General features: G+C 45.2%; 10 protein-coding genes, 4 long non-coding RNA genes and 1 other non-coding gene across 29 annotated transcripts; 8 read left to right on the plus strand and 7 right to left on the minus strand.

The window, feature by feature from the left end:
• The first annotated feature begins 2,537 nt into the window (after positions 1-2,537).
• On the plus strand, positions 2,538-34,603 carry MAP7D3 (MAP7 domain containing 3). 4 transcript variants are annotated; one of them, XM_072981216.2, is made up of 21 exons: positions 2,538-2,693; positions 10,248-10,349; positions 10,835-10,915; positions 12,511-12,674; positions 13,984-14,095; positions 14,718-14,738; positions 16,338-16,439; positions 17,622-17,720; positions 18,849-18,947; positions 20,512-20,637; positions 21,912-22,033; positions 22,856-22,986; positions 23,649-23,896; positions 27,928-28,063; positions 28,753-28,933; positions 29,551-29,655; positions 30,220-30,273; positions 30,697-30,796; positions 31,258-31,444; positions 32,269-32,564; positions 33,302-34,603. In XM_072981216.2, exons 1-21 carry the CDS (start codon positions 2,624-2,626, stop codon positions 33,307-33,309), a joined length of 2,544 nt encoding a protein of 847 aa, XP_072837317.2. In that variant the 5' UTR covers positions 2,538-2,623; the 3' UTR covers positions 33,310-34,603. The 4 variants fall into 4 exon arrangements, with proteins under 4 accessions (XP_072837317.2, XP_072837319.2, XP_072837318.2 ...); XM_072981218.2 differs by lacking the exon at positions 20,512-20,637; XM_072981217.2 differs by lacking the exon at positions 14,718-14,738.
• Positions 25,213-25,751, plus strand: LOC140702287 (uncharacterized). The gene is made up of 2 exons (XR_012081400.2): positions 25,213-25,339; positions 25,590-25,751. It is a non-coding gene; the product is annotated as an uncharacterized LOC140702287 (long non-coding RNA).
• A 793-nt stretch (positions 34,604-35,396) lies between the features above and the next one.
• Positions 35,397-61,795, minus strand: FHL1 (four and a half LIM domains 1). 3 transcript variants are annotated; one of them, XM_020810313.3, is made up of 6 exons: positions 61,643-61,795; positions 42,793-42,974; positions 41,484-41,661; positions 39,913-40,082; positions 37,973-38,159; positions 35,397-37,063 (listed from the first exon to the last, which is right to left on the minus strand). In XM_020810313.3, the coding sequence occupies exons 2-6, from the start codon at positions 42,946-42,948 to the stop codon at positions 36,909-36,911; spliced, it is 846 nt and encodes a 281-aa protein (XP_020665972.2). In that variant the 5' UTR covers positions 42,949-42,974; positions 61,643-61,795; the 3' UTR covers positions 35,397-36,908. The 3 variants fall into 3 exon arrangements, with proteins under 3 accessions (XP_020665972.2, XP_020665974.2, XP_020665975.3); XM_020810315.3 differs by lacking the exon at positions 61,643-61,795 and adding an exon at positions 49,325-49,433; XM_020810316.3 differs by lacking the exons at positions 37,973-38,159; positions 61,643-61,795 and adding an exon at positions 49,325-49,433 and having other exon boundaries at positions 35,403-37,063.
• A 7,325-nt stretch (positions 61,796-69,120) lies between these two features.
• On the minus strand, positions 69,121-95,152 carry SLC9A6 (solute carrier family 9 member A6). Its single transcript, XM_072981502.2, has 16 exons — positions 94,289-95,152; positions 88,556-88,755; positions 87,824-87,901; positions 84,333-84,409; positions 83,370-83,482; positions 82,000-82,105; positions 81,402-81,543; positions 80,405-80,510; positions 80,070-80,158; positions 79,188-79,301; positions 78,423-78,534; positions 77,353-77,506; positions 76,050-76,080; positions 75,079-75,158; positions 73,756-73,861; positions 69,121-72,910 (listed from the first exon to the last, which is right to left on the minus strand). The coding sequence occupies exons 1-16, from the start codon at positions 94,659-94,661 to the stop codon at positions 72,638-72,640; spliced, it is 2,154 nt and encodes a 717-aa protein (XP_072837603.2). The 5' UTR covers positions 94,662-95,152; the 3' UTR covers positions 69,121-72,637.
• Positions 95,153-97,413: 2,261 nt separating this feature from the next.
• MMGT1 (membrane magnesium transporter 1) lies at positions 97,414-104,272 on the plus strand. Its single transcript, XM_072981026.2, has 4 exons — positions 97,414-97,578; positions 99,809-99,861; positions 100,508-100,611; positions 101,653-104,272. Exons 1-4 carry the CDS (start codon positions 97,494-97,496, stop codon positions 101,813-101,815), a joined length of 405 nt encoding a protein of 134 aa, XP_072837127.1. The 5' UTR covers positions 97,414-97,493; the 3' UTR covers positions 101,816-104,272.
• Positions 104,273-108,025: 3,753 nt separating this feature from the next.
• Positions 108,026-109,043, minus strand: LOC144584487 (uncharacterized). The gene is made up of 2 exons (XR_013538760.1): positions 108,904-109,043; positions 108,026-108,463 (listed from the first exon to the last, which is right to left on the minus strand). It is a non-coding gene; the product is annotated as an uncharacterized LOC144584487 (long non-coding RNA).
• A 37-nt stretch (positions 109,044-109,080) lies between these two features.
• On the minus strand, positions 109,081-142,082 carry LOC110088158 (integrator complex subunit 6-like). 4 transcript variants are annotated; one of them, XM_072981385.2, is made up of 18 exons: positions 141,856-142,063; positions 141,480-141,557; positions 130,105-130,254; positions 129,217-129,306; positions 128,322-128,505; positions 126,924-127,052; positions 126,293-126,456; positions 125,734-125,886; positions 123,145-123,277; positions 120,174-120,268; positions 119,368-119,478; positions 113,609-113,824; positions 113,361-113,484; positions 111,985-112,127; positions 111,617-111,851; positions 110,712-111,107; positions 109,726-109,819; positions 109,081-109,321 (listed from the first exon to the last, which is right to left on the minus strand). In XM_072981385.2, the coding sequence occupies exons 1-18, from the start codon at positions 141,964-141,966 to the stop codon at positions 109,222-109,224; spliced, it is 2,706 nt and encodes a 901-aa protein (XP_072837486.2). In that variant the 5' UTR covers positions 141,967-142,063; the 3' UTR covers positions 109,081-109,221. The 4 variants fall into 4 exon arrangements, 3 of the variants coding, with proteins under 3 accessions (XP_072837486.2, XP_072837487.2, XP_078236837.1); XM_072981386.2 differs by lacking the exon at positions 119,368-119,478; XM_078380711.1 differs by lacking the exons at positions 141,480-141,557; positions 141,856-142,063 and adding an exon at positions 132,249-132,445.
• An 11,183-nt stretch (positions 142,083-153,265) lies between these two features.
• Positions 153,266-162,260, plus strand: MOSPD1 (motile sperm domain containing 1). Its single transcript, XM_020810325.3, has 6 exons — positions 153,266-153,405; positions 156,701-156,958; positions 157,117-157,192; positions 159,133-159,356; positions 160,494-160,655; positions 161,133-162,260. Exons 2-6 carry the CDS (start codon positions 156,805-156,807, stop codon positions 161,162-161,164), a joined length of 648 nt encoding a protein of 215 aa, XP_020665984.1. The 5' UTR covers positions 153,266-153,405; positions 156,701-156,804; the 3' UTR covers positions 161,165-162,260.
• A 3,404-nt stretch (positions 162,261-165,664) lies between these two features.
• Positions 165,665-174,109, minus strand: LOC110088166 (uncharacterized). Its single transcript, XM_072981203.2, has 9 exons — positions 173,867-174,109; positions 173,221-173,454; positions 172,969-173,112; positions 171,483-171,692; positions 170,168-170,380; positions 169,074-169,277; positions 167,869-168,075; positions 166,669-166,887; positions 165,665-165,925 (listed from the first exon to the last, which is right to left on the minus strand). Exons 2-9 carry the CDS (start codon positions 173,428-173,430, stop codon positions 165,842-165,844), a joined length of 1,491 nt encoding a protein of 496 aa, XP_072837304.2. The 5' UTR covers positions 173,431-173,454; positions 173,867-174,109; the 3' UTR covers positions 165,665-165,841.
• A 3,583-nt stretch (positions 174,110-177,692) lies between these two features.
• PABIR2 (PABIR family member 2) lies at positions 177,693-189,364 on the plus strand. Of its 3 annotated transcripts, XM_072981448.2 has the most exons (11): positions 177,693-177,905; positions 179,569-179,647; positions 180,186-180,242; positions 181,226-181,269; positions 181,348-181,402; positions 181,581-181,682; positions 182,400-182,488; positions 183,101-183,133; positions 184,330-184,394; positions 185,578-185,674; positions 186,802-189,364. In XM_072981448.2, exons 1-11 carry the CDS (start codon positions 177,793-177,795, stop codon positions 186,950-186,952), a joined length of 885 nt encoding a protein of 294 aa, XP_072837549.2. In that variant the 5' UTR covers positions 177,693-177,792; the 3' UTR covers positions 186,953-189,364. The 3 variants fall into 3 exon arrangements, with proteins under 3 accessions (XP_072837549.2, XP_072837551.2, XP_072837550.2); XM_072981450.2 differs by lacking the exon at positions 183,101-183,133 and having other exon boundaries at positions 177,694-177,905; positions 184,333-184,394; XM_072981449.2 differs by lacking the exon at positions 183,101-183,133 and having other exon boundaries at positions 177,695-177,905.
• LOC140702359 (small nucleolar RNA U109) lies at positions 179,834-179,968 on the plus strand. The gene has a single exon (XR_012081485.2). It is a non-coding gene; the product is annotated as a small nucleolar RNA U109 (small nucleolar RNA).
• Positions 189,365-201,004: 11,640 nt separating the features above from the next.
• On the plus strand, positions 201,005-209,071 carry LOC144584488 (uncharacterized). The gene is made up of 2 exons (XR_013538761.1): positions 201,005-201,059; positions 207,237-209,071. It is a non-coding gene; the product is annotated as an uncharacterized LOC144584488 (long non-coding RNA).
• An 11,343-nt stretch (positions 209,072-220,414) lies between these two features.
• HPRT1 (hypoxanthine phosphoribosyltransferase 1) lies at positions 220,415-235,719 on the minus strand. Of its 2 annotated transcripts, none has more exons than XM_072981291.2 (9): positions 235,388-235,719; positions 230,775-230,881; positions 229,257-229,440; positions 227,667-227,732; positions 226,459-226,476; positions 225,888-225,970; positions 223,726-223,772; positions 223,058-223,134; positions 220,415-221,475 (listed from the first exon to the last, which is right to left on the minus strand). In XM_072981291.2, the coding sequence occupies exons 1-9, from the start codon at positions 235,445-235,447 to the stop codon at positions 221,428-221,430; spliced, it is 690 nt and encodes a 229-aa protein (XP_072837392.1). In that variant the 5' UTR covers positions 235,448-235,719; the 3' UTR covers positions 220,415-221,427. The 2 variants fall into 2 exon arrangements, with proteins under 2 accessions (XP_072837392.1, XP_078236841.1); XM_078380715.1 differs by lacking the exon at positions 235,388-235,719 and adding an exon at positions 234,396-235,133.
• Positions 235,720-237,186: 1,467 nt separating this feature from the next.
• On the plus strand, positions 237,187-256,698 carry LOC140702305 (uncharacterized). Its single transcript, XR_012081426.2, has 2 exons — positions 237,187-237,381; positions 255,328-256,698. It is a non-coding gene; the product is annotated as an uncharacterized LOC140702305 (long non-coding RNA).
• Positions 243,832-259,905, minus strand: PHF6 (PHD finger protein 6). 4 transcript variants are annotated; one of them, XM_020810321.3, is made up of 11 exons: positions 259,711-259,905; positions 251,428-251,701; positions 250,674-250,775; positions 249,485-249,618; positions 249,240-249,283; positions 247,898-248,055; positions 247,628-247,771; positions 246,948-247,052; positions 246,273-246,406; positions 245,837-245,972; positions 243,832-245,506 (listed from the first exon to the last, which is right to left on the minus strand). In XM_020810321.3, exons 2-10 carry the CDS (start codon positions 251,563-251,565, stop codon positions 245,837-245,839), a joined length of 1,095 nt encoding a protein of 364 aa, XP_020665980.3. In that variant the 5' UTR covers positions 251,566-251,701; positions 259,711-259,905; the 3' UTR covers positions 243,832-245,506. The 4 variants fall into 4 exon arrangements, with proteins under 4 accessions (XP_020665980.3, XP_020665976.3, XP_078236839.1 ...); XM_020810317.3 differs by having other exon boundaries at positions 247,898-248,058; positions 259,711-259,898; XM_078380713.1 differs by lacking the exon at positions 259,711-259,905 and adding an exon at positions 255,973-256,334.
• Positions 259,906-282,701: the final 22,796 nt, after the last annotated feature.

Raw genomic sequence — 282,701 nt, forward strand, 5'->3', positions numbered from 1 at the left:
ATCCTAATTCCAGAGGGGCCCCAGAAGTGAATTTAGTCCACATTTTAAAAAAAGTTGGTGATCTGTTGTAGAACTACCCCACCAAAGAAAACTACAGTGGTTACCAAGACTTCATTGTTGGTTGCAAAAGGGGCCCCACATAACAGTTCAATTTTCAAGGCTCCAAAAATGTAGGTCCGCCACTGATGGCTTCTTAAAATGAAAAAGACCCCTCCCATCACAGTAGGAAAGGTCTCGGTAATGGTACACTGTTGTGTCATGGTGCAGAAATAGCTATGAAATGTCTCTAGTTGAATGCCTCCCTTCACCAGAACTCCATTAAAAACGGATGCTGACTGCCACATCATGTATCTTTTTCCACCAAATGATGCTCAATTTGATTATGATTGCATTATGGTAATAATGATGGGCTCTTGATGGAAAATGGGAAGAAAATGTAAGAATTCAAGAGCAGGATTTTGTCAAAGTCTGTCTGATGAGCTACAGACACAGAAAACCAATTAAGTCCCCCTCACTCTTAATCAGCATCTGTCCCCCACTCTGTTTAACAGCTCCACAATCAAAAGCTCAATTAGATACATATTTTTTAAAATGGAAATGTGCACGGCCTTTCGGAGATTCGTTTACATGTGCTGGGAATAATTCAGCTGTTGATTTTCTTTCTTTCAAGACGTCATGTCTTCTTCCTCCCTTTGACAAGGTGTTGTTTAAAATCAAAATACAAATAGGATTGAACACACTTTTTGATCATTTGCTTCCGACTTATGGCATTCTTGTGAATGAGTCCATTTGTTAACAGCCCTGCTGAGGTCTTAAAAACTCAGGGCTGTGGGTTCCATTATTAATTTGATCCATCTCATCTTAGCTCTTCCTCATATTCTACCACCTTCTACTTTTCCTAGCATTACTCTTCCCCCCCCCCCACTTGGTCTTGTTTCCTCATGACTCGGGTGCAAAAAACTCAGTTTGAGTCATGTCAGCTTCTGCTTGATCTAATCTATACCCCACATCCTGATGCATAACACTGCTTTTGGTCTTGTCATAGGCCGTGATGTTGCTTCCTATCTATGGCAACCCTATGAATGAATGATCTCCAAAATGTCCAGTCCTCAGCTGCCCTGTTCAGTTCTCGAAAATTCAGCCCCATGGCTTCATTTATTGAGTCAACCCATCTCACATTGTGTCTTCTTCTTTTCCTGCTTCTTTCACATTTTCCTATCACTATTGTCTTTTCAGACTTTTGTCCTTCTCATCATGTGCCCAAAAGTATAGATGCCTCAGTTTGTCATTTATTTTCTCATCAGCTTTCTCAAATCCTATTAGTTTTGTCAGTAAAAATTAGATCATTTTTTTAGGTAGTGGTGTTATCCCAATAGACTATCTCTTTTGAAGATTTGCAGTTCTTAATTGATGTTTAATTTTACTTTATACATACAACACTAAATCCAGTTGACAGTGCCACCTACAGTTGCCTCATGAATTCAATAGATGCATCTCATTGGGACTAAAAATCTGAGTTTTTACAAAAAAAAATCTACTTATCTGGTACAAGTTGGCTTTTTTTTCTAAAATGCATCTTAAAAATGTAAATAATAGCTGTATGAATAGAGTACAATAATAATTAAAAGCATTGTTCCAAGATTAATCCAATTAGTGTTTCTAGGATTCAAAAGGCGCCTGAAAACATTGTTTTTCAGAGAGACCTTTTTCAGGTACCAGCCTTGATTTTTCATATGCTTCATGTTGAGCATGTAAATTCTTAACTCACAAAACTTGAGTTTATGTCATTGATTATGTGTTTCATATTGGTTTTTTTTTTGCTGTAAATTGCCCAGAATAGTGCATGCACTCTGTGTGTGTGTATGTACAAAAATATTTATCAAAAATATTTATCAAATTTTCCTTGATATGACTTCCACTGATTTGCAGCCAAGCAAAACATGCCTAGAAAATATTGGACTTGAAGTGTGGTCTGTATGAAAGAGTGCCAGTTAATTAATTACTGGAGTGAATTACGGAGAAAGGGGGATTCGAACCCACGACTGTACCAGGCCGGTTTTGTGTGTATGTGAGCGAGAGAGACAGAGAGTGCGCGGGGTAGAACGGTCACGCTGCCAAAGGTGGGCGAGAGGACGCCCCTCAAAGCGGCTGCGCGGAGCCTCGCGGGCCACAGAGCCGAGGCGACAGGAGGGGGCGGAGCCAAAGGCGCGCTCCCGTCGCCCGCGGCCCCTCCCTCCCTCTCTCCCTCCTTCCGCGCCTCCCCCTTCCTTCCTTGAGGCGGCGCCGCGAGGTGGAAAGAGGGGAAGCCGAGGGGTGGTGCGCATGCGCAGTTTCCCTGCCAGCCGGCAGGCCGGGCGGGCAAACTGAGCGCGCGGGGCGCCTAGAGGGAAGGTGGGGGGGGCCTTCGTCCCCCGGAGCATGCGCAGTGCGCCTCCTCCCCTCTGCCGCGTTTGGCGGTTCTGCGCTCGCCCGCGCCGGTGTGAGGGAAAGACGGGGAGTGACTCCTGAGGCGGCGGCGGCGGAGGAGGAAGAGGAAGAGGGGGGGGAAGAAGGAGCGGGCGGGAACGGGGGCTGCTTCCACCCCGACCCCACCCCACCCCTTTCCGTCCTCAGGCGGCCGAAGATGGCGGAGGGCAGCGGAGCCGCGCCGCCCCCGACCCCGTCGTCCCTGAAGGGTCTTCGGGAGCAGATGGGTGAGAGGCCGGCCGGGAGGGAGGGAGGGAGGGTCGGTCCTGTGAGGCGGACATTTCCTGTCACGTCCCCACCTTCTCCCCCCCCCCCACACACATACACACACACTCAGGGCAAAGCCAAGGGCACGTCACGCCCACCCCTCCCCCCTCAGGACCCCCCTCTCAGCCCCTCCCCCACCCAACCCCCCAACCCCATTTAGGGTTTCCTCCCCTTTCCTCACCCCCCCATCAATCTCACCCTCCCAGGACCAGACACACACACACACACACACCTTTATCTTATATCCACCCCCCAAAAATATCCCAATTTTGGCTATTACACATCTTGCTGACTCTTAACGTACTATTTATTCAGTTCTTTGAAAGGTTTTTTTTTTACTTAGAAGGACCCAAGGCAAGGCTTTCGGTGACATAGGGACTCTTCTTCTCGCTTCTCGCTTCTCCCCCCCCCAATATTGTACACCCCATTTGGTCCTTTTTTATCACCTTAAGGACCTGGAACAGCTTTGGATTCAAACCTAAATGCACAGAATCATCTCCCCTTGTTATCATTATCCGGCTCCCAGACGTTTCCTTCTCTTCTTTCCACCCTCCTTTATCACCCTCCCAGTCTTCTAAGGACTTCTGCCCCGACTTTAATGTGTGTCCCCCTTTTTGTGAGTCCTTTATTTGTTTTGGATTCTCCTCCAGCAATATTTTCTTTTCTTTTTTTCCCCTGACACCAAGCTTGTCTTCTCTAACCACCGGCGCTGATACAGTGGCCTTCTGCTTGTGTTCTCGCCCTGATTTCCTGTCCCTCCCTCATTTTGTCATAGTCCTGTTTCAAGTGGTTTCACAATTGAAATCCATTCACTACCACTTATTTTTGCCCTTCTTGTATCTCCAGCTTCCCAAGCCGCTCTGTTTTTCCTGTGGATTCAAACAGATTTTGCATCCTTCCTTATAACACTTTTCGTAATTTTTCCAAATCCTTAAATCGCTCCCTTTCTTCCCAGCTGCCATCCCTACCAAAAAAACACTGAAGAGCGGCTTGCACTTGAAATGGGAGGCTGTGTTACCTATTTATTTCTTGTCTTATTGCAGTTAGGGAGCCTAATGGACAATCCATATATACACACACCCCTCTCCTCCCAGCCCTTACAACCTTGACTCTGTGGATCTCTCTGGACTGTTTCCTCTCTCCAAGGTTTGGTTTCCTTAGAAATCTGCAGCATCGTGCTGGGGTTTAGTTAATCACTTGTGTTTTAACAACCCTCAGAAGTAATCTCTTCATTGTTGGAGAAAGGTTTAGACTGCTTCAGATTTTTATGCTTACATGCATTTTGTTTCCTTCTGCTTTCACCCTTTTTTGACAAGTTAGACTCCCCATTGATTTTCTGGCACTTTTTGCCTCAGTTTTGTTTTCTTGATATATTACCTTGAATCCTGGTACATGACTTGGCTGGGCTCTTTAGCTGATGATAGCAAATCTTGTTGTGACCCCATCCTTGTGAAATTAGATGCTTTACTGGTTCTAAGGAGTCCTAAGCAAATAATGTGTGTGATACAGAAAACCCCTGATTAGATTTTGTCAGATTTTTATATCTCATTAACGGGCATAGGGAGTGATTGATTTGGGTGAGAGCTATGATACAGTAGGAAGAGTTAAGCCTTTCACCGGGTCCCCAATCCTGATTGTGAAACGTTGCAAATAGTTTTTACCGGGGGGGGGTGTATTGGAAGATCTACACACAAGCCCCATGTGCTACATGAAAACTTGTGATGAGTTGTTAATATATTTGGAAATCCATGTGAAGTTACTATTGATACTCATGTTTAACTTCCACAGTGTTTAGTTTAGTGGGTCTGTTAATTTATCAGAATAAGCTTGAGTTGTTTCACATTAGCCTATACGGATCAGATGAAATCAAGACCTGGATTTCAAGTACAGGAGCATAAAAGTCACCAAAAGTTTGAGCAATAATTATGACAGAATGTAACTACCATGGCCTGTTGTTTGCAAAATACTGGATCATCTATTGTAATCTAGAAAATAATTATTTTCTGATCTTCAAGGTGTATATGCTTGTGAGTCTTCCTTCTCTCATTTAAAAAAAGTGCTCACAGTGCTTGTGAAATATCCTGACAGAAATACCACCTCTGCATTAGTTTTTCTGCAGCTTCACACAGCCAGTCTGCAATCCTTGAAGAACAAGCAGTAATGTGAACTAGTTGGTATTGTACTGTACATTCTTTCAAATTTATAGATTATTCTAGTGCTAATCTCTGCCTTCTCTCTCACTTTCCCTCTCTTTTTCTCCCTCCCCCCCCCCCAGAGAAACAAAGTGAAATTGACAGATGCACTCTACAGTTGAGGCACCTAAATCTATGGGCATCAGTAAAACTGGCAAGGAGGAAAAGATGTTTTACATGTCAAATATTTTGTGGCATGACATCATGCTGTAATCATACAATTCAATGCAAGCAAGCAAGAATAGTATGGCATATTCCAACGAGAAATCTTAAGAACTGTGCATTTCCTAATGTAACGGGAAACTGGGAAGTGTGTTGCTCTTCCCTCTCCCCTTTTATTTTGGTACTTTTATACTAAATTCCTCTTTATGTTTGTTTTTAAAAAGTTGCAGTAATGCAATATGTATGAGTCAGTATGATCCCGTATTGTTACTGGAGAAGCTGTAGCTCGGTGACATTCTTGTATTGAGCAAGGACCCAATTACAATCCCCAGCATCTTCAGATAGGTTTGGGGAAAGAATATTGCTTGGATATTGTGCAGTAACAGGCTAGACAGACTCATGGTCTCATTCAGTATAAAGCAGATTCCTCCGTTCCTGTTATTAATCAGAAAATCATTGCCATAATTTCAGAGGTATAGTTGAAGTTGCTGTTTATATTGCATTGGCATTTGTGCTGGAGAAAGTTATTATTTATTTCTTGATTCTGTAGTGTAGAAATTGCTCTGCAACTGGTGAATTATATTGTGTCCTTAGATATTGCAGCTGCATCTGGCTACAGGCTATATCGGTGAATGACATATCCAAGTATTTTTGCTAATCTGTCAGTATATAACTGCACATGGAAAATTCAAAGTTGTAAAAATACATTTAGCCAAATGACATTTGATTTTGGAAAGATGCAAGGAATTTATTCTTGCTCTGAATGGTCTCTGATTTGCTTTTAAAGCTGACTGTCTTAATGTGCTTGGAATTAACTGTTAGCTTTTCAGGCCATTGGTGTATAGCATTCTTCGTTGTTGGCAAAACTGCAGAAGATCAAGGGCAAAGTGCTCGTGTGAACATCCACAACTAGGAGACTTGCTAAGAATAAAAATGAACATTAGCTCATGAAAGAAAAGAGAGTTTGGGGTTAAAATGCAATGGCAATTTGCCCCCCTACACACACGTGCGCGCATACACTTGCATATCACATAATAGAGGCATCATTGTGTTTCAAGAGAAAGCCTTTAAGTTGTGATTTCAGAGTTTGACTGGAGTCTGTTGTGAATTGCTGTGCTAGGCTCTATTGTCAGTGAAGGTTTTTATTTGCAGGGCGGTGAACCTGATGTATTCAACAATGGTATGGCTGCACACTTGAAGACAAACAATTCATAGAAGGAAAACAGCTTCCACCGGGTAGGAAGAAATAAGGTTGAAGGGAAAGGAAGCTAGTCTAGTTCCCAATTCCTAAGGCAGCAAAATAAAACAAAGGAATCTGAAAAAGAGCATAATTTCTTTATTTAAAATATTTTTACCCCACCTTTCTCCTTAAAAAGGACTCAAGGTGGCTTGCATAGTTAAAGACAGAAAAACGATAAGTATACAAATACTAAAAGGATCAAATACCACTCTGAGAAATGGTAAACAAAAGCAATACTAACACATTCAAAGCAGTAAGGCACAACAATCCGTGTTTAAACCCCACTCAGGCATCCAGTACATTTAGGAAAAACATGCCTGAGAGAAAGGTCTTTGCCTGCTTGTGGAAGGACAGGAAAGATAGGGGCCAGTCTGCCCTCTTGTGGGAGTGACTTCCCAAGTCCGGGAGCAGCCACAGGGAAGGCCCCCTCCTGGGTCCCCATTAAATGCACCTATGAAGATGGTGGAACTGAGAGAAAAGCCTCTCCTGGTGATCTTAACACCCAAGCAGGCTCATAATGGGAGACGCAGTCCCTGAGATAGCTTGAACGAAAACCATTTAAGGCTTTATAGGTTAGAACCAGCACTTTGAATTGTTTCTCGAAATGGATGGGCAGCCAGCGGAGCTGCTGTAACAGGGGTTATGTGATCCTGTTACCAGCTCCAATCAGCAGTCCGGCTACCACATTTTGGACCCACTGAAGTTTTCTGACATTTTCCAGAGGCAGCCCCACATAGAGTGTATTACAGTAATCCAGCTGGGAAGTAACAAAAGCATCTGTCATCATGCCCGGGCCTCTCAAGGACTGGGCGCAGTTGTTACACTAGTTTTAATTGTGCAAAGGCACTCCTAGCCACTGCTGAAACGTGGGCATCCGGGCTCAGAGACAAATCCAGGAGCACTCCCAAACCGTGCATAGGGTGGTGCAAGAATCCATGAAAATAGTCAAATAATAATAATAATAATAGTTGTAGTTGTTGTTGTATGTTTGGGCTTTAAATTGTTAGAGTATCAAATCTCTGTTTTCAGGAAAGGTCCTTATCTCTGTTAAATTAGTTGTTGTACAGTATTTGTCTTTGGCAGCATTCATGAGTGCTCCAGTAAGGGATTATGAATCTTGGGAGGATCTGAGTAGTTTCTTAACTGTCATATTTGGAGCATCTTGTGTACCACATCATATTGCCTCCTTGCTGTGCTGTAGTGTTGAGGCGAGTAGAATGATGATTGCACCTGTTGTTGCAGAGTCAGTTTAGAAGGTCTGCCGTCCTCTACATGCCCTGCCTTACATGTCAGGTAGCGTTGAGTGAGACCAATACCCTGGAGGTACAAATAGTAAGAGCTGGCATTGTAAATTAAAACTGTGTAATGACGTTGAGTATTTTGCACAATCTCTTTGTTGCATACATTAATATAAAAAGAATCATGTTCTGTATCAATAGTGGTCATTGGAAGGATGACAATAAGGGTAGAAAGAGAATATGAATTGAAACCTTGCAAGGGAGCATTTTTTTAGGGCTAGGGTGGTCCGTTTTCAGTCTGGCACTGTTACAGTGAGCTCTCCCTTGTTGTCTTTAGATAATCTTCCGGTACACTGCTCCTCCAGAAAGAAACTCAGTGAGTGAATTCAACTTGCCTGACTTCACTCACTGTGATTTAACTATACTTAATTAATTGTCCGCGTCCCGACAAAGACGAAGCAGCGAATGGAGTTCATAGCTGTTTGCTAATAGCACAGTTAGTGTTACAGAACTGTGTTTTCCTTTGTAAGTGTCTCAGTTATAGCCCTAAGTTAATGTGCTGAAAAAACATTATGCAAACAGAAGACAGTAAGTATTTCACCCCGACATTTGCCAGAAACAATATACTGAATCAAAACCTTTCATAAGTTGAGAGATGATGGCTACTTAAGAGAGTTAGTGCTGTCAAAAATGGTTTGCTGTAACTTAGCATTCATGCATCAAAGACACTAGCTGAATTGTGGTCCTGCTTGAATTCAGTCTGTAGAGGCTCTTAAAAAGTGAGAAGGAAGAGAATTGTAATTTTGGTACCTTCTTTATGCAGTGCAGCATGTCAAATGTAGCGGCTTCTTCACTTCTGAACTTCCCTGCCGTTTCTACATTGTTGTAGTGTATTGTTTCCTTTAAGTTCAATATTTGTTTGTTTGTTTTTAAACAGAACACTCATGTATTCTCGAACACTCATCCTTCTTCCTTAAGAACATCTTATTTTATTTATTTATTTTTTATTTATTTGATTTATACCCCGCCTATCTGGCCTAATAGACCACTCTAGGCGGCTTCTTCTTCCTAACAGTGAATTATCCTGGGTGGAAGCATCTAAATTCCCAAATTTCCCTCTTCCTGCTTCACCATATATGATAATATGTTTATTTTTGGCTTGCTTACCAATCTTCCAGTGACATAATAAAACAACCTCCAGATGGAATTAAAAGTGGCATGTCTTGCTTTGGGGTTTTATGCTTCATGCCACAGAATTTGAGATTAAAATTTATCTCAAATATTTTATACTTCATCAGAGCATTGATCCTCATCAGACAATTAATATTAATGCTGATGATGTTGACTGGTGGTGACTCTCTAAAACAGTTTTTCCCACCCTTGCCTGGTGAGTTGAACATGAGATATTTTGCATTCAAACCATGTGCTTTGCTGCTGAGTTATGGTTGCTTCCTGAAATCTGTAGTGGTATTTTTTGTTTGTTTGTTTGAGTTTTTAAAACATCCAGCTTAGTTACTTGCGGATATTAAGAAAAAGAATGTTTATGTAAGATTTCAGAAAATGAGGGAGTACAACTTTGAACAATACAGTAAACATATTTTCTCACGTGCCATAATAACAGCATTGCAACCTGTCAGTAGTTCTCGTTGTCTAAAGAATCCGCCATATTGTTGCTAGGTAGGATTGGAGAAGACATTTGTCAGAAGTTGCAGGAGGTGATTCAATGTAAGGTGACAGGTGCAGGTGACATTTTACAACTGCTGAATGAGCCTTGTAACAGCATTTATCATTGCCTTCAGATGTGATTAAGCACTTTAAGTGATTGTTCTTGGGGGCAGCCTGAGAAGGATTATTGTTATGACAGTATGAGTTGTCGTAGAGAACATAAATGCTATTCCTTCTTTCCTTGCATTCAACAGTGCTCAAATAAAACTAAAACTGGTGGTAAGGAAACTGACTGCTTGATTTTGTTTCTGTGGAGTTCCACCATGATGCTTCTTAAACATACACTTTTTGATAACTAGTGAAGGTGCCTTTTTGCCCTCTCTGAAATCAGACATCATTTAAAGATGCTTCAACATGCTTTAATTTTTGGACCTGGCAACCTGTAACTAAGGCAAATTATCATCTCCAGGAATGAGTGCAGCTTGAGCATCAGCTTCTGATCACCGCCAGCCTGAATGTCTAGGAGTGACGGGTGAATCTAGGAGCACACTAGATTTTGAGCCTGAGGAGTGTCATGAGCAGTGTAACCCCACCCAGCACAGATCAGACCCCTATTTATTCCCCGCTCTGCCTTTTGATTAATCGGGAGCACGCAGAGCTGCACAGAATCATAATGGAAAATCATCCTTTTTCTCAAAAATACCTGTACAAAAGCAAAACACCTGGCTAATGCATATGCTTAAACTTAACTGACATGACATGATCTATATAAAAGTACCCTTAAATATTTAATTTGGAGAGTAAGGCAAGTGGCAGTTCCTTAGGGCTCCAGGAGAAGAGTTCCAGAACTGGAAAAAATCTGGCTGTTTTGCCTTTGTTTTGCAGTTACCTCTGTAACAAGAACAGGTTTGAATTGTACAGCAGATCTTCTAAGAAGCATGGAACTGCAAATATTAGGGCACAGCTTCCGTTAATGGATTTTCGTTTTAACCGTGCTTATGTTTTTTCCCCTTGCAGTTGCTGCAGCTCAGGCCTTAGCAGAAGAAAGAAGAAACCAAAGTGGTGTTAGTCCTGTTCCTGTCCCATCCCCAGTAAGCATAAAATCATCAACTAAGCCAGGTAATATCCTTGATTTTAGAATAAATTCCCCATTCCTGTGATCTTGGTGTGAGTCCTTGAACCCTTTCCGTTATCAATTAAATCTCATTCTTTAAGAATGATACAGTCTACTCTGTCTGCCTAAGAGTTTTAATTGCATATTCTCATTCTTAGAGGGCTCCATTTTATATAGGAGTTGCATGGGAGGCTTCCCTTATCTAGGCCAGCAAAGACATGCTCTTGTGGCATCTGTGCAAGTACAATTAACAGAGGAAGGGTTCCTGTCGTGTGTGTGATGGTGAGAATGTGTCTTGCCTCTCAGAGCTTAAGGAAGTCAGCTTCTACTCTGTAGTCCCCAGAATTTGTCCAGCTACCATTTCTTAGTTGAAAACCAGCTTGCCCAAGTGCAGACAGTCATGGGTGAAAATGTATGGGGGGAATTGGTAATTTGCTTTTCAGAAGCTTTGTGTTTATTCTAAGCACCTTGAATTTCTCCTCCGTTACAGTGATAGATGGCTCCATCTTGCGATCTGAAGAGAGGCAGAGACTGGCTAGAGAACGTAGAGAAGAGCGAGAGAAGCAGCATGGTATGATTATTGAAAGACATATTAACGCTTGCAAATTCACAGCAAGACCATTTTGTGTTCTGTTGTGTGTTTGCAGCAATGGATAACTGTATTAGTCCTTTTCTACTGAATATCAGTTAAACATATATTCATAAACCCTTTCCATCTTATTTCTACCGTGTTTCCCTGAAAATAAAACAGGGTCTTAATATTAATTTTTGCTCCAAAAACGCAATAAGACTTATTTTCAGGGGACTTTTTTTTCCATGTACATCAATCTACATTTATTCAAACACAGCCATATCATCTTCGTCTGGTTGCTGCACAATGGTGGACGGCGGGGTTTCATTTAACTGGGGCTTATTTTGGGGGTAGGGCTTATATTACGAGCATCCTGAAAAATCATACAAGGGCTTATTTTCTGTTTAGGTCTTATTTTTGGGAAAACAGGGTATATTAATATGTTCTCTTTCTCTACTTACATGTATATGTACACAAGACACCTGAGTATTAATAAGTAAATATTTAAACACATATTTTCTGTTTTTCTCACAATGTAAATAAGTGTCTTATTTAAAATGTATGAATTTCTGAACTTAGTTTATCCTAAAATAGGGTTATAGCATGCTAATTGAAATCCTGTTGCTTAGCATAGTAAGTCTTACTAGAGTAGGCCCAGTGGCCAATTTGGTGAGTAGACTCCTTCAGTTTGATTGATTCAAATGGGCCTACTCTAGTTGCAGCTTACTTTAGGGTAGTAAGTTACAACTAAAGCAGGGCCTTTTGAATCATGGAACACTGAATTCAGTGAACGTGTTTTAGTGTGACTTAAGCTTAGCATACTCGTCTAGCGTAGGATTGAACTATAAATGTTGTGTAAGCACACCGACTTATGAGGAATGTTTAATAAAGTAGTGTTAGAATATCAACTGTTCCTGCAGAACAACAGAAAATCTTGTGGCACCTTCAAGACCAACAGGCTTTACTTGCTGTGTGTTCGGGGGACTGCAGCCCCCCTCTGCATCTGAAAATAAGGCCTTTTCATCATTTAAGGTGGCAGAAGACTCTGCATTGATTTGGCTGTCAGAGAGGAATCATCACTATTTGAGTCGCAGCTCCCCAAATGAGAGAAGAATGGGATAAAGACATTACGCCATGGAAAATGTCACTTGCTTTCTGTGAGGGACACAGCTGTTGATGTTAGGCAGAAATCTTCCAGTAACCCATAAGGAATGTTCAATGCAGTGCGTTAGTTTTACTTCCTCTGTCACACTTGACTTTTTTGTTGGAGCTGAATAATATCTTGAGGCTTTGGGACCGCATTCAGGGAAGGTGCATACTGGCAACAATTGAGTCTCCTCTTGCCCTGATTTTTTCCCCTTGTAATTAGAAGCCAATGCTGGGAAGCAGGCAGGACAGGTTACGGCCCCATGAAGCCTTTTAGGCTTTTGTTGGAGCTAAGTGGCTATATTATTGTATTTGGCAGATGTGCTTGCATCAGTCCTGCATTTCTTTGGACTCTTTATTTTTATTTTTATTTGCAAATCCAGCACAGGGCACTTGCATGACCCATATAGGAATGTTTCACACTTCTGTTATGTCGTTGAAACATACAGCTGCCAAAGAAACGCAAATCCTGGAGAAAGAGCGAAAGGCAAAACTTCAGTATGAGAAGCAGATGGAAGAGAAGCAGAGAAGACTGAAGGAACAGAAGTTGAAAGAGCAGCAAAGAAGAGCAGCAGTAGAGGAAAAGAGGAAACAGAAGATTGAGGAAGAGAAGGTACTGTTCAGTTTAATGCACCTTGTAACTGAGAGATGATCTCAGTCAGTTAATGGGATTGTGCTTGTTGACATCAGACATTGTTTGACATTATTTGAAAGCAATTGCCAGTGACAGTGCTCCATAAACTGTCCAACTTCAGTATATCTTTGTTTTGAAGACGGTTGGAAGATTAGCTTGTTTTGCTTTGCCAAACCTGACAGTCTTGCCATCTTGCCCCTGCTTGGATGACTCAATTTGCAGTAGGCCAACATAGCTAGCTGGATTTGCAGGCTTTAAATTTTTGAAATGCTATGATGTATCTTCCTGTTGTTTGTGGTATCAGACATTTTTTATCAGTGCACCTCCCTGTGTATTCTACATTTACATCAGCACATTTTAATCAGCTCCTTTATATGTTTGTGCAATGTTTAGCTGAAGTGTTTCTATGATGAAGTCCTTTGAAATTTAAAAAAAAAAATCAAATCATTTTGTCTCCTATAAGTATGCACTGGATGTATGTGCAGAGTGGAAAGTCCTAGTGGGCACAAACCAACCATTTTCTGTAAGATTCCATACTCTGGCAGGCCTTCCATAGGCAGTGTTGTCGAAAGAAGAATTTGGCAGTTTATTAACAGCAGGGATATATTTTTCCATCCAAAATTCAATGATTTTTTTTCCTGTAACTATTGTGTATTTCCTGAATCCTGCATTTCATAGTGACAGCTTAGAATCATTTACAGCACTGATTCCCATATTCCATTGTGCTTGGAGGTTTATTGTTAACCTTGCTCCTTTGTGATTAGTGGGATTAATACTTGAACCACTTGGTATTTTTCCTGTTATTTTACACTTCATACAGGAGTGCTGGGGATTCAGGGTTGTTTTTATATAGAACAGAATCAGTTCTAAACTCTGTCCCTTGATTCTGGGGAATTTTTAGCCACACATTTTAACATGAATGCCCCTAGATGTACATGTCAACCAGGCCCACCCCTTCTCCTTTCGAAGAGGATGAGCCGCTGTTCTGTTGGCCATGTCAGAATTTGCATAAACAGCAGAAGTGCCTTTGCTAATCCATCAGGCCTCCTGCTACACAATAGCTGAACAAGTGCAAATTAGAGCTAATGCTGTTTATTACCAAGATTGTGACTAATCACCCTCTACAGTTTTCACATGTTGTCATTTGAATTGCGATTAGTTACATAAAGTGAAAACAGGCCTTGGGTTGATCATCAGCTCCCTTTGGGAAAAGATTCTCCACAGAGCGGCTTGCCTAGCAGCTATCGTAGCTACTGCAGCCTAATTCCAGAGATTGTTTGATTAACAGGAGCGTTACGAAGCCGTCGTTCATCGTACCTTGGAGCGGAGCCAGCGGTTGGAAACCAGGCAGAAGAGATGGTCGTGGGGCGGCTCTGTGACAGATTCCGACGGGAAAGCAGGTAGGATTCTGTAGCCTTTTCTGCTTGCTGGGGAAAAGCTGCTGCCAGTCCACATCGACAGTATCAGTCTATTTTTAAAAACAAAACGTACCCTGGGCATATAATGCGCTAGACCTCAAAATAAAGTTAACTAGACCAGTGTATATCATTTATTTCAGTTGATTTGCTTTCACTTTGTTCACACTCTGCATAAATGTATGTTCCCAGGGTGGCCTGCAAGTTTAAAGAAAGAATAGTTTGGTTGTAAAATAGATGAAGAGTGTGAAGGATTTCGTTGTATGGTATACTGTGTATATACTTAAAATGACAATAAATTATATTATTATTATTATAAGGATGCTCCCTGAGAGTTAGAATGTATAAAGGCAATTAAACTTTAAAGTACATTTTGGTTAAATTTATGGCAGAAATATTATGGTTGTACATGATAGTCGATTAGGCATGGATAAGGCAACAGATCCTGAATAGATAATAAAATATAATTTGCCTAGTAGTTAAAATGGTTCAGTACTCTGCAGCTGCCCTGAGTAGATACTCTTGGTTACTCTATGCATTTCTTCTGAAAGCTGCTGTTTCTTGCAATTTTACATGGTGGTTTTAGTTTGTAAACTTTCTTCCACAGAGACATCAGCTGCAGCTGAAGGTGGGTCCAGAAGGACTGGTCTGTCAGCTTGCTTTCTCTCACTTTAGCTAACCCTGCCCTATCACGCTCTTTGTTACCATTTGAATATGGGCCTTTCTCTCACCCCACCCTCAGCTTTGGTACAGAACTGCATTGCTTGTGTGCTTGGCTCTAACCTGCATGGAACGATGTTCCTTCCAATCAGCCAGTTTTAAAATACATTTTTGGTAATTGTTGGAAACGAGGCTGCTTGTAGCATGTTTTGGTGCACCATAAATACTCCATGCTCACTTACTCACCTGCCCAGCTAGTCCTCTCTCTCTCTCTCTCATATTACAAGTGAACAATAATGTTCTTCATTTAAACATGATCAGCAGAAGTGAGCTTGGTTTCCTATATCCCATGGATAAGTGTTGCTCTGGTTTGCCTGTATGCCCTGTGGTCGCTGGAAAGTGGAACAGACCAGACGGTTCCTGAAGGTGGTCTAAAACATGAGATGAAGCCCCATCTCATTGCCTGCTGGGTTTGTCATCTCACTGTGAGCTAGCTCTAAGCAGGAAAATACTTCTCTAATGAATCTCATGCGAAGGAGATCTGCCTACCCTCTTTGTCTGCATGGTTTTATTTATTGGTGAGCCAATAGCTTTGGCATCACCATTCTGGGTTTTTTTTTTCTTTTTTGCAATACAAGCAATTAAAAGCATGATATACTCCTGTGTTGCGTAGAATTCTAGCTGACCTTACTCCTGCATCGTGGTGTCTAGCCGTTTAAGTCTGTCTGAGGTATGAGTTCATGTTTAAATAGGTCTGTGTCTCAGCTGAGACTCATTCTTTGAAACGGGGGGGGGGGAGGGAACTTTTCTGAAATTTGGAATTTAGAACTACTTGTTTTACCTTATTTATCTGAATTTTCATCCAGATAATGGGTTGAAAAGTCAGTCAGAGGTACCCAGCTGGTAAAAGAGAAATCTTACCTTTGGTCTTCTTCTGCGTTTTTACATCAAGTTGACAGATAAAAACTGTATTTATTCAAGCATACAAGCCATTTCTACTGTGGGTTTATGAGGTGATGTATAAATCAAGAGAAAACTTACATCACAGCCTTTGATGTCAAGCAGAAAGACAAGAAACATTCAGTGCTTCAGATTAGGTGTTGAAATTCGATACCATGATTTAAAGCAAACTGGAAACCAGTGAAGCTGGAACAGAACTTGTAATACATGGTCTACTTCTTTGATAAAACTCGGGCACCATGTTCTGTGCTAGCTGTAAAGTCTAAGCATTCTTCCGGAACAGCCCCACATAGAATGCATTGCAATAAGCTAGCTTGGATGCTGATGATCAGATAATATGTAATTTCTGATGCATCTTTTCCCCTACGCATCAGATACTTAATAAGAAATCTGTGGAAGCATCACTTTCAAGATGTAACACTTTGTCTCCCAAGGGCAATACTTACTTATTTTGAAGGAAATCTATAGTCCACTGTGGTCACACCGCTTAGGTGGGTTATGAAAAAAGAAAAAAGGAGACTAGTTTCTTTTTAAAAGAATGGTCACAGTAAGGGATATATCTAGTTAGAAGTAGAATGAAAGGCTCAAATAATAATTTCACTTTCAGCCAGCAAGCGGTCTACTTCAGCAGCAAACCTCAAGCAGGCTGAGACTGTCATCAACAAACGACTGTCTTCTTCAGCAGCACGTCTTAATTCTCCTAGCAAAGGTAAGTATCTGATTGCAGAGTGGCTTTGACATGTGGCTATCCCTCCTGTTCTTTATATATGTATATAATTTCTCTGTGTCACTGTTCTCAAAATGCATTTTACCCATTTTGTTAATCCAGCAGACTGTGCATGTCTTCATCCCAGGGTAGCTGGATCTGGTGTCTGTTAGAACGGAAGAGCCATGGTAAACATGTTTCAGCCCCTCCACTCAGTTCTAGAATTCAGAAAGCAAAATTTCAAGCATACTTTTTTTTACTAATCCTTTAGGATTTGCATGCTTCCAATCATATGTGTTTCATTTTGACCCAAGACAGAATAGTCAGCTTTCTGGAAAATGGTGGTGATTTTTTTTCCCTCTGAGTGCTTGTTGCCTCTAGGAGAATGGGGATATCATTATGTGTTGATTAAAGGGTTTGGATTCTGTCCCACCCTCCAGCCCTGTTACAAGAAGTTGCAATAGAATGGCACAGACAATATGTTTACTGGAATATATGTAACTTGTAGCGTAGGTCTGTCTATACACACAGTTGTGCTATGATGTAAACAACTGGCTTTCCAAAGAGGCAGATTGGCTCAGCTGTTTACTAAAGAATCGAGTTGAAATCAGGGAGACAGAAATTCTGCCAATAAATTTATGATTTGTACACCTGGTCTGTTTCTCATCTGCACCTCATAAACGAGGCTGTGTCTGGGTTGTACTGTTTCGTAGGTAAGTTCGTGCAGTCAGGTGTTCCTCGGCACACACACTCATGTGAGCTCCACCATGCCCTGGTAATATGAAGCATTATATCCCAGGCACAGCTTTAACACCTTATCTTCTATTTGTGTCAACTAGGCCACTGTCTCCTTAAATGCAATCCCAATAAATCCTTTTAAAGGGCAGGCCATACTTCAGGAGTTGACTGCAGGATGTCTTCTTCTTCATTAAATGTGCTTTTTTACATGATCTCTGAATACAGAAATGTGACTGTGTCCCAGTTCAAACAGAACAGAAATGCCCATGATTATATGAACTTGTCACAACTCTCCAAATTCCTTGATTAAGTGCCTCTTATATCTACCTACATGAGATTTTGTGTGGACTGTAATTCAAATCAGAGCAGAGTAATCATCTTATCCTCTTGCTTGATGTGTATAGTAATGTATGCAAAGCTGATCCGGGCACTAATTTTTCCTTGCAGGCTCAACTAAAAGAAGTGCTTCATTAAACCGATTGAATAACAAAGTTCCTCTGAATTCTGAGCAGCCAGTGCCCAAAGGTTTACAAGTGGAGCAGAAAGGTACAGCAGACTAGATTTTTTTAAAAAAATGAGGGGTGTGAGAATGAGAACTGTGTGTTTTTAAATAAAGTTAAGATTTTATGAACTAAAGCGCCAACTTAGATATGGAAGAGTGATAGGTCAATAGCTCTTTCTTGATACCATGGATAGCGCTCTGTCCTGTTCTTATTCAGTGGAGTCATTTGTCTGATTAATTCTGACAACAAAGAACACACTGGCATGCCAAGGAGATTCGCAACATCCAGGCCGTCAGTGTCCAAATTCTTAGAGAGCCCAAGTGGCTTTCAGCCATAAGTACACAGACAGATATCATACGCCGACAGATGCAAACTATACCTCTTTTGTGATGGGGACTAAGGATGGCAATTATTCCCGTAAACAAAGAATTCCTAGTCGGCATCAGTCATGAACTCAAAATCCATACAGTGCTGTTATTTTCCACTCCTTTTGGGACACAGTTGACTGAGACGTTCGCCTAAGCTTTGTCGAGAGGAACAGGAACTGCGAGGGAATGTTTTATTTCCATCGGACATTCTCAAGAGGAGTGTGTCCTTGCTTTTGTAAATAAAGTTCTGGGTCCTTCGTCTAAATAGTTTCCCTTCGCATTCTGAGCGAACATCCATAGAGAAGTACAAAACCATAGTATTTAATTTTGCGGCCACTTCCCTAAGAAAAAATATACAGTATTGTGTGATTAATAGAGAATGTTTATTTGCTTTGGAAAGCAGTATTAATTTAGGGGGATTGAGTCAAATGAAAATTGGCTGCAACTCTGACCAGAGATGTTAGATGTTGCATCTGTGATAGTACACCGCTTCTGTTTAGATGTTTTAATTGATGTAACACTTGCTTAATGTCCGTGCCAGATCTGGAAATATTAATTAGCAAGTTGGAAACAAGTAACGTTAATTAAGTTGGTCTTTTTTTCCCTTGGCAGTTGAAAGCAGTCCAACATAGAAATTTGTTTTTTCCTTTAAATTTCCATGACAAGGAATAACAGATAATTGTGCAAACCTTGATTAATTGTTCCCAGTGAAAGATGCTTTTCATAATCCGCTGAAAGTGTGTGACGTCACACTTGAGCTATGGAAGCACCTCTTGAAAATAAGTGTTGTGTTTGATACCTAGGAGAAACAGAAAAGAAAAGGAGTTCATCTCTGACTAGAATGAGCACGAAGCCCCAGTCTTCTCCTGAATTAGAAAATGTGCAAAAGGAAGAAAAAGCCGGTGAGTCTCTGTAACTTTGGTCTCTTTAAAGGTAATCCTGAGAGAAATTTGGATTCAATTATTTGTGTTTCACACATCGAGACAAACAGGAAATAGTTATATTGCATAATGCCAACCTTGTAATTGAGTTCCTTGCCATTGACAGGATATTTCGGTGACATTACTCTGGTGGAAAATAATATGCTGGAGACCTGTGATACATGGAGGACACTGTAGTTAGGTTATGTTATTATGTACTGTACATGGTCGAAGGAATTCGTCCACTGTCAGTTGAGCAAGACCAGCCGTTTTGTGGCATCTTAAAGATGAACAAACTTTGGACACTTCTCTGATTTGCAGCTCATTTCTTTAGATGCCTGGCGTATAGCCTCAGCAAGCAGACATTTATAGACATACACAGAGAGGCAGGGAACATGAAAAATATCTAGCATTTTTCACACTCTATAGCAAGACTCTTTACTAGTGTTAGGTAGTAGTCTGTTTACCTTGAAGATTTCTGCTCCCCATACATAGGTGGACTAATTTCTGCTCAGCATTGGTAGTTATCTAGGTTGATCTGCTGACCAAAAGGCAGGCTGGCTTCATTTCTGACGTCATGATGTTATTTGGATGAGACCACTGGATAAGCAGTTCCCTGCTCCTCACAGTTCTTGCTTTCCAGAAAATGCCACTTGCATGAGAGGTTTGCATGTAAACTTAGCAGTTAAAGAAGATTTGTAAGAAAGAAAGAATATTTATGTGTTCCACTGTCTGAAACTGTGACTTAAATCCTATTGCTTAGCCTAATACCTTGCACAAAAGTAGGTCCACTGAATCAGTGGGGATTTGGTGAATCAACTCTTCCATCCATTCCATTGATTCAGATAGGCCTACTCTAATTATGACTTCAGTAAGTTGCAACTCAAGTAATCCCATTTGAATCAGTGGAGTTTATGGAGGAGTTAAAGTGACCAAATCCTCACGGATTCAGTGGACCTACTCTAGTGTGACTTGCTACTCTTAAGCACCAGGATTTCATCATTTGTGTGCTGTTTGATGATTTACCACACTTACCTGACACCACAAGGAGAAAACACCCACAGACTAACTGAACTCTCAGTTCCAGCTGCCATTTTCCCTTGTTTGTGTTTCTTGTCCGAACGTTGCTTGTTGTCCCTGAAACCATTAACAAAAGTAAATAATGCAATTCTATTGGATTACATTATTTTTGCCTATCTGTAAAAACCCAGTCTTCTCTTTTACCAGACCATTTGGTGCAAGCTGTAGAATTATTTTCAGGTGATGCAACGGGCCATCCAACCTTTGCAACCTTATGTCGACTGCAAAAAGATGTAACTCAAACTGTGTGTTGGTCTGGTATAAGCAGGCTTTGGCACCGAGTAGCACGGCGGCAGTACAAGCAGTGGGGACTTGTACTATTAATTCTTTCCTTCTCTGTGGTCCTTTGCCTGCTAAATAGGTTAAGCCTCACAGCAACCCCACCCCTGTCCTTTCCTCTGTTGTGCTGCTTGCTTCATTATTATACTTTATGTTGATTCCTCTTTGATTTGTTCTCACCATTCAGCTCGCCGTTCTCAGTTCAGCCCTCTGGAGAGCCACGTGATCAGTCGTCTGCTGGCCCCCACCCAGGCCTCCTTAGCTAGGAGTAAAAGTGCTGCCACATTATCGACTGATGGCAAAGACCCCTCAGGTAATAGGCATGCAGACACAGTCCCAACGGAGCAGCTTGTCTTTTCTCGAGCACAGGACCGGAGTGAGGACTGCCCAGTATATCCTGAAGGCAGGGCTGTCGGCATTAACCTCAGCGGAACAGAATGCTTCCGTTTCTCCAGTTTTACCTCTTTGCATTGTTGAACACAGTCTGGAGAAAGTTCAGCCTGGTGTTTGCGCATCTGGTTGCAGGATTTTTTTGCCAGCAGCAAAGGCTTCTGTCAGTTAGTACTAACCACTAGCACCACCACACGGTCCAAAGAGTGGAGGGCTGCTGTACTAATAGAGCAGGCAGGTATTTGATACCAGCATTTAAAATTAGAGTGTGCCTTCTGGGAACACATGCCCAGGGGTCCCTTGTTGATCCATGCTGGGTCTGTTTCTTGGTTTGCACCAGTCAGGTACAGATTACTTGCTGTATCTGTGGCACAAAAGGAATGATCATGCGGTAGGAAGCTCTGAAGCGGAGCGTTCTTCCCTTGTACCTTCTTTGCCTGCCACATTATATTCCATATCATTCCGCTGAATACGTCTTTAACAAGGCCTTACCCATTTGCTCCTTTTGACAGTGACAGAATTTTTCATCTGTTAGCATTGCTTCACTTGCTTGGATTACAGTGCATGTTTTAATTTGCACTTAATCAGCTTCGCTGTCATCTGAATCCCGCACATGGATGAAATTAGAAGATAATAACCTGAATTCCCCCCCCCCCCCCCGGTACATTCTTAAAGCCATTCATATCCTTTCTACAGGCTTACAATTTTCAGTGCTCATTGTGCACTGTGTGTTAAGTTGCATATGAGATACAAAAAGCATGTGTTTAAAAATGTGGATTCCTCCATCCCTGTAAATTATTATTACTGAGTCCTGCATGAATGTTGCCTTCCACATTTACATTAGACTGAAAATCAACCCACTTGCTTTAAAAGTTGAGTCTGCAGTAATACTTAAACTTGTGTCTGGTTGGGGGACATTTCATTTTTAGCTTTGCCAGCCTGCTGCTTTTCACTCTTTCTTGATTTTTGTGATATTTCTGTGAAAAGCACTACTAATTGCAGTGGTGTCTACGCTGTAAACGTCTTGTGGTGGTCTTTGATACAGTACCTAACAAGCACTATCTTTTCTTTCCTTCTCTCTTTGTCTTTCCTCCCTGGCCCCTGTTTCCCCCACACACACCCGTACTGTGCCCTTGATGATCTGTTTGTCTTGTCAAATTCCTAACTTTATAGAATTTTCCCTCTGTCCTCGTTCAGCTTCTAGCAGTTCCATCAGTTCCCCGGTCCACGCTCCCAAAGTGCCTGCTCGCAGTCGTAGCTCCGACAGATTAAAGCCAACTGCCTCCTCAGCCGAAAATGTTTCTCTGGAATCTGCACAGGTGGGTTGGCCTCGTGGTGCCGCCCCTGGCGTCTTAATGGTACCGAACATCCATCTTTTGCAATGCTGAAAAATCCCTACTACTTCTGACAAGGTTGTAAACATTAGTCCTGTGCTTTCTCAAAGCAAAGGTATTAATGATAATTTTGCAAATACGACTAAGTCTGCAAGCTCATTTGTTGGTCTTGGGCTGAAATCCTGTCGTGTAGCTCAATAGGCAACAGCTCAGAGGCATACAGAGTTCTTCACTTTTTGCAGTTGGGTTTCAGAAGTTAGGCAGCAGGATTTTGGTCACTCTTTTATAAGTTCGGAGCTGTTTACTTGATCTCTTTAGTTACCATTACCCGTTCAGATGAAAGACTCTTAATGGCAGAGTTGCTTTTAAAAAGATCTTTCCACCCCACAGAGAGTGTGTGGTTCAGTTAATGTGTGTGCAGTTCAAGGTTTTTCTTTATATCCATGTAAATTTTAAAAAACCACTTTACAGATGATACTTTCCAAATTCTTTACAGTATTTTGGGAGATCAGGTGGCAGCTTTCATTGGAACCGCACAAAGAGCATTCCTTTAGACACTCATCTGCTGCCGTCCAGGAGGGCCACCCGTTCCCTGGGCTTGGATTTTCTCTGGATGTGCTGTATCTCCTAGCCGATCGAAGAACACCACAAGTCCTCTATTCAGTAGCACAGCAAAGCATTTTCCAAAGAATTTCACAGTAACACTGTGCTGTTCTGTGACACTTGCACAGTTTGCTTTCTTTGCTGGTTTCTGTTCCCTTTTTTGGAAAACAGCAATCTACCAAAATGTGTCTGTTCTTTTCCCAGAAGCCTGAAGCGGCAAAGCAGTTCTCATCATCTGCAGGGAGGCGCGCACCCTCACCTTCGTTTTCGGGTCCCAGACGGTCTCCTTCTCCCGCCAATGTGGGTAAACGCCCTCCATCTCCGGCTGCAAACAGGTTTCTATCCAGTTAAAATCTTTTCTCTTTGCAGTTCTTACCCAGAGTAAAATCAACACTGTTTTCCCTGTTGATGTCCAGCGGTCTTCATAGAATGGGATGATGCGCTCTTTGTCCACAGAGTGTGGACAAAGGGCTGGGTTATCAAGAAGGCACCTCCTGCTTTCCTGCGTAGGTCCAACTTATCACCCTTTGTTTATGCTATTTTTTGTATATGTTATTTTGCCTGTTGAACACCTGCTGTTGAAATGCCCTTAAGGCTGTTGAGTAACACTTGGGTTATTTGAGGAAGGAAGATCATGGCAAAGAAATGAAGTATAGAGGGAGGTTTAACGTGCAAGACTGTTTCCGTTATAATAGGAGGGAACTTGTATAGCCAAGAATGTGGGTCTGGGTTGTCAGATGGGAAGCTGAGCTAAATACACCCAGTGATGTTGTAAGGTATGCTTTGCTGAGCCCGTGGCAGAACGTGAAATCTAAATGATAACTAGTCATGGGCTGCATTACTTTGGCAGAGAGGGTCTGTCCTGTCTAGCTAAAGTATATATAGGCTCTTGCTGTCAGCAGTATTTAAAAGGAAGAAGAAGAAGATGGAAAAACAAAAGCCTGGTGTATGCTTCAGTCTTGCAACCCAGTCCTGATAGTCACCCCTTTCTTGACAGACAAAAAACTCATCCCAGTTCACCAAATGTCCTAAGGCAACGCCCACCATCTCCTGTGACAGTCTCTAAACCAGCACCAATTCAGCGCCCGTCACTTACCCCAAATGTCCTTAGTCTTACCAAAAAGAAAACAGACCTGGAGTCCAAGCCAAAGGAGAAGGCGGTGGATGCTGCGGGACAAGAGCACGGGGGCCCTTCTCACCCCTCAGAGAGGGACGTGGCAGGAGCCGCATCAAAGACCAAAGAAGGTAAGAGAGCTCATGTGCGATGGGATCGATCCATTGGCCCACCTGTCCTCCCCTGCTCTGTCAGATGGAGCTCTGAGCTGCTGAGAAGCAGAGAGGCCACGAGGCCGGGGTAACAGACAAGCCACCAAGTTCCAGTGTGACTTGAATGCTAGTGCAAAGAGCAGCCACGTGACCAGAGGATCTCTGTTTCAGTGGTTCCACTCTTGGGCAGCATAAAAGTGGTGTTAAGATTTGTGATGCACTTATGTGTGCATTTACTTTATCATGACATCAACAAAAATCAGGGCAATTACAAAGAGTAGCAGCTGATGCAACAGTTGATGCCTCATGTTATTAAGCACAGAGGGACTTTACTGTCATATTGATTTGCTTATTCATCTATTTATGTTTGCAGTTGAGTGCCTCCTAGCTTCTGATAATGGGTTCTCAGGTGTTGCTCTCAGTACCCTTGTACTTTCCATTGAGCAAGTGACGGGAAATGCTGGATTCTTAATACCACAAAGGTTTTGGTCCTTAAACTTGGTAATAAAGAAATGTGAGTGCATAGCAAAGCCTTGTTTGCTATGTGTGTTTTGTAGCAGACAAAAGGGTCTGAACGTTGACAGTAAGGCATTGTTTTACAGAAAGACAGTTTGTGAGAAAGTGAGTATATTGTTTTCAAAACATTCTTGCACAAAAATTAATCTACGTGTTGGTTTCATACATGAGCTAGAATGCTGTCGGGGTAGCACTATTGGCCAGGTAATTATGAAACCTAGGCTGTGGTTGGATTTGGGCAAATCAGTGTCTCAGTTACCCATCCACAAAGAAATTAATATATTTTTCTTACTGGGTTGGTGGGAAGGTGAGTGTGATCCAGTGTTTCTAGCTAACTGATTTTCAAGAGCCAGTGGTCATTTCTAGCTTGTTGAGTTGTTCGTTTCCAAAACTAATGCCCTGACTGTGGTAAAACTGCTCTGTGAGGCTAGATCTTAAGGATTAGCAAGTATTTTATTCATTAGGTCTTGGTTTTTTTTTTCCTACCTGGTGATTGTGGAACTGTAAAAAACTGGAAAAAAAAAGAATTGTAGTTTTGCCAGTTTGGAAGAGAAAAGGACTTCTCAGGTATCACCACCTCAGGCTTAGTGAGATTGTGTTACTGAAAAGTTGGTTTGTTATGTCCCTGATTACCATTGCCACGTGCCACAGGGAGGTAATACAGCATGAATGAATGAATGCATCCATCGCCTCCCCTCCTTGCCCCTGTGCACAAAGGAGAACCTCCTCTGTCGCTCTGAGCAGGAAGGACACCTTCTGTCATCTCCCCCCAAGAGAAATGTTGGCGATGTCTTGGGCACTTCTCTCTGTCTCTCTGGAGAAGGACGTAGGGGAGAACTTAGCAGGAAAAAAAGGAGTTTGACCCGGGCACCTGGAAGAGGAATCTCTGTCTGCAAACAGCCACAGGTGAGTGGGTTATTTCAATAGAACATTAGATGTAAAACACAGCATGGCCGTAATGTTTTTGCTTTAAGCTGACTGCAGTGTGACTAATTTCAGCATATAATCCTTCCTCTGACCCAGCCTTCAGTGCAACTAGATCTTGCATGGAGCATGCCAAATCTTAAACTGCTAGCTAACTCTGCTTAGACACCTAGACCGTCGCTTTCTGCCCGTTGGGGCCACTGGCTTCAGTCACCCGTATTTTCCTTTGCAGACTCACTGGGGTCCTTCACACGCCTCCCGGAATTGCCGTCCTCCGTCCTTGGCCCTTCGTCTTCCGCTGCCTCATTTTCCAGCTGTCAAGATTCTCAGGCGGCCTCCTCTGTGGCAAGAAAGATCCTTTTTGGATATGATCCGATGGCTCGACTCGCGGCCACCCCCTGCCCCTCGAGCTGTTCCCCTATCCCTTCCCGCACCGATCTCATCGGCCGTGCGTCCTCCCCGGGCATCCTTCCACCTCACATGGCTGTCCCACCGAACAGTGCGAACAGCCGATCTGCCAGGGGAGCCACCAGTTTCCCGCCCAACTTTGCCCTGGAGGCGGCCAGGCAGGCCGAGGGGACGGGTGTCAAACCATTCAGGTGCTTTGATTTCCCCTATCCTCGGAGGAGTGGCTCGAGCTATGTGCTAGCCTCTCATTCCTCACCGGGAGGGAGGAGGGTGACACAGAACCGTCCTGTGACCCTGATGACGGAGCCTTTTGTTCTGGAGAAATTGCTTCACACCTTCCAGACCATGAGGTGCAGTGTCGACAACATAAGCCAGGAGCTGAGAGTGCTGAATACTCACCTAGCCAACCTCTCGCACCACTTTGGCACCCTGCCCCATCCAGGCTACCTTCCGCAGCACCAGCAGGATGCCCCTGACTATCACCATTGACGGGCGGCTCTTAAGGCGCCCGGCTCCAGCAGCCCTTGCCAAACGATGCTCTCCACCTGCCTTCTTTCCTTGAGCTATAGTGGCTTTGCTTTAGAAGTGAAGCCACTGGGCTTGTCAGCTGGGCACTGTGCTTAATGTCAAAGTAACCACTACAGACCCACCGCTGTGGGCAGGCAAGGATGGATCGCTGCAGAGATGCACAGGTATAAGCCAGATACGGTTGCAGCAGCCACATCACACGGACAAATGCCCAGTTCTTTACATTAATACATGGATTTGTCTTAAGCATAATGTACTTGGAGCCTGACTCTGCCAAACATTTTAAGAAAAAAAGAAAAGTTACCACATTGTCTGTTTTGAAGGGTGAATGTCATCTTCTTACATTTTTTAAAAAAATGTCTCTCATTTCCAGCAATAAAAAAACTCTTCAAATATGTAGAGGAATCTTTTTTTTCCAATAGACGCTCCAGTGTTTCAGTGAGTCTCATTAAAGTGTTTCCCTGAAAATAAGACCTCTAACCTGATAATAAGCCCTCCTGTGATTTTTCAGGATGCTTGTAATATAATCCCTACCCCAAAAATAAGCCCCAGTTAAATGAAACCCCGTCCTCCACCCTTGTGTAGGAACCAGAAGATGTCATGACTGTATTTGAATCAATGTAGATTATTGTACCTGAAAAAAAATTATTTTCATCCCCTGAAAATAATCCCTAATGCGTTTTTTTTGGGTTAAAAATTAGCATATAAGACCCTGTCTTATTTTCAGGCAAACATGGTAGTTGTTGTGTTCCTTTCTTTCAAACAAATTGAGTGTGTTGAACTGTTAAACGAACAAATGTAGATATTCTGTTATGCGTTATGCCTTCTATTGGATCATATGTTTGCACTTTTTAGTTACTTATGTTGGTGGCTCTGCATTATTCAGCCTCAAGGTCAAGAAGCACAGTATCTGCCTAGGCAGAACAGAAAAGAGTAACTACCTGGAGGAAAGCTAAAGTTATTCTTGATCAAAACACATTGCCATTGTGTGGGAAATATTAAAATAGTATAACAAGAATTAACAATTTCGAGTTAATAAATTATTTAAGTAACGTAACCAGTTTCACTTAGATAAGGTCGTGCTGAAGTCATAGAATATTCCCAGTAGACAAACTGCCTTTAAATTGCCCTGGATGAGGGGAGAATATTCTCCTGTTAGTTTATTTAAAAGGTCAAACTTCTCCAGAGGTCAGACTACACCAGGTGCTGAGCCCACAGTTAGGTTCTTGATAGCCCATTTGTGTTATCTTACAGTCAAGCTCATTGTAAAGCTTCTTTGATGATGATAAGGTCTTGTTTTTATTGAGGATCTGGATCGTGTGGAAAGTCCTTACCTGTGAGGGCATACATCTGATCCTATTTAGATGGACCTCCGACACGAACCAGTCTCTTTGCATGTTGACTTGGAGTTTTAGCAACAGCGGAAGCACCACATCATGGCTAAACACAAATGAGCTAGCGTGGTTGATAAGGAACGACACTTGTACCAGTGGCAGCTGTTCTGTAGAGCCTGTATCCTGTATAAACGAGGCCCCGTGCAGAGCTTTGCTGGGTGAAAGTCTGAGAACCGAAAGCCAACCTAATCGGGAATAATTGGCTGCCTTCATTTGATTCTTCGGATGTTGTCTTCCTAGATACCAGTAGCAAAAGCATTCCTGGGACCACGACCGCAGAAGAGGCAGCACGGATCTTGGCAGAGAAGCGCCGTTTGGCAAGAGAGCAGAGAGAGCGGGAGGACCAGGAAAGAGCTCAGAGAGAAGAAGAAGAAAGGTAAGCCAACTTCTGCTCTTCGGTGGTGAGTTTTTTAAAAATTGTCTAGGTGACCCTGGTAGTTGGCATGTTTTGAAAGGTTGGAAGGAGGCAGCCTCTTCCCCCTAGGGTGGATTAAAAATATCCTCCTCAAATGAGCCTGCATGACGCCTTCACAGTCCGAGGCCCTGCTTCAGAATTGCTAGAAACACAGGCTTTTGAACATTTTGCCTTGATTCTATACTAGCTGTATGTAATGTTTTGTTTGACCTCTCTGTTTAAGAGGCGGGCTTGAATAGGAACGACGTCTCCTTTGTGAGGGATGGTGGTTTCCTTAGAACTGGTCAGGAGAGGTTGGTCCGCTTTGTACAACGAGACATAGGGTTCGTGTCGCTCTTGACGGTTCCTTTGCAAGGTTCAGGCGAGGCAGGTTTCCTTTGCCCAGCACCCATCTCTGCCTGTTCCTTTATTTCAAAAGTTCTCCAAAGAGGAACATAATCGTTATCATCTCAGAACTGCAGACCTGGAAGGGACCCTAGAGATCATCAGGTTCATCCCTTGTTAAGGAGGCACAGCAGGGAATCAAACTCCCAGTCTCTGAGTCAGGGTATGGGCCTGAGAAATTGTTTTCCCCCCTTCTGTACGTTTGGAGAGAAAAGGAGAAAATAAAACCGTGGACCTGACACCTCCCTTATTGGTCCTACTCTTAGGATCAAAAAAGAAGAAATGGCCCGGAAAGCCCTTGAGGAGCAGGTCGAGGCCGAGAAGGCTCTCCGAGAGATGGAAGAAGAGAAGAGGCTGGAAGAGGATGAGCAGCAGAGGCTGGCTGAAAACGAAAGAGCCCAGAGAGAGCTGGAGGAGCAGGAAAAACTCGCTGAGCTTCAGCTGCAGGTGTGATTCCTCGATGCAACCTAGAGGGCTCGTGGCGTGTGGGCGGTGCTTTTAATGGAAGGCCTCGGTTAGCAAAAATTTCCACCGTCATGTGAAAATTCCACTTTGAGTGCTGATTCCGGAGCTGTAGATCTTGCTGAGGCCAAGACAGCCTAGACTCCCAACTTCCATCAGCCTCAGCCAGTCTGACTGCTGGACGGAGGGTGGGTTAATGGGACTTGTGGTCTAAGTGTACCCACAGACTCCAGATCGAAAAAAAGGTGGTTGCGTCACATTCTCTTTATTCTCATTTGTCTTTGGTGTTCCATGTTAAGCACCTGCTCTTTAATAGTTCTGCCAAGATGCCTCTGATGGCAATAATATCCATTAGGGACTTCTCTCTTTTCAATAACTTGTTCCAGATTCATCATGAGTATAAGCTATCTTGACTACTCTTATTAAGACCTAAAGTAAATACGGAAACTTGCACTTCACTTGAATTTCAGCTCCCTTTTTACCTAATGTGAGGGTCTAACAGTACCCACAGACTCCAGATCAAAAAAAGGTGGTTACTGTGGTCCAAGCCGAGATCCTCTGATGGCTTCCTAGTGGCATTCATTCTTTGTTCCTCATTTCAGCGAGAAGAAGCCGAAGCGAAAGCTTTGGAAGAAGCTGAAAGGCAGCGGCAGGAACGGGAGAGAATTATGCAGCGGAACATGCAAGAGAGACTGGAGAGGAAAAAGGTACGCTGTGTGCTTTCTGGTCCGAGTCCCTCCTTTCCGAATCGGGCCAAAATGTTCTACGAATAACAGATCTGGCCACTTCCGTTCTGCCCGTCCTGTCCTCTTTGGTTGCCACTCTTTTGTGCTCAGAACAGCCTCGAGAGCAGTGTTAGGAAATAACCAGAGCCTGTACAGAGCACTCTGGGTGCTTGTCCTCTGTTACTCTAAGGTAGCATGTAAGTTGCTTGCAAATGGGGTGGGGGGGGTGGAACTGAATCTCTTGATAAGAGCCTCGTGGCACAGTGGTTGAACTGCTGTGCTGCGGCCAAAAGTGTGCTCACGACCCGGGGTTCAATCCCAGGTAGCCGGCTCAAGGTTGACTCAGCTTTCTATTCTTCCAAGGTCTAGTAAAATGAGTACCCAGCTGTCGGGGGGGGGGGGGTCACTATGTGTAGCCTGCATAATTAACTTGTAAACCGCCCAGAGAGTGCTTGAAGCGCTATGGGGTGGTATATAAGCAGCACACTTTGCTTTTTTGCTTTGCCTTGAGTGTCACCTGAGTGGATGTTTCTGTCCTTCAAACAGCGAATTGAAGAAATAATGAAGAGGACTCGGAAGGCGGAACAGAACGAAGCCAAGGTAAGTGCCTTTGAGCGACCAATCCAGTGTTCGCGGCTTCTATTTTCAGTTTGCATTCGGGAGCATCTATTTTTTTAAAAAGCCCACATCTGAAATGTAGAAAGGCGGCATTTCCTGAGCCCAACAATCCTCACCTTGACCTGGCGCAAAGAGGAACTCTTCTGTGTTGTTGATGTTAGAGTTGATAAAGGAAGCTACTCTTGTTCGAAGGAAGGGGAGGGTGTGTTGCCCAAATAAATAGAGCCACACCCTCTCCACAATCCCCACCCCCCAGATGGGACCTAGCAGTTCTCCGGATGTGTTCTTTTTACCTACGTGGGTGCTTAGGTGATACTCATTGACATAGGATGCAGTTGCCAGTCTGTATTTCCTCTGATGTTTCCTATTGCCATCGCTCATCTCCTTCCACTTTCTTTAATCCAGAACGAAGACAAGTCAAACGAGGAGGATGAATATGTTGAAGAGGAGGAGGAGGAAGAGGAAGAGGAGGAGGACTTGGGCCTTGAGAAACAAGACGAACCTGGTAAGGGGTGACCTCAAAGCAAAGGAGATGTGTCCAGGTCAAAGCAGTTTGCTGTCGTGAAGGATAGTCCCCAGCAATCCGGTTGATTCTGTTGTTTGTTGATCATGTATTTGTATATCACTCCGGATTGTTCTTATTGTGTTGTATGCTTTGCTCTGAACCATCCAGAGTGTGCCTTGAAGTATACAAGTCGAAATAATTAATTAATTAATAATTAATTGTTCCAGCTGACTTAATAAGGCTTCCAAGAGGCTTTTTGTCATGTCCATCTGAGAACATGAAAAACACGGATGGGACGAAGCCATTTCTATCTGGTTTTTCCATCTGCTTAAGAATGCAGCGTATCAACACCCCATATCCATTCCCAGTTTGGGTAGCCGTTTGAAACTAATTGGAATTATTGCCTTCCAGCATGCTGTTTGTCTCAGATCCCAGCTGGTGATTCTAATTCTTAATTTTAGAAAAGGAAAAGTTTGATAAGACCTGCCTAGAAGACAGCGCAGAGGTTGGGCATGGCTGTGCTTCATTGCAAGAGAAGACGAAAGTGAAGACAGATGACGTCTTTGTGAATGGTGACCAGCAGGAGGAGGTAGACCAGACAGATGATGATGGGAATTCTTTATATTTTACTCAGAGAATAGAAGCCAGGTAAGCTCAATGTCCCCAAGACGTGTCCAGAAATCCCCATGGATTCAGTTTAGCTACCCAAGTAATCCTGCACCTCACAGTGGCCAGCTAGTGCTTCTGAGCAGTGTCTGCTTTTTGGACTACTCAGAGGCATCTGGTAATCATAGGTGATAGTATTCTCTTCTTTTGTCCTGGTACTTGGCCTTCAGTGGTAAACATTCCCTGAATCTGGAGGCTGGCAACAGGTGGGTCTCCCAGCTACCATCTTCCAGGCCTTTGTACAGTGAGTCCCTCTCTGAAGTCAGCTACTGCATCATGTGGCAGAGAACTCTGCAGATTAGGTTGGCACATGTCTGCCAAAGGGGATCCTTTGGCCCAGTTGTATGAAGCAATGCCAGATTAGCATCGAAAGTAACTGTGCCCCAAAACCTGTACCCAGATAGGCCAGACTGGCAAATTCTGGAACAGAAGCAGCAGAAACCCAAGCTCTAATAATGGTCAGATTGCCTTAGAGACGATTGCTCTAAGGTATTTCCAGTATAATTCTGTAGAAAGCCAAATTAAAATTATTCGTGTGACAGGTTAAAGATTTGGGCAGGGGGAGGTAGAATTTGAAAACTTTACTGCCTTTCAAAGCTAAATGTATAATTCTTTTGTTTGCCTCAGCCGAAGTAGGTAATTTAGTTGCTGTTGGTACTTCGATGGTTGCCCGTAGCTTTGTTTTATTTGACTGAATGTGCCTATGTGTGAACTAAATTTTTAAAAATTGCTTGGCGACCATCTCAGTTTATTTATTAAGAGTGGCTGTTTGAGACGCAGCCAGTCCTTCACCCCTCTCTTCTCAGCCCACCAGCAAAAGAGACGGTTATTGAGAATTCTGAAATCTTGCATGTTAACGAAGCAGAGCGCTCAATGGGATTCATGTCTAATCTGAATGGGAAATCTTCTGCATGGAATTTTGAGGAGATCATTGATATCGGCCTGCACCCAAAGACCACCAGGCTCGATCCAGAGAGCCTCGCTGCCGAGAATCCCACCCAGAACTCGAAAGATGCTACTCCGGTGCCTGTAAGCCCCAAGCTGGCGTTTGAGGAGGAAAATGCCATGAACTCCTTGACCAAACCCATAGAGACCGCATCAGGTAATGCACGCGCGACTGCTCTCTCTCTCTCTCTCTCTGTCTCTCTCTCTCTCTCTCTTGCCCCAGGCCACACTGAGAGAACACCAGCAGCCTTTTCTGTAGGCAGGAAAATAAAACCTTCGCTCAGATTAAATCGGTTTAGTCTTCACTGAACTTTGATTTCAGAAGCAGGGTTCTACCAGCATTTTATTTTGATGTTTTGTTTCTGGTTTGGAAGGAATAAACGCTGACTGTCTTGAGATAGGCGGAAAGTGGGGGAAATGTTCGTTTAGCCCTTGTCCCGATTTCCTGCAGTCTGGCATCCCTTGTCTCTCGTTTCCCCTGCCTTCCGTTAATTATCCTTTTGATTAAAAGGAACCTGTATGTTTGGTCAAGGGGCCCTCCTGGCAGGGAGACCCCATCTTCTCAGCCTTAGGCTAGACCGGGCCACCCCCTCTTTCTCAATTTGGTGGAAACCAGGAATAAAAACGTTGATTAGTTATGTATGAGAACATCCTGTGTGGACTGTGTTGCACACCACATTTTTCCAACATGGAAAGTGGGCCACCTGTTTACTGCATGAAATATACCTGTGACTCTTGCACAGAAGTCTGTTTCCTGCATGGCAATTGTGCCCTGGTGGCGGGGCTGGCATCTCTTGCCAAGATCATGCCGATCCCAGAAACGTTGTTTGCGTACAGTGTGTGCTGCTTAGCTTGAGAATGCTAAAAAAATTGTTCTGTCTTGGTTTTGAACAGAACTGTGAACATTAAAACCTGGGAGCCTCTTGCGACAGCACTTCAGGAACTTGGAGTTTCAAGAAGTGATGAAGGCCTTGTTTTGAAGATGCTGCTTCTGAACCTTTTTGTCCACATCCATGTTTTATGCAAAAGAAATTAATTATTATTATTATTGTTATTAAAGCCCTACCTTGCCGAAGCTTTGCACCTTGAAACCTTTTCGGGGAGGCTCTTTCTGTGTCGCTTTACAGGATATCTTTATTGGATCTGTTTAACAATGTTTCCTTTTTAAATATCACTTCTTCTTTCCATGAAATGTTCACTAAATTTCCGGTGGGTCCTCACATGTTCCAGTTGATGTGATGTACAACAGCTTATCCTGGAGATTTCGCAACCGCTCTTACATGCAGGTTGCGGTAAACAAAATATTTAAAAACTTGATCTAATGCACATTAAAACGAAACCCTTTTTTTGTCATGCGCTACTAGCATTAGCCCTGTATGGTTGTTGCTGACATGAGGCATCATTTACAGAGAGCTGGATTTAAAATGATTGGGAACCCAGCACTGTGCTCCAGGTCAGGTAATAATAAACTTGTGTCTCAGACTCTAACATAAACTTGATAGGATTAAGATAGCCTCTAACACTTGAAAGCTGTTGCTGCTCCTCACCGGGGGTGAGATGGGAAAAGTAGACCCCGGCGTCTGGTGGCCCACTTGGGTTCTGCAGCCCTGCAAAACTTTAATCCTTTGGATATCACCCTCTAGCAGTGACCCCAAGGCGCCGCCATACATGCTATGGTGTGTAAAGACATCATGAAGCACAGTTATGTCAAAGGACGAAGGGGACCACCGCCAGGGATTCCCGGTGGATGATCTCCCTCCCGGCCTGCCCCTTTGGAGGCCACCAGACAATGGAGCACCTTGCCTTCTTTATCTCTACCCATCTTGAAAACCGTACCAAACTTTCCCATGGGTGGCCTTTACGTCAAGCTGCTTAGCAGTTTTTGAATGAGTGCGGGTCCTAGCTGGGCAGGCAGGAAAGAGAATCGCCTAGGTGGTTCCCCCCGCCCCAAGCTGGCCAGTTGCTGGGTGCAGCTTCCGTACCTTTTTTTCGGGTTTGTGAAGATCCTGTGCAAAGGAGTCCCACTGAAGGAAGCGACAGCCCCAGGGAGCAGCCCTTGGCGGATCCTTCCTTTTGTGCCGTTGTCATTGGTTGTGTTTAAACCCATTAAAATAAAATCACCTGTATTTAAGTTGATCTCCGCATCTGTAAGTATTGTTTTTTTTTCTGTGTACATAAAACCAGTATTAGACCCTTGACGTGGTGTGTTTTATTTTGTATTTTGATCCATGTCTGTTATTCTGCATGTTCTTCCATTTGCTTGATCTCACAGCTTGCCTGGGCCGCACAAGGCTGCTCTCTGCGTTCACTGAGTCTCGTTAGCCTTTAGCCCTCCCCACCCTGCAACCATCCACTTGGTCTGGCAGGAAGGAAGGAACTCTGTGGCTGCTTCTGCAAATACCTTGGGGGGGGACGGCAAAATATTATGCTTGTTCCCTTTGCCCTACGTGGCGAGGTGTCCCCTCTGAAAGCTGCATCGTCCAGTGACTGGTTTTGTAGCCATTTCCGTCCTAGGTGGGAGCAAATGTCTCTCCTGGCCCCATGTCCTTCGTTCCACATGTTTCTTTCCTTGCCATCCCAGATAAAAGAACCAAACCAGGTCCCTCCCCTCCCGATCGTCCTGCTCTTTTGCTATCTTCCAGTGTCTTAGAACAGTGCCTTAGGTCCAACAAACAGTGTATTTTTGTATGATAGCTCTTTCATTCTGGCAGTGACAATCATCCTAACAAGCGAGATGATCCCGATCCTTTTTTTTTTTTCTGTGCAAACTGATGCCTGTTAAATGCTTTGTTACAGCTGTATGTAAATATATATGCACTGTTAAATAAACTTTGCAATTGAAAGGCGTGTGGTTGTGGTAGGTTTTTAAGGGACCCACCCACCCACCCACCCCACCCCCAAAAAAAGATTTCCTTGCTTTAAACTAAAGTCCTTCCTGAAGCAGAACGTCTGCATTGGAACGGTGTCACAAAGAAAACCCAGCACAGAATCCAAACAAGCAGTATTTCCTGTTTATTAGAGGAGATGCCTTTGGTATAACACAAGTTGCAACCATGCCAACGTTTTTATAAATGGGAGTTCTTTACTCCCACAAGGCTTCACAAGCGAAACATCCTGTGCAGAAGCTGAAGGAGGAAAGCGTACGCAAGAGGTGTTTTTTCAGTAGCTGTGGTAGGTGGACAAACTGCTTTTACAATCCAGCGAAGTTAGGCAGGTTATAGCTTTTCATTCTTAAATGCACTGAAAGAGTAGTGGGGTGGCTTGTTCTTAAGTCAGCGGTGGCCTCGTGACAATTAAGCTGGTTAGAAGAAGCCATGTCTTATAAATTCAGCTACACTATTTTTTAAAAACAATAGGTTAAGAAAAATGTCACCTTTATCTGTTGTATGGAGAATGCTAAGTACATGCTTAAAGGTGTTACCAAACCATCTAAAACTGAAGAAGATAAAATGGAGTCAGGTGTCCTTTTCTGGCTCCCCTTTGGTATCGGTGGCCCCACAGAAAACCACAGAGGCATTTGGCTTTGTGTCTCGCCTCTAGCACGTTCGGTATTGAAGCTTCGCTTATTGTGTCTTGAAGACTAGTGTGTGCTTTGTGGAGGAAGCACCAGAAGCCTTAAACAGAGTCAAAATACGGCTGGAAGAATATCGGGAAGAGTGATACTCGGGTGAAAGAAGCACCTTGAAATGAAGGATATGTGGAAGGACTCCCCCTGTATCTGGAAAAGCTGAGAGGTAGAGGTTATTTAGAAAGAGTTGGTTCTAAGAACTGGGTCTTTTCTGTGTTAGGAGATACAAGCTCTGTTCCACAGATGTAGCACACTCTAGTCAGTGAAACAGGAATGTTTTGAAAGGAGGCACATGAATAATAATAAGCTTCTCTAAAAAGGTGTGTCATGGTTCAACAGTGCCAGAAGGAGGCGCCGGGAGCTCAAAGATGGCCAGGGACTCAAAGAACAGAGGAAAAGTCGCCTCTTAGAAAAAGTTTTGCTCAGAAACTTGGGTTTGTAATACTGTAGTTGAAAGAAGACCTAACTTCCTTTCTTCGTTGGAACTACGACAAAAAAGAAGAGCAGAAAAGCACTCAGTAGAAATAGCCGTGCAAGTTCACCCTGCTTTTTCTACCTATACCCACTAGTTAGTAACCTAAAGAGTAGACTTGTCTATACTCTCTTGTGAGATGGTGCAGAAGAGGCAGAAAGTGGATTTGGATACGCAGAGCTCATAAGCAAAAAGAAATAAACACGAGTTGATGTCTATGAATGGCAAGGAAGCAGATTTGGTGGCCGTGGTTTCCATGGAGGTTTTATTTAACGTCAGCTGCTGAAGGGGCAGGATAGAGCGAGCAGCAGGAGCATGCTCTTGGGTACTTTAGGAGAGCAAAGGGAGGCCAGGCATCTAAAAGGTAAAAACCCTACAGCTGAGAGTTGCTCGGTGAGCCGACTGGATCCAAACACAAGGTTCGAGATCTATCCCACAACCGGGGGGGCATGCAGCTCCCTCTACAGCTTCTTGGCGCAAGGGGCGCAGTAGATTTGCTCGTTGTGGTAGACAAAGGGCTTGTTGGCCAAAGGGATGGAGCACTTCTTGCAGTTGAAGCAGTAGTCATGCCAGGACTGGCCTTCGTGGCTGACCACGTTGGTGCCTTTCCCAAAACCTGTTGAGAAAGACAAAGAAGGCACTGAGAGGCAAGGAGTCGGCCGTGTCATTCAGCATCTAACTTGTTTGCCGAGGGCGCGATCCAACGGCTGCAAAGGTGCGCCCCTGATCCCTTGAACAGGAGCGATCACCCTTAACGTGACCCTCCTGTCTGCTGGGGAATGACTTCAGCACAACCCCCCAAAAAACAGAAGCCCTAAAGGCTGGACAAAGAAAGAGTTGGAGAGCTTTTCCCCCATACATGGTGTGGTTGCCAGGAAGCCACTCCACAAGCAGTCCCAATTGCAATCGGTTTCCCTGAGCGAGCACAGCCATCGCCTCTTACTGTCTGCAAGGAGAGAGACTCCCCTTCTTGGGTGTAAGAACTAGCGCCGATTTCAGTCCCATGAATTCAACAAGCCAACTTTGGAACGTTCAGTGCAGAACTGTTACATTTAAGTCCTACAGATTGACACACCAACCTTACCCGTTGAGGTACTGCTCTCGCTGTTGACTCAGCTGGCACAATGAAAAGCAATACTGTTGACATCAGAGATTTTGAATTGCAGGTTCTCGAATGGGATGGGGTGGGGTTGGAGAAGGGATTGAATCTAGCTTTCCTACAGTTCCCTTCACCGCAACAGTCCCTTCCTCTTTGTCAGGGAAAACTGGTCACAGACCAGTCTTGTATGAAATCAGCAGTAGTTCCAAACAGCATGGCCCCATTGTTTTCCAGGAAGGTTTTAAGCAGGATTAAAACATCCTCTAGAACAGGGGAAGTGATAACTTTTTAGGGGAAGGAATTCTCAACAGCTTCTCCTCCTGCAAGTCGTAAGGCGTGGAAACATTGCACGCCATCGTAGGCGCAGGGACGAATCGGTCCACAGCGTCACCTTTAAAATATACTTTATTGGATGTATTGGCTTACCTGTGATGGGGTTCCTGCAGCCGCTGCATTTCTTGGCAACAAAGGACTTGTAGCAATCCACGCAGTAGAACTGATCCTCTACCGCCGTGAAGCGTTGCCCACCCAGCTTCTTGGAGCAGGTGGTGCACACAAAGCACTCGGCATGGTAAGGGCGCTCCTGATAAGCGACTCCTCCAGAAGTGATCGCCTAGCGTGGAGAAGTCAGCCCATCGTCAGTACACTGCTGCCTGTATTCCTGGATGATTTTTTTTTCATGCTCCAGTCCCCCCCCCCTTCCACACCCAAAGTGCATGCCATCTGTGGAAAACTTCCATCTCTTTGAACCTTAATTTCAGGACTAGAACATAATCCAGTGACAATAGACTGACTCACCAAGGGCCTGTGTTAGCTGTGCGAGAGACCTGATCAGAATCTCCCCCCACTGTAAAGTGGGAGTAAGTGGAAATAAACCCCACTCTTTCATTCAGCCTCGCTCGGTCAACGGCAGCACTTCCCACCGCTTCTGGGCCTCCACGTTTTCTGAGCAGAAGTTCCCAGAAGCCCTGGCCAAGCATCAGAGATTATGGGAGTTGAAAAGAGAAATCGCTGGAGGGCCAAAGGCTGAGCACAACGGGAGAGAAGGAATCACTGGAAAGGAGATGTAAATGTTACGATGTTTTTTGTGGGGTGGGGATGGAAAGAGGGCAAAGGGGCATAATCTGTTTTAGCCTCTTGTGACCAGAACAGTCAACAGACTCCTTAAAGACTAAGGGCATGTCCAGACAAGGGGGAGTTTGGGCAGTCCGGTTCACGCTTTAAAAGTTCTTATATTTAGAGCAATCTGTTCTTTCTCTCTCATTCACCGATCTTTTGGTTCACACTGATCAATATTTTTTCCCCATGAGAAGGATCCAGACAGGTTTTTGGATCACACTGATTTGTCCCTCTTTGGATAAATGACACTCCCCACCCCGTTTCCTGTTTTTTTCCCCCTTGTTCAGCAAGATGTGGCGACTTTCCTTTTTTCTGGGGGGGGGGGGGGGTGTTAAGTAAGTGACATAACAAAACAGCAATGCATCTACCTAACAATAGTACATATAATGCTGTCAGTGTATCTCGTTTATCTAGAATAGCGCTGCATCAATATGAATTTTTTTAAAAAAATTAGAACAGTAGATAAAAACAGAGGAGAGGGTTTCTCTGTCATCCCTTTCAATACCACAACCCACAAAATACATCACAGGGTTGTCACCTCAGATAACACCACCCACAGCTGTATTTGGGTGTTGAATAACCATCTGCACAGGCTACAGAACAAGAGAATTGGGAGTCCTCCAAATTGTACCCCCAAAAAAGGAGTGGGACAGCTCTAAAAGGAGGCAGGGTGGATCGCACTAAGTGAAAACAAGTGTGGATGCTGGAATTTTATTTGAACCAAATCGCACCAAAAGCGATCCAAATAGTGAGCTATATGCCCATCCAGACGTGCTCTAAGATATTTCATTTGGCATACATTCCTGTGGACCATAGCCCATATCTTCAGCTGCATCAAAAGTACGCAATAAATTTTGCAATTTTTTCCTGCACTACATGCCCTCATCCTACAGAATGGTCAGTAAGCTTAAGCTTGTTATTAAGGGGAATTCATATTCCTTGGCATTTAGCAATATTTCCCCCTCTCACTGTGATATTTTCCCCAGAGATGCGCCCCGTGCAGGGTTAAACCCGTGTTTGTCTTCCAACAACCTATCACAAAACAAAGCACGCTGGATGGCAAGATACAGAGGCAGAGAAAAGCGTGCTGTGCTTGAAGGTCATCTGCTCCAAAATCCAGACCAAGAGTATCATCCTGTTGCACGTTTTAATTGTGTTATACTTGTGGCAAGGGAATAAAAGGAGCCGTACGCTTTTGGACAGAACGGCAGACTCCCAGGAGGACAAAAGTGTCTGAGATGACTTACATTCTTGCACTTCACGCAGGTCTTGGCAAATTTATGCTCATGGCAGGAAACACAATAGATCTCATCATCTTTGGGGAAGAAGCTTCCTGTCCCGATCACTTGCTTGCACTGGCTGCAGGTGAAACAATCCTTGTGCCAGATGATCTTCTTGTACTCCACGTTCTGATCACCTGCATGGAAGGAAAGACTGTGGTGAAGATCCTCCACAGTTTGCCGCAGAGGGAATCGAAATCCAATCCATCAGAGTTGATCGGACACCATTTGGGGGAAGTTACCGTATTTTTCGCACCATAAGACGCACTTTTTTCCCACAAAACGGGGGTGGAAAGTCTGTGCGTCTTATGGAGCGAAGAAAACAGATTATATTTTCCTGTTTTCTTCTCCTAAAAATTGGTGCGTCTTATGGAGCGAAAAATACGGTAAGTTGTGTCCTCAATACTCTTTCAGAATCTAGATGGGGAATCGATCTGCTTGCATCATTTCTGCGTCAAAGATTCCTTGTAACCCTCCAAAAAACAGCCATTGTTGCGTTTAACAAATAAAGCCTCACTATTCCACACACTATTGTTCGTGCTCAAAGTAATTCCTGACGCAGCAAGACAGGAAATGCATATTCCTAATGAAGAAACATCAGAACTGCTTCATTACAAGAAAACAAGCAAATCACATTATTATGTGACTCAATAGCAACCAACGCAGCAACAGTAACCATATAATTAAAATAATTTCCTTGCCAACAACAACAAAAAAACATGCAGATATCCTTTGGCTTTCTTAGATACTACTCGCAGGGGAAGTATCTGGAGGGGAATAACAGCAGCATAGGAATTTTACAGGAAAGCCAGGGGCAGCTGTGAATTCCAGGTGTTGGTTAAGAAGAGGGTGGCTCTAACCTCTAAACTAGTGGTTCCCAACCTTGGGCCTCCAGATGTTCTTGGACTACAACTCCCAGAAGCCTTCATTTCCCACCTCTGCTGGCCAGGATCTCTGGGAGTTGAAGTCCAAGAACATCTGGAGGCCCAAGGTTGGGGGACCCCTGCTCTAAACTACAGGGCCAGTGGCAGAATCTCTCTTCCCAGGTGATGGTCGGCATGTTAAAGTGCTGAGCTTAGTCAAGAGGTTCCCAACTCAGATACATCCCTAGGTGTTGGTGGGTGCCAGCTGCCGGAAAACCTCCACCAAGCATGGCCAGTGGTCAAGAATTGTGGGAATTGTACTTGACAACATCTGTGGATCAACAGGTTGGACCCCACTGGTGTCAACCAGACATGGTTCTTCTTGACATGAGGGCTTTCCCTAGGCAACGTGGACCCTGGCTAAACTCGGGTGACTCCTAACGACTCTTGTTGCACTTGAGGTGAACAACCCAACCCTTGACTTCACCCTCTACATTCAGCCTACTGCCGTTCTCAGTGGAATTTGCGCCAAGAGATTTTTGCCGATTCTATAGACTAGCCCTTGATCGGGCTCTTGACCTCTCCTTTGAAAGCACAGAGGTTGTGCCATGTTGGATGCCTGAGGGAGCCAGTCCCTCAGAAGCAGACACAAACATGATGTCCATGGGCACCTACCGGCAACGATGGGCTTGAGGCACCCCTTGCAATGGGGCGCACCCTCAGTGGTGGTGCACTTGTTACACCACACCTTGTTGTTCTCCTTCAGCATGAAGGGCTCGTTCACCAGAGACGTGTAGCATTTGAAGCACCGGAAGCAGTTCTCGTGCCAGTAGCGGTTCTTGAAGTGGAGCTCCTGCAAGAAGGAAGGACGCCATATATATATATATATATATTCAAAGAACAGGAGAGCGGCAGGAGGAAAACCAGAGCTAATTGGGTCCTGCTGCAGCTGGAGAACGACCAGAAAAGAGCAGTTAAGGATCCAATTACATTTGCTGGCGGAACTCAGAATAAATCCCATTGGTGAATTGCCGTATCTTCAGAAAGCAGCACAGGCATTTGCGGTTGCGTGCTGAGGCGCACAACTCCGTGTGCAATAACAAGCCTGGATGCTGCTTTCTTCCTCTGCACCAATTCACCCCTGAAATTTACACCAATTGAGCATCTTCGGTGTAGCTATGTTCATGGTTGCCCATGTTTGGCACCAGGCAAAGATATTAATAAAACGAAGCATGTTAACACTGTAGTATATTAAGCCCTCACTTCCAGGACACATCTAGCAGACAAGCCGAGCTTTCTCTGGTCCTCAACGATCCCACCAAGGACACAGTAAACTCTTTTGGCTAATTGTATGGAAATCAAATTTGTTTTCTTGAGTTGTGCCAGAGAGGGCGAAATATTTGCATGCCACGGCCCACGCACAACCACACACTTTTCCACAACAGCAGAGTCCTCTCTGCTCATGAGTACCAACTGTCCCTTGAGGAAACTCCTTCCAGAGAGAAGTCAGGCTATTTCCATCCTGGTTGAGCTTCATGCCGATGGCCAAAATCATACACACATACCTTGCTGGTTCTTAAAACTTTTAACCTTAAAAAAATATTATTATACAGTAGGACACTCTTATCCACGCGATCAACATCCACGGATTCACTTATCCACAATCTGAAAATAATAAAAGTATAAAAATATATGTACTGCATTCTCTCTCTATAGAGAGAGAATGACATTACCAGAACTGGCCACATACTAGATAGAGCCAGAGACCAGGCTATCTATGGTCTTTTGCTATTAAAAGAGTGTTTGTATTTTTCAGCATCCACAGGGGAGGGTCGGAACTGATCCGTCATGGATACGGGGATTCTACTGAACTCAACTTTGGGAGCCCAGGAAAAGCCATGAAAAATATTATGAATAAACTAAACCAGGCTCGGCTCTTTATAACAAACCCATCCTTTCTGGACCAACCTGTCCCGTCGTTTACCTTGGTATCGGCTCCAATCGGTTTCCGGCACTCCGCACAGGTGTTAGCGCAGAACTTCTCAAAGCACTTCACGCAGCAGTGGCGGCCCTCCTTTTCAACGTACTTCTTCCCATGCAAGGGCTGGCGGCAGTAATGGCAGTCAAAGCGGTCCGACATGGTGCCTACCGTGTAACTGCTAGGCCCTTTGGAACAAGAGGAGAGGAAAAAGAATAAACGTGTAACAGAATTTCCTTCCCCTCTTCCTTCCTTCCTTCCTTCCTTGCCTGGAGTCACACACACAGAGGCTGGATTTCTGATTGAAAAAGTAAGTGTTGCCCCTGGCTATGATTTTCTGTCGGTGTAGCGCTGTGTCACTCTATCCTTCGGCAACTGTCAGAAAAATGCTTCAGGCAGGATTCTGTTGCAGAAGGCTGATGGTGTAAGGGCTCCCTTCCCAATGCCTTAGTAGGCTGTGCTTTGCACGCCCCAGATTTACACTGCTTAGGAGGCCATCTGCGCCAGAGTCCTGTGACACAGTGCTTAAACTGCAGTACTGCAGTGAAGATTCTGCTCATGGCCTGAGCTCGAGATCACTGAGAGAGTGATCACTGTAGCCTGCATAATTAAATATATATATATAAACCACCCAGACAGTGCTTTAAGCACTAGGGGCGATATATAAGTGGCACACTTTGCTTTTTTTGCTTTGGACACCCAACTGGGGGCTTGGTGGAGCAAGGAAATTTTTATAAAAGTGCCCCTTATGCTACAAAGATGATATTACCCTTATGTGCCACAAGCTGTAAAAACCAGGGATTGCAAGAAGGACCTCTAAATTTTAGCTATGAACATCTCTGTTTCACCCTTATAGTCTGTCATCTTTACCTTCTCTGGTGCCACCCTCTTGATTTTCAGACCTGTTGTCCTTTGATATTATAGATTTTAAATTTGTGGATTGGGTGTTTTCTTTAGCTTTATTTTATTGCTGCAGGAAACGGCCCAGAGTACTGTCGTGGCAAAGGCCACTAGAAGAGTGTGTTATACAAGTATAATAATTCAGTCAATCAATAACTGTTTTCTCTTGCACCCAAAGCCAACAGGGAAACAGCTCCTTCCATTAGCCTCAGGAAGTAAACAGGAAACATTGCATTAAAACAAAATCCAAAGAGCTGAGTGGACTTCATGGTCCACCCTCCCTCCAAATTCCTGTTTTGAAAGATGTTGTTTCAGATTAATTTCAGAATTCAGCCCTGCACCCAAGTGGCAAGGCCATCACAGTCAAGTAAACACACTGCAGAGATCCAAACTATGCAGCCCCCGGGGGCCAGCGCATGCACCTCTGTGGACGAACTTGGTTGGTTCATATCCCCATCTTTCCTTTGTTCTTTAGGTTTGCCAAATAACGGTGTGTTCTTTCAATGTCACAGTCCTTTTAGGACCAGCTCACAAAACATGGCCAAGATGCAGTTGCTGCTCGGGGTGAACCTTCAGAAGCTCCTCAAAAGAAAGACAGAGTTCATCTTTCCAGCTTTAGGCTGGAGGGGTGGGAAAAAACCAACCACCCATAGCAGAACTTGTCCAGATCAGAAGACCGATGCTCTTTATTTCCGCTAAATTGTAAGGACCCAGAGGAGGGTGACCGTGAAGAGTCTAGAAACCCAAACCCAGGAGAAGCGAAGCAAGAGGGGTGAAGCAACCAGTGGTTAGAGTTAGACGGGGGCTTCAGGAACACCATTCTAGGATCCAGGGATAAAACAACTGGAACAACAACAGGCTGAACCATATTCGCTTGGATCCTGACCCCCTTGAGCTCCTTGGAAAGAAAGTGGGAATCGATGTAACTCATACACACTAAAAACTTTGGCAATGCACACAGTGGGTGCCAACTGCTAGGTTTGGGTTAAGATTGGAGCCCAGATGAGAGTCGGGCTCATGAGAAAATGGGCTGCTGATGGAATGGGGTCACATCCCTACTCTTTTCTTGACATGTTCCTGCAGTTGCAGAGCAGACCGCTCTGTTTGTGCTCTTAATCTCCCTGAGTAACATGTTGCATCCAGGCCTGGAACACCGTCTTCCCTCCCGTTTGCCAAAAATGTCCAGTGATGTTAACCTTGACCTGTCTCCCATTTAGCCGGCCAGCCGCCACCTCATCAATCACAACCGGACCTCGGAGAGGGGACCGAGGGACTTGGCTGCGGTTGGCCGTCCCTTCCTTTGCCAGAGTGGCTTTCGCCACTGATCTTTGCTGGGCTTTGTTCGGCTAAAGCAACGTCGGATCACGGGAGCCCAACGGGCGCCATGACGTGTTGATGGCATCTCATGCCTTAAGCTTTCAAAACTAGAGGGTCAGACCATCCAAGACCAGAAGGAGCAAGCAAAGGAGTCCAACTCAGAGGCCCTCGCTGGCTGGCTGGGGAGAGCTAAGAAAAACAAATGTGTTAATTGCTAACTTATTTCTGCCCTGTTCTCCTCCCCCACACCCACCCGTCTAAATATAACCACATTACCCCATTGTTTTCCTGAGTCACTTGCCATAGGAACTAGATTATCTGGAGTTCTGGGATGCTATTTAAAGCCGACGGTGGCCTGGCAACGGCTAATGGAACGGAGAGAGAAGCTGATAAGCAGAGGGCTGTGGTAGCTCTGTGCATGTGTTCGTGTGTGCGTGTGCGTGAAAAAGTAAGAAACCTTTCCCAAAAGCTTGGCAGTGATGGCGTCAGGCCGAGCAACCACAGGCGAACGGAAGAACCTAACCAGGGCTGCAATGAGCCCAAGACCACAGACGCCTCCCGGTCACAGGGCGACCAAGAGGAGGCTCGTTGCCCTAACCCTGTATAGGTTGATTCATTGGCACGGAGGCGAAACGAGAAACGAGTTTCATAATTTAAACCAAATAGCCGAACATCTCACACAAGTAGGAAAGGCCGCCTGGGTGCCGGCTAGCCAGAAAATGGTTCTCCAGCTTCAAAGACCCTGGTCTCTGTTGTTGTTGTTATTGTTGTTGTTGTTAAACAAGAGTTGGAACAGGAAGCCCTTCATATGGAGGGCATCTTTGAGAGTGCTCCTGTCTTGCTTTTAGCCTCATTTCTCCCAGCCGCTGGACACGCGGACTAGAGATTCCAGGAGCTGTGGTCTGAAAAATGGAATTTCTGCCAAAGTTTTGCTGGTCTCTACGAGCTTCTCTCCTGTTTTCAGGACCACAGAGAGACCCAGAGGGAATTGGCCTCCTCAGAAAATCACGCCTTGGTTTCGAGGGCGAACGGATGTCCCCGAGATCCAGCTGAAATGCATGCGGGTCATCCTAGAAGCCCGTTCATCTTGGCACGGCCCCCAGCCCACCGAGGGCTCTTCCGATTCTTGGCTCACCTGCCCAGTTTATTGCAATTGTTACTGCCTTTTATAAAATAGGGAGGTCGCCAGCGTAAAGAAAGCCCCGAGTTCAGTTTCTGACATCCTCACTTACAAATTTCGGAGGAAGGCTGGAAAAACTTCCGGCTGGAGTGCCTGGGAACTGCTGTCAACTGAAGTGACCCTGGAGAATTTGTTTTCCTTTAACTACAACTCCCATAATCCCTCAGGCAGTGTGAATTCGGGGAGATGTCATCCCTCAAAGAATCCGTTCCAAGCAGTGGCTCTGGGACAGCCCAGAACAGGTTTTGTTCATTAATATCTTTTATTTTTTTTTATAAAAATATCTAAGCTGCCCTCTCTGTCAAGTGATCTCAGGCACAACGGGTAAAGGTGCCTTAAAATAACCTAGCACACAACTCAAAAGACTTTTATGTGCTTTAAACACTTTAATGACTCGCAGACATCAAAACCTGAAAACAGAGACCGAGGGACAGGTGATGGGTTGAGTCTGGACGACCAGAGCTTTTTGTTACTAAACCAGGTCAAAACTGTCCTTCGCCAGACTGTGAAACCCCCTCCTCTGAAAAAAGGGGCACATTTCGGAGGGCGTGGGGGGGGTGAGTGTCGAGAGCTTACAGGAGACTGTGGTCTGAGCTAAGCAAGAAGGCAACTTAATCCTGGCTCTAGAGGAGACCCCATCTCACCTCCTGCGGTGCCACCAAAGGCATGGCGGAGGAAGTGCTTGGCCCTCTGACGGCTAGTGGCACAAGCCAACCATGGCTACTAAGCCGCACCGAAGCAGCTTTTTCCCTGATGCCCTCCAGACGTGTCAGACTAAATCTCCCATCATCCTGAGTCAGCGTGGTCTTTGTCAGCCATAAATACATTATTTCCTAGGAGACACACAAGGGTTCCCGTGTCTCACTGTTGCCGAAAACCAAACCGCTGTGGCAGGCTGTTTTTACCCGGTGACCCAAACTCCCCAGGATTCATGGGAGAGACTCCTCTCGTAGTCTAGGACTGGCGGCGCTGGGCTGGCTGGATAGCTCAGCGAGTTAGGAAAAGGTTGGGAGTTCGATTCCCGACATTGCATCCTGCGAGGAGAGTCAGCCTGGGTAGCCTTGGGCCAGCTGCACACTCCCACAGCGCCCCTAGTGGAAGGGAAGGGGAAACCACTTTTGTGTATTTTCCACCTGGCAAACCCTGGAAAGGGTCGCTATGAGTCAGAACTGACTCAACAGCGCATGATTATTAATCTTACAGGCAGCACTGGAATTAGAATTTGCTAGGATTTGGTATAGCGCTTCCTGGTGGCTCAGTTTTGGAGCAGCCTTCCTGGAAAGATCAGCTCACCAGCTTCATGGATGGCATACCATCACCCCACAAAGACTTCTTCCTTGTCTCTTTATTTATTCTTTGTCATTCTCCCTGAAATGTGAATGTTCTAGACTTTGTATATTGCTACGTCCCATTGTTTTGTTTCCCACTGCTGTTTCTTTGGTTGTTTCCTGTCGCGTCTGTAAACCAACATAAGTGTTCGTAAACAAAAACAGTAGAACCTCAGTCAATGTCAGAATACTCCAGCTGACCATCTCCCTGTGAGACCGTCGTCTTAAACTCTCGGGAAGAAAACGGAAACACCAAATATCAGCATGCAATCCTGCGTCGACAGGAGTCGAAGCTTTTAACGGTAGCTGTTCAAAGCCACGGTGTCCTTTCTTATCGATGCATGCAGGAGGCTCTCGAAAGAGGGACGGTCAGCCAAAACAGCTGAACTGACCCAGCTGGCTCTCTGGCTGACCCGCCACATTGCTGAGGCCTGTGTTGACACACAAAGCCGAGAGACGGAGAATCAGCGGACAGTTTCCCAAGAGAGCCAGAATTCGGGCCCCATTCCCAAACACTGAAAGAATGTGCCTCTGCCCCAGACAGATCGAGGAAAGTTTTTTTGCCCGCTGGGCCTGAGACCAAAACTGCTTAACCTCATTGTACAGGCTGTGCCACGACGCTGCACAAGCACAAAACAAGACATTTGGTTCAAAAAAACCCGTCAAGTTTCCAGAGAACCACAGCTTTTGCTTCGAGAATAAACAACGACAGTAAAAATCAGAGCGAGCTTCTAGCCATAGAATCATGGAATCATAGAAAAGTGAAGTTGGAAGGGGCCTGCAAGGCCATCCAGTCCAACCCCCTGCTCAGGGCAGGAAAACAAATCAAAGCAGACCTCCCAGGGGATCATCCAAGTTTTTCTTGAATGACTCCAGGGTTGGAGCCCCCATCAGCTCCCGAGGCCACTGGTTCCACTCCAAAGTCCTCAAAGAGGAGACATTTGGCTCGGAATGGAGTGGGCGAGGTGGTCACACGGCAGCACTTTCTTGCCAGCCTAAGAGTTGTTCGGAGAGAGTCCTCCATAGCCCACCCCAAGCTCCGTTTCCGTAATTTGCTCCCGTAAATTATTCCCATAAATTATGCTGGTTGCGGAATCTGGAATGCAAAGACCTCCACGCCTATTCTTCTTGTGCACAATGGCTCTTTTGCATCGAGAGAGGAGAGGCTGTGATATTTAGAGGATTGCCAGTAGAAAAAAAAAGTAACAACCCTCACCAAACCCGTCCACCTGCTCTCGCCCTCAGTTTACCCAGTCTGTAAAATGGGGGCGACCATCTCAGCACAAGCACCTAGAGAGAGAGAGAGCTGCCGTGTGCAAGGTCAGCTGGTCAGTCCACCTCGCCCCATAGCGGCAGCACCTTGCTCGTATCCCAGCTTGGGGTCTTTTCAAATATGCCAGGGACCTTCGAAGATGCTTGGATTGCAGGATGGACTATCAGGCGTTCTAAAACTCTCAGGTACAGTTCCCCCCCCCCCCGAAGCACCTTTTCTATAGCTCCCAGGTTTGGGGCAGTTCTGGAGCTTTTACTACGCTTTCGTCTAGGACAAAGGATAAGGATCATCATCACACACAGATGACATGGTTAAAAACTCCAAATGCAGACCAGGAGTAGACCTACTGCTTAGCAACCCCTTCCAAAGAAATGGGTCTCCTAAAATGGATCGCACCCGGCTGGAAAGCCCTCATGGCTCTGTAGAGGAAGCCCTTGAAACTTTAGCATGAAAGAAAATAATAAAAATATATCTGTCAGACAGGGAAGCGCAAGCAAGCCTGCGATCGTGCACAAAGTTCATTCAAACCCAATGCAGTACCTGAATGCCTGTGGTAAGCCATCTAGCAAAGAGAAGCAGGCCACCTGGTCTGCTGGTAGACAAGGGGGCTGAGCTGGTAAGAAAGTCTCCCTCTTTGATCGCCAGCGTATAGTTAAGGGAGGCTATTAATATGGGGGACGGGCTGCCCACCGAGATGTCCACTCCCCTTCCCCAGGACTCATGGACTTAATCCCACTCAAAACATCTTACCATTTTAGGTGATCTCAGGGGAGAAGAATAGGACACGGGGAAAGGCACCACTGACAACATTATAAATACCTGCCGAGCTACTTCAGCCTCCCAAACCGTCCTAAAGCTGGTTAGCCTTCAAAGAACTCGAATCCTCTCGCTGGAGTACAAAATGGTCTTGGCTGGAGATGCCGTTTGCGCTCAAGATCTTAACTCAGCTGCTTCGCTTTAGTAACAGAAGAGCCACAGTGTTGTGGTTCAGCAGGTGTGGACAGTGGCCTTCTGGTGGGTTGTCCATAATGCACGACAAGCCTTATAAATCCAACTTGCTCACCCAAGATTAGGTAGGTTATTACGTTGAACTGGACACCCCCTGCTCAGGAGGCAGCTTCAAAATTCAGCCTCAACCTAGCAGAAATTGGAAGTCTTCTACACCAAGTCTATCTCTGGGCTTTAAAGTCCCATCTGCCTTAATCCATAACTCAGACAACATCAAACCATTGTTTATCGTGCATGACGTACAGTGTGAGCCAACACCAGCCGACAAACTGTGGTTTGCTTTGATTCAGACATCACAACCACGGTTTGCTGTGACGTCTGAACCAACTTCATCTAACAAACCACGGTTTGTGACTAATGGCCAAACCAAGATCTGAAACGATGATGTGAGGACAGCCTGAAAATCATATTACTTCTGAACTGATGAGAGTTGAGGGAACTCACATTTTCAGGCTGCAATGAATGGCCATCGTATGGGCCTTCCTGCTTCTCTCTGTGAACTGAAAGTGGGCCTGTGCCTTTGTTCTGTATTCGTCTGAATTTGCACATGGCAGTAGAAGACCGAGGGTGACAGGTGGGTCATCTTTTGGGGGATCTCACCCACGCCTGCTGAGGAATTCACACAGAAACCGGAACTGCTTTGGGACAGTATCTGAGAACGATGGCTTTGATGGATCAGCCAATGATTAACCCAGACTAGCCCAACGTGGCACCTTCCAGATGTGCTTGCAACCCTCCTTTCCTACCCCCTGTAGGCAGTTTACTGGAGTATCATGAAAACTGTAGCCCAAACTGTCTAGAGCAGTGGTGCCCAACCTTGGGTCCCCCCAGATGTTCCTGGACTACACTTCCCCGAAATCCTGGCCAGCACAGCTAGTGGCGAAGGCTTCTGGGAGTTGCAGTCCACAAACATCTGGAGACCCAAGGCTGGGAACCACTAGCGTAGAGGGTGCCAAGTGGAGGACGTCTGGGTTAAACTGATGCAAGGCTGCTGACCTTAAATATTTTCTACACATTGCTTTGTTTAACCCACCAAGTAAGTTTCCATAAAGGTTAAGCTGAGATTTCATTCGCCCGCTGATTAGATTTGCACGGTGAGCCATCCTTGTGTTTTGCCGAGCACTCTCTCAACGCAAACCATCTTGTTATAAAAAGGGAGAGGTGGGCAAACAAGAGGCAGGCTCACATTTCCGCCCCCCACCCCCTTCTCACTCAGCACTAGAGAGCCAGCAGTTTAAAGGGGAGCCGAGGCATGGATGAAAGATTAGTCACTATCGCCAAACAGAGAAACTCCGCCGCAGTAAACAGAGAACGGAGGGAATCAAATTTACCGTTTGGAGTAGGGTTTCATGTTGAAATTCTTTTCCTCAGGAAGCAGGACCAAATGCGGATATAATAAGACGTGTCCCGAATCCTCCGCCATCACTGAGGATCAAGATTTAAGCTGTCTTTGGGAAAGGGAGCCTGGGTGCAGGCATTTTCCCTCGGTGCCGTTTGAGACGAATCCTCATTTTCGCAAATCCTCTAATCTTAACCTGTGCTAGGCTTTAATTGCATTTGTTTCATTTGCCTTTATCGTGGCTAAAGGCAATCAGTGGTCTCTTTGGGAGAAGAGCAGATAAAAATCCAAGAAAGAAAGAAATCCGGTAAATCAATAGTTGCACTGCGAGAGCACAGGACGGACATGGAAACAAGCGAAAGAAATCAATCTGTTTAGCAAGGACTACCTCAGATAATCCAGTGTGGTGTGGGGGCTAGAGTGACAGCCTAGGACTCGGAAGGCCTGAGTTCAAATCCCCACTCAGCCATGGAAACTCATGGAAGAAGCGCATTTGGTAAAACCCCTCCTTAAATATCTCATATACATTGAAAGCCCTATACGGCTGCTGTAAGTCGGTTCCGACTTGAGAACATATAACAAAAAGGATAGCAGAAATGGGATTTTCATATTCTCTCTGCAGAAAAATCAGCAGAAAAGATCAGCCCATGGCAACCCAGCTGCCACCCAATCTCTTAGACTGCAGTCGAGATGAAGGGAGATGTACCCCAAGAAATGTCATAGATACCTGCTGGGAAAAAAATGGGTTAGATTTTGTTTTAATACTGTTATTCTTATAACTTAGGCCACGATAGGGAAGCTATGATCCTGGAAAGCAGCTAAGAAATCAATAAGCACATGGGTGGGATACGAAACAGATCCAGTTTGTAAAATAGACCATGTTCCTTCCACTCATGAAAGAGAACATTTTGATCCAGTCATCTTGTCAAGGATTTAATTTGGTTCATTTCTCAGCTGTGCTGTACGAATATAGTCTTCCTAACGTGCCCCTAAAGCCTGAAAGACTGCCCAAGGAAACAGTAATAAATCACATCACGTATAAACCTAGCTGAGGGGCAAAACTCTTGCTAGGCATACAGCACGTTGCAGTCTGAATCTCCAGCATCGTCCAGCACAAAGGAGCCTGCTCTGCAGTCACAGATAACCATTTCTGACCATCAATCCCAACACCACCATTCCAGAGTGACCAGTGGTCTGATTCCCAGCTGAGGAAGAACACTTCTGGAAGGAGCAACTAGGAAGAAGGCACTGGGCTTTCCCTTGCTCCTCCCTTTCCCCCTACGAAGTCTTCCTTTCCCACCTCTACTTTGTTGGCCACAATCCAACTCCGACCCAAATCCATGTTGAGAAGGCAAAAATAGAAGCAGGGAGCAGGGAAGCAGGGGCACTGGGGCAAGGCAAAGCTGCCGTTGATTTACGCCCTCATTCCCCTCCTGTTCACCAGCCGCCCTTGGCCAACAACTCATCAGCAGCCAGTCAACAACGGTTGGTTTTCCGCAACAGGTGGTGCGAGTGGAAGCCAAGGAGAGCGGCCGACTCTTGGCAGGGCCACCAAGAAGATCACAGAGCATCGTAGATGGCCTTTGAGAAAAGGAACCACCAGAATCTCTGGTTGGAGCATGAGAAGAACCCCTGAACCAAGAGAAGAAGAGAATGCCATGAACCAAGGTGTGCAGACTTTACTCTTCCTGCCCGTTCAAAATTCCATCTCCGTTTGCGCTTCTCAGTAAAGTCTACTTAGCTGCAGTTGGGTAAACCACGACCTCTTGGCCACCGGGTTAATGTGGAGTCTAAGCTGCTTGGTCTAAGAGCATGATTACGAAGGAACTCCATCAGTCAACGGAGAAGACTGGTGGATAAAAGGCAGAACCAGATCCCCCCACGGCTCCCCGAGGCTTCACAGAAAGGGAACATTTCAGGAGGTCCAAGAATTTTGCATTTGCTGGCTGCTGTTTGCACAGACATCTCCGGATTCTACTTAAAAATCAAATCAACAAAAGGATATTAACGAGGGGGGAAACTAAAGGAGCGTGCGGAACAGTATCCAGAGGCTAAAAATAAGTTCCACGTGTCTTGTGCACAGGCCAATATCTATATAAAACAGACGGAGAAATAGATTTTGCTCTGAAATCTGGAGACAAAAGGCTGCTTAAAGATAGGAGGGGCATAAATAGAAACACTGTGGTAGCTCAGACAAGGCAAGAAGGAGCCCCACTTGAGATGCCAAGTCTACAGACTTGCGTTTGCCCCCCCCCACATGGATATCTTGAGTTACACCTCCTCTTATACTCAAGCGGCTAAAAGTTGGCTTCTTGAAATGTTTAGCCAGGACTCAAGAGATCTAAGAAGGGGATGGGGTTGGGGACAGGGACTATGGCCGCCCACCTTAATGACTGTCGGTCCATGAGTAGCCCCAAAGGACTGGCCGGCAAGAATATTTGGGGGGGTCGTCTCAACAATGGCCACCGCGCACCTGTCGCACGCTTTACAGAGACGGACAAAGCTTTCCGCAAGCCCTTCGCCGCAGGATCCGGTGAGGAGGATTAAGTGCGAAGGTTCTCCTGCCAAAGAATCCAGATGAGGTCCGCCATCTTTGCAAAGCACGACTGAGCCAAATGATGTTCTAAAAAAAGTCGCCGGGCCTTGATCCGCCACCAGCAAAAATGTCATTCCCCCCCACCCACTCCAAGAAGCACCTTAATCCTTTTGTCACGTAGCCAGGATGGGGGTTTTAGTTTCCCCCGTGTTTGGATGGCAACGCAAGTACACACAGCAGGAGGCACCAATGGCCACAAGGTCAAATCCTAACCCTGTCATTCAGGACTGCACTCAAAACAGGGCTTTGATTCCGCACTTCGCCCAACGCTCTTGGGTCGAGAGCGGCAATGGGTAATGCGACCCTAAGATAAAACTTCCCTCTGCGCGTCGCTCGGGTCTAAGGTCTTGCAAACTGGCCACAAACCCAGGACATGGCCAGATACAAGTTTTAAAACGGCAGAAGTAAAAACCGAATGCAGTTAAATAGCCTTAATAATCAAAGTCAACAGACAGAGTGGAAGAAGGGACTTGGAAAGGAACAAAGAAAGGATGCGATCAGTCAGCTGCAGAGGCACACGGTCGATGGCAACCAGGCATGGTGGCTTTAACAGGCACAAGCTCTCTTACAGTGGCCCACCTCTCTGCTGGGGAATCAATCGCTCCTGCAGAAATAGTAGCCCTCCAGTCAGACCAAAAAGGTCCAGCTTGGGCACAGAGTCAGAGAGTCAGGCTGGGCAGCATTTCCTCTTACGTTGTGTAGTTGCTAGAAAACAGACGGCACCAGATCGCCCCACAAATAGTCCAAATTGTGATCTATTTCCTCTTGTAATTATTCTCTCTCTCTCTCTCTCTCTTTGATTTTTAAATACAGTCAGATATATGGCAGACTCCCCTGGAGATGAAACTGCAGAAGCTTATACCAAAAGCAGCCTTTAATATACAAGGTTTATTGATTTGTTTGGATTTTAACATTGGGAAGCACAAGTTACAGAACCTAATAGCTCATAACTGTATAACTGCATAATTTAAATTCCCCTGTGGCCACAATTATGTATAAATAAATGTGTCTTGTTTTCAAGCATCCCACACTAAGTTACTTTTCATTCACTGATTTCTTACCCTACCAAGAATCAGGAATGATTTGTTTAGGTTGCTGTCCTGGAGATAGAACAGTATTTATTAATTGTATTCAGTTTATACACCCTGGTTTCTCCTGAGAAAAAGGGACCCAGGAAAGACCTATACAAGAGCAGAAGGAACTAGACAAAACAGGACGTTATGACATGAAAAAGCTGATTTACTTTTAAAAGGGCAAAGCATTTGCCTCATGTCATGAGGAACAGCCATCTGGTATTCAGAAGCTGACAGATTTACTGGTTTGGGCTTCAAGTCCCAGAATCCACAGTGGTGATAACAGCTGGTGGACTATGGTCAGTGTAGTACAAGAAAATATGTTTTTCCCCCCTAAGCTCTGCTGGGGCTTCCTAGGTCATCAGGATGGTTTTCCTGGGCTGCGGCCCAAGCTGCTAATATTTTACTCCAGAAACAGGTCAGGAAATGAAAATATTTTTTAAAAAAAAGTCATTGGCACCCTTCTTCTCGTGCTGTTTTGACTGCATTCCAGGAAATGCAGCGGGACAACATGAGAGCGTAGCCTAGCTGATGAATCTTTTGCAGACGTCTGCCATCCATCATGTCTTATTTTAAAGCGGGGGCTTTTGGCTCGTCTGTTTCACAGGCGGGGAGAGGGCTGGGCTGCGTGCCAGAGGCAGGGACCTTTCGAAAAGGTCTCCATGCCCAGCCTGCGCGCCCCTTTGCTTGGTGATGGACGTGCCCTTCCTATTCAATGTGCTGAGAGAGACAGAGAGAGAGAGGGAGAGGCTGTATACAATTTTTCCCTTTTATGGAGCTTTATCGAAACGTCCTGCAGAGTCCATTGTCTCCTCTGAATTTTAAAATTTATTTTATTGCTTGACGGATGTCTGCATAATTGGGCGGGGATGGCACACACACACCTTCTCCAACCCAGGAGGACATTGGGTGGTCCCTAAGCTATTTGGGACACCACTGGCTACCAGTTGTGGAGCCCCCCCCCCGTATTTAACCCCATGGCACTTATCCAGCAGTGGTCCCCAGGAAATTTGCCTTCTTCCTCAGCATTTCGAGGTCCCGCCTCAGCACCTCCGCTGGTCTCATCCACGCCATCGCTATGGTCCATGGGGGCATCCTGAGCTTGCTGTTGCCAGGATCTGAGGTACCAAAAGCTCGGGTGGTTGCTAGGCAACCGCCACCTGAATTCCATGCCTAGAAGATGCCTCAGCAAGGAGGCCGATGAAACAGGTGGCCTAAGGAGAAGCCGGTGGCCGTATCCAACATTCCCAGGTCTCCTGAATTTTTTTTTTCTTGAGGCGCCTGTATCAGATTTGGGAGAGACATAATGACTGTACTGTATTTGAAAAGATTAAAATCTGATGCACCTGAGCTTCTCTCTATGGCCCACATCTCCATAGGACCACTAGTTTCTTGAGGGTTGTTGTTGTTGTTTTTTTACTCTTCTAAAAGGTTGCCAGGCTCTGCCAGGACTTAGTGAACTGGCAGTAAGAGACTTCAACTCAGATTTGATTGTTTGTAATAATTTTAACCCACCGTTCTACTTAAGAAGAACCCAAAGGCAGCTTACATCACTAAAAGACAATATTCAAAGCTAAAAACAGTAAGTATACAAATTCTGAAAAGGATCAAACAAATACCACCGTAAGAAGTGGTAAACAAAATTGATACCAAAACCACATTCAAAGCAGTAAGACACAACCATCTATTTAAAAAAAAACCCTCAGGCAGCCAGTCGTTAAAAGAAAGCCTGCCTGAAGAGCAAGGTCTTCGCCTGATGACAGAAGGACAGCAAAGATGGAGCCAGGCTGGCCTCCTGTGGGAGGGAGTTCCACAGTCTAGGAGCAGTTGCAGAGAAGGCCCTGTTCTGTGTCCCCAGCAAACACACCTGTGAGGGTGGCAGGACCGAGAGAAAGGCTCATAAAGAGAGATGTGACCCTAGAGATTGCTTGGATCCAGGCTGTTTTGACGTGGTGGTTCCCTGACAGGAACCTCAAAGATGGAGGAAGGAAAGCTCAAAAACATGGCCAGGATTGGTCTGGCAGATTTCTCCTTCCGTTCTTGTTGCCCTGAGACGTTTGCCCAAAGTATTTCCAAAAACAAATTTATTAACAGCATCCCAGATACAATTCTGTCTCCAGTGAGCAATGCCAGTGTATGGATGTTTTCCTTCCTGATTCATAGGTCTGTAGACCGAGACTTGAGTCAGCAAAATTCCCCTTTGACCGTTCCGGTTGCATGTGAAGTGTTTTTGAGGATGCTTCAGATGACCAACAAAACCTAAAAACATTCCTTTATTCCAACCCAAAGCATGTCGGATCACCCAGAGGAGCTTTCAATTTCTTCTCCTTTTGATACATCTGGATTTGCTTTTCTGAACCTAGGCTTGTCTGGGTGACTCAGAAATCCCCCGGACTATCTGCCGGCTGAGAACTTGGCTTTTATACACGTCAAAACAGATCACAAGGTGGAGAAGGTGGAAAGATAGCTATCTTTGCCAGCAGCCGCATTAAATAAGAAAGGCTTCTAGATCTTCTCCCGAAAGCCCTAACTTGCACAAAGGAAGACGGTCCAGCCTTATGCTTTCCACACTTTTAGGACCGTCTCGTTATCCAGTCGCTAGCTGGTGTCAGCATTCCTTCTCATCATCAAATGCTAACTTGCTAACGCCATTCTAAGAGGGAAGGGCTTAGGCAATCTTTGAAGCCACCAAAGACAAAACAAAATACCAGGATAAAGTAAGAATGAATCATTTGTTTGGAATCCGTTTATTCCTCAGCTCTTCTGGCGTTAAGAAAGGAGACGCAGAGATTAGAAGCTGCGCCTATGGCACAACATTGCAAAGACCTTCACAAACCGAGGGTGCAACGAGGCTGGGCGGGGTGAAGCGGGTGCCCTTCAAGTGTAATGTGCCATTTAGAGCTCTCCTTGCATTCATATGCAAGCTCTGAGTGGTTTTGGGATAAGAAAACCATACTGCAGCTCAAAGTGACCCTATTCAGCCTGTTGCTCCCTCTACACCTCTGTGCCCCCTCATCCATGCCTGTCTCTCCCTCTAGGGGGAGCAGTGGAATTTTTTGCCAAGTGACATAGCGCTGCATTGACCTGCTACTTAAGTGATATAGCGCTAGATTTTGATGGGGGGAAAATATCCTTCTGTGTCCTGTTTCCCTCCCCATCCTTTTCTATCTGTCCTTCTGAAGGGGGATGGAGGGAAACTGGATTGATTTATTTTTAATGTATGGGGAAGTGGCATACCTCTGCATTGACTTGCCACCCACCTGACATGAAACACCCACTTTGGCGATCACACCTGCCAGGAACTGAACTCAAATGGAGTGATCCTCCCAAGATTAAGATAAACAGGAGCCTCTTCCAGGGATCCAGAAAGGCACAGATGGGACTAAGAACGTGGTGGAGAAGCTGGCGCTCTGAGCCACCCTCACTCTCTGACTAGACCGAAGAGGAAACCAGTTTATATCCTTAACTCCCGCTGCCATCTCCCTCCCAAGTTCTTAGAATTTGCCCAGCCTGCCACCTGGTGCCAAAGCAAGCTTAAGGTGTCTGTCTAAGGTCACTATCACTAATCTAAGGTGATTATCATCCTTGCTTAGGATGATGATAAATGACAAAAGTCCCTTGATTGCAGTCCTTGGAGAGAACAAAGGCTAGACTCGCCCCAAAAAAACTACAGCTCATTGTTTACAGAGCAAACAGGTTTCACCAGCGTTAGGCGCTGCAAAATAAAAAGGATTTCAAGCTTTTCTTAACGTTTCCACGACAAAAGGAAACCTATCGGTCTCCCACGCTGAGTGAAAGAGTTTGGCGATGGGCTAAATCCTAGATCATCAAGTAAGAGGAGGCGTCACTAGAAACCAAGACCATCCACCCTCCTGTCTTCCCCATCGCCATGCATGGGTGGGAAAACTGGACAGTGAAGAAAGATGACAGAATAAAAAATTGATTCGTATGAAATGTAGTGCTGGAGGAGAGCTTTGCGGATACCCTGGACTGCCAGGAAGATGAACCAGTGGGTCCTAAATCAAATCAAGCCTGAACTATCCCTGGAGGCAAAAATGTTGAAACTTTAGGCTGTCCTATTTGGGGCATATGATGAGAACGCTGAACTCTCTGGCAGCAGGAAAAGAGGAAGACCGAATGCAAGATGGACCGGCTCCCTAAAGGAAGCCACGGGGTTGGGTTTTCAAGAGCTGCTCAGGGCAGTGAAGGAGGGGACATTTTGGAGAAGTTGGCTTGGGGGGTGGAGGATTCTGGGACTCGTCGCCCAAACGGCATTGTTTTCTAAGCTCTGCACCCCAGCACCCGGGGCGAGAAGGAACACATCGGCCAAGATCAAGTTTGGAAAACATTTCCAGCTGTCCGGTTGCCTGGGCTACTAAATACTCAGTGTTGGCCCAAGGGAATTTACATGATCCGTTCAGCCCTGGACCGACCCTGGCTCCGTATCATTTTATACTGACTCCTCGGCATCTGAAGTATTTTCCCACCTCCTAAATCATGGTTATAATTAGACAAAGCCTGCCTCACCCCCACCCCACCCCTAAAGACAACTGGGCATAATTCATGCAGCTTTGGTTTTTTGGAGAAGATGGGGCACGCAGGCCAGCTGCCTCCGGCGTCTCCTGATGGCAACCTGGATGTGCAAACTCAAGCCAGCAACAGCTGCAGGATTTTATGGAGAAAACTAAAACTTATATATATTTAAATAAATGAATATTGTTTGGCTTTCCCATGGGCAAACCAGAGGCATCCTGCTGCTCCTGAATATGGAAGTTCTACTTAGCCTTCCTAATGAATAGCTACCAACTGCCCTCTCTTTCTGCTCCTCTTCCTCCTCCTTCTTCTCAAAATCGATAAGCCTTTTGTCCAAGCGGGTCGTTGAAGCTATATCTTGTGGCGGTGAGTTCCATAAGCTAGTTATATGTTGCATGAAAAACATCCATGCCCTCCACCCTCTCACCCAAATCGCTTCCGGGAAGGCACCCTCTTATCTTTCCTTCGGCGACTGAGAATTTAAGTCACAAAGACGATGGAGATGAAAAGGATAATAACGTCGGAATATATAAATTGCGAACTGCTGTTTCGTGGTCTTCACCTATCCCCGGTGTGAATGCCCTGTTACAACGCATTATTTGAATATCCTTGCATTAATTTGCTTACCGTTTTTGCACAACGAAACAAATAACTTTAATTATTCCTTTTCGTAATGACTTCGCGAATTATGAAATACTCCCCCACTTTGATCATTTCCAGGAATTTATTTATTTATTTATTTATTTATTTATTTATTTGATTTTTACCCCGCCCCTCTAGACCATGTCTACTCAGTCTGAGAGTATTCAGAGAGAATTCAGTCTGAGTGAAGCATTTGCTTAAAAAAATTAACTAATAGAGGCATTAAACTCTCTGCGTGACACAGGGGCCGTCTTCTCCATTTCCACTCTGCCTACCTCACAGGGTGCTGTTAGGATGACATGAGAAAGCAGCACCTCTAGAACTAGGACGTTAAGGGTTCTGGGTTCAAATTCCCACTGAGCCACATAAGCTCGTTGAAGGCCCATTTCTTTAGTATCTCTCTGAGCCTGATCTACCTCACAGGGATGTTGTGAACAGAAGTTAGGGAACGAGAGAGGTATGGATGTTCCCCCCGATCTCACTGGAAGAATGAATAGAACAGTAATTAAAAAAATTAAACAAAAGGGGAATGCAGGTACACTTAAGTCGAAGGGACTTCCACACTGCTTCCCTGATGCTGTGATTTTCCTGGTCCAATCTTCCACCTTTTAAATAATAATAACTGCTGTTCATTAAAAATAACATGCAATAGGATGCTGGTCGGGGCTGTCCTCTAGCAAATCTAGCTGTTTTCCACCCCGTAAAGCGTTGGGGGTGAGTGAAGGGTAAGAGATGGCAGATTTGTGCCAGAGGCTTCAAGATTCGAACTAGGGATCCTGCCGTCCACAAATCAAGGTTGTCCGCCAATGGGCCACACAGATTCACCAGGCAGTAGGGACGAAAATGCCACACACCGGTGTAGATCTGCCAAACTTGTGAACCGCGAGCACCTCGAGGGGAGAAGAGTTTGTTTTGGTTTACATCGTTATGGTAACAGTGAAACAAAAGAACTTGAAATCTACTCGAATCAGAAAACCGATTTGTATGTCGAAATGCATCCCAAGAAAATAACCATCCAGAGAGTCAATTTTATTTTTCCAAATAAAAAAATGATCTTTTTTCTTTTTTTCTCTTTTACAAAACTGACACTGACGTGTAGAATCTTATGTGCCGTTTGCCACAGCCCATCCCTGAATTTTGGGAAGCTGCTGGACGACAACTCCCAGAATCCACCACCACCACCACGGCTGCATAGCATGGGAGTTGTAGTAGTCCGACAAGTAACTTTCTCTTAGCTTCAGAGGTCATCGTGTTCAGAAAGGAGTGTGGAAACTCACACGGAAACGTCAAAGAAATCAACACCGTGAAGCGGATCTGAGTTCAAAAGGTGCACACACACCCCTCAAAGACAAAGCAGATCGGCAGCCCTAAAGCAGGGCTTTGTTTGCCAACTGATGAAGAGTTTGTGCCACCAAAGCAGGTCGCTGATAGTGAGCTGAGGTCTCCCTGTTAAGAGATGGTGAAGGATTAAACCCGAAAGAAAAAAGACGACCAGAAAAATTTCCCACTAGAAGACACAGAAAGAGGAAAAACAGACCAGCCAAAACGAATGATATAAAATCTCCTCTTTCAAGGATTCTGTTCGGTTAGGGAAAGTAACAGGGAGCATGTTGGCCCCAGAAGGCAGAGATGCTAGAGATGGGGGGGAGGAGAGGCGGTCTACTCACGTTGCACCGATCCTGTCCAGTCCACAAGGAGAGGCGGGAGGCGCTGAGGGCTGTGCCGCCTTGCAGAAGCCAGAAGCAGCAGCGACTGAGAAGCTGGACGGAGCAGCCCCGGAGTGGCTGGGCTGGGTGGAGCCGAAGAAGGCAGGGCGTCTAAGGGGGAAGAGGCTGGCAGGTGGGCCTGAGCAAAGCCAAAGGAAGTGGCTGAGGATGATGATGATGCTGGGATGCTGAGCTCAGAGGCGCAGGAGGAGGGCTTGCAGGGAACAGCACCAGGCCCTATTCGCCAAGGGGTCGACGCCTTTGGCCAAGAAGCTGGAGATGAGCGTTCACCAGCAAGACCCACCGGGTGCCCCTTGGCCAGCCTCCTCCTCGGGTCGTGGGCGCACCTTGCGTGGCGCCTACCTGGGGAGCCTTTGAGGAAGGGCAGGGTTGCTCTGGGGGGTCCACCCAAAAGACACAGAGTGGCGCGTTCGCTTGGCCAAATGATGCAGCAGAACTTGTGCTGGTCCTCCTGATGCTAAAAGAGGCACCAAGACGGAGAAGTGGAGGAGAGAGAGGTGGGAAGCGCCCCCCCCCCCGAGGAGGGGATGAGGAGGCCTTCAAGTTTGATTCTCCTTTTTGCCACAGGTTAAAATTAGGTCAGAAAGGGAAGGCAGCTCCCTGTTCTGCGGCTGCCGGCCGAGCCCAATAAACCCAGCAAGCATGCCTTGTATGGACTTTTCTGGGTCTGCTACGGGATTTGGGGGAAAGCATTTTTTGAACTCGAAGCTGAAGATCTCCCTCTTTCACCTGGTAAAAAAAAAAAAAGTTTCACATCAGGAGCATGCCAAAGGCACAAAGTGAGGGGCAGGAAAACCCAGCGTGAGTGGGCTGTTTAATTGCCCTCTCTGGTTGGTGTGAGTGAGGGATGACCCCCCCCCCCCAATTGGTGCAAACCCATTCCCACAAGATGTCAGAGGGGCAGGACTTTGGGGTAGTGACTTTGCACTCGCCACCCAAAGAGGGCATGATTTTAAATGATTTTAACCCCTGTGTAACAAAGAGAGGGACGATCTACCTATGGCTATTGATGTCAAGAGCTCTGTGGAGCCTCTATGTTCAAAGGCAGTCTACCTTGCTGGGAAACAACAGCAGAGACCTTTCCCAGGTTTCAGGCTACCATCTTGTCTATCCTACTTTTTAAAAAAAAGAGATAAGTGGTGAAAAAGTAGCAAGCAAGTTGGCAAATAATGGAAAGTTTATTTTACTTTTCTAGGATTGGAACCAGTCATGGTGATAAACTACTTTTTAAACATTGTGATGAATAAGAGTACCTTTGAATTATTTCCTAATGCCTACCCAAGGGAGAAATCGAGCCTCCATGTATCGATGCAGTCTACCTGTGGGCACCAAGTGCTTAGAGGAAAGCTCTCGCCTTTTAGCCACCTCTGATGAACAAATACGAACAAGGTAAGAACTCCCTTGTCGTCACACTTTCCATACGACCAGGAACCATTCCAGGAACGTTCTCCTCGGCAACAAAACCCAACACAGTCAGCCCAAGGTCTGAAGAGGTGCACCTGTAATCGAAAAATCGTGGTTCTAGTATTAAACCCTTGAAAAAGGAATTTTGCAAGAGGCAGGAGAGAAGGGGCGGCGTCCCTTCCCATAAAGTCAGCACGAAGCCACGTTATGCCCTTTGGAAGCTCATCTGAAATCCATATATGGCTCGGGATCCAGAATCTTGCTGACATGTGGTTCTATTGTGTGTGTGTGTGTGTATGGTTTTTTTCCGTTGTCACAATCCCAAATGATCTGCTCGCAACTCATACACAGTTTAGATAACTGCGCCAGAGGGAAATGACCTGGACAATAAGGAATTTTTAGTGCTGAGAGCGGGGGGTGCAGAACACTTGGTGTGTTAAGACAGGGTGGAGGATTAATGATCTAATACAAGTTGCAAAGAGCAAATATTTAATTGCCAAGCAAGGGCCGTTGTCAAGGCTCCACTTCCCTGCTTCCTCCCCCCTTCTCTTCTCTCTCTCTCTCTCTTTAACTGCATGAGACTATAAAAGCTGAAGCTCTCTCTCTCTCTGGAGATCAGCATCCTGTTTTCACAGTGGCCCGCCAAGCAATCCACCTGGAAAAACGCACAAGCAGGATGCGGGACCCACAACCTCTCTGGCTACCGTTTCTCAGCCACTGTTATCCAGCAGCATAACCCCCTTGATCCTGGAGACCAGAACTTAGGAAAGTTACTCTCTTATTTCTCCCACGTGATCTGGGATTTGTAGTCCAAAAAACCTAACTTTTCCAAGGGCTCTCGGCAGCCTGTAGCTTTCTTGGCTGCAGCCCCTGCCTGCCTCATCTTCCATGTATTTTCCCAGTCCCCTTTCCACAGCCGCCACCGCTCCTGTGGCAGTGAGTTCCACCGTCTGAGGACACGCTTCCACTTTGGCCTATTCCAAATCTTCCACTGTTCTGTTTCAACTGATGACTTTGGGTTCTGATGCCAGGAGCGAAGGATTTCTGTTACACTCCCGACGCTGCGCTCGCCTACCACGCCGTCCTCTTCGTCCTGCCTCGGCCACGCCTGGGCTGGAATTACATGCTGCAGATAACCTGCAGTAAACTACCTATTGTGGGTTATCTGCAATCCAGAGTGAAACTGCTCCATTACACACGTGTTTTAATGTGACAAAGACAGAGCCCCTGGCTGCCCCATCTCCTGGCAAGGACGACCCTCGCCAGCCTGCACCGGCCACCCAGCAGCGTCGGTATTACCTGGAGAGTCAGCTTCGGCAGCTGCCCTTCCTCCTCTGCAGGGCTTCCTTGTCTGGGGGAGCGGCTGGACGGGTGTCTTCCCAGCTCTCAAAGATGCTGCCTCCACAACCACCATCATCCAGACCCCTGCCTGCCTGAAGCCTTACTGCCCTTTAAAATGGTGCCCCATGAACGCTATACGAAAGTGCAGTGAAGTATAAGGTCAAGTGAAACGACGTACACCTTACTGCGCACAGAGACCGTGCTGTTCTGGTGCCTCTCCGAAACGTTATGTCCCGGCTGTGCCCAGTCATGGGTTCTTGGGGGCTGCCGGGAGGAAGAGAGCTGCTTCGGAAGGTTATGACCTTTCTATTGGAGGAATCTTTGAATTTTGGAGGTCTGTGCGTTTTGTTAAATTATCTGCCAATTACTTGGAAATCTGCCCAAAAAGAAAGGTGTTTCCCTCACCTTTGCCTCACCTTTGTGATATCTAAGCAACTGATTTTGCATCGCGGGGAGGGGGAAACTAATCATCATCATCATCATCATCATCATCATCATCATCATCATCATCATCATCATCATCATCATCATCATCATCCTGTTTTAAGTGTATTTACTTATTTGTTTCCCCATCCCACCCCAAAAAGCTAAAGTGAATTCCAGATGGCAAGACGTCCTTCTGGAAAAGTTTGCATCACTTGAAATCTGTGGAAAGAGAAGGTTGAGGATCTCCGGGCCGTTGTTGCTGCTGCCAAGTGTGAGATGCAGTTTGTGTGTGTGTGTGTATGTGTGTGTTTGTACGCGCATGCGCTCGCGCCTGTCCTTTGGGGTTTGTTATCCAAACCAAACTGAAGCCTCCTCGCACCGCCCTGCAAAGGGCCCGGCTGGATTAGTCATCGAGGAAGCAGCTGCAGGGAGAAAAAAGGAGCTTTATTTGGAAATGTGGAGAATGGAGAGAGGAGGCTGGGAAGGTCTTTGCAAAAGCCGGCTTGGAAGGAAGCCGTGCTTTTTCACCTGGTGCGAATTTCGCCACGTTTCCTGGGAACCCGTTGTATTAGCTCACCACATCAGCCTTCTTATTAACAGCCCTGTGGGCTGCAGCCGCGGAAGAGAGAGAGGCAGGATGATCGGGGCAGGCCAGGAGTGGAGAACTTTGCCTCTGGGGCCAAATCAATAAATATCTGTAGGATTCCCCGGGCAGTGTTGCCCCTTCCACCTCAAACCCTCCTCCCATTCAAAAGGATGGGGTGTGCCCCTCTTCACAGGACTTGACTAGAAATTAAGAACTTTTAAGCCAAAAGAAGCAGGAATTTGGGGACCTTCCTTTTCAGCCCCTTCCGCTCTTCCCCAGGAGGGTGTCAACCTCCAGCCCTCCGGTTCAGAGGCGTTCCCTTACTTTGAGCTAAGCAAGCCCTTCCGTTTACACCGGATTTGACCTCCAGCAGTTCTTTCAGGGCTTTCGCCTCGTTCCATGACCGGAGATCTGTTTTCATGAAGGGGTTCAACCTGAGAAATGTCTTTTGCATATCTTGGAAAAGTCCTTCAGGGTGTGTGTGTGCATGAATGCATGCAATTACCTTGCAGCACCCCTATGAGTGAGCGATTTCCATATGAATCCATATTTTTTTCCATGTGAGCTTTCTTCACTGTCCCGCTTTCACACCCATACGCGGTGATCGGGAAGGCAAGAGGGTGGATGATCTTGGTCTTTGGTCTCCTGTGACCCATCCTTACCCTTGGCGATCTTTTCTGATTCCTTCTTGGCTGCCCTTCCGAGTCTCAGCCTCCTTCTGATTTCTTGGCTGCAGCCTCCACCATTTGGATGGACGACTGAATCAAGGGAGACAAAATCTCTTAACGCTCTAATGGTGCATATGTGGAAAATTCCCAGAACCTTGTGGGAGACCCTTGGTGGCACAGCCAGCTCTGGTTCTCTCACAGAAGATACAGTGGACCCTCGACTTACAGACGGCTTGACTTACAGACTTTTCGAGTTACAGACTTCTCTGGCTGCAAAATTTAGATTCGACTTGCAGCCAGAGAATCGACTTACAGACCAGAAAAAACCAAAATGGAATAAAAATAGAATAAAAACCACTGGTTATGGGATTACAGTGGGGTCTTGACTTGAGAACTTAATCCGTATTGGAAGGCGGTTCTCAAGTCAAAAAGTCTGTAGGTCAAGTCTCCATTGACCTACAGTGCATTGAAAACCGATTAATCCCGTAACAGGCCGTTTTTGTTCCATTTTGGGTTTTTTCTGGTCTGTAAGTCAAATCTCAGTCTGCAAGTCAAACCTAAATTTTGCAGCCAGAGAAGTCTGTAACTCAAAAAGTCTGTAAGTCAAGCCGTCTGTAAGTCAAGGGTCCACTGTAATCGGTTTTCAGTGCATTGTAGGTCAATGGAGATTCGACTTACAGACTTTTCGACTTGCAGCCACCATTCCAATACGGATTAATTCCTTAAGTAGAGGGTCCACTGTATGGGCCTTTCCTTCCCTGATGAAGAAGAGGGAGAGAGAAAGTACACAGGAGAAGCCCTGCATTGACCAACGGGCTTTCTACCGCTGGGAAGAAATGTAGGCGAATGGGACAGGTTGACGGGATGAGTGCCGTGTGGGTCCTTGCAGCCACTTCACACTCGGTAGGCATTGTGGCAGACAGATGAAGAGATGGCCGCCTCCTCATCAGCTTCCCTCCAGAGTTCTCCTTAAGCTACACAAGAGCACGGACGTTAAAAATGTTGGCCACCCTTCCCATTCCTTTTCAGAGAAGTTCCACTGAAGGCTGCGGTGGTGGGTGTGGTCAAAGCAAAAGGGGTGGGGCTTAAAATCCCATCTTGATTGAGCTTAAAGCCCTTACGTGCCGATAATTAAGTCTTAGGAGAAGCATTACCAGCTTTGAGAAGGGTGCGAACCGATCCAGCAACTTGGAAACTGCCTCACAATGATGGAGGAGAGAAATCTTATACTGGGAAATCTCATACTGGGACCGCAAGGGGGCTTGGAGATGTACGTCCCCACCGTCAGGTGCATCAGCACCACCCCAGTTAGGAGCATGGTGGCCATCATCCTTGAAACCGCGAACAGGTCCGGTCCCTCTGCGCCTTCCACCCACGCATTTGGCCGGTCTCGCCGTTAACATTAACAAACTGTAACAAGAGACCGAAAGGCCGTTAATAAAACCACCGGCTGAACTAATGTTTGAGTTATGACTCGTTAAGATTATCCTTTCAACATTCCAAGGTGCTGAAGCCAAGGGAACAGGGCAGAAACTTTCACAAATTGCCTTAAAAGTGAACATGACACACCAGATGCCGACTGGGAAAGATTAGACCAAGTTAGGAGAGGGAAACCATATAGGGCGGCTTCGAATGGGTCAGCAGCCGCTCCTCGTTTCCCGAATCACACCTCTTAGGTCAAGGGAAGGAGAAAGTGGGTTGGGGATAAAAAAAGGCAACTCAGTACAAAAATTTGTATTTATAGAAGCTTTTTGTCTAAATACTTGGTGAAAGAATTTTAAACGATCTGCTCTCAAAAGGGAAGGAGGGCGCGATCCTCCGAGACTTTGCGTCTCTTACTAATGTAAGCAGTGGTGGGGTTTTTTTTGCTGCCTCTTAGGACTGCATGTTTATGCCCCAAATTCACTAAATTGAGTTTCCAGGTATTAAAAATACTCCCCAGCTGTTCATGTTTGGTAAGGCTGCTCACAGTCCACTGCCTTGATACGGACCTTTGGTTTCTGAATCTAATACTTCCTTGACTTCTGTATTTTTAGCACAGGGACGGGCAAAATGCCTCTTCCTAGATGTTGTCAGATTACCATTCCCAGCAGCCGTGGTATACCGCATAACTGGCGGTGAAGAAAGGAAAGGTCTGGTCTAACAGCACCTGAAGGCTGTATTTTACTACCTGTGCTTTAAGGCAAATATCTACTTTTTTTAAGATTCTAGGGGGAAATTCTTTTTAAAGGCAGAAAGTGCTTGCTTGCTTGCTTGCTTGCTTGCTTGCTTGCTTGCTTGCTTGCTTGCTTGCTTGCTTGCTTGCAAATATCTTTACCCTGCCTTCTTCCATAAGAAGGAATCATTGGAGCCCTACGAGGGGTGCCATATCCCTCAAGTAAAGCTCAGAAGATCTCAAAACCATCCTCTCCCAGGTGAGGAAAGAAGGTGCCTGAGGGTGCCACCATGTGGTCTCCAGCAAGCCAGCTCTGAGTGTTTTCATTTCGCTGACGGACAACTCCTTTCCTTTTACCTCCTATGTCTGACGAAGGGGACGTGTCCACGAAAGCTCACGTTAAAACATAACCGTTCAACTTTAAGGTGCCTCAAGATTTTTGTCTTTTTAATTATTATTATTTTCCTTTGGGTTTTGCTTGATGTGCTTGTATATAGATTAACGCAGTTACCTCCTCTTAGGATTATTCATACATTTGCAAAATATGTAAGCATTCAAATAATCTTCAATCCTACGCTTTTTAAAAAAATATCTAGCCTGCTGAAGAATTCCAGAGCACTTGGACGCTTGCATATTTCATACAATGAAATAAATAAGTATTCCTTATAAAGACAAGCCCCCCCTCTGTTTCACCATGTCAAAACTTTAAAAAAAAATCCTTTTTCCAGATGCCATTCAAAGACTATTGGGCAGACAATAAATTTGTGCTATTTAAGCAGTTTAACACCTACTACACCCATTTGCTTACGAATTAAAGAACAACACACTGACACGTACAAAACTCAAAGAAACTTGTTTTATAGGCCCATGATTTTTTTTTCACAGTGCAAGTAACAATAAAAGATTTAGTCATCAGAAACAAACCGGGGGGGGGAAAGGTGCAATTATGCCAAACTATATAATTACAAGACCACCACAACTATAGCAGTTAATACCATAAAAACAGACAATTCCAACAGTTAGTAAACTAGAACTTGACTTACAGTGCCGTTTGATGGTGAAGCAAAGGGTCCGCTCCACACACAGACCGGACTTATTTCAAGGGAAGGACTTATCTTAAACCTTTATCAAGTTTATCATCCTGGACAGACACTGCCTATTATAAGGGCTCATGCCTGGACTTTGGAGGTAACAAAAGTTCCCACAACTGGTTTTGAGGTCAATAAGAATTGTGGGACAAAAAAAAACAATCCCTCAGCAGAATAAAGCATGAAAAGACTCCCGTACAACATCTAAGAAATATACGATGATCTATTTCTGACAAACAATGGATGTCTTTATTTAGTTCCCATGTTAAAAGTTTCTATTATTCCCATGCATTAGAATCCAGAACCAAAACCACCATCCAGACAACAGAACATTAACTCTGTAAAGAGTCAGAATCATCTGTGCTGTTCCAAGTCTGGAATTCAAGTGTGGCCGGTCAACAGACGTGCCCAACAGCAAACTTATAAAAGAAAAGTGGAAAGTGTATCGCTATAAAGGCAGCGGGAAAGCAAATCACCCAGAAATGTCTGAGTTTTGTTGGACAACGTTCTGTCGTATTATTATATAGAGTTCTTTTGTAAACCCAGTTACAAAAGGTTACATCGGGTTAAGAAGAGGCAGAAGGGGGGTCATTATAACTTTGTTCGGAAAAGCCTTAAACTAAAAAGAAAAGTTGAATGCACACACGTTGTACAATCTTAACACATGAACAATGTCCTATTATTATTATTATTTTAACATCTAATGTTAAGACAGTAACATCATATAAAACACACACACACACACACACACACACACACACGTTCTTCATGGAATTCCTGCATAGCAGGAGGGAAAAAATAAAAACATTATGGCATGAAGCAACAAATTCCCGTGATAACAACAGAAACAGGCATTTTCCAGGTATAGCAGAAATTCAACCACTCTTGCACAAACTGAGCAAAAAAAAAAAAGGTAAGAAAGAAAAAACAGACAGGGCAGTTAAGAGATCAACCACCCTTCCATTTTAACAGGGTTTTAAAGAGAGGCACTCTTGGCTAGTGGTGGCCAGAATGCTTCCCCTTAGGAGTGAAGCCAACTATGATCCTGAAAACTCAGAAAATTGCACTGAAGTAGTCCTTAAGGCATGTAATCCAAACCTGAGAACATAAGAGGGAAAATATGGTGTGTTTTGTTTTCAAAACCAAAAAAGGGTCATTTAGTTTCTCGGCTGTAACATAAAACGCCTCCGAGGACGTCCACCTTCCCTTCAGCCTTTTGGCTGGAAAACCAACCGTTCACTGGCAATGCCAGGATGCTATGAAGCCAGCGGTCTTGTCCGCCTGCCTGCTACACCCTGGAGAGAAACCTGAACTGGGTACAAATGTCCCCTCTCTCCTCCGCTGTGCTCCTTAATCAACTGGACAGAAGAACATGGCAAGAAGGCTGGGATGTATTTCATAAAGACCCCCAACCTCTCTCTCTGGGCCTTAGCAAGAGCAGGGAATAACAGTAGTTCAAGCATGTCTATAGGACCGCACATTTTTCATGTTACCTTCTCTCTGCTAAGGAAGGAAGGAGACAGCAAAGAAGTGGATGCATAAACGAAAGAACGCCAGAAAGACAACGCTCCAGCAGACCGGGGTCGGGGTCCTGTGTTCTCAACGGCGCTCACGCTTCTGTGTTCACAGAGTATTACAGGTTGGTAAAGGCCCTACAGTACCTCCGACTATCAAACAAGGCGTCAGGGTTTACATCTTAAAGGGAAAAATAAAGAGTTTGCAGACGGACATTTTCCATACGTTAACAGTTTGCGCGGGAGCAAAAACACAACATTCAGAATTATCAGCATGTTAAAAACAACCGTGGCATCCTTTAAAAATAAAAGAATCGTTGCAGAATAAAGCTGAAAATCAGCAGTTGTTCAGTGCTCTTCCTCGGGCCAAAACATCATCAACGACGACAACAACGAAAAAATTGTCAAGAAACGACGCCAGCTCACGAAAAAAAGGTTTCTCGTTTAGCAGTAAACAGAAGCAAGAACTTTTTTAAAAAAAAACCCAACAGGGTGGGTTTTTTTCCTTGATAGACACATAAGCATGCCAAGGAGTTATCAAATAAAAGTAACCAACTCTACAGATGGACGGACAGACCACTCCTTTGTGGCACCATTACAAATTCTCAAACAGCTCTTTAAGAAAAGAAACCTGCAGGAAATCTTGGTGTGTGATTTTAGCACAGCTGGACTCAAGAAGACGGATCGTGGAACCGTCCCGGGCTTTTGACTACAACGGGTCTTCCCGCAGGACAGAGAGGGTCTCCCGAGTATCAGACGGACACAGCCGCTCAGCTAAAAGCTAAGAAGGGACCCAGCGATGTGAACGTATATGCCTTACCTGCGCTAGAACCACTTCTTTAATCCTCTATGTGAGAAAACAAACTCTACCAGCATTGACTTCTCCGTAACAACTGAGAACCCGCCTCTGATCCTATGGGATAAGGCGACAAGGAAGTTTAAAAACAACAACATGAAAATTCCCATCTTCAAAGTGACGTATAAATTCAAGAAAACGCTCTTCAGTGTCACCCCTGGCTTTACAGGGGCCATCTCCTGCCAACGAAGAGGAAGAGGGTGGTGAATTCTTCCCGTTGACATGCCCAGAACAATCTGCCAAGTGATCTTTTCTACATTAAGTACAGCATCCGCACGACATTTTCTCACTGGCCGGCCCTCCATGAAGATGGTAGGTTTAGGAGCCTATAGGCAGACGTCGCCAGCCTATGCTTCTTTAGATCTTTACAGCTGCATTTCAAAAGAAAATGTCAAGATGGGTTAAGCAGTCAATCCTCTAAACACTAAAGCTACTCTTCTAGATAACTAAAATAGTGCTCTTAGCACGTGAAACAAGCACGGCTAAGCCAACCAGCCTCCCGTTATTGCCCTCTTCCGCCTCTCCAAAAGTGGTGCGTTGTGAAAACCTGGTAATTTTACCGACTCGAGAGAGCTTCTACCAAGAGATTTTCATCTCTCTCTTCTCCTACCCTAACATTGCAAAATTTGGTTCTAAAGCCGTTCCACTGTTACCCAGTGCAGCTCATGAGTCGGCATGCTTTGCAACTGGTGAAATTAACAGCTCTTCACAAGTTGTATAGTTACATAGTCTCCTGACACCATATAAATAAATAATATTTATACAGCTTAGACATTCTGACACATGCAGTAGGTTTTTGTTTTGTATTTTGTCTCGTTTGTGGTAGGTAGTACGTTTTTTTCTTCATGATCACGTGTGGAGTTGTTCCGGACTGTCCGTCAGATGAAGCGAACCATCTTACGCCGGGCCGTGTCTGGCGTTGTCAACTACGTTTGAGGGGGGTTCTGAGTCATCCATGGGGAGAACGAGGCGCGTGCCCCGTATAACGAGTTCATGATCCCCAAAGCCCAATTCTTGGTCCAGCGCATCCTCAGACCCATTTCCTGCCACCCTTCTAGATGCCCCCGACGTCAACGAATCGGTGTTCACGGTGGAATCCCCATAGGTCAGGCTGATGTCGCCGTCGTTCAGAATAAGATCGGAGTCATCATCCTTCAGCTGCTCTTGGTTCTGAAAGAAAGCCAGGAATTTGCTGCAGAAAAACCCAACTAAACAAGAAAAGGGCAGTCCTTCATGTCACCAACACCCCCGGAAGCCAGTTATTTCCCAAGAGATTTGAACCCAGGACAACTGGCGTCAAATCTCATTAAGTCTCTAAGTCGCCTTCAGCCATACCCGCCATTTCCCCTGTCTGGGTTATGTTCATGGCTGGCTGGATAGTTCTGTGGTTCAGGGCTCTGGCTGTTGGGAGTTCAATTCCCCCACGGGGCCTCTTGTGAAGCAGAGCCAGCCTGGGTGGCCTTGGGCAAGCTGTGCAATCTCAGGGATCCCCAGAAGAAGGGAAGGGTATATTCTGTATATTCTGTACCTGGAAAAACCCTGAAAAGGGTCAACCTAAGTCAGAACTGACTTGCTGGCACATGGTTATCATTATCATCATCATACTCATAAAATGGGCTAAACACCCGCCCCACAAGAGTCTTAAGGAAGATGCTCAGTTCTGGGAAATACATCATGAAAGCACATATTTCTAGTATTTTTCTTTTAATATTTTCAGACTGCAAATAAGTGAAACTGAGAATATCGATCCCGCAGATATTGGAGGGGGGGGTGTTTTCCTACTGTCCTTTCTCACAAACAGCTGAGCCCTGGATTCAACAGCTTCCCTAGCCGTGGGCAGAAAGGTCTTTCCAGAGTAAATAAATTCTCCTTCTTGAGAAACTCCCAAATAAGTCATTGGAACAAACACGAGGTGAAAGGGGAAGTTACTTTGCATACAGCGACACTTTTCGCATGGCCAGGCTGAGCCGTCTTCAGAAGAACCCCACTGACATTTGGGGAGGCTGCGCACTTACCTCATAAGCTTGTGGGCTAGTTAAGCACCTGGCGATGGGTCCACAGCAGCTTGGGAGCGTTGTTGTGAGAGGAGGGCCACTGTGGGTCAAGAGCGGCTTCAAGTAGCTGAGAGGGGTAATTTGTCAAAGAAGAGAGCACTTCGACAAGAGCGTATAAGTAGGGCTATGGACGCTCACGACCGCCACAATTAACAACCACCTGGTCTTCTCTTGAGTGTCAAGTGAGGGGTAGAGGGGTACAGTGTGGGCTAAGACAACCCTGGAGGTCACTGACTGGAAATAAGAAAAGGAAGCTAAATTCCCTCAAATCTACCGTATTTTTCACACCATAAGACACACTTTTCCCCCCACAAAACAGGGGGGTGGAAAGTCTGTGCGTCTTATGGAGCGAAGAAAACAGATTATATTTTCCTGTTTTCTTCTCCTAAAAAATTGGTGCGTCTTATGGAAAGGTGCGTCTTATAGAGCAAAAAATACGGTACCTTGAGATAACCTAGCGTTGGAACTATGCAACAAAATCGTAAAAATATACTTAGGAAAATTTCATGAAGCAATGATAAAAATTATATGACCAGCCCTGGGGAAAAAAAATTAAATGACGCCAGAAGAGCTAAAAGAGGTTGCGCTGGCAGAAACTTGGAAAGGAGTATCAAAATGGCAGCCGTAGGACCGCAGGGAAGCCATTTTATCTGACCTCCAGTAGCCTTACGGAAATTGTAATGGTCAACACACTGGCTGAAACATTGTGGCTCGGTGTAGAAAGCTGCAACAAGAGTAGGCCTACTGGATGAATGGGGATTTGGTGAGGACTCCTCCATCGGCCTACTCTAGGTATAATTTACTACAATGAACCTCAGGATTTCTGCCCAGTGGCACTTGCAGGGGAAAAATATGGTTTCCATGGACTACAGAGGCGAGGAAGGGGGGCAAAGGACACACCACACTGTTATACTATGTGCTTCTATCCATGTTTCATGCCCAACTGTGAAATATTTATTGATCACCCGGAAGAGGATTTTCCTGAGCAACTACTTACACTTTTGGAAAGAGGTCTGTTTGCAAGAGTCCCGAATAATCTCCTATGCCTTTAAGCAGCTGCAAAGGGCACCAAATATATCCTGGATCTGCTTGTGTCTCCGTGCCAGGGAAGTGGCCGCACGAGAGACAAGAAGCCACAGCTGAGGCATCCGAGGGAGACGGACACCCTCCTGCCCTTTTGGAGGGGGAACAGCTGTTCCCCTGCTTGGTGGCCAAGCTAAGAAACACAAACAGCGTCCTACACGGCTCAAGACCGAGGAGTTCAACCCTTGCTTGGAAGGATACTTATGGTCAAAGTTGTACCACAGGCGGAACAGCCAGGCGCTCTCCGCTTTGGTGCTTCTTCTTTCGTTCTCTGGCACGCCCTGAACCAAACGAAGAGAACACAATCGCCGGTATTATTTGGAGTCTTCCCGGTCAGCAAGAATCGCTTTTCAAATAAGGCAATGGATTTGAAAAAAAAAAAAAAAAAAAGCCTGCCTCCGGCTACCCAGCCCCTCAACCCACGCACACACACACAAGAGGAGAATGGAATCTAGAAGGGTGTGGGGGGTGTATCCTTTTTCACAACACCTCCCTTGCACAAACCAGAACTTGTCTCGTGAAAAGAACCGTGAATGAAGACACCCAAATGCACCTTGTGTTGACACAGACCTTGGTCCAGCCAGGCCGCCAGGCCTTTGACAGGCAGAAATGGCGCTCCTGTTTCAGTTTTAACCCTCCTTGGAAATCCCTGGTGTCCCCCCCCCATCCAGAATAAGTCGAGGCTGACCCTAATTAGCATCTGTGGTCAGAGGCAGTTGGGTCCATGCAAGATGGCCTTTCTCCTCTGCTGCTGGAAGAGCAACAGATGAGTCTCTGGGATGCTCTGGTGGAACACAGCGGCCACCTCGAGTCCTCTAAGGACTGAATCCTCCCTCCAGGATATGACAGGAGAGGATAAATCTTCACCAGATGACTTCAGAGCAAGGAGCCGTTTTCGTAAGTCCTTGGCAATGGAGGGGGGGCAGTTTGTTACACCGAAGAGAAATGAAACTCTCCAGTGACGAAATTAACCGACCGCAATGGGGGAAGCTCTCCGAGCTCATGCTCCCTGAATGTGGACTACAATGTCCATAATCCCCTTGCCAGAACATTCATTAGGGAATGATGGGAGCTCTATTCTAAAACATCTGGACAGCACGTGGCGGAGAAAGGCTGCACGACAAGAGCCCGGGGAGAAGGGAAGGCAAAGAGAGAAAGGGAGCGATACCCACCACGTTTTCTTGATCGGCATCCACGCCAACCCTGCAGAAAGGAACACAAGTCAGTCTTATTCACGCCGTCTCAGGAAGCGGCGCTTCCAGCTCTGGGAAGCTCTCTCTCTCACTGCTCGTGCGCGGTTGAGCAGCACACCTAAATATGCCGTTTTGTTCCCATGGATTCTTACACGGAAAACTCATCTTCGGAACACAAGGGGATTTGTTCATATCTGAAGGGGCTAAATCGGTGGCAACGATCAAATCAGGAGGCCATATCTTAAGCGACCATCTGAGAGATCCCCATTCATCCAGTGGATCTATGCAAGTCGAAACTAACCTCTCCTTTGAGTACAAATTCCCTTGGAAATGCTGCAGTTCTATCTTGCGTCGCCTGAGACTTAAGCCCGGCTGACGTCTCTGGGACCCGCTCCAGTTAAGTATTTCAGAAGTGTCTATTAATCCAGTGAGCAGCAGGTCACTGCTGTGAGTCTAACCATCTCGGTCGTAGGATCGTGATGACACCCAGTGGCAAAGACGGCACATTTCACAAGTGCGCACCTCCCCATTCAGTCCTTGCGGATCACCCTCCTTCCAAAACGGAGACCCCAAAGGCCAGCCACGAAAGGAGAGGCCGGCAAGAGTAATTGCAAGACTGCCTTGAAAGGATCTTCTGCTTCCTTCCCTTTTCTAACTCACACACCTGGAAATTACGGACCTTCGTCAGACCAGACCTACATCTCTAAATAGCATCTACTACGGCGTCCTGAGATGAAAGCCTAGAACAGCATTTAAAAGCACAAGCCAACCATTATTTAGTCCAATCAAAGGCATTTTGCAAGTTTCTAGACCCAAAGATGCAACAGTCTGAAGAGACACTCAATTTTCTCAAAGATTAAATTGAAATGTGCTGCCTATAAACCACCTCATGGTGCTTAAATCTCTCTCTGGGTGGTTTACAATTTAATTATGCAGGCTACACATCTCCTCCCCCCTCACCCAGCGAGCTCAGTACTCAATTTGAAGACCTCGGAAGGATGGAAGGTTGACTCAACCTTGAGCCGGCTACCGGAACCCATTGGGATTGAACGCAGGTCCTGAGCAGAGTCTTGACTGCAGGACTGCAGTTTAACCACTTGCACCTTGAGACTTCTCATCAAGGACCTGCCAACTCATTCAAACTGTTCACTGCAGTCACGTCTGCGATCAAGATGAGTGTCCCAAGGTCGCTTAAAGGCGTCACCAAGCCATGGGTGTCCATATCAACTGTCCAAATGACCCATTTCTCTTTACCCAGGAAGAACACAACAGCTACGCTCACCTAATGTGGAGGCATGACAGCATGGGAGTGGTGCCTCCGCCGAACACCCAGACCGTGAAGAACACAATCAGCAGTGTCGTGCTGAACATCATCTGCCGCGCGTAGGTGGCCGTATCCCGAATGGCTAAGGCAAACGCCATGGCCCCACGTAGACCTGCGGAGAGAGGCAGCTGTCAAACAAAACAAAATAACAAGAGGGACGGTCACCTCTTCGGTCACATTAAAAAAAACCAGTTGCTCCGTGACCCAGACATTCCGTATCTTTTCTATTCTATTTCCCGCAAAGAAAGGCAGAAGCAAAGAAGGAGCACCTCAGCCACTGCAATAATCCACCAAGGTTAATATGACCGTTGCAATTAATACTTTCGGCAGTTCTCTATTTGGGAAAAAAATGTATGTGCAGGTTTCCCTCTCCCCAACCTTCGGCAGGCAGCCCGTTGGGCCACCACTCACAGAGACTATAAAATCAACCTGCCAAAGCGGGAAAGGGGGGGAGGGAGAAACCTTACAAAATTGTAATTCCCTAGCTCAAGGATCGAGGTCTCTGGCTGCAGAGCCAGAGGTTGGGAGTTCGATTCCCCACTTGTGCCTCCCGGGAGAAGAGCCAGCCTGGGTAGCCTTGGGCCAGCTGCACAGTCCCAAGGTTGCCCCTAGAGGAAGGGAAGGGTAATGCACTTCTGAGTATTCTCTGCCTAGAAAACCCTGGAGTCACCGCAAGTCAGAACTGAATCATTTTTGTGCAGCTTTTCCCAACAGGATTCTGGCTTCCGTATTTATAGAGAAGGTGGTGAAGGGTTTCACAAATGCTCTCTAAATAATTATCCTAATAGCCAGCCTAATACACTCTTTTGGGTTCTTGGGCTCCCTAAACATGTGGTTCGCCATAAGAGGAAGGGATTGGATGAGCATCTAAATTAGCAGGACTCTTCTTATGCTTGCTTAAGTTAAAACCTAAAAACATCTGAACGACTACATCCTCCGTCTCTTTTCCTGGGCTCATTTCTTTCCTGGGTCATAAAACGATTATTTATTAAAATCATCCAACAGCCTCTCAACTGGTGCTTACTCACCTGCAAACATCATCATATGCTGAAAATTTGTTCCAATCTTGTTTCTTCTTCCCAAATTGAGCAAGAATGAAAGAGGATAAATGTTTGCTGCTCTTCCCAGGAATACCGCCAACTAAATGTGCGTACCTATTAAGGAATCATCTTTTCCCCTTCTTACTTGGCTTACATTAACGAGTGTCTGTTATACGACAACTATCCCTTTAAGCTTGCATTTATTTATTTATTTATTTATTTATTTCAACCCTAAACATAGCAGATACAGCTTCTGCAATGATTCCACTGGACACAAAAACGACAGCTTTACCTCCCAGGAGCAGAAATGTTAGGCTACTATATCAAGCAGGAGAAGTGAACAGCTTTCAGATTGTTATGAGACTGGATTCCAAATGAAGCATTGCAAAAATTATGTTCAGTCTGTGATACACTGGAGGCATGGAATCAATCTATTGAGAAGACGCTGCCATCCTATAATACCACATCGCCTCTGGGCATCTGTGCAAGCTTTAAGGTTGCTGAACGGGATGGCGACGGCCGGTTCCCGTATTAGGGTTGCCTCGCTCTTCTGCTGTGGAACGGTGAACCATTCAACAGCCGTAACGAAGGTTCGCCCTAAAGTTGGTTAACAAAGGAGTTGGTCTTTAAAGACCTTACGTGTGTTTTCGACCCCGTCTAAAGAACGAAGGGATGGTTTCAAGGTTGTTTGTTCTTCAGCCCCTCTTGGAGAAGAAAGGGTATCTCTTACTTGCCCGATATAAAAAAGGATACAAAAGCACCCACCACGAAGGTTGGATTAAAGACATGGTTCTGGAAAGTGAACAGCGTGAGGCCCATATAGGAGAAGATGAAGTTTTCAGCCAGGAAGTTGAGAAGCTCAAACAACTGAAATAATGAAACAACAGGGAGAAAGAATGCTTATCCATCGGATCGTCTGACGCCCAACGCAGGGTCATTAACAGGAAACATTCAACACCGATTGATCATACATGCTATTAAAATCAGAACAGTCTTTAAAGTTAAGTTTTTAAAACACCCTTAAAAGCAAAAGAAACAATTTACAAATAACATACAGTAGGACCCCCCGTTCTCCATGAGATCAGTATCCACTGATTCCCTTATCCACAGTCTGAAAATATTAAAAATACATATTTTTTAATCCTATTTCTAAAGATGGAGTGACCAGAAATAGCTACTAAAGGGAGCCAGGAACTATTCTATGTATAGTGTTCGCTATTAAAATAGTGTTTGCTATAATCCGTGTTTTTCAGTATCGGGGGGGGCGGGGCTGGAACTGATCTCTCATGGATATGGGGGTCCTATTGTATTTAGCCACAGTAAATAACGGAGGGGTGGTGGTGGTGGTGGTAGGAGAATCAAGGTGTAAAGAAGTTACATTTCAAAAGCAACAGAACAAATGGACATCAAGCTATTTGCCTGATTCACCGAGGAGCAAGAATGAATTGTGTTTAAGTTTTCATATCTGGCCACAAAGACGCGAATATTATGCTGCCTCAGTGATTCCCCACAGGATTCAACAAAAAGGGTACCTAGTCTTTCCCACACAGTGGGAAAATTAAAGAGAAATTTTTAATGCATACTAGTCCGTATCCCAGGCTGACCCAACGTAAACCCTCTGATTAGAAAACTCACCTGTTTTGTTCTGTGCTGAGATTCTGTGGATAAGTTGTTGTAAGTATAATGTGCCTGGGTTATCCCACAAAATAATACTGCAACGACACCTGAAAGCAGAGAATAAGGTGAGACGCCCGCTCTGCAAAACAGGACACGCAACTACAGCCAACACAGAGTATCTCACTGAAACGGGATAGCTTTTCAGCTATGCAGAATTCTTGGTCACAGCAGACAGAACAGAAACCAGCTCCTTCTGTCCTGTTTGCTGCTACGCACTCTTGAACTTGTTCCTCCCTGAGAAATGGTGTGGTACAGAGTTAGACCCACAGTCCGCCTCGCTCAGTCTCATTTACCTGTAAAACCGCAAGCTTCGGCCAGCAGAAATGTACTCCAAGACATGAGGAAGAACAAGCCGGTCTCCAGCAACTGGAATTCACGGAGCTTAGTAAATTTAGTGACGTGACCGGGAGGTTAAGGAAAAGATCTTAGGGGTCACCGTTGTGGAGGAAAACATTTGGCAGCAAAAGGAATTAATTCTACGCCGCTGTTATGATGACTGTAAAAACCAGCAGAAGGCGCATTCTCTTCAAAGCAAAAGGCAGCAAACTTAAAACCCAACAGAATGCAACTTTTTTTGTAATTAGGACTTCCAAAACATCTGGGGAAAAGTGTTTATTTGGTTTTTTTTCCAAACTGTGAGAGAAGCACAGTGACAGACAGTCAGTTCATAATATTTCTGCATTTATATTGTTTGCCTCATTATTACACTGCCCGTTTGCTGATTTTTGTCTTATTAAACAATACTAATTCACTTCTGTGATCTATTACTTTGGAATAGTGCTGGTTTTAGCTCCCATTTATTTGAAATTTTTATTGTTACGTTACGGATATGGTACTTCTGCTACTACGCAGATAAACATGCAATGATTTTTTTAAATGATCCAGTATGTTACTTATACAAATAATTGCGATTTGATATTTTTGCGAATAGCTAACTGCTTAACTTTGAAAAAAAAGCATAAAATGTTCTGTCATACTTAATATGGAGTTATTCAATCTCAAACTATTCAATGTATTTATTTTATTTGGTTTGGTTTAATTTGGCTTGGTTTGTACACCACCCCTTTAGTGAATACCCAGTGGGATTTGAACCCAGTTCTCCAGAGTCCTAGTCCCTCACTGAGAATCCCTGTTCAAGGACGCTTGACCCTAAATATTTCCACACAGAACAGTCTGGGCACAAGGGCATCAAGACTTCAGAAAAGCACCCCCTTTTACAAATTTATTTCGCCCCTCTTAGGCAGAAACAAAAGGGTTTGGAGCTGAAGGAGCCAAGGGAAGAAAGGATATCAACGCCGTGACGACTCCCGTGGCAGCCCCCATAGCGAAGGAGCCACTAAAGATCCCCAGGAAAACCCCAATGGATTTAAACATGGCGGTCACGTCGAACGTATGGCTGTTGTCTCCTGCCGGCTGGTAGGCCACAATGGAGCTGGGGAGAAGAAAGCAAGGAGCACGAATTCGATCAGAGGGAGGCACAGAGTCAACCCACCCAAAAACCCCATTCCCAAGGCTGTTTTTTTTTGGGTCCTCAGCTCTCTGACGGCCCCCTTTTTCCCAGCTAAAAAAAGCAAATTGTTGCTCCCAGAAGGAGTGGCGCTCCACCTTTAAAAGGTCCATGATTTAACACCGCCAAATGCTCCTTTTTTAAAAAAAATTGGAAGTGGACATCTAGCAACTTCTCTTTCCATTTTTTTGTGGGGGGGCATTTTTGGCCGTCTGCAAGGTCCTTGGAGGATTGGGGGGGCAGGGAGGGGGGCAGGATCTTGTTCTCTGGGCCTCCCAAAGCCAACCGCTCTTGTTGGAGGTGCTCTGGGGTAAGGAAAAGGAGACCAGAGCCTTCTCTGTCTTAGTAGACCTCGGGGGGGGGGGGGGACACACAACTTACGAAGACAGCACAATGGCCACCGCATCGTTGAGGACGCTTTCGCCAAAAAGGAGGGCGTAGAGCTCCACGTCGACTTGAAGTTCGTGGAAGATCGCCAGCACCGTCACTGACGGAGTAAACAAGCAGCCAACGAAGGTTAAACAGGCACCTGAGCCTTACCTTGATAGAATTCCCTACAGTTATCAGTAGAGGTGGGCGCGAACTGGCAGTTCGGTGGTTCGTGCTGGTTCGTCTGAGGGCCCAACCGGTGTTCTGTGGTTCAGCGCCCCGCCCTTTCTGGCAGGCACCCACTCGGAGGCAGCGATCCGGCTTCCCTGCCCCACCTCCTGTGGGCGCAGTCTCTGAGTGGGCGCCGGCCAAAGGAGGAGGGGCACCAAACTGTGGAACACACCTGTTGGGCTGTTCACCGAACCAGCACAGTCAAAGTGGCGGTTCGTGCCCATCTCTAGTTATCAGTGTTCCAAGATGGCTGACCTTGAGTTCATAAGGGCTGCCATCTCGTGTATTCACCACCATTTCAGGGATCTTTGGCCACGACATGAGATCTAGAGTCAAGTCCCCATTGAGTCATGGAATTTCCTGAGTGATCTTCAGCCAGTCAATCTCTCCCTTCCCTCTCCCCCCCCCCCAACGGTGCCTCCTGGGAGAAGAGCCAGCCTGGGTAGCCTTGGGCCAGGTGCACAAATCCCAGAGGAAGAGAACGGGGAACCATTGCGGAGTATTCTCTGCCTAGCTTGTGACGGTGAGTTCCACCCACCAGTTCACATGTAGCTTATCCATAGCTAGCCAGATAGCTCTGTGGTTTTGGCCGTATAGCTTATCCATAGCTGGCTGGATGGCTCAGTTGGTTTGGGTATCTAACTGTGGAGCCAGAGGTAGGGAAGTTCGATTCCCCCACTGAGCATCTCCAGGGAGAAGAGCCAGCCTGGGTAGCCTTGGGCCAGCTGCACAGTCCCAGAGCGCCCCTAGAGGGAGGGAGCGGTAATACACTTCTGAGTATTGTCTACTTGTGAAACTCTGAAAAGGGTCACAGTGAGTCAGAATTCACTTGACGGCACATGGTTATTAGTAGTAAAAAACAAATGAGTAACATATATAGGGTGTACTTGGTGGGACCTGGCAGAAGACACGCTCTGGGGCTGCCCCCAAGCGATGGAACTCCCTCCTACTGGAGGTCAGGCTCTACGCTCTTGCGTTCTGCGCACACAAGAGGATTGCACCATAGATTCCGGAGACCTGTCGTTCTCTTCCTTTCCTCACATTCCAAAGTTACCATCTTCTTCCACAGAGCACGGAGAAACAGCAGCAAAATCCAAGCCGAAATTCGTAGAGGATCGGCTTTGGATTCAGGGACGAAATCGGCGCCGTACCTGGGTCGGTAGCGGAGGCGATGGCCCCAAACAACAGGCAGTCGGTAAAATAGAAGTCCCCTGCAAGCTGCCCCATCACTTTCATCAGCGCGACACAACCGTACATGATGGATCTGCGGGAGAGAAGGCATCGTGATCTTATCGAGCAAAAGACCAGGGATCAAATCTGAACGTTCAGCGCTGGCCAGTAAGGACGTCCGTCGAAAACTTATTTGTCTTTAAGGACACATCTCTAACAAGAATTTTGCTACCAGAATAAAAGCATTTGGCTTCTTGCACTTCATCCCCCCTACTAAACGCCAGGGCCTCTGAGGAAACCAATGGCCGAGACCAGGTTCAGCCATAATAAATATAACAAAAATGAAGAACAGCTTTTTCACCCAGCTGTTAGATATCCATTATCAGTTTTCACTTCTTTTACATAGACTATGGCTTCCTATGGCTGGATAGCTCGGTGGTTTAACTATCTGGTTGTGAGTTCGATTCCCCCACTGGACCTCCCAGAAGAAGAGCCAGCCTGGGTAGCCTTGGGCAAGCTGCACAGCCCCAGGACTCCCCCTAAAGGAAGGGAAGGGAAATACACTTCTGAGTATTCTCTACCCAGAAAGGTTAGCCGTAAGTCAAAATTGACTCAACAGCACATGACAAGGATGACAATGATACAGCTTGCTGTGCTTTCTAAATATTTTGCTTAAACTTAATGATGACTCATAGAAGCCGACTTCAGAACATGCAATACGGTTCTCTACAGCTTTTGCTTCAGTTTCGTTCTGTCATTATTTCAATTTGTTTTTATCCTTTTCAAAGCCTTGACTTGCTTGTTTCAGGTTTTTGTATTTTTAGGATGTTAAACCGTTCCTTCGAAAACCATCTACAGATTTTGAATTATTGAGCATAAATGTGTTAAATATATAAATAAATAAATGTCCTTGGAAACTGAAGAAGGACAGCCGGCATACTCACCCTATCACAAAGCAGGAGATGGCCGTTCCGAGAAATGCATACGCTAAGATAGATCCCAAATTTCGGAAGAAGTGCCGCTAGAAAACGAAGACAAAAAAAAAAAAGGAAGACTGCAGTTATCTTAAAATGCAAAGTACAATTGCTTCAGATTTGATGGTCAAATACTCATCCTAACCATAGGTTTTTGAAGACATCTCTATAGGGTTCCCTGAATTTAACGAGTCAGACCTCCTTCTTCCCACCCAAGGATATGGCAGATTTACAGGCATGACTGTTTGTTCTTTCTTTTTCCAGTATGGCTTGGAATGTTTTTTCAAAAAAAAAAACACCCTACGGATGTTGGTAAAGAAACAGAAAACAGACAAGACTGACATGCTGTTTGGTCATAAGCTCTTGGCTTCACAAAGACCACATCCTGCCTTGTGATCATTCAAAAGCACTGTGCCCAAAGATAATTTTCCGTAGCTATTTGGCTGATCAGAAATTGTCCAGAAGACTCCCAACCAAATATTTACACCAGAGGAAGTGCAATGGGATGACTTGCAAGCAGCAAAGGGCCACTAAATTGTTGTAAGCTGCCCAGAGACCTTTGGGTAGTGTGGGTGGCATATAAGTTAGTTGGATGGATGGATGGATGGATGGATGGATGGATGGATGGATGGATGGATGGATGGATGGATGGATGGATGGATGGATGGATGGATGGATGGATGGATGGATGGATGGATGGATGGATGGATGGATGGATGGATGGATGGATGGGTGGATGGATGAGTGGGTGGGTGGGTGGGTGGGTGGATGGATGGATGGATGGATGGATGGGTGAGTGGTTGGATGGGTGGATGGATGGATGTGTGGGTGGGTGGATGGGTGGATGGATGGATGAATGAATAGTCCCCAGTTCAATTCCCAGTCGTACAACTAATGCACGACAAGAAATTCAGAGGCTTTTTCACAGCATCAAAGAGTCACAGCAATCATTATCCTCATCATCTTAGAACTGCCAAGCTGGAAGGGACCCTCTGGATCATGGAGTCCAGCCATGGGGGGATTCAAACTCCCAACCTCTAGCTCCCCACCTTTAGACCTCAACCCCTGAGCTATCCAGCAGTTGTCACTTGCATCTGCATAAACATTCAAATGTACTCTGGCCATTAGGTTGTCACAACCCTGTTGTTTCACACAGCCCTGAAAAGCAGATAAAGCAGAGAAAGAACTTCCACAGTGCTGACCTACAAAGTATATTTTTAGATAAGCTTTGCTTTGAGCGTGTTTCTCTTCTGGACATGCACTGGCCCAGTAAAAACTCTTTTATGTTATTACTAAGGTGCTGGAGAGGAAGTGACATATATCGGGGAACCTCTTCCCATCTCTTAGAATTCAAGAAACTGAGTTCACTCCCCTGAAACTGCCTGGCTTTGCGCTGAAAACCAAAAAGACACGGAGGATTTTTGGCAGCATGCATGATTCATTAATGGAAGTCGCCCACACAAGGCGTTAATAGTAGTATTTCACAAAACTCTTGAACAAGAAATAGAAAACTTGACGGAGGTGAGCTCACTAAGCAGGGCAGAACTACAGAAGAACGCTCCGGAGACCACAGACTTTCTGCACAACAGGTCTTGCAAACGAACCTCGCAACCTCCCTCGTCTAGTTAATTAAGAGCATCTCAGAGGCAGGCAGAGGCCACTGCTGGAACCAAAAAGGCCTCATTCAACAAGGCAATCCCTCCAATCTCAGAAGAAACGAAGCACGGATTTTGTATTGCAGAAGAGAAGACAAGCAAGAACATGAAACAGAACAGCCCAGGCTAAGCACCACAACCCACCCCGTGATTCTGTGGGTCCACGTATCTGTGCGTGTCTTCTATTTACAGATCGACACACAACCCACAAGCAACCCGCTGTTCGTTCATAAGCTGGAAATCTTATCACATGACGTCGTTCCGTGCAGAGTCGGGTTTCTGGAGGAATTCCAATGCAACGTACCAGAATTCTGAGCACATCCTGAGTTTTGATTTTTATACGATACTCGCTAAAAATCTAAAGTAGAGATGGGCACGAACTGTCGAACCGACAATTTGCGCCGGCTTGCTTTTCATCCAAACAGGCATTCGGCGCTTCCTAGCCCTGCCTCCTCCGGTGGGCGCCCACTCAGTGGCAGCAGCACCCTGGCTTCCGTGCCCTGCCTCCTCTGGGCACTCACCCTCTGAGTGGGCGCCTGCCAGAGGAGGCAGGGCAGAGAGGCACCTTTAAAGACCTGTTCGGCTGAAAAAAAAACGGCATGAACTGCCATTTCGGCAGTTTGTGCCCATTTCTAGTTAAGGACCTTGGAGAACAAATCCAAAACGTAGTAAAACAGCTTCCATGCCTTTTGCGATAAAAAGCGGCTTCCATGCCTCCAAAGACAGTCAACAAAAGCAACACAAAAAAACACCACACTTTCAGCAGCAAGGCACAACCATCCATTAAAAAAAAAACACTCAGGTAGCTAGTCCTTACAGGAACACTTGCAATGAAACAAAGGAGTGTGACAGTCAGTTTGGCTGACTTGTGTGATGGAATACACAGGATTCCAGCCTTGTTAAATGAATATGAGGACCAGATTTTCTTCCCAGACCTGTTTGCTATTTCCAACACATCTTCCTTTGTAACGACAGCTGTGCCTCGCTTAACGACGATAATCCATTCCAGGAAAATCGCCGTTAAGCGAAAACATCGTAAAGCGAAATTTAAAAAACCCAATTGAAACGCATTGAAACCCGTTCATTGCATTCCAATGGGGTAAAAACTCACCATCCAGCGAAGATCCTTCATACGGCGGCCATTTTTGCTGCCTATATAGCAAGGAATCCGTCCCTAAGCACAGCGGGGAGCCATTTTAAGCACCCGGCGGCCATTTTGAAACCCCGACAATCAGCTGTTTTTGATCGTCGTAAAGCGAAAATCAGTTCCCGAAGCAGGGAACCGATCATCGCTAAGTGAAAATCCCCCATTTAGAACATCGTTTTGCGATCGCAATTGCGATCACAAAAAGATTATCGTAAAGCGGATTTGTTGTAATGCGGGGCAATCGCAAAGCGGGGGACGGCTGTATTGTGCTATTTCACATAGCATAGGCATGACTTTTTTGTTTTTGTGTGTGTGTGTGTTTATTGGTGAGCACTCTGCATGTGAGATGAATGTGGAAATGAGTCATTAAAATCTAGTCTTGTCAGGATGTGGAGACCACCTGTTTTCAGCCTCAGATTCAATTGCACAACTGGTTGCCGTTAGGCAGTGGGGGGGAAACAATAAAAACAAAAAGTTTCTGGCTGGGTTCTTTTTTTAAAAAAAAAAACTACTTCTCTCCCTTTCTACAAGGGTAAATAGAAAAGGCTTTGTGCTTATTTTGTAATCTCCGAAATATAAGGACTATACAACTGTAACAGAAAAAAAAAACAGAACAACATTTTGAACTGTTAAAAGTTTTAAAATGACCCAGAACATACCCTTTTCAAGCTGTATCCTGCGTGAAATATAATCGGAGGAAGGAGAATATTAAAGAACACTTCTGGATCAAACGTGACCTGTAGGGTTTTGTTTAAGAAAAGAAAGAAGGAAGAATGAACATCCAGATACAGAAGATTTTTGCCTAGACCACAATACAAGGCTCGCCAGCCGACCAAACAAATTTTAAGCCATTAAATACAACTACACGTTGGCACGTGCGGGTGTCTTGTGACACCAAGTGTGGGACTCGAGGTTCAAATTGCAATTTGTAAAGTTCCCATTACCCTCAAAAAAGATTAAAGCAACTCGGGCCCTTATTAAAGATGGGAACTGGAAGCATGAGGTAGCTCATATTTCAACCCCGTGTATGTGTTGAACCATCGGCACAAATACCAAGAAAAGAGAACTGGAGAGGCATAAGTGTCAACTCAGAAGCTCTAGCTAGCAGACTTGAGATGCCCAGAGGCTAATTATATCAAATACATGCAAGATGGGGAAGAAATTCAGGAAAGACTAGTTTTATTGGTAGGTCCTTAAAGGGATCAGGGAGAGAAGGCGAGGAGAGACGGGAAGGGGAGGGAATTTTTTAAAAAGGCTTCTTGTTTACTTTTCTCAGGATTCATTGGGAGCCTGAGGCCAGGCCAAGGAGACTACACCCCACCGCCCCTCTCCAGAGCAAATGTCACCTTCTGGGGTGGAAAGTATGGAAAAACACCAAACACCAAGCTTACCTTTCTGAGCATCTCATTATCCTGGACATTATTAGGCTCGTGGGAACTGATTTCCCCTTTCAGGGTGTATTCGTAGAACTTCCCACTGAAGTTGACTAGCAAAGTGGCCGGACTCGTCTGCACCGGGCAGCTTAGGGTGACGTTGTTGATATCGCTGGGAATATGGATGCCGTAACGAAGGACGACGCCCACCAGGACACCTTTAGAGCGGGAACAGGGAATGCCACGGGTTAGTTAAGAGTCACCCAGGAAGGCCAAGAAATGCTGAACCACTGTGTGCCTTTCACAGACAGGGGTTCAGAGACTCAGAAGCCATGCGTTCTCAAGACTCTTCCATTCAAACAATTCTTTCATGTGCATTTAAGGTACACTAGTTTTTAGAATAAGTTGCCTGGATAGCTCAGTGGCTTAAATATCTGGCTGCAGAGCCAGAAGTTGGGAGTTCGATTCTCTCACTGGGTCTCCGAGGGGAAAAGCCAGCCTGTGTAGCCTTGGGCAAGCTGCACTTCCACAACAAAATGGCAAACCACGTCTGTGTATCCTCTATCTAGAAAATCCTGAAAAGGGTCATCATAAATCAGAATTGACTTGACGGCACAATGTTGTTGTTGTTGTTGTTTTAAGTGATATATGCACACAGCAAACCTTAATGGTGTTTTTACTTTCTCTTTTAAATTACGTCCAGTTAAGGCACACATTTCAAGAACTACGTCTGGATGCAGCTCCATAACGCCTGGTCAAGGGCCTCAGCACTCACATGACACATATTCATCAGGATCCTAAGATTGTCATCTTGCGTAAGGGATCTCCCGGGTAGGCAAAAAAAAAAAAGGGGGGGTAAACACAAGTGCAGAGGGCTAAAAAAAATCAGAGAGGCATTCTGTCATGTGCTGACAGAGAAGGGACGGTGATAAACAGCTGCTACCAAGAAGCTGGCATCGGTCTTAAAGGAAATAGTACCCGGAAGCATTGACAGTGGACAGCCGTTAACCCCGTCCTCCTCACCTCTCAAAGAGATCGTGCATCATCAAATTCATTGCACAGGGCCTACCCTCCCTTCATTTCTTATTTTTAAGCTTTCCTAAGAGCCAGCAGTCCCCCCCACCCACCGGTGATGGCACCGATTTTGCTCGAAAAATTCTGCCACACATCCAGGCCCCTGCTTGCTGGTTCGATTCAGGAAACCTTGGGGAAAAAAATCCGAACAGCTCGGGGACCTCTTAAAAGCCTTGGCTTTTAGCCAGGGAAATTTCCACAACACTTGTTTTTTGGTCGTCTTCCTGCGCGCCTGGAGAGCAAAGGTTGACGCCTGGCCCTCTCGGCGAAGGAGCTTGAGAAAGGGAGATACACTCCGTTCTTGCTCGAATCTTGAAAGCGTTCACTGATCAAAAGGGTTGATTTGGCCAGCGGACAGCAAACCACGCTGAATCCATTTAAGTCGCACAGAACTTAAAGAGTCAGGATTTGGTCTTCTGAACCAATCTCCACTTTTATTTTAAAAGGGAAAGAAGCAAACTAAGGTGGAAGAGGAAAAATAAAATGAGCATGCAGGAGGTATCTGTTGAAAACTCAGAAATATGACATGGAGGCCTTCTGATGGTGCAAAACCTCCATTATATCCCACAGGGTAAACTACTCCACTGCTATTTCTCGTCATTTAACTTATCTCCACCATCACGACCAAGCCCCAGTTCAGAACTAAGAACCAGACTTGATGGCCTTATCCTTCCAACTTCAAAATTCTATGATTCCATACAAATGCATCCATGCATATATAAAAAACGTGTGACTTAGTTTATCATTTCCATCAATGCATCCATGATTGTGACTCAATGAAACCTATGACCTTTGTTCCCTGAAACACTCTAGAAAACTGCACCTCCTCACCTGCTGTTCCTGCATGCAACACAACCTTTTGATGCAGAAAGCAATCAAGGGTGTCTTTCTAGAATTAATAACATGTATATATGTCTCATCATATAAAAATGCTTCTCCTAACTACAATAATGATTTTGGAACTCCCTTCTCATCTGTGTGCAGCCCTCCCAAGAGCGCTACAAATATAAAGCTAAAAAATATCAGTATATTTCTAATATCAACATTAAAAGACAACTGATGCAATTTATGAAAGTATTCTCAAAGGCTTTCACGGCCGGGATCCGATGGTTGTTGTGGGTTTTCCGGGCTGTTTGGCCGTGCTTCCTAATGTTTCGCCAGTCTCTGAGGCTGGCATCTTCAGAGGACAGGAGTCAGAACTCTGTCTGTGCTCTGGACGTCCTTGGGAACAAACTGCAACAGAGCATGGACAGAGTTCCTACTCTAGTCCTCTGAAGATGTTTTGCCACAGAGACTGGCGAAACGTCAGGAAGAACAACCTTCAGAACACGGCCAAACAGTCTGAAAAACCCACAACAACAATTTATGAAAGGCTACATCCCGACACACCTTCCGGAATTATTATATTTGCACCTGAGTCAGGAATATGGAGTCCGCAGTTCAGTTTTTTCCAGGAGCTTGCTGTTAAGTCCGACCACCCACAGGAGTTAACGGGAAAACAGGATTATACATTTGCTATGGAATTCCCTCAAGGGAGCTTCGACTAACTTTCCTTCATTTTAATCAGACAGCCAAAAAAAACCTTATTTCATTTAGATGCAATGCTTTCAATAGGAGCCTGGGTATTTCCAATCTGCTTCTTAAACTTTCAAATTGGCTCAACTTTCAATGCGGCTGATTGTTTACATTTGCTTTGTTCTGCTCTTTGTGGCAGCTTAGTAGCAAAAGACAGTTTATCAACATGCGTTGAAAGTAAATAAATAACAAGTCTGGATTTAGCTCTGGTCACTTACAGACTCCCTTTGACTTCTAGGAAAAATCTGAAATAGACCAGATCTGACATGGAAACTGAGATGAAAGAGATACCTCTTTGAAAATAGGACTCTAGCTTGAAGGGCTTCATCTAATGATCTGCAACCTTGGGTCCTTTTCAGGAGAAAGGGTAAAAAATGTTTTGAATAAATAATAAATAAATAAACCTCCAAATGTGCAGCCACACTGGCTGGGGATGTTCAGAGATTCAGAATATCTTTTCCAGCACATCTAGAAGGCAGAAGCCGGTGGAAGACTGGTCTAATCAACCACAAAAAGTAACCCCTTATCTAATTAATACGGTCATACACCGTGCCATCGTAATTTCTCACAGTAGATTCTCCCTTCTTGGGACTTTCCATCCACTCCGACAACTTATTCTCCATTTCTTAGCTTCTTTTTCCAAACTTCTTTAAAATTTAACCTCTGAGACCCAGAGGGCCGGAGAAGCTTCATGCCTGATGGGCTTATTCTGAATCTCCTTCCTGCAAAGCCAAGACACTAAGTTTGTTGTTTTCAGAAAAGCAAGAAATAAATAATTACTTTTCAACTTTTTAGCTGGAAACACAGATGGGTGTGGAGACCCTCGTTCTAAAATTATATAGCACATCACGTCAACCGCGTGCAAGTTGGCGCTAGGGACAAAACAGTTCTTCATAATTCTTGCATTTTCTAAGAGCAGAGCTTGGATTTAGCCTATAATCCTACACACATTTACCCAGAAGTTAATTCTCACTGAAGTAAACAAGGTTTACTTCTCAGCAGAACTTCTGTAGAATCACTCGGTCCGTTCCACTCCTTGAGAATTTGAGGCAAGGAAATCTAAAACAAAGTCTTAGAAACATGTTGCAGCTTCTAATTTCTTTTCTTCTTTTTTTCCCACTGAGCCACTGGTTTTCTCCTAAGATTAAGCTCTCAGATTTCTCAACACCACTTTCGTAACCGTCTTGAATTGCTGTGAATTTTCCACTAGATTAAAAAATATATATAGTTAAGAAGCCCTAGACGGAAGAGTAGATTAACACTGGTGCCTGGTTATGAGCCAACACTAGAGGCGAGGGAACCAACAGAGAAATATACACAGAACACAAGAGATGTTTAGATTGGAAAAAGAAAGTTTGTTCCCAAGCAGTAACAAAAACTTTGTTTGGGGATATCTGGTTTCAAATGCAGGGTATTTATCAAGACAGACATCTGCTAGTCAGCCTTTGGTAAGTCCCTATCTGTCAGCCTCAGTTCCCCATGAGTAAAAGAGGATTTTAGAAATGGCTACCTCGCAGCATCACCGGTGAAGATAACTGAGAAGATGCTATAACACATTTGGTGCAGTCTTATTGCCGTCTTATAAGTTTGCAGGTACTTCACTCAGTTTGGCAGGAAACACAATCAGAATTCCTTAGCCATGTGCTACCCATATTAACAATCTTCCCTAAATGAATATGGGTACTATAGAAACCCCATTCATTGCACTGATTTTGAATATTTTTAAAATGTACTACCAAAAGGCCATACAGCGTCTATGGAGGTGAGCACGAGATATGAAGAAAGATTAATACACTGTGTGTCCAGAACGTGGATTCAGACAAAGCAGGCATGGCGCATCACCATAACTGTAAGTCATAGAGCAACCTTTGGAAATGTGTCAGAGTCATCCACCAGCTAGTTAATTAATCAGCTTGTTAACGGCCAGAGAGTCCTAAGAATGCATTGTTCTGGGTGACAGCCATTAGGCAGGCCTCCGTTTCAGGGCAAAAACCTGGCCCAGCACTCAAGCCATCTCAGTGGAGTGTACCTTGAAAAAACCCAAAGTTTCAGGGAAACCAATATCTTCATACTTTTAAATACCTTTTCTGAATAAGATTTGTTCCCTCTAACTACGGAGTCAACCTCTTAATTTTTTAACATTCTAAATTCCAAAAGAGGTACCGCTCGACCATCTTTCAGTGTCAAAAAGTGGCCGACTATTGGATTAGCCGCTACCTGTCGGGATGAACGATAACAGTGATGTGCCCTGGGGTCCGTTCTGACTTAACAGCAGCCCTTTCCAGGGTTCCCCAGGCCCTTCTTTCCGGGGGGCATCCCTGGGTCTGTGCAGCTTGCCCAAGGCCACCCAGGCTGGCTTTTCTCCCAAGAGGTACAGCGGGGGGGGGGGGGAATTGAACTCCCCATTGCTGGCTCTGCGGCCAGAAAACTTGAAACCCCGGAGCTATCCAGCCAGTTTTCTAGACAGGTGAGCCCCAATGAAGGTGTTTAAACCTGGAGGAAGACCCGTCATTAATTAATCCCGAGGCTCTACAGCAGCGAGCAAGACCCCTCTTCTGGGAAGACCAGGAAAGGGCATGGACGCCTCCCCACCCTCACCTGTTGTTTACATCCAGAGCCCCCCCCCAATCGGGAGTAAAGAAGAAAGGTGACCCGGGGGGGGGGGGTAAACCTTAAGGACTCAGCCCAGGCCTCCTTGGCCCCGCGCTTGCTTTTGCAAGCCTCCTGCGTGGGATGCTCCGAGGACAGGATCCAGGCCAGGCGGCGCGCACCCGAGGCGCACGGCGTGGGCTGGAGAGGGGACGGGACGGGCGCCTAAAGCGCTGGCAGGTGGGGGCACGGGAGGGCTTCGCCACCGGACCCGAGGGGGCGGGCAGGGTCTGCCTCAACCCCGTCGACCGTGCCATGCTTGGGGGGGGGGACACGCCGAGAAGAAGAAGAATTAGAAGGGCCGCCCTGGAGACGCGCCCGGCTGGGTGGGTAGGTGGGTCTCTCCAGCCCCCGAAGCACCAGGCAGGAGGAGAGGATCGGGGCCCCGGCTGGGCATGCAGTGGGGGGGGGGGAGAGAGACCTCTCGCTTTGGGGGGCTGGGGGGGCTCTCACCGTAGATCATGGCCAGGCCCGTCTCGTGCAGGAAGCGCGCCCGCCGGTGCTTGAAGAGCCAGATGGTGAGGATGGTGAGGGTGAGCAGGAGGATGAAGATGAGGAGGTTGGCGCTGTCCTGCCGGTGGCTGGCCTCGGCCGCCTTCTCCGAGACGATCTCCTCCTCCAGGGCCACGGGGCGCGTCCCGCTGGCCCCCGTCCCCGTCCCCGCCGCCGCCGCCGCCCCCTCCGTCGGCGCCCCCAGGGCCAGCAGGGCCAGCGCGCCCAGGAGATGCCGCCGCCGCCAACCGCGCCCCGGGGGAGGGAGAAGCGGGGATGATCCCCCCTGGGGGCGCCCCGGCTCCCGGCCTCCCCAGGGCCGCAGGAGGGCCATGGCTCGGCAGGGCTCCGCCACCGGCACCGGCGCTCCGGATCGCTCCTCCGTCCCCTTCCCGGAGTGGAGAGGAGAAGAGGAGGCGGGAGGAGGAGGAGGACGCACCGCCGGCCCCAGGGACGAGGAGGGGCGAGCTGGATGGCGCAGGCGCGCCCGGGCTGGGGGGGAGGAGGGGGGGAGGGCCCCGATCCCGAGGTTTGGGGGGGGGGAGCGACGGAGGGAAGCAAGCCCTGGAAGGAAGGGAAGCTTCTCCAAGGCGATCCAGAGGCAGGCGCGCGCTTTAGCCGGCTTTGCCTCCGCTGGAGGTGACTTTGGCGCGCAGGTCTCGGCCGGTGCTGCTGCTCCCCAAGCGGACCGGTGGGTTTTGCTGCGCCGATCTGGATCCTCCTCATCCTCCTGAGAGCTGGAAGGGACCCTCTCTGGAGGATGGGAGTCCAGCCCTGGAGGCGCAAGAGGGAATTGAACCCCCCGACCGTCGGCTCTGCAGTCAAGAGACATCAACCCACCGAGCTAGGTAGCCAACAAAATGATCTTAGAACTGCGGAGCAGGGAGGGATCCTATGGGGTCATGGAGTCCAACCCCTGTTAAGGAGAGCCAGTGGGGAATCGAACTCCTAACCACTGGGCTATCCAGCATATCCGTAAAATCGTTGCCCTTGGGGTTGGGGGGCAAGCTGTGTTCAAGCTATTGCAGCAAAACCCACAGCATGCCTCCTGCGAAGAGCCATTTTATCTGGCAGACTGACGAAGTGGGCTGTACTCTTGGGAGAGATTCTGTCCAAGGCAATATGGCCATATTGGAAACGTGTCAAATTATTTGTTTAGGGTTAGATGGTGGCTTTAAACCCCATGCCTTCTTCCTCGTTTGGCGCCAAACCCTTACTGCCGCACTTGAGTTTCCAGATCCCCCTGCATTCCATTAAGCAAGTGCTCATATAACTTCAGCCACCTCCTGCAGGGGATGCGATTAGAAGGAGGAAGGAAATGTGGTTAGGATTGGGCTGCACGGGGGTTTGTAAGTCACCGCCTTGTACCCCAGCCAACTCTTGTTTTCATAGAAGTAACAAGACATCGGATTGATCCCGGTCCAAATTTGATTCAGGGGCGGTTACTACATTGATTGGAGTATTGCCAAGCTTATCACTAAAAGATAATATGAATTAACTCCATTTCACTTTAGTCCTAATGCTTTAATATCAATCACAAACTGATAAGAGGACTTCCTATCTAACATTAGTACCTTAATTAATTAAGTGTTGGATGAAGAAATATTTTATCTGTTCTGAATCAATGGCTCGTCAATTTCATTGAATGAAATGTAGTTTTACCAAGGGGGGGGAAATGTGAGTCTGTTCTCTCTGGATGTAAACTAGTGGACCGTCTGATTCCATATATTCCCTGACAGAAGGACCCCCTCCAAGGGTTCAGGTAGGAATATTCCCTAAATACAAACGCCAGAACTGGGTGTGAGATTGTTTGCCTTAATGGCAACTGTTCAGACACTTTCTGCAGCCTGGATGCCTGCAAGATGATAAACACAGCCGATGATCTGCTCTTGATCTGCTCAGAGGGTAAAATCATGCCATTTTGCAGGGTTGGCTTGATAGCAGCATGTTTTTATGGAAACAGCAAATACAACGAAACAGCACAGAGGATGACTACAAAAGACAAGTCACAAATATTCAGCACTTTCCTAAAATGCAGGGATTGACTGCAAGGTTAACAGCAGTAACAGCAATGTGGTTTATTTTCCAGGCACATATGGAACGGCAGCCTCAGTATCTCATCATCATCATAACCTTTATTGGCTATCTCAAAACGCCTGTGCAAGGGGACAGAACGTGGCCTGCTCACACGTGTTGTGCTGAAAGACGACCGTGTTAAAAGCACAAGGCACGTGCTTTAACACAACTTTTTTCTCTCCTGCGTTCTCCAATCTCTGAGATGTTTCTACCAGCAGATTGTACAGATTTTTAAATTAAACTTATAAAATAAGGATATTGTTCCCCATTGGGTATGTTATTATACGACCATCGTCATATAATATATAAATATATAAACATATACCTATTATATTCATCATATAACATATATATTATACAATAATAAATAAATAAATGAAGCAAGCTACCTTGTTTTCAGGGCACCCCTTATCAAACAATAAACAATATATATATGTTTGGAAAGTTATTAACCTCTAGTATACGTCTCATGAATTTATTGTTTTATAAGGGGTGCTCTGAAAACAAGCTTGCTTGCTTGCTTGCTTGCTTGCTTTATTTATTTATTTATTTATTTATTTATTTATCTATCTATCTATCTATCTATCTATCTATCTATCTATCTATCTATCTATCTATCTATCTATCTATCTATCTATCTATCTATCTATCTATCCAAAGCCGAGGTGGGAGCCGTTGAATGAGCAAGAGATTACGCCGCCTTGAGCCCTACCAGTTAGGCGAAGTATAAACACTGTATAATAAAGCAGCTTTAAAATAAACAGGAAGAGGGCGAGGGGGCGGGGCCAGCAGGCTAGCCCCGCCCCCTCCCAGCCTTAATTCTCCCCCCCTCCCCTCGGCCCGTCGCTCTCCCAGAATCTCTCCACCGGCAAGCCCCGCCCATCCTGAGCTGATTGGGCCTCGTCCCCGTCGGCTCCGCCCCCTCCCCCGAGCGGTGCGCCGTCGCGATGTCATCGGAGTGCGCCGAGAGGGGGCCTTTCCCTCTCCTGCGCCGCAGGGCGGGCTGCGGCGGCTCCGCCCTCCCACCGACTTCCCCTCTCCGTACGCATGCGCGGCCCCGGCGGCGGCGGCGGCGGCTGAGGGGAGGCGGATGATGGCGGCGGCCTCTCTCTGGAAAGGGCTGGTCGGGGTCGGGCTCTTCGCCCTGGCGCACGCGGCCTTCTCCGCCGCCCAACGTGAGTGGCGGGCGGTTCCCCGGCCTTCCCTTCCCCGGAGCCGGCCGGCCGGGCAGGCCTCAGGCCTGGGCGCTCCCTCCCCCCCTCCCGGGAGAAGTACGGGGGCCGAGAAGCAAAGGCGGGCCGAGGGACGCCGGGGGGGGGGGTTGGGGAAGAATCGAGAGGAGCATTGGACCCTTGGACACCCCCCCCTTGGCGAGCCCCAGAGGGGGCAGCTCTGGCTGGCAGCCCGCAAGCCGAAGCGGGGGGGGGGGAGAGAGAGAGACTCCAGTCTGGACGCATCCTGCCCCCCCCAGGGGAGATCTTGGGGTGGGGGGGATCCCCCGGGGCCGAGGCTGCCCCCCCCGCTGGGTGTGATTTCCCCCCCCCTTGGCAGCCCCGGCCTGGGGAGACCGCCGTCTTTGGGTGGGAGGGCAGCCGGAGCCTCTGAGGGCCAAGCTAGGCTTCGGGGGGGGGGGAGGCTGCCTTGCCGGATCCTGGCCCCAGAGACCTTGCTCTCTTGGAGGACCTGAGAGCGGAGCCAGGCTGCTGGCGGGGAGGTTGGCCAGTCTTTGGGGCAGAGGCCCTATTAATAAACAAGCTTTCCAAACCCCCCCTCCCCAGAAAAAAAAGGAAAGGAGGGAGAGGGTGGAGCTGAGACATTGGGCGGGGGGGGGGGAGAAACCCAAGTTGAGTCACTGGCGGGACTTAAGTCTGACTTGACAGCATGTCCCTGGACTTTGAGTCCCCATCCCTGGCCTTTGAAGGTGTGGCTTTGCCTTCATCCCGGTGGTCTCTGCTGTGGACCCTTCCCATCCGCCTTGGCCGACATAGGTTACCATTCCCGGCGGTCCGGATCATGGTTGGCGGCAGGTTCTCCCCTCTCGAGGAGTCTGCCCTTGAAAAGCGAAGAGGGGACTGCAGTTTCCCTGCCTGAAGTGATCTCAGCCTATTTTTAATGGGTGCCAAAGGCCAGCCGTATTCAACAGGGCCAACTCCTGCGTAAGCCTCCGGCAGAGCCTTTGCATCCTAGCAGCACAGTCCCAAGTTTGCTCCGGTTCCTTGGGGACTCTAGTCAGCATGCACAAGGCTGCAGCTTCGTTGCTGCAAAAGCTTTGGTGGTGAAGAGGCAGCTCTTTTTAAAACGCAAGAGGCAGCAGGAGAAGGAGGTCTGTCCTGAAAAGATAAAATACAGCATTTGGAAGAGTTGGTATGTTTGTAGTAACAAACCTGCAGGACTGTATAAATGTGTTGATCTTCAGTATGAGTGGGTTAATGATCCTACTGTACAGGTGTTTGCTGGGATGCATTGTATCAGGGCTGGATTGTTGTGGGCAGGAAGGTATCAACCCTGTCCTCAGATTCGGGTGTCATCTTTGAGCTTAGAAGTGAGTGGCTGATGGTTCCCCACAGAATGACATAAAATATCTGGACCAAAGGCAGCTGATATGAATGAATGCCTTCACCCATGTCCTCATTCTTTAATGTAGATAATAATCTATGAGTAGGGACTGTCATTTGGTAGGTACTAAACTATTGAATTAGCAATAAGTTGTCAACCTGATCTCACTATTTTTAACATGCATCTTGCCTGTGACTTTTACTGCTACTGATATAGCAGTTACGTTTCCGTCCATAATAGTAGCCGTTTCAGGTAAACCTTGGAATAGCACTACAAAATCACAAGAGTGATTATGCTTCAGTTTCAGTGGTTTGTGTATGAGGGAGCCAGTTTGGAAAATGTCAGTTTGTTTAGGGGTGTCTCAGTGGCTAGCAGCCGTTCCTATCTTTTTCTTCCCCAGTGCTGTTGTTTTCTTGTACATCTTTGAACAGAAGCTTTTACACAGCGTGTCGACTTCTGATTACCGATTGTGAGAAGTAAGGCAGATGTGTTCATTATATGCAGTGCAGTAAAAGGACTGTATAATTGCCTCTAGTGGTAACAAGCTAAATAAATATACGGCCTTGGAATTTAGAGAACTAGCAGTGATTTGCTTTTATTATCCAGTCATACCTGCCAGCCTCATTTCTTTCACTGAGCATTATGCACATGATTTGAACACTTTAGCACCTCCAATCAGGCATTAAACAATGAGAGGTGCTCTAAAACTGTCATGAAAAGCTCTCAGAAAATGCAGGCAGTGACTGGGCCTTCACCTGTGGGGGAATGGATTGCAAAGCGTATCACTGGGACCCCTTTCTGGATATAAAGGAAACCAGGTTCATGTATTGAACTGTCTTTGTTTTACAGATCGTTCCTATATGAGATTAACAGAAAAGGAAGATGAAACTTTGCCAATAGATGTAAGTTGAGTGTTTGTTTTTTTCTTCTGATGAAACCGCGGGGCCACCTGTGATCCACAACATAGTTTTGTTTAAAGTCGGTTAGCTTCAGTAAAGTCTGTTGGAATTCACGAACAAATGGGTTGTTTCGACTGGTTTATGTTCTGTACTGCTTGATCCCGCCATCCTGGTCCTTTGTTCTCGTCACACGGATTCTGCTGTTCGAATTTGAACAGCTCCCTCTTTAAGGTCTCTCAACTGACTGTTCAGCCAGCCTTAAGGATATAGCCATTGCATTGGGACTGAGATTAAAATGTTGTGAATTTGGTATCTTTCTACCCTTAGAAGCATCTCTGCAGCCGTTTCCCAGATACCTGTCAGAAATGCTCTCCTTTTCTTCCCCACCGAGGAAGCAGCCTTCTCTTGCTGGCATTTGCTTGGGCAGGAGTGCTCTGTCTGTCACTGTGCAAATCATAATGCACCAGTTTGTAACTGCGCCCAAAGGAGTTCATGTCTAAGCCTAGGTGGACTTGGTCTGTTACATTCCTTATCTTTGAAGCCCTGGTAGTTGCCTTCTTGACAGGCAGAGTGGACATGGCATCGAAGGCCCAATGAGAAAAGCTTTACTTGATTCTCAACTGCTGTTTTTCTCTTTAATCTGTTATAGATAGTTCTTCAAACACTATTGGCCTTTGCAGTTACCTGCTATGGGATAGTACACATTGCGGGAGAATTCAAAGACATGGATGCAACTTCAGAGCTAAAAAATAAGTATGTTTTCTTATTCTAGTCCTGTTTTTTCTTATGACTTTATTTTTACTCTTCCCCCCCCCCACCTTTTGTGCCAGTAGCCTCATAAATGGGGCAGGAAGCTCTCCCTTTTCTACCAATACAGGGATATTCGGCAGCTCCTGTATGTTGTAACACAGCCCTGTCGGGATTAAAAAAGGGTAGCCTACTGACTTTCCCCTTGTAAACAAAAAAAGTTACAAGAAACCATTCCAAGTTCTTGTCCCAGAATGGGTCTGACATTGTGCCCTAATCACAATTTGGGGGGGGGGGGGCGCTATCCTAAACCTCTGGGATCCGAGCAAATGATACCTCCGAATGCCTTTTTGCTAGCAACCTCTCCGTTCCCTGCTTCTTTGGTTGGCTGTGGTGGGAAGCAGGGTGCTGGAGAAATGGATGTTTGGTCATCTCCAGCGTAACAGCTGCTCACACACACGTGCCGGCATCAAAAGCAGGCTTGCTCAGGAAAGAGTAAAGCTACTGTGGTCTTCTCTTCCACTGCGCCACCAGGTGTTGGTGGGGAAAAACTAGATCAGTTTTCTCTCTGTATTTGGCCTCGAACTACCATTTCCCTGTGTGTGCACATACTCTTAATCTTAGCACCGCAGAGCTGGAAGGGGCCCTAGAGATCATCAAGTCCAGCCCCTCACAAGGAGGGAGTTGAACTCCCAACCTCTGGCCCCATAAGCCAGATGCCTAAACAATCCCCTTTCTTCTTGACCTGTTTTTTTCTGCTACCAAAGAGCTCTGTTTAAAGAGAAGAAGTAGACTTGAGGTTTAATTTGTGTTAGATCCCCTGAACTTGTGTAAATCATATAGGTTCAGGTAGAGATGGGCAGAAGATAAATCGAGACCTGTAGGCAAAATTAGGTGTTTTTTTTTTAAATTGCATCCCATAAGCCTGGAATCTATCCATCCCCCCCAGATCATAGCACTTTACCATAGTGAAGTGGCTAGAACGAAGCCATTTTGTCAATTAGCTGTTCTTTCAGTATTAATTCCCCTCTTTCTCTTTTGTTTAAGGACATTTGACACATTAAGGAACCACCCATCTTTTTATGTATTTAATCACCGGGGCAGAGTCTTGTTCCAGCCCCCAGACGCTGTCCATTCATCCTCCAACCAGGATGTTTTGTCGTCCAGCGCATCACTGAAGTTTCGAAAACTTGAACCTCTCCGCCGTTAAAAAAAGATTTTTACAGATGATACTAAAAATAGAACAGGACACTGAGCTGTAACATTGGAGTTGGGGATGTAAACACTTTTTTTTGTTATTTTCTGGAACAGTATTTATATTGATCTTCCAGACTTTATAAAATATATATATATTATATAAATATATTAAAACAAATTAAAAAGACCTTCTCTGAACACTGTTAATGACAATGACTGAATTGTGAATTGGCAAACAGTGTACGTTACTGCTAGAATTATGCTGTGAAACATGCGTTTTACCTTTCATCCATTAAAACACTCCTGCGGTTGATTCCCTTAAAACAAATCCTGTATTACAAAAAAAAAAAAAAACTGGAGGATGGTTTTAAATGCAACAGAGAAGCACAGAGGAGGATTATTGTCTTGTATATGTTGTTGCTGAATGTTGAGAAAGGGGCCAGGGGGTTGCTCTGTGTCCGCCTGTCTCCTTTTAGAAAAGATGATGATTGTGATATTGTCATATCTTTGGCACTCGGAGCTGAAGTAACGCAGCCACTGCATGATAAGACCTTCACGGGAAAGGACTGAGCCATTGCAACCGACTGTTTTGGGTTGGGAGCTCAACCCCAAACTTTGCCGAGGACCGAAATGTTCCTTTTTCCCCATGGGTGGTTAGCCTTGAGACACCCTCACATACTCGCAGGTGCTAAAAGAAGATGGACTTTTTGGGGGGGAGAGAAATGCAGTGATCTACTGAGCCACCGGCAGAGTTTTATGGAATCAAGTTGGCTGTCTTCTCATCGGGTTTTTTTGCATCGCGCATCCCTTGTAACCTGTGATCGTTGCCTGCACAGTGAGCCTTTGTGGATTGTGGCCGGGACTGGCTGCGTGTTGCAGTCACGGTATGAAGCAATGTGCTTACTGTGGTGAACGCAAGACGCGCCGTCGGCTTATGAACTTTTAGTCCTGGTTAGAGGTGGGCTACTGTATGATTGAATGGCTTGTAAGGGAGGGTCTCTGCCTACTGATAATGTTTTGTGTTCCGTTCTAACATGCAGGGTTCTTGGTTTTCTGCTCTAAAGGGTGCTTTGTGATTGGGCTGTCCTCATTTACTTGTGTGCACTCTTGTGGCCGAGGTAGAAAAAAGGAACTGAGGAATGGCTGTGTTCCCATTTGGACAACTGAACGTGCTCAACTTGTTTTTCTGCTCTGTTAACGTTCCTCTTTTTGCAGTGACCTGCTTGCCAAGAGATTTCTTCCCCAGTTAATCTGCCTTGAAGTATGTGGGGTGCATGTATGGTGGAGGTCAGGTTTCCCTTTCCTTTATCCCCACCTCAGGTAGAATTTGCACAAAAGTCAAGCGATGTCTGTTAGCAATAAGGCTGCAGCAACACGGACCTGTCTTGCGTTCAAGGCGTGCAAACCGCCTACAGGGAGATTTCTTTGCTGGCTGGAAAATGCTACAGGTTAGCTGCCCTGACTGGCAACGGGTTCATAAACCATGGCAAATAGGTGCTTTCCAGAGGGAGTGAATGACTGTTGGCTTTGTCCCCAGTCACTCCAGTGATGCCCTTGCGAATAAGAAGAGCAGTAGTCGAACCCAACTGGAGGTCGATAGCTGGGAAAGCGGCACGAAGGTTCCCTAACTTAAAGAGAGGAATTCTGAAACTAGTTGTGATGAAAAAGACTTGGCCTTCTGCAGACTATCCTGACAGCGGTCTCAGTTGATTAAATCAGACCCTTTCATCTTGCATTGTGTTCCCTCCATCTGAAATCCTGCCTGCCAGCCTTTCCTTCTCTGGTACGAATAAAGACTGGCAATATGGTAAAAAGTCAGAGGCTAGGAGTAGTGTGCCAGCCTTATCCTCCTCTCCTTCCCATAGACTGCAATAAGACCCTAGTTCAAGCTGAAAAACAGGTCCCGATTGGCTGATGTCCTTCAGCCTCTGGGCTCACCAATTCTGCTTAACACTAGATGCTAGCAGATGTGTTCAGGATTCCAACCAGTAGGTTGATGTAGCTCTTGCACTGAAAATCTGAGGATGGAATAAAACCACCTATTTTCTTCAGGACGCCCAAACGTTGGAGCAGTGCAAGTGATTTGTGACGAAAAGGGGCTGTGAGGAAGTACCGAGTTCTGACGTGCCAAGTGGCTCTTTTTCCTACCGCTTTGTAAAGCTGTCATCTAAAGCTGAGCCTAGTTGCTTGTCAAATGATTGTTTGAGCTTTCTAAAACGCTGCTCCAGGTTAGTAAAAAGGTCTCATGGTAGCAGGTACATTTGCTAAAGTGGAGTCTTTGGCTAGACCTCTGAGGTTTTTCATCATCCTTCCCTGTGTATGTTCTGTTCAAGCCCACTAAATCACTTTTGGGTCATTTAAATTTACAAGTAGCGGCCTTACCCTTCTGCATCAATGATCATTTAACAGGTATGCAATTTTTTCCTCCCGTTTGCATCTTGCAATATCCAGTAAAGAACTGATTACAACATGTGTGGTTCTGGAGTTATTTCTAAAGGACCAGGTGTAGATCTGGTTTTTAAAAGTCCACATTATTTTCTAAAACTAAAGGAGTGAAATAACCTCAAGTGTTGCTCCTGAATGAATTGCTGGGTGCTAGCAGCTCCCTTTACACTGAGAAGAGTAATTGTGAAGCAGTAGTAATTATAACAGATAGACACTCCCAGGGAGGCGGCTCATGCAAGCGCGCACTGCTCTCAACCACATGTGAAGTAAACAGCTGTGTGGACTATATTTCAGACTGCAAGCCTACAAAGCAGTTCTCTCTGAATGTATGAATCACCTTTCTGCGTCATATCCTGGGTGTTCCTAATTGCATAGGATAGACAGCTCTATACTAAGAAGCTGGAGTTGACAGAGTGGAAACCGGAGCATGGATCCAGACCATCCTGAAATTCTGGTTGCTGCTGTACTACTTAACTCTGAGCACCTTGGTTACGTATACCATCCTCCACCAGCAAGTGGCTCTCTCTGATCCAACCTAAAACTAGGTCTTTGCTATTCTAATGCTCCGACAGCAACAAGCCTGTAGAGCAGTTACCCAGAGACTTGAGGCTATTGAGGAAACAAGCATTGTTCTCCTTAGCAAACAGGATCGGACCCGTTGTCCTTTGCCAGGGGGTGCCCTTCCATCATCATACAGGACTCCTGCAGGTCATTTAACTGCACTTAGATCACAGCAGGCCTGCCAACCATTCATACTTGTCACGATGAGTATTTTGCAACCGCAAAAACGGTGTTTAGATAGGGAAAATCCACTTGACGGTGATCGGTTCCCTGCTTCGGGAACGGATTTTTCACTTGATGATCAACAGTTGATCGTTGGGTTTCAAAATGGTCGGCCGCCACTTCAAAATGGCTCCCCGCTGTGTTTCCTCGCTTTACAGGCACGGGAAATGGCCGCCCTATGGAGGATCTTCGCTTTACAATGAGGTATTTCACCCATTGGAACGCATTGAGCGGTTTTCATTGCATTTCAATGGGCTTTTTACTTTCGTTTGACGACGATTTCATTCTACAGCGATTTTGCTGGAACGGATTATCGTCAAGCGAGACACCACTGTACAGTATTCCTGCTACAACACAAAGCAGTAGCACTCAAAAGGTTTCCCTGGCTTGCCTGGGAAGGCCGCCAGTGGCCTATTTGACGGAACAAAGACCTGTAAAACAAATGGCAGTGATTAGGAGGATCATCTGGCAGAACCTGACTAACCAGAGGGATGCTTCATAGTTATTTGGAAGGCAAGGTGCTCTGAGGAACTACACACAACTGCTTGATAAAACAGAGAGGGTGGCAGATGTTCCAGCTCCTGGTTTTCCTTTACGGCATGGTAGTAAAGTACGGGTATAATAACAACTGGTACCCGTGTATCATGGTCAATAGCTGTGCAAGACAGAATGCCTACTTGGCCTCGGAAACAGCAACCAGATTGCAGGAGAACCCATTTACTGCCTCATGGTTGCAATGGCAAAACTGCTCTTTCCTGAACTCCAAATCGTAGGAACGGAGGCATGCACGCAGCAAGAATACTTCTAAGGGAAGTTCACAGCTTTGGGATTCTGGCTGTTGCCATGTTTTTTTTTTAAATATCTATTTGTACAAGTTGGGCATCCAAAGCTGGAATGGCATGTTAAAAGTACAGGGTAACCAACTAGAGGAGAGGGACGTTAAGTAATGGAAATGTTAGGAACATGAGGGAACTGATCCACACAGAACAGGATTCTAATTGAGGCTCACCAACAAATTAGTTTGCTACTGTCTCTCTTCACAACTTGATAGCCTTTGATTACAAGACCTAGGGCATAAGGTTGGATAAGAAGGAGAGAAGATGACTTGCATCACCCACCTACTTCATGAAGGGATGCCCAAATTTTGAAGGTTTTTGACCCAGGCACCCCGCTCTCTTTGACAATTTGTGCACAAGACCCAGCGCACTGTATGGTTTCGCCCGATTTTTAAAAAATTAAAATAAAACAAAACCACACATTTCTCTTATAACGACAGCCGTCAACTTCGGGAGACCAATGGATCCGATCAAACGGGAAAATAATTCCGTCAGTAAAAGGTGCCGCCCCCACCCGGAAACATGGACCAGATAAGACGTTTCCGTGCACAGATGTTTCTCAAGTGTCAACATGGGGTGAAAAATACAATCCTGGCCATGTGTCGGGCCCTTAATTACAGGTCTTCACCCTCTCTCTGTAATCATAAGCTTAATCTGTATTTCTCTCTGGGGAGATGCTGAGGGCAAAGCACAACAGCTGAAGACGTCACTTTCAGCGTAGGAAAACAAGGGAAGAACCACAGTAATTAAGAAGTTTTATTTTTAGAACCCACTGGGTACTGTTGGTGCTTCTTCTTTGCCTAGAGGGAAATTCTTATGCCCAATTTGAGGCGGGCAGAAACCTGACTTTAAACCACTATTTTCAGTTTGTGGATGGTTCTAAACCTTCAGGAGGGTAGAGACAGGAAGCTGAAATGGACTTTCATCAGGGTAATTTTTTTTTAAAAAATATCAGCTTATGCACACCCTTGCAGAGCTAGAGTGGGCCCTGTCGCGCTCCGGAGGTTGAGGGGAAGCCCACCGTCTGTAATAGCCATTCCTCTGCAGGAAGAAAGGTAATCAGGAAAACCTAAGAGTTTATTCTAAGCTCTCATTCTGCAGGAACCCTATGCGTTGGGTTCACTCTCTTTCTGTGCCCCTTTTGGTTCCAGTCCCTATTCCTGTCCCAACGGAAGGAGCAATTAAGCCTCACAGCTACTCTGGGATGATCTTAATGGTAACGGAAATGCGCAGATTGGTGTAACATCCAAGCCAAGCATTTGGGGGATCTCCCTGGCTACTGCTTTCTCTCTGGGGCTCCCCTCTTCATCACACGGCAACCGTTCCACACTCTCTAAAACAGACCAGCCAAGTTAGAACCGCTCGGCACAGAACCCCCGGGTTCTTTCCGCACCGGGACCTTCTCCAAGAAAGCTAGCCATCCATGGGAGTTTTACGGCTGTAGCTGACCAACTAAAATACGACTGCATGCAACGGCAGAAGCACCAACTCTTCTCCGTTGTGCTAAACCAGCTCCGTGCCACTGTTCTAAAACTCCACCTCAAAGGAAGGGGTGCGATGAAGAGAACTGCACCGCTCAAAGCCAGAACAAACTGTTCAGAGGTCTTCCACGGTCACACGCTTATTTTCCTTGGCCGCCGGCTTAAGAGAACAGGCCCTGCCCCGGGAAGCGCTTCTTTGCCAGGACCAGCCTGGGAAATCTACTTTCTCTTTTTAACCCGCTCAGCTTTGCTGTACCAAAGGGAGATACAGGGCAGGAAAAGGTCCGTCAGCAAGAGCGAGACAAACCGTCCGGTAAACAAGCATTGAAACCAGCTGCCAACGCGGCCGAAGAGCCCCAAGCTCTTGAGCTGCATCAAAACAACAGGGTGGAGACAAGCGAGAGCATTTTGGGGGGGGGGGGAGGGAGAGGACCACTACCTGCGAATCGGCTCCTAACGGCAAGGGAAAAAGTGATAAAACAGCCCTTGATGACCCTAAAGAGTCAAGCCAACCTTCCAACGCTGCTTCTTTTGAAGAGAGGGGGAAAGAGGCAATGCTAGTGAACCCCCTAAGGGTTGTTGTTTTTTTGGGGGGTGTCTTTTGATTATGTGTTTCGATAGCTGGAAATAGCGTGACCAAACTGACTTCAGCAGCACTCCACTCAGATCGTGCACTGGTTAGAAAAATCATAAAATGTTTTTTTTTTATTCTTATATACAAGTACTCCAAAAATCTTCTTATATATAAGGGTGTGGGAGAGGTACATCCGCATCCACGCACCCGCCCACACGCCGTCGGATATATCAAATTAAGGATCTGGTAAACAACACGGTCCAAAATAATCTCTTCTCATATGAATATTTAAAAAGTAAAATATATAGATATACATATAGATTGAGAGGGGAAGAATGTGGGGTGTGGGGTTTTTTGTCTCTCTGTGTGTGGGTTCTGTGTGTGTGGTTATTTTAATTTTTTTAAAAAAAAATTAACCCAAAGTTTCCTTTAAGCGCTTCCAAAGCCAAGTCCACGTGAAGAGTCTCCGTCCTCCTCACAAGATGAAAGAGGAACTGAAGTCTTGGACCTGGAAAGCTTCAGGGTGTGCGCTTTCATAATGTCTGCAGACAAAAGAGAAGAGAGGCTGAGGTAGGGTTGCTTAGTGGCGACCACCGGCAACAGTCACGGGGGGGTTCCTTGACAGCTTTCCTCAACCCAGCAGCTCCTGTTAACTCTCAATTTCAATTTACCCTGAAAACGTGTGTGTGTGTGTCTGGCCCGAGTCGGCTAGTAGTTAGTTCCTGGGAACTTCCACCTCGGGCGTCTGTAGCGACAACATGCACTACGACCACCACAGAGAGAACGCTCTCCTTCGCTCCTCTCTCTCTCTCTCTTTTTTTTTTAAAGGACAAAAATCTCTCTCCAACACAAGTGCAGATAAAAGCGTACGCCATTCTGTTTTTTAAAGATTTCGACCCACCGCCTAAAGCAGCGTCTGTGTGTGTGTGTGTGTTTTAAAGTGTCTTAGAACAAAGGTTCAAATGAGTTAAATTCTCATCACCTGCAGGAGAGGGCAGCCCTGGGTAGGTCTGTCTTCAGCCCACTGAGCAGATCAGGCCTTCCGTCGTGGGTGGGTGGGAGGGAGGAAGCCACGCCGTCTGCGGCAAATCCATCAGGGTCACAGGCCCCCCCCTCGTTTGCGGCGAAAGAGGCTTCTCGCAAACGTAAAAACGCCGCCCTTCTTTGTAGACGCCCGCAGAAAAGCGGCCTGGCTGCCAGGGTGGCCGAGGTCACGGCTGCCACATCCTCTTCCGCTCCTCTGCGACACCGCCAACACGTTCTCCCTGGCCCGTCATGCGACTGTCGTGCTGGGACACTATTATCTACTGTTGACATGATTAACTCTGTTGGGGAGGCTTCTGAACTCTATCTCCTCTAGTATTCTCTCTAAGTGCTGAATTAAGACCCGTTTTTTAAACCTGAGAAAGAGAGGGGAAGGGGAAGCAATTCAGTGTGGGGGGGTCTTGGCATTCCTTCCTCCGCAGCTCTTCTCCCTCTGAAAACACACCGTGACAGATACACCAACCCAACCATGTTATCAGACCCTCCCTAAATGTTAAGAAGAACTGGCCTGTTTCATTTTGCTAGCATTTAAAGACTTCATTCAGCGATATCAAAACCTTAACCAGGCTGGCCTCTGGTATGTCAGAAAAGGATTAAAACACAGCTGCCGGGTGAAGTGGCTTGTGAAATGCAAAAGGAAGCAAAAAGTTCGGGGTCACTATGGCTTTTTTCAAATACCCGCACAGCGTGTGCTGGATTGCAACACGCAGGCTGATCACACACCCTGCCTTGACTTTCGACGCACCCTCCCGATACAAACCTTGCCGCCTCTTTGATAGCAAATTCAATGAAATATTTTTGAACTTCCGCAGGGCCTTGCACTTCTTCGAGGAGAGAGAATATTTTTTCATAATCTACAGGTCCAAAAGAAAGCAAAACAAAACCCAAAATGAAGAGTCAGGTCACAGTTATGACAGACACAAAACATATACAGAGAAGCGACAGAAACCTCTCCTCGTAAGAGGCTTTGTGTTAAGTGCGGGCATCGCACGCCTTCCAAACCAGCTGCGTCCTGACCGAACGGCAACCATGGGGTCTTCAGATCCTTTCCGACATTCACTGTCACTCAAGCAGAGAAACCCAGCGCCACCGCCCCCCCCCTCCCGTGACGCTCAGCACCTTGTGCAGAAGTGGACTCAGCAAGGAGGAACCCGAGTCCTGCCTCACTTCCATCTTCGACAGGAATGTTTTCCTTCTCAAGCAGAAGGAAAGAACTTTTTCTCCTACAGGGATGGTCCAACCCCCACTGCAACACTCTCACAGTAACGCTCAAACCACTCGGTGGTTTTTTACTCCCCTGACTTCACTTCACCGGCGGCTAAAAGCTCCGGGGTTTAAGCATCTGGCTACAGAGCCAGAGGTTGGGGGGTTCAATTCCCTACTTTGTTCCCTTGGGACAGGGACTGGACTTGATACATCTGTAGGGCCCCTTCCAGCCCTGCAGTTCCAAGGTGGTGGTGGTGATGATGACGATCATCCACCACACAGCTCATCTATCTATAGATGTTCCCTAAAATTAACAGATCAACTTCTGCCAATTCCAAAAAAAGGGACAACCAAGTTACAAAACAGACTTGTTAAGACTGCCAAAATGTTTTTTTTAAATTTGGCCTCTAGGCAAATGAGTTTAAGGCCAAGCGCCTGATAGCTGCCATGGGAACACTGAGTTTCTCTTAACGGTGGAAGACTTCGTTTCCTCCCTGACCTTTGCCGCCTTTAAGACGGCCGTCGTCTCTCCCCACTTACTTCTCCCAGGCTTGCGGACTTCCTTCATAACTTTGATTTTGATGACTTCGTTGTTCCCTTCAAACATGCTGGGCGTAATTTTCACGGCATCCGGCACGGCTCCAGACCCCGGCTCAGCCATTAGCTGCTTCTGGTCTTCGGAGATGCTATAGTTTACGGGTCCCCGAATGAGGGAATTGGCGACAGGCCTGTGGTCCAGTCCATCTTCCCCGACGCAATTCAGTTCGTCGCTGGACAAAGCGTCCATGTCATCAGGCAAGTCGCTGTCCATCCCGGCCGCTGGGGACATGGGGACCGGATGCCCCCCGAGTGGCCCATCGCTCTGCCTGTCCAAGGACTGGAGGTTGTCACCCTTCTTTTCGCTGTTGCCTTCCTGGACCATATTGCTATTTGTATCTGCAAGAGGAAAAACAAACAAGGCTTCCTTTTAAAAAGCAGTAGACATACACACGTCAAGCCTGGTATTCTCTAGATTGAGAGCAGAAGAAAAACGGGAGCCTCAAACAAAAAAAAAAACAGGAATGTGTGGCTGCCCCAGGAAAAGCACTGCTGTTTTTAAGCAGAATCCTGCCCACACTTCTTAGGCAGACATCGGCCAACAGCAAAAAACAGAAATACCGGCCCTCTCCCATATAAACGCTACACATTCTTCCCTCTTTAATAACCTGCGATTCTGCCAAAATCAGCTTATCTCTGATATGTACATGTGACACACACACACCCGCACCCACCTTGCCCCAAAACGCATGCTTCCTGCAAATATGTGACTGGCTGCACTTCCCTGCCGCCTCTACACACAGATCTGCAACCGTCTATTTGCAGTCATTGGTATGAAATCCAGCAAAGAAAGGGCCACTGGATGAAAGAATCAGAATGGAGACTCAAGAGGCTGTCACTCCAAATACCTCTGTAAGCGGCTGGTGCGGTTTTGAGACTGGGGTTGGACGGGGAGCCGGCAGGGGGCGGGGGCCCCTTCCCACCGACGTGATTGGCTATCACCGGCGGGGATTGGGGCCGTCTGAGCAGGGGGGACATGCTCCGTCTTCTTTTCAGGGAGGCAGGGGTGTTGGGCTCTCCCGGACGCTTGATTTTGTTCTGAGGACCCGAGACAAACTCATCCGCTTCGTCTATCATCATTCCCTGGGGGTGGAAGGGAGGAGGGAAAAAAACATCAGAGAACAGTCAGCAGTGTGCGGAAGGGGGACTGACTTCAACTTGTTTCAGGGAACCCTCCAAAGAAGGGGGAGTCAGGAGCGTTTGTCGTTCGCTTTACCTTCTTGTCCTGCTTGAAAGGGTTACCAAAGGTATGGAGCCTTTTGGGTTGGTCTGGATCAATTTCCCGGAGTGGAGAAGGCATCATCTTTAGGTATTCCTGGTAGTTCCCCATCTGAGCCACCGGAACGCTGTGAAGACAATCTGCAACAAGGAGGAAAAGAAGAATCTTGCACTCCATTTAGAGAAGATTCAGTGCTTCCCGAAAGCCCTCCAAAGCCCCTGGTCAGTCCCGTCAGGACTCAGAGTCTCCTACAGAAAAAAGCTGAATGCCTCAGCATGTCATTTCCACCATCAAGTGCAGAACAGCCAGCCTATCCAAACCTGTTAACTACTGCATCAAGCAATCCCGTGTTGAAAAACAAGTTAAGTAAGAAAAAGCAGCCACACTGCACCTTTCTCCAAGCTGGGTAACCTCTAAATATGTCAAATCACCCCAGAAATGCTTTCAAGCCTATGCACAGTTACTTTTGGGGGTGGTGAGAGACCCCGGCACCAGATCCCTGGTCTGCTGGTTTTTATTCAGCAGAACAATGCTCAAAGCCTTAGTTTGAGCAGGTGTGTACAGAAGCAAAGAAACAGGTAGCAACAAAACTCAAAACACTAAAGCGACAATGGCAAGATATCCCCCCCTTGTAGAGCAACTTCAAAAACAATACTATAAAGCACTAATACTATAACACTATAAAGAACATTCCTTTCCATTGAGGAAAACCTAGTTAATTCACACCATATGATCCTACATATTTTTGGCAAAACACAGCAGGTAATCTTCAAGTAGAAGTTCCCACGATGCCGCGTCATGTTTCTGCTGATTCCTGGGAATCTTCCAAGCACAGTATTCGTACAGCCAGATTACAGATCCTTGGATCATTAATCTAGGGAATCTTCCTATCTGGCTCCAATGTTACAATAACTGAAGTTAAAAGGCAGACAGCCCAATTTAAAACCGGGAAGGCTTCTGAAAGGATCCCTTCCCAGAGCTATTAAAAACAGACACTGACTGATGGACTGCACATCTTGCCCTGACTGAACAGGCAGATCAGATCCTTCATGGCCGGGGTATGTCCGTCATTATCCCAATACATTCTTTTTAGTTTAGCAGCCCTCAAACAACCCTCTCTCAGGCTGGGCAAGAGCTATGGAAGAAAAACGACTGCCCTGGGAGTTATCGTCTCCCGCTCCAACATGTCTTAAGATTCCCAAAAGCTCAAGCGATTGTTAAATGAAGAGATCCAGGAAGCCAGCCCCCACCCCCTCAAAAAATCAACCCAGCAGAGATGGACCGATGCCAGGACTCGGGTTAAAGCATTTATCCAGTTCCTGGGGCTCCCCCCAAGGCCAGAACCCTATTTTGCTGCCTATAGCAATGCTCACCTTCGTCCTGGCCTAGAATAACTTTGTGTGTTTTCAGCAAATTGGTCCTCATCCGGGTTAGCTGGTCCAGGAGGCTGTGGCGAGGAATATCGTATGCATTTCGGTACACCTGTGGCTTCAGGTCCTGAGTGTTGGCAAAGAACGGAAAACTTGGGTCAGCTCATCCCCTTCCAGCCACCAACAAACCGCCAGACACTGCGGTGAACGGTAGAGGCTTGGATTTGTCATGGCACCCGATTCCAACCTACCTTGTTCAAGAGTCCTATGTGGAACCCAGGAAATTCCTTCACATTCATTTCTGGCAGCCTCAGCGGAGATTCCCCCGAGATGCCTTGGAGGAGCTGTTTGAAATCCCTGCTCTGGATCAAGGACAGGCCACTGGAGTGGTTTTTCACTTTAATACCCGTTTCTTGCGGTGCTTTCTTACCCACCGACCCTATGATCCGTTCCGACTCGATCTTCGTCTACAACAGAACCATACAGCGAGGTTAAGGGCTGTGAAATACCGTGCAGGCGTTTCCGACATTAAAAAAAAACAAACCCCCTACTACATCAAACGGCAGCCACAGCCTCCCTCTCTTTAATGTAAAGAGAGATTAAAGGATCACCTTTAACTGGCCTCCCCAAAGATTCAAAGCTAAAGCCATCGGTCAAAATTGTGCAAGCTTTCAAGTTACATAGGAAATTTTTGTGTGCCATCCTGAAAATGCAGTACCATCTCCTGTAATTTTAAAGACGCAGGGAATAAAACGATGGCCACAGATCTCATCAATGGACAGGACAGAAAAATATATCTTCGATTATCCTTTTGAGAAGAAGCACAGTCAGCAAAGAAGGGGTTTTTTTACAATCACAACACCACCGCCTATCTACATAGCTAAGACTGTCACCATTCCACATTTCTCTCCAAAGGAATCGGTGCATGGTGAAAGGTTGCCTATACTGTATTTACATAAACGGGGGTGGATTTAACAGAAGGGGCTGCGGTACAAATGGATTAAAGGTCTGTGCCACAAGGATACAAAGCACTCGCCAACTGATTCTGGGCACGAGCACTGCCAAAACTGAACAGTTTCAAAATCCACTTGCGAACAGCACGACAGCCTTTCTGTGAAAGAAAGGACAACAGCAGGTCCCTTAAAAGAGCTCTGGTGACTGGCTATTCTGTTTTAAGCAGGCCGGCTAAAAAAAGTAAGAGGTCGCCTCCTTTCTTTGCCAGGAGCAGAGCAAAAGGAGAACTATTTGTGCAGCTTAGAGCCTATTAATAGTGCCATCTCCTATGTGGAACTTCTACAGATTTCACTCTTCTGTGTTCGTAAGAACAAAGGGGTCCGCACTTGTAACTGTGGTTCTTTGAGTGGTCTTCTGTGTATTCATACCTATGGGGCCTCTATTTACCTGCACAGAGCAATATTCCAGAACCTTCAAGAGCTGAGTGGTTTGGGGGGGGGGGGAACTCTCTCCCAAAAAAAACCCCTCTGAACCACACATAAGAGAAATCCCTCAGTTCCAGGCCAGAAAGGGGCGGTTAGTGACACTTGAGAAGGGAGGCGGGTGGGTTGTGTGAATCCAACAGAAGCAGACTCAAAAGAGCCCCAATCGGTCCAGTTACCACCCATTCCTCTTCCTTGTGGTCGCTGTGAATGGCACCTGTGGGAGACTGGGAGCATCACACCAGGAGAAGAGAGAAGTCTTCATGGCCAAGGACAACTCTGCCCTGGCACAGACATCCAGCTGGTAGTGCTGGACAAATTAGGGCAGCTGTGGACCAGGTAGCTGATCTGCAAATGTCCAGGTATGGGGCCTCCTCTCATGGCGGCAGCTGACAAGGAGGTGGCCCTGGTTGAGTGTCCCTCTGCTCCATCCAGAATGGGGTCCCCGAGTCATCTGGTAGGACAGAGCAACCCAATCCATAACTATAGATGTCTTGGGGCAGAACCCCGGTTGTCCCGTCTGATGTCCTGCGTCGCATGGGATCTGACGGAAGCTGGAGAGGTCCTAGAAGTGTTGAAGAAGATGGTTCTTCTTGCGCCCAAGATGGAGTGCTTTCTCTACAAGGAGACAGGAGATATGGGAAAAGGCAGGAAGCAACAAATCCTGGTTAAGCTGGAACAAGGATATGGCCGTAGCAAGGAGAGGAGGATGTATCAGGAGGCAGGACCACTTTTCGTCAATGTGATGTAACTGTAGGGCATACAACTCTTGCGGTCCCTCTGAGCAGAGGTAGTGGGAAACAGGAAGGCATCTTCCGGGTCACAAGCTGTACATCACAGAAGGCCAACAGCCCGAACGGTCTCTTCGTTAGCAGAGACGGAGCCCAGGAAGGAGTAAGAGAACAGGGCAGTGGAACTACTAGGTTCTTTAGGTAACTTTTAACAACAGGGTCCGGAAATGACAAATAGCCAGGAGAAAACTGACAACAGTGAGCTGAAATAGCAGTTTAAAAACTCCTACTGTGGAGGAAATTAAGCTGTTGTTCCGTTGGTTCCTAACTGCATTAGTTAGGAACAGGAGAAGAAAAGGCATGGGGGGTCTCAACCCTGCTGGGACCTCCGTCTCTCATGGCTTGGAAGATACAACCTCTGCCTGTTCCTCCATCTGTGCAAACAGTGAGTAACACGGCACAGAGACCCTCTGCGCCAGCCTCCTGGGCCTGCAAGCGGAGGGTGGACTATGAGGGTTGCTCTACCCGCTTTCATTCCGAAGTTAATGTCTGCACTGACCTGCGGGTGGTGGACACGCACATCCAACGTGACACCTGGCATGTCTTTTTGTTTTGCTTCTGCGTAGAAGGCAAGCACAACAGCCTTCTGGTCCTCTAGAAGGTGAGGGATAAATCCCTCCATTTCCCCCAAAAGGACCTGCTGATACACAGCCATCGCAGACTGGTCATGGCTTATCTGCCCCATGGGGGAGGCAGAAGAGTACAGGGTCCATCGCAAGAGGCCGAGCTTTCTACTCTCCTTGTCCACAGAGAAGAACGCTGCTTCTGATGACCCTCGAACTGAGAGGACTGAAAAGCAATGGAATTTGGCTTTCGGTGCTGAAGCAGAAGGGAAGCCCACCCCCTCCTCCTCCTCCTGGATCCTGTAGAGGTTCTACATCCTCCTGGAATGGCTTCAGGAAAGGAAGCAGGATGCCCAGCCGTGCACCTAACAGGAATTTTCTGAATCCAAAATTAGCTTCAGGTTGGCTTACAAGGACAGAGTTTATGACGCAACTTACAGCGCTCAGCTGGGACGGAAAACAGCTTAGCCCGCTGGTCACCGCAAGACATCCAAAAGACAAAGTCAGGACCGAGAGTACCACCAGGGCCCAGAATGATGGAAGCGTCGTCAACATCACTGGAAGAACCAGATGTTGAGACTAGCAAGGTGGATGTGGGCCAAGCCTGTGGTTGAGCTGAGGGGGTGGTGCAGAGGGCAGGCTGGGCATCAAGATCTGCTAGGCCAGCAGCACCGTTGCTAAGACACCTTGACAGGAAGCATCAGTCTGCAGGGAACACACTGAAGGAGATGGGTGGGAGCGTCTGGAAGATCAGGATGGGTGTTGGTACCAGCATGAGTCCCACTCCCGATACGAGAAGATGTGGAACAGTACTGCTGATGATGGCGCCTGGATCATCAGGATCTTCACGGCAACCAAGGCGGGCGATGGGAATGAGAAGATGGATAGGCCCCAGTAGGATTTAGCTCTGGAACGGGATCTTGATCTCAAGCAATACTGATCAGCCTGATGGCATGAGCGACTCGTCTATCCTGTGGTAGGGGGGAGATCATAGAGATTCAGGAGCGTTCGATCCCAATTGTGAGGGCGCTGGTCCTGGAGCGAAGACACTGCCTGCAAGGCATACAAGATTCCTGGCTAAGGGACTCCTTGGAGGGTGTTTGATCCAGAATCACTTCTTCAGAGACAGAAGCAAACCGCCAGATGTGGTTTGCTGAGTCCCGGTGCTCTAAGGAGGGAAATGAAGACGGAGCCACGAAGAACTCCCCACGGAAACACCAAGGAGGCAGAAACAGGAAGCTGAGCCAGAAGGGCCAACCAAGGCATGGCCGGTTGGGTGGCAAGAGACTGAAACTGGAGCTGAAAACGTCGGTGCAAACAGGGAGGTTGGTTGCACAGGTGGAGTTGAGACCTTGAGGCAAGCTGACCCTGTAAGGGCAGAACCACGGAGGTTGTCTTCAAAACCAGAGCCCGGGTATGAGCTGCAGAGAGAAATCCTTCAATTTGGCTTGGCTGTCCTCCTTGCGCTTCACGTTCTTGGACTCGGAAAACGCAATGTCAACAGAGATTTTGCAATGACACTTTGATGGAAGTTTCTTCACCTTGGGAGGCGAAAGATGCTTCTCTTGTCATCAGTTGGCCGCAAGGCCAAAAGATCGGAAGCAGGCATCTTGGACAGAGGGACCGACACCTCAGACCGGGAGGGGGGCTTCTCAGTTGATGGCCGAGATGAGGTCAAAGTCCTTTTCCAAAGGATGGGTTAACAAGACAAAGTTGGAAGGCAGTCCGGGCTTCCTACACTCTCCCAAAGGCCATGGAATTGTGAGCAAAGGCTAGGTAACGCAATAGGTAACACAGCCCTACGTTAAGTTTCTTCCCTGCCACTGAATGGAAAGGATGAAAAGGAACTGAGGGCTTTCCCTTTGGGAGCATTTAGTGATGGGTCGGGCTCCCACCAAAGCAACTCAGCTATTGGATATTCACTCTGCACGGCCAAGCACAGAGACCCCACAGGTGGGATTCAGAGTAAGCAACGAAGAAGAACAGACCCAGAAAAGCACTCTGCGTATGACATGGGTTCTCACAGCCTTTCGCTGCCCCACAACACGCGGGAGCGGTGCTTCTCAAAAATCTGCCCAGCTCCCCAGTAAGCCGGGGCAAGGCGTTCAGGTGGTTTTGTTCCAAGCACTGCAAAATGTGATGGATCCCCACTAAAATTCACAGGTGCTTGTGACGCCCCCAGGTATTCACACCTGACTTTCCTAATACTTTATTTCTAAATGCACTTCTAGCCTCTGAATCCCTCCATTGTGCTACCACATCCTGGTGGGAAATGTCTTGCCTTTCTAAAGCTCAGGCGTGTCTCCTGTGAGCGGTGTAGATGATCAAAGCATTCCCACAAGTTACTTTAGACAGTAAGACGCAGGGTGCATTAGGATCACCATTGGTCTTACATCCTAGGGACAAAAACCCCGTCAAAAGCAGCAGAAAGGGTACATCATACAGAGAAGGAAGCAGATAATTAAGTACCGCCAGTGCCCAATTCAAGCCTGCTTTAGGCTCCTTCCACTAGGCAAGGACAACCAAGAACGCAGGAACCTGTCTTAGCCAGAGACAGGCCCTCATTCCCTCGAGGTCCAATCCTGTCTAACTCCAACTGGCCACAACGGCTCCCTAAGGTTTCAAGATGGGCATCTGAAACCAGCTCTAGGCTCAAAAACACTGGCATTCCCCGATAGCATGCCGTCCTAGTAGCTCCAACCAAGCCTGACCCTGCTCCGCCCCTGAACGCAGATTATGATCCGTGCAGCATTCAGGGAGACAGGATGGTAACTCTTTATTTCCACAGCACTGCCTTAAAGCACCCGCCTCTGTGATAGCATCAGTTACAGATTATGTACACAGGGAAGAGAGCAGGACAATTTGCTTAAGGCGAAAGGAGGATCTACTCCTCGAACGACACACAGTTCTCTATAAAAGCTGTCCAGACAGGAGTAGGGCCTGCAGCTACCAAGAGCTACAGATCCGTACCTAGTTCCCACAATTTCGGTCACAGTCCGCACAAGACAAGCAGTCAAGACTCCACCTTGCCCCCGGGATCCCCACCCCCACCACCACTATTTCAAACAAATGCAGCCAAGTCATCATCCTTCTTGAAATATGAAAAATAAGGACATTCCTTAGATGATTTATATATATATAAAACCAAAGCAATATACGCTTTTTTAAAAAAAATCATTATCAATGTACTTCTAATTGCAAAAGTTTTTGTCGATACTACCTGTTGACTGAGTTTTTTAAGGTGAGAGATAACACTGTAACTAAGTCCACAATCTAAATTATCTGAAATCAGATTTGGAGCTCCCATCATCCTTAGGGCTTTCTTTAATGGCTATAAGGAAAACAAAATACACAAGAGTAAGAAGAGGACCAGATTTTTTTAAAAAAGAAAAGAAAAGTGTTTTTAACAAAATAAATAAAAGGTCTCACGGACCAGCGCACATATAAGGCGTAGCCGAGTTGGCGTTCCAACGTGCCACTTTTGGAAGCGAGACTCCAAAGTAGTACCGTTGGGTGGTTCAGCCAGCTTACGGTGGGCGCCAGAACCCAAGAATCGGCGTTGGCATCGTGCAACATGGCACCACCAGCGGTTTCCACCACAAAAGGCTGGAGACTATGATTGCCGGGATGATGCAAGTCCATACTGGGGGCCTCTTGCCCAAGCTATGCAAGTTAAGTCATTGTCAATCCCAACCACCTCGGCCCTCCCAAATCCCGGCCCACCCACTTCTGTCGCCCAGGAGTGCCGGGAGCAGGGCCGTATCGCTAGCTGAGCACCAAATATTTGCAGCGCCTTGGCCCGACAGGAGAAAGGGAAATAAAGGCTAGTGCTGCGCTAGATAGCAACTTCAGATTAACACAGGAGATCCCCTCTACGTCACAAGCATTACGGGGGCTTCCAAATCCTGGTGCGTTAAAAAAAATTGTTTTTGGCTTGGCACGAAGCGCACGTAATTATTATTATTCTGCCTAGGTTAAATCTGGCACCAGCGCGTTTAGGCCCATCAAATGGGCAAAGATACGTACCAGTAAGTAGTATGGAGGCATGGTTTTTAAGTAGTTGTCTAATGCTTGCCGCCACTTCAGATTAGGCTTAAGCTTGTGAACCTTGAAAAAGTCATCTGCAAAGGATAAAAACACATGATGTTTCACACATGCAACACTGCCGTCCAACTCATTCCCAGCTATCCATTCCCTCTTCCAAGCCATTTTCCCCCCCTTCAGAACTGAGCTCCAAACTTTTACATCGCCAGTCCATTAGCGCGACACGTTTGCAAGGTACAAACCAATGCAACAGCCACCAGTTATGAAGGGAAGCGTCACTATTTAAGAGGCCTCTGACATTTCGGCTCTGTTCACCTTGAGGCCAGCTCCCACTGGACATCTGAGGGGAACCGTACCTTGAAGTGGCGTCTGCCAGACTTTTTAAAGCAAAGAAAACATTTTTAAGGGAGCATTTAAGTTACAGATAGAATGCCTGAGAGACTCTTTATGGCACACATTTCGCCAAACTACTCTCAAAAGATGAATCCTAAAACAAGGATCCTGGGCATCCCTTAATTATTACATTTTTAAAGGAAAGAGAAAAGTCCATTTCTCACAACTTGAAGTCCCTTGAGAGGAAAAACGCCCACCAAGAAAATTGGTCTGCAATTACTTGTTGTTTCACCTACCCTGCAATTTATAAAGCGCTTGGAAAGGTTAACTTTTGGACTACAACTCCCATTATTCTGCATCCATGTTCTGGGCCTCTGCTTCAAAAAACAAAAACCAGAAAACTAACCACCAGGAGGTTCTGTGATGGATTTCACTGCCCTTTGCACCTCATCTGATTACATTTTTTTTTATCCAGGAGCAGCAACCAATGCTCCTGTTTTAATCTAGTAAGTTCTCGTAGAACACAATAAAATTTTGGCGAGGAAGAATTATTGCCGGCCACTGGGAACAAGAAGAAATCTGAGGAGCGGCTACACCTCTGGGCAGACAAAATCTTAAGTGTAACGAGGAAAGCTAATGAAGACAAACATGGAAATCCCCCTAATTCAGAAGGCGCATCTCCTATCAGTCCTCTTAAGGAAATTCCCTCTTTGTCTCTCTCTTTCTCTTTCTATATATATATTTTAGAAAAGGTGTTTTGAATTATTTGTAGCAAAGTGGTGCCCTATTTTCTCTGTCCCAGAGAAACAAGTGAAATTGCTACAGCAACCACAGGAAAGCAGCAAAAAGTCTGTGTAAGAACAACAGAGAAGGAAGCCCTCGTATTCCTAGCTGTTTCTCCAGGTGGAATGGAGAGAGCAGGGCTAGGCGTTGTGTTTTTAAGAACAAACAGGGAAAGGAATACTCGTGTACGCATGCCACTGTTTTTATAAACCCATCACTGTTTTGTCCCAAGGAAGCATGAGTGTTAGGCGGGACTGAGAACAGGACAGGAAGGCACTCGAGATGCAGGTGTGACTCCGGGAGGGAAAGAGGGAAAAACAGCTTCACACACAAATGCTTCTCCTAGTCTTTCCTTGGGTCTAAGCAATGTGATCTGACTGCTCTGCACATTTCTTGCCTGTGACTCGTGCCGTCTGGAATCTCCAACCGGCTGCTTTTAACGCTTTGAAGGTAGATGGACTGGAAACCTAAAGGCCCACCAAGAACATGGGAATGAGAAGTGCAGATGGCCTAAAAAAGAAATCCGATTCTTTGTTGACAGGAGGAGAAGAGGTGGTGGTAGGAAAGGAAGGCAAAGGGCAGTTCTGGGATATGTAGAAAACTGCTCACAGGATGTCCTAACCGTCACTCGGACGTTCATCCGCAAGGAAAGAAGCAAAACATGCACTTCTGAACAGTAAATCTTGGACGCTCAATGGCAGAGATGTGGGGAAGGGGAAGAGGAAGACTCAGATATTCAAGCAGGGTGTGACTATGCAAGCAGAGTGCCGAGAGTCAAACAAAGCTGGCCATGGAGTTTATGACCAAGAAATCTACAACTGTTTAGGATGCAGAAGAAAAATCAGGAATGTGCTCCAGGAACATAAATAAATAAATACTAGAAAACCTGCACAAATCTGAGATGCCTGTTTTTACAAAATGCATTGAGTAAGAACCCAGCCACTTGACTTCTATGCAATGTATGACCTGCAGAATCTACAATAATGTCAGCTAACATCTAAGAAGCGAGCCATGCCAAAACATTTCAGCATGTTCCTGCACACAGAGTACGTTACAATCTTTACTGCACAACAACTCTGGCGGGAGAGCTTGTTTTGTGGACGAAACCGCAAGGAGAATCCTGCCCAAACCCCATTTTTACTCCATCAAAACAGGAATCAAAACCCGGGGTTCCCTCCAACGGCCCATGGCTTTGACAAATGTGGCTGTCCATGTATTAACAGTAGCTACTCTGCATTAGTAACCTTGGTTCCTTTGGGACTGAGAGAGAAGGGCCCAAGTGATATAAAACATTATCTGTTTGGAAAACAAATCCACCACATCCATAAGGGGTTTATTCCCTGTGAAAGAAGGGGAGAAGGGAGTCTCCCGGACTGTGATAAGGTTCTAGTCCTCTGTGGGCTTCCATCTCCCACACAGCCTTTGAACCCAACTTTCTCACAATGAACGCAAAAAACAAAAAAAGGAAGGAGGAGGAAGGAAAAAAAGGGGGGTGGGCGCACAAGCTGCTGCAAGAATATGCAGACAACACATCCTGAAAGAGGGAAAAGAATGGAGGTTGAACCTTACTCCAATAAAGGAAGAAGCTACGAGTCTAGGAGGTGAGGAGCATCAAACATGCACTGGCAGCAGGTGGCTCTCCTCCTCTGCTGCAGAGAAAAAAAGGGAGAGGGGGGTGTAAACATCCTCTTCTCCCCACGGCAGCCCTTTGCAACACTCTTCAGACGCTCCGGTCTCCCATCCCGTTTAAGAAAACGGCTGGCAAACACACACCATCAGGGGCCAGACAGACAGGCGGGCGGGCAAGCTGTGGGGGCAAAGGCTACGAGCTACTCACCTAGCAAAGGAAGCAACACAGGGTAGTTGTAAGGCATCACAAAGAGGTTGACGCACGTGAGGGTGGTGCTGGCCTTTAAGTAGCCAAAGGGGTGGCCCAGCTCGCTGTACTTTCCGCTGCTGCTCACAAAGACCTAAACAGCCAGAGGAGAAGACAAGGCTTACGCTCGAGGTCGGCAGAGTTGCATTTCGGGGTTACGATGACAATTCCCTGGGCTGCCCGTGTCATCGTGCATAAACAACATTCTGCATCCACTAAGAGGTGCTGCGCTTGCCATTCAATTTTAAAGGGAAAAAGAAATTAACTTTGAATATCCAATTGTAAGGTGAGAGGTGTTTTTTTGGTGTTTTTAAAAAAAGAAATACATGATGCACATTGGTTATTTTTTGCAAGACAGAAACTGCACCGTGATCCTTGTTTAGCAATGGCAGGGGATACAAGTTGCAATTATTTTGCTTTCAGGGGCTAGTATTATTGCTGTTTATAAATATTTTTTTTCTTATTTCCTGTCTGTATTGTGGCTGAATGATGTTACAATTATTGCCTGGAGGGGCGGTTCCACCACATACGTTGATAACACATTTGTTTTCATACTGCATTGTTTTAAACTTGTATCAATTTTGTGCTGTGAAGCTTGTGGGATTTACTAGCCTGAAAGGGATTTACTAAATATTTTAGGTATAATCCCTACAACATGCAGAAGTATCAATTTCAGCACTACACGAAACTGACCTCTCGTGAATTGAGATAGACAAAGACCTTAAAAATTTTTATATCAGTAATCAAATCATTTTGTTGAAAAGACTAAACTGTTCCAAGGCAGCCTTTTATTTTTTTATGGTTTTTTTTAATGTATTGTTTATTTGATTTATATACTGCCCCATTAGTGCACGCACAACTCTGGGCAATTTACAAATTTAAACTTAAAAATCTCACAGGCCTCGCATAACAATACATACGACAATATGGCAATTTTTAAAAAAAGCCGTATAAAAACCAAGCAGCCTCACGGCGCAGTGGTTTAACTGCAGTACTGCAGCCAAAACTCTGCTCACGACTCGGGTTCAATCCCAGCCTTCCAGCTGTTAAATTTGAGTACTCAGCTCAATAGGGGAGCAACGTGTAATCTGTATAATTAAATTGCTTTAAGCACTATGGGTGGAACATAAGCAGCATGCTTTGCTTTACTTTGCTTTAAAAACCGAAAGCAATCAAAAAAAAATATTGATATTAACAGCATCCAGGAAGATTCAGTTGTCAAAGGCAGCTGTGAATGGTTCCATTTTCAACCATCTCCTGAACATAAGGAGGGAAGGAGCCTGTCATAGCTCCACTGGTAACCTCTTCGTTTTACATTTTAATTGACAATTGTTACGTTTGCAGCTGCGTACACCAAACAAGCCTTTTTACTCTTTACGACGCTCTTTCCTTGTTTTAACAGCAGCAGCAACACAATCCTGCCAAACGACACACACTCACAACTACCAGTCGCTCAAAATTCACATTTCTCCAAATGCAAAGTTGGAGCACCAGATCTGTCTGCTTCAAGCTTCTCTCTCTCTCTCTTTCTCTAACAGCAACTGCATTTGATCTTTTTAAAAAGTAAATGCATCAAAATGTGGGGCAGATCTTAAAAACCGGAAGAAAGAGCAGCATGCAATTCCCAAGCACTGACTTGATCAGAAGATGCTGAGATGCAGGCAAAGCCAGGAGCCAAAAGCCGACCCACAAACTCTGGTTTGCAGATCAACGCTTATGGGGAGGCCATTGTGAGTGTCCTACCAACCTCAGCTAGTACTCCACAGCCTGTAGAAATATCAATGTTCACTGATTTAACAGCCTTTGAGAGGTGCGTGGTTCTTAACCTTTGTTACTCAGGTGTTTTTGAACTGCAACTCCCAGAAATCTCAGCCAGCTGAGCTGATGGTGAAGGCTTCTGGGAGTTGCAGTCCAAAAACATCTGAGTAACAAAGGTTAAGAACCAGTGTGTTAGGAAAACAGGTTTGATCCAACATGTCTCCCAAAAGCATAATTACAAACTTCATCAAAAACGATATAGCACCTCTTAGTTTAAATAAACACAAAGACTGTTTTAACACTTAGTCATCTGTTCTTTGCCTAGTCGACAAGTTCTGTGAGTTCTTCGACATGAATCTCGCCAATTTCTCCTGGCCCTGCCAAGAAGTTCGGGAAGCGTTGCACAACTTTGAAGGAGGTGCCAAACATGATTACAAAGGCATGAAGAGAGTGGCAGTCACCAGAACCTGTTAAATAAGTTCTAAGAAGCCACTAGCTTGCACAAATAATATGTTGGCCAGCTGAGGCCCAGCGGCAGAAGAAAAATAACTGAACACTCCCATCTTTCCTCCTGTAACTTTCTGAATTTGAGGTGCTGTTTCTGGTTATCTCTAGCTTCTACATTACTGTTAAATAAAGAGTTTGATTATGTCACAAGAACACCAGAAATTTAGACACCCTGCCACTGAACTACCCCTTCTCTGTACAAACTAAGTACTCTTGAAGCCCAACCCTCTGCCCCACTGCCTACCCATTTGCTGAGCTTTCCTGCAATGAGTTTTTAGCAAATACCTGCCAGCACGCATGAGGCGACTTCCGTTCCAAGATGTACTGTGTTAAGGGCGATGGCTCAAGTTCATACTTGTCAAAGGGAAGTTTATCAATCACCATGGGCTCACAATCCACGCAGGAGAACCTCACCACTGGATGTGCTGTGCGGGGAGGCTGCAAAGGACAAGAAAGGCACTTTAGAAGCCGCCGGATGAAATCTAGCCCAATTATTTATGTGCTATCCATGAAATTCGGACATTTCAACAAATCACAAAGTGTTACTGTCATTTCACAAAGCCTCTCAGAAACTTCCCAAAGCAGCTGCAGAGAAGGAATACAGCACTGTTTTTTTAAAAGGATACCCATCCCTTCCCTCAAATCTTTATAACCTTTCATCCGTAACACTGTTATGATTGTCTGAAAATTAGGTCTTTATTATCTCAGGAGAAAGGAGAAGCTAAGCAATGAGAGGGATGTGCCCTCAATAATCCCACGTTGGATTTAAGCCACGGCTTCCCATTTTACCATCATCTTCACTGTTTTATAGGACCTTCTTGCAGTTCTGAAACCGACTGCGTACCAGTGTTGGAGAATTCTGATCTGGCCAAAAGGATTCTGGAATTGGCCAATGACCAACAGGCACCCCCGTTTTAGGGTTAGGCCGCACGTAGATTAGTTTATGGCAGCTGTGCCACGGCTGAGAACCGAAAGAGTTGACGGGCCTGGTGGTATCCGGAAGTCCATCTAAACATCAAAGAAAAAGAGATCTGTAATAAACAAGTTGCATTAACTTTGCAGCATTATTTGCTATATCACTACTTGAATGCTTCATTCTGATACGAAACCAAACTATATACTCTCTATTTTGTGCAAATGATCAAGACTCGATCATTCATCACATGGCACTATCCTGGAGATGTTTATGCAAAGGTCAAAACACACACACACACACACACACACACACTTGTCTGAGGAACTATGATTTGGTTCTTGTTGCATCACAGCACGTGAAAACCACAAGCAAGTCAAATACCGTATTTAAAGAAGAAGAGTCAACAGCATAGAGAAAAATATAATTTTGTACAGAATCCACACTTGTTTTATCATCTACGTATTTTTACAATTGACACAGAGTCAGATTTATTGGGCTTAAATACGTCTGCACACCTTTTGTCAGAATACTTAGAAAAAGCATAAAGAGTTTACTGTACCTTCCCCAATGTGGGGCGGATCTGGTCCTGATTTCTCAAAATTAATGACAACGCCGCTCTGAACTTTCTGAGCTAGTGATTCTAAACACTGATTCAACATTCTTTGTGTCCGAACACAGTAAGAGCGTCCTACAGCAGGAAATGTAGAAACAGCAAGGATTAGAAAGAAAATATATTGAAGTTCCTGGAAATATACTGCACAGCTAAGAGCTAGACTTCTATCATGGCTTTGTATGTACAAATGCTTTTTCAAAAAAGCATCAGGAAAAACAGCAGCACATAATCCCACAACAGGGATTATTGCTGAATTAGCCTTCACCACCTACCAGTTCACACTTCAAAAAGAGATCTATACAAAAAGGCACAAATATATCTTAGTGTAGGAGGTACAATAACCACCTGCCATTAGAACGTATAGTCCCCCATTTCAAATGCCTGAATTGATTAAAGCTACAGAGAATATTTAATTTCATACACACACACATACACAAACAATAAAAGAGCTACATCATTCTAGCTCAAAACCTCTGTGGGCCTAAAAGACACCACATTTCTTACAGGAAATAATCAACACAATGTTATTCTGTTCATGCCTTGGAACAATACTACTTGCATCTCAAAAGTCATCTATGAATATAAATATAGCATCAAATGTCAAATTTTCATGATTTGGGAATACCCTGGCAAAATACATACAGTATCTTAACGTAAGAGCAGAAGTGAGCACTTTAGATCCTGCAGTGAAAGCCAGATTTCACCAGAACTTCAAAAATGAATTTGCAAAAGGAATCCACTCCTGTTCCTTGTCGCAATGTTTGAGGAATAACTCATCACAACACTGAAAAGGTGTTGTATTCTTCTGTTATCAGCAGAGAGTGGGACGTCGAACTGGTCAAAAAATGGCACGGAACGTTGGCATCAACTAGTCAACAGTGAGAATGTTACCTGCAACTTGTTATTTCCAAGCACTAGATTCATAGAAGAGAAATACCCTGATTTCAAGAACATCAATCAGTTGCATATCAAGCGCCTGCCTTACTTCCTCTAGCTCCTACTGGCGAGTCTTGGTCTTTGAAGACAACTGGTTGGGGCCAAGAAAAGGCAGGTCTCTCCAGGAAGAGCACTGCAAGTTGACTCATCCTTTACAGATGTTGCAGGCAGCTTTGGAACGGCTCTGCCAGCCTGTTCCCCAAGCAAACCAGAGCTCATACACACATCTGTATATAACCTGAGGCACCAGCATAAACACAGGGGCTTAACATGTATTTTATACGTGAATGAGAATCTGAGCCAGATGAAGTTCATCTGTGACCACGCTGACATCCCTCATTATTTCCAGGCAGATAGGTTTACATGCAGCAAAGGCAAGAAAGAAGCGGCAGAAAGGGGAGCGGTTACCTCCTGTGACTTCACACATCTGTGTGATAGCAGAGTCATCGGTAGGAACACTGCCTAGCTGTTCTGGCTCCACCGAGGGCGCTCCGGGCAATCGCAGGACAAGCGCAAACAGCCTCTGATCCCAGCGAAACGGTTCTTTGGTGAGCTCACTCCCGGGCAGGGGGGAATTCAAAGGGAGATGAAGCTGAAAAGAAAAAGCACAGGTCCTCTGAAGACTCCACCAAAAAAACAACGTTTGAACCTCACAGAAAATGCACACGCAGCAAGTTCCAGCTTCTAAGATTCCCCAGCGACGACTGGCAAAGTATCCGACAACCTATGGCATTGGCGAGATCAGAAATGGGTTAGAGAAGAACCTGAGCAGAGAGCCGTTTTCTGATCTACAGACTATTCAAGAGTTTGCTTGGGAACTAGGAAGCTCTCAGGGTCACCTTGAGCAAATTATTAGCTTCTTGAGAGAGAGTGTAGCTCAAGCTAGAACACATGCTCTGCATGCACACGTTTCCAGCTTCCATCTCCTGCATCTTTAGACAGGGGTGTGAAAAGACACCTTTCCAACCAAACCGCCCCCCCCCCCCCGAGAATCACTGCCAAATAGTGCAGACAACAGTAAACTAGACACTCTGGCCCACTATTGTAAGGTAACTTCCTATGTTCGCTCCTGGTGAGAGTTACTCACGGGGCTGCTGAAAGGCGACCAAATCACTGAGCACCCAGGAAAGAAAAGCAGTCCTAGAACAATTCTCCACAAACTGTTATCAATCTGTTATTCCAGAATACAATAGCGTGCTGCAAAATACCAGAACGATTCTATTTTTAAACGTCCAACAAGCCAACATGTTGCGCCTGTTGTAACAACTATCACTGCACCGTAAAGCAGAGTTGCATGTCTTACCTCCTCTTGGACACCAGAAGTATTTGTCAGTTTGTTTCCATCCGTGATGGTAATTAAAATAGATGGCTCTAAAAAGAAAGGATTCCTTCCCTATAGAAAAAAAAATTAATAAAATACCTACGTTAACCTTTTAAACGCGGATGTGTCATCAGAAATATACTCAACCCAGCATTTTAAAGAACTAAATGGAAGCACGAAAAGCAGGTCTACCATGGAACAGCTGGGTAGAAGCTGGGAGTACCATGGCAAAAAGGTTTAAGCCCTGGTACCCTCCTGCCCATGTCTCCCCCTTGGCACTAACTATACATCCCATCATTTCTTGCTCCCCAGCTGCAGGTAGGCAGCAAGGGACCAGCTTTACTGCTTCAGCCTACTATTCTCACTTTCTATCTGCAGGGGGGGAAGGAAGATGCACATGGACAAGAGCAGCAAAGAGGCCGGGGAAAAAACGCACCGTATTTGCGAAGGCTTTCACAGCCGGGATCTAATGGTTGTTGTGGGTTTTTCGGGCTTTTTGGCCGTGTTCTGAAGGTTGTTCTTCCTAACGTTTCGCCAGTCTCTGTGGCCATGGGCATCTTCAGAGGACTGGAGCATCTTCAGAAGACCAGAGGACAGAATGCTGTCCTCTGAAGAGGCCAGCCACAGAGACTGGCGGAACATTAGGAAGAACAACCTTCAGAACACGGCCAAAGAGCCCGAAAAACCCACAACAGCCAAAAGACACACCCTCCAGCTTCTGATGGCTGGTAAGTATGGGTTCTGCAGGCAGCCTGTTTATTTTGACCCGAGCAGCAACTGCTCTCATTCTCTTTCTGAGAGAGCTGCAGAGATTCCCCCCCCCCGACATGATGATGAAGTGAAAAGGAACTGAATGTCAGCATCCATTACCTGTCCATAGTTGTCTATTCCAGACACTAATCGGTTGAGGTTCAGTAGGTCAAACGATGACCGAAGAGCTTGTCCGAGGGTCGTCAATCCTGAGGCTTGCAAATTTTTCAACTCGTTCATGAAGGTGGCGTGATTTTCCTTCCATCCAGCCTAGGAAAGGGCGAAAGCTCACATTTCACTCTGTGACAACAATGCTACCTTTTGTGAAGCTGGCAAGACCAACACTTTCGTTCAGTACAATGGGTGTGAAAATCAAGCACGGACATATTTGCCCGTGCAGAATCACTGATCAGAAACAACCCCACACTCAACGTTCTTCTCTGACTTCTCATCTGTAAAAAGCAACCTGCCCGGTGTTTTTTTCCTATCCCCATTTTTGGCACCAACTTGTAAAACCACTTTTAAGGTGTTTAATCCAACCCAATCCTTTATAGTCTCTGAATCACTCCTAATTCTCCAATACTATTAAGTCAAACTGCTGGATTTCACTATACAAGTCAAGTAAGCCACCTTTGTTTGACACTAAACTGTACATGGAAATGTGTTTTTCTAGACAGAGGAAGGAGCATCACATAGCTTTCCTCTGTGTTTTCCCCACCAGCTGCCAGCAAGAAAATCAGGACAGATTAGAGAATGGATCCTTGTGTTCATCTCCCAGCCGACCAATCCGGCGAGCAGGCAAGATGACGAGTCTCCCTGCTCAGCTACCAAGTAGTCAGTGGCGCGGGGAGGCAGGGAACCCCTACTTTCCCAATGACGGCCACCTGCACCACAAGCGGAAGCGGATGTCCTGTTTATGGGGGTAGGGGTCCAATCGGCTCAACCACCTAGGGTAGCGATATTCGTATAGTGGTGCCTCGCTAGACGATGATAATCCGTTCCACTGAAATCGCTGTTTAGCGAAATCATTGTCTAGCAAAAAGCATTTCCCCATTGGAATGCATTGAAACCTGTTTAATGTGTTCCAATGGGGAAGAATCGTTGTTGTCTAGTGAAGATCGGCCATAGGAAAGCCACTTTGCGAACTGCCAATCAGCTATTTAAATCGCTGTCTTGCGAAGCTTAGGTCCCGAAAACACCCGTTTTGCAAGTGCGGAGGGAGCTGTCAAAATCGTTGCCTAGTGAAAATCAGTTTGCGAAGCAGGGACCAAACATTGTCCAGCGAAATTCCCCCATAGGAATCACTGTTTTGCGAATCGCTATAGTGATCACAATAAGTCTATGTCTAGCAAAAAAAAACTGTCATGCGGGGTAACTGTCTAGTGAGGCACCACTGTATTCCTCTCCTCCGGAGAGGAATACCAATATCTCATCTCTTGTACAGTGTCTTTCACTATTAGTGAATCTATTTATAATTACGTTTCCCACATTGTTATAAAGGTTCACTCCTCTGTTCAGATTTTATGATGTTCACAACCTACAAGATCTTCCTGACTCTCTAGCCTCGCCAGATAAACAGCAACATTTCACTCCCCTCAGGGCCACTTCCCACCAACACACATGACTGCAGATCTACTCTACATAGGCATGCTTCATCCATCCCACAAGCTCACTCTGCAGAACACCCACATCATTACTGCCTCAGCTCATATTATATCCAATTTCATACAAATGTAATTGATTCGACATATCCAGCCTGCGCCGACTTGGCAAGCTTTGGTCTTCTGGACTGCAAAATTCTGCCTTTGGTTTTCCCGAGAAACTTAAGTCCCGGTGATAGATCCATTCCATGTCTCAAGAACCCACAAATGCAGACAGCAATTAAAGTCATTACAAATGCTTAATTCTCTCACCAGAAGCCTCCTTCCCACACGCATCAACAAAAAAAGCAACCTCAAAATCCAGGAGCTTAATTCAGCACATGAGAAGTCCCTGCTTTCTCTCTGGACAGACGGCTGTTTTGCCTAAATAGCGACAGAATACTGTTGCAAATTGCTTGCTTTCAGTTATCAGGAGTTAATGGTGCCCAATCCGGAGACTGTAAGACATGGATGACCCACCAATCTGAGATTTCAGAAATGGAAACTTGCCTTTTGGTTATAAACCATTTCCAAAATCTGTACAAGAATGCCTATAGGAACCCTAGCTACAATTTAGTAAAGAACCTCAGGTGCTTACTAAAAAGAAGAAGAAGCAGCTCTCACCTGAGTCATCAGTAGCTTGAAAAAATGCAAGCTGTGATTTTCTATGGGAAGTTGCTAAAAGCCAGGGCTTCACCAGTGACGCTGTACTGAAGCAACCGTGTTCCAACTAGCAGAGAAAAATAACCACAAAGGCGTGCCCGCGGACGGAGAGCCAGGAAAACAAAGGAGGGAACAGCAAGGGGATATAAGCAAACTGCAAGCAAGAGAGACGCTTGCAGGCTCTCCGGCCTCACCCCCACGAGCTGCCAGTCTCCAGGCACGCTGGAGACCCAGTTCCTGCAGACCAACAATGCATCCACACTCGGGCAAGCTCCGTCTTGGCTGATGAACAACCTGTCGCTTCATAAATACAGGGAAATTTCATGGGTGCGCTTTAATGAATGGCTTGTAGCTGCTCTGGCTTCCTTGAATACCTGCAGCACCTTGCTTCTCAAGCAACAATTAGACGTCCCACACCCGAAACGAACACACACATCACCACTCAGCCATGTATAGAAACAATAGGAGCCTTCCTTCCATACTTCAGCACTTGGAAACCACTGCGGTACAGATTAAAAACAGAGTGGAAAGACCTGTTGAAAATAAAGAGGGGAACAAAAATCGCTTTCTATCAGAGTCATAGAGACAAAGCAGCAAGAATCCAGGACCAGACAACATGGTGCTGCCTGGAAGCAACAGGCGCCATGGGCTAAACCAGGAAAAGTACACACTTAATGCTTCACACTCAAAAATACATACAGCTGAGTGACCCTTTAAACAGCATAAACTTATTTATAGCTACAATGTCTACTTGGTAGGAATAGGCAACTGAATCAAGGAGAACTACAATGCCTTTTATACTTCCTGTTACTAACTTTATCGGCAAGCATGCCTCCATCCACAGCGTATTCCCCTTTCGTTAATAATACTGTACATAACAAAACTCTGGTTCTTGAAGCAATGAGCCAGTCTTCACATTCTTCTTGCCCTAGATTAGTTTTTCTAGACTGACTGACTCTTGGACAGAAAGACAGCACGTCCCAAAAATCCTATCTTTAAATATCGGCACAATGCCTCCCTATCCCCAACCTGATTAGATGGAAAACAGGGTATAAGGAACAAGAGCTCCCCCCCCCGATGTTATTTGGGCCGCAGCTCCTGCCATGCTATAACCCCTGGCTACGACTGACAGAGGTTATGGTCCACCAGGATCTGGGGGCATTGAGCCTCCCACTCCTGCTTTAAGACAGGACTGCACATAAGCTGCATTCTTAAAAAAAACGAAAGAGCATCTTTTTTAATGAACTTAAGGGTTCGAATTCACATGCGGCGCAAAGACACTCCAGATGAACAAGTACACTCGCTCTTGTGCATGAGAAATGAAAAGGGAATGGACTCACTAGGAATACACTGATTCACAAAAGGCGCAGGACCAGTAGGCGCCCAGTAGGTTCCAGAATAAGCATGGCAACAGTTAAATGGAAAGGCAGAGAAATTTGTGGGTTGCACAATGAGAGATCGGAAACTGAACCCAATTATCAACGCATCAAAAGAGAATGTGCTTAGAATGCGCCTTAGGCACCCACCGAGGAAAACAAAACCACTCTGTTCCTCCGTATTTGCCAACACTATCACAACAACAAGAACATTACTTGCCTGTTTTAACTGTAGCACAACTTCATGCTCAAAAGATCATTCAGCGTGGCTTTTTGTCAGTTAAGAAACTGACCTGTAAGATGAAAAATGTACGTGCTCCACCAAAAACTGGAACCAGAAAACACCCTCACAGTTAGATCGCTCTCCGGAAGCTCTTCTTACTTCTGGAGTGTTTCTTGAACAGCTAGCTATGCCTCCACCACTAAGTGTCTGGTTAGTTACAAAAATACAACACACACTTCACAGCTACAAAGTAGGATGTCTACACTTTTTGTCTTGAAATAACCAGAACACAGGAAGAACCATGCTGGATCAGAACCACCACCTAACCAGTCCAGTGTTCTGTCCATATTATATTATATTATAAATAAATACATATTATAGAATACATATTATAGACCTCAGCAGATGGGAAACCTTGACCTCTGAGGCAGACGGTGCATCACGGCCTCTCCCAATTTGAAGAGACCCTTGTCCAGCAGGCCGAGGCAAAGAGGCAGTCCCGAAACCAGCAAAATCAGGGTGCTAGACAGGGGACAAATTGTATTTGTCTTCAGTGTGGAAGGGATTGTCACTCTCAAATTGGCCTTCTCAGCCACCCTAGATGCTGTTCCAAGTCCTCCATACAGAGCACGTTATCATAGTCTCTCGAGACTGAAGGACGCCTAACTAATTATAGAAAACAATATAATACATGTCCTTTAACAACATATCAATATACAATGCTGCCTCTGATACTAAAAGTGATAAACAGCTTTTCTCAACTCATGGTCTTTACCTCTAGGTCCTTTGAGTAGCTGATTACTATTTTAATAAGCGTTTGCAAAAAGAAAGCGACAAGCAGGTCAAAAGTTCTTCATCCATATGATCCTCTTATTCAAGGATACACACAACCAGAGTTCACAACAAGAACAGCTTATGTTGAAGCTCCATGTCAGTATTCGGCTCTCCCTGATATTGTGGAAATGGAAACTCATCATGTCACACATAAGGGTTTAAGCATCTCACAACAGAGTGAGTCAGCTATGACAGAATATATATACCATTCTCAAAACAGGCAAATTTTCATTCACAAGAACAATCGTAACGAAGTATTCTTGCACCCGGACTGCATTCAAATAGTGCAAAGGTTTAAGACAGCAGAGGAATTAAATACATATGTAATTTCTCATCAGAAAAAAAGACTTATTCTGTCAAACAAATTGCTTAGTAATCTTGCAACTTGCATGACCTTATTAACCCACTTCTATATTTGTCCTACTTGCTTTATTTTTAGAAGGACTCTTCTCTGCCAGGTATCTTTGGATACTAGAAACCTTGAAATTAAGGTAACAAGGCTGAATTGTGTGGAGGAAAGCTTAAGAACTTCACCAGCAGATGGAATGCTTGTCCAGCAAACACTCAGGTAAAAAAACCTATGAGCTGAATGTAGGATTCTGAATTTTGAGCAAGATCCTATCACTCTCAGAAAGGAATTTTATGTGCAACCTTGCACTTCACTGCACTACTTAAAGGCACTGCTAAGCTTCAATAATTCACATTTATTCCACATTTTTGACAGTAACACGAGGCACTTCTCCAGGTTATGCAAAGTGAAAATCATCTAGACCTGTTGATGCAGTTATACTTCAAAAAGCTGCTTTGCTCAAGAAAAGCAAAGGATTTTAAGTTCCACTTTTAGCAGCCCCATAAAGGAACATCTTCTACACCATTTCCAGGAATAAATGCAAGCTGTTTTGGAAAAAAAAAAACAGGAAGACTCATCATGACTAGATTCAAAAGAACTTTCCAGTGACAAATCTGGAGGGGCTGGCCCGGCCAAGTGTTGCAGGCCAGTCCATTTCAGAGATCAACACAGAAACAGGCACAGGAAGGGGGGGGGGGGGAAATGCCTCTTTGGTTCATGTTAAACACACTTTTAACATGAACCACTTACATGCTGCCACAACATACACGTTTCTAAAATCTAGGCTTCATCATCAGCCTCAGCAAAGCCCTTTTCCTGCATAAAGTGTTTGCAATTATAAGCTATTCCTACATGGATCAAAGGTCACTGGAATTCATGTGGGATTGACCAGGCTGATCAGTAAGATGACATCGGGCATTTCTGGTAAGAATTTGGGAAACTCCAAAATTCTGAACAGATTACAGATAACTTCTTGGGGAAGACCTGAATTGCAGTGAATCCAATTAATCAGGCTTGAATAGATAATTGGATAATGCACTTCACACTATTACAGACTGATGCCCCATCAAGTTCTGAGCAGAAAAAAAACTCTCTTGATTATAAGGTGTCATGTTTGGCCAAAAATGATATCTAAAAAGAGAAAAGTCCCAAAATGTTTACTGCAGAACAGAAAGGTGGGGAAAGATGCTAAAACATGTCTTGACCGAGTTGCAAATGGAGAGGAGTCAACCTGTCAACCCACCAAGTATGTGGGAAGGTGTGCTGAATAAAAATGACCAATTCTCAATTCAGTAGAAACAAGTGTATCAACCAAATGCCCAAGCGCTAAAATTCCTTACCCGACAGAACCAACAGCCATTTTAAGAAAGTACTAGACCAACTTATAATGAGTAAGTCTTTCTACAGGTAAAAATGAAACCTTTGCAACTAATACTGTATACCTGAACACCAGGTATCTCAGAGGAAAAATTGGCAATAGATAGTTGTGAATGCCAGAGCAGTCTCTGCAACTAGCTACTCTTAAGAGAAAGAGCGCCAAGCTAGACGGAAGCATACAAAAGCCAACAAAAAGACATTTTCCCCTCTGCTTTTTAAGATTGCATAAACAGATCATGGGAGCATGGACAGAAATTTTATTTAATACAGGAAAGAGCCTTTTTTTTCAGGCCCAGACCATGGGTTCATTCACCTCACTAATAGCTGGTCCTGGAGTGAGAGATCTCCATGCTGTCCACAAGACAACTGAAATTACACTTTTTTCACAGGCTAGCAAACTGTTACAAGCCACTAGTGCACCTTCATGTACAATGCCCACGGTACATACAAGTAATGCACAAAGCCTGAAAAAAAATCTCAAAGCAGAGGGAAGGGTTGCAGGGTTATGTTTATTCGGCAAATATATCCTGCCATACCCTTGCTCAGTAATCTCAATACTATATGTGTTAGAATGAAACTGTGATTTAATTTGGTTTTCTCAGCACCTAAAGTCATTGCCATTTAGTGTGTATTCTGTATATATCGGCTACTGACAAAGACATTTGGTATTTTCCTTCTAGTTTTTAACTCTCTCCCTCCCAAGATACAAGCATCCATCAAAGCATGTGTGTTACATGTCATCAAGTTGATACCAAGTTATCGTGACCCTAATATGGTTTTCAAGGTTAAGTGAAATATTTAAGGAATGGTTTCATCAGCTCCACTAATCTACTCCCCCAGTGAATGTCCGTGGCCAAGCGGGGATTCGAATCCAGGCCTATGGAGTCTTAGTCAAACTCAGTAACAGTAAGATTAACTCTATTTATATTTCTGCTAGTGTACTGGAGAATATTAATATTAATCAAGTATGTATAACACAAATGAATCAAAAACAAGAATGTGACACTTTGAAGATGAACGTGGTTACTTCTTTTAAAAGACTCCCATCCAAACTGTGTAGAGAAAAGGGGCATTTCAATGTCTTCTAAACACTGAAATATTGATGAACTGGAAAAAATCGACCAAGTCAATAAGATAAGACCTTTAAAATGACCTCTTGGGGACACAAGGAAAAAGTGGGTGAGCATCTGAAATGTTTTAAAACAGCAGACTGTATTTTTAATTTATTGCTGGGGAAATCTGTATTATATTCCTTGGCACAAGAGGAAAACCAGTACAGTCTTGTGTTCAGAGCCATGTTCAAAGTCCCCCATGGCCTCTGTGGGTGGTCTTAAGCAAGCCTCTATTTCTGACACCCAGTTCTTCTTGAAATAGGTGGCTGTAAAAATGACAAAACAAAGGACAGTGAAGCACTTTGGAACACTAAGAGCATGACAGAGGCAAGACATTTTTTTAAAAAACCACATACAAAGACATTGCTACCTAGCCACAAAGACCAGCCTTAAGCATCACCTGCAGAGGAAGCAATGAGAGCGGGTCCTCAAACTAAAACTATAGTCTCCTAGTATTAAATTTACATCTATTCTAGGTCAGTATCAAAGGAAGACAAAACTTAAACAGAAACTCAAAATTCAGACCCATCCTGCAAGTGCTTATCCAGATGTTTTGTTTGACAGCTTCATAGAATCACAAAGTTAGAAAGGGGCCTTGAAGGCCATCGAGTCCAGCCCCAATCAAAGCAGATTTGACAAATGTTTGCCCAATTTTCTCTTGAATGCCTCTAACTTTGGAGTGCTCACCCACAGTTAAGTGTCCCAGTAAATTCCCAGTCTGTCTGCATTAAGAGCAATGGGAAACAGGTACACAATATATTATGAATCAAGCCTAGGAAACAGAAAATCGTAACTTGGCAGGGGTGGCTGACGAGGGTGCAGAGAAAACATGATTCTACAGTACAAATGGAGAGCAGAAGACAAGGGGGCATAGTCAATCATGCCACAAAAACTCCCGAAACGAAGACGTCGACAGAAATGGCTGTTGCCCATATTGTACGATATTCCCCCAAGAAGAGGCAAAGGATAACAGGGGGGAAAAATCCTGAAAGCTTCTTGAAAAACTAAACATTTTTCCAATGAACTGTTTTCAGACATTCCTGCCCTGCTTCTCTCCTCTTGTATGAGGTTGTGTTTCTTTTGGGGGAGGGACCCCAAAAAAACTAAAAATCTTTTTAAAAACAACAGAAGAATGTGTGCAGTCCAGTGTCAACCTCGGCATTAGGCAATGCTAAGTTTTACAGTAATCTGAAGAAATGACACATATCCATTTAAAAGGGCAGGGCATCTTTCTTCAAAAAGAGACAGCCCTCCGAAAACTGATCTTCTACAACTGAAAACAGGAGGCAAATGCCATACAATACAGGACAGATACTGACAAGGAAGTCAAAGACATGCTGTTAATGCCTCTCCTGCTGGTTCCAGGACGAAAGGCTAACAACCAAGACAAAAACTACTGAAGGAGGAACCAGATGCCCAGGGAATGAACCATTCTAGACCCAGAAGGCTCAAGTTTCTATATCTTTGAAACCGATGTTTCTGGGGTTGAAGAGGAGCAAAAGGTTTGGCTGGTAGACATCTTGTAGAGCCATGTTTCCCAGCCTTGGGTCCCCAGATGTTCCTGGACTACGACTCCCAGAAATCCTAACCAGCACAGTTAGTGATGAAGGTTTCTGGGAGTTATGGTCCAAGAACATATATGGGGAAGCTAAGGTTGGGAACTACCATTTTCCAAGAATCTGACAGCTGCCATCTAGTCCCAAACAGTAATTAAAGAGCTCCACTAATACAGTAGTGCCACCAATTTCTTCCTCTTCTGAACCTTAACATGCAGTAATACAAAGATTTGTTGCATGGGGGCAAGAAGGGGGGAAAAAAAACAAGCCACAACTCCACTACCAGACACCATAGAAGAACAGGTGGAACTCAGAATGGCATTCCCATCGGAAGGGGCTCATGATCTTTATACTTGCGTTCATTCTTGCGTGACTATTCTTACGGAATATCTCTCTGCTCTAGGAAAGTGTGTAAAACACACTAGGAAACCAAATTACCTCACCTCAAAGTTCCCTTGGTGGCAGAGAGAAAATATAGGATTGTTACTATCATTACTTGTACAAGGCGTGTAACACATGCTAGAACAAGCAGGCCTCTGCCTATAAGTGCACAGTCTTAAAAAAAACTATAAAGGAAGAGGAATGTGGAGTCAAGAAAACCAAGGACCTACAGGACTTAGGACTGATGAGGAGATAATGGTGGCGCATACAGTCCAGGGTGTGAGAAGCAGCTGTTTCTTGCCAGGGCAACCCTTTTGCTTTCCCACCCAGGACCTGTCTTGATGATGGCTCATGCGCCTACACAATGTAAACTGGGTTGTTCCTAAGGCACTTGTAAGTCCATCTTTCCATCAAACAAACCTGACGCCAGTTGCTAAGAATCACTCTAACAAGTGAGTCCACCCTGAAGAAACGCCCATTGTAGCAACACATCAGGTGTGGAGGATTTCACAACCTCTAAAGCCAGAGCTGTGTTGTATAGACACATGGTGCAGGAACACCCCTTACTTCTCATACCAATGTCAGGGCATGATACTGCTATTTCTGTTCGTGGAAACCCATACGTGCTCGGGTATAGGATTCTGTCTAATACGACGGGTGTGCACAGCGCCCTGTTTGCAAGAAGGGCCAGGAGAGACACTTTGTTGGCCTCTCACAGCAAAAGCCAGAGCACTACAGCCCCTTACAAGACTTGTGCTCTTTATTTTGGATGTGCCTTTGTGGACCGTCGCCCTCTTGGCATCTGACGACGTGCGAACTCATGCCGAAAGGGACAAAATAATTTGTCCCCAGGCTCTTTCTATACAGGTGTGCAGTCCGTATACGCTAGGGCGGCCTAGGTGGGTGGGTGCGCGTGCACACACAAAAGGGACGTCATGTCAATCGTCTCTTCATTTTGAGCATCTGCAAAAGGGAGAAAAGGGGGCTGGACCCCTGTGAGAAACCCTCCCCCCTTTTACACCAGCGGAGCAAATTTTATCCGGCTGACACTCCAGGGTGGGGTGCAAGAGAGGGATCAAAACCGAACCCATTCCCACAGAGACCCCGGAGACCCCCAGGAGAGCACAAACTACCCCGCCTCCCCACAACCCCTCTTTGCCCCTGATCCCTTGGGGGGGGGGCAGCCTCTTTGTCCCTCTGCCCTACCAAGAGGCTTGGTGGGGGGGTGCACGAATTATTCCACAGAAGAGGAAATGACCCCCCCAACCACAGAGGTGGGGGGGCAGAAGAATAGGCTGGCTCTTTGGACCCCCAACCAAATTAATAATAATGAGGAGAGGCAGAAGAGTGAATATTGGGAGGAGGGTTTAAAAAAACCCCACTTGGGTGGAAAAAAGGGGGAGCCGAGGCCAGGCCTGGGCCTCTGTGTCGGGGCGGGCCGAAGGGTTGAGGGAGGGGAAGAAGGCCTTCCGCTCTTCCTCCTTCCCTCCCTCCCTCCCGGCCTTCCTCCTCCTCCTCCTCCTCCTCCTCTTCCCTCCCTCCTTCCATCTCAGCAGCGCCCTCAGCCTCTCGCTCCGCCGCCATACAAAAGCAAAATGTCCGCCGCCATCTTCGCAGGCTGCGCCCCCGAGCCCCAGCGGGAGGAGAAAGAGGAGAAGGCGGCGAAGGAGGAGGCCGGGGCGGCCCGGTCTCGGTCCCTCACGGGCCCGGGCCGGGGAGGGAGGGAGGGGGCGCCGCCGCCCAACCCCCCCCCAAATCCCCTCACCCCACCTCGGGGGCGGAGAGAAGGGAGGCGGCCAAGAGGGCGGCGGGAGGGGAAGGGAAGCCAGGCCGGGGCGGCGAGGGGGCCTAGCGAGGGTCGGGGGTGGGGTGGGGGGAGACCGGCCGCCCCCCCCTTCCCGCTCCCGGGGCGGAGCTTTCTCTCCCTCTCTCCCCCCCACCCCCCACCCCGCCCGGGGGAGGGAGGGAGAGAGGGAAGCCTTACCTTGATGCAATAAGGCGCCTCGTCGAAGGTGACCAGCATGTACCTGTCGCCCCGGCTGGCCGGGTCCCGGGCCCGCAGCTGCGGAGAGACAGAAGGAAGAAGGCGGCGGGGAGGGAGGGAGAGAGAGAGAGACCGTCAGCATTTACGCGTGTCCAGAGAGGGTCGTCTCGCGTGTCGGGTTAAGGAGAGAAGGACTGGAGAACGTGTGAACGCGGGCTGGAAGGACACGTCAGGCTAGGGGGAGAGGAGGGGGGGGGGAGAGCCTCGCCTGCCTCTTTCCCTCCTCCCGATCCCGATCCCGGGAAAGAGGGGGGAGGCCCAGCCCCAGCGCGCGCGCTCGCCCCCCACCCCCCCCACCCCCGGGGCCGGGCCCCACCTTCATGAAGAGCTCGACGGCCCCCTTGGCGATATCCAGGTAGCTGGTGCCCAGATACGCCCGCTGGTTCATGGAGGCGGACGTGTCTATGAGGAAGAGGAGGATCGGCATGGTCCGGGCGAGCCCTGCGGCGGCGGCGGCAGCGACGGCACCACCACCGGGCAAAGCGGCCGGCCGGCCTGCCTGCCTGGCCTCGGCCTGGCCCTCCTCCTCGCCCCGCTTTTCCCACCGCCGAACCCCCCCCCTCCGCCCGGGCGCAGGGGAAGGAAGAGGAGAAGGAAGAGGAGGAGGAGGATGCGGGTGCTGGCGGTCTCCGGCGGCTGCTCTTCCTCCTCTCCTCCGGGCGCTGCTCCCGCTTCTCCTTCCGGCTCTTAAGGGCGGCCGAGGAAGGGGGAGCCCCGCTGCTCTGGCTGAAGGAGGACGGGCGGGCGGGTGGATGGACTCCCCCCTTCCCTTCCCTGCCCGAACCCGCGCCCGCTCCTGCGCGCCCCGCGTGTGCAACCGGCCCGCTCGAGCCGCCCGGATGGACTGAGCCGCTCGCTCAACTTCTCTTTCCCCCCCTCCACTCTAAGCCGCGGCGGCGGCAGCCTCCGCCTGGCCGGAGGGGGTGGAGCCCGGCGAGCACGTGACCCAGCCGCCACGCCATTGGCCGCCGCTCCGGCCCCGATTTGCATCTGCGGCAGGGAGGGGAGGGGGGAAAAAGAGGGCGGGGCGCCTTGTTTGTGAGAGCCGGGAGGGGCGGGACTTCAAGGCCCTTCTCGGGCCCTCCCTCCTCGCGCGCGCTCCAGCCCGGCGGGGGAATGATTGACAGAGCGCGCGCGGGGAAGGGGGGGAGGGCGCCGTGGAAGAAAAAAAGGCCGCGTTGCAATAGTCTGCATTTTTTTAATTATTATTCTCAAGGGGCAAAAAAACCGAGGCGAAGTTGTAGCTTTCTCTCCACCACCGCCCCGCGTCGCCGCAGCAGCGAGGGAGAAGGACCGCTTGGAAACGTTGGTTGCTAAAAAAAAGAACTACAATGCACCCTCGGCAAGGGGCTGCTGCAGACGCCTGGGATTTGTAGTCCGACAAGGCAACGTTTGCAACCTCGGGGCGCGGGAGGGGGGGGTCAATCGGATCCTGTCGGGGATCCTGTGCGTGCTTTGAAAGAGGGGTGCAAAGCAGCCACCCCCTTCCCCCCCCCCTTTGCGCTGCCTTGGAGGCACAGGTTGGGTAGTTAAAAATGTAACGCTCGGGGCCGTTACACGGGCTTCTTCGGCGTGCTGGTTTGCCCGCCAGGAAGCCCCCGTCCGTCGATTGGAAGCGGGCTTCCAGCCAGGAAAATCCGCGGCGCCTCCCAAACGGAGGCGGAGCTTGAGATCCCTCTTTTTTCTTTTCTTTTAACATAATATACCAGGCAAGGGAGTGTGGCGGGTCAGGTGTGCGTGCAAGTTTACTCGAAAGGAAGCGCCCGGCACCGCCAACCGGTCCGCCGGGCTTTCCCGATCGCCGCGGGCGAGGTTCCCAAGGGAGCCTGCAGGGCTGCATCCCGACGTGTCCCCCCTCCACACACACACACACACCTCCTTTCTGGGGCGTCGGGAGGCCTACTTCCGAGGAAACGTGGACCGCCTGCGTCACCGTGGTTAGGATCCCGCGCTGTGCGCCCCCCCCCGCTGCTCCCGACCCTGCCCGCCGCGCGTTCTCACGTGCTGTGGAGCCCGTGCCCTTCGTGGAGCCGGGGCGGGGGGGGGGCGATTTTGGGAGCCGTGGTCCAAAAACGGGAACGTTCCGAACCATCGAAGGCGTTACCCTCGCTAGCCCTTGGCCCTGACACACCGACCTGGGGAAAGCCCTTCTTTTCAACTACAAGGCCCAGAATCCTGCAGCCCCCCCCATGGCCAGTGACCCAAGCCCCATGTGGCTTGCCTTCACAGGCAAGCGTGCCAACAGAAGCAAAGTGCCCTCCTGGGCATCAACTACAAACCCCGTTTTATTTCTGGTCCTTTCATCTCTCCTTCGTTTGCAGAATTCCTACCTAGGGTCCCTGCTGCGTTTCGTCCCCACTGATGATGTCTTCCTGTCCGGATAGGACCCAGCCACCAGTTTGGGGGCTTAACGGGGATTTGAAGCCGGATTAGCAACTGGAATCTGTCTGCGATGAATTCACTTGGTGATTCCCAAGCTGTTTTCCCTTTTCCAATATGAAAAAAAAACCTAATATTGTCCTGATTACTGAGACAGAGCAGGGGGACCCGCGATTCTCCAGATTAGACTGCAATCCCACCCCACCCATAATCCAGCATCCCCCCAAAAAACCCCTGGAGAATTTAAACTACCCTTTAGCGGGCTGGCTACAACTGTAAGTGGGGCACTTTGGTTATTTTTTAAGTGCTGCAAACATTTTGGAATATGATTTTTTTTATTTTTTGGCACACTTCTCTCTGTACCAGAAAGAAAGATGACGTCTAAGCAAGCTGGAGTACAGTTGCACGGTTAAGTAATCCACACACTTGAAATGTGGGGCTGTGAGGGTGATGCAGTGTTACATTGTGGTGTATTTAGGATGGTTTTGCAAGCAAATCCATTTTGTAGTACCCTGCTTCCCCGAAAATAAGACCTAACCTGAAAATAAACCCTAGTAGGATTTTTTTTCAGGATGCTCGTAATATAAGGCCTACCCCAAAAATAAGGCCTAGTTAAGTGAAACCCCGCCCTCCACTATTGTGCAGCAACCAGAAGATGATGACATGGCTGTATTTGAATCAATGCCGACTGTTGTACATGGAAAAAAATAAAACATCCCCTGAAAATAAGCCCTAATACATTTTTGGAGCAAAAATTAATATAAGACCATGTCTTATTTTGGGGGGGAAACACAGCATTTAACCAGCTTTTGGAAGATGGGTGGTCAAAGAGGGCAAAGTTCTTGAATGGCTAATTGTTTCTGCAAATTATAGAAGAAATAATGTTGGCGGGATAACAAGTGACGCCTTTTAAAATTTCCAAGGCCCTGCTGGATTAGATTTCTGTCACCTAAAGGCCGATCAACGATGGCAGAGACCAAGAAACTAACAAGCCAATTGGGGATAGGTGGGGGGGGCATGTTTTTCCCCCACCCATGTTCCCCAGAGGCTGCTCTTAGAATCAATTGCCAAAAAATCCTATTGTGTAGCATAGTAGACTGCACTAGAGTAGGGTGCCTTTAGCGTAGCACGCTATGGTTAGAGTAGACCCATTGGAATCAATGGAAATGACAGAGGAGTTCACTCACCAAATCCCTATTGGTTCAGTGGGTCTACTCCAGGGATGTTGGCAAGTCTTTGTTTCCAAGTCTGAGTTCCTATTGAAAAACATGCTTTTTCCCCCAGAAAAAAGGAGGGGTGGGTGGGCCCCAAGTTCTGAGTCAGGTCTGAATCATGGGGGGGGGGGGACAATTTGACTCCTGAGTCGAGACACCAACGCAACTTAAGTCCAACTTGACGGCAAGTCCTGCGACTTGAGCCCCCATTGCTGGCCTACTCTAGTGCAATTTCTAACACTAAGACACAGGATTTGGGCCTGTCCCTGATCCACTGGGCCATCTACCACCATAGCCACTTAAACACACATTCATTCCTTTGACTTCAGAAGCTAAGCAGGGTCAAGCCTGGTGAGGAGACCCCCCCAGCGTTGCAGGTAGGGCCAGGAAAGGATCCCGGGTGAAACCCTGGAAAGCAGCTACCGATCCGAGTTGGCAAGACTGGCGTGCCTGAACCCACAGGATGACTATCAGCTGCTTGATAGTACTAATGTTAGTAACTCTCCAAATTGCTATTACTTTCTGCCAGATTTCAGGATGCCTGCTACTGGCAGATACCCAGGATTTTCCCAGGTCTTCCTCTTTCTGCTGTCTGCATGCAATGCTGAGGAAATTATGATTATATAGGTATTTAATTCTCTGTCCGTTAATTGGTTACGGTTGTTTGTGGGTTGATGTGTGGGTGAAATGCATACGTACGGCAAGGTGGGGGCGAAGCAAGTCGTCAGCAGACAGGAAAATGTGAGATTTAACTAGGGGCTGTTTGCTCCTGATTGCTCCACCAAGCAGCTTTTCAAGATGTACTGTAATCCCTAATCAGGTGTCAAATGGCTTCTTCTCTCAGAACTCAAGGGGGCATGTCTGGTACTTTTTCAACCTTTTTATCTTGTTCTCTCTGTCAGGTCATGGCAACAAGGTGCGGACAAAGTGACAGAACAAGCCATAAAAACATGCTAAGAAAGCAAAGAGTTTTGCACTAAAATTGTACTAGGGAGATTTTAAGCTGCAATCTCTGTGATTAGTTGCTAATAAATCATGTTAAACAATGATTGTTTAACCCTTAGAGGGGGAAGCCGAGAAGCAAAAGGAAACAACAAAGGCAGAGAAATCCTACAGAAATGTTTGTGGGCAATGAGCAGGCCTCCAGATATGTATACAGATGTGCCTGGACTGCAATTCTCATATTTTTTCTCCAATGACGGTGCAGGCTATACAGCTGCTGGGAGCCACAAACTAACATCACAAGGGCTACACCTTCCCCATCCTGATGTAGACCAATGTTGGGGAACCTTAGGCCTTCCAGATGTATGAGACCAACATTCACATAGGCCATACTGGTTGGGAATGATCTCCCAAGCTTTGATGGAGAAGAAGGACATAATGCCTCCAGCTGTGCATCCAACAGCTGCAGGACAGGAGAGGTTGATGTTCAAAAGCGCAGCTCCCTCTGGTAGAAAATGATACAGGGAGGGGGGAAAGGGAACAGCTGCTGGGAAACTAGCATATAGGCATGGCAGCTGCTAACAGGTCCTGATGTTCTGCCAGAGGAAAGGGGTGGTTCCACCAGTGGGTGCCAAAGGCCTCCAGGCCCCTGACACAGCCAACCAATGTGCTTCCTCCAAAGCCATAAAAGGATCCCGTCAATCCTTCAGACCAGCTTCTGCATTCCCTTGGGGCTACCAACACTCCTGTTGGCTAGTGGCGCTGTTCCCAATAAGGCAAGCCGGGGAACCGCAAAGGACCATAGAAAGGCCGAGAAAATGGCCTCCCATCAGGCGCTGAGCTCCAGGATTAACGGAAAAGAACCCCTTGGAACATTCCAAGTGATGGCATCGCCCGAGGCTTCTAGAATGGTAGAACAGGGCAGCAAAAGACACAACAGTCAGTGTTCCTTGGATAATTCGGCTGTAAACCACCCAGAGTGTGCAGTATACAAGTTGAAATAATAACAACTTATCTGAATCATAGGGGAAGTTCTCAGATAGAGCATAAAGTAAAATAAGTTTATATGTACAGCCGTAGCCATTACAACACATATTCAAATAATATAAAATAAGCAAATACTGTACAACTAAAAGTCCGTCAAAACCAACATTCTAACAAACACAATCCACGCAACTTAAAGAAAACAGGTTGTCACCTCTACAAAACATTAAAAGTGCTGGTCTGAAAGCAAAACAGGCTAACCTTTCAGAAATATATGGTGCAGTATCCTGCAGTAGAAAGTTTATCAGATACACATCAGATCTATTGAATGCAAGACCTAACTATGAACAAAATTACTTATAAACTGGGCAAACAAGTAAGTAGTGAGTTAAGCCTACAGCTAGATGGACAAATTCTCTCTTCCAAGGGAAGCCATTGATCTTGTCCTTCCACCACTGCAGAATTCACAGACTGGCATCGTAAAGCTCTGAAAGTGTTTAAAATCTGTGATACTAGTTAAATATATTTAAGGAACTTGGATAGGTAATTCACAGCAGCCCAGGGGGGCACATTTCAACAGATGGTGGAAATATGGGTTGGCTCAAAAACCATGTTGTAAGATACTGTACATGACTTCAGATAATGTGCTGCCATCTCAAAATTTAAAACACTCAAAAGATCCTAAAGGAGTCCATATGTATCAATAATAATTCGTAAAATTTTCTGGTTCTGAGACAAATCTGTCCTATTACTATCATTCAACATCTCTGAAAGCACATAATCCTAAAATTGATTCTATCCCCTATTTTACGCTAACCAATATTGGATGGCATGTACATGCCTTCACTGGATTAAAACCAACTTCCATCTGGGGAATAGAGGTATTCGTTCCTTTTAGAAGGCCTGAGATAGCTCGTAAATCCTTGTTCTGGGGCATTTTTACATGCATTTTCCATCTGGGCTCCCAATATTTCAGCACTATAACAGATCTGTGATACCTGCATACTTTGGCCTCGTACATTAAGGACAGGTGGGATCTGTCTGCCCCAATAAAATCTTAATAGAGAATTCTTAGAGAGTATCTTCTTTTTTTCTTGTCCCTAAGCCTGTGAATAGTTTCTTTCTGGAATATGTGTTTTCTTCTTAAAGCATTTATTATCACCATCTTGAGAGGTTAAAAACTGCCTAGATCAGCTTATTCATTAATATTCTTGGACAACTTGCCTAACTCAATGTGGTTGGCAACTCATGGGATTCATTAAAGATAGTTTTATTAGCTTCATCTCTTCTAGGGTATCTTTTACCCACTAAAAACAATGAGTTACTGTCTCTCACTCTGCTCAGTTGTCTTTAAAGGGTTTTTTTTCCCTCTGAGTGTGGCAACTGTGCTCACTTTACGTGACTTAGCATAAAGTGATCCAGTACCTTTCTTTCATCCATCAGTTTTGCCCTACTGGTGGATGATGCATTTTCTGCAACAGCCATCTTCATTGCAAGATTCGTGGCACAGTCTTCTGAACCCATTTCATACATCGCACTGGCCAGTCTAAAATGGGGTCAGGGGGCAATATGGATTTATCTTAATTATCAGTACGCCCTCCCTTGAGGAAGGAAGTTGATAATTTTCCTTTGTCTCCTTCTCTTTTTGCATGGAGAATTTCTATTTCTTATAGCCCTGTCTGGTAAATAACATAATTAATCAACATTAGATAAATCAAATTGGCTAACAATAACAGTCTGTATCATTAACCAATACATACAGTTAAACAACTAAGCACAAGATGAGAAGGATTTTTTAAAAAGAAAGTAAGGAAAAGGAAAAGAGGAAAAGAAGAAGAAAAACAGTTTCTGGGTCAAGTAAACCTTTTGCCAGATCTAAAACGATTATCTTCATAAGTCTAAAGCAACACCAGCTCCCCTTATGGTGAAAATTCTGTGTGTAGTTCATGAGTCGCTCCAGGTTGCTCAGATGGATCCATTCATTGCAAATAAGCCAAAACCCAAGGACACGTGCGTTGCTGGGAAGGTTGAAAATGTGGTAATCTGCTGGTCCCTGCAGTTGACTAAAACCTCTTTCTCCAGGCATTCAAATTCCTCTGGTTTTACCCAAGTCTTTCTGTCTAGGATAGGGGTTCCCAACTTGTGTGCTGCGGTGCTCCGGGTACCACCAAACCCAGCCAGGGGTGACACAGAGTCCTCGGAAGCACTACTCAGGCCGGACTTCCTCTCCCACCCAAAGTATCGTATTGGGGAGCTGTGGCCAGTAAGGCAAGGGAGCGGTGAACCCAACAAATTTGGGAGCCACTGGTCTAAGACCCACAGAAGACCAAGCAAACTGCTGTAAGGCTCTACAGCACTGCTCACTAGCTCTAAACCCCTGGCAGCCTATCCCGTAAGAACCTAAAATTTGCTAAAAGTCTGCTTTGTGTATCTTCAAGAGTCTGTGAATTTGTTTGGATGTTTAAAGTGGCAAACAACAATAATGATCGAAATTTCAGTTTAGCCCCTCAGCTGGTTTAATAGAAAATCTTTTTATATCCACTCGTGTGTTTACTTGTTCTATTACTCACAAGAAGTATAGTACATCCTCTCAGCTGGTTTCAAGGATCCGCGAATCACTTTTCTTCCTTTCAAAAATATTTATATTCCTTAGTTATTTATGCCTTTATCTACATAGGCATGAAAAATATCTTGGAAGCCATTTCTAAAGGCAAAAATAATAATATACACAAAAGGAAGTCTCTGGCTTTTCTCTTCTGATGCCCTTCTTCTCTTAAAAAGATTTAATTAAAAACTCTGTACTGTAAATCTATACAAAGAAACTAGATTTTAAAAGACAGACAAAGCAACAGAAGAAAAGGAACACTGATGCTGCCTTCTGGAGCCAGAACTTCCCACTAGCCAAAGTTTGTTTCTCCCCTCCTGTCTTTGTGAGATCTAGATCAGATTGGGGCTCTCAGCCATCCTTTCTTTAAGCAGCAAGCTTTAAGCAGCACACTTTCCTTCCTTCTTTGATGTCATTTCCTGTCCTTTCTTTCTACATTTTTCTCTATTTTAGTTAAAGAGGCAGCCCTTTATGCATAAAAGCCAGCTCCGATTTAGCAATCCTTTTTCCTCCTGCTGTATCTCTAAATGGATTTTCCCCAGTTAATAAAGCTGTATTTTTTGCCTTACTACTAATCTTCAAAGTGGCTTCACCTATCCAATGGTCACAAGCTCAGCACGAAAAATACAAAATAATCCTTATGTGAAGTATGCCAGGCAGGCAAATTTAGGAGAAAAGGTAAGGAAGAAGGAGCCATGGGGAAAGTAGTTTCTTGAGGTGTCATTCCTCAAGCCAGGGCCAATCTCTTTCCCCACATCTTCCAGGGTCGTCACATTGGACCATGAGATCGTGGCTATGCAGGACCACTTAGTGATGGAATATGCTTCATCTCCTTAAAAAAATAAAATAAAAAAAACAGTACTACAGTTTAACAGGTTTATCAAAACATGAGCTATTTCACTGCAGCAGACAAAGAACTGGCATATGCATCTGTCTCATAGATTCACAGAACTTTAAACTTAAATGGGATCTAATGGGTCATCAAGCCCACCTACACTGAAGCATAAAAATCCACAGAGCCTTTTGTTGTTGTTGTTGTCTGCCGTAATACATTGCTTGTGTTTTTGTCCAATTCCAGAAATGGCTTCGCAAACGTGTCTTATGTATCTTTTCAAAACTGCCCCAGGATATCAATCCACATGGATTAGAAAACATACACACAAAAGAGGCTTGGAGGACCGTCATTGGGAACCATCACCCTAGTCAAAAGAAGAGTCCATCTCCTGTTTTAAGTGAGCGGTGCATAGGCCATGAGTTCTTTCTCCCCCAGAGGACCTAACATGAAGCACATGGGCTGCCTCAGCAAGAACAGAGACAAATGGCTGCAAAGGGAACGAACTGGTCCATTATGGTGAGGCTCTGCAGATCTCATTAGCCAAACAGACATTAAGAATGCTGTTCTTTGAACGATGATCATACCATTATCTTTCAATCCTGAGAAGCGGTAGAGAAGCGGATGTGCAAAGAGAGAGCGTAGGTTGCATTAAAACAGCAATGTAGACCTCAACATGGTAGGAGAGAGTGCTGCGAGCCTTCCTTCTATTCCCATCAGCAAGGAAAGTAGACAAAAGGATGTTAGGCAGGGTGCTGTACAAAATAATTTGTAGCAACAGCAATGTAACAAAATGCTAATTTGCTGAAAGAGGAACCAGTAGAGATATTTGTTATCTGCACCAGCTCATAAAGGTTGTGAACTCACATGGCAGAGAAAAAATAGTTTTTATTGGCAATGCTTATAAGGGCTCCAAGACTAAAATCTTGATTGACATAGGCAAGCCTTGACCCTTCAGATATTTTTTTTTAAGACTACAGCTCTGATAATCCTGCACCATAAATTCCTTATTCTTTCTCCAGGCTACTCAGGGCGACAGATAACCATGAACTGCAGCTTAAGTGCCATATCTGTTTTAAATGGCTGGCGTATTTATTTGCCCTTTATGCTTGAAGTGAGAGACAATGCTGTGAAGGTGTGGTGTCAATAAAGTCTCCGTAACAATTTCCCAAAGATAAATGTTAAGTCCCTCATGGCTTCTTTCACCAGTTGATAACCGAATGGGTATTCCGCTTTGCAGGCAGAAGTCTGCAAACAATACAGTGTTTTACTTCATTTATAAAGTTCACTGAATAGCAACGTCTATTCAGGGAGAGTCTAGATCTGGGCGATGAATATTCTGGAGAAGAAAATGAAATGGACACCATCGAAGATTTAATGACATTGCTGTCATGTCTTAGCTGCAAAGGTAAAAAAATATCTAGTTGAAAAAAGGAGGTAGAATTAATTTTGGGGGCCTAGAGATCCTTGAAATAGAGAATGAGGATTCTCTGCTGGCACATCTTTGCACTTCTTTCAGACATTATCTGTACAAGTAGACAGCTAGCTGGACCTAGTTATTTCTTCATTGTCGATTTTTAATTGGTATTTCACCCAGCTCTTCATTTTTCCCCATCTGTCCGACAAAGTAGACTTGTCCACAAAAGCTCACATTAAAATATAATAGTTAATCTTTCAGCTGTCCTGTGTTTTTGCCTTGTTTTGTTTCTTTGGCTTTCACCTGATAATCCTTGTTTCTTGAAGTCTCTTGTCTCCTGCCCTACAACGAAAAATCTCAAAAGTTGGAAAATGGTGTGCCATTTTATAACAATTGAAATGATGATGAAGGTGCCTCCAGCCTAGGCAACATCAAAGCTCCTCTCTCTTGCCAGTTGTGCTTTCCACATCCTCAAGGTTTCTCTTGTGATGCCAGGCACCGGATAAGGGTCTTGTCTTCCGACCACATCTCAACCTATTCCTTAGGTTTCTGTCCTGTCTTGAACTCCCCTCAGCTCAAGGCTACCCCACTTCCCCTTCACTATTTCCTCACCACCCCAGCCTCTTGAGGGAGGCCTGAGGGCAGAGGCAAGCAAGGAGCACCCCAAGGTCACCCCTTCACGGATCCAAGGTCACCCTGTTTCATGCCCAGCTACTAGGTTGAACTGTTTTGGTAACTGCCACAGATCTGGGGTGTGGTGTGTCCAGTTTGGTCATCTGGTCCCCCCAAAAAAGGCGGTTATGTTCCCTTCCTTGTGAGGTAGACTACGTGTGGAGATAGAAAGAAGACACGTGGGCGTTTACTGTGTGAACGTGGGCATATTATTTATCATTGTTGCTTCACTATATGCGAGGAGCGTGGGGTGGGGCAGAATATTCTTATTTTTGACTCCAGCTGGGGCCCAAGGGCGGCCGGCCTCAGCGCGCCCTTCTCGCCCGCAACCGCCCTTTCCCCACTTGAGCAGCCTCCCGGGAAGAGACAGCGCATGCGCACCCTCTTCCCCCCCTCCACCCTTCAGGGGGAGGAGGGACTCCCAGGGCTTCCGTCGACGCCGCCCCCGCCCAGTGCGCATGCGGGGCCGAGGAGGAAGAGGCGAGAAAAGAAAGTCCGAAGGGAGGAGGAGGAGGAGGAGGTGGCTAGCCGGCGCGCGCAATGACGTCAGAGAGCGTGCGCCGCGCCGTCTGTCGCCTCCTCCCCTCAGACCCCGCTTGGCCAGGGCTCTCTGGTCGTGGTGGTGTTTTTTTTTTCCCGGCAGCCCTTGCGGCCAGTGACGCAAAGTGGGCGGGGAAAGCCGAGCGCTGCCCGCCGGCCCGCTGAAGGGAAGAAGAAGGAGGAGGCGGCGGCGGAGGAGAAAGAGGAGGAGGGCAGCTTCTGAGGCGGACAAAAGAGGGAGGGAGGCAGGCAGGAGGAGGCGGCGGGCCTGGCGGAGAGCGGTAAGCGGGGGCATGAGCGTCCTTGTGGGGGGGGGGAGGAGGAGGTAGAAGGGGGGCAGGGACCGTCTCCCCCTCGGTTCCAGCACCTAAGGGGTTAAAATCTCCACAGCAACCCCCAAACCGGCCCTCTATTGGGGGGGAGGGGTGGTTGGTCAGGTGACCCCCCCTCAGGTCTGCTTGGGTTGGGGTTGGGGGGCCTCCCCTGGGTAAGGGTCCCTATCTGTGGGGGAGGGGGGGGTGAAAGGGAGAGAGGGGGGGCTCCCCCCATCCCACCCTTCAAGGGGCTGAGATGGGGGGGGTTCTGGAAGGGTCGCTCGTTTTCGTCTGGGGGGGCGGCTTTGCTCCTTCCCCCCCCCCCCGGTGCTGCTCTCTATGGGGGGGTGAGGAAGAAAGAGGAGGTGGGGGTTAGTTAGGAGGGGCTCTTACCTAAATTGCTTGCAAGGAAGCCCTTGGCTTTTGGGGGGGGCGACTTGGCTTGTGGGGTTCTTGAGGACTTGCTCCTTGACAGAGGGAGGTGTGTATGTTTGTATGTGTCTGTCTGTAGGGGGTTGTTTTCCCCCACACAGATTTATATAGAGCTGCTTGGAGAGGCCGCCGCCGGTTCCTCATAAGGCGGCGTTTGCAGAGTTGCATAAGGGGGTAACCCTTAACCCATGGAAAGAGGCCTCCTTCTTCGCCTTGTATGAAAATGAAAATCGACACCTGCTGTAGTCCCAGGGAAAGCTGGCGGAGAGAGCGGCCCCTGGGGACCCTCCGCCATTTGGTCTGGACCTCAAGACCTTTTTTATTGTTATTACTGAAGAGATCACCTTTTTTGGTCTGCTGCTGGCATCTTTAAAGGCTTCTGGCATCTTTAAACTTAGAAATCAAGAAATCTGTTATTCTGTAAGGTGCCACATGCCTTTTCCGCCCCCCCCCCCCCCCAATCTTTGGTTCTTGTTTTTGTTATGATCTGAAGGTGGAGCTGCCGGGCCCTCCACCCCCTTACTCCTCGGCTGCTGTTTTGACAAGGCTGGACCCTGTCCCTCTCTTACTGGTAAACACGGTCACATGACTGCTGGGCTGGGACATGCACTTTCTCTCCCATTCATTTCTTGGGTCCCTTTTCCCTCCCAGGTGTAACTGAACTCCATCGGAAGGGGTGTGCTTAGCCAGTTCTCTTGGAAATCGGGAGCATCCTTAATTTGAAAATGAGGCAGTCGGCAAGGGAAAATTGGGGAGTGTGGGAATATATTCCAGCTGATGTTTAAGTACTAGTGAAGCATATGGTTTCCAAGAACAATAGAATGATTAACCACGGAGGCATCAGAATCCGTTCTACCGCACTTCCTGGCTTCTGTTGGCGTCTCTTACAAATAATTTTCTGCAGATGTCATTTCAAGGAATTATAATTGTGAATGACTCCAGTGTGTTCTCATAGTAGTGTCTCTGCAAGTTATTTTATTAGTCAGGGACAAAAATTATTACATATTATCTTGAGTTCCCATATGTTCTTGTATTATCTGTTGTTTACAGTGAAGCCAAGAAAAGCCTTGATGATGATGATAATGATGATGATGATGATGATAATAATAATAATAATAATAATAATAATAATAATAATAATAATAATAATAATAATAATAATAATAATAATAATAATAATAATAATAATAATAATAATAATAATAATAATAATAAAGTCTTGTCAATTCTGACTTATGGAGTCCTTTTTCAGGATGTTCTAGGTAGATAATACTCAAGTCATTTGCCATTTCCTTCTTGTGGCAGCCCCCTGGGGTTATGTGTAGCTTGCCCAAGGCTACATAGTCTGTTTCTACTCAGAGGAGATACAGTGGGAAATCAACCTCCCAACCTCTGGCTTTGTAGCCAGATGCCTAAACCACTGAGCTATCCAGCCAGCTTACATAGCATATGCAATGTAACATTTTTCACAATTCTCACACCTTGTTGATAATTCACTATTATTAATATGACTATCCAACTCCTTTTCTCATTAATCGAGATCTAAAGACTTATGATACCTACTGCCATGCAGTTGTTGAAAGTAGCAGCTGCAATAAATGTGTATAAATAATATTTTTAAATATGTAGGTTACATATACCTTAATGTCAGTTATGGTGAAAGAGTACAGTGGTGCCTCGCTTAACGGGCGCCCCGTTTAATGACGAAATCGCATACCGACGAACTTTTTGCGATCGCATTGCGATGTTTTAAATGGGGAAAAATCGCTTTGCGATGATTGGTACCCTGTTTTGCTTACCGATTATTGCAAAGCAATAATTTTCCCCCAGCTGATCGGTGGGTCCAAAATGGCCGCCGAATTTAAAAAATGGCCCACCCGCTGTGTTTAGGGACGGGTTCCGCGCTTACCGGGCAGCGAAAATGGCCGCCGTATGGAGGATGTGTGTGAATTTTTGTCAACGAATAGAGAAGGGACGCTGAGCATTTACTGCCTTTACCTCTTAAATTTTCCAGAAAATTTATGGACATCCTAAACATAAACCTCGTCTAGCTGGCAGAGATTCTCTCTTTCCATTCATGTGAGAATGATGCTTTAGTTTCTCCTCCTTGATTTTATGTTGATAGCATCCTGAAAACACGTCAGCACTAGTCTTACGAGCCACAAGTTTTGTGCTCCTCATTACTAAAAGACTCAATTCGGCATCTGAATACTGTACAGTATTTAGTTTTATCCTTGTTCGTCTTATAGGTGGTTCTTTGTTTGGAGTTGTATCGAGATTTCAGCAACAAACTGGATATCTGGAAGGGCTTAAAGAGGCTGCACATGGGAGAATTATATTCTGATATGAGGTTATGACTTCTGTTGAAGTCAGACCAATGTGGAAAAAAAATAAGATACCTCTCTCATTTTGTACTAATAAAATATGTATTACCTATTCTGCTTGTGTTTAACATGCTGTATTTTGCAGCCTGAAACACTGTTATGATCAGACTTCAAATAAGAGCAATTAAGAAGTATTTTGTTCCTACTCCCCCTTCTTGCATTGATAATATGTCTACAAAAGACAGTGTGTGTCCTTTAAAGACTGTCATTAGGGGGTCTACCCAAGTGGAAGTCCTTCTCTCTCAAAAAGCCTTTCTGTCACACATGGAAGCCAAAAAGAATTGGGCTAATTGGAAGACTTAAGGTGACTTAGACTCTAAAGAAGCTTTTAGGCAAATGATTAATTTCATTTACATATATTACTCTACAATTGTTTAGAAACATGTGCAAACTAACAGAGTTACATATGCTCTCTGTGTGTGTGTTCTCCCTCTTTCTCTCTTCAGGTTTGCCAAGATGCTTTCCGATTCTTAAATTACTGTGAACCATAAGTGTCTGCAGACTCAGCCATCCTAAAAGCAGAAGGAGTACCAAGGAAGACTCGGTGCCAATGCAGCAACAAAAAAGACAGCCAGAGTTAGTGGAAGGAAATCTTCCGGTCTTTGTGTTTCCCACTGAACTTATATTTTATGCTGATGACCAGTCAACGCACAAGCGAGTGTTGACTCTGTACAATCCTTATGAATTTGCCTTAAAGTTCAAAGGTGGGTCTCAAGTACTGCTCCATTTAAGGCCCGCATTAGGGATTGAATTGTGTTAATCCTAATTTTTAGAATGCAGAGAAATGGCAAGTAAAGTAATAATGACCTGTGTTTGTTATAGCTATGTGTAAACTGACACCTTGTGGTCTCTTCCATTTCAGTTCTTTGTACAACTCCAAATAAATATGTTGTTGTGGATGCTGCGGGTGCAGTGAAACCTCAGTGCTGTGTTGATATGTGAGTAAAAATAGTTTTTTCTTTATGCCTCGTGAATAGCAGTACAGTGGTGCCTTGCTTGACGATGATAATCCGTTCCAGCAAAATCGCTGTAGAACGAAAAAGTCGTCAAGTGAAAGAAAAAAACCCATTGAAATGCATTGAAAACCGGTTCAATGCATTCCAATGGGTGAAATACCTCATCGTGCAGCGAAGATCCTCCATAGGGCGGCCATTTTCCGGTGCCTGTTAAGCAAGGAATCCGTCTTAAACATAGCGGGGAGCCATTTTGAGAGATGCCGATCAGCTCTTTTAAAATAGTCCTTTAGTGAAGAATCGGTTCCTGAAGCAGGGAACTGATCATTGTAAAGCAAATTTTCCCCATTTAAACATTCTTTTGCGATCGCAAAACCTCATCGTAAAGTGGATTCGTCATGGAGCAGGGTAATCGTCAAGCGGGGCACCACTGTATTTGAAAAGGTTGCTCTCTTAAGACGGTAGTACCCAGAATCCTCAGCTAACATGCATCACTAAGGCATTTTCCCAATTCAAATGCTTAGCAGCTAGAATTCTGAGAGTTGCAGCACACACCACAAATCTGCACACCTCTGGATTTCATCTCTCTAAAGAAAGGCTTTCAAGTTTTTTTACTTCTGACATGACCCCATGATCTGCTTTTCTATCCTCTGCCTTCTGTAGTTACTTGAAGAAGAAAGCAAGCTGCTTTGGTTGTGCCTGGGAGTTGTAGTTTTCAATTCGCCCTTCATAGAACCTAATGGCACTGAGAATACAACTCACAGCATCCTCTGTGCCCCAGAGGTTGTATAAAGGTTGCCTCTCAAAGAACTACAACTCCCAAGTACTGCAGCAGCTTTCTTTTTCCTATGGTAAGAACAGAGGGGAAAAATTGGGGAAGCCAGGGGTGGGAGTGTGGTGGTCTTGAAGGTAAATAACCCACAAGCCTTTCTCTAGGGGAGAGAAACCTGGGGTAGATTTGTTTCCCCTTGGCTGCAACGCCCAGCGTTCTGCATGCAGAATCCTTGGATAATTCTGGTCCTTCCTGAGACGCCTTCCTAAGTCATGCGCGATAGCATAAAACCGTATATTTCACACAACTTCCCTTGTGCTTTGGAAAGATTTGCTAAATTAAGAGTTCATGCACATGAACTGGAGGCCCCGCAGACCTTCACAGAACTGTTGCGAGGAGGAAGCATGGGCATCCCTTGTAGCTCCATCAGACAAAAACTGGGCTAAAAGTGTAGCAATCTCATCTTGGTTCTGTGGTTATGAACCAGTTTGCTCAGGGTTAGGTGTCACGATAAACTATGGTTAATCTCAAGCAAAACCCAGTGTAATTGCCCCCATTTGCCCTGAAGCACAATGCAGCCTATCCCTCCCTCCACCCATTTAATGGCAGGCCAGTAGTCTGGGCAGCCACAAAATAAACAAACACAGGTGCACAAAAATAACAATAAGCATACAAAAACAAAAGCCTAGTGTCTAACTAATGTCAAAATATTCACAAGAAAGCAGAACTGAGAACATTTGATCTGATACTAAACAGTAGATTTTCAACCTAAAGCTGTCACCAAATGACCTTAGAATTCGGTTAAGGTGGAGAGAGGCTTTCAGAAGACCTGGGAGAAGACCCAGATTTCAATCTGCTTCCTGATGCAAAGGATGCTGGGGCTTGGCGCTCTTCCACTGGAAAAGAATTCCAGAGTGAGGCAGCCACTCCTGAGAAGGCCCGGTTTCTAGTTGACGACTTCCAGGCCTCCCTTAGAGTGGCCACCTGTAATCTATGAGTGAACAAGGCCATAGAGCAGGAGTGAGATGGGGGAGGGCCAGCTGCTTGTTCCTCTTGCTGCCTTTGATTTTTACGGTGCAGTTGTCTCCGGTAGATGTTTTCTGTTTCTGTGCCGGTCCACGTGGGCAACCCGAAGGCTTTGCTTCTCTTCCAGAGTGATTCGGCACAGAGACGTCCGACCTTGCCACTATGGCGTGATAGACAAGTTCCGCCTCCAGGTCTCTGAGCAGAGCCAGAGGAAAGCGTTGGGAAGGAAGGAAGTCATCGCCACACTGCTTCCCACTGCAAAAGAGCAGCACCAGAAGGAAGAGGAGGAGAAAAGGATCAAGGAGCACTTGACGGAAAGTGTCTTTTTTGAGCAGACGTTGTGTCAGCCAGGTAAGTCCGGAGCACCAGAGAACACGCAGGCTCAACTCCTTGGTTTTATATATTCTGTGGAGTGAAGGGGGTCCCTCTTTCAGCCCAAAGGACCAAATTCACTTTCAACAAAATCCTCGGGGGGGGGCATGTTGCAGTGGTTGGCAGGGCCCAAGAACAAGCTTGCAACTTTAAGAATGCCAGCATCTAGAACTCTGCTGCCCATCATTCAGCCCTACGAGAGGGATTTCAAGCTTTTGGAATGGGAAAACTCTATATGTACGTGGGTCTTGGGGGGGGGGTTGCATTCATTCTCAAGACCTCACCCTTCTTCTGAGTCATCTCACGTTCATCACCACAAAGCTTTTGTCAAGAACAGGTGCTCTGTTTAAGGTTCTTAGGAGTAACTAGCAAAAGGTTAGTCTTTGTGATGAAGGGTGGGTGTGGGTGTTTACGTGGGTGAACCGTCACTTTACATGCTTCACTTCTGCGAGTCGCAAGCCAATCCTATCTGTAAAAGAAAAAAAATCAAAGCGTGTTGCTTATATACGGCCCCATAGCTCTTAAAGGACTCTCTGGACAGTTTACAATTTAATTGTGCAGGCTACACATTGCCCCCGCCAAGCAAGCCAAGTACTCAGTTTACTGACCTCGAAAGAGTGGAAGGCAGAGTCAACGTTCAGCTGGCTACCTGGGACTGAAGTCAGGTTGTGAGCAGAATTTTGGCTGCAGTTCTGCAATTGAACTAGTGTACCACTAGCCTGCACAACAGTGTTTTCTTGAAGTTCAGCACTTCATGCTTGTGGACCGGTAGGTGTGAGGGCCAACCAGCTTCACTGGCTTTCAGCCTGTTTCTATTATAGTAAAGACGCTGGTGCGACCTTTCAAAGCATATAGAATTCAAGTGTAGCATGTCCAAGACACCGCCGTGCCCTCTTTAAAACCACCCTGTTGTTCAAAATCTTCAGCAGAGGCTCTCCTAGGCATTCTTGGTTGTGGGGCGGGAGCAGCAGGTGGAGACAGAGAAGGTTCTGGGAGAGTTGAGCCTTACAGTGTGTGCAAGCAGTTGTGTATTTACGATGGCAAGAAAAAGCCAACAGAAGCTGGAATATGACACTGTTCTTCAATGCTGAATGTTTTTCCTTTCCTCCCCACAAGATAACAGAATTGCCTCATCGGGGCCAAGTTTACTCACAGTCTTCCTGGGAATCGTGTGCATTGCGGCTCTCATGCTTCCCACCTTAGGAGAAGTGGATTCCCTGGTGCCTCTCTACCTCCATTTAAGTGTAAATCAAAAGTTAGTAGCTGCTTATGTATTAGGTACGCATCCTTTGTTTTTGTTTTTAATAGCCCGTTATGAAACTTGCACAGCATTCCTGTTTTAACGGGGCAGGGCAAAACAATAAAATCATATGACAGTGAATTAGTTGCACGATGCCACTGTCAGCAGAATGCACCTATTAGAACATTTTTAAAGATCCGTCTCGATTGATTGGTTCTTGCCCAGGAATAGTTGTTTAAAATGGCAGCTCCCCAAATTGCGCTGCTGTCAGGGGCAATGGCCATGCTAACGTCTGGTTCTGAAGCTGGATTCTGATAAAAAAGGGACTTTTTCAAGTTATGGTGCCGGTGTACAGTTAAGCTTCCAAAGTAAAACTATGTTATGAAATTTCCAGTTAAAACGAATATAGGTTGTTACATACAGCTTCCCCAACTGTCTCTTTCTGAGTTTAATAATGTCGGTAACTTGTCACGTTAAACTAAAACAACAATTGATGTTTTCCTTAATTCTTTTAGGTCTCATCACCATGGTTATCCTGAGAACATGAGTGATAATTTAATTGGATGTCAAGATTCTTCTTTTTTTAACTGTTATAGATTCACATCATGAATGTGGACTGCCTTTGACTCCCCATTTGGCTCATTAAGACGCTACAGCAAAAAATGATTCAGTGATTTACAGTACCTTTTTAACAAAAGAAAGCAAAAAAATAAAAATAAAGCAATGTTCTAACCATGTTTAACTGAAAAGACTCAAGCACTTGGAGGTGCTGCCGTTACAGACCGTTCTGCATTCTTCGGTGAAATGCATCGAGAGAAACATTTATTCTTACGCCGCCTGTACAAAAAAAATATGATTAAAGTAATACTTTATTGTTTTTCAATTCATGTTCACATCTGTGGTTTGATCGCCATAAGAGCCAGCAGTCCTGTCTACAATGTTTATTTATCTACGCCATGCCTGTAAGTATTGCACTTAGTGTTAAATGACTTTATATGCAGATAAACACCAGGATGGTTGGAACATCATACCATGCTGACCGTGAAAGCTTTAAAACAGCAACCACCAGGCAGTATCATGTTTACACAGGGAACTAGTCCGTTCATACATCCTTCACCAGTGTGGGACACAGGGCTTGTATGCAGCTCTGGTGCCCATTCCTGGGAAGCACAATGGCCTCAGTCCGACATGCTGATGCTCCCTTTGATCAGTTTCAGCAAAGAAGACCTTGGTACAGAATCTGCCCTGCTGGAGGGGGATGAAGACTAAACATTCCCTTATTTGGTTCTATTGACTTGATTATGTATAGCAACGAAGATAAAGCCTCTGTCAACGTATGTGTAATTTAAATATGTGCTTGAACTTTTTTTTTTTTGCAAGACACAAGGATTTATTTCTCCAGGTTGTATACTACTACTTTTACATGACTTGCCCATGGAAATAAGTTATTGTTCACCTGACACCCTCTAGTAGATATTCTCTGTCTAGTTATGGGGAAGGTGTCCTCTGGTTTCCCCTCCCCGGGCCCGGTTTCTACTGTATTTTAGTTCGTTCGGTCTCATCCAACCATGTTTTTTAAAGAGCTAATGCACTTTGAGCTGTGTACGGAATGTTTTGGAGAATTAAACCTTTGCCCCCCCCCCCCGACTCTTGAGTGTTGTAGTTCACCTCTCTGTATGCCTGGGAAGCTGGGAAATTATATTGCAGTGAACTTAGTCAAATTGCTAAAGGTTCCTGGCAGTGGTGCCAAACATTTACGCCGCCCGAGGGCCTGGCCGAAGGGATGACTTGTATAATTTTCAGAGCTCCTGGTAGAACATTAAGGGGTTGAATTCTCATGAGAGTTTTGTCACTCTCCAGTGTGACTGTGAAGTGGGGGGGGGGAATCCTGCACCAGCTGCAACAGAACAGACAGCTCTCTTCCCAACCAAGTTAAACAATGGGTAAGTTTTGAAAGTTTTGCCTTGTGTTTGGCCGGAATGTAAATGCTGCCGTGTACGTGAACCGTGTGTCGTTGCACTTCTGTAACGGCAAATGATTTTAAGTGCCCAGACAGTCGAGCCTCAGGGTTCAAAGAGAAGGTTCTGGTCTCTGCAACGCAGTTGCAGCCAGGTTTTGTTCAACCATCCATAAACAGGCTGGCTTGCCTTTAGGAACGCAAAGAGGGTAATGAAATAATGGATCACATGCTCCAGCCCAGACAGAAACACCTCACGAAGTTCTTGCGCACACATTGCCCAAGAGGGCTTATTTACCAAGTTATGAAATACCAACGTGGCACCACTGTTCCATCTTCCTGACAGGAGGTTAGAAAGAGGACAAACCTTTGCACACCAGGAGGTCTTCTGCGGCTTTTTAAATAACATCTAGGGAACGGGCTTCTTTTTTCTCTGAAGCCTGGCTTGCAGCTCTCTTGGGCTGGCTCCAGTGCTACACCAGTGACTGTAGAGAAATTTCCTTCCCTTCCTATCCCCTTTATAGCCCTCTGTGCCGTCCCCAAACCAGCTCCTGTAGGGATTCCAGCCTTTCTGAGCTATTTGGGTGGTGGTGGTGAAGGACTAGATCACTCTTTCAACATGCAGGAATTGTTTTCATGAAGACTGAGGAAGTCCCATGTCTCGTGTAGTGGTAGGCAGTAACATCTTTGCTTACAGATCCTACAGTATATGTCTCAACACATCTTTTTCTATAGCAAGTCTAAGCTTCACCTCTGCTGATAAATAGCTCCTTAGGCATTTCTGTCCCTCCCAACAACTTATTTGGCCCAATGAAACTGTCTGTGAGGATTCTTAAAGCTAATAATAATTGCATGCCATCAAGTCAGTTCTGACTCACGTGGTTTCCCATTCCCTTCTTCTGGGGTTGCCCTAAAACTGTGCAGCTTGCCCAAGGCTACCCAGGCTGGCTCTTCTCCCTGGAGGAACAGCGGGCGATTGAACTCTTCAATCTCCGGCTCTACAGCCAGAGACCTAAACCACCGAGCTACAGTCTTTAGACATTCATGCTTGTGGAGATAACAACTAGGTTTAGGTAGTTATGGGGCTAAAACCATCCATGTCCTTTTGGAAGTGAACCAGATCGCTATCCACCATCCACGTCTTGCAAAACGTAGTGCTGTTGGTTATTGTAAAACTACCCCCAGAGGCACTTGCTGAACTTCTGTTGAGATTCTGCACATATTTGACGTGGGCGGAAGTACCATTGAACTTGTTGCTGTTTATTTAAAGATGGACAGGGTTGGGCTGGACGTACTCAAATCAACCCTACTTGCCTCCATGTCTTCATTCATTTAAAGCACTGGTTCCCAACTTTGGCTTACTCAGGAGTTGTGGACTGCAACTCCCAGAAGCCTTCACCACCAACTGTGCTGGCTGGGGTTTCTGGGAGTTGCAGTTCAAAAACATCCAAGTAACAAAGGTTGGGAACCTAGGATTTAAAGGATGAGAGTTTGCTCCAGCTACGAAAAGCCCACATGGATCAATGACATTGCACAGTATCGGGAGATGCTTATGCTGACAAGCTAAAGGTGCAGATGGCAACAGAGGAGTCTCCGGCGTGGAAGGCTGTAGGAGTTACAAAGCAAGCGAGCAGGGCTAGGCTTCCATTATCCTGTCAAGGAAATAGCTCAAGTGATTACAGGCTTCCTGTGTCACACAGGATGATGCTGTGTTTATGAGGAAGGAAACAAAAGGCTCAAACCAAACAAGAAAGTCTGCTTTTCTCATGGGTGAAGCAGATGACATGTTTTCTGGTAGTAAAAGTAAAGGTTCCCCTTGACATTGAGTCCAGTCGTGTTTGACTCTAGGGCGCGGTGCTCATCCCCGTCTCCAAGCCGTAGAGCCAGCATTTATCCATAGACAGTTTCTGTGGTCATGTGGCCAGCGCGACTAGACACAGAACGCTGTGACCTTCCCACCGAGGTGGTCCCTATTTATCGACTCGCATTTTTACATGCCTTCGAATGGCTAGGTTGGCAGGAGCTGGGACAAGCAACGGCTCACTGTGTTGCGTGGATTCAATCTTACGACTGCTGGTCTTCTGACCTTGCAGCACAGAGGCTTCTAGGTCAGAAGACATTAAATGGTACAAACCATTTAATGGGGCAAGCTTCATAGCCCACATTTTTTCAGCTGCATAAAGGAGAAGACAGGCACGGCTGGGGAGGGGTGATGAAAGGCACTCTCAAGCACCCTTTTAATAGTATTGACTAAGCAAGTTGAATAATTCAGTTTCCAACCAATAAAAGGGCTTAAATAGCCAAAAGCATCTGATGAGCTAAGTACTAGAACTAATTAAGACAAAAAAAATATGTTCAGTGTTTCCAACGTAGCTTCAGTTTAAAAGTGGAGGACGAGATGGCTAAATTTCCACCTTTACACAAGACAGACTTCTGTTTGAGGAGCTGCATGGGCACACAGACCACCTGCTCAGTCTTCCCAGTGAGGTGAAATTAAAATAATTGTTGTAATGAAATCCTTTTTAATTTTTGAGTACTGCCTCTGTACCCCAAAAAGCAGCATGTACAGTTCTATAAACATCCATCCTTTGCTGGTCACCAAGTACCGGAAGTATTGGCTGTGGTGAGGCGTGGAGTAGAAATATCTGGAAAGAGTCTTGCATATTTAAAAAAATTGAGCTTCTGGTCCTTTGGGGCTCTTCGTGAAGAGACCCTTGTGGCTTTTCCCACCTTTAAACCGAGACACTGCTTCAAGATTAACTTTAACCATGAATTGTTGTTCAGTCGCTCCGTTCCTAGCAGCTCGAAAAAAACAAGAAATCATAAAGCAAGGATTCAAAGCCGTACTCTCCCTTGAGGGAAAGTCAAAAGCCAAGAGTCATGTGGTCGTTGAGAGGCGAACAGGTTTTAATTGTGGACTGCTGCTCACAAGAGCACAGCCAAATTACACTCATTACTCTTTAAGGTGTCAGGAAACTATTGTTATGCTGCAGCCGATCTAACACAGCTGCTCCATCGGACGTTTCTGCTCCCTCTTCTCCACTGGTGATATAGGAATAAACTTGTATTTGAAAAACACAGAACATCTGATTGAACTCAGTGAGCAGTTTTATTATCTGGTGCTTCCAGTGAGTAGAACTAGCTAGCTTTATTTCGTTGTGCATATACAGCAAGTTAAAAAACAGTAGTATTGTTAAAAACGTGGTGCTGATCAATGGAAGTCTTTGGAATAGAAGCATCCCTCGTGTTCTTCCGTTTCACTGGCCCTTACGCCACATCATCTTTAGCAGGTTGAAGCGTGATCGTCTCCGGTTCTTCCTTCTCCAGAGCGGCTGCTTCATCTAACTGGGCCTAGACGCAAGGGGCAGACAGACTCAACATTGATTTAGATACTTAGTCTTTCCAAATCCTAGCAGATACAGTGGGTCTTGACTTGAGAACTTAATCCGTATTGGAAGGTGGTTCTCAAGTTGAAAAGTTCTTATGTTGAATCTGCATTTCCCATAGGAATGCATTGAAAACCATTTAATCCGTATCTGCTCTTTTCCGTCCATAGAAACTACAGTGGAACCTCTACTTAAGAACTTAATACATTTTGGAATGGTGTTCTTAAGTTGAAATGTTCTTAAGTTGAAGCAAAATTTCCCATAGGAATGGACTGAAAACCAATTAATCCGTTCTGGCTGTTTTTTTGTTATGTAGAGGTGCGTTCGTACATTGAAGCATTAGTTCCCATAGGAACTAATGCAAAGCTGGTTAATATGTACTCTACCACTAGGGGGAGAATTTTTTTTTAACCTAAGATGACCTAAGGTTAAAAAAAAGAGCAGGAAAGGTTTTTTTTCCTGTTCTTATCTTGGATTTCTGTTCTCAAGTAGAAGCAAAATTTAGCAAATGGAGCTGTTCTTAAGTTGGATTGTTCTTAAGTAGAGACGTTCTTAAGTAGAGACCCCACTGTAAATATCACACATTAAAACCAGGACAAGTATCGGCCCCACCATCATCCTCTTAGACCTGCAAGGGTCCCCATCAATCCACACGTCCAGCCCTTCCCTTAAATCCTGGGGGGAACCCAAGCAAGGAAGAAACCATACCACCATCACCCGTTCCACTGCGGTCAAGTTCTGTTCTAATTTCATGGCTTCTTCCAGTTCCCGGGCAGTAGCTGGCGAGGCGGCACGCAGTTCCTGGAGCACTGCCAGTTTGTGAAGCCATTGCTTGGATTTCTCTCTGGATGTCTTCATTGTCACTTCAGACTCTTTGCTGTAAAAGGCGTGCCTGAGCACCACCTTTTTCCTAGCCCGGCTGAGAGCCTGCAACACACGTGGAAAGTAGCTGGTGCCATCAAACGACACGCTTGCTTCACGAAGGAAAGGCATCAAAAGGGGGCCATTCTCTCTCCAGTTCCACCTTAATCACCATTACCAAGTAAAAACAAAGCTATAAGATCCCTTTTTAGACCCTCATTTGGGAAGGGGGAATAATGGGGAGGGGGATCCGCCTTGCACAGCCTGGGAGCAGCCACTGAGAAAACCCCTCCAATCAAAGCCGAATTACACGGAAGAGGTAAACTGTGTTAGAAGCTGGAAATGCCAGTCACAGAGAGAGTTTTTTTTTAGTTCCGGTTTTGAACATCCAAAGCTTGTTTTGTTTTGCAACCGGTTGCTGGCAGGTGTCAGCGGGAGCTTCCTTTCCGAACAGGGCCGCTGATTCGCAAAGGAAATCCTGAAATCACGGGATTTCAGATTCCAAAGCCTAAGTCCCCAGGGATTTGTACTTAGGCGCAATCAAGGCTATGCTTAACCTATCAAGAAAGTAACCCATCAAGAGTCATGCCTGCAAGTGCCCCCCCCTTTTTTGTGTGCAAAAACAACCATACAGGAGGGTTGTGGCCCTTTAAAGAAATAGGCTGTGATTCACAACAGCTTAGGCTACATAAAATCTCTTCACTTTTAAGGTATCTCAAGGCATCTTCTAGTTCTTGTTGCAAGAAACTAACATGACTGCCTCCCCGACACCAGAGCTGTCAAAAACCTAGACGTTTGGCATGGGTTAAAACTCCGGCTTGGATTCTTAACAAAACAGATTGTGCGCATATAAACCAAGGGACAGTCAGGTCCTCTCTTGATACCGCTGCATGTGCTCGAAGCCCAAATTTCAGAATAGAAACCAGTTGCTTTGATGGATTTCACCAAAGCTGCTGGTGTTACTGACGTTTTCAGCAACTCTCACGGACACTGCGGCAAACGTAACAAGTGCAATGTCAAGAAAGCTCCGTTTAATGAATGCTTCACCTGAGAGATTGGTTTCAGGGTATCTAAAATATGTCGGAGCGTCTCCGTGTCGGAGCCAATTCCTTTCTCAAATTCTTGCATGGAGAAAGAGGCGCTGCACTTTTCTACGTATTGTTTCCTTTCTTCATGGCTGTTTTCCAGTTCCTGCACCTTGGCTTCTATTGCGAGGAGTTCTTCCTCCAACGCAGAAACTTCTTCCAAAATACCCTGCACCAGAAGACACATCCATTTTGTGAAAAAACTGAAACCCCCCCCCCCAATTGAGCATTATAGTTTCAGTTGTTCTTCACAAACCCTTGCTTCACAAAAGACGGCAGAAGTGCTCTCCCTCCCATTCTGTTGCCCTGCAGGTGGGATGGACCACAGTTCCCATCGCCCACATACAAGCAACCTGCTGACTGGGGATGGTGGGGTTTGTAGTCTTAAGACACCAGGCAGGGGCTAGGTTAGGGAAGGGGAAGGGGACAGTGTGTATGTGTACACCAGCTACACAATCACCTTCCTTACTCCCTGCTCACCTCGTCTGTACCATAAAATCTCTGCATTAAGATTTCCATCACTTATTCTGAGTTTGATATCAGACTCCTTGTCTTGAGAGTCACCCTTCTGAGGTTGAAGCACAATTGAATATAGGGACATCTTCGCACTTACTTCTTCTAAAGTGGCAAACGGAAATCATTGCAAGGAAAATAATCAGAAGTCCTGAACGATCAGGAGTATGTCACTGTTTGCCTGGGAATCTCCCACTTGACTGGTCTCACTTTCGCCACCATGGCACTCTAGCGGCAGCGACGTGTGTTATGCCGTGAGATTGTGGGACACTGCTGTGTATTGAGTCAGTCTGTCTAGGCTAGCACAGTCAACTCTTAACTGGTGGTTTCAGCAGCTGCCCTTCCTAACTCTTCCCTAGAAATGGCAAGGGTTGAACCTAACCTTCTGCATGTAAAGCCGCAGCTCTTGCCCAAGACTGCAACCCATAATCTCCAAAAGGTCTCCCATCCAAGCCCTGACCAGCTTCTGAAGCCAGGCAAGAACTGGAGCCCTCGGGGCAATATGAAAGTAAAATAAAACTCCACACCTCCCAAGGGTTTCCACTTATATTGCCAAGCTTTTGCTTGAATGACAAGATAAGAGGAAGAAGTATTAGCTTTGGGGCAACTATTTCTAGCCCGTCTTGCTCTGGGCAGAACATTCTGAAGGCCTACCTCTAAGAAGACGTCCAGTTTCTCTCTCAGGGCAGGGATCGTCATTTCTTCAAACTCGTCCCCGTTTTGGTCCATCTTCTTCAGGTTTTGGATCTGCACGACCACCTTCAGCTGTTTTATATTCTCCTCCAGCAGATCCATCGTGTTCCGGGAGATGCTCATGTAATAGTCATTGTACTCCTTGAACCAGCTGAAGAAATAGTACTGTTGAAAGGGGAAAACGGTCCATGAATATCATGAGGTCATGAGTCCCATTGTCATACTGCTCTAACAGTTAAGTTTTTCCTGATATTCAGCCTACATCTGGCTTCCTGTAATTTGAGCCCATTGTTGTATGTCCTGCACTATGGGATGATCAAGGATAGATCCTGCCCCTCCTCTATAGCAGTGGTCCCCAACCTTGGGCCTCCAGATGTTTTTGGACTACAACTCCCAGAAGCCTTCACCACCACCTCTGCTGGCCACGATTTCTGGGAGTTGGAAGTCCAAGAACATCTGGAGGCCCAAGGTTGGGGACCACTGCTCTATAGGACTCTTTGCAAAGTGCTCTTCCATCTCCCCTCAGGCTTCTTTTCTCAAGGCTAAACATGCCCAGTTTTTTCAGTCTTTCCTCCCAGGGCTTGGTTTCCAGTCCCCTGATCATCCTTGTTGCCCTCCTCTGAACTTGCTCCAGTTTGTTGGCATCCTTCTTAAAGTGTGGTATCCAGAACTGGACACAATACTCACAATGAAGCTTAACCAGTGGTAAATAGAGGGGGACTAGCACCTTGCAGGATTTGGAGACTATACTGTACTTCTGTTAATGCATCCTAAAACAGTGTTTGCCTTTTTTACAGCCACATCACACATTTAGCTTTATTCAGCTTTTGATTAATATCAGGAGGAAGTGGAGAGAAGGATGGAACGCAAACATGAGAATTATCCAGGAACTGCACCTTTATTTTAACCTTGAGCCCAATGGGAAATTAGGGTTCGACTTACAGCCACTAGTTTTATGATCCTCACTGGGCGAAAAAAATCGTATTGTTCATTGTGGAAGTCCGCTCTAGTTGTGTTTAACAAAACCACACAACAGAAGCCACTGGTCCCCATACCTTAATGTCATCCAATAGACAACAAAGATCTTTGCTGGCTTGTTCGTACTGTTTCTGAAGCTTCCGGATTTGGGCGGCGTGGCTGTGCGAGACCCGCGCAAGCCCTTTGGTTACAACCGCTTTCAGTCTCTCCCGTTCACCCTTCAGGTGACAAGTCACACTGGCAATATAGTCTTTCTTCTTCTCCATGATTGAGAGTTTGTTCATCACCTCCTGAAAAACGAGACAATAGATTCCGTGGCAAGTAACAAATATTCGCCATCAAGGGTAGCTTGTTCATTTCCATGCCCGTTCCTCATGTGTTCAGTCTTACTTTTTTTTCTTATCTGCTTAGTGCACATCTTTTTTTAAAAAAATCACCAAAGTAAGAGTGCCAATATGTTACAGTCATTATACCACTAGCTTTGGACTTAGGAGATCAACTTTTTATTTCCCATTGAATCAAGGAACTCACTGGGAGATATTTTCTCTCACTCTGATAACAACTCACCGATTTGCCATCAAGACAAGGGCAAAGGGAAGGAAATATTCTGGCTGGGGTACTGTGGAAATTCAATCCCAAAAGATAGGATTTCTAGCCCTGCGTAAAACACAGGGTATATAATCATCCTTTACTGTTGGCAATCTCTTCCAAACATACTAACCCTGAGCACATGAAGTTGGTTCCCTCCATGTTGTTCATGAATTAGAACGCTTTCCAACTCTCTGAAGAGGCAGAAAATGACGAGACGGAGACTATCTGGAAACGTAAGGGGGAAAGAAGAAGAGTCCCCGGCTGGGGCAGAAAGTGGAGAGAAAAATTGAAGGCAGCGGGGAAAGGAGAAAGACTGAACAGGGCCAAAGGAAGGCAAAACGCTGAGTTTATAAGACCTGTTGAGGTTGTTCCTTTATCGAGAGAAACTTAATGCCACCTGTCGAAACGACAAATGTCTGGAAAACATTGATGTAGAGCAGTGGTTCCCAACCTTGGGTAATCCATGGGTCCTTGGACTAAAACTCCCAGAAGCCTTCACCACTAGCTGGGACAGGCAGGGTTTCTGGGATTTGTAGTCCGAGAACATCTGAGGTCTCAAGGTTGGGTAACCACTGCTCTAAAGAAATCAGGGCATGGGGAACCTGAGGCCTTTTCAGGTGTTGATGAAGTTCTTCGGCCGTCTTTCCTTATCATTCATGGAGCTGCTGAGGACTGGAGTCCCACATCGTCTCTAGAAGGCAACCGTTGGCACAGGGTTGCCCTTCCAGATAACGTCAAAAGTCTCCTGCATTAAGAGTCAATAAATTTCCAGCAGCAAAGGGTTGAATAAGTCTCAAGTACCTTCTCTGTGATTAACACCAGTGAGCATCGAAGGCGGTCGTTTTCCATTCTTAGGCTCATCACCGTATTCCAGCAATTGTCCATTATCCTCTTAAGGCGCGCAGACTTCCTCATGGCTTTCTGCAGGCTCTCCGTCTTCTCTTTGTTTTCTGCTAACAAGCGCTCTTTCTCGCCCACTTGCTGGCCGAGTTCAATAGCTAATTGCTCCAACTAGAGAGAGCAACAGGGGGAGGGGAGGGGGAGAAATGCACAGAAAAAACAAACATCAACAAAGTCAACTTCCTCATTGCAAGTTTGTCCCAGACATAGTAAAACGCATTGAAATCAATGGCTTTGCTCCACGTTTGACAACATACATCCAACCCACAAGTGCAGTTATTGAGAGGAGAAGGCAAAGAAAACTTTCTCTCCTCCCTTCGCAGTTTCATCCCCTGGACAAGGTTATTTATGTTGCTAAAATCCCATCTACTCTACACTCAGAAATACAGGTGCAGTGAAACCTGCTGTGGCCTCTTGTAAACAGAAATCATCTTCTGTTTTCTCCTGTTGCAAGGTCTCAAGGCTTGCCCTCATTTCCCTCCTCACACCCAACAAATCACTGGGGACCGCCCAAGACATTTGGCCGTCTGAGGCAAAGATCACTCCACATACAGAAGCCTGCACTTCTTTTATCCAGAATTATGCTGCCATCTCCCCACATCTGAATTAAGGGCTTCACTTTGCCTTTGACAATGACGTGGGAGCTGCCCAGCAGAAGACATGGACTTAGAGAGCGCTGGAGGAGCTGACATGACTCATAAAACAACAGAAGGGATTGTACTATCTTGGTTTGAACTGAATCCTGAATAATCTTCTGGAATTCAAGACAAAGCGACATTGCAGCCTTGCAGAGAAGCTGGAAAACAAAGTACAGAAACAAGGGTAAAGATCCAGGAAAAGTAAACTCGATGGATGGGATCCTGACTAAGTTACTTGAAAAAGTTAATGTTGAAGGGCTGCAAGGAAAAGAAAGCAACCCACAGATATTCACCCTGGAAACCGTATGTCAGTCCTCCATGTGCTACAATACTCTTGTCACAGTTACTGATACAGACTAACATCTCCAACTCTCTGAACACTATTTTTCTGCTACCGTTCTGGTTATAAGTCCAAAAAAAAAAAAGAAAAAGGAAAAAAAAAAGAAGGGGGGACATTTCTATTTTTTAATTTAGTTCCCACTGCAGTTAAAATTCATTCAACCAACTTGGCCTGGAAACAACGCAATCACCCAAAACGGGGATATTGAATAGAAACTCAAGCCACCAAAAAAAGAGAATTTGACAATGGAACACTTTGCTCCAGGAAACAGCCAGCTTTCTTCCAGAACTGCTCAGTAAGAAGGCACCAAGCCTTTCAGAAAACACCCTTGTCATGGAAAGTCAAGGATGGATCATTTCGAAACAAACATTACCCAACACTACTGTGCATTATCCCAGTGTCATCTTACTTTGTGTTTCATCTCATCTGTTGTTGGGCCCAGCCTGTATTGGGTGGATTTATCAAAAGTTGCTCTTCTCGATTCCTGTAGAATTTCACGACATCCTTTAGAAAACCTAGCTGTCGCTCTGACGTGTTCCTGTAGCTCCAAATTCTTTAAAACATACGAATAGAGAAAGATTAAGCTGGGTTAAAAGGAAAGTTGACATCATTATTCACATTAGGTCAGGTTGTTGTTATTATTTTTAAGGGAGGAACTTACAGTCGCAACTGTCTTCTCAATGGTCCTGGAAAGACGAATCATGTTGTCGTTCGTGATATCCCTCTCGTTCTTGAGTTCCTGAACCAGGATCATCAGATTATCTTTTTCTTGGGACACAGATCGCAAGCCTTCTTCGGTGGCACGAAGCTTCAGGAGCAAATCCCTATTTTCTCGCCGCAAAGTTTCAGCAGTTGCCTTCATTTGCTCCATCACAAACCACCCTTCGACCGTCAACTGTGTAGGAATTCATGGAAGAAGGACTGGTTGAGGTCAAGGTTGCCGAAACTTTGAATAACCAGATCAGATAAGGCCGTGTATTGCTTTAAGAGAAGACTCCCTGGAAAAGACCCTGATGTTGGGAAAGGGTGAAGGCAAGAGGAGAAGGGGACGACAGAGAATGAGATGGTTGGACAGGGTCACCAAAGCGACCAACATGAATGGGACCCAACTCTGGGAGGCAATGGAAGACAGGAGGGCCTGGTGTGCTCTGGTCCATGGGGTCACGAAGAGTCAGACACAACTTAACAACAAAAATTGCTTTAATAGCTCAACTCTCTTCTGCATATTCCTGGTGGGTTTCTTACAACATAGAGGTATCACATAGGTACTAGCGTTCAAGCTGGATACTAAGGCAAACTCAAATTACCTGTGAGGTGCGTGACTCAGTGGATTGAAGCACCTGCTTCTGGAGCCAGGGTCCTGAAATTCCACAATCTTCACTTTACCTCCTGGGAGAGACTCCAGCCAAGACCATCTAGAATGTGTGTGGCTGATGGAGGTAAGTGCCCTGCTCCTTGCAGGGATTTGGCCAAGCTGCTTGAGGGTCCCAGAAATTGTCTGGCAAGCCACCTTTAAGTACTTTGCACCTATAAAACCCTCAGAGGGTCACCATAAGTTGGAATCAATTTGACACCACAAAAAAATTATTGCATTATTTGTAATTAGCATATTTCTCTTCCAAGGAAAGTATTTCTTCAGCGAGAGATCCTAGCAATCGGACTTTCGAATAACCATAAAACAGTGTTAGTAAAATGTAAGATACGGATATGAGGAAAAACACTGTCTTCCACTGCTTCAGGGAGCATTATATATCATTGGAGAATAAGAATAATTTACCCTCAAGTCTGTCCTGAGTTATGGTGACCCTTTTCCAAGGTTTTTTAGGTAGAGAATACACAGAAGTGGTTGATCATTCCCTTCCTCCGGGGGGGGGGGTGCCCTGGGACTGTGCAGCTTGCCCAAGGCTTCATAGTCTGGCTCTATTCAGAGGAGCTACAGTGGGAAATCAACCTCCCACCCTCTGGCATTGCAGCCAGATGCCTAAACCATCCAGCCACCATACTGTGGCTTTCATTGAAGCAAACTAGCACAGCTGCCTGCCTAAAAACTTCTAAAAAAGGTAGCCCCCCCCCTTCAAACAGAAGCCTGGCGAAAGCAACGCCTAACCTTGTTTTCAAAGAAAGTACAAACTCACCATTGATATTACAAAACACAACTACACAATTTTATTTTTCAGTGACTGGTTCTGATGAATTTTTCATCTGTGATGGCCATTCATCTAGTACCACCCGTGCATCTGCGGGGGTGGGGGGGCGACCATCTTCCCGGAGATGAATATTTAGCTGTAAGGAAAGCTAGAAACGTGGCTGGCTGTTTGGGATTAGATTTTTTTTTTTTAGTAGTTTACAGAAAGTTTTGTGGTGTGTCTGTTTCAGCCACAACAAACCCAACACAAAAGGAAGAGTATAACAACACCTATAAGAACTGTTTCCTGTGTGAGATTGCAGCTGCTACAGTCCACTGCTCCAGACACATTGTTGTATTGGACACAAATTGTATTAAAAACAGTCTGAATCACTTCCTTCTCCCAATCCACATGAAATGGGACACTTTTGCAGATAGGATACACTCTAGAGCAGAAAAACCACACCACAAATGCTAGGACCTCCCAGTGACTCAGACATACCTTTATTGATTCAACTGACTTGCGCTCTTTCTTTCTCCCTCTATTCCTGGGATCTAGCCGTCAAGAGAAGCAGACCATGCTGTTTCTCACTTCTAACAGCCAATTTATACCACCAGCCAAACCAGGTGGTAAAACGTTTGCTAGGAAGCACCATTGCAGATGCTTTGTTTGAACACTCTCAGCTGAAAATCATCTCCCTATACCTAGGAGAAGTTGGGAAGGGTGAATTGCCATGAAGAAACTGACCTAAAGCCTTCTTCCTAAGATGCTAGTTTTCTGCATTCAGATGGTTAAATATATGCCTTTCAAAAACCTCATTCCCCACCACCACCTGAAGCTTGATAGGGCCTATTCCAGGAACAGACCGGTCATTCTGTTCAGCTGGACAGAGAAGCTGACCTGAAAGTTAAAGTTTCCCACCCATTTTTTTTTGTCAGGAACTGTAGGGGTATGCTGGTGAGGCAAGATCTTGGAAAAGGTACATTTTTATTCAAATTTGCAGCCATCGTGGGAGTCCTACAGCAAAAAAGAGGAACTTTCCCCAGGTCTGTAGAGCACCTGCTTTGCACAGAGAAAGTTCTAAACGAAGACTCCAAGTTTAAAGGAATCTTTGCTATTAGGCACCTCAGTGGCATGAACCACCAAGCCAGTGTAAATTAACAAGAAATTGACTGTTAGGCTGACCTGTCATTGCTCTGATCAAGAGTATGTAACTCCATAAACCCAGGAGGGCATGGAGAAGAGAGAGCAAGGAGACCCACTAATCAACCCAAACTAGAGGATGAAATGGAGGACCCACTTCAAGACGTGGACTGCCTTCCTAGCAATGGAATTGCAATCTTTAGTGCAATGAGCTAAAAATATTTAATTGGTTAAGAGGGTGCCTCCAGTTAGTCAGACCAATGATTTTAATGGCCTGCGTTGAAATATGAAAGACCCATGTGGTCATTACTTAATACAAATGCAAGTACAGGCAGGGCCTTTATAGACCACTAAAGAAAGCATATACTCTTGCTAGCTTTCATGGATCAGGCCCCACTTCATCAGGCATGTAGTGCAAAGAACATAAGACTCCCCAAAGTTCACAGCAGGTATTTTTCTTAAGACATAAATTAGGACAGGTTAGGGCTGTGTTAAAGTGATGGTGTTAGAAGTTACAGCCAAGGAACCTATGGATTGGAAACCACACCCCAGTTTTTCAAACAAATAAGTGCAGACATTAGCCATATACCTTCTGTGTTGTAACCGTATACACAATTAGAACCATTTCATAGACGTCCTTCCTGCAGGTTGGACTATATGATGCAGACTAGTCCAGAACTTATTTTGAATTATATTGATACTCTCTTTTATTAAATAAAATTCCAAAGCGACAATTGCAACAATGCTTTTATTAAGATTACAAATTATGTAATTTTTTAAGCACAGATAGTGGACAGATTTGGCTACAAGGTTTCAGCCGCACAGATGTGCAATTCAACTAATTCCTGGGATTCCTTATTAGGTTTGTCAGCGACGGTGCTCCGTGCCAAACGTTCGTGGCAATTTTTGAAGGATATTTATACTGTACGTTGCAACACTTCCAAACAGTTCGCAAAGCCTGGATTTAAAAAAAAATGACGATGAACCGATTTAATGCAAAATAATAACAAATAATAATGCAAAATAATAACAGGTCCCTCTAGGGCTGAGTGGGACCCTCATATCCTGGAATGGTAGGATTATAATTTTGGGAGAAAAAGGTCAAAGGGCTGGGCTAGAATTCGAACCTACAACTCAGGCGCTCGAGCGAATCCCGTGTTGTGTAGGCTCTTCCCACCCCAGCCCCGCTTATTCCGCTTTCCCGATTGGCCCGGTTTCCCAAAAGGCGGGCGTAAAGACCGGAGTTAGCCAATCGCTCCGCGGACGAGCCGGCCAATGGGTCTCAAGGGGGCGGAGCAAGACAGGGAAGGAAAGGGCGGGGGGGAAGACCCGTGCGGCGACAAGGAGGTGGCCGTAGAAGGCCTCTCACGCATGCGCGGCAGGACCGGCGTCTCGCCGGCGGAGGGAATAAAAGAGCCCGGCCCAAGGCGCATGCGTCAAAGTCTGGCCAGGGCACGCCGCCGCTGCCACTGAGTTGCTTTTCCTTCCTCCGGCCGGTTCCACGCCCACGAGCCCGTGGCCGGGCAGCCGCGCATGCGCAGGGTGGGCTGGCTGAACCTGTGGCGGCGCCTGGCGTGCGTGTGGGTGCGCGCGCACCCCGTCCTTCTTTTTCCCCCCTCAGGGAGGCCGGGGCCCGCCGCCGCCTCCGCCGCCTTCCTCGGCATGGGGGGCCGCCGCCCTTCGCCCCCTTGCTCTCCCCGCCTGCCCGCCTGCTCGGTCCCGGCCCCCCGGGGGCTCCACTCGTCGCCTCAGCCGGGCCTGTAGCCGGAGAAGGAGCCGCGGGACCAGGGCCGCCGCTGCTGTTGCCGCCGCCGCCGCCGCCGCCGCCGCCGCCTTCCTTCGCTCCCCTCACGGAACGGCAGCTGCGAGCACGACCACGACCAGCACCCGCAGCCCTTCCCTTCCCCGGGCATGAGGAGAACCGCCAGCCCCCCGTGAGCGTCGCCGCCGCCGCCGCGGGCGCCATGGCTCAGGCGGAGAAAATGGAGCTCGACCTGGAGATGCCTCCGGCCGGGGGCGGCGGCGGCGGGGGCGGCCTGAGGCGCTCCAACAGCGCCCCGCTCATCCACGGGCTCAGGTGAGGAGGAGGAGGAGGAAGATGGAGGGGGAGGGTGGAGGGAAACATAGGCTCCGGATTTCCCCCCCCCCCACCGCCGCCCCAGCTCACCTGGAAGCCGGGCTGGGGGGTCATCTGGGGGGGCTTCCCCTCAGAGATTTTTTTGGGGGGGAGAAAACCCCTCCTCTGCAATCAGGATATACCGACCCCCCCAAGATCCTGCCTCCCCCCTGCCGACCCAGCTCACCTGGAAGCCGGGTTGGGGGGGCGGTGATCTCGTTCGGGGGGCGCCTGCCATGGACTCTTGCGTGAGGCCTTTCCCCCCATAGATATACCGACACCCCCCCAAACAAAGATTTTGAAGGAAACTGGCGCAGGCAGGGTCTCTCTCAGCCCACCCGTTTGTAGGGTGGAGGGGGCTTTCCCAACATCCACCCCGTGAAGAAGCAGGGAGCAAAATCCGTTTTCCCCCCCCTCCTTGCAACCGACTAAACACTTCAGCTCAGCAGGTCCTGCTCAGGGAATGACTTAATAGTTGCAGGGGTTGCCTTGGCTTTATGACCTCATGAGCCTCCCCCCCCCCCCAAGGCAGCCTGGCTTAGTGGTTAGTGGGGGTCGCCAAAGCCTGGCCTGGAAATCTAGGTATCTGAACCGCACGGATCGTCCCGGCTCCTGCCGTTGGTTGGGTTTGGATCACAATGTCCGTCCTCCGTGACCATGGGCTGTGTTGTTAGGATCTGAGGCGGGCGGTGGGTGGAAGCTCTTGGGAAGACCCGAACTGGGGGTCTTGGATTGAGGAAAATGGGAGTAAAGGGGACAACAGGGCAAGGAGACACGGAAGCCGGTATATTGTGTGGCAAAAGCAGGTGGGGAGAAGATTTTCTCACTTGTGCCACTGGAGCAAAAAGGCATCCCATGTCTGTAAGAGTAAAAAGGAAGACTTCAGCATGGGATAAATTCATGGAGGTTGTGGTCATGGATGGATAATGTTGTGTGTGTGTGTGTGTGTGTGAGAGAGAGAGATCCCAGCTATGGGGCAGGATACCCCTCTGGTTTTGGCAGAGCACAAGACAGGAGGCGGAGGATGCCCCAGTCCTGTTGGTGGCTTCGCATAGGTTGGTTGGTCACAGAATATTGGATCAGATGGACCTAATGGCTGTTTGTGTTTCCTTGGACACCACTCCATCCGTGTCAGTTGTACACCCTACTGAGTAAACATGCATCGTGCATCTGTTCATCTGGTTTATGATAGTGGTGAGGCTTGAACTGAGACTTCATTTGCAACTTACGCTTTTGGCCATTGTACAATAATAGCAGTTGTTCTAGTTAGTACGGGCAGGATTTAGAATACTGCAGGTGGTTTTCAGTTTCTCCTTTGCAGTAGAAATTTCCAGCACACATTCGCATGGTTGAGAGGGCATAAGAAGCTGTCACCAGAGGGAAATTCTGTTTTTGTCTTGTGCATCGGATGGTGCAGTTGGATCCCAGGCCATGTCTTTCTGAAGCAAAATTGTAATAGGCCTTGTATTCGGGGGAACAATACAAGCCCAAAGCACAGGTGTCTGCTCTAAAGAGCTTAGAGTAGAAATAGTCTGAGGAGACAACTGAGAATGGGGAGTGGTTGGAGAATGCAAAAATATAAAGTAATGTAGAAATGTAACTGCCATTTCCCTCCTCCTTTCAGTGACAACTCACAGGTTTTCCAGCCTTACGTCTTGAGAACCCGCAGAAACAGCACAACAGTTATGAACCGGCACAGCATGGTAAGCATTTGTGATGCAAAGAGCCTTCAAATCCTTGCGCTTTGGGGGAAGAGCAAGTTGAGGTGTATACGTCAAGTCTGTTTAACCAAAGCAGTTTATACTGTTTTCCTACTTTACAGTGGTTAAAATATGCAAAGAAAGTAATTTTATGTTGTAGTGCATATGGATGGCAAAGTTCAGTTGCTTCAGCATGATGGAAACATATCATTCTTCTTTCCTTCAAGGAGAATGAATATTCCTTCAATGCTACAATAATTAGGGGTTTTCAGGGCCACCTGCCTTGAAGTAGAGGCTGAGTGGTAGTATATTTCCCCTACATTAAAATATACCATATATATATATATATATATATATATATATATATATATATATAGAGAGAGAGAGAGAGAGAGAGAGAGAGAGAGAGAGAGAGAGAAATCTTCCGTCCCTGCTTAGGGAGGGGGGCATGACAGCTGTGGAAGTGGTCATTTTTCTTCCTGTACAGAAATTTCATATTCAGGGCAACTATAACTTCTAAAATATTTCTATGTTTTTCCAGCTAATATCATCATCTCCAATACGTATCCCTAGCAGCAGACTCCATCAAATCAGAAGGGTGAGTAACTTTTCACTCATTTGAATGCCAGTATTTCTTCCAAAGAACATGGCACATTGTGGATTTCTTGGCTTCTTGGTTTATTGTTTCAGTAAACAGTATGCTTGCTATAAGTATGGTTTTAATATAAACCCCAGCTCTTACCTAATTCAGGTCTCAGAATTGTAAATGCTGCCTTCATGAAGGTTGAAACAAATGTAACCAATTCAGAACTTTGAGATTGCTGTAGTTTGTCTTCAACTCTGACCATTGCAAAGTGGGATGTATGATTGTTAAAATATTGCTGTTGCTACCCTGTACCTGAAAAGCTTGGTGTACTGTGAAATCAGTAGGTCTGTTCCAAAAAAATTCATTAAAATCAAAGTACATTTTGTAGTTCAATAGACCAGAAGCAGGGCTATGATCTGTGGGCCATAGAAGGCCGGATCAACAACCAGATGTTTAATTGTTATTATGAGGGCAGTAAGTGCCCGAGTGGGCGGTGGTCAGCTACAGGGGTAAGGAAAGACCCCCCCTTCCTGATCTTAATGACTGGAGAGGTAAATGCAGGGAGACGTCCTCCCTCGAGGATTGTTGAAAATTATTCCTCCTCTTTATAATCTAAAAGCTGAGCTATATGGGCAGCAGAATTGAGTGGTGCTGTTTTGAGCCACTTCTGAGCATGAATGGGGGATTGCAGCTTTGAATCCTTCCCCCTTTAAAGAACAAACAACTGGAGTCAAGAGAACATGTTGAGAAGAGGCTCAAACACACCTTCCTGATATTTGTATGTTCTGTGTGCAAGCAGGCAGTTCTTGATATAAGAAGCATTCAAACACAAAGTTCCCCACCTTCGGGGGATGGAACGGTCCAGCCGCACCATGTATTGCTGCTGATCATTCAGCTCAGCTCTAATTGTAAAGACTTTGGTTGCGCTAAGAAGTAATGTTCTGCTGGGCAAGAAGTCACGAAGAGCTAAGACATGAATTCTTCTACTTCTCCAGGAGGAAGGGGTGGATTTGATGAACAGAGAAACAGCACATGAGAGGTGGGTACAGATAAAATGTCTATCGACACAGTTGCTCTTGTCCTGTGATAGCCACTGATGAGGTTTTTTGTGTTTCAGGGAAGTACAAACAGCAATGCAAATAAGCCAGTCATGGGAGGAAAGCTTGAGCCTGGTAATATCTTTACAAATGTTTAATATTTTAATTCCACCCCTTCTCTTAACCAGTGAATGTAAGGAAAAAAAGAGTGGAGTGAGTGTAAGTGGAGTGTCCTGTGGGCTCCTCTGGTTGGCCGTGCTACTTCTCAGCCTTTTGCGTGGGTCTGTAAACATAATGCCTTTTGTGTTCTCAGAGTGACAACGATTTGGACAAATCTGAAAAATCTTCGTCTCCAAAGAGAATAGATTTCATTCCTGTTTCTCCAGCACCTTCACCTACAAGAGGTGTAGGAAAGGTATGCCACAGAGCATTTTAAGTGTGGTATTTGAAAAAAGGATGCAAGACAGTTGAAGACTTGTCTTCCAAAAGAACTGAATTTTAAATGTCCATCTGTGGCTGGACACAACCATAAGGTAGCATTCCCAAGAATGGTGGCTTATCTGTTCACTCTTTTATGGCTTCAACTGGGAGGAATGTTTAAACTAATCAAGAATTGAAAACTTGCTGTGTCATCTAAAATGGGTCTCTCTGCTTGTTGCGTTTTGTACAAGCCACAATTGCAAGCCATTTATTTAATTAATTGATCTGTACTGCCTTTCTCCCCAGAAGGACCCAAGGTGACTCTTGGTTTACATTTTTGACCTTGATTAGAGCAGGGGTCCAAGACTCTTGGTTCTGATGGTACAATAAGCTTTCAGCTTCTGCTTAGCTTCTTGCACACTGATTTACATAACTTGTTGTGCAACAGATAATGCCTATGGAAATTTCTTGTAGCAATTTGCTTCCCAAAATTATACCTTTTGCATACGTCCATGGTAGTATTTCAGCCTACATGTGGATATTAACTTTAAGATGCAGGCAGAACTTCCAGCTGTGTTTTGGTTATATTTTTAATGGGCTGTTAAAAAAAGATGCATAACATGCATTTAAAAAAAACTTCCGGTGAATGTTTCTGAATGTGCCTGTATGTCTGAATACAAATGACTTTAAATATGGTGCTTTTGTTCCCTAGCAATGTTTCTCGCCATCCCTGCAAATGTTTGTGAGTAGCAATGGATTGCCTCCTAGCCCCATTCCAAGCCCCACAAGGAGGTTTTCAAAGTAAGTCAATATATCTGATAAATAAGATGCTGCTTATTAATAAGCAGGACGGCTGCGAATAAATCTGATGTCAACAGACTGCCTGAGCATGGGAAAATTACTCTGCACTCAAATTAATTCTAAACAGTTCTTCATTTAGTTTGCATTAATTCTAATTGTGTGTTCCCTTGTATTAATTTTAATTCTGGGCTCACCTCAGTGAAGCTTGCATCGCTGTTTCTGGTAGATTACACCCTACATTCCCTATTCTAAAAACACAGATACATCATCCAGGTCCCATTGACTTGAGACTCATTAAATGGGTTTAGGCGAACCTCCTAAACCTTGTCAAAATACGATAAAAGAGTTGGGGGGGAAACCAGTGGCACAAAGCTTTTCTAGAACAGTAAAACAGAAGAGTTTGTAGCAGAGGAATGTGTTAAGGGCTACTCCAGATGGTGCAGTCCAGCAACATCTGGAGTGTCACACATTCCTCATTCTCTCTTTATAGAGAGAAGCAGGTGTTCAGGTGAGAGGTCTGTCCCTTCTAAGAACTATGAGTTAGATGTCTCTATGGAGTTGTTGTGTGTTAAAGTATAGCACATTTTTACTGCAGTCTTTTCCATTTCCTAGAAAAAATGGCCAAGGGCATGTGGAATTTCCAAGGTACTGGTGGGAGTAAAATCTTTCTAAAGAGCTACAATATTTGGAAGAGGAGATCATTAAGTTATAGAAAGTAAAGACCGAGCATTACCTCTCTTCCTGTGCTCCGAAATAAAACACTGGCACTTTACCTTACTGTTGAGCTTCAGTGGAAAAGATGCGTTTTGTATTTTTGACATTCCCTTTTTTGGTTTTAGAACACCTCATAAATAATCTAACATTAATAATCTAACATGAACTACAGCACACAACCTGATGTTGTATATTTCCTTCAGTTTATTTGTTCAAAACCCTTGAGCTCATTAGATCCACCACAGGTCTACATGGGATGGTGGTAGATATATACTGTTACTGTTTGTGTGCTGCATAAGCAATACATTTGTTTCAGTTCTCATAAAAGTTGTCCTGTTGCTGTAGCTGTTCTAGAGAGCAGAGTATCTGTCATTGGCTTCCATACCAGAAAAGTTAACAAAGATTGTGATAAGCGAACCATGCTGCTGGCTTTTGTTTGGCAGGTGCCGCAGTGGTCCTTGGCAGCTGCTAAGCAGAGTTGGCAGATAGAGGTAGCAGAACAGGAATATGTGATGAGAACCAGCAACGTGGCAAAAGTAAAAAATGCACACATGAAATTTATAGGTGAAGTTCCCCAGAGGGAGATCATGAGTAGGATGAATGAGATGAGGAGATTCTGGCTCAGTTCCTTTGAAGTATGTTTTTTATGAACAAAACACCTTCCAGAATGCTGCATGTTAGACCTCCAGTTATGATTTGAACAGACAAACGTGGACCATAATAAGTGCTCATCATGTGACGATGGCATCGTTTGAGTTGCCAGAATTGGCTAGTTAGGCCAGTGGGCTCATGTGTTGTTTACTAAAACAAGACTATTTAAAAACCGCTTCAGAACAAATGTAAAGTATTTTATTGAATCAGTTGGCTCAAAAATTAGGACCCTGGGCAGGTGGAATGATCTTGGTCCCAACTCTTCACTGGGTCAACTGGGGAGGCCACCCTTTGGCTAACAGTATGAGGTTGTGATAGGTGGAAAGGCTAGTGTTTGTCAGGACTTGTGTGGCTTTTACGGAAAAGGATTATAATCCTTAAAAAAAAATCACACACGTTACTTCAGCGGAGTGGTTTCTTTAAATTTTGGAAGCTTTGAATGGTGTAGAAAAATAGTCATTTGACTTTGATTTTAGCAGGAGGAGTCAGAGTCCCATCAACTGTATCCGGCCCAGTGTTCTTGGCCCTATTAAAAGGAAAGGTATGTAACGCTTGTGTAGTATATTGTACAATAGAGTATTACTTGCGTATGAGTAATAAAGGATGAGCTGCCTCCAGTGGGAATCTGCATGTTCCCTCCCTCCCTCCCTCCCTCCCTCTCTCTTCCCTGCCCCCCCCCCCGGCAAGGGGACGTAAGGTGGCTCACAATTATTATTGATTTATTTAGAATATTTTTTGTCTTGCTTTTCTTCTTTAAAAGGACCCAAAGGTAGCTTACAACAATTAAAAGACAATATTTAAGCTAACGACCATGAGTATGCAATAAAAGAAGTTAGGCTAAAACCATAATAAATTACAAAGTTGAAGAACAGTTAGATATAATAATAATAATTAAATATCTAAACATTTAAAAACTTTTAATCACACTTTTTAAAAAAAAGACATTTTGCCCTGCGTCCAAGAGGGACTCAGTCTTTGTTACTTAAAAGCTTACTAAAGAGGCAGGCCTTTAACAATCTCCGAAAGGATACAAGGAAGGGCACCCATTGAACTTCCCTTCCCACCTCTCTGTACAGTATATCCCAACGGTCTCCTCTTGAAACTCTGCATCAGCACCAGTTAAAGATTTCCTTGAAAATCCAGCTTCCACCTGTTGATGTACATATATATTCATTCAAAATAGCTTCTAGTCAACAAATGCTGGATTACACATTCCAGCTGCAGGGAGGTGTTTTTAAAGAACATGGGAGTGTGAATCGCCTGCAGGGGAGGGAGAAATTCCATGGTTCAAAGGGGGGAAATCGCTAACTACTATAACTCTGGCTTTGAAACCAGGTGCTCGCTGGGACTTTCCAGCAAAGTGGAGAGAGGGTGGAAAGGTTCAAAAAGAGACCTGTGTGGAAGTCAGGAAAACTGAAATTGCTTTCAGATCAATAAAGAAGGGAGCCCTTCTTTATTGTCCCCTAGAAGGGCCACTTGGTACAGGCCCAGAATTATGTTTTTTTACATTCTTACTGGCTAGTAGGAATATGTTTTGATTATGAAGTCTGAGCATAATTTGTGTCCCCTGTGTAGAAATAGAGCTATGAAAAATGGATGCCTCTTTCCAATATTTTGCCATGGAAGTTCATAAAGCAGGCTTAACTTTGCTTGTCTTGTGTTGATATAATGCATTCTCCACAGGTGTAACAAGATTGCCATGTCTGTGTATTTTCCCCCTACAGGTGAAATGGAAACTGAAAGTCAACCAAAGAGACTCTTTCAAGGAACCACTACTATGCTTTCTCCTGATGTGACACATTTGACAGACCTCAGTTCATGGTAAAAGTGACCTCTCTAGGGATATAAACATTTGCCAGAGTGGATACTGCTTGTTTCCCAACTGTGTCCCAGAAAAGACTTGCTGTTCATGGTAAAAGTAGCCTGAATGCAGCTGCCCAGCATCTCCAAAGCAACATGATAGGGTCTTTTGACAGTAAAGCACCTTCTTGTGACCTTAAAATACCACTTATTTTTCCTAATTTTAAAATAAATAAAAATTAAAAAAATCTCCACGGAGGGCTGTGAAAGACTCCCGTCTGAATCGCTGGAGAGACACTGCCTTCAGTGGCAGTGGGCACATAATGTAAAGCCAGAATTACTCACGAGCAGTCTTCCAGGAATGGTGTTGGTCATTGTCCTTGTTTATGACGTGTCAGGAGGTTTCTGTTTCTTTAACTTTTAAAAGAGAAGTGTGCACTTTAAAATGGAGTTGTTAATGTCCCGAGGAAAGATGCTACATGGTGACAACACATCACTTCTCTGCAGGTTGAATTTTGCTCATTTATTTATTAAACTTGTATAACACCCATCTAGAACGTGTCTACTCTAGGCAGTTTACAAAAAATATAAAAAAATAAACTAATAAGGTATAAATTAACTAAAGATACAACCCAGATTAACAGCAGAATTCAAGATAGAAAAAGAAAAAAAGAGAAATAGGCTAGGTGATAGCTGTAGGGAAGGCTTGTCTGTATAGCCATGTCTTCAGATTGGTCTTAAAGGCCCTCAGTGAGGGGGCCAGGCAGATCTCTGCAGGTAAATTGTTCCAAAGACGAGGGGCCACTGCCGAGAAGGCCCAGTTTTTTGTTTTTTCCTTTCAGACCTCTCAGCGTTAGACCCCTGAGCCACCCAGCCTGACTAGAACAGGTGATATGGGCAGAATTAGGTGCTCTGCCAAGTATTGAAGGCCTAAAGCATTTAGGGCTTTGTATGTAATAGTCAGCACCTTGAAATTGATGCGGAAGCGCATGGGTAGCTAGTGTAAGTCGGCCAAGGTGGGAGAAATATGGTGGAATCTTTTCTTATATAGCAATTTGAAACAGTTTGTGGATTCCTATGCCTTTTGCTGTTGCATTAACATTTTATGATTCCTGATAAACTAAAGGATTTCCCTTATCTATTCCTAGTTTGTCTACAGATATCCTTGATGGGAGCACAAGCAGTGTCAGCTCTTCTTCCGATTCACTGGTCAAAGGCAGCACTACTACAGAATCTCCAGTCGCCTGCTCAAACTCATGTTCCTCCTTCATCTTGATGGATGACCTTTCACCCAAGTGACTTGATCCAGTTCGCCCGTGTCTGTCTGTGCTGTTCTCCTGCTGTACGGTTGTACAGAGAAGCCTGGAGAATTAAATCCTTGAGGACCTGGGGAGTTAACCACTGAGTGGAAAGAATAACATAACTTTATTCTGTGGCAACTTCTCCACCTGGTTTTGATTCTTCTTCTTAATGGACACATCAGGCCTCAGTGATGTCTTGTTTGGTGATTTATTTTTAAAACAACAGATTATTTTACCTATATTTACTGAGATCATTAACTTTGCTTTCAGAGAAACTGCATACACTTTTTTTAATTTCTCAAGCAAGCACCTAATTTGTATTAGTGCTAAAATTGTAGACGGAAAACCTGTTGCTATCATGATCACTTGTTCTGGAGGTAAGAATGGTGGTTACAGGATTGGTTATGAAGCCTCTGTTTGAGGTGGCTTTTTTAAAGTAATAAATTAGTTTGCTCTAGATACTTGTTTAGGAAAAATGAAAATACTTTTGCTGGACAATAGACACATTCGGGACCTCCCCCTGCCTCAAACACCCTTAAAAGATAGTTCAGAACAGGGAATCTCCCTCCTTTAATTCCTTTTTGCAGCCTCTGCTCTGTCTTTTCCAAAGAAGGAGAAAAGCTTTTGAACTGTCCTTTATGCTTAGGGGCAACTGCTGTGATGATGCTGGGAGCCAAAAATATTTGTGGAGAGCTTTTAAAAATTATTATTATTGAATGCTACTGTAGCTCCTTATCGCCAGTGGGAAGGGGGTCTGCCAGCTCTTTGTGAGATACAGTTCTCTGACCTGCTGCATTCTCTAATCCAGACTGCTTCGAGGTTTGTTTGTTTGTTTGTGTGTTTAATCACCACCAGTAGTCACAGAAGTGTCTTTGGGCAAGAGCGCAAGATGGGTCGTGGGAATGAATAGCCACGCTTGTTTGGGCTGCTTTGTAGAATTTATCAAGCAATCAGTGACCCTGGTGGCACTGAGATGTGTTTGTGCCTTAGGGGATGTGGTCACAAAATGGAGGAATGTAAACCTTAGGGGTCTGGGTGGGGAAGAGGAGGAGGAGGAGTCTGGTCGTCAAGAGTGCTTGTATGAGGTGCTGTTGCCACTACTGCTTTTTCTTGGTTGCTTCTTGAGTTGCTGGACCCATTGTGGGAAGGGATTCTGCAACCAGTCCCGGCAGTTCCGCGATTGCAGCGCCTTGGTGTGTATCTTCAGAACCCCGATAAGCTAACGTTAATTTTCACAAAAGGATTTACTAGTAACGAGGAAGCAAGCTCGGCTTCAGATTTGAATCAAGGAGCTTTCATCGCCGATGAGAAGTGAGTCTACTGTGGTACCCATGTTCAGTCCTGGGGTGCAACAGAGGGTACAGTACATCTTGTAAACTCTAACTTGGCTAAAAAGCACACCCATACAAAAAGATCCATTTGTAATCTACTGTGTTATGCTATTTATTATTTATAACTCTAAAAATGCTGGTGATGAATTATAGTATTTTTTTATGATTGAAGCCCTTTTTTATGTTCTGTGAGTGCTGGCTGGTCGGTATTTAATAGGCAATGTTGTCTGCCAGAAATGTAACGCTTCCAGTTCTGAATGTTTGTAAGTAATTCACAAGCTCTTGTTTGAGTACAACTTCTGATCCCCCCCCTCTCCATTTTGGATATGATAACAGATAGCACTGAATTTGACACGAGGCCTGTGCTATCCTGTAAAGCACGTTTCTCTGGCATTGCTTTATCTGGCTAAGAGGGGGGGAAGGAACTCCTGAGTATTTCATTCTAAAAGAGAACACTTAGTTTTCCATGCTTAGTATTTTGCTCTTGAAAATGTTTGTTTGGAATTGTAATAAGTACCATAATTGGGCCAGGTGTGCCTCTGTTATCTGTATTATTCTTGCCTGTGGAGAGTTAGTTTCCCCACCTCCAATAAATGTGCATATTGTAAAATATTATCCAGTGGTACCATTTCTTTTTCTTTTTTGAAATATGAATCTGTCTCTCTGTTAACTGTATTTGTATACCTACAGTGCTACTGCTTGCATACCAGCTGTTGCTTGAACTGATGAACTTGGTGTTGGGTGTTTGTTCGTTTGATTTTTTTTTAACATTGCATCACTTTTCTTTGGCTGTTTAGAGTTTTTTTAACAATTGCAAAATTATCTGGTGTAGCACAAGTTGTTAACCTGTCTCCATGCACTTATTAGGCCTGTGACATGGAAATCCACCTGGGAAGGAATAGAAAAGTAAATCTTCTGCATGTTTCCTTAGAGTTGGATTTTAAAAATCGTTTTGGTTGACTTGTCCCCGTTATTAATTTTAATCTTCTGTCTCTTTTTAGAAGTGTGGAGTCTTGTGTAAAACTTTGGATTCTGTACACATTAAAATGTGCAAGATAAAGAAAAAAAAGACATCAAAATAGACTTAAGTCATTTTTTTGTTGCAACATTGTCTAAAATGTCTTTCCTTGAACATTTGTACTTGCTGGTTTGTTTTAGGAAGTTGATGTTTGCTTTTAGCTTTTAACTGTTTCAAAAGTGAAGAAAGAACATGACAACTCATGTTCATAAACATACACACATCATACAGGAATAGTGGGCACAGGTGTTGATGACAAATCAGTTGGTGAGGAAGGGCAGTCCCTATAGTATATTTATCATTCTGTGACCACAAGAGGACAAATGATACTTTTGGAAATCTTTGTACATATCATGGGACACTAGTCCACAAACCCTGGCTGCCACACTAAGCTGTTAATCCTTACGGTGCTGTAAAACTCTCAAGGAGTCTTGTCGAACCTAAAATCCGCCAAGTTGTGCCTGGCATAAATTTCATGCACTTCAGCCCATTTCCTCAGATCTGTCTGGCTTCTAATGCATCTGAAAAAGTGGTCCAGATCCGCCAATCGCTTGTTCCTTAGTTTTTCAGGTCCCAACTGATTCTCTGGCCAAAATCCTGCTGCGTTGTTACGCCTGCAGAAGACAAACTGTAACCTTGTAGTGGCTTCTTGCTGGCAATTAATGAGTCCCCACTTGGACTTTCAGGCAGTTACCAATGCACTCAGGACTAATGCACACCCAAAGCCAAGTGGGGTCTCAGCAATTAGCAACTAGAGAGCGATGTGAGTTACAGTGTTTGCCTTCTGCGGTTTTTATTCTTTTTGTCACAACAGAATAACATGACTGCCCTCTGGGAATCAGAATCTTTGTGTTTGCTGGCACTGACTTGCCACAGCGATCCCTTTGGGGCTTGTAGAAATCAGCTTGTGAGAGGTGCGTCCGTTTCTGATTACAACACAGCTGTTCCTTTACCGCTTCTTGCCAGCGCCTTATGAGTTTGTTTAGGCAGGGTGGGAAGATGCAGAATGAAGTAGGCTAAAACTATATTTCTAGGGAGGTGCTTTCTACCACAAGCCATGTTTACAAAACTGAGCAGTCCAGCGTGGCAAAGTGGCTTGTGGGGTCGTGTTTTGGTGTTTAGAAACCCAGATTTAAATCCCCTTCTGACAAATCCTGTGCTCTTAGCTGTAGGCTGCAGTTTGCCTCCTTTCTGCAGTTAAACTAATTTGATACCATGTTAACCGTTACGGCTCCTTCCTACAGAAGCCTGGGTTCCATAGGTTCCTGGGTTCCCTACTGTCGTTCATGGGGATGCTCTACAGTTCTCTTAACAGAGGAATCTCAGCCCCTCACCGAGTTAGAAAAACCACAATTCCATCAGTTGGAGCCCTGACCCTCAAAAGTGTTACCAAACGGAATTGTCCGTCCTTGAACTTCTGCACTTGCTGTTACAGTATTCGGGTTCATGTTCTAGCAAGTTTATGTCTCCAGTATTGTTATTTATTGTATTTATTTAAGGTCTCTTATGAAGCAAGGATTAACTGGTACATGGGCACTGCTATAATATGTGATGCCTTTGAATTGTGGTGCTGGAGGAGGCTCTTGAGAGTCCCCTGGACTGTAAGGAGAAAAACCTATCAATTCTAAAGGAAATCAACCCTGAGTGCTCACTGGAAGGACAGATCCTGAAGCTGAGGCTCCAGTACTTTGGCCATCTGAGAAGACTCCTTGGGAAATACCTTGATGTTGGGAAAGTGTGAAGGCAAGAGGAGAAGGGGACGACAGAGGATGAGATGGTAGGACAGTGTCATTGAAGCAACCAACATGAATTTGACACAACTCCGGGAGACAGTGGAAGATAGGAGGGCCTGCCGTGCTCTGGTCCATGGGGTCACGAAGAGTTGGACACGACTAAACAACTAAATGAAACGAAAATGAATAATATGTGAGGAAAGAGAGGAGCAGATTTGATGAAGGGGGGCTACCGGGGATGTCATGACTGCTGCTTTGGGTTACGTTAGATTTGGTGTTGGTCTTCAAGGGTATTATTTCAAAGCTCCAAGCAATAACCTCATCCTTCTTCACAGCTAGCAAAATATATGATGCAAGATAATGCGTACTTGATCTAGGTACTCCCATTTGTCTTTTAACAATGAAACTGGCATTGACTGAAGCGCCCAGAGACATAAGGATCATAAGTGGTTTACAGCTCCTCTCGACTACAAGACATAGCATTGTGAAGTGGTGGGAAGTTCTGAATGTTCCTCTGTTTTACGAGCTGGGTGTCAGCACTAGAAAGCGAAACAAAAGGCTTCCTGATTTCATTAGCAGTTTGCAAATCCAGTCCGTTTCTGTTACCCCCTTGGTTGGAGAGATGCGAGATGCCACTGCGCTGATGTTTGCAGAAACAGATCTTTGCCAGGCACTGACAGATATTACGGTTTCACCTGTTAAGCTTCGAGCAGAATGTTTTAGGAGATGCTGGGAAATAGCACAGGCACCCATGTAGAAAAAAAGTATATTTGTCTTGAAAGGTTCTCTGTCTCACTTCTAAGAACAGAGACCTAAAGAAGGGCTTCAGAAAAGATGGTTCCTCCTTCCTACATCTTTCATAGCCTTCCAGCAAAGTACGTAAGGACAAGCAGTCCTCAGACTTGGCCTTCCAGCTGTTTCAGACATCCAACATGTCTGGAGGGCCAGAGATTGAGAAGCAATGGCTGAGGTGGAGTAGAGCAGTGGTTCCCAATCTTTGGTCCCCAGGGACACTTGGGACTGCAACTCCCAGAAATCCTGGCCAGCAGAGCTCGTGGTGAAGGCTTCTGGGAGTTGTAGTCCAAGAACATCTGGGAAGCCAAGGTTGGGAACCCCTGGAGTAAGAGTTTCAGCTGTGCTTTCCCAGTGTAACATGCAAGAGCAACGTCGGTGTTTCTCACTACTACTTCTCTTGCACAATCACACTATTAAGTCCTCCCACAATTGGAACTGAAAGGCCACTTCTTCCAAGAATGAGGTGTAGGAAAGTGGGTGGGAAGAACAGTTGAGTAGAAGAAACATCTGTTACATCACTTTGCCTTGTCCAGGTTACAAAGGAAAAGCTGCCTTTTCTTTCCCAGCTGCAGCCTATTGTCTGTATAACACGGGATCTAGTCCTCCATCCGCTTAGTCCTCTTCTGCCCTGTAACGATCGCCGTCCACGGCTGTCTGCAGCATGCCTGTTTCTAAATAGGGAGCTACCACAGCAGAGAAAGCCGGGTGCACAGCTTGCTTATGTCAGCAATTTTGTCTTGGATGTCAAAGGCAAACATGATTCATGCATTTTTCCAGCCATGCCTTTCCTCCCTCTCTTGCTTGTGCAGACACAGATCTGTTTGTTCAGGATTCTCTCCTCCAGGGGAAATTCATAATGGTATGTATGTGACAGTAAGACTCAAGTTACGTGCTCCGCTCCACCGCGGTCGGAGGAACGACCTGCGTGTGTGCATTTTATCCCTCTAGCGGCTTCTTCCTGCATGACTTAAAAGACGTTGTTTTTGTGCAAGACTCAGCCGTGGCATAATTGCTGAAATGATGCACAGTGTATCTGCATTACAAAACTAAAGCGATGGGCTACCATAGAAACCAGTATGATATAGTGATTAAAGATTTGAGCTAGGGTGCAGCAGTTGCTGTGTGCCATCAAGTCAACTTTGGACTCATGGAGACCTTATGAATGAGCAAAAAGGTCCTGTCTTCAAAACTGCCTTCCTCAGCTCTAATAAACATGGGGTTTCCTTGAGGGAGTCCATCAATCTCGTATTCGGTCGTCCTCTTTTCCTGCATCTTTCCACCTTTCCCAGCATTCTTGTCTTTTCCAGAGAATCCTGGAAGGTGGAGAATTTCCTCAAAATTCCTAGTCATCCATGAGGCTCCTCAATTCTGGCCCACCTTGTAGGAGTTACCTGTACATTTCCAGCTATGGTTTTAACCTATCACCTATCAAGGTGAGGGTTTTAACCTATAAAACCTTAAATGGTTTGGGACCTCATGACCTGGCAGGACACCTACTGTACTTCCAACTGGATCTGCCCGTCCTACAAAAACATCCCAAGCAGGCCAGCTGAGGATGCTAACCCCGAGAGAGGCCCTGAGGGAGAAGATGAGAAACTGGGCCTTCTCGGTGTCTGTTCCTCCACTATGGAAGGAACTCTTCCCCTGCAATCAGTCTGTCTCCTTCACTAGCAATTTTTAAAACATCACTAAAACCCCTATTATTCAGGCAGGCATTTCAAAATACCACACCTGCAGAGTCAGCTGGATTCATCTAGCCTGTATATGACCAATTCTGCCATTTAACATGCATGCTTCTGTAAATATATTTAAACACTGTATTTTTCCATGTATAAGACTATTCTTTTGTCTAAAATCTTTAGACTAAAAATTGAGGGTTGTCTTATACATGGAAGTAAGCTGAGGAGAGAACAAAAACAAGTAGAGGGGAAAGCAGGGATCAAAGCGATCCTGCAGCGCTTTGATCCCTTTCCCCTTACACTTGCTAAGCCCCACTTAGATTTCTTAATTTTAGATTAGAAAAGTGTGGGGGGTTGTCTTATACATTGAGGCATCTTATACATGAAAAAAATGTGGTACTTTTTCTGTTGGTGTTGTTCATTTGCATTTTATCATTTTTTATTTTCCATCCTGTTGATTTGGTGCTTCCATCATGTGGTTGTGTGTCTTCGTTGTAAATTGCCCCAAGTGGCACTGAGCCAGAGGGGTGGTATAAAAATGACACAAACAAATAAATAAACTAGGTTTCCACTGATCCTTTTGCTTGGTTGAAAGAGTTGTAATAAGTCAAGCTGAAATCCAGCCGCTGCAGCACTTTTGAAAGTGTTTAATACTGAACTGATCACTTCTTTGGTTCCATCTTCTTCCCCCCGCTATCTATTTTTAAATTTTTTCGTTCTCCCAGGAGAGCCGCATCTCAGCGCAGAAGAGAGGCCTGAAAACCGAGCTGGGTTTCCACCATTCTTTCACTCTTTCCTAAACCAGGCAAAACCGTCAGCGGCCGACCACAAAGCTAAAGATAGCCAGAAGTCAACGGAGCCTTCTGGTTACAAGGGCTGGTTTGAGGCTTCCCTCAATTCTCCTCGAAAACTAACAGATAAACAAAACACCACCAGGTCATGAGGCTCTGCAGTGACGGGAAATTTGAGGGGTGAAATGCTCTCTTGAACCATCATCGCCCAGACCCAATAACAGACAAAGTCCATCGTTTTGGTGCAGCAGGTTGGAAATTTAAAAAACAACACTACAACGGACAAATGATGGGCTGTGTGTGAAGAACACAACATCAATAGTTATATGCCCGACAAAGATCTCAGCTTCTCTGTCTTTCGGGTAGCGTCGTCCAATCCTACACAGCAGCCCTAAAACCTGGCTGGATTGCCCGTAGGCCTGATTTGTGGAACCAGCAATAAAAAGAGGTTTGGGCTTAACCTCCGAGCTTTTCCCCATGATTCTTATGGGACAGACTTTTCCCCCCTGAATCATTACAACATGCGTTGATCAGGAATCAACCCATACGACCCTTATAAAACATTTTGAACATGTTATGATTTCATGTTAGAGTGTGTGTGTGTGTGCGTGCTGCTTTACAGAGGGCACAAGAGGGGAAAATCCCTGATCGAGGGAGTCAGCAAACAGGGGCTGGACTTGAAATGTTAATCAAAATAATAATTTTGCCCCTGCAAGTCAATCCTGATCGACGACAAGTCTTCCAGAATTTCCTAGGTAATTGAATCCTCACGTTTTCCCAATCCCTCCTTCAGGTGGCGCTGTTTGGCTGTGCCGCTTTGGCCAAGGCCACACAAGGGGCAGGGAATATCAGCCCATCAACCGCCCATGCTCTGGGTGATATCGGCAACCTCCTCTCCAGGAAAGCACCACAAGAATTCAAACTCTCAGCCTCCCTTGTTCCTTATAACCAGGGTCTTCCATGTTGTGCTGTGTTTCTGTTGTTAGTTGCTTTTGTTTCTGTATGGGTTTAAGTTTTAATGTAATGTTTAGTTGAATTTAAATTATATCTTTGTTCTTCTAGGGATTTTAACTTTGTTAGCCACCTTGATTTTTTTATGAACCGTTCCTGTTTGGAGAGGAAAGGGCAAGATCCAAATCAATCAACCAAACCAACCCATTTTAATGAATCAAAGAAGCGAATGGCCACATTCACTTATCATTAGAAGATGTGGAGGAGATTCTGTAATGAATCCTGAATTGTCAGGGTAGAATATACTTCAGAAAGACTTTAATTATGGAAAATTGAGCCAGTAATAAAGAGGAGAGCCAGGGAGCGTAGAAATTTTTCCAACTGTTTTTGCAAATTACGTCTCTCTCTGTTTTCAGCCAAATGAAGTCATTGAACAGAACTGATCTAAAACTTATTTAGACAATTATAACCGTCACCACTCTGTTTGTAAATGAGCAGATGATGTGTTTGGGTTGGTTGATTGGTTTTTAATGTAATGAATATCCTTCTGAAAACACTCCAAAGGTAGAGGACAGGGGAATGGTGTACAACTCAAAAAGCAAAAACCGAAGCTTGTGTAGATCATTGTTACTGCTTCATAAAGGGAAAAAAAGCATGTTTTAGTTATAACTTGAGAAGGAATCAGGTGAAACGGCACAAAACTTTCCTTTCATCTTAATTAATGTTAATCCCCGTGAGGCAAAAATGAATTCTCCCAAAACGGAGAGAGGACGGCTTGAATAGCTAAGCTAGCTCCTCTTTCGCCTCATCGTCTTCTGCCTTATTTCCTCCTTCCGCCTACGTTGTTGTAAAGTAAGAAGGGCCGGCCTGCATCATCATCTTGAAAAAGGGAAGTCGAAAAGTGAAACCAAACTTGTGCTACACAGATGGCAAACCAAAGTGTCGTTTTTGGAGCCGGGGTCGGGAACGGGCAGCTCCGGGGCCAAAACAGCCCTTAGACCTATTTGGTCCCTGTGAACCGTGGTTTGGCAAAACGTCCCACGGGCACCCAGCTCTGCTCGCCTACACTCTTGTCGCTGGGAAACCAACAGAGAGGAAAGGAGAACGGGTGGCTTCTTCCTGCTACGTTGCCCCCCCACCCGTCAGTTTTTGCAGCCCTTCTCGATTCGGCTGCCTGAAGCACAGCGAAGCCTTACAAGACAAAACGGAGAATGGAGGGTTGTCACTGTGGTTTTTAAAACAATCTCACGGTCGCTCTCCTTGCCGGCTTTCCTTTTGGCTAGGCAACGCAAGAAAGCTCGAGCCCTTCACAGACAGAAGCCTGGAAGTTGTGTTAGTGACAGTGTCCAGGGTATTGCCAAGGGGCAGCTGTGTGGCCTTCTTCGCTTCCTTCATGCCTACATTTTCTGCTTGATGCTCCACTGTCGTCATTTTGGAGAATTCCCAGATGCCTTTTAAGGACAAATCGTGGACATTGGGAGGGGTCGTCCTGCAGGGGAGGGTCAGGATCTGTTCTCCATCCTCCCAGAGAAAAGGACACACAACAATGGGCTCAAGCGACAGGAAGCCAGATTGAGGCTGAATATCAGGAGAAACTTCCTAACTGTTAGAGCAGTACGACAATGGGACCCATGACCTCAAGAAGGGGTCAGCGCTCCAACGCTGGAGGCCTTCAAGGGAAATTTAGACCGTCACTTGTCAGATCTGCTTTGATTTGGACTCCTGCCTCGATCACGGGGTTGGACTGGATGTCCTTGTAGGCCCCTTCCGGCTCCCTTACTCTAGGATTCTATGAAATGTTTTCAGCACTTATCCCTCCTAAAATCTCCCAAGTTGAATGAAAAAAACAGATGAGTGATGTTATATTGGTATGGTATAATGTTTAATATGTTTTTTCAATTACAGTAACAGAGTTGGTTGGGGGAACTTCGCCATGAGTGCCCAGTGAATTATTTTGCATACTGTGACCGCTCCAAAATCCACTATCTGGTCAGTTTGCTTAAACAAAAATGGAACTTTGCATGCTTACCCACGGCGCCCTGGTGACAAATTACCTGGATTACAGGTGCCGAAGCACCGGTTTGAAAACCGGCCTTCTTATTTGCTTTGCTCCGTTCACAGCCTGCCGTCTTTGCAGGCTTGTGCCATGCCAGCGGCGTTGTGGCAGTGTTGCGGCGTTCAAGCTGCCCTCTGTAAGCCTTCTCTCTTTGCAGAGGCCTGGTCACACAACGGTGACATAATTGATGCTCGGCACACACAGCCGCTGGGCTGAAGCCAACGCTTTCCCTTTTCATAGATCTTGCCGGCTGGCTTTGTAGTCGTCATGATCCAGCCGGCGCAACTGGCCCGAGGAACGACACGCCACTGCCTCCCGAGACATGATGACGGTGGCATTCCTGCATGGTGGGAACCCCCCCCCCGTCGCAGACACGGCACCGGGTCCAATTCTTTTCATGCGCCAGGGATGCCCCTGACGTGTTTGTCGACGTGTCGTGTCCCTATGGTTCTGAAAGTTCCTGCATTTGTGCAGATCGTCAGCACTTTTCATGTTTTCCATGACTCGGGCGCAGGTGCGAATAAAGACGACGGAGCAAACGGGTAATGTTTTGGTGTGCTGTGAAAAGACTCAAGTGAGCTCACGCCCGGGACCAAAGCGGGCATCCTTTTGGGAATGGGAAACTCCCAGCTAATTAGACTAAGGTTTGGAATACGTGGCTCCGACCACGGGAGGTTTTAAATAGGAGTCATGAATGAAGATGTATCGATTCAGCGAGGAGACACTCACAGGGTGACTCACACAAACCGAAGGCGCACAGCCGCGCACACAAATTAAAACAGAACACTGCACTCGGTCCTAGCCAAAAGGCCGAGAAGCGAAATTTTAAAACCGAGTTGTTTATTGCGGAATTATGTCGTAATTCTGAAATTTAGAGAAACGATGAAATAAACGGGGGGGGGGGGGGAAGAGCTTCGTGCGCCAAGCCCACAATAATAAAACTGACTTTCCATTTTCAAATGCATCATGCAAAAACTTCATTGTGGGAGCAAGAGAACAGGGGAAGGCCTCGGCGAAGTAGTAACAAAAGAGTCAGCCTCAAACCCCATGACCCTCCAACGTGTGTCCAGGACATTCAGCCCTGCTGAGTTTGGTGGCATTTACTCACAGGAAAACGGGAGAGTTTTTTTTTTTAAATGTGGCAACATCTACCTCTGCTATCTAGTGTGTCTCTCAAATGGGAAAAAAAATCCCTAGAGGAATAATGTTTTGGGGAGTCAGCAAGCAGTTGAGATAGGAAAGTCTTTCAGCAAGTTTTTATATTTTTATGTCATGTTTTAAAAATATCGGTATGTTGCTGTTTTGGATTTTAACAGGCCTGTTTCTCCTTATTTGTGGATTTTAAAATCTTTTTGCACGCTGCTTGAAGACGCCACTAGGGGAGAAAAGCAAAGCATAAAAGCTTCCATGTAGCTGGGAATCTGTCCTGTGATTGGTTGTTGGAAGGTGAACACAGACTCACTTTGCAAGTCCAATGCAGTGTCTGTCGCTGTAACGGAAAGTTGGGTTGCCTACAGGAAATTCACGTTCCTCGCCGGGTTTGATCCTTAACGTGGTAGGGTTCTCATTCGTCCACATTGGTGTGGGTGGGCATGAGCCCTTAGCTGCTTCTCTGCCTTAGGAAGCAAAATGTCTTGGCTGGGCCTGGCTAAGCTTGCAACACAATACGCCAAACATTAATACTGCTTATTCAGTGAAGAATTGTGAAATATACAACAACACCCTTCACAAAACAGATTGTTCTTTTGCTACTGCCATCAATCCTCCAACCCCCCCCCCACACACACACACACTTCCACAACTCCCTGGAAATCTGAATATCCCATGTCTAAACAGTGGTTCATGGGGTCATCATGCAGGTGGACCTGGTGCCAAGTGTCAAGATACTATTTGCAAATACAGTATTTTTTTTTGGGGGGGGGAATCAGTTCCAAGACACACACCCCGCTGCGGATGCTGAAAAACGCAGATTATAGTGAATACGATGTGCATAACATGGTCTCTGGCTCCTCTAGTGGGCAGTTCTGGTAACTTCATCTTCAGAAATAATACATTTTATGATTTTTCTTTTAAAGTTTTTAATATTTCCAGACTGTGTGGATAAGTGAATCAGTGGATACCGATCTCGCGCAGGTTGAAACTTTTAATGCTACATGTTCCATCTACTGTAGGGGAAAACAGGCAGTAACAGCCCTACCTGTTCGCACCAGAAGGGGGCGCTAGCGTGTGTCCTCTCCCTCCCCCCCCATTCACACATTAAGCAGGGTGGCTCCGAACAGTTCCCACGGAAAAAGCTCTGCGCGCAGGAGGTGGGAGACGGGGAAGCTGTGTGTGTGTATGGCTGCTAACGGAGATCCACGTGTCCACGAGTCTCAACCTGTGTGAGATCGGTATCCACTGATTCACTTATCCACAGTCTGGAAATATTAAATACTGTACTTTAAAAGAAAAATCATAGAAATGTATTATTTCTGAAGATGAAGTTACCATAACTGCCCAGCGCTACGGTGGGGCTGAGCCTGCACGTGTGAACCTGCTGTGCCCCAGCACGGAGGGGCGGGATTGCCCCCTTCCTCCCACTGTGTCACCGACACGCCACGGATGGCTATTCCCAAGTGCAGTGAAAATCCCCCTCCGCTTGGTCTCCTGTCTCTTGGTAGGAAAAATAAAATGTCAGTGCCCCCCCTTTGCAAAAAAAGAAAAGAAAAAAGAACAGGGATCCCCCCCACGCGAGAGGAAAAGAGCTCCCCCCCCATCCCGACCCGCAGCGTCTTGCCCTCCCACCAAAGGGACGCGGTCTGCTTTTCCTGCCATCCCAAAGAGAACCCGGACTCCGCGCGGGCCCCCGTCCCCACGACCGAGTCGCGTGCCAGCGCTGCAGGCGGGCCGCGCGTCTTTGCGAACGTGTGCATAGGGTTCGTCCAGGAAACCACGTGTGTGTGTCTGTTTTTTTGGGGGGGGCAATGTTGTGTGTCTGCCGCCGGTGAGCCTCCTCTAATCGGGATGCGGGGGGGGGGGAGGAGAAGAGGACGGACTTGGAAAACTTGTCGCGCCCCCCCCCGCCCCCTTCCCACGCCACGGAAGAAGAGGCCACGCAAGGACTCCCCCCCCCGCTCCCAAAAGTCATACTCCCCCCCCCCACTTGGGGAGGCGCAAATGCCCTCTCAAATACCCCCCACCCGCCACCAGAAACACCCCCGCCTCCCCATAAATGCCCCCCAAAAAAGAAACCCACGGCGCGCAAACTTCCCCCCCAACTCCAAGCGCGGGCGCGCAGCGGGATCCTTTGTCTGGGAGTTGGGGGGGCAAACCGTGTGTGGGGGGGTTGCGTTGCAAAAAAAAATCAAAGTCTAAAAAAGGGGGGGCCCTGTTGCGCGGGTCCAAAATCCCCTCCTTTACTCCCCCCTCCTCCTCCTCCTCCTCCTCCAAAGAGAGAGGGAGGCCAAGGAGCCCCACCCGGGCCTGGCCCCGCCCACCCTCTCCCTCTCGGCCCCGCCCTCGGCCCCGCCCCCTTCCCGCGCGCGGCTCTTCCTCCCTCCTTCCCTCCCTCCCTCCCCCCCTCCCCCCCCGCGCGCGCGCAAAGCCCTCTTTCAGCCTCTCTGGGCGGTGCCTGCCCCCCCCCGCGCTCGCTCCCCGCTCCCCCCTCCCTCCTCCCCCCCCCACCGCTCCCCTCCCAGCATCCTTTGCGGGCGCTACAATGAAATTTGCAAAGTTTTTTCGGTTTCGGCGCCATTTTCGAGTGGACTCGGAGGTGAGGAGGGAGGGCGGGGAAAAGGAGGGCGCCTCAGGCCGGGGGGGGGCCGCGGCGGGCGCCCCAAAAATCCCCAAAAAATCCCTAAAAATCCCTTCTGCCCGGGGGGGCCCCCGGGGAGGGCCGGGAGTGGGGCTGGGGGGTGAGGAGGCGGCCCGGAGAGAGAGAGAGGGGGGGGGACGAAGCAGGGGAGAGGAGGAGGAGGAGGGGAGAGGCGCCTGGCCTGAGGGGGGGGGGAAGAAGTGGGAGGGGGGAGGGGGGGGAGAGAGAAGAAGAGGCGCCAAAAGGGAGGGGGGAGGGGGCACAGTGACCCCCCACCCTCTGAGCAACTTTTAAAAATTATTTTAAAAAAATAACAGCAACCACAATCCAACCTCCCCCCTTTTTTTCTCTCTATTTAATTCTGAGGAAACCCAATGTGGGCCCCCCCTCACCTCAGAAGAAGGTGGTCTGGGGGGGGGACTTAAAAACCTATCGAGATCTGGACAGAGATGTGACTTCCTTCCCCCCCCAGTATGTATATATAGACAGAGATATAGTTAAAAAGAGGGTCCCTCCCCGAAAAAGGTTGTTTATTTAGTGGTTTCTAATGAGGGGAGGGGTTATTTTTGTGGGGGGGCGAGGAGTGACCCCCCCTCTGGAAAGTAGGGCTGTGAAGAGGGGGGGAAATGGCTTTTCAAGGGGGCTGGGGGGTGATTTGAAGGAAGCCCCCCCCTTGGCTTCCCCACAGAACCCCCCCCCACTCCATCCAGTGGTTGACCAGTTTGGCTTGTTGGGGGGGGAGTCTTAAAACACACACACACACCCCACCCCGTGGAAAATGGAGAAATGGGGAGGGCAAAAAGAGGGGAGCTTTGGGGGGAAAATTGAATTTATCCCCCCCCCCCGCGCCATACACATACTCTACACACCCTTTTGCTTTTTTCCTCCTTTTTGCCTGTTGTTACTTTTTAGCTAAATATGGATACAACCAAGAAAGTTACCCCAAAAATGGACAGATCAGTGGTATCTGCAGCAGAAGAGGGTTTTTTTTAAAATTATTATTTTTCGGGAGGTGAGGGCAAGCCTAGGAGGGTGTCAAACATGTTGGGGGGGGCAAACTCTTTCTTTCATTTCAGCTTCGTAAGTTTCTTTCCCAAAAGTTTTGAGTTTGGAGAAGACTTTTTTTTCTCCCCTTCTTTCAAGTCATTTCCCCCCCCCTCCTCCACTTAAGTTTCACTCTATTTTAATTTAATTTTTCTGGGTTTTTTTTTAAAATCTCTTTTTTCAAACTCAAAGCCAATCTAGGCTGGAGGTGAAGAAATGCCTCTTTTTTGGCCCATCCTTTCGTTTCTTCTCCTCCTCCCCCCCACTTCTGCTCTCCCCCCTGCTTTGCAGTACATGCGTGTGCGGGTGCGCACACACGCACATACAAAGTGGTGTGCACGGGGGGGAGTGAAAGAGGTCTGGGTGTGGAAGTGAGTGACACTCAGAAGTGATAAGAGGATCGCTTTGCAACCCAAATTCCCCCCTCTGCCTCCCCGTATTTTGCCTTGCCTTATCTCCCACCCCCTTTTTTTCATCTGCCCCCCCTCCCAACATAAAGGGATGACAAGGTTACAGACCGTTAGGACATGGGTGAGCGGAGAAAGAGTTAAAAATATGTACGATTGTATTTGTTCCCAAGAGAAATGGAATTGCAGTAAAAATATTTCTTCTCCTCTCCACCCCACCTCACAAAAAAACTGACCACTCCTTGCAAAAAAAAAAAAAAAGTAAGTTAGAAAGGGGTGGTGGGATTATTTTATTTTATTTTTTAAAAAATTTGGAATGCTTGTCATTTCAATTCTTGTGTCATATTTGGAGTAAAAAGGGAGAAAAAAGCTCTGTAGAAATTATTAGAGGAAAAGGGATGGAGGGGTGGAAGAAAATTTAATTTGACTCCTTATATGTATGTTTTAGTATTTTAAATATTAATTTGGGTTTTGTTAAGGTTTGAATATTGCTAATATTTTTCTTGGCCCTCTTTTTTTATGAATGTAACCAACAGCTGTTGGCCCATAAAAAGCCATTTTGAAATTGAAATACAGAAATTTGATTCCATTTTTCCCCATTGGCAAGAAGTGCAGTGAAAATTGTAAAGACCTAATACACACAAAAATTACTGTATATGTAAAACAATTAGAATTCGTCATTCTAATTATTTTACATTAAAAATTCAAATAGTACCTTATTTCTGAGTTTGTAAAATATGTACAAAAATAAAATACTTGTTATATAAATATGCTTATAATATTTAACTGTACAGGTGTTGTCAGAGTGTTGTCATTTTTTAAAAAATGAGCAGTTCAAATTATTATATTTTGACTGAAAATTTTTGAAGATTACAAATGTATTTTTTGTTAATTTTTTAAAAATATATGATTACAACTGTTGTTCCTACAAACTAATTTTAAAGTGTACAGTTAAATTTAAATTTCATTTATGCCTGGATTTAATTAGTGAATATTAAATGTTCCAATTTTTACTTGAATTAATGCATTTTTTTAATTATAAAAAAATACTCAGAATTGTAATGGGTTTAGTTTTTGTGTTTTGAAGGAAGGTTCTGTAGTATATTGCTCATCCATAAATTTCTGTACTAATATTGATAAGTTTTTTAAAGAATATGTACATACATGTGGTTTTACATACACACACACACACACATATATATATGTTTGAAGCTGTATGAAATGTCACATCAACCATGAAACTTCAAAGTTTCTAGTATTTGGATTTTTGAGAGTAATATATATATATATTTATGAATTTTTTCTTGTCCTGTTTTACACAGGAAATATGAATATCCTGAGTGACATGTGAGTTTCTGCATACATAAATACATTTAAAAATACTTTTAGGATTATAGGTTACATTGCACAGATGTGAGCAGCAGTTAAAACATTTTTTCAGAAGTTGTTTAGGAATACATGTTTTTCCCATGTCCTGAACTTAGAAAACACTGTGAAGTTGCAAAAGGTGTGTGTGTGTGTCTATGTGTGTGTGTGTGTGTGCGTACGTGCGTGCGTGTGTGTAAAAGAGGTGAGGAGTCCTCATGATGGTTAGGGGAGAGAAATCAGGAAAGCTAGATCCCTGTATCTCAGCGTTTGTGCCGAACGGTGGTGTGTGGGGGTGCGGGGTTTCAGAACCAAGGAGAAAACGTTTTGCGAAGAGACAGAGAGAAAGAGAGAAACCATTTTCTAAGGAACAGAATTTCTGATGGGCTTCAAGAAGGGTGCTGCGGGATTGAAAAGAAAACCCTTCTACTATTGTGCGCGCAGCTAACGTTGAATAAATGCTGATCCAGGATAGCTTCTACCCCACCCCCATCCCTCGCCTTCTTTTTCTTAACAGCTATATGCATTGAAGAATTTAGGATTTTTAAAGTCTGCAGTGTGGTCGTTAAATCTGGAGGAGGCGACACCACCAAAACTTAAAACACCCCCCATACTGTTCTTTGTCAGCAGTTTTGAAGGAAAAGTTTTACTGGCATTCTAGTATACAATAAGTGTAGGTCTTGTGTTCTTTCACTTTATCTTTTTTTTTTTTTTAAATAAAGCTTCTTAAAAGGGAGGAACATAGCAAAACCCTTTCCTCTGTTCAAAAGTTTAGGACCCATAGCAACAGGGACCCTACACTGCAGCTTCGATAGCAACTTTAAAATATGTTAACCTAGTTTGGCTTTTAAATTAAACATTTATGTGTCTTTTTTGTCAAAAGGGCGTAAGAGTATATGCATGACTAAAACTGAGTGGCCCAGAAAAAGCCGAGAAAACATTTATCAGTTGTTTATCAACTGTGTGCTCATGGTGATAAACAGCATTTTTGAGTATTTAATAACAATTTTTGGTGTTTTGCTTCCACAGTGTAAGCTGATGATGTCTTGAAAGCAAATTACAGTATCATTTTTTAAAAAAATTAAAATATGTTTATATTGGTTTCCCTAGTTAGAATTAGTTTTGGCCTGGTAGTAAAAGTCAGACAGGTGTTGCATTCAGGATCATATGTTTTCTTGTTTTAAGTGTGGAATACTGTTTCAAATAGTTGTTGTTTTTTTCAGAAGAAAACAGTGTCTAAGTACTTCTAAAACTAGCAGTCCCTAAATACACCAGTAGCACCCTAAGATAAAATAAAATAATAGGAAATAAAAATCCACAAATCCTACCCCCATATCGACACATAATGGTTCCAGTATATTACTGTGATGGCGTAGCAAAGTGTATAGATTTAAATAGGAAATGTCAACTGTTGTGTTGATGTTGACAGGTTAGAAAATAGCAACATTGAAACAAACAGGGAAAACTTTGAAAAAGTTTTCTGATAAGCTCCACTGAAATAAACAGGAGCTTTCTCACTAAACTACTATGGTGACTCTCACATAATTCCTCTTCACTTTTGATAAGAGTTAAATATGACCCGTTCTCACTGGATGTTGCCCTCCATAATGTATAGTCCAGCTGATATTTCTTAGATCTCAGTAGCCTCTTCATATGACAACTTGTTTTGTTTTCTACCTGTAGCTTAGCAGGCAAAGCTGTGTTTGTGTCTGGGGGGGAGTAATAGGTGTATATAAAATCTTAAACATAAATGTGTATTGCTGGTTTGGGGGAGAAGTAGGTTTGTACAACAATTTCTACTTGCTACAAATAAATATTTACAGTTTTTTGTCATTGTGTGCAAGTCTCAATATTTATCTGTACTATACTATGGAGTTTAATGGGCTTAGTTAACAAAGCTGCCCGATATAGTATATTCCCCCAATGGAATAACCCCATATTGTGCACTGGTTGAATCATTCACAAGGCGAAGTTTCCTGGTGTGACTTAGAAGAAGACTGTTATAAATCTGCCCTGAAATGTTCTGCATTCTGGCAAAAATCTTTTATAACAAACGTCAAAATGCACTCTATCATTCCTGCTGGAAAACAGGCTTTGTTCATTCCAGTTTATCATATATGCTTGCAGTACATTCTGTACTTATGACAAATAAAGTGATAGGCAAGGCACAAACTGCAAATTTCAGTTTTTATTCCATTTTTTTAAAAAAAGAATTATTAAAATGCTGGTAGGACAAGAGTCATGAGTTTTATGCAGCAGTGTCTGAAGTCATTTTGTGCCTCCTGAAGTCTGGGAAGGAAGGCCCCCAAACATACAGGGAGGTTTCTCTTTTTCTGTGTGATTATGGTGTATTTTTTGCTACAGACTTGCGGAGGAGGGAGAGTTAGAAGATGCCACAAACGCTAGTCTTTGTTTTCTTGGTGGGGGTTGGTCAGCAGTCAAGAGTATGTAGCTAACAGTCTATTCCCTGCCCTTCTCCACTTGGAAGGGCTGAGTGAGGTACCACCTCTGCTCCACATCTGTAAAGACAATCTTTATTTAGCCCTGTTTTATTGTATCAGAAATCAAGATTTAAATCTGTCCCTCCTGTTTTTGTTTTAATTTCAGGCCCTGCTTCTTGCTGTAGCAAGAATATTGTATGGAATTTTGAGCACAAAAGGGCAAAATATTCTCTCTGGCGTGTGTATTTGTGTGTGTTGATCTTTCTCTTTGAGTGAGGTGGATGTCATGATCTTCTTTAAAATTTCGCTCTCTGCATGTGGCTTCTCATGCATGTATTGTCACTCAATGGCCCACTTCTGGCCTGTCACAGGTAGTACATTTCACATCTTGTTTCAAATACAACACTTCCCTTACTCACATCTTTGGCACCCAATTCATCTAATATTTCAAAAGTGCAGCAGAATCCCTTTCTTTAAAAAAAAAATAGCACCTAGATACCCTGCAGTCTGTCTCTTGGTAAATACTCTTTGGAGGTCATCTGAAAGACATATAACTTTCCTTAAGAATAGGAGTGTTTAAATTGTGCTTAATTTTGGCTGGATGGCGCCTGCTTCAATAGCCTGTTTTTATGTTTTAAGAGTCAAACAAAAGGATGTGTGTATAGGTTTTTGTCTTACTGCACTTTTTGTACTCCACTATATCTGGGGGGTGGGGTTTTCCCCATGTAAAAAAATAGCACATACAGCTTCCTCTAACTGCCTTCGTTGTTAATTGTGCAGATAGGCCTAAAGACTTAGGAGCACTGTTGGTTACTCTTTGCACTCACCACTTTTATCTAAAATATAGTAAGAACTTTTTGTGGTTTCTTTTTTTGTAGTTGTAGTTCCTGTTGCAACTGAAGACAAATACATCCAAGGGGGTCATTTTTTGCTTTTCTTTTATTCTGAACAGGTGAGTTGGGACAGGTGAGTGAAAAGAAGCCATATTCCTATGGAATAGATCAATTAACTATTCAATCCATTGATTTTGAACCTACTTGGCAATTAGCCTTACACCTAATTTGAATATTAGCCCTGATCTGGCTTTTCCAACTATTGGGAAAAACAAACTGGCCAGGGAGAAAAGAAAAATCGAATAGAACATTGATGTTAATCTCCCTTATTCTTCTCCAGTCGCTTGCAAAAAATCAAGGTATAGTCAGAGGCCCAAACAGGACAGCCAGTGATGGTGTTTGCTTGTGTCCCAGATCACAAGGAAAGGAGTGAGCTGGAAGAGGGTTTCCTTCTTGCTTATAGTGGCTGTACTAAGGCAGCAGCTGCTGTAGAAGCATGGATGCTGTCGTACTCAATGCCTCCTTTAGAGGCATATATTTCAAGCCCACGCTATAATGTTACATCTGGGTTGCAATCCGTTAAGTCCCGTTAAAATGAACCATTATGATTTAAATATTTTGGAGTAATTGAAACATTTAAGAATTCTTTAATGATTAAAACATTTAAAATAAAAGCGGCAGACTGAAGGACTGAAGACTAAGTCATGATGCTTGTAATCATCAAATTTGTTTTTTATGCTGTTGAGTGACTTCCAACTTGCGGAGGTCTTAATAGGACTTCTGACATATGTGAGATATTCAAGGAACAGTTTGCTGTTGTTTTGTATGCTCCCATGAGCTTCCATGGCCGAGAGGTGATTTGAACTCAGGTCTTTTAGTCTGTCTACTGACTACATCACACTAGCTCTCAGTTAGCAAGGAATAGCCAGGTTTTAATTTGGCACTGAAATAAAGACGGCAGAGTCATCAGGTGGACCTCCAAGGAGAGGAGGTTCAACAACTTGCATTCAAATTTTAGACTATAACCTGCATTTTGTTCCCTAAAAATCTTTATGGGAGCAGTAAAGAGAGATCATATCAAAAGTGCTTCTGTATATTCACACAAGTGTTTCTTTAAAACGTTTTAATGTTTACAAACAAAGTAGTAAAAACAGGATACATTGTAATGTAGTAATAAAGAATAAGCATGATGCTCTGCAATTAAGAAATCATTAAAACTTTTTAAAAATCCCCCCCCCCCAAATTAGAAAATTTTAACTGTCTGGTCTAGTGCCTGTTTTTCTAATTGAGATAGGTTTTATAACCATTTTGACTAAATAAATCTCTGAAAATATCTGCCATTTAATAAAGAAAATGGCCAATTGAATGTGCTTAGTTGGACTCAACTGACATGTTTTGGTAATTTTAAATATACTTCCCAACTTTTCCATTAAGGCACATAACAGTAAAATCTTTAAAAATAAAAGCAGGTAAGTAGAATTATCAGCAATTTAGCTGTCCTGTAGTTGAATCATTCAAGCATTCAAGTACAAGGAATATATGTGTTAAAATTTACACTGTGCAGATATTTTCTGTGCCCCCATATGACCTTAGGGTAGCCTGAGACTCCTCTCAAAATGATCAAGCAAAATTTGAGGAAAACGCCATTGTAGCTAGATTCGCACTGGAATGGTTGATCAAACATGTACTTAAAATAATCAGGGGCAAAGAAAACCTAAACTTTTCCAGGAGTAGGGTGCCAGAAATGTTCTCATGCCTTCCCCAAACCTATGGGAAAATGTACCAGTTTGCTTCTGTTTTGGACTGCAAAGCCCAATTTCTGCACTGCCATACTAACTCTGTCCTGAAACATAGCCTGTATTACCCTAATCCCCACCCCACTCTCTCAGATCCCTCCATGTGTAGGACAGAGTTTAATGGTAACCAGTGGGCTGTTATGGGTCATGAATCTCTGGGGTTTTGATCCACACCTTTAATATGAAAACAGCAGGCCCAATGAACTTGGGGTGTGTGTGTCACTCAGTGCCAAAAACATCTCTTGCACCTTCTTGTTGTTGACTCATTACAACATTCACTAGCCAGTACGTAGTATGAAATGTAGCTGTTGTGGCCCCAAATAGCAGAAAACTAGCATGATGTTTTGACACAGCCAGATAGGAGAGGCTCTGCTTTTAAAGTAGTTATGTTGGAGGGAAGGTTGTCTCAAGAAACCGTATCAACATGTTTGTATTCACTGAATGGATTCATATTTCCTCCCCTGCCCTTAAAAACAATACTGGAATATCCGTCAAACATAACAGGTAAGTGAGAAATTTGGTTCAGCTAATACCACTTGATTCAAGAGACAGTGGTATGTAGTCTTTGGGATTTTCAAAAGCCTTGAAGGGCTAGTACAAAAGTGGGATGTTTGACCTTTCGAAAGTTGTTTGAGCTGCAACCCACATAATTTTTGCCATTGGCTGTGATGTCCAGATTAATAATATCTGAGTGGGTACAGGTTGAACATCCCATGTCTAATGCCTATACAAAGCACAAACTGAAATTCTGGTGCTTAATGTAGTGAGTTGCAACTAGAGTAGGCCCATTAAATCAGCAGGGATTTGGTAAATTGACTAAGTTCCAATGGGCCTACTCTTGTGGCATCTTACGATGCAAAGCAACAGGGTTTCAGCCATGGTGTCATTAGTGAGAGGAAGATGTTGACTGAGGAATTACCCTTTTGTAAATCATGCATCTATATCCTTTCCCAACTTGATGCTCTCCCATAATCCCCAAGCCAACATATTAGATAACTGCAGTGATTCAGTCCCTTAATTGTTAGGCAGAATGAGAAGAGGAGAGAACAAGATTCAGTCTGTTTTTATCTATTTACACATGCGTGCATATGCATATAAAGTAAAAATCTGGTAGTATTTCCTGGTTCTTGCGGGAACCATTTCAAACTGGAGGTTAATGTTGGCCACAGCAAGCCTGTTAAAAATTATGCTAACTCAGTAAAGATTTAAAAGTTTAGCATTCTAAGATGGTCCTGGAAGAGTCTCCCAAACAGCAATCAGATTTTGAAGCTACCTTGTTCCAAATCAAATTCTTTTCTGACTCACAGCTACAAATGGGTCTTTGAGGATTTAAACAGTGTGCTAAATCATAGAATACCTACTTGTGCCTAATTGCCAAAATACACTGAAGGCTGGTGTATCCGTTACTTCTGAATTGGCATTTACCCTAGAGTAACTGAAACTTTGCCTGTGGCCATTTATTTCGTGGTAGAATTTGCACTGTGGGCTGCTGCTTAAATGGCTTCAGTTTAAACACTGTTGGAAGTGAAAGTAGAGTTACTACTTGGGGTAGAACCACATGGTAAAATATGACATTCATTCACAACATCCGTTGGCATAAATCTATGTAAACTATGCTGCCATATTTTTGAGCCACATCTATCCAGAATGGTTATTCAGATGTGCATAAGTGTTTGCTCTTGGTTTGCTTCATGGAACATTGAGTGTTATTCTCTTATAGCTGCTTGTTCTATTTGGAATTCTTCCCTTTTCCCCCATAGATTGGGGGTGGGGGAAGCAGTGGAATGAAGAGTGAAGAAGGCTACTATTTTTTGTCCTTGTAACTCTCAACTCACTTTGCAACCCACCTCCTTCTGGAAATGTCTCCCAGGCGGTAGGCCTCAAGGTGGTGTAGCAGCACGACATGGTTTGTAGGGACAAGAAGATACAGACCGTTCTGGGCTGCCTCATTACCTTAAGGATTAAGACACAAAAAGTAATCATCTTGGTGTCAGAACTGTTAAAGCCAGGAGAATCCTTAGCTCTCTTTCTTGGTATGCATGATCAGGTATGTTTAGATATATTTTCATTAATGTCTTAGATTTAAATCGCATGTTCTTTCCCAAATGTAGAAGAATTGTGCAAAAAAAGTTTTATTAATTCCTTCCTTTCTTTTGTGGGGGCTGAAGAAACTATGTAGACATTGTTAGAATATTCCCTAAGCCACCTAATAATCATAAGATTTCTTTCTGCTAGTTCATAATGTTGAGTAATAGCCAGAAATTCAGAGTTGGGGTCGGGAATACACCGTTCAGGTTCCATATCTAGAGGGGCAACTGGACTTTACAGATTTCCCTTCAAATCCCCTTACTTCTTCCATTGAATTCAGCAGTATGTGTTACACTAATTTGATGACTGTATGCTTGCAGCTCAGTGGTTTTTTTTGGTAACTTTTGAAGTAAGTCCCATTGAGTTTAGTAGAGCTTACTGCCAAGTAAAAGGTGCACAACCGTTTCCTCTGAGATTCGCCATTCATTCCTAAACAGCATGTAGCAAAATCAGTGTTTCTGTGTCGTGAGGGGTAAAAATGTTGCATCTCTTGGATGATATTGCCCAACCCACTGGATTAGGATGAACACTGTGCTGTCTTGGAATCTGCCAGAAAAAAAAGCTCTGAAAATGACGTATCCAGTCCGCTGTGCTCTAGCAGCACGTAAATACTGGAGTATAGGATTGCTTGGATGCCCTCCAGTATTGCTTTGCTGCTTTAGTCAGGCTGGACATGAACTCCGTGGCAAGTGTTTGCAGAAGCTTAAATAAAGAGTAAAGAGGGTGGTCATTGTTGTCTGTCTGTTGGGAAAGAAAACATCCCAGGGATTTCCAGGTTTCAAGGAATCTTCAGCTCAGATTGGGCCCTCGGGACTCTGAATACAAACCTTCTGGGTGCTACATTTGACCTCCTTGACTCGTGCTCCCTTATGACTGGGTGATTTCTCAGCTTTTCTGAAGACTTTTTTATTCAAGCCTAAATGGCCGACGTGCCTATTTTAACAACTTTGTTATTCCTGTTCCAGAAATCTAATGTGGCACAAAGCTTATCTGCCCATAACACACTTTGCCCCTTCCATGACACCCTCATAAATTTTATCTGGTGTTGTCATTGAGTGCCCCCACCGTGTTTTTAATGACATTTTGCAAGTGGGTTTGCTAAAAGAAAGATAAAGAAGCTTACAGAAGAAGCAAACAGTACAATGGAGAAACAGCCAAAATTAAGTCAATTAATTTCCAGTATTTCTTGTCACAAAAAATGCATCATGCATCATCCAAAATGCAGGTTTTGGATAAGACCCTGTATTTCTGGGTTCTCCTTTCAAAATCAGTCATGTGTTGGTGGCCTACAACTCTCAAATTTCAGGAATGCACAGAATATTCCTGAGTCTTAATACACCATCAAGAACATCTTATTCCAGTTACTCTTCCTTATGTGATAGAGAATGGTCTTGCTAAATCACCTTCAGGATTTGCTAAAATCAGCAGAAAATCTTATTTTGAAAACTGATGGAAAATGTACATGAGCTTTCTTTCCTTCATCTTCCACACATGTTCAAGATTAGAATATGGAGAAACACAGTCAGAAGTGGCTGTTCCATTCAGTATCAACAGGAATCATTCTGCTTTTTTCTACAGATTTTATCTTCCTGATCTTCCAAAGAACCTGTCCAAGAAATAGGTAGAGGTCTATATATATATAGGTATTATACATACATACATACTCCAGTAGAAGCAAGGGGTTTTGTTGCTGAGTGAGGCAATCATGTTAGTGTTCATAAGGCTGATGATGGGTTGAAACTGAAGAAAAGTGTTGTGATGAAGCCTCTGTTCCCTTGAGATGAAAACTGTTTTGGTGAAAGGTTTCTTAAATTGGAAATGTGACCAAGACAATCAAAAACTTTGAAAACAGTTTTATCCACAAATATAACAGAGTGGAATTGAAGGAAGAAAAATAAACACAGTAAAGGGACATTTTCAAAGCCTGTTGTTTGAAGAAATGGAGGACTGAAAGAAATACTGAAGAATATTGCTGCTATTATCATTTTTCTATAGCCAGGGAGACTTGATTCTGTGGCGACAACCAGACTTTAGCATCATCGCACCATTGAAATTACCTTTGGAACGTTGAAAATCGTTGCCGAGCGTCATCCTTTTTCTGAGCACCTTTTGTGAGAGATTGTGAAAATAAAGGATCTTTCCTCATAGACATGTGATGAACTGGTTGCGCTAGTGAACAAAGCTCATTGGAAGATCATTCAGGATTGCGAAGAGTCAAAGGACTTTTCTTGCATTATTACATCTATACTGTATATTTCTTGTGCAGGTTAGGTGTGCATTGTTTTTCAATGCTGTTTGAATGGAGAAGTGAAACATAAAAATTGACCGCCATATTGGAACATGGAACCCTCATCAGGAGTGTTCAGAAGTATGTTATTGACATAAAGAATTACTGGCGCTCTCCTTTTGCTGTCTGAAGATCATTCCATGGACTTAGTTGACCAAAACACCATGGATGTTAATCTTTATGTAGTAAAGCTGTTCACCATTTCTTGATGCTTTTTAAAAAAAATCTACTCGCAGATAGAAAATACTGGAAGATAATATTGATCACCGATTCCGCATACATGCACACAGACATAAAATACATGCACAGTCGTTTTGAAAAACCTGGGAAAGATAAGAAGGGCCTGGAGAAAGATGCCAACAATCCACTTGTTATCTGAACACTAGATAGAAGATTCGGCTGCACACTGGGAAGAACTTTCTGAGAGTAAGAGGTGCTTGACAATGGATTGAGCTATTTCAGAAGATGGTGGCACTCTCCTTCATGGGAGGTTTTCAAACAGAAGATGAGTGGCCACATGTGAGGGGCTCTTGCTTGAATTCCTTGTTGCTTGGGGGGGCTGGAATTGACTATTCGGTCCCTTTCAATTCTAGATTTCTGTGGTTCTGTGACCTGTTAAGACTTTTTCAGAAGAGAAAAGAGTAGATGATGAGATAAGGTCTTTCACAGATTTGACTATGTCTTACACAATGCTACTAAAAGCAGGTTAAGTTCTCACTTATTCTTGTATCATCTTTATCCATGGCATGTGGAACAATTTTTAAGAAGGCAAGTTGTTGTAATGCAGTGGAACCCACATAGATGAAAAATCTGCATCTTGGAGACATAGCTCAGTTATCCCAGATAAGAAAGAGTGGCTGCAAACTATCAAGCAAGGACAAAAACATGGTGAAACAACATCCCTGGGTAACTCAGAAGTTTTCAATTCATTTGGATACTTAGACTGAGCATTTCCCCCTAAATTGTGCCACATTGGGAAGTGATGCAGAAGTTTTACTCAGCCTGAACGAATTTGCAAATTTCTCTTGTCTCCTTAAACTAAAATATTTTCTTCATATATACCACAGGAGGATGCGAAAGATCTAAGAGTAGTGCCGTTAGGAGTTTGAAGATTTAGTGGTGAATTTCCTGCTTTAGATTTGGGGGGGGGGGGTCCCTTGCAGTTCTACAGTTCTGTGAAGATAATTTAAAAGAGGGACCTGCTCTTTCTGAAGTGTTACCAAAGCTCTCTACCTTCACTTCTACTAGGTATTTTGAAATTGTGAAGGAGGGAGAGTGTTCTCGATCAGCTTTGAGTAAAAATTAAGTCCATTCCACAACGCTGTGACCTGGAGTCATCAGACAATAGAACAGAATCTTCTAAAAGAAATGTCTTTTGATGATAATCCTCTCAAACGTGGGTGAAAAGTAACTTTTAAAAATGTTCTGATCCTTACTTCTAATTGAATGTAAACATATTCTTGTTGATAAATTTGTAACTGTAATGCCAAATATAGCTATTTTTTAAAAAAATTACTATATTTATTTATTATATTTTATTTATATCCCGCCTATCTGGTCGGTTAAGACCACTCTTTTTCCCCATCTGAGAGTTAAGACAGTACCAGCTGGAGGGGGCGGGAGAGGAGTGGGGAGGGGGACCCGAATACGTCTCTCTTCCCCCCCCCCGTGCCCTTAAAAAGGACCCCCTGAGCGATGGCCACTGGGTGGGAAGCAGTTTTCTGGCAGGCAGCATAACCCTGTTTTGTACTCCAAGGACTGGCAAGATGTATGTATCCCTCGTTAGAAAGTCTGAATTGACCGCATCGCCTCGAATTGTTCGCTATTCCAGATCCGAGATATTGCCTACTTTACCGGAGGGTGGATTTGAACCCGGGTTCGCCTGCGTTCGCCCCGCTCCCTCGCTGAGCTACCCAGTCCCGTGGGTGGAGAACATGCCAAGGGTTAACGTGACCCGCATTCCCTTAGAAACCTGGTTTTGTTTTGTTTTGTTTGTTTGTTTTTTAAATGAATATACCGACGGGGGCTGTGTGCTGCTCCAGCAGTAGAGCGAAGATGCTCGGTTGGGAAGTCAACTTTATGAGAACTGTCCCCCCCCCCCCAAAAAAAAGAGACGTGATCAAACGGTGCCAAATGTCTGATCCCCGTGCCGGGATGGTGGCTCGGGTGGTCGCCCGAAGGTGCCAGCTCTTCTTCGATCTGCCCGCGGCATGGGACGTGGGACCAGCTAGAGGCAGAGGCAGAAGTGCGCCGGTGCCCGCTTTTCCCTCCGACCGGGGTTGCCTTTCTCTTGGCAAAGGGCCGCCGAGCGAGCGGCTCCGGTGCCCCAGCCGCGCGGAAGGGGGCTCCCCGTTCTGCGCGCCGCCCGAGGGAGCCGCGGCGAGGAAGAGGATGCTTGCCTTGCGGCGGAGAGGCACTTGCTTGCCAGCCCCGCCGCTCTCGGGCGTCCCTAGGCGGCCGGGGGAATTCTTGGGGTCCGAACCCCCTCTTCCCCTCCGGAATTGGGAGGCCGGCTCCGCGGGCCCTTCTAGCCTCCCCCCTTTTCAACCAGACCGGTGCCTGAGGGACTCCCGTGCGGCAAGCTTTCCTCTTTGGAACGACTCTCCCCTTCGAAGCGTTTGGATCGCCCCCGGATCCCGCGTGGGGGAGGCTATGCAACAGTTCCCCACCCCACCCCACCCGGTCCTGGATCCCGGGGCGCTCGCACGCGGAGATCCCGGGTGGTTAAGGGAATCTTGTAAATCCAGAGCGCCGGCGACGTGCCCTTTGGAGATGCGCCAGAGCGGCTTTCGAAGGAAAAATGGGAGGGGACGCCTTGTGTTCCCATGCCCAGAGCCCCGTGGGGGCGGCCGCTCCTCTCCTGCAGGCAGGGTGTTTCGCACCCGATGCCCTCTTAGGAAGATCGCGGCTCCTTTCCGTGGCGCTCGGCGGCTGCGGAGGGAGCGAGGCGCGTTACGTTTCCAGCGGCTTTCTCCCGTGCCAGGAAGGGATGGACGGTGCTCCTGCTGGGAGGGACCTCCTGGCTTCACACGGCGCCTCTTTTTGCCCTTGGGAGCCCGCCCGCCCGCCTGCCCTCCCTGCGGTGGCTGCGACCGGGCCGAGGAGGCGTCCCTGGAGACGCCGCGCGTCCAAGCGGAGCGGCCTCGTACGGGGCCCGTTCAGCTCTGGGCATCTGGACCGTCTTGGGCGCTTCTGTCGGGGCGTGAGAGAGCGAGAGCTTCTGCTCCTGTATATTGGGTTTCCACGCGCCCTTCCACGACAGAAACAGCCCTCCAGGCGGCTTGCAAAGGACGTCCGGCCAGCTGTCTCTTTCCCGCAGGACTCCCAAGGAAAGCGAGTCGCCCATTCCTGAACCTTCGCCTTGGAAGCGGCCCGGGAGGGGTCAGTCCTGGGGGTTTGCTCGGCCTCTTTCTCTTTGTGCCTCCGCAGGAGGGAATGGGTACGGAAGAGCAGACCCTGGGGGTGGAAGCCAGCTTATTTACTTACTTTATTTATTTATTGGGGTGGGGAGACATCTTGGGGTCCTCTGGCCAGCTGCCCCTTCCTCCTGCCAGAGAAAGACATCACAGCCGTTGGTGGTGCTTCTTTCTCACTCCCTGGGGGGCGGGGGAGACCCACCGACCTTTTCAAACCCACCCAGCAGGCTCCCCGACAGAGGGGGGGAAGGAGCCCACAGGGAGCGCCTCCCGTCCCGGGAGGGGCCTTGCTCCCCTCGTCCGGGAGGAGCGCCAGCAGCCCCAAAGGGAGAAGGCAGCTGTGCCGGGCAGAAGGGGCGGCGGGGGCGTCTCTGGCATCCTTGACGGGCCGAGGCTGTTTCCCCAGGGTATCTCGGGGGACGGCTGTCCCAAGTCCGTCTGTGTGGATTCCACTGGCAGTTTCTGGTTCTCGTAAAGCCGTGCTGGAGGTACCCACCAGCCGTGGGTGGGCATCAGGGCAGGGATACTGAGTCATGGCTCCCAGAAGCAAGGATAGTGATGCTGGGAGGGAGGGGACCACAAAGGCGAAAGCGGGGGGCAACGAAAAGGCCACGAATAACTTGCCCAACAAGAAACCTGCCGTTTCCTAGAAGGGTTTCCCTGCTAGGCATCCCTTTAGGAAGACGATGCCTTCCAGCGTTGAAGGGCTCTTGCTGGCAATCAGTTTCCCTGCAGAGTTCTCCTTCCTTCCTTGCTTATTTGAACCAGTCCGTTTGGACCTTACTCTCTGGAGCAGGAGAAAACGCGCTTGCTGCTTCTCGCACAATGACCACCGAAACCCTGAAGGCCGGCCTGCCGCTTTCACAGACGGGCAAACGGGCCATTGCTGGTGTGGAGCTTCCTATATTGTTTTTGTTACAGTGGCACCAAGGAGAGCCGAGACGAGATGTACCGAGGAATACAACGACAGGAAAATCAGCACTTGCTCTTGAAGGGTGACAGGCTCTGCTGGTTGCGGTGGCTGTTGGGTTGCTGCCTTCTGCCCACTAGCGGGGTCGTCCTTGTGAGCAGCCCATGGAGGTGCTCAGAATTGATCAGTGCGACATGTACACAACAAACTGAGCGAAAAAAAGGAGCCTCTTTAAATCTCCATATACAGATAATAGTGAAGCGAAGCATAATGAGAGCCAAAGGAGGTCAGATCCCAAAGAGATGGCACATCCCCCCCCCACTACCCATATGGAATTCTAGCTCTAGAAGGAAGGCTTCCCCCCTCCCCCAAGTCTGATGATGAGAGTGAGGCTACTGCCATCAGTCTACCATTATTTAGTCTGTGATAATATAGCATAAGCCCAGGGCAAGAACTAAGCACCATCTGGAGCCCATCATTCAAACACTCCCGTGTCATTCAGATCACAGATACAGCAGTCCCCAAATATGTAACATACTCTTTCTGTCATGTTTTCTAACTCTAGCTCAATATTTAGACCCCAAGATATTAACTATGGGAACCCAGTGTGATGTAGTGGATAGAGTGACAGGCCAGGACTCGGATGACTAAGGTTTGAATCCAAGGAGACTCGCTGGAGGAGAGGAACTGGTGAAATAGCTCCTTCAATGTCTAATTTACCTTGAAAACCTGATTTGGGTTGCTATAGGTTGGTTCCAACTGGACAACATGTAACTTAACTAGCTATTAACTAGGTAGGCTGAGCTCCCACCCTCAATCATAGCCAATGGCTTTTCAGTCATACCAACTACCCATTTCAGACAGGTCTTGCAGAGAAAGGGAGATACGGCAGTGCATTTAACAAGGGTATTCTCAGCACTTCCCTAGGTGCAGAAGGCTAGACCTATTATTTTTAATTTCCTTTGTCTGTTTAGTGTCTAATTATATGGTATTTTGCTTAAGTAAAGTTTCTTGGCATCAATCGGCTGTGAGACTGTTCTGTTCTCTCCTTGCTCAGGAAGCAGCCGTGGGCAGGTTTTGCAGTTCAGGCGATGGAAGATGCGAATTGGGATGGGATTTAAATGGGATAAAGGCAGAACTAAAATCATTAAAATAGCTTTATGGGGCAAGCTCTAATTTCCAAAACAAAGAAAAAAGTCCAAAGGCAGGTTGCAAAATAGATGGGAAGGCAGGAAGAAAGGTGGAGGAGCCTTAATGAAAGATTACTGGAATGAGTTAATAGTGTTTGAGGTAACCACTTCATGAAGTTTGAGGTCAAGGTGGAGCCACACAAAGGAGTAGGAGTGTGAAGACAGCTCCCCTAAAAAGATAGGGTGACTAAAAGAAATAGGACAAAGTAGACAAGCGGGGGGAAAAACAAATGAGATGAACAAATGAGATGAACAGCAGCTGGTTTTTTGGGGTACCAATTGTTTCTTTGACATGCCTTGTGCAAGTCTGGCTTTAGTAGTATGTAGACTAAATTCCACATGCAAGTTTAGAGGCACTTGTGACACCATATTCCAACTTTATTGCCAGGGCAGTCCTAGGTGGCACAGCCCACTTGACCCTCATCTTCCCTTCTGACTAGAAAGGGGGCACAAGGCATTCTTAGAGGCTGCAAGGGAAGAGCTGATAGTTATGCCTGAAATCCGGTCGCTTTGCATGGTGCATTGCACCAGAGTAGGCCCACTGAATCAGTGGGGACTTGATGAGTCAACTCATCTGTAAGTCTGCTATGCTAAAGTTGCAACTAGAGTAGGCCCATTTGAATCAATAGCACTTACGAAGTTGATTCACCAATTCAGATTCAATGGGCCTACTCCAGTGCAACTGACTGTACTAAGCAACAGGATTTCTGCCTATGTGTAGCAGACTCTGACACACTGTTGATCCTGCTCTTCAGCTCGCCATGCTCAGTGGGCATGATCCACATCTGCCTGTTCTAGTCGGGTTCAAATGCTGTAACTCATCAAGCTTAGCAGCATCCACTTTTGCATCAAGTTGCTTGTTCAGCAGAGGGCGACATTCTCCACAACACACAGGGACTGAGTAAGGCCACCCGATCATTGTTTCGAAGTTAACATGTCTTCCTCAAAGCATTTGGCTTGAACCTTCAGTGCATGGCTGCAACTGAACATTTATCCACTTACACAGTCAACTCAATAGACCCAAAGGTTACCTCTGTTCCTCTCAGTAATCTAAACAACATGTAGAATAGTTTTGATTTCTCATCAGTCTATATATTTCTGATATTTAAATTATTTTTACTCCGCCTTTCACCTTAAAAAGGAGACTTACATAATTTAAAGACATTTAAAGCTAAAAACACTGAGTATGCCTTAGCTCAGGGGAATGCTAGTTAATATATGTAAGTCAGGATGGAACCAACTAATTGAAGTGTTCATATGGAATCTGGTAAAAGAGCAATGGGATAAACTGTGAAGCAACCTCGGCTTGTCCACATACGAGTGTTTAATGAATGCTTCATCTTCAGTGTTTATTTAGCCAGAGCTGAACAAACAGTGGGTTCCTTTCCCCTTGGTTAGCTGCAGGCTTATCTGACTCAAAGCACCATCCTGCCCTCACCGCCTCGCCCAGAGCTTGCTTCCTTGGTGGGAAGGAGGCCATTCATGAGACTGACACACGACAGATATGCAAGGACACCTCCTGTGTCAAAAACCACCTTCAGACAAACAGGCTTTATTTTAAAGAATCTTGGTTTTCTGCACACCATACAGTCAATGTTACAATCATTTTTTCACTTGAAGTTTTTTCACATGAAGCTTGTTGGACCTGAAAGGCAACTCTGCTAAGCTGATGGAGAAGGAAAATAAAATTAAGCCCCAGTCCACCAAGGACATACGGTGTGCGTGCCTCGTGGAAAGGTATTCCTGTTTTCTCCTACAGGACTTGTATAACAGCGGTTCTCCACAGACTGTGCCATTGTGCCTGCAGGAATCATAAAGCTTCGTAGGTGCTTAAACATTCTCATTTGTCACTTGCTGTCCTTTCAGGGCAAAATGGCATTGTCTATTCAGAATCCCTGCAAGAGGCAAGTAAGGCAACTCCAGAGGAAGCAGTTTTAGCAGAACAGTGTTCACAACTCTTTCAAGACCACACCATCTATCGACAGCTGCCCCCTGATGCCTCCTCCTTCGCAGGGTACAGTGCCCCCACTCCCCAGAGCGGCTATCCAACAATCACCCCCATTTCTGAATTAATTACAATATAAAACTTAAATTACTTGTTTTCTTAAAAAAATATTACTAATATAATTTCCCATCTTAAAACGTCTTATACATTTACAGTACTTATAACTATTTCAGTTCGGAGTAGATGAGGTTTAAAGAAGGGGGAAGAAATGTCATGTCTCGGAGAGATAAACTTGGGTCCAACACGCAGCAAATTCCCAGAAGGGGAGGGGCCAGAATCAGTAGGATCCATAGTGCAAATTTTTAAAAAGATGGGAGAGGATGGGGGGGGGGGGAGAAAAGAGGTGAACAATTGCACTCCCTGTTAGTTCTTCCAATGTAAATGAACAAGACAAGATTTCCATACTGTACATGCAATAAATTATAGCAAGCAAATGACAACAAGGTTGGAACACTCCACAGCTTTAAGCTGGTGTCTAAAGCCTAAGGCAACAGAAAATGAATGCTGTGGATGTCGGCTCCAGAATGCCCTGAAACCCGCACTGTCACGCCTTGTATTTCTGTTTCCCAGTCTCACTTATCACACAGATGTGCTGAAACACAGAAAACAAAAAAATACTTTGTGTATTAGAACTTAACAGCTAGGAAATCAGCATTCTATAGAGGCTTGTCCCAAGTCACTGTTACCATTTTACTGTTAACTGTCAGAAAATACATTCCAAGTACCATTTTGGTTTACATTAAACGCTCCGGGACCAAAGGAACCGGATGGGAAGATAGCTGAGAAACAGTCCAGCCATTCCTTCTGCCCTCACGCTGGGGTTCTTGGGACAGCTAAGCCCACGACTATATACCAATTTCTTGTCTCCCACATAAGCAAATGCTGAAGTGAGAGTCAAAATCATCCTCCCCTTAGCATCAAATACCTGTGTCTTCTGCAGCACGGTGCAAAGAAGTTCTCTGCATCCTCAGCTACAGAGCCTTACACAGTATGGGGGCCACACTGCTCTTTTTTAAAAAAAAATAACATCCAATCACCACATGAAAAGGTGCTTTATATTTATTTTCTTGCTTTTTATCCATGTATTCGCAAGGAGAGCTTACAGAATGGCAAGTTTTATTTGGCATACACTTTCATGAACCCATGTCTTCATAAGCTGCTGCCTGCTGGCACTAGGGCGTGTCTGTATCTTTCCACAGTAATAGCAATGAGTGAAGCATGAGGATTTTTTGGACTAGAGGATGATCTCCATTTGCATGAGAGGCTCAGTTTTAAAATTTCAGACAAATCCACGCAAGAAGAGTGAGAAGGGTTGCACCTTAAAAACAGGAAAGTTTCCCCCTTTCCTATTTCTCACTTGGAAAAAACAACGATCAAGGAGGTGACGGGGAGCAGGCTATCACACAACATCATCACAGAGGTCGATAAAATTATGCGTGGTATGGAGAATTTATTTTTACCCCGACAGCCACAGTGCTAAGATCTGAAGCCACCAATAAAAGTAAGTGGCAGGTGGGTTGAGGATGCACAAAACAGAGTCCTTTGGACAATACTGTATAAAATTACAAGCCAGTAATGCCCAGCAGCTTACTAGGTGGCTTTATAAGGGGGATTAGACAAATTCATGGAGGATTCATCTATCAAGGGCTGTACTCTGAGAACCAGTTGTTGTGGGGAGAAGCATCTGGAGGAAAGTTTTTTTTGTTTTTGTCTTAGGACTCTCCTGATGAACTTCCAAAAAGCACTTTGAGATGACCGTGTGAAGCTGTATGCTGAGTTAGACGGATCTTTCTTATTATAAAGCAGGGCTCTTACTGTATAATTCCCTACAAAAAGGGGAACCTAGATTGGTGGTCCTTCTGGGCTAACAGTCGTGGAACACAACAGCATGATCCTGCAAGGCTGGCCAGGAATGGATTTAAAGTGACTGAGGCACACACACACCCCCAGCCTTTCCTCCCCTGGACAAGACTGTTTGGGAAAGAAGAGCTTTGCCCACAGGACCCAGAAGGTTCTCTCTACTGTTGCCCAAAAGTACTGTCCAAATGTCTTTAAGTCCTTGTTCTACCTTTTTTTGTTTTCATCATCAGAAAGGAGAGGACCCCTGAGGGGAAGACAGGCAGGGTGAGAATAAGAGAGCAGTCTTCTTCAGTTTTTAACCAGAAGATACTTACATTCAAATCTCGGAAGTATTCGTTATAATCTAGAGCATATCCAACCACAAACTTGTCTGGCACTTCAAATCCAACAACTGGAAAGAAAAAGAATCCATTAACGTGTAAAGCTTAGGCAGTGTTCTACAAAACCACAGTCAATTATTTGTGCCATTTCTTCAACAGTCTAACTTCTTCATTGATAAAAGCTGCCTTTTTCAGCTGATAGAACTGCTCAAAAATACAAGTAGAGTACGCCCATTTGAATCAATGGAACATACACAAAAGTTGACTCACCAAATCTCCACTGAACAAAGACAGACAGATGTATTTCCTAGTAAATATGCACAGGAATACCCCTATTAAGCCATCCTGCTTTTAAATCCTTCTGTTTATCTCTCCTTAAAATAAAATTGTTGGATGTTGTGAAGTGTAACAAGGATGTATACAAGTCCAGTCACATTCCTAAATCTATACCCACTAAATCTATATTATACTCTTCTCTCTTTTCATTCATCCTTACCTCCCATTCCCATAAGCTCCTCAGTGCAGTGATCCCCATATTCTCCCCCCCTCCAAAATCTCTGTCCTTCCAACCTCACACTAATATGTCAGATTACCGGGATCCTTATCATCCTCTTAAACATAATACTTAATGTACATTAAATCCTTGCATAATATTTACTTACAGTCAGGCCGGTATCCTACACTTCGAGGTGTCCTTTTGACCAGCAGGCTGTTAAAAAGATGCCAAGCATGCAGAATGAATTACAGGTAGAACGAAACCCGCATATTCCACACTGGCTGGAGGACAAACCACTAGGTATGTCACAATATAAATATCAAACCAAAAAGTAGGGAAGTGCAGATGGAACCCTCTAACTGTCCTTCTCCGTCAGACATACCCAATGTTTGCCCTGTTGACACTCAAGTGCAACCCTCTCAGAATCTCAGAAGGTTTTCCAGTCAAACTATCTCCCCACCTTCTCCGGGGGCATTTTTTGCCACAGTTATGCCCCCTAGCCTGAAATCACTTAAAGCTGGCCAAGGGCAGAAAAGAAGTAACTTCTCTCCGGCTTTCGCGACCAAGATGCTATATTTCTGTTGCAACCAAACGGTATTCTTACAGAGTTGCAGCGTGGACAGGGGCTCTCCTCAATTGGCTACAGAGTGGAAAGCAAAATGCTACCTTGGATACATGGATCTCACGTGGTTTTTGAAACTGAACAGAGTTGTGATGGATTGATATTTGGAAGGGGAGACTACGGGGGAATACAACGGATTTCTAGGCAAGGGTAGAAAAGCACACTGCCTGAAACCCCGACCAGCTGCTGCCAGTCAGAGCTGACAATGCAGGGTTACCTAGGCCAATGGTGTGATTGTAAGGCAGTTTCTTACATACATACTTTGTCAGGTTACTATCAGCCCTACTCTTTCAAGGGTGGTTCACCAAGACAGGCAAACATCAGGAAATAGTTTGGTCCCCTTGCCTATCTCTGGTTCTTATCTCTGGTTGCACCTTGGTTGTGGCTACACACAATTGGTAACACAAAAAGAAAAGCTTGTTGGCATGTTGCTTCAAATCAGTAAATAATTTGAGTCGTTTGTACCACTTTCCCATGCCCGAGAGGGAACGTAGCACAATGAGAAACCACATTTCTTTAGAAATAGCTCCTGTCCGGATCCCAACCCCAGATTCAAGGAGCACCTCTTTATCTAGAGAAACAGATAGGCACAAACCATGACTGCTTTTTGACTGGACAAACCCATCAATGTTCCAGACCCCTATGAGAAGCAAGCTGCCTCCTCTTTACAAAGCGTGTCTTGGTTGGCTTTCCCAAACTGGAAATCTCCTAGAAGTATCAGAAGTTTTTTCCAAGGCCCAAGACCATGTAAAAGAACTCTTTAGTTTCTTCCCAACATGCCAAAAGGCAATGGAATTTGGAAGCCAATTAAAGTAAGACCAACAAAGATGTTTGTTTAGGAAGGCAGTATCATGTTGTTAAAGCAAGTGAAAAGTGTTGATTTGTTTTAGTTACTAAGTAGCATGCATGAAAACTCTCCTATCCCCCTCATTTTAGATTCTGAGGCTGCCAAAAGCAATTTTTAATTTTTTTTAAAGGTTCCCGCCCCCATCCTGAGACTCCCAAAGGCTTCCTCGGGGCAAAAGGGAGCCATTGGGAGTCTCAGAAGCTAAAATGGTGGAATAGGAAGCTTTTAATTGGTGTAAATAAAATGTTTCTGGTGCCTGATCCAGTTTACATGCGGAATAAAGTTATGAAGCAGGATTTTACCTTATGTGTTTAAAAAGGCATATGATGTAAGATGGCACTCACATTTTAGATTAAAAACTAAACTTAAGTTGAAATTACTTACAATAAAATTATTTCTATAAATCAGCTCTTTAGTGCTAACTCTTGGCCAGACAAAACAGACAACGGAGAACCAATGGCTTCTAATTTTAAGCACATGTTTTTTCAAAGTAACCAAGGATGCTTCCAAATGGAGAGCTCCTTTCTATCAAAGGCACTGCGTTTATCCTCCATAATCCTTTTTTCGCATTAAGAAAAAAGACAGAAGAAGTGTTGGGAATAAAACAGGAGAGAGCTGCAAGGGGACCCCCTATACAATTCTGTTAATCATGTAAGGCAGCTGCAAATTAAAAGCCCTATGTGAAAGCACCCCAAGAACCCACATCAGAAAAAGAGCAAAATACAGAGTGAGAAGTTAATACCCAGTTTTAGAAGAGGTGTGCGACTGCTTCAAACCTGTGGCACTGCTGTTTTGACATTCTCCTTACATTTGTGAAAAAGCAAAAATACAACGACGGCGAACAGCAATCAAAACCTACCTGGCTACCTTTACCATCTTTGGATTGTACTGCTTGAGAAGAGACAGTAGAGTCTTCATTGTCTTGCCCGTGTCAATTATATCCTGAACAGTAAAAACAAACACATCATAGATGTAAGCACAAGTAAAATTCTGGCTGAACATTTACATCCATCAGTCAATGTAGAATCATGAGGGGAACATAATTGGATACTGATACAGTCTCAGGAGTTGAAATGCCTTCCAAAACCTGATCATCTCTTAACATGGCCTTCACAAGAATCACACATATTATCAAGCTGCACTTGAGTTATTCACAATGAAATTAAGCAGAATCAGTTCAACCATAAATTCATGGCCATCCATTTACAAAGGAAGGAGATTAATTTTCAAGTTAAAGGGTCTTCCCAATCTTGGTTACTTAAGGGTCAGAAATATTCTTAGAACTCTAATCAACACTGCTAAATGCCAGTCTGGAACGAAGGAATGGTTGACATTCTGCAGTGCGCAAGCAAGCTGTAAGAATTAACACACAGTTTTGCTACTACGCATCAGGCCCATTAAAGACATTCATATTGGACTGTAATACTTACTTCTACAATCAAGACATTCTAAAAGAAAGAAAAAGAAAAAAAGAAGAAGCCCATGAGTATTTTAAAGTCAAACTTGCTTTTCCAACTGATATTCATCCAAGCTTTTTCAGGATGACTGTCTTCATTTCACATTTCCCCAATTCAACATTCACACAAATATAGGCAGATGCCTCATGTATGAAACAAACCAGTAGAAAATAGCTACAAATTGTGCCCTTCGGTCACATTTTTCAAGGTTCTAACATTCATTAGTGCATTCTTTTGGATTCAAAACAGGCTTGTTGTAGTTTTAAAGTAAACTGCTAATGCCAATGTAGTTAACAATGTAAATTTAAGGAACCAAGAGAAAGAGAGAGAGAGAGAGAGAGAGAGAGAGAGAGAAAACCAAATCAAATGCACTATATGTAACATCCTGCTGTTTCTAATTAGCTGGTATTTTTCAGCTAGTTTAGGCACTTATTAGCAGACAATACATACGTCTGCACGTCTATCCTTCAGGAAATGGGGATTAAAAAGAAGTAGAAAGGGAGAGCATGTAAAGTCTCAGCAGGAGAGTTTCTGAGGTCTCTGTGATCAGTTGCCATATATGACTGGAGACTAGACTAGAAGTGCAGGCAGAAATAACCTGAGGTATAATAAAAAGAATAAAACCCAAGGTGACATACAAAGCCAGAACATGAGGTATGGCTGAGGACCAACTGGGGTGAGCAGCCAAGTGATTTTCTCGTGATAAGTGATTTAACAAGGCAAGTTATCACACAGCAGCATCTTTCCTTACATATTTCATATATATCATTGGCACTGCAATCTTACAACGCTCAAAAGTATTGTGCCTTGAACACCTTTTATTTAGGTGGAATCAATGAGAGGTATTTCATGCCAAGTTTAGCAATGGACACAGCATAGATAGTAAGTTGAATTACAATGCCATCATCTATTTATTTCCCTTCTTTCCTTATATGAGCACTAACAGTCTGCAGTTAAAATCACTAAGGACGAATACTTAATACAGTAAATAAAATCTAAAATAATTGCAGATATCTGAGGAATGGGATTTTTTTTTTTACTAAACTCTCACAGTTCTCAATTCTGGGAGATCTACCAGACTTTCAGGCACCACCTTACTGGATTATTGCTTGGATTATAAAATGCATTTGCTTACATAAATGTTGCACAGCAACTTCTACATGTCTTCTTTTAGGACATACCTTCCCAGTCAAAGTTGAGAGGTCATCACCACCAATTACTTTTATATCACCAGTTGACTGGTCATTCTAGTGTTAGAGAAGGAAGAACAGAAAACGTTAAAATGAGATGTGCATAAGCAGACAAACAAATAAAAGAGTGGGCCATCTCTGAGATAGTCAGGAGCAAACTGCAGGTCTCCTTAAATATGAGCTGCGAGCTGTGCATTGTGGGCAGGTACAGAACACAAGAAAGCCATTCCGTCCAGCCCTTCATCACATGGTGAGCATCAAAAGTTACTTTCAGAGGATAACAGATCTCTGAAAAAAATGACACCTGTTCTAGGTCCCAATGAATACATCATTCTAAGAACAGGACAACATCCTACGAACATCCTTCATTCTGCCAACCACCAGGAAAATGTAGGACTGCCTCAAAAAGTTGGTGTTTTTTGGTGTGTGTCTAAAGTTTTTTTAAAAAAAGAATATATTAATCACTCATGAAACATCAATATTCAGTTTCATAAGCTCCCTTAATGTCCGCCTACTAAACTCTCTAAACAATTTAATTGCTAATTTCACAGTCAACACTACAAAAACTATGAAATTATGTTACCACTTTAGTCGTTTCCACATATTTTCCCCCTTGCTGAGTACCCTAATCAGATCTGTAGGTAAATGAGAGAGAAATCATAGAGGTACAAAATCCGAATCACAGAAATAATGCATTCCAGATGCTGCCTTGGTTTAGGATTTTCTTACATGGATGGATTACTTTAAGCGTCAAGTATTTTCTTTCTCTGCAGTGGTAAAATATTGCCCTGGCATCTACTGGCATAGGACTTTGAATAAAATTAAGGAATCTAAGCTATATGGAACAATCACCAACAACACTTTGCCTCTTCCATAGATAAACAGAAATGGGGTGGCATATAAATCAAAGAAATAAATAAAACAAATACATTCGGGCAGAAAAACTCTTTAAAATGAAAATGTAAAGGAGAGTCCGTCATTTCTCAAAGCAAGGACGAGCAAAACCCAGGGTGGCCACATCTATGAATCTGATGGGACAGATCGACTTTTACTGAAGCTTCAGCTAAACGGCTGTAAAATACTGGCTTCCAGAGCAGTTCTAGCGTTTGCCTCTTTGCAGCACCCAAACTTGGCTGCTGCATCTAAACATGCATTTGTCCTGTACACTGCAGTGTTGTCCCGCAGCATTTTTGCCACTGCAAGGGAGGTACTGGCACAAAAAAAGAAGCCTCCGTGAACCGGACCTAGCAAAGAGAGCTTTCAGCTTCAAAATCCTCTTTCCCTACTCACTGGACTGTGGACCCAGACAGAAAATGCCTGGTGCCCTCTTAGCCCGCCAGAGGCTAGCTTTATTTGCTCTGGAGCAGGCAATCTGTGGCAGCTGTTCCTTCCCTTCCTGCTCTATGGGAGCATAAAACCGGAAAGCCGCACGAGCTGTCCCAAAGCTTGGTGTGGCATAAGTTCTTTCTCTCTTCCCTGCCACTCACTGGGAACCTACGGTGGAAGACGGATCAAGGGTCACAAATTCTGGCTGGAGATAAGCCAGACAGAAACTGGCAAACGTCCGGCAGAGGCACTTACACAGTAGCTCTTCAGCCTGATGAAGTCAACGGTCATGGGGATAGACTTGTCACTGTTTCGGTTCAGGGCTTTGATATAATCCAGCAAGTCCGCAAAGAATTTGTAGCCCCCCTTCAGTACACAGAGAGCAACGATATGATGGCCCCCCATGCCCTTCATAATTTCCCGTGCCAGTCTTTCTGTCCTGTGGAAAAAGAGGAGAACCCATTTTACTGTGCTGAGCCCACAGCTGAGATACTAGGCAAACAGTTAACAAGAACAAGAGCTATCTGCTATCACTTGTTTAGTCCTTGACTATGTCTGAGCCTAGCACCCAGTCTTACCAAACACACATGGCCAGATAAAAAGAAACAGGACTGTTTACTGGTCAATGACATTTCTGGTTTTTCTCACTTGTCAAGGTTAATCTAATAGCAGTGCTGCCAAACGCTCTTGATTTTATAGGGCAACGGGAGCCAAAGTAAATCTGTGTCTTTGATTACTTCTGGACAACTAGCAAAAAGATACAGGGCGTACAGATTCTTCGACAGACAATTCTATTCAGTTTGCAGAACATACTAAAGCCTGAACGTGATTACAAGAAGCATCACTGAAACATCTCTGTCATTCAGAAACAGGGTAGGGCTGAGAAGAAGGCAATTAAAAATGGAAAAGTCATCATTCCAAATTGTTATGGGCTAGTATGCCAACAAGGTGGGCTTTCGATACAGGTTACATTACACAAATATGCATGCAGATTCAGTTTACATTCTGTCCTGACATTCATATTTTCACTAATCTGGATATATGCGAGATGGCTTATTTTATAGTCACCTGCCCCATGCTTTACCAACAAAGATGCTATTTCTACTTCATTTATTAGAAGATGGTTATACAAAGGTTGTATGATATATTGATATGAAATGGCCTGAACACTGGCTTTGCACGGCAGAAGGAGAGCTAAGACATTAACATTTTTCTAGCATGTCCTTTGTAGCCAAAACGCAAACCCATTACAGGCATCTGTTTATTAAAGATCTAAGACTGGAAACTGTTTGCTAGAAATGCAGTGATAAGTACAAGGAACCGTGTTCATCTCAGAGCATCTCTCTAATGGCACAGATGTTCCCCCCCATGTAAACTCCCTTTCTTAATCTCAGAGCAAAGCTATATATGTCCAGTTTAAAAGATGTATACACTGAAGAACGCTGGAATGCTTTTGGTCATGTTGTGAGAAACAAGTTACAGCTGATCATTCAGGGAAAAATAAACTCATAAAGATTTGTCGGAAGAATTTATTGGCTGAACAACTTGGGAGACTGCTTAAGAGGCAAAGCAATGTCATTGCTCACAGCCACTGTGTCCAAAAGGCATCCCATCTCCAGTAGGAAAGGAACAAGAAGAAAACATTTCAAAGTACTGTACAATACTCCTCACAAACACGCTAGAATTATCTTTTTTAAAACCCTCTTTAAAGCAAACACGTAAAAGCCTGCATAGAAACAGCTGTGTTCCATGTTGCCATTAAGTCCAACAAACCTGTCCATAATAAGTCCATGGGGAATGTAAACCTTTTCTAAATCTTCCGCGTAATGTTTCGGTATACAGAACAAGTCTAAGTCATAACCCTGTTCATCATCCCCAATCTGAAAAGAAGATAGAAAAAAATTAAGAGTGAGATACATTATATATTCAACATCTTTGCATGCAGGCATAAGGAGCAAAAGCCCAATAATGTGGGATTACTGCAAAATTCAACACTATAGTCCACTCACAGAGTTAATGCTTTGCATGCCTGAGGCCCTGGAGGCTTCAGACTTTGCATTTCCTGTTAAAGAACTCGGGGTGTGCAGTGTTTATGCTTTAATAATTGGCTGACCTGCATGGAGGCAAAGGAATAAGAATTTCAGAAAGGTAGTGTTCATAATGGAATAGGTATTTTGTGATACAGTATACAAGTTATGCTACTTCAGAAAGGTAGTGTTTACAATGTAGAGTTACTGTATATAAAAATAACTTGAAAGCACACACAGAGTTCACAGTGGGCGAGATGAAGAGAACGTGCAGAGGTGTGGACAGTCAGTAGGATTTGTAAACTGCTCGCTGGCCCAAAATCTGTGACTTGTGTCTTCATAAAAAGGGAAGCTCCACTTTCAAGGCATTTGATTTACACACTAACACTGGTGTGCACGAAGGCCAAACAGCTTAAGTGTTTGAAGCCTTGACTCTTAGAATCCGTGCCGAGCATTAGGTGAGCAGCAACCAGAACACCTTGGAATTCAAGTGGAACAACTGACAAAATGTACAGGTATTCATGGGCTGAAAGGCCCCTGCAGCCTTCGTACTGTACTCTTAAATCTTGAGACCCACGTCACTTCCGGAGAACTGCCTCAGCTGAAGACACTGGGGGAAAAAAAACAATCTGTGCCCAACTTTGGAGCATAGGTTGGGCCTCTATTATAACTGTGGTATGAGATGCATGCTTAGTGTTGCACAGAGTACACCACTGTTCTGAATAGGGAAAGGAACATGACATAAAGCATGAAAGTGGAACAAGGGAAGTAACGGAGATGGCAAATTTGAACTTATAGCAAGTTTTGAGAATGCCTGGTCAAGGGAGACGTTGACTGCTTGTGAGTGGTTGCAGAACACTGCAGAAAGCAAAATTAAAAAAAAAAAAAACACCACATGACACAGAGATCTTCCAACCAGCCAACCCCATTTGGAAAAAAAAAACAGCTTCTAAGGTACACAAGCAATACCACCAACAAATTTTACGATGGCATAAAGATTTCGCCCAGAGTGGGGGATGTTATCATGCAAGCCTTGGGTTTGAAAATATTCTTCCTTCTACTTCGGCGTGATACTGAGCATGAAGCCTCTTGTAAAAGAGTACCAACGACTTGCAAATGAACAGCCTGTACAGAGTTGTTTCATTTTGACAGTCCTTAGTTTCTTGAATGTTATGTCTTGTTTAACATTTCTATGCCATGATTCTCTACTTCAAGCAGCACCTGGAACAACAGGAGTATCAAGAATGAAACAATGCTCGATGCAATCTAAGAAATGGCACAGACTTTCCTTGTCCTGAAAAGAAGAAGCAAACACCTGGAATATTTCCTCTCCACCCTCTGCCCCTGCATTTCTGTTCATAACTAAGCTTGTATGCTACAGAACACCCGTCTAGAGCTGGACTAGGGATTCCTGAGTGTGAAATGGAGAAATAGTCTATAGGTATATACACCGCCAACTAGAGCATAGAGACAAGTTAGACTTATTTTTATGCAACTTTGGAGGAAGAAATGAAGCCAGGCTTCCTCCCCCTTTGCCTCTTCATAAGAAGCCACCTGGGTAAATGCCCACAAGGTACAAAGAAGCTGAACCCAACCTATGACAACTATATGGTGTGCATGGCTTTTGATGTCCCATGGAAACCTTAGCACTTAGTGTAGATACCACTGTGGATTCGCAAGCAGCAACATTTTAGATGTCTGGAGAGGTTTTTATGCATACAACCATGCTGGGTCTGCCTTATTAGGTTCTTCCCAGGATAATTTTCTGGCCTTTCCCCTGAATTAGGTGTATGTTTTCTGTACCTGTTAATCAGCCCAAACTGAGCACAAAAAAGAAAGAAAGGAGATTAACTTTATCTAGAAGATTCCCGCCCATGTTCCACTATTTGTAATACCCTCCTTTAAGAGAAAGGAGTGGGTCTGGATTGTGGACTCCCAGCCCTAGACTCCCTGAACGTGTGGGGGAAAGGCAAGTTTCCTTCTAGAGAGGGGAGGTTCAGGGAATAGTAGAAATCCTTCCCAGAAACTGAATTTAACTAGTCTGGGAGCAAAAGGAATAGCAGGGAACACTCTACTCCTCTGGTGATAGAGTTCCCCCAAGACATCTATGTTGTGATTCACTTTGCCTTCCTTCACTCCGTCCCAACAGGTATCACATAGGGAGAGAGAGAGAGAAATGTGGAAAACAACACTGAGATACGAAGAATAGTTCACCTGCCCCCTGACTCACTGTCTTATCCTGGATTTTCAGAGAACTCAAATAAAGGTACATTTTAATTGAAAAACGTTCAAGTTAGAGAGTTGCTTTTTTTTGTTCAAAATGGTTTTCAGTTTCTGTTTTAGCAACCGGTCTGAGTCTTTTCTGTTTGGTGAAAACTAGGACAGAATTCGCTTTAGCCTAACAAAAACCAATGACACACCAGAAATGCCCTCCAAACCTTGAGCAGGAAGTTACTCATCTTCACATGTGCTTAGTGGATGCAACCTTGCGCACGCACGTGTACCTGGAAGTAATGTGCACAGGGTTTGCAGGCTTAATTTGCATTTTATTTTTTTATTTCTGAAAAAACTGAAATAATGGTTGGACATTTGGGCTATTTCTATGGAAGGGTAGGTTTTATAGATTAGTGGGTTCTTTTTTCTCTCATATACCCAGTTCACAATATATACCTGTAATGTTTCAGCATCTCCTTTTCAGACCTCCTCTTGAGCTAATATAATTCACAAGCATGAATGGCTTAAAAACTCCATTCTGTCAGTATCAAAGCATTTTAGTGCACAAAAGGCCTTTACAGCACAAGACTCACAAATGGACCCTATGCCACACTCTCATCTCTACAGATGGGAGTCTGCCGTCCACACTGATCTTCCCCAAGGAAAACGGTCGTCACAAACAAACAACCTGAGGACTCGCACCAAACTTTCAGGCCACGTCCAACCAAATTCACTTTTCAACTCCATCCAATTCAGAGCCCCCTCTTTCTCTTTTTCTCTGCATTCCACCTCAAAGAGGCCCCAAGCAAAGTGCTTTCTCAATCCAGGCTCAGGAAATTTCTCCAAAGCCCTCCGACTCACTCCCGCCTCTGGAAAGGAGTGGCGGCTAATCTCTCCTGGTGCGTTTTTATCCTGCTGTCATTGTACAGTGATTTTCCATTCGTGAATCCTAGCCCTTGGTTGGCCACCTTGAATCGCTGGGAGAGACAAATGCAAGTTACACATATTTTAAATAAATAAGTCACTGTGGGCGTCCGCTCTGTCGTCCTGGGCAGGCGTGCACACCCGGGAAGTGGACGGGGAGATAAGTGCAAAAAAAGAGGGAAAGTGCAGCCACTCCGCCTAGAGACCAAGTTTTTAAAATGACTCTCACAGTGGTGTGACCATGCTTGTTGTTGTTGTTGTTACCGTCCTTGTTGTCATGGTTGTCCTTCTCTCTCCATGTTGTTACTCCTGTCACTGCTATGACTCCTAGCCCTATCCTCTTCATCATCATCATCATCTTCCCTCCCCCTGGGTTACTGGGAGCCGGTGGAGGATGGGTTCTGTTCTTACACGCTTCACTTTGGTGCCAAAGGAACATTCCTTTTTTCTCCTTAGAGGTAAACATGCCTTTTCCACCTTGACTTCCGGGATCCAATCCTTCCCTTTTTTGGGGGGGGGGCAAACTAGGGTCAGGCCTCCCCCCTTTGGAGGGGAAGGCACCGCTCTGAGCCCTGGTTTCTTGCCCCTCTAGGTCTTATCCCCAAAACCTTCCAGAGGCGGCCACAGCCAGTATTGCCCAGCCTGGATTGCTGGATTTTTTTGGGGGGGGGGGGTTCCCCAAAGTTTCCAGCCGACCCTCCCCTTTCCCCAATCCCTAAAGCGTCTCCACAGAACCAGACCCTTCCCCCCTTTCACCCCAATTCTGGGGGGGAAGGGGATGCCTGGCTCTTAACCCCCCCAAAAAAAACCTTGTCCATCCCTTGGGGGGGTGAGGGACCCCCCCAGATCCCAGTCAAACCTTTCAGCGCCCCCCCCCATAATGCCAACTTGCCTTCAGCTTCGTGGCCAGGGTCTCTCTGCCCCCCCCCAAAAAAACCACACACACAGAAACACCCATAGAGAGGAGCCTTGCCTTGCCGTGAGGGGGGGGAGAGGGCTCCCCACCTCCTCGCCCGTCTTCTTTTCTGGGGGGGGGTGGATGCAGCCAATACACCCCCCCACAGGGCCACCCCCACCCCCTTCCTCCTCTTCCTCCCGACTCCCCCCCCCCCAAAAAAGGGCCGAGCCGCCTCCAGGGTGAGTGGGGGGGGGGCTTGCTCTCTCTTCCCCCCCCCCCGCCCCGCTGCCCCTTCCCTTCCCCTTCAGGGGGGCGGCCCTCACCACGATGCAGGCGCCCGGGCCGCGGCCGTTGCTGGCGGCGTCGCTCGAGGCTCCGTCCATGGCTCGCCTCGCCTGGCCTCGCCTCGTCGTTCCCCGGGGCCGGCGGCGGCGGCGGTGGCGGGAAAGCGGCTCCTGCCTGCCTGCCTCCCTCCCTGCGAGGTGCGGCCTCGGCCGGCGTCCTGGCTCCGAGGAGGAGCGCGGAGGGAGGGAGGGAGGGAAGGCGGCAGGAAGGAAAGAAGGCGGAGCCGGAGCCGGAGCGGTCCAGGCCCAGCCGGCCGTCGCCTCAGCTCGCCCCGCCGCCGCCCGCGGAGAAGATGGCCGCCGCCGCCCCCGCCTGGCTCCCCTCAGGGAGAAGGAAATGGAGGCGCGGGAGGAAAGGCCTTCGGGGTGGGGGGCCATCTCCTGAGGGAAGAAGAGAGGACCGTCCTTTTCTCTCCCCCCCCACACCTCTCCCCTCGCTCTGTGAAAACCCAAATCCTTCTTTCTCTCTATTTCTCTGAGGAAAAGGGTCGCCTTCTTGGGCCCGACCTGCCCCCCCCTCAAAGGCCCCCCCCCCACGGGGCCATGGCCTTTCTTCGGCCATTTGAGCCCTGGTGGTTCCCGAGCCTGGCGGTGAGCCTGTGGGACCCTCGAGATTGACCATCCAGAGACCTGACTTCTTTTTTTATTATTAATTATTATTATTAATTATTATTATTATCATTATTAAGTAATTAATTACGCCAGACGGTCCCCAAAGTCTGTTGGGGGCAGCCCTACCCAACCCGGTTTCTTGAAGGACAGTAAATCTAACAGGGTCCTCTTGATACCCTTGCGAAGGAAAAATTAAATAATAGCCGCAAGGATGAGCCAACCAACACAGGAGGCCAATGGATGAAATAGGACTTTTTCGTGGTAGTTGTTTGTAGCCGAGGGGCTTTCAATATAGATTTGGTTGCAGTTTGTGCCTTTGTCCTCCTGCCCGCTTTTTGAGGGTCACTTTGGCTCCCTGCCTTGGGATAAAGGCAAGAAACAAACAAATGTGGTTGCGATATATACATTCCTGTGTGCAGTATATACAGATATGGAGCACAGTAGAATTATTTGGGTGCAAGTTCTATTGAACTGGGTGAAGGTTACTTCAGAGGAGACACGCTCACATTGCTCAGCACTAAGATTTCGGTTTTGCAGTGCAGTCCTAAGCTTACTTGAGAGAAATAAAACCCCACTGAATTTGGTGGGTTCCTCTGTTTATTGGATGGCGGCCTTACAACTTAGTCCGTTTCATGTTTGCTTAAAAGGAAATCCCATTGACCCCATTAGGATTTTTTTTTTTATTCTTGCAAACATTTAGGAATATATTTTTAAAATAATGTGGATTGTGATAAAGAAGCCCCGTTTAAGTACAGCAGCAAAAACATACCCGATGCCATTTTATCGGCATTGCATGGAAACAAACATTTACGAATGATGATGAAGACAGCAGTTTTGAAATATAAATAAATACAGTACACGTAAAGCCCTCCAGATGGGAATAGTAGATGATGTGAACCCTGCAAGACCTGGCTCCATGCCACCTCAGCTCCTGCAATTTGTCTTAAGCGGTTGTGTTTCCTTTTTAAATCTTCCATGGTTTTCAGACAAAGATCTAATATGCGTATACCAAGGAGCCAGTGCAATACATTCATGTAGACACGTTTTGAATAATAATGATGATGAAAGTGTGCCATCAAGTCAATTCTAACTTATGGTGACCCTTTTTCAGGGTTTTCCAGACTGAAAATACTCAGAAGTGGTTTCCCATTCTCTTCTCCTTCCAGGGTTGCCCTGGGACTGTGCAGCTTGCCCAAGGCTACACAGGCCGGCTCTTCTCCCAGGAGGCCCAGTGGGGCATTGAACACCCAACGAGATACTGTACCTAAACCCTGATTACTGACCGTGTTGACTAAGATTGATGGAACATGGAATCCAAAGACATCTGGATGGGCCACTTGTGCCTGAGCTCTGCTTTACAGGTACCCAACCATTCATAGAACATTTGAAGTCATTTCCAAAGAGTTAGTGTGTGAGTCTCCTACAGGAAAAAAAGAACAGCAACACCCAATGTCATGCAGAGTTTTAAAGTCTAACACAAATGATGGCACAGGTTTTCCAGCCTCAGTTTCCGGTACCTTCAAGTGATGCCTCCTCCCCTAATCCCAGGGAGCTTCCATAAATTGAACCAAACTGCTAGACTAGATGAACTTGTGGTCAAACTCAGCAGATGGAAAATTCCCATGTCAATATTTGCCCTTCGCACCCACCATGATCCAAGTGGAGGAAATGGGTAATTAGAAGAGATCAGAACAATTATCCTTTTCAAGTGTTAGTGGTGGGCAATTTATTTTTCCGCCATAGTGCTGTATTGTACGCCCAGTGAGAACAGTGTGTAGCAATATGTTATTTTTAAAGGGAGAAACTACGTCTATTCATAAAAGCTTCATCTGGGTGCCAACACAGTCTCCTACAGCTTTAGTTCCATGGAAACTGGTGACACGAGTCGTACATGATTTTGCAGTTCTCTTTGTATGCACTCAGTTGGACATACTTTGGCAAAATAAATGCAGATTGTAAAACCCTCTAGGCAGGAACTCCGTGTAATTTCTGTCCTCTGTCGAGGCGATCAGATAAAGTTATGCTAAAATTACAAGAAGTGTTTCCTGCTCGAGGGGTTGCAGTGTTGGTAGCCAGATTCATGGTGGTTAGTATAATGTGGGCAGCCCTGACTTTGTTCTGTGCCACACGAGACTTTTTGAATGATTTCCCTCAGATTATTTTGTTGGGATTGGGATTGAGATGCAGAGAGCCCGTGGTGCTCTGTCATTGGCACCATCTGCCAGTTGTTTCTGGGCTCCATCATTCAAAGGGTTAGTTTCAACTTTGAAACTGCAGCCCAAGCCAAGGGGCTGGCGGCTCATAATAGTCTTCCTGACAGTACAGATTGCAGCACTCATTCTGGTTCAGTTTGGAAGCTTTCACATTCAACCTAAATGACTTTTTCACTCCATTACTTCAATAACTCTCAAACTATCTGTACTTAATTGCTACGTGTAGGTTTTGTTCAACCCCTGAAAAAGGCTGCAAGAGATTAACAGGCTGAAACAGGTAGAACATTTTAAGAAATAAACATTTTACAGCATGTTAAGTGTCTCTCCTATATGTGGGTTTTGTTTGGATGATATCCATTTCTTGGTCTTTTGATCAGGGTAATTAGTGTTCCATCTCTTGAGAGGGAACTTTCAGCTTCCAGTAGGCAGCCAAAATAGTATTATTTATTTATACAACTGTTAGTCTTTAAAGTTTATTTTAACAATTGGTGTTAGTTGCTGTCATTTTAAAAAAAATATTTGAGATCTGTTTTATTTTATTTTGCTTTGGGAGTCTTGGTGAGCAGGAAAACAATTAACAGATACTTTGAATTACCCCACTGGGGTGTTAAGACTATCAGGTGAGGCCTTTCTTGCAGTCCTGCCACCTTCACAGGTATGTTTGTTAAGGACACGGGAGAGGACCTTCTCTGTTGCTTCTCCCAGACTGTGGAACTCCCTCCCACAAGAGTCCACCCTGGCCCCATCTTTGCTGTCCTTCTGCAAGCAAGTAAAAAACTTCAGGGAAGCTTTCCCTGAGTGACTGCCTGCCTGAATGCAGTCATTCAATTGGATGGTTGTGCATTACTGCTTTGAATGTTTTTTGTGTGTGTTGCTTTGTTTAATGTCTTTTAGTGTGGTATGTATTGGTTTGATCCTTTTTAGTATTTGTATACTTACTGTTTTTAGTATTGTCTTTAAATGATTTGTGCTGCCTTGGGTCCCATTTAAGGAGAAAACTGGAGTAAACGTATAATTAATTGAAGTGACCTCTTCCACAGGGTTAAAAAGTCTCATTATCTATGGAATTCCATTTATAATAAATAATGGCAGGGAGCACAGTTCACTAGGGGTGTATTTCCATATCAAGTTAACTGATCTGCAACACTCCTTATAACAATAAAGGGAAACTTCAGCTCTTCAGAATTCTTTCCTACAAAATGCATTAGCTGCCTCTAGTAAGGCCAGCAGTGAGGGAGCTGTAAGAGGGGTAATCAAAAATATCTAGAGGGCCAAAAGATCCTCACCCCGTTTCAAACTCTTTTCCCCCGATCAAAAGATCCATGGTCAAAATTCTAGCAGATTCTAGCCTGAAATGTTCCAGACAAATAAGAAGAGCAGTTCTTTTGAACTTGCCCCCTCTAATCATTACAGGATGGAAAATTACTGCAGGTTCAAATTAGACTAGTAAGAGAGTTTCCTACTGAAATTACATGCATAACATCATCCTATTTTTAACTGAATCTACAAGAAACTCTTTCCACAATGGTCAGCTCCTTTTGTGCATGAATACAACTTAAAACAGGAAGTTAAATTAAAAGGAAGGCTTGAACTGCTGTAACATTCACAGGAATTGGTAAGTTCCACTCTTTGTGGAGCTTTGATTGAATGTTTTCTGACACACATTCACACTGACATCACCATGAACGGGTGAATACTGTGAATTTAATTAACCTTAAGTTATTTAAAAGAGATTCCTAACAAATTACATTTGGGAGATCGGTATGCAAGGACACTAATGCTAACAAAGAATGCACACAAAATGTACTTCATGCTCCATGTATCAGTGTGTTCACCCTCTTGATAACAGTCCTTGTTACTGATATGTCAGTATTACAGAAGTCAAGAGCAATGGAAGCTGGCATAACCTTCGGGATTCTCAGCTGCATGTCAACTTGACATTAAGGTTTTATTTTCTTCTCAACCCTAAGAACAAAAACAAACAAACAAAACAAAACCCACAAGCAAGGTGATAACAGTTGTGTTTGAACTGGTGTCTTACTTTTATCTCCACCCCCCGCCACTCCAAACCCAAATACACTATTCCCATATAGACTTGACATTACATATTCTGGGCCGTGGTGGTGAGGTCCACACTAGGACCATTTTCAGGGCAAGGCAGAACCAGCATTCTTAGGATAAGACTAGTCAAGACAAGCATCTCCCTATATACGGCATTGTGCTCAGGCGTCAAAGACGTGCCTTGGCAATATTGACGGTGCTTTGGAAACAATTTGTAAGGTGGCAGAAAGCTTGCAAGTGAAAAAGTTCTGAAGAGTTACAGTGCTGGCAAGTCATTTTGTAGCTGGGAGTGTTTGGGCAGGTTTTGATGGGTAAGATGATGATGGAATCGCGCTCTCCAACGAGAAAATAAGTATTTTTATAGTTCAGGCCAGGCTGTGGGTCAGGCGTGCTTGGCAACGACAGAAGACAGGACAATATAGGTACAGTAGCTTCTCCCATATTCCAGAATTCCTTCTCCTGAGGCATGCCAGGTTGCTTGCACCTTTCATATCCTCTTGTTATCCCCAGGTGGTGTTTTTCAGGTGGATCTACGATCCTTAAATGGATTTGTTCAGTTGCAGAAATAGGATACTGTTTATTTACTAATACATTTGTGACCAGATTCTGTCATTTTATTATAATTATGTTTCACTTTGAGCTGTCTTGAAAACCATTTGCGATGGGAAAATAAGTTTACTGTACTAATAAATGAATCAACAAAGGGGGAATCTTCTAGTTTTGTTGGAGTAGCCAGTTTGGGATCTCTGAACTATGTCTGAGTTGTCTAACATAAGACACAACACAACTGCAAATACTCCTGACAATATTCATTTGCAAAACAGAGATGGGTTAAATGATCTAGATTGGTCTCTGTGGAGGATTCATTAAGGATGGTTTCTCAAAAGCAACCACCCACCCTTCACCCAGTAGGAAGAACCATCAGGCAGAGATTGTGTGACATTAAGTTACTTTTGTGGGTTACAGTTGCTGGAATCTTCAGACTAGTAAAGCTGTTATTCATGCTAACTGCAGGGCAGGGGAGGTTCTTGGAATTTACTGCCAGAGAAAGTAACTTCTCCATACTCTGCAGGCATTTGGCTATTTCCTATGCCTTGCCCGCCCATTATTTTTACCTGTTCATGCCTTCACCCTCCTCATTTGAGCCTCACAATAGAACCATCCGGTGGGGTGCGTAGAATGGGTTGAGAATAGTGCAGCTGGCTTGATACTACCCACCGAGTGTCAAGGCCAAGTGGGAAATTAGATCCCTGGCCAGCTACACTATCGTCCAATACAACGGCTATGGTACACATCATTCCCACGTCTGTGTTTCTCTCCGATTGGAAACCTGTTTAAATGTTTGTAAAGGGCCTTCTCCGGAATTCAGTACACTAGATACTGATTTATTGAAGCATTTATTCCAAGCATGATATTTTTGGGTGCCATGGAAGAGCACAGTTTAAGATCAACACTCTGAAATCATTTCTTTCAGACACTTATTTAAGCTTGTGAATCATTTATGAATGAATCACCACAATTGTTCTAACTATGACACACACACCCAGAAACTGCCAAGCAGGACAAGTTATTCAGAACATACTGCTTTCTTGGCCCAATTCAAAGCACCACTTATGTGTTTCAGAGGCGTTAAAGGACCTGTGCCGAGAGTACTAGAAACCCCCCTCCCATTTTTCATTATCTAATGACAGTTATTCCGTTCAGAATCTTATCTTTAGTAAATGCTAGACTGACATCTACAGCAGCCATGGCTTCCTCTATTGTTTCAGCCGTCTCAAGCTCTGAACTCCTTACTGTGGCCAATGTGGCTCTAATGTTTCCCTCTATGGTACACAAGCCCTCTTTGACTTTTAATGTCAGGCAGGTATGGAGAAAATGAGACCTGTCGGATGCTGCCCGATTGCAAAACCACCCGTTGCCTAACTCTCTTGCTAGACGATCATTTCTGGGGGTCTTATTTTAATATTTTATATAACACTTTCTGTGATTCAATGATACACAGAAAATGCACTGAATCGCCCTCCCCCAATGCATATAAGGCTGTGTTACGAACAACATTAACAAAATGAAGACTTCCGTCAATTCTTCCTCTCCCTACAACTTGCAGGGATTTATTCGGCTGTGGTCATGAATGCTGTTTTAGCAACAAAAGCTATTTTTATGGAGGGAGGAAGAATCAGGTACCTGAAGAATAGCAACAGAAAACTGTAACCAAGAAGCAAAGTGAAGACAAGGCCACAGGAAAACAGCAAAGCAGTTAACACACACTTTCAAAATTGCTTCTTTGGGAACAGCAAACAATACGCCATTCAAAACAACGTCTCCATATTAATGGCATGGTCATGACTAGCCTTTGAGTGGCTGCGTGTGAACATTTCTCTCTCCCCTGTGGAGCCAGCTGAAACCAGCAAGGTAATTCATGAGAATGTCGCTCACAGCAAAATATTTTTTCCAAGATCAAATGAAACACTGTAAGAAGTATTTTCATTCGCCTGTCGTACAGTGCCACAAGACATTTACTTACTATTCGAGTAGCCAGCAGTGATAGAGAAGACCAAGTCCCTTTCACTATTACGTTCAGCAGTGCAATAACAGAACGAGTGGACTGGCAGATGCTCTCCTCATGGAGACATTTCTTTACCTCTGTAGACGGAACTACTCTCTCTTAGGAAGAAGGGTCTAGAAACTGAACACTATCAGCGTCTCACAGGCACCAGAAGATTCACACAACAGATCAAAAGAATGGCCTCTTCTCTGAGTGGGCATCATGGCACTCAGCCAGCACAAGGGACTGCTCTGATGTAGCTCCTTCTGTCCCTTTCTCTTTGCACGTAGCCCTCAAGAACGCTGTTGGACGGCAACTGCCCGCCTAGTGAATCTTCAGGGACGAGAGGAACCATAGTCCAAATACATCAGGAGAGCTGTCTAGTCCCACCCCCGCTGTATAAGCAACAGTACTGGATTGTACCACCACCTATTGGAAGGCAGAAAGAACCATTCTCCTGCTGCCCATGTATGCCTGGCTATCTGGTCCCTTTGTGTGGATTTTCAATGGAGAGCTCACTGCCTGGAAAACAGAGTTTAGTGTTATGTTTACAGAACTGACTTGATGGCACATGGTTATTATTATTATTATAAATAATCACAAGGCCCCACTAAGAGTGTCCTTATCCCCCCTCAATCAGGCAAGTCTGAAGAACCTCCAACCTCCTTCACTGACTTTTGCCTTTCCTACTGGCTATAACCAAGGCTGGCACCATGATGCCAAGGATGTATCGGTGACACATTCCTGCTGGCTCTGTGATTTAGTGTCTGCAAAAGACCTTGTTCTAGGGAGGTGGTCTCTTATCTTGGTTGCAGTTAAGCCATTTTTAAAAATCATTTGGGACAGTGTTGGTATCTGTGCAGATTATTCTGAACTTGCTGGACCCCTTCAGAGTAGTTTCCAACAGAAATAAAGGAACCCACCCTGATACAACCCATCATTTCATATCCTGAAGCAGCTGTAGGAAATCAAAAGAAGAGAGGACCACTTGCGCCTGGTAAAACTCTATTTCAGTACAAGTTGCACCTTTAATCTTGAAAGTTACAATACAAAATAAAAAAAAGGTCAATAGCGTAAGAGCAGTTAACAGATTTATTTTTTATACACAACTTTTCTACTAAAACTGCATTCTTCTGGGAAATTTTCAAACCCAAATGGATTGAATTCCAACTTGAAAGTCTTTGAAGTTCTTATACACAATAGTTGAGTCCCTCGAGACAATGAAATACATTAAAAAAAGAGACAATAAAAGATTTAAAATTAAAAAAAGGAAATTAAACAAGGCTTCAGAAACAGATCATATAATGAAAAGATGTTTGTACTTGAGTTGTTGCAGTTTTTCATCCAATTCTCATCACAATTCCATTTGCTGCTTGGCCTCAAATTCAAGGGATAAGAATAATGTCTAGAGTAAATTTCTTAGCTGCTAACAAGTATAACTTCCTCACTGTGCTTAAAATAGGTTTAACTAAACCAATAAAAGATACTACTAAAGGTAACCAGAATTCTATGCCGGAATACCTGGAATATTAAGACTTGGCATAATTTCAAGGTAGTTAGGCTCCAGTAGAGCATTGGGTAGATTTAACAGCATTTGATTTGCTGATTTGCCAGAAAACCTTAATCAGATACTAGAACATTCCCATATAGTGGTCACAAGACCCAAAATAAATACTGACCTTTTAAAAAAATGAACAAAAAAACCTGGAGTCATGTTGGACAAAACATGATGTGTTCCACGCAGCACAGAGCACTTGAGGTACAATGTCCAAAAGAGGTGGCTAAATTCCCTAGCAAAAGAATCATTTTGAAATCTGAAGTGGTGATGGTGGTGGAAGTCTTGCAGCTTCCAGAAATGAGCACTCGTCCGTTGTAATTAGCCACAGATGGTTTGTGAAGCCAGGAGGAGAGAATAAGAGATGGATGCGCCCAGGGTGTGTGTACGTGCGTGTACGAAGAGAATGAACTACAGCCTTTTGGCATGTAGTACCAAAGCTTACAGCTTATAGGTGATGGCAACTTGAAGTCTCCAGAGAGGGATGCTAGGCAGTAGAAACCATCATTGCGGAAATAATCTAAGTCAGACATCCTTCTGGAGTGTAGAATCCTCTCTCTCTCTCTTTTCTTCCTACAGTTTGCTTTAACAGCTTCCCTGTTGGTTTGCCTCCATCCTTTGTACACGAAGGTAAAAGCCAAATGCCTCACTTGCAGCTTGGCTCTCACCACATTCGCGTATCCACTTGGCAAGTTAAGTTTCAGAACATATCATGGCCGACAAATCCACTGAACATATTCCAATCTTAAGAGATTTCATTCGGTCCAGAATAAAAACAGCTTTTGCTGTCCCAACGCCTGCCCCAGTTTTGACACTTTTCATGTCACCTCTCATTTATATAGAGTTTTGGGGTGTGTAGTTGTTTTTCCTCCAGACACTGCAGACTAACTACACAGAATATCAACATGTAAAAAAAACCCCCACCTCTGCTGCTCATTGAAGGCTCACACATTTGAATGTTTCGGGCAGTTGAATGTCATTTCTAACAGTCAGGCAGTTAAAAAGAAAAGCTACTAACCCTCTTCTGACTTTATAAAGCATTGAAAAAGAAAGTCAAAGGTTAGTAGTTATGAATGTCTTATTCATTCCCAGCTTAATTCTGTTACTTGAACCTGTACAAAACATGATTGGGGAGGGAAAAGGAAAGGAGTTTTTTTTTAAAAGAAGTTGAGAATAAAAGAGGAAAGCATATTACCAAATTGAACATGACAGCTATGTTTATTGGCAGGAATGCAGCATCTTCTTTGAAGTTAGCTGAATTTGAGAAACACTCCCACTTGTGGTGCAACAGGGCTCCAGTTAAAAAAGAAAATAAAAATAAACAAAAACAAAACACCACTTAATTGGCATATGCTCGGTTTAAAATGTCTGACCACTAACACAACTACATCGATTTTACACTGATGTCCTGGGAGAAGGGCCGCAGATGAAAACTTCCATACCTAGTTTCCATTGAGCTGCTGCTGCTGCTGAGGCGCTCCAGGATGGTTGACCACCGACTTCTCTCGGCTTCTGCTTTCTCGCTCTTCGTCCTCTTCATCTCGTTCGTCGTTCCCACTATGGTTTTTACAGTAAAGCCTGAATACAAGGCAATTGCACAAAGGAAAAGAAACTCAAATGAAAAGCAATTCTGTTACATCCCCTTCACTCCATCCGGTAACTCCTTCTGTGTGAAACTCTTGAAGTTGCTTGAATGACGGTGTTTTATGTACTGCTCTCAACTGTCCTGGAAATCTTTAATGAACTGGAGAGCACAGGGGTTGGCTACCTATAGATGAATTTAGCTCCTGTTCAAATTTTCAGGATGCTGTGCAATCAAGAAAGTTCCCACAGGCCATCAACATCCCTCTGATAAAAGAAAAGAGAAGGGATACTTACTTGTAAATTCCTCGTGACATATTCTCAATGTATTTTGCTTTGTCTTCTACTCCACAGTGGTAATGATAGGTCTTGATGCAAGCTTTAATTTCACATCCAATAGTAGCTCCCGACTGACTACAAAGTGTACACTTCTGTTAAAAGGAGGAGCAGGAGTGGGGAAGGACAGAAAGAAAATGTCAGTGAGGAGAAATTGGGTGTTATTCCACTGCTTCCCATTTCACATTCAGTTCCATACACCAAAATACAGCCCTTCCGGTAAACTTTTCCCACAGAATGCAGTTTGCCGTGTGACAACTGAGTTATTGCAATGGATGATTTTGGACTGTGCACACCATTTTGTACGTTCATTGAGTATATCAATGAATTCTTATAAAACAACTGTTCCCAAGATTTCCTTGGCTAAAACACCATTACAGAAAGAAATAACTGGCTACTCAGGGAACAAAGCTCCAAGCTTTATGTTTTGGCTAGAGGGTAGGATTTCGCTCCAGGAACCCGGGGACTAATCACTGCTTAAGCTGTAAAAAAAATACTAGGTCACTTTGGTCAGTCCTTATCTCAACTTAGTGGCTGCTGTGAGGAGCCAAAGAGTAAGGAACCACGTGCAGCTGTCAGATCTTTGGGGGGAAAGTCGGCATGAAAACCAGAACGGTTGACACCAGAAGGCCTTACCATTCTCTTCCCCCGTTTGATTTCTTGGAGAACAGTCTTAATATCAAAGTCCCCAAACTCCGCCCTTGACGTTGTGGTCAGCTGTACAGTACCAGAAGAGAACAACTAGAAAGAAAAGAGATGCAGAATGTGAGGAACATGGGTAACTCTGGCCCTGTAGGTTTCTGAAGGGGGACGTGTGATAAACAGTACTCTGAAATGGGATGACTAAGAGCCGGGAAGCTTGTGCCCAGGGCTCAACTCAGGTGACTTTAAAGGAAGAACAGATCTAGGGAGGCTTGTCAATGAGACTGACTCTTGCCCTCGTGGCGTGCGTCTGAGGATCCCTGGAGCCACCATGAAAAGGCTACGGCCATCCTGGTCTCACCTAGCAAGACTCTTCTTATATTCTTAAATCAGGTTCTAGCTTGGAAGACTCCAAGTGGATGCTTTTGCTTCTCCTCCCCCACACCACCCCCACCCACAGGAAATTGGATGGCAGCCCAGTGAGCTACGTAAGACCCGAGTGGGTGGGTGTGGTAGACAGCTCCTGTACATGTTGTCCCTTTGAGAAAGAAAAAATCCTTTTTTTCACAGTGCTCATATCTGCAGAGAGCAGTGAAGGAAGACACGACTTGTGCTCATTTACTGAAAGCGTAGGCAGGACCAGGGGAGCGAGAGGGCAAAGCAGTCTTTCTCACCATACACTTGTAATGTGCAGCCGCCTTTTTGGCATTGAATATATGAAGCTTCCCTCTAGCTTCATTTTCTTCTTCACCTGCATGACAGAATCCACATTTAGGTTTTGTATCATTGGGACTGCTTCTGTGGGGTGATCGGTCTCTCTGAAAGAAAAAGACTCTTCTAAAATAATATGCCAGAAAAAACAAATATCAGAAGGCAGGCTAAGCATATTTGCCTGAAAACAGAGGCTTTTTGGTACATCTTTTAAACACACACACACTGCTTACATAAGAACTACTTTCTACATCATCGGTGCCATGTGAAGAGGTGGACCGCGCATCTTCCGGCTGCCCTTTGAGAGTCATTTTTCTGGGCCTTCCTTTACGCCCCCTCTTTTTCGGAGGAGATGGCTCCAGTTCTTGTTCATTTAGACCTTCTTCTAAATCTGCTGAAAGCAAAACAACAGGTGCAGATTTTCAGAGAGCTAGCCATGTGTCTGTTTCACTATATGTAACAAAAAAGGGTACCTTTAAGACTAGCAGATTTATGTCCGTTTGACGTTTTGTGGATGACGGTCTACTTTTTAGTCACATGAAATGCAACCTTTAGGCCACAGAATTACATCTATACATGTGAACTCATTGATTCAGCACTTTAAAGACTAAAGGTTAAACATTGTGGATTAGCTGATTACATGCATATCCTGACAGCAGGAGTAATCAACATTTTGCAGAGTCATTACAGTGGTGCCTCGCTTAACGACATTAATTTGTTCCAGCGAAATCGCTGTAGAGCAAAAATGTCGTAAAGCAAAATTAAAAAAACCATTGAAACGCATTAAAACCCAGTTAATGTGTTCCAATGGGCTAAAAACTCACCGTCCAGCGAACATCATACAGCGGCCATTTTCGGTGCCTATGTAGCGAGGAATCCATCCTTAAGCACAGCGGGGAGCCATTTTGAGCACCCGGCGGCCATTTTGAAAACCCAACGATCAGCTGTTTTGATCGTCGTAATGTGAAAAATCGGTTCCTGAAGCAGGGAACCAATCTTCACAAAGTGAAAAAAACCCATTTAGACCATCGTTTTGCGATTACAAAAACATCGTTGTGAAGCGGATTCGTCGTAATGCGGGGTAATCATTGAGCAGGGCACGACTGTACTAGCATTAATGATGGAATGAATTGTCATCTTCTGCATCCTAGTTCACTCTGTTCCTACCCCTGTAACTATGTACACTGTATATAAACCTGTGGCCTAACATTTTAGCATATCTGTCTGATGAAATGTGTGAAAACCAGCAGCCACTGATCAGAGCTATATTGTGCTTCAGCATTCCAGGACAGTGGGCCTCTAGATTGCAGCTACTGGGGGGAGGGTTAAGCGGGAGGGCATGGCTACTGCCTTCAGGACCAGATTTGGGGGCTGCCCAATGCAATCCATTTGGCTCCTATGGGACAGACAAGCTTTTTGGCTCAGTCCAAAAAGGACTCTTCTGATTTCCCCAGGCTTGTGAACAAGGAAATTCAAAGTTAAAAACATTATTCTGTGTCCTTTTCCTTAGCATGCAACACAAAAACGTTTGATGCAAAGCCATTTAAAACAGAAGATTTGTTTAAATCTTTTTACCTTCTGAGTTGTGAGGCGCCTTCTTGTGTTTTCGACATAATATCCTAGAAGCAGAACATTGGAGAGAACAAAATCACCCTTGACACCAAGGTTTAAAACCCGTTTATAAATTATTCTAGTGCATCAGCCACAGTTTAAGATGATGGCTGTCACAGTAAAGAAAACCTAACAATCAAAACCTCTGTTTCAGCACATCAAATCCTTTCCGTGTAATTTAATAAACAAGCCAAACAAATAGTAGTTACATGTAAATGCCTTGAGACGGTTTCTCTCGGATCTGAGCTTTGTCATGCAATGCACAGTAATAGTGATACGTCTTGTGGCAGGTTTTCACATCGCAACCAATGGTGGCCCCTGGACAGTGGCATAAGGAGCACTTCTGAAAGGGGGGAAAAAGGACATACTATTAGGAGTTTTTGCGTCATTAACAAAGATTAAAACATACAAGAGATAACCACTTGAAGGAAAGGTAACCTATTAGATCTACCTTACAGTGCACTTTCCTTTTTTTCTGATTAAATATGAGAATAGGAAATCAACAAGTTGCATCAAATCAATAGCAAGGAGGGAAGAACATGCAGCCCAAGAGAACAGACTACAGGGCACAGCTCATATTTCACCCAATATTTCAAACAGGTAGCTTGATTTACTGCCCAGGTTCACTTCCCTTGTGTCTAAATCTGTCATGGCAAGGAAAGATGGACTTGTAGAGGCCCCCACATTTGGCCAGGGGCATCCCCACTTCAAAGACTCTCAATTAGAAGGGCTCAGAAAGATTTCAGCCTATCTTTCTCTAGGCAATCGTGAGTCAAAGGAAACCATGCTGCCAGGCTGGGCTGATAAGACGGTATGAAAACGGCTTTCTACGTTCAAAGTGGACATGCCCATTATTCACTGAAGCACCACTGAAATCAGCACAGATCTTAATAAAACAGATCTAAGTATCTAAGTACTGGAAAATCAATCCATGCTTTTCAGCATAATCCAAATGCCTGAGGCAACACAGTCATGTACAGAACTTCTATTTTAAGAAGCTTCCAAAATTCACGAGGTTTGATCACTGTCACTGGAGAAAGCTCTAGAGCTATGACCCAGCATGAAAGGGGCCTAAGAGGGACTATACCTTTTTCTTCCATAGCACTCATCATCTCTATTTATTTATTTGCTCTGTGCTTCAATGATAAAGGAAGACAAAAGGTCTCAAAGAAACATGATGGTTAATTGAAAGTACCTTAGATCTTCCTATGATATAAATATTAGTTTTTAAAACGAGACACAGTGACAACTATTTCAGTACAATCCACAAGCAGGACTGAGCATATACAGGATCATGCCAGGAATATATGAGAGAGGAGGTTGACCTCCAATACACCAATTAAATTTAATTTGCAATAGATTCAGCCATTCCATTTCTGTGAGTTAGAAATGACTTACCAGCTTGGTACCTCTTTTTATTTCCTTCTGCACATCTTCGATGGAAAAGCCCCCAAGGCTCTCATTATCAGAGTGCGACGATACCAAGGCAGACGAAAAAAGCTGGACACACACAAAAATTGCACTTTGTGACTTTAGAGTTTGCTAAAATAAGGCCTGAGGATAACAGAATCTAAATTTTTGTATCGGAGAGTATGTTCTTACTGTGAATTGCTAACTGAAATGATAAGCAAAAGAAATAGTTATGCAGCTCCTTAAAAGTCTGGGATGTAAGTTTTTATGGACTAGACTCCATCTCTAACACAAAACTCTAGTCCTGAAAACTGATGCTATGATGCATTTTAGTCATTCAGGTACCACAATACCACCACCACCTTTTTTTTTTTTTTGCTTCAACAAATGAACCGAGCCATGCCTCTGAATGAATGTGCATTTTCCATGGAGCATTTTAAAGTGCTCAATACACTACCCCCTTCCTAGAACTCACTCAGAAACCAGACCTGTGAGTCTGATGGGATTTACTTCCAAGCCTTTCTACACAGGGTGAACCCTGACAAAATAAAATGCAGGATAAAACGACCACGGGGCCAGCTGAAGATAAAAGGGTCTGGCTGCAGAGGTGGAGTGGGGTGTGTGTGATAGCCCAGCCTGCACATATCAGTTCTTCCTCACCAATACCCTCTTTCATTTGGGCACTTGAATTCCACTCCAAGGAAGTGCTCCGTTCATCTCCCGCCCCCTTTGGTACTCTTACCATACATTTATGATGTGCTGCCACCTTCTGGTTTTCTGAGAGCAGGAGCTGCCCACATTCGTTATCTCGGTTGGACCTGCAGAAGCCGCACTTGCGCTGCCTCCCGGGCCCCTTTTTCTGTCCAACGGATGCCGACATGATTTTTGAAAAGACTGCTTAATTAATAACCCCTTTAGTCCTTGTCAGCACTGCAAAGTACAAATAGCGTTTTTGACTTTCTCCACTTCAGCCGCTATTTCACATCCCTTATCGGGATGACTTCAAGATCAGGTACCTACAGAGAGAAGGCAGGACGTCTGTGAGGATATTGCTCAGAGAGGAGGAACTAGCTCTCCAATAAAGGTGCAATGCTTCCACAAAGGTTTGCAGAACTATCCCACACCCTGAAAAAAAGAAAAAGAAAAACCCCTTATGAAAAAACCTAAAGGACCCCCAAAACCAAACCTCAATGACAAACTCAGTGGCTATTGCATGCGGACTGGCTGTGCGGTGGAGAAATGAAAATTGAACAAAGACTCCTGGAAAGAGATATGGTTGGCTGGCACTTTCAAGAGGAACACTATATGCCGCGACATTTTGTTGCAGAAGCCACTTGTAAACAGATTCAGGATTAAAGGGTACCTGGCCGCTGATGACTTAAATTTACCTACCTATGGAATATCCCCATAACACCAAATTATAAGCAAATATTAATCTAACAGGACCAAACAGGGCAGTCTGGGATCTAATAGGTCTCCCATTCCTATAAGGAACCCAGCAGAAGCCTGCAGGTCACCACGAAACCGATTGGTGCCCTCCCTTGCATGAGACACAGGGCAGCATCATGACCTGCCCAGCTTTTCTGCCTATGCTGAATGAATAACAGGAGTTTGGGCCAGCAGGCAGCATTAACTACACAAGCAATACTGGGAATGCAACCCAATGTCACCACACCAGGCAATGTTGGGCAGGTGAGGTGTAGGGAATCAGGCTGGGTACCGCATCTGCGATCAGGTGAAAAACGCAGCAGGTCAACTGTCCTAGCAGCTGCATTATGAAGCTGATCTCAGAGGTTTTTTGGACTACAGCTACTCATATGCTGAAGGTGTGGACTGGAAAACTCCGGGAGCTGCGGTCCAAAAAGTAACTTCTCCAGTGTAAAAGAAAGAGGCAGTAAGGGGGAGAGAGAGAGAAGGGAAGAAAGAGCTGCTGGATCAGGCCACTGGGACCAAGGTAAAAGCTACTGTAGCAGGGACTTCTTACTAGACAAGGCTAGAAGACCCACAAGCAAGTTGTCAAGGCCACGATCCTCTCCTCCTCCTGCTGCCCATCATGGGGCAAAATGGAGCCTTCTTGAAGTCATGGCTTAAAGGCTTTGGTACTCCTTCAGGAATTTGTCTAACTTTTACGACAGGCAAAGTTGAAGGTTTTTGTCCAGCCTTTGCCAGTTTCTTTGGATGTCCTGAGTTTAGGGTTATGACAGATGGAGAGCTGCTTTTGCTCCCCAGCTTCTCCACGCACCAGGCATAACCGGAAAACCCTCTACCATGTCCTTCCAACAGCCTCCTCCTGAACGAAAAGCCCCAAATGTTGCAATCCTTCCTTGGAGGAAGATCTGTCTCACCCAATCCCAATGATTTAAATTGCTTTTTTCCCAGCTTCAGCATATGTTCCAAGAAGAGATGATCTCATTTGATGTATGCACACATCCAGAAAAGAAACATCAGTCTCGTGAGTCGGGAGTGGTGGTAGAAAAGGAAATGATGCCTAGGTTTCATCATCCCAATATTGCGTTTTTTTTTTTAATTGTAAGACACCGGGGAGTTCTTTGGACCTGCTGCAAACTATGTCGCCCTTACTACTTTTTTTTTCACATTAATACACATTGTAATTTGTACACACCTACGTTGGTGCAAGAAGTGGAAAATTCAGCTCATAGCAAAAGATCTGGGTCAAGAAAAATATTTTTTTTAAAAAAAATATGTTCACACTTTGGAAATGCAAGCACAGCAAAATGTTAAGATGAGGCAAGAAAGGAAATACTGTAAAATACTTCAGACATTATTATTCCCAAGGCATTTTCAATGGAATTAATTGAACCCGTTTTTATAGTGAAGTTGTTTTACTTGGGTGTTTTTCATGAACCTTCAACAGCCAGTATCCAACGGCTAGCCTCTGTTAGAGAGAAGACCCATGGAATCAAGCACTCAATGCTGTTAACACTTCTGTAAATCCCACTAAATCAACAGGCCTAAAATTGTAGGACTAGCAAGAGAGTGCAGACTGAAGTGCCAAAATCCTAAAGCATCCAGACAATAATAGAAAATATTCTAGTTTAGTACTGAATTTTTTTTCTAATATCACATATATGGCCATTCTTATTTCTGCTACTCTTTATGAGCTCAAGTTGATTCTGCTCCACTCAGCTCTCGCAAACCTTATTTTACAGCACTGGTTCTTAACCTTGGGTTACTCAGGAGTTTTGGACTGCAACTCCCAGAAGCCTTCACCACCAGCTGTCCTGACTGGGGTTTCTGGGAGTTGCAGTTCAAAAGCATCCGAGTAACAAAGGTTAAGAACCACTGTTTTACAGAATAATGTATTAACAGTTTTAAAGGCCTGCGGACAAAATCTGTTTTGTGTATTGTGCCTAGCTATAAAGTGTAAGCACCTGAAATGCATTCAGGAGTCACAAAACGCATGGATGACAAAGATCACAACATTATTGGCCAAAAGCTGGCATTTGTTTGTCATTTTTGTGTGTGTGGTCTAATCAAAATTTCTGCTTATTCTTGCCTTTGGACCGTGTACAAGGACATGGCTTTTCCCCCTTTTGTAGAACATTATATTAGCCACTCATTTGGGGAACCAACGTACATGCCAGAATTCTCCTAAAGTATATCAGCTTACAGTTCATCCATAATGCCAAGTGCCTTTTACATCGTGGGATGGGTGGGGAGAACCTCTCAGGGAATCAAATACCAAGGCATTTTTAGCAATGGAAACATTATTATTGATAAGAACTCCTATGACTAGCATTGGACCGTGCAGTGAACAGGAATCTATTTTGGTACAAAATATTAAGAAATTTGCCTGGCCAACAGCCACAGTTCTTCTCCGGAGTTCAGTGGATCCTGTTTCTTCAGGAGTACCTGCCTCCAATCTCTGGACTAATGGCTCTCTAAAACAATTCCAATTCAGCCATTGAACCTTGTATCAGGCATAGTCCTCATTCTGAATGGCACCTCCCTCAATGGGCCATTATATAAAAGGAAGATTCCTCCTTCATGCTTCCCTGTGGAAGACCAAGTGCTTCCCTTTGGGTTGGGGGAAAGCAGCTGCCATGGGGGGGGGGCAAAACCTGCACTCAGTGGCTGCAAAAGACTTATAAGGGAAAACAAGGCCTTGCAACATGCGCCCCCCAATATCCAACCTATCAGAAGACAACAGGCCTTCTTCCTGAGTATGGTCAACTGCAGACTCTATGTTGGACTATCACATAGTTGGGAAGAGCTCTTGCTCGGTGGCTGCACTCTGCATGCAAAAGGTTCTAGGTTCAAGCCCTGGGCCATTCAGGCAGAACTAAAAAGGCCTCTTGGCCAGGTGCAGTCAGTATACATGTACAACATTAACTTGGAGGCATCCGGGCCAACAGGCAGACCCTGGAACAGCATGCTAATTCTGTCTGCAGAACTTTTACCTTAAGTGGCTCTTCCTAAATGAAGACATCCAAGAAGATATTGTACTATACTGTACCACCTCTGGCCTGATCCGAGACTTTCCGGTCGCACTGCATGTGTTAATGAACTTTTCATATGTTGGAACACCTTGTCCCTGAATTCTGGGAGTTGTACCCCCCAAAAACACCAATTATGACCACTTCTAGTTTCTGTATTTTGTCTTCTTTCCACCTCACTGCAGGCAACCCTACTCGCTCTACACCATGGCAATGGAGGTATCAGGGCCATGCTACTCATCACTACACAATTGTTTAAAAATGCAGCTGGACTTGAGTGATGGTGCTGAAGGCTGCATTCAAGGAGCAAATAGTCTACTGGGTGAGTAAAAGCACACAAAACTAGAAGATTTCCTATAGCTGAGGAAGAGGACAATAATTCACAAAATCTCACACCATAACAAACATGTTAGTCTTTCAGAGGCTGTAAGACTAGCTTTGTTGAAAAAGACTCACATATCTACCTCTCTTTATACCAAAAGAATTTACTATGAGAAGTAAAACAAAAACATTTCAAGAAGTGTCAAATATACACCTTAACTACTAGCTAGTTTAAAAAATTTGTGTTATAAAATCCTAATTTTCCCGTTATATTGTATGCAACATTTTTGTTAAGTCTTAAATAATCAGAAACATTACCTTTTTAAAAGAGGTATCCCTTCACTTCCCCAAGAAACACCCACTGTAGCAACTTAATGGTCACAAAATATAAACAGCCACTGTGAGAGACAGATTATTGCATTTCCAAGAGACTTTATATGAAAACCCAGATCTCAACGTCTTACTGACAGGACTTACACACAAAAGACACGTTAAACACATACACTTACCAGACCAGGATCCTAAATATCACCACTCTGTTTGTAGCAAACAGTTTCCTTACAAGGATTTAATAACCATGAGAACTTCTGCAGAATAAAGCTGGTTAGAGAAAGCCTCGGCGCCTTTGGTAAGAATAGTGGAGTCTTCATTTCTCCCCAGCATGGCATTCTTGGTGCAAACAAAGGTAAAAATGCAACGGTTTCTCACCATGAATGCCCATTGTGTCTTAAGCTCTGCTTGTGGCCTCACTGCACTTTTCTAAAGGGAAGATTCTTAAGCTATTTGGGGGGGGGGGGGGGAGAAGAAGTCTAGCCATCCCTGCACCCCCCCCTCAGCAGCAGACTTCATTCAGCACCGAAGGAGGGAAAGTGGCAGTGATGTCACCCCAGCCAAGGGGAAAGGAGGGAAATTCAAGAGCTTCTTGTCATGCTCCATTTAGTTGCAAGCATCAAGTCCCAGCACGCCAATTTGCCAAGAGGTTTCGGGAAAGGCCATGCATTTTAATGCGTCTCCTCTCTGCACTGCAAACGATTCCAGTTGCAAATGCATTGATTAAAGAATGCTGAAGATATTCCAACTGTGAAGCAGAAAGTTGCAACATGTACAGAGAAATGTTCCTCCGTTCCATAAACCAACAAGGCGTTCTCAGTCAGCAAACTTCTGAAAGTGGTCCCTTTAAACTGGAAATCTCAAATGTAGTCTACAGAAATACAGTATGGGGCAAATTACTGAAAGCAACATGTCTGTTTTTAGTGTATGCTGTCACTTGCATAATTTCACCCTCAAAAATAATGTAACCAAATATTATGGGTTACAATCTGACCAAATGATGAACTCCTTCAAGACCCACTGATTTTTAACAGGAGACTTACACAAATGCTGAATTCAGTAAAAAAATAAGTGTGAATCTAACAGTGCAAATCTATGCATTGCTATTCCAGATTATGCCTGTGTGAAAAAAAGATGAGACTGATATGAAACAGGCCCTTTTATTCTGTTTATTTTAATGCACGTACATTCCAAGATATTGTTAACCCTGGGGGTTAACAATATTAAGAATACAAGATCACTGAGAACACTAATGAAATATCAAGGCCTGATTAATTAAAAACAAGAATATAATTGTAGAATAATTGAGTTGGAAGGGCCCTGTAAGGCCACTGAGTCCAACCCCTCTGCTCAGGGCAGGAATCCCATGAAAAAAGCAACTAGACAAAAGCCACAGTGTTATGACCCCAAAGCCAATGGGAGCAAAAAAGGGCAGTGAAAGCCAGCCTAAAGATACTTATTTGGCAACAATATAGCTGAGATGTGGAGCCACCACAGAGGACACCATGCTGAGATAACAGCCAGTCTTTTGCTGATTGACTAGATAGCAAGGCCCCACATTCTCATCTCATCTCATCTGAGTGCTGGCCCAAGGAACCTAAGGCTTTGAAAGTTAATGCCAAGACCTTAAAACTAGGCTTCACAGGCACAGAAGAATGGACCCAAACTGCCTGAATTTGCTGTGTGGACATAAAACAGAACAATACATTCGAAGGAAAGGTTAGGAACTACTGTAGTTTAGGAGGCAGGAAAGGCAAGCCAGATATGACACAACAGAAGTATGTAAATAATGCAACACGTGGAGAAGAACAGTTTTTCTCCTTCCCTGGTACTAGCAACTGAGATTATCCAATGAAATGGAACAGATGGACAGACAAAAAGAACCGTTTCACACAATGCAATGACTAAACTAACTATATCCTTTGGCTCCATAGGCAGGACAATGGCCATCAACTTAAAATGGCTTTAGAAGGGAATTAGGTACACAGAAAATAAGACTAAGGGTAGCCTCTAGTCATGAAGGTTACACAATTTGTAAAAGAATCCAGAGATCAAATGCCTCAATGTATTAACAGAATACTTTGGGAAGTATTAATAGAAGGCTATTGCCTTCTTCTCTTGCTTTGGGGTTTCCTTCAGGCATTTGGGTGTCTACCTTGCCCTAAATGGGAGGCTGCTTTGTGTACACCTTTGGTCCAATCCAGCAAGACTCTTTTTAAAATTACTGAACATGGGAAACTAGAAATGTTACTGAAGCTATCTTCCCAAGTTCCTTAGCCTACCTGTTTAAAAAAATTAAATGCATTGCCCCTTAACGGTCTGCAACTGGAACCACAAGGGGCTGGGAGTACAGGGCAACTGGAACAGTGCTTCCCAACTTAGGCAACCCAGGTGTTTTTGAACTGCAACTCCCCAAAACCCTGGCCAGCACAGCTAGTGGTGAAAGCTTCTGGAGACTATAGTGTCAAAACGCCTGAGTTACCCAAGGTTTGGAACCACGGATCTAGAGGCACCACTGCTTCATAAGCAGAAACCACTGGCCTAGCTTAGCAGTCGAAAGTCTCCAGATCCTTGCCACCTCGGCTGGCAGGCGGTGCAGACAACCTGAAGCAAGGTTCTCTCAAGGACTGATCTGCAACACAGGGAGAAGACAGGTCGACTTCTAACGTTGTTGCAAGGTAGCAGAATCACCCATTAAGCCTGGGGTCTCCAGATGTTCTTGGACTAAAACTCCCAGAAACCTTCACCACAAGCTGTGCTGGCCAGGATTTCTGGGAGCTGTAGGCCAAGACCATCAATGGATCCAAGGCAAGGAAGCACTGCACTAAGCCCTGGATGTTCACCAACACAGTGTCCTGAGTTGCTCTTATGAACATGTATTTTCAGCCACCTCTATGCAGATTTATGACGACGACACTATAATGCACATTTCTAGGGACAAAGGCTCCCAAGCAGGGTGGATTTTACTTCCAAAGAAGCATGCATAAGACAGTAGATAATTAAAACTAGATTTTTTGCAACGAGGCACGGCATCCGCGGTGTTCTGTGCATCTTTAGGAGGAAATACACCTCCCCAAACTCCATCCAGCTTCCTCTGAACTAACCCTCTGCATCTCTCCCTCTTTCCTCCCCCCCAAAAAACACCATGTTCTATTTAGATGAAACGAAAACGAGTAGGACCCAAGTTTGACCTGCTTGTCATCTTTGGTCTCTCTCTCTCTCTCTCAGACACACACACACACACACCCCTTCAGCATCTCTCTCTTCACCTGGGGGATGATCCAGCTGTGGGCAGCCAGAGGAACCCCCCAGCCCCCCCCTTCGGGAGATGCTTCGAAAAGAGCCACCCACCCACCCAAGGCAAGTCTTTCCAAAGGCCCCTTCGGCGGATCCAGCCCACCCCAGCCCCCCCCCCGACTGACTTCTAGAACCCATATTCGAGAGGCTGCCCGGGCAGGAACGGGGAGGATCATTTTTTGGGGGGGAATGGGGGGGAGAGAGAGAGTTGTGGGGGGCCCTTCTCCCCGTTTTCCTGGGTCAGGAAAGGAGGCAGGAACCCCCCCCCAAATGCCACACACACCCCTCGATGGGAAAAGGGTGTGTGGGGGGGAGAAAGGACCCGATCCCTCCCCACCGGAGGGGACCTTTACGTGAGGGGGGGAAAGGGGGGACCCCCCTCATGGCTTTTGGGGGGCGGGGCGGCGTCCGGGGACCGTTTCCCGGCCTTGCGGGCAGACCTCGCCCTTCTCCCCCCCAAACCCTCCCCGGCTGGGGCCCCCCAAGAGGGGGGAAGAAAGGGGGTCCACTGGGGGGAGCGAGAAAAAGCAGGGAGGGAAAGGAAGGAGGGGTTTCCATGGCAACCACGGGTCCTGCCCGGGGGGGAGGCGGCGGCGGCGGCGGCCGGGCAGCGGACTCACCAAGGCGGCTCCGAGAGAGGAGAGGGCAAGGAAGAGCCCGCGTCGCCGCCGGACCCGCGTCTCTCCTCAAGCTCTCCCTGGCCGGGACCTTCCCTTTCATTCGGAGGGGCAGCAGCAGGAGAGAGAGAGAGACACAGAGAGAGAGAGAGAGAGGACGTTGCGCCCCGGGCCTTGACGTAAGCACGCACGGCGCGCGCCCGCGCGCACCCCCCGCTGGCGTCGCGACGTCCTTGCGTGAGGCCGGCGTCGTGACGTCAGAGGAAGCAGACGCCTTTTCCGTTCCACTCCACCAAGCCTCCCATCGCCGGACGGCCTTCGGCGCATGCGCCGTAACAAGAGGCCTCCTTTTTCCCCCACCCCCACCCCTTCTCCTTCAAGGAAAATGGCGATTGGGAGAGAAGGGCGGCTCGCGCTGGCCGTGGAGCGGCGCTTGGGGGAAGGCGCGTGCGCGAGACAAGGGGCCGGGAGGGGAGGGGGGCCGCGTGGAAGGAGGCAGAAGCCGCAGGCAACGGAGAGGAAGGAGGGTAGAGCGGGGCATTCGCGCACGCGCGTTGAAGAGGAGGCGGCCTCCCCCGGGTTTGAAACGGTCGGGAGTACGGCGCATGCGTGCGCCCCGTTCTAAATGACAAGTTGCCCGCCTGGCTCCCCCCCCATTTGGGTTTTTTTATAAAGTATTTTGCGGCCTCGTTGTGCGTGTCTTTCCTTTGTTTTTTTCTCGGTCGTAACTTTAACCGCCCTTTAAAAAATGGACTTAATTGCAAGAGCTAATATATAATAGTAATGTATAATATGGTAATACAGTATATGGGACCTGCTGTTCAGAAATACACACACACACACAGGCAGTTAAGTGCATATCTCTCTCAAGCAGGTATCAAGTAAACTCTTGTGAGACTTGTAATCTAAACATGTAACTTTTTCAAAAAAAGGATATATAGGACAATACATCTTTACAAAACGTTTTCATAACTACCTTTAGCAAAGCATGGCTACAGATAATCTGAATTTTCACCCAACTGCATCGTCTTGAGGAAGAGCAACATTTATTTATTTTATTTATTTTTTGATCCCCAAAAGCTCCCATTAAAATAGACAGCAGTTAAATCTTCAGATGCCACAACGTTTTTGTCTTCCTTTATTTTCCATTGTTCTCTCCTTTTTTTGCCAGCATTGGTACACATGCCGTGAAATTAGCAAGGACCTCCCTTTGCCAGCTGGCAAGAGAATTTCTGCTGAGGAAGATAGCAGCAGACCGAATTTAAGACTGGACAAGGGTTTGTGGCCCTGTTTTCCTCGTGGGCAGATCCGTCCCTGTGAACACGTGTGGCAGAAATCCGGCCGCCGCAGTTGCGCGATTGTGCAGGAAGACCCAACAGGGCAACAGGAACTACTGGCTTTGCATCCTCTATATATGACAAAGATTCTCAACCACTTTTAATCTCCGTTCACATCCCTTTTTTCTTGTGTGCCGTGCCTTGAATTTTGGATCCTAAACCTGAAGGCAGATCATTTTTAAATAACTGCTCTGGGGAGCTCTTTGGGGGCAAATAAATCAGTGGTACAAGTACCGTCGTCCGGGCACACGAGCAGTCTAAGTTGGACCGTGGAGTTTTCGTAGCTGTTCCTAGAAATTCACTCACTCTTAATCCCTGTGTTTCCCTGAAAAGGTCATCTCCCATCAGCCTCACTTGGCATAGATTATTCATCTGTGACCTTTGGGTATGGTCGTAGTAACTGAAGAGACGGTGTCTCTCTGAAGCCTGTTTCCTCTGCTCCCAATTTAACAGAAAGGATAAATGCTGTAGCAGAACGACTGCAACATGACATAAATTATAAATACAACAGCAGAGTACCCCTGGAAGTAGTGGGTGTTTGAAAATTGTGGTGGGACGTTGCTTGGCTAGTGAGATATAAAGTACAGTACCAGAGTTTTGAATCAAGGACTCAGGATGGCGTGTCGTCCTTTTGTTTCTCTGCAAAAACAAACCAGGGAAATAGGTTAAGCAACGAAACTTGTGACTGTTTGGAAGAGCCACTCAGCAAGGAATACGATTGGAACTGGGTTTTCCATAGATCAGGCTAGAGCTTGGAAGCAATGAGTTAATAAATAATTGACATTAGATGTAACACATTGCACTTAAAAATAATAATAACAAGGGTTAATGTTACTTTCTGAAATGTTCAGCATATCACCTTCCAGTTTTGGCATAACAAAGTTCCTCAAACTGTTTTTGTTTCTTTTTGTTTCTTTTTTACAAAATTACCTCTCCAATGGAACTTTATGAAGGACTGCATAAACCCGGGAGGCAGTGGAAGACAGGAGGGCCTGGCGCGCTCTGGTCCATGGGGTCACAAAGAGTCAGACACGACTAAACAACAACAAGCACTACCTGTACCACAGAAAACTTCATTTTTCTTTAAACCAAAAATCAATTCATGTAAGGACTTCCATGGCTTCTCTGCAAAGCTGACCATACTTCTGGAAGCCTCCCGGAGATGCTGCCAGACTAATAAACAAGGCACATGGGTTTCTCATGGCCTTCAAGGAATGAGTAGAAAGGTAATAATAGTTTAGTACCACTTCCAACTTCTGGCTCACACCACTGCCTTCATTTCTACTGACTCTTGGGTCATAGGGCAATAAAGGAACTACAATCCTGCTAAACAAAATTAATTTATCCATCAAGAATGGAAGAGAAACCGTTATTACAAGCAATTGTTTTCTAACAGTGGAGTGTGATAATTAATTCCAGCCTTGGGATTAATTTAGATGGCTAGTGGGGATGACTACGATGCAATGGCTAGAATCCTCTTAGTTATACCTACTTGAGTAACTCTAGCGGCGTAACGTTCAGCTACGCATTGCTGCAAGTTAAGAAAAGAGCATAGACATTTCTACCAAACTCAGGTGGTAAGTGCCTAGATATATGGAGCCGAAGCCGGGCCAATGAGAAACCAAAGGTAGATGAAACGTTCTGTGCAAGTCCGAAGCCTGCATATATGCTTATACTAGGGAACACTTGTGTAACAGAAGATCTTCTTTTAGACTTCTGTGCTCGGTAGAAAAGCACCTTTAAGCTTGAAGAAGTGGGCAGTGACTACCCCCTACCGGCTATGGATTCAAATTGCATCGTCTATGAACACAATAAATGCATCCAAGGCGGCCAGGCAGGATTCTCAAAAATGCCAAAAAGCACTACAAGAGAATCACATTCGCTAAAGACAGGCTGCTGCTACACTGCAGTTCAACTGCACCTTAGTTCTACTGTACTTTTTTCCCCTTTCCTTCGTGGGGTGTAATCTCTGCTTTTATTTACAAGCAATTTCAAAAACAGGTTACCGGTCTTTGCCAGGCCACACAATAAACAGTAAGGAATATAAAATGGTGCATTCAGATTCAGCATCCCATGCATGATTCTCTCAATAAGAACTAGTGTTCCTTGGCAAAGTGGTTCTCATGTGGAAAATAGTCCCTGTAAGAAGGCTACATAATAGAGGCCTAAGGCTTTCGAGAAGCCTCCCGAGGCTTCTCTGAGATGGAGTGAAACCAGAATCTCCCACAAATGCAGGATTCAATGAAGAAAAGAGATAATGTTTACCATCACAGCTGAGTGCGTTTTTAAATCCCTCGGACTACGGAGAAAAGAGAGCATGGCAGGTCATGAACTTATGCTCTGTCATTGTCTTCTGGATTTGCATTAGAGGAAACAAATCCTCGATTTTTTGAAACCGATTACATGATACCTGGCCTGGGGAAAAAAAGTTTCCTAAGCAGTTCTAAAGTTGAAGTTTTTTTAAGCATTCAAGGCTTTCTCTGATATCCTTTTCCTTTTAACCTCCTCTGCTTCTTTTTGTAGCTTTCTAATTTCCGCATCACAATGCAGCTTCACCTTTTCCGCAGCTAAATTATTTTTAAAAAATCTTGAGATTGTTTAACTCTTTTTGCGCATTCTTCTTGTAAAGATCCAAGTGCGTATTTTTCCCCCTATGCCCGCCATCGTTCCTCCTTTTAACTTTGGGTGCTTCCTGATTTCCCACGTAGATCTAATTTAAAAGAGTTCATTTGGGGATCTTTTTTTTTTTTAACTGTTGCCTTTGAATCTTCTCTAATTGGATGTCTTCACACAGTGTTCCTTTTCTGGAACAGCTTAGCCCTACCTGGGTTGCTCCTTGTTTGTGTTCGGCTTTTGAGTTCTACAAGCTCTGTCTTTAGAGAAGGGAGCACAAGCTTTAAAGAGGTGCTTCCCCAATGCTCCTCGTTGTCTTTAAAGCTGCACATTCCTTTGTATTCAAGAAACAATGACTTTCTGTGTCCATCATGTTTCCTCTGGATCCAGCATCAATATTAGCAGATCTCCAGCAGGTAGAACCCTTTCCCATTACATCCTTTGAAATTTTTTAATCTTTGTCTCCCCTAAGCTTGGCTTATTCCTTTCATTCACAATTCGTTTGGAAGGAATATCTTTTCCTTGTGACTCTTCTTTGTCTGGAAAACTTGCAACCACCATCCTATAGAGTTCTTTGGTTCTCCTTGCTCTCTCCGAATACAGCTTTTGGCAGATCGTGCTAATGGGCTTCGCAAAAGTAGCCTTCGTGGCTGAAATTGGGAGGGGGGGGAGAACAGATTTTCTAGCCAATATTGACTTGGTTTCTCCATTTCAGAGACTTCTTTGCCAGTTAATGAAGAAAAGAAAATGAAACCAGTAATAGAAAAAAAAATGAAATCAGATTGGTTAAATTGATGGACCTGCTAGTACTTCTAATTTTTAAGTCAAATTCCTAAACATCTTCACTAAACCGTAAAATCTACTGGGTATTAGTTGCCTAAAATTGTTATGGGCCATCCTACATGCACGCTGCTGCTGGTGTCACGTACATCCACACTCATTCCTAGGTGCTATCAGGACTCACTGGCACAGTGCAAATGTGTCTGTATGTATGAGCATACAGCTTGTAGCGTGTGCTTGCTCAACATCAATATGTCAAAAAAAGCCAGGCGGGAAGGCTGGGGAGGGAACCAGTCAGAGAATCTACTTGAGCTCCTAATAAAATCTGGAGCAAGTTGGAGTCTGGGATGTATTCTGCCACCTTTCACAACAGCTAAGCCTGGGACGTGGAAGAGGCACAACCAATATCCCCTGATCGAGCCCTGTGACACCCACACCCACACCCACACAATTGTGCCAGCAGAGAAGGTAACAATAGTTGGTGCATCTCCCAGACTCTGGAACTCCCTCCCACTGGAGGCCCGGCTGGCCCTGTCTTTGCTGTCCTTTCGCAAGCAGGCCAAGACCTTTCTCTTCAGGCAAGCTTTCCCTGAGTGACTGGCTGGCCAAGTGGGGGTTTTAAAAACAGTGGTGGCCCACATTACGACGACCCCGCATGACAATGAAATCGCTTGACGCTGACTTTTTTGCGATCACTATTGCGATCGCAAAATGATGGTTCCTAGGGTTTTTTTGCTTTACGTTGATTAAGTCCCTGCTTCACGAACCGTTTGTTCACAAAACGATGCTTTTTTCTGGGTCCGCAAAATGGCTTCCTTCGCAAAATGGCTGGCTTCCCATCGCAAAATGGCTGTTTTCCAGACCCCTGCTTCGGAAGAGAGCGATTTTAAACAGCTGATCGGCAGTTCTCTATGGGCGATCTTCGCTGGACGATGAGGTATTCCCCCATTGGAACGCATTAACCAGTTTTCATTGCATTCCAATGGTTTTTTTTTCACATGACGACGATTTCGCTGTACAGCGATTTTGACAGAACGGATTATCGTCGTCATGAGGGGCACCACTGTAGATGTTTGTGCCTTAACTGCTTAACTGACTACGATCCAGAGGTTAGAAGCGGGAGTTATGCCAAAGTTGCTAGTTTTGTTACATAAAGTCCTGTCAGTTCATAATTTGGGATCCTACCTTTTACATCCAGATCAATGGGACCTTTTGAAGCTCCACTGTCTACGGAGGACTTGCGGGTAGCACACACTGTCCTCCGAAACTGAAAGAACTGTGGATTAAGCTACTGTGTACCATTTACTCACAAAAATTGTTTGGTTAACCAGGCCTTCCCTGCTATCACTGAACTCAAAAGATGAGTCGTGGGTGCTGCACAAAGAGGAATATTTAAATTAAGTACGTGCCACAGAACATTGCATAAACAGCTGCTGTTTTGTTTATTTCTAGCACCTGAAGTAACCTCAGGGAGTGTGATCCAAAGTGTGGAGGATGATGCTCAAGAACAAGCTGTCTTGGGTAGGGAACATCATTCCAGGTGAACAAGTATACCATTATGAATTCTGGTATGAGGAAAACAGCTAGCAGCATCTTCTGGACAGGTTTTTGACTGAATAAGAATGGATGGATGGATTCATACATTTTCTAAATCAGATCTGTTCCTTGAAACCAACCGGTTATTTAGATGCTAAATTTAAGTTTACATATGTGTCTGTATCATTCCTGGTTCGTTCCTTCCCCTAAAGTTTTATCAACAGAAGCTTTTAAAAAAGTAAATGTTTTCTGTGACTCTGTTTTCTTTAAACTTCTCGAAACTGAAAGGTAAAAAACTGGATTGCCTGTTTTCTGCCTGTACCCTTGGCCGAGCTTTAATCTTCATAAAATATATATTTTTTAATCAGCTAAAGCCTTCTTGGGTGTTGGGACCTCCAACATTTCAAAGTCAATTTTTAAAATACAACTATTCAATAACACAGTGGCACTTCTAACATAGCACGCCTTTAAAACCTGTTATTCTCTACTCCCTCACTACTACCTGATTTGGATACGGGGATAACCTAGGTCTGAATCACTGTCCTTGTTTTCCTCCTGTTCACAGAATAAATAATGGTGTGTGCATGTATGCAAAAGCTAGACTAGACAAGATCCCTCATGCGCTCTCTCATCTTTTTAAACGACTATGAAGAGACGCAGCCAAAGCGGTATGGGTGATTTGAATCCTTGGGTCCTTTTAAGGAGAAAGACGGAGTTAAAAATATTTTAAATGTTAAATATTTTAAATATATACATTAAATAAATTAAAATGCAAGGAGAAAATCAAATGAAGGAACACAAGGAAGATACAAGGAAGCAAAAGCATGCTAAGATCAGAGGTCAAATTCCTTAGAGAGAGTTTTTTTTTTTTTTAAAAAGTGTTGTAATGTGCCATGCAGAGGAAAAGAGAAAAAGCAATTTGGGGAGGGGGGGGAGAGAAAGAGAAAAGGCGGCAGAATAGATGTCAGTGTACCAGCCCAGCCCATAGGAGGTGATGATGGTCCATCAATGCTTTGCACCATGATGCTGAGAACAGCCGAAAGCCATCCTTGAATTGTCTGGCACCCCAGAAAGGGGCTTTCATTTCCCAATTGTTAAAACTTGGGATGCAATAGGCAAGTGGGGGAGGAGCAGCGGCGGCGACAGCAGCAGCCGCGTGGTTGCTAGGGCTCCCCTAGCAACCCCGAGGCCTAGCAGAAGATGAGAGGCCTCAACCTTCTGGTGGCGGTTTGGGAGGCAAAGGCCGAGCGGAGAAGTTGAGCACGAGGGGCGGCCTCCCTCGGCGAAGAGGTGCCTCCTCTTCTCCAGTGGCTTTGCAAGGGTGATTTTTCAGGACCGCCCGACTCTTCCACAAAGACGCCCCCAAGGGGCACTTGGTCGAAACGCCAACATGGCTTGCCATGTTTATGTACTTTTATATAGATTGAAGACCGAGAAGTGGACGTACATAGAGCGTTCTGGACCCAAGCTGTCAAATCCTTTTCCCCTCTTTGGTTTGTTCATTTGTGTGTCGCATCTTTTAAGAGGCTCACGAGGGGAAAGGAAGCTGCATTAAACTAGAGTTGCCATCGGAAGACCATCCTCAAGACAGGAGGAACTAAAGGAGATGTGAGGAGCCCAGAGAGATAAGACTCAGAGCAACCTCCTCCAACCCAGCACCTTCCACTTGGGTTGGACTACAAATCCCATTGCCCACAGCTCGCACTACCACTTGGGGTGGCTGTGGGCAATAAGGACCCTATGCTAATGTTCCTGGGGAGTCTCAAACTGGGGAAGCTTTTGATCTGGAGACCCCATGGATGCAAATTTGAGTTTCCCCCGGAATTTGGGAACTTGTATTCCAAAAAAACGCAAGCTGATGCACCTCCAGTTCCTGAACTGCAGTCCCCAGATGTTGGTGGACATCAGCTCCCGGCAGCCCCATCGGGAATGGCCAATGTTGCATATGGGTAACATCTGGGCCACACTGTAGTCCTGCTGAATCTTTAAGGCTGAAAATTGTAGGCACGCACACAACCAGGAAGTAAGCCCTTTTGAACATGCCTCTTGGGGTGCATTCTGACCTACCTACAGATCACCCAGACACTGACCCCTAGGATCCAAATTTATTTTTATTCTCCTTTTATTTTCCTCCCCAAACCCCCCCACGCGCTCGCTTCCCACAGCATTTTGTCGCCTTCAGACTTCCCCACAAAGACTCTGCGGAGCACTGTGCTATATGGGCCTTCGCACTGATTGTGATGTCCCCATCTTGTTTTCCAATTTTTGTCCAAGGGTTTATTGCTTTTGACATTGTGAGCATCTGCCCCCTACGGTTTTAGGTTTGGTCCCAGAAATCCCGGGAAACAAAATGCTGAACTGGCAAACCTTGTAGAGCTTCCTTCACCAGTCTGTTCTTTTGGCCTGTTCCCTTTGGGGTGTTCCAGAAAGCATGCTAAAATAATACGTTTTGATGTCCTTTTAGTTGCTAGTTTATATCTTCTTGCTCCTGCAGACGTTGCATGTTTTGCAGGCTGTGTTGCTGTTATCTTTGGCTTTTAACTCAGACTGTTACTTTGATTTTATGTCCTCGTAAACTACTTTGAAATTCTTGGGGGGAATTTACAAACAAATTCAATTAGTGAGTGAGAAAGTGAATTTGATAGATAAACAAACTGATTTCGACTCGCCCGCAGCCGAATGCAGAGACACTGGGTCAATATTCCAAAGGAATCTTCTTGCACTTAATAGGGCACTTCTGTGCCTGCAGTTTATGCCCCGCCATGTGTACAAAATAAGATCTACTAAATGTCCAAGATAACACTATTAAAGTAGCCAGCTTCTGATCTAAAACAGATTAATTACCTTAACATTTTAATTTGTTTAAAATTTACCTACATTTCATATATGTCCATAATTTTAAATTGTGTAACACTCAGGAAGGAAGGAAAGAAGGAAGGGAGGAAGGAAGGGAGGGAGGGCTTTCAAAGTAAGTGGGATATTTAAGGAATGGTTTTAATATTTCCGCACTGCTAGTGATCTACCAGCGAGCTTAGTATGATCAGCTAAAGTGGGCGGTGAGTATTTATCCAAAGTTTCGGAGCACTGCTGCATCCAGTCTTCTGCCCTAATTTGATCTGATAGGAAATGTGGAACGAACGTTTCATTGCTGACCGTATTTTTAAACCGTCTTTCATCCCCACAGACCTCTGCACAACAAAATAGTATCTGTTTCTTACCCACCTTCGGGGTCCTTTCAAAGTAGCTTTTATACAGAGAATGTTTTAGGGGGTTAGAAAACAAAGGCTCGCACTCTTCCTGACCTTAGAACGACGTGACCACTGGGGAGCCCGAAGGGTGGTGACATGGAGGAACGCCATTGTCCGGTCACAGAAGGGTCCTCAAGAGGCACCAGAAGCTCACAATAAAATCCCAGCTGCCTTTGTGTGGCTGTTTGTCCTTGTGGCTTGGGGTGTGCTTCCCTTTACTTCTAACACCAACAGGGGGAAGGGGGGTGGGCGGGAAGGACGTGGAAGAAAAATGTTCTTTTCATGTACATCAGATCAAGGGCATATAATGTTCACAGGTGGTTCTGGAACTGGAGAAGTTACAGAAACGGGCTGTGGGCCACGATATGCAGCACCCACTGTGACATTGGGTACTCAACCGTTCATGTTGCATGGGAACATCGTGGTGGCATCAAACATCTATTAAACTTCCCGGAAGCATCAGGAACAAGATTTTTCAAGGAATTCAGAAGGGTGTTTAGGAATGGATTTGGGGGGTGAGGGAAGAGTTGTCCATGATCTAATTTGTCAATCGATATACGCACAGAATGTTTTATCAGAACAGGGCCGTGCAATACATATTGCATAATAATTACGAGCTATGTCTCTTGCAGAAGAAAGCTTTGTATGTATTCAGTGATTGCCAATTGACAGATGGAGCAATTAAGCAATTCCGGGGCCCCCTCAAATTAATTTTTTCATTCATTAAGGGGAGGAATCCAGGAGATTTAGAAGAAGACTTAAAAAGATCCAGCGTGTGAAGTACTGGTTTAAGACACTGGGTTTTCAGTTTTACTGTATTTGTTTGTTTCTTTGTTTTAAACAGCTGAAGGTCTGGTGAAGGTGCGTAGACTCTATTGCAAAACAACAAAGAAGCAAAAAACAAAAACATGATAAAGGTAAATACAAGGGAGAGGAAGAAGAGAAGTGAACCTGTTTGAAATGAGAGAGGGCATTTCACAGCCTGGGAGCAGCCACAGAGAAGGGCCTCTCTCATGTCCCCCACCAAGAAGGCTCCTATGGGGAGATACAGCCCTTCAGATAGCCTGAACCCAAGCCATATGGGGCTCAATCTAGTGAATGACCAGCTCCTTGGATTGGGCCCCAAATACACATCGCAGCCCATGATGCTGTTGTAACAGAGGCAGGGATATGCCTCCCCCCCCCCTTAACTGGCCCCAGTCAGCAGCCTGGTTTTGAACCAGCTAAAGTTTCTGAACCGTCTTCAAAGGCAGCCCTTCCTGCCGTCTCACATTTCCTCCTTGATCTTTTTGGACGGAAAGGTTCCCCGGCCCTTTGTTCTTTCGAAGGGAGGGGTCAGCCGTGACTCCCGGCACCCTCCATCTCAGCTAACTTGCACTCGGGTTCTTTCCACCTTCCCTCGCTCAAGATGTCCCTCGGATAAATGCCGCCTTGCTTATTTTCTTCGAGTAAGAGGTGTCAATGTAGTTTCTTCCCAAATGGGGGGGAAGTGTGTGCTGCTAACCCTCCCAGTTCACTAAATTCATAAGTTGACCGGTGTTGGATGCTGCCTGCTCTGCTAACCACTCTTTCCCACAATGAGTTGTCCTGCCATTCTCTAAGAAGCGCTGAGTACATGGATTGGTCCTAGCAGAAACTGCAGCTTCACCTGAGTTCTTAACCCATTCATTCTTACTACTACTGTATTCTTGTGCTTTGCTTCCCCCTCCCCTCGGGCAATAAGAATTTCTCCTCTGCCCACATACCAGGCAAAAGGGGATTTTCTCTCCTCCTTTTTCAATGGTTTGAAGAATGGTTGGCCTTTGAGAGGAAAGAAGAGCATGCAGCTGCCAAGAGGCTGGGGTGTGTGGGGGAGAGAATTACCTGGTCAGGCTTCTAGCCTTGGACCCAGTGCAGATTTGCACTACGTGGTTTCTAAAGCTAGCACGGATGGCTTAATTCTTGTTTAACCTCAGCCTATCAATTTCTAAAAATTCTAAATAACCCTGAGATATGCACAAAGAGACACCCAACGCCCCCTGAAGATCCATGTCATCGTCGAGGTACCTACGAGGGATGGGCCTTTCCCACTGGCTGCTCTCTGTTAATATTACAAAAAAAGTGGCCCAAATCCTATTTGTTACGGCCTACAAGCCTAATGCAAATCAGATCGTTTTTAGTGGCGAATTGCTGCTAGTTTAAAGTCACTACAGGCACGATCCGTTGTGTGTTGAGTTTTGCAACTCAGCACACAACAAATAATGTGTACACTGGCTATGCAACATGCCACCAAAAGATGCACTGTTTGTGTTTCGCTGGCATAAGATGACAACAGGGTTTGGGCCAAAAAATTGTAGTTATTTAATTAATTGAAGAGGGATCTGTAGTGCTATACTGACCATGCATGGAGGTGCAAAGGAGGAAAAAAAATGAAGATACAACATCAGTTGAGGGAGGGCAAGAGGTTGGCCAACAGGGGAGGTGGGGAAGGGACAAGCAGAGATCCTGAGCTCCCTGGAGGTGCAAAGGAGGAAAAAAAATGAAGATACAACATCAGTTGAGGGAGGGCAAGAGGTTGGCCAACAGGGGAGGTGGGGAAGGGACAGGCAGAGATCCTGAGCTCTCTGGAGGTGCAAAGGAGGAAAAAAAATGAAGATACAACATCAGTTGAGGGAGGGCAAGAGGTTGGCCAACAGGGGAGGTGGGGAAGGGACAAGCAGAGATCCTGAGCTCCCTGGAGGTGCAAAGGAGGAAAAAAAATGAAGATAAAACATCAGTTGAGGGAGGGCAAGAGGTTGGCCAACAGGGGAGGTAGGGAAGGGACAAGCAGAGATCCTGAGCTCCCTGGAGGTGCAAAGGAGGAAAAAAAATGAAGATACAACATCAGTTGAGGGAGGGCAAGAGGTTGGCCAACAGGGGAGGTGGGGAAGGGACAGGCAGAGATCCTGAGCTCCCTGGAGCCTCTGCAGGTGCCTCCTGAACATCAAGGAGCTTCTTCTGTTTTATCTTAAGTAACTATCCTTATTAAGTTAAAAGCTGCTCTGAAAGTTGACCTGAGTGGGTGGGTGGGTGGGGGATGGTGAATAAGAGGTGGTGGGAAAGGGGTGGGCGGAGAATGGGCAGGAAAAAAGGGGAGGTCCTGTAGTGGCATCTGTAAAATCCAGATCTGGGGGAAAAAACCACCACGGATTGGGTGATATGAGAGACGTCGCTGGGGATTCAACCCACTCTTTTCCTAACAGTGTAGTTCTGGCCCAAATGAAAGATGGATTGACGTAATAAAGGAAGCCACGCTCTTGAGCTTGCAAGACCTAAGCAGAACCGTTAACAACAGGACCTTTGGGAGGCCATGAATTTATGGGGTCCCTGTAAGTCGGAAACAACTTGACAAAAACTGGTTTATGTGAACTATAGTTTCAGCTTGGAATTATTTCTTGGTTCTCTAGACCCCGTCTAGATACAACCATCATCCTCTTCTCCTGCTCTGCTCACCCCTGTAACATTCTGGGTTCCTTATAACAAAAGGATGCACTTTAAGTGACCTTTAGGGCCTGTGACCACTGGGAAATCAAAAGGGTGGTGACACAAGGGGGGGAACTACTGTCCAGACAAATGAGCTTCTCCAAGGGGCACCCGAATTCCACAATAACATTCCTGTGGCAAGAAAACGCAAGCATTTACATGAAAAAAGGAAAGCCGAGATCAATAGAATGTCCGCCTAAGCAGGCACGGATTCTTAAGGATGCAAAAGGTCTAAGTCCAGGGTACACAAAGAGCCAAGGGAGGTGAACACTGACTCAGGAGTAGAATTGTGATTTCCCACCACCACCACCCTTTCTCTGTGTCACCTCCCAAGACCCCTCAGAAGAACTTCGTCAGGGATTCTTGAAGGGGAGTCGAAAAGATATCGGGACTAAAACCTTCGTCCGTGAATGTGTGGGTAGCTCAATTTTGCGTGAACACTATTTACAGCTCCCCAGCCTCACAAATCCTGATCAGGGCATGGAATTATCACTTGTTTTGGACTACAGGTCCCAGAATCCCCGGCTGAAGGGGTTGGGAGGGTTCTAGGAATTGTAATTTTTTAAAAAAGAGAGAGAAAGAATTGGTGTGTCCGGTTAGATTTCTTCAGGGGGAATTTAGGTCTCAGTGGAAGCAGCTGAAATGGCAATCTGCCTAGCAGAGATATCAGAATCTCAGGGAAAAGTCAAAACGGGCGCAAGTAACTTCATCGACAGCATTCTTTCACTCGCTGGTTACGAGTGAGTGCTCAGGTTTTCTCCCCACCCCGTTGGGGTTGCCCACGTAAGAGCCCCTTCGCCTTGACTTGATGATCATCCAGAAGGTCCTTTAAACGCTTCAACTCCAGCTACTAAGGCACTTGAGAACAGTTGTGCCTACTGCCTACCTAGGCCATATCCCATCAGTCATCCAGGGCTTCAGCAGAACAGCCAGAAACCTTTTAACCAGGACAGTCCTAAGCCTACGTGCTCACAAGTTCGGCAGGACTACATCAGGCATGGAGCTGCTTCATAACAGTTCCCAGTTCCTCTGCTCACTGCTGAGGATGCAACCCTACATTCCTCAATCATGTCTCTGGAACGTGAATGGATTTCCGGATGATGGTCCGTCATACAGTCTGGCCTTTGGAGACTGAAGCATGGCTGGAGAACTGAGATTCCCTTGACGTTCAGCCACTGTGCCTGAGGGCCATCAGCTCGGGCCGACCCTGGCAACCTCTAAAGCTACTCCCAGCTGGGGAACAGCACATCCTCTTTCAAGAATGCCTCGGACCCCGAGTTCCAGTGGTTCTTGAGTGTGCAACATGCGCCGCAGTGCAGAGAAAGGAGTGCTAGTTTTCAAACCTGAGACTTGTCTCTTGAAGGCTTCGCACTTTGTTTGAAGAAGCAGAACCAAGGAAGAAGAGCCTTGGCCAAGATGTGTACGAAAGCTTCAGTTCAGCTCTAGGCTTTGCTGGAGCAAGGTGCTAATTTGGTGGTGGTGGGGGTTGCCTAATGCTGCCTTCAGCGTGGCCCAGGGCCGGAAATCCCATTGTGAAAGGAGGATTGTTAAGGCCAAACACTCCCTGTTCCTCCCGGGACTCCAGACGTTTGCCGTCCTTGCTCCTAAGGAGACCCCTGAGTCCCCCACCTTATCCGTGGAGTTAGAGAATAAGGTCAAGCAACCACCCACCCAAACAGGGTATCAAGACCTCAAAATACTGCCTGAAAATACTAAATTAAAAAAAACCTCAGAAATATGTATTTCTATGATTTCCAGGGTATCTTCACCAGATCTGGCCACTGGAGGGAACCAGAGACCATGCCATATATCACATTCAATACTCATTTTTTGTTATCCACAGCAAGGCTTCGAACAGATCCCGTGTAGATCCCATGGTTCTACTGTATATGAAATCTAGTAGTAACTTATAGCTAGAGTATGCCCACTGAATTAACAAAATTTATAGAGGAGATGACTCACTAAATCTATGATCCAGTGGATCTACTCTAGTTTCTACTTACTACTGGATTGTAACCACTGTGTCTATAAAACTGCACCCTTAGTAACTGGGGAAAGAACTCAATTGCAATTCCCGTAAAAGCAATATGAATTAAATCTGTTAGTCCGAAAAGTGCCACAAGAATTTGGAATTTCCTGCTGTTTTCGCTAGGCAGTTTTGGTTCTTCGTAGTGATGCAGTGATTCACAGAAGGATCAGAAGGGTTAGGAAGGACGTCCACAACAAGTCTGCAGCTTAACGTAAACTCAAATCAAGGTCTTCTTTCAGTTAGGGAATACCCCTGATGCAGAAATCTTTGAACTTCCAGTACTTGGAAATGCTCCATTCCCCTTTGGGAGAATAGGTCGCTCTCGGGTCTCAGGTTATAAGAGAAGAACACAGGAAGATACCTTGGACTGGACTAAGGTTATGTATCATCACTGTCTGCAGCTCTGTCGGGTTTTTCTGCATTGTACCTTGAAATGTTAGGGTTGCTCCAAGAATACATTTTTTTAATTGTTGGGTCAGTTCTAACTTATAGTGACCCTTTTCAGGATTTTCTAAGTATTCATTTAAAATATTTTTACTCCCCTTTATCCTAAAAAGGACCCGAGATGGAGAGTACGCAAAAGTGGTCTACGATGCCCTTCTTCTGGGGCTGCGCAGCTGGCCCAAGGCCACCCAGGCTGGCTATTTCGGCATGCACGGGGAGGAACTGAAGTCCCAATCTCCAGCTCTTCCTAAGTACCTAACACCGGGAAGGGTACCAAACTCCCTGAAGCTATACACCCAGTTCCAGAAAAGCCATGTAGGATCCATCAAAAGGCCTGTCAGTTCTAACAGTCTGTTCACATGGTGGCCAAGCAGTGGCCGAAGGGAAGACCAATAGAAGGAGATGAGTCCTCGGGGAAGTCTCTGCCTCGATGCTCTGTTGGAAAGACGGAATCATCCAGTCTCTGATACAAGGGGTGATATCTGACCATTGCAACTGGTGACCACTGATGGCCTTAGCATCCATGAATTTATTTACCCCCCCCCCTCTCTAGTTTTGGCCAGAAACATCTCCCTGCATGTAGAATACAAGGTCAACTTACACATGAAATTTTCCTTCTGCTTTACTCCCTTACTCCCAGTTATTCCGAATCTGTGTTAGAATCTCCCCACACAGATCTGCACTTCCTTCGTGTCTGCTCTAGCGTGGTACAGATTTGTGTAGAATTTGGCTGGCTGGAGGATTTGGGGAGCTGATGTCCAGAAACACAAAATTGTCCACTGTGACCCCTTTCTTGTTTTTAGGATTGGTTGTGAGATTCATCTTTTGCAGAGTTTAGGACAGCTTTTCCCTCCCTTTTTCTTCAAGGCTATGATTCCTAGAATTCTTGGCTCTCCAAGCCACGCTGGCTAGAGTCTTCTGGGAGATGGTCTGAAAATCCAAATCTAGTTTGGGTAATGGATTTATTGATTATGAAACTATTGCAAGAATGCAAGCGTGCAGCCCCTCCAGAACTCTTAAGTGGGTGAAGCCCTGCAGAGTTTGGGGAAAGACAAGAAACTGACAAGTTTTTTCACCCAGCAATAATCTTGTTGGTGTAGAATCGGCTTTTGTGTGCATCAGGCTGGTTTCAGAGATACAGCTTAGGTTGCCAGGTGCACCCAGTTCTGTTTTTTTTCAGAACTTCTTAATGCTTTGCAGGTTGTAGTATCTGCAGTCCGAAGTCGCTACCACACTCTGCCCAGTGGTAGGGCCAGTGTGTACATGATGCAAAATGGAAATGAGGTATTGTGGAGGGCAGGTTGCACTATATGTTTCTCTCTCTCTCTCTCTTTGAATGTTGAGCTATACTTACTAACTAGAGCTAGATATGAAAACATTTCAGATGGACACTGAAAACTGTGCAACAGGTTACTTTAAACTGCCTGCCTAGACTCTACCAGAAAGCTATGGCCAACGTAAAAAATAACCCAAGCTTGGAACCTTTACTATTTCTGACTACAAAGCCACATTCCCAGAGCCAGCTCATCCGTTGAAGGATTCTGGGCATTATAAGCCAACCCTCTCTTCCTTTCTCCTCTTCATCTTTCAAGGCCTTTCACACAAAAATTAACACATGGCTGTCTCCTTCCATTCTTTTTCCACTACACAATGGGGGAATTCTTTTTCCATCCAGCTGCTAGACACTTAGTAGAGAGACTCCATGACAATCCACCACAACTCTGGAAGAGATCTACAGGAAGACCCCAATTGAACCCACAAGAGGTATACATCAGTGCACCACCTCTTCACTCAAAGAATTGGACTGCAATCCTGTGTTCATTTGCGCATGCACACACACACCTACACACCCATGCAATGTGTATCTAGAAATAAATTCCACTGATCATTGATTGATTGATTGATTGATTGATTGATTGATTGATTGGTTGATTGATTGATTGATTGATAAGAAATGTAGGAAGGATTGCACTGTTGAATTCTAGACAGTTTGATCAGAGCACTAAATCTGAAGGTAACCCACATCATCAAAACTTTAGGAATTTTTTTCCCCTTTCACCACCAAGGGAAAAACAGGGACAACATTGTTTGGTTGATGTCCTGGGAACAGATGCAGAGTAAAAAGTTATATCCCTTTGAAAAAGGGACAAACATAGGCTATTATTTGTCCAAAGAGAAAGAGATTATGTGTTTGTGAAGTTGTGTATGTGTAATGGAAAGGCTTGTTGGAAAGCTGAGAAATTTTCACACATTTGGAGAAAATTAGTCACATATGTATCTCTTCTATATTGCACTGGTTTAAATTTTGATTTCCTAATCAGTTGCGTATGCTTATTTTTGCAATTTTCCTATGAGTAAGTTGTTTTTCGATTCGTAAGAAATGTTTCTAAAAATTTGTTCTTGTGAATAAAGAAACAATTCTATACAGCATATTTCGGAAGAGGTTTCTAAACATAATCCTGTTACTTAGTAGCTGCTTAAAAACTGGATTGAGAATGAATTTTGAGTGGTGAAAAACGAGCAAAGAAATGCATATGTAAAAGGAATAAGCAACGAACAATTAAAATAATAGGATTGGGTTGGAAATGGAAAAAGCACAAACTCTAAATGGTGCACAAATAATGCAATGAAAATCACACATACTAACATTAAAAATTTAATAAATTTCAAGATACAGTTTTTACATATGGAAAAACTGAGGCTAACATTTTGATTCTTAAGAGCGAAACAGATAATATGACAGTGCACTGTAAGAATGCTGTTCTATATTTTGAAGGGAAAACATTTAATCAAACATTGCAATTCACAGTAACAAGTTCATCCTGTGTTGTTCCCCTTGCAGTTAACGCGGAGGGCTCTTGTTGATTAGAAGTTCTGTTTTGGTAGATCTTTCTTTCTTTCCCCTCCAAACTGCATGAGAACACACAATAAGGTGTAAATCAAATATTCTCAGGTCTAAGGATTGCTAGCTAACTTTTCTAGTGCTGCCTTCGTGTTGAAGACCTGTAGCTTTGACTTCTTATGTTTTCAAATCAAGTTGATGGTAATTCTAGAGTTTTCGACTCTTGTTTGCTGCCCTCCCTGAGATGGGACCCTTCATCCTTTGTTCTCTGTTTCTTTTGGGGTTTTTGAGAAGCTTTTTTTCTGCTGGATGACGTTTTACTCCCGCCACTTCTCCCAGGAACAAAAAAACGGTCAAACTGCTCTTGTCATTCTTCAAGGAAGCAAACATGGATAAGGAAACCTAAGACATCCATTTGTAAAGTATGAACTGAAGGCATCTTACAAAAAGAAAGGAAAGGATGAAATGTCTCACTCTGAAGCATGTACAGGGCAGATTCCTTGAGAGCTTTTACAGAAAAGCATCTACATAACCGTTGAGGTTATCTGTGGTTGACCTTAAAAGAAAACTAATACAGGTTTTTAAGGAATTCACTAGTAATATACAAATATATAAAAATACTGTGCTTGGCAAATGAGGGATTTAGAAAAACCTTTGCTTTTATTCAGGTGACTTAATGATATAATTCAATTTACAGAAGCACTTTAATATATTGCTAAATATTTTAATACATTTAACAACTGGTGCTCCATGGATATTAAATATATATTTTAAATGGTTTGCAAATTTTCAATCTGGCCAGAAGATCACATACCAAGGCAAGAATAGGAAGGAAGGAAAGTTGTAAAAATACAGTTTCTTTTTTTGTTTGTTTGTTCTGAACACATTGTCTTTATTAAATGCACAGAAATTGAAATTTTGTTTTTCTCCCAAACTGGGCTATGCAAGCTGTTTCTTAAATGTACATGTCCTGGCTGCAAATTCTAGAAGTTCAAAAATTGCTGCAAATTTCTAGAAGTGTGCCTATTTACAGGAGGGGGGGGGATCCCTTATTTTTTTTGTTCAACTATTAATGTTATAGTTGATGGCTTCCTGTTTGCTACTGGGATGTTCTTAAAATCTCCACCGCAGAACATACATGATTCACTATGTTCTTAGATTTTCTTGGCATGGATGCTGATTTTCTGAACAGACACGGATTAAAATGGCTTTCAAATGTCTGTTTTAAATCTCTCTCTTTTGAATTCTTCAACATTTGGGTTCTTCCTATTTTCCCCCTCTTAATGTTTTTCTTTACTTCTAAGGAAATAGCAATTCTGAAGAAGAGGGTAGTGGGGAGTTTGCCTACCTACCCTTGAAGAGATGATGTTTAATTTAGAGGATGTGTGAAATCTAACTCATTTAGAGGGGACGACTCAGACAAATGCAAAAGAGGTTTTCTGCTGGCTGTGAGGGGATCAAATTGCTCCTGCAGATGGATGCAGTAACAAAATAGTATTTTCCCCTCCTCCCTCCCTCCCCTTAGAGCCCTCCCACCTTGTTCAAGGAATATCTTGAATTTTGGCGCTTGAAGGCTTCTTTCCCTGTCAAATACACACACTGGAAACACAACAACAACACACCCTCTTTGTGAAAATGTAAAATAAGTTTCCCCGGGGAATGTTAAAAGAGAAATTAAACCGTAGTAAATAACAGCAGAACAAAAGCTGATCCCTGCTAGTGTAGCCCTCATCATCCTTGCCGGTTTCTATGGGGACTTGGTGCAGAGCCCCCTCCACGAGGTACCCATCGTTAGCGTTAAATGAGGCACTTAATTTTATTTCAGAATCAAATGGAAGCTGGTTCACGTTGGAGGGGAGGGTTAATTATTGACTTGTTTTTCTTTCCAAGGTGGCTGCATCTCACCCTCTCTTAAAGCTTGCCAACAACTTGGAAAAGTAAGGTTTATGGGTTGTCGTTCCCAGATCTTAGGCCGCCTGATGGCTTTGGGGAAGGGGAAGTTCTGAGAGTTAGAGCCCCTTCTTCCAAAGTTATTATCCCAAAGCATTGGCCCCGGCACATTAAAGATCAGCTCTGAAATGTGTCCATTAAATTCTATATACATGCACTTTCCATCTTGGTATGCCCTCCTGCCTCCCCCCACATGTGCTAAGTCACCTTTTTCAACCCCTTCTTGTGACGAGAAGAATATTGGATTCTTTGGAGCCCTGAAAAGTTACTTTTTAAAAAAGACTGCAACTTCTCAAAATCACAGGCCAGTGATGGGGAAAAATGGTACTCCCATACGCCCCAAAACTCTGGGATTGTTATTAACCTTCAACAGCCCCTGATGTTCACAAGAGAAAAGGTATTATGGGGACCTGTTTTTCCTTCTTTCGCCCCCAATGTATTTACTATTTTTTCAGCAATTCCTGATGAGATTGACGTTAGGAGAGAAAAAAAAAACGCCCGTCAGAGGCTGGCATTGCAGGCTAAAGAGAGCTAGGAAGGTTTTTTTTTTTTTTGCAAGTTTCTCAGTCGGAAGCAAGAGTTTCAGATTCAGAAGGAAATGGTTCCTTCAGTGGAACAACCCTGGCACAAAATGTGTGCAACAGGGGCCCTCGAAGAAAATTGCTGCCGGGACCTGCTTTCTTGGCTATAAAATGTGGGTCTCCCCCTGAGGCACCTAAGAACAGAAAAGCGGGTTGTTTTTCTGGCTTGGGGCTCCCCGGATCCTGGCCTGGGGGAAGTGGGGGGAAGGGAGAGAGGTGATCGGGTCACAAGCCCTTAGCTTTTAGCCCCAGCGTGACCACAAGAGAGGTTTTTTTTTTGTTTAAACCATGAAGGGATCACGTGCTTCCCCCACCCCCATGATGGCAATGCTGAGCACATCATGGGGGGGGGGGGAAGAGAGAGAGAGGGGTTGGTGTGGAAGGCCAGCTTTTGTTCTCTTGTGGGGGTTCTCCCTTCCCTGAAATACCCTAATTCCTTTTTTTTTTAAAGGAGATGCTTAAATAAAAAGATTAAAAATATCTATCTTTAATGCTTTTTTTTGGTTTAAATTTGAGATTTTTGAAGAGATGCTAGTTGAGGAAGGAAGCCACTGATGTTTCCTTTAAAAAAATGATGCATTTTTTTTGGGGGGGGGGGCACATCCGATCCTGAGGAAATGTTGCTGAAAAGGCCCTGAAATGTTGAAGATAAAAACCATCTCCGTCCGATGAGGCTGAATCCGTACAGCTTATTATTATAGATGCACAAGGGTGTGGGGTGCTCAATAGAGTCTTTATTGAGAAGGGATAGTGTAGCTCACTTGTGGGGGGAAAACACACCTAGGATGATCTTTTCCTCATTGGGAAGATTTGTTTGTGATGATGGCCACGGCCCCTTTTAAATTTATCTCAAGGGGGGGGGAAGAACACAGGCAAAGAAGAAATCATTTGAGCTAGTCATCCTAGCTAATCTATTTATTCATTTAAAATATTTTTACCCTGCCTTTCTCCTTCGAAAAGGACCCAAAGCCTTTAAAGACAATATTTGAGAACAAAACAGCGAGTATACAAAAGTGGCATACCTCAATAATAATAATAATAATAATTTATTGTCATTGTAAGTATATACACAGTATACCCATACAACCAAATTCACAGTCACCCAGAGACCAGACACATGCACACACATAAAATTCCCCAAACACTCCCCACCCACTCAAAATTCCCCCACTAAAATACAAACATCTGTATTTATAACTGGCAATATTGAAAGCTAAAAGCACTAAGTATAGAAATCTTTAAAAGAAACAAGAAAATATCCCTTACGAATGCAAAAAAACATGAGATGGTCAAAGCAGTGATGCTAAGCTCAGTTAGAAGAAAGTGCTACTGCACTTTTGTTACTCTTTAGTAAGGAGGAAGCGCGTAGGCTTATGAAAATCTTAGATCAGAGTATTTTCTTATGAATTGAAAGCAATAAACAAGTCATGTATTTCTTAAAGAATGCAAAGAAATATATATGAGTGTAGTAGGCATCCTTCTGTCTCGAGAGACTATGGTAACCGTGCTCTGTATGGAGGTCTTGGAACAGCATATGAGTGTACCGTAATTGGTTATGAATTCTAAACGAACAGCTAAAACGAAGTTAATGAAGAATGGTGACAGATGTAGAGGAGATACAGGAATACTTCTGCTCCAGATCTGGGAAATGGTCCCCCCCTCTTTTTTTTGGAGGAAACTGCCAGGGTACAGAATCCTTGGCTGGGGGGTGGATTCTGGGCATTGTAGTCCAACATGGATTTCTGTGCTCGGTTGTTTTTAAACACGTCTTTAAATATAATACTTGTTGAATCCTTTTTAAATGTTTGTATACTTTTTTTTCCAATATTGTCTTTTTAACCAGCGAGTGGCTACATGGCTGGTTACATGAGTAGCTTTCAGATGGGATTGTTATGCATTACTGCTCTGATGGGTCTTTAGTGCTATTTGTGCATATTCATTGTCCTTAGCTTTAAATCTTTTTTTTAATGATGTAAGTCGCCCTGGTCCTTTTTAAGAAGAAAGGCGGGTTATAAATGAATGAATGAATGAATGCAACCCGCCTCGGGTCCTTTTAATGGAGAAAGGCGAGGTAATTAATAAATAAATAAAGGAAAGAAGGAAACCCTAAGAGGCGCATTTGTAAACTCGGAG

This window comes from Pogona vitticeps, chromosome 11 (assembly GCF_051106095.1).
Source record: "Pogona vitticeps strain Pit_001003342236 chromosome 11, PviZW2.1, whole genome shotgun sequence".
NCBI lineage: Eukaryota > Metazoa > Chordata > Lepidosauria > Squamata > Agamidae > Pogona > Pogona vitticeps.

Excerpts from the sequence above, each read along its gene's own strand:
- HPRT1 (XM_078380715.1), bottom strand. The coding sequence starts at position 234,632 with ATGTTTACCTCTAAGGAGAAAAAAGGAATGTTCCTTTGGCACCAAAGT. Across the intron at positions 227,733-229,256 it reads TCAGGCTGAAGAGCTACTGT|AATGACCAGTCAACTGGTGA; the intron begins GTAAGTGCCTCT and ends CTCTAACACTAG. Across the intron at positions 223,135-223,725 it reads TGTAGGATACCGGCCTGACT|TTGTTGGATTTGAAGTGCCA; the intron begins GTAAGTAAATAT and ends TTTTCTTTCCAG.
- MAP7D3 (XM_072981216.2), top strand. The coding sequence starts at position 2,624 with ATGGCGGAGGGCAGCGGAGCCGCGCCGCCCCCGACCCCGTCGTCCCTG. Across the intron at positions 22,987-23,648 it reads CCATCTCCGGCTGCAAACAG|ACAAAAAACTCATCCCAGTT; the intron begins GTTTCTATCCAG and ends CTTTCTTGACAG. Across the intron at positions 23,897-27,927 it reads CGCATCAAAGACCAAAGAAG|ATACCAGTAGCAAAAGCATT; the intron begins GTAAGAGAGCTC and ends TTGTCTTCCTAG.
- FHL1 (XM_020810315.3), bottom strand. The coding sequence starts at position 49,346 with ATGGCTTACCACAGGCATTCAG. Across the intron at positions 42,975-49,324 it reads GGCTTACCACAGGCATTCAG|GGCCTAGCAGTTACACGGTA; the intron begins GTACTGCATTGG and ends CTTGTTCCAAAG. Across the intron at positions 37,064-37,972 it reads CTGCAGGAACCCCATCACAG|GTTTTGGGAAAGGCACCAAC; the intron begins GTAAGCCAATAC and ends CTTTCTCAACAG.
- LOC110088158 (XM_072981385.2), bottom strand. The coding sequence starts at position 141,966 with ATGCCGATCCTCCTCTTCCTCATAGACACGTCCGCCTCCATGAACCAG. Across the intron at positions 128,506-129,216 it reads CTTCTGGTGTCCAAGAGGAG|CTTCATCTCCCTTTGAATTC; the intron begins GTAAGACATGCA and ends TTTTCTTTTCAG. Across the intron at positions 113,825-119,367 it reads TTAAAAAACTCAGTCAACAG|ACGAAGATCGAGTCGGAACG; the intron begins GTAGTATCGACA and ends GTTCTGTTGTAG.
- MMGT1 (XM_072981026.2), top strand. The coding sequence starts at position 97,494 with ATGATGGCGGCGGCCTCTCTCTGGAAAGGGCTGGTCGGGGTCGGGCTC. Across the intron at positions 97,579-99,808 it reads GGCCTTCTCCGCCGCCCAAC|ATCGTTCCTATATGAGATTA; the intron begins GTGAGTGGCGGG and ends TTTGTTTTACAG. Across the intron at positions 99,862-100,507 it reads ATGAAACTTTGCCAATAGAT|ATAGTTCTTCAAACACTATT; the intron begins GTAAGTTGAGTG and ends AATCTGTTATAG.
- MOSPD1 (XM_020810325.3), top strand. The coding sequence starts at position 156,805 with ATGCAGCAACAAAAAAGACAGCCAGAGTTAGTGGAAGGAAATCTTCCG. Across the intron at positions 159,357-160,493 it reads GCAGACGTTGTGTCAGCCAG|ATAACAGAATTGCCTCATCG; the intron begins GTAAGTCCGGAG and ends CCTCCCCACAAG. Across the intron at positions 160,656-161,132 it reads AGTAGCTGCTTATGTATTAG|GTCTCATCACCATGGTTATC; the intron begins GTACGCATCCTT and ends TAATTCTTTTAG.
- PHF6 (XM_020810317.3), bottom strand. The coding sequence starts at position 251,565 with ATGTCGGCATCCGTTGGACAGAAAAAGGGGCCCGGGAGGCAGCGCAAG. Across the intron at positions 247,053-247,627 it reads CTGCACATTACAAGTGTATG|TTGTTCTCTTCTGGTACTGT; the intron begins GTGAGAAAGACT and ends TTTTCTTTCTAG. Across the intron at positions 245,973-246,272 it reads ATGTCACGAGGAATTTACAA|GCTTTACTGTAAAAACCATA; the intron begins GTAAGTATCCCT and ends CCTTGTATTCAG.
- SLC9A6 (XM_072981502.2), bottom strand. The coding sequence starts at position 94,661 with ATGGCCCTCCTGCGGCCCTGGGGAGGCCGGGAGCCGGGGCGCCCCCAG. Across the intron at positions 83,483-84,332 it reads ATCTCCTGCTTTGTGATAGG|ATCCATCATGTACGGTTGTG; the intron begins GTGAGTATGCCG and ends TCTCTCCCGCAG. Across the intron at positions 81,544-81,999 it reads GTGGCCATTGTGCTGTCTTC|CTCCATTGTGGCCTACCAGC; the intron begins GTAAGTTGTGTG and ends TCTTCTCCCCAG.
- LOC110088166 (XM_072981203.2), bottom strand. The coding sequence starts at position 173,430 with ATGGAGCAAATGAAGGCAACTGCTGAAACTTTGCGGCGAGAAAATAGG. Across the intron at positions 171,693-172,968 it reads CAGATGAGATGAAACACAAA|TTGGAGCAATTAGCTATTGA; the intron begins GTAAGATGACAC and ends TGCTCTCTCTAG. Across the intron at positions 170,381-171,482 it reads TGGTGTTAATCACAGAGAAG|GAGGTGATGAACAAACTCTC; the intron begins GTACTTGAGACT and ends CTCGTTTTTCAG.
- PABIR2 (XM_072981448.2), top strand. The coding sequence starts at position 177,793 with ATGGCTCAGGCGGAGAAAATGGAGCTCGACCTGGAGATGCCTCCGGCC. Across the intron at positions 181,270-181,347 it reads AGAGAAACAGCACATGAGAG|GGAAGTACAAACAGCAATGC; the intron begins GTGGGTACAGAT and ends TTTGTGTTTCAG. Across the intron at positions 181,403-181,580 it reads GGGAGGAAAGCTTGAGCCTG|AGTGACAACGATTTGGACAA; the intron begins GTAATATCTTTA and ends TTGTGTTCTCAG.